We start from the raw sequence: 254,359 nt of genomic DNA, 5'->3' as shown, positions 1-254,359 counted from the left end.
GAATGGGTCGAATGGGCTTGTATTCACTGGAATTTAGAAAGATGAGAGAGGATCTTATAGAAACATATAAATTCTTAAAGGATTGGACAGGAAAAATGTCCCCGATGTTAGGGGAGTCCAGAACCAGGTGTCACAGATTAAGAATAAGGGTAGGCTATTTAGGACTGAGATGAGGAAAACCTTTTTCACCCAGAGAGTTGTGAATCTGTGGAATTCTCTGTCACAGAAGGCAGTGGGGGCCAATTCACTGGATATTTTCAAGAGTTAGATTTAGCTCTTAGGGTTAAAGGAATCAAGTGAGATGGGGAAAAAGCAGGAACGGGGTATTGATTTTAGATGATCAGCCATGCAGGGGGACAAACATTCTGGCAGGCAGGTTTGCTAGTGTGACACCTGTGGCTTTAAACTAAGTAGTGGGGGGGAGGGGTTAACAAATTGTGAATATGAAGATGAGGTAAAAGGGAATACAGGAGATATTGCAAAAGACTCTCGGAAGAATGGGAACAGAAGTTCTAGAGCGGAAAAGAAATTAAGGGCAGGGCCAATTGTGAACAATGTGAGAGGGGAGGTAAATACAGAAGTTAAAGTGTTGTACTTAAATGCGCGTAGTATAAAAAATAAAGTGAATGAGCTTGAGGCTCAGTTAGTCATGGGCAAGTATGATGTTGTAGGGATCACTGAGACATGGCTACAAGAGGACCAGGGCTGGGAACTGAATATTCAGGGGTACACAACGTATAGAAAAGACAGACAGGTGGGCAGAGGGGGTGGGGTTGCTCTGATGGTAAGGAATGATATTCATTCCCTTGCAAGGGGTGACATAGAATCAGGAGATGTTGAATCAGTATGGATAGAAATGAGAAATTGTAAGGGTAAAAAGACCCTAATGGGAGTTATCTATAGGCCCCCAAACAGTAGCCTCAACATAGGGTGCAAGTTGAATCAGGAGATAAAATTGGCGTGTCAAAAATGTAATGCTACGGTGGTTATGGGAGATTTCAACATGCAGGTAGACTGGGAAAATCAGGTTGGAAATGGACCCCAGGAAAGAGAGTTTGTAGAGTGCCTTCGAGATGGATTCTTAGAACAGCTTGTACTGGAGCCTACCAGGGAGAAGGCAATTCTGGATTTAGTGTTGTGTAATGATCCTGATCTGATAAGGGGACTAGAGGTAAAAGAGCCATTAGGAGGCAGTGATCACAACATGATAAGTTTTACTCTGCAAATGGAAAGGCAGAAGGGAAAATCGGAAGTGTCGGTATTACGGTATAGCAAAGGGGATTACAGAGGCATGAGGCAGGAGCTGGCCAAAATTGATTGGAAGGAGGCCCTAGCAGGGAAGACGGTAGAACAGCAATGGCAGGTATTCCTGGGAATAATGCAGAGGTTGCAGGATCAATTTATTCCAAAGAGGTGGAAAGACTCTAAGGGGAGTAAGAGACACCTGTGGCTGACAAGGGAAGTCAGGGACAGCATAAAAATTAAGGAGAGGAAGTATAACATAGCAAAGAAGAGTGGGAAGACAGAGGATTGGGACTCTTTTAAAGAGCAACAAAAGTTAACTAAAAAGGCAATACGGGGAGAAAAGATGAGGTACGAGGGTAAACTAGCCAATAATATAAAGGAGGATAGCAAAAGTTTTTTTAGGTACGTGAAGAGGAAAAAAATAGTCAAGGCAAAGGTGGGTCCCTTGAAGACAGAAGCAGGGGAATTTATTATGGGGAACAAAGAAATGGCAGACGAGTTAAACCGTTACTTTGGATCTGTCTTCACTGAGGAAGATACACACAATCTCCCAAATGTTCTAGGGGCCGGAGAACCTAGGGTGATGGAGGAACTGAAGGAAATCCACATTAGGCAGGAAATGGTTTTGGGTAGACTGATGGGACTGAAGGCTGATAAATCCCCAGGGCCTGATGGTCTGCATCCCAGAGTACTTAAGGAGGTGGCTCTAGAAATAGTGGAAGCATTGGAGATCATTTTTCAATGTTCTATAGATTCAGGATCAGTTCCTGTGGATTGGAGAATAGCAAATGTTATCCCACTTTTTAAGAAAGGAGGGAGAGAGAAAACGGGTAATTATAGACCAGTTAGTCTGACATCAGTGGTGGGGAAGATGCTGGAGTCAATTATAAAAGACGAAATTGCTGAGCATTTGGATAGCAGTAACGGGATCATTCCGAGTCAGCATGGATTTACGAAGGGGAAATCATGCTTGACAAATCTACTGGAATTTTTTGAGGATGTAACTAGGAAAATTGACAAGGGAGAGTCAGTGGATGTGGTGTACCTCGACTTTCAGAAAGCCTTCGACAAGGTCCCACATAGGAGATTAGTGGGCAAAATTAGGGCACATGGTATTGGGGGTAGGGTACTGACATGGATAGAAAATTGGTTGACAGACAGAAAGCAAAGAGTGGGGATAAATGGGTCCCTTTCGGAATGGCAGGCAGTGACCAGTGGGGTACCGCAAGGTTCGGTGCTGGGACCCCAGCTATTTACGATATACATTAATGACTTAGACGAAGGGATTAAAAGTACCATTAGCAAATTTGCAGATGATACTAAGTTGGGGGGTAGTGTGAATTGTGAGGAAGATGCAATAAGGCTGCAGGGTGACTTGGACAGGTTGTGTGAGTGGGCGGATACATGGCAGATGCAGTTTAATGTAGATAAGTGTGAGGTTATTCACTTTGGAAGTAAGAATAGAAAGGCAGATTATTATCTGAATGGTGTCAAGTTAGGAGGAGGGGGAGTTCAACGAGATCTGGGTGTCCTAGTGCATCAGTCAATGAAAGGAAGCATGCAGGTTCAGCAGGCAGTGAAGAAAGCCAATGGAATGTTGACCTTCGTAACAAGAGGAGTTGAGTATAGGAGCAAAGAGGTCCTTCTACAGTTGTACCGGGCCCTGGTGAGACCGCACCTGGAGTACTGTGTGCAGTTTTGGTCTCCAAATTTGAGGAAGGATATTCTTGCTATGGAGGGCGTGCAGCGTAGGTTCACTAGGTTAATTCCCGGAATGGCGGGACTGTCGTATGTTGAAAGGCTGGAACGATTGGGCTTTTATACACTGGAATTTAGAAGGATGAGGGGGGATCTTATTGAAACATATAAGATAATTAGGGGATTGGACACATTAGAGGCAGATAACATGTTCCCAATGTTGGGGGAGTCCAGAACAAGGGGCCACAGTTTGAGAATAAGGGGTAGGCCATTTAGAACGGAGATGAGGAAGAACTTTTTCAGTCAGAGGGTGGTGAAGGTGTGGAATTCTCTGCCTCAGAAGGCAGTGGAGGCCAGTTCGTTGGATGCTTTCAAGAGAGAGCTGGATAGAGCTCTTAAGGATAGCGGAGTGAGGGGGTATGGGGAGAAGGCAGGAACGGGGTACTGATTGAGAGTGATCAGCCATGATCGCATTGAATGGCGGTGCTGGCTCGAAGGGCTGAATGGCCTACTCCTGCACCTATTGTCTATTGTCTATTGTCTATTGAATGACGGCGCTGGCTCAAAGGGCCGAATGGCCTACTCCTGCACCTATTTTTCTATGTTTCTATTGATTTGTATTTATGTATGCTATGTATAATAATAATAATAATAATAATACATTTTATTTATATAGCGCTTTTCATATACTCAAAGACGCTTTACAGAGATTTTGAGAACATAGGGAAATGAATAAATAGATAAATAAGTAAATAAATAAATGAACAGAGAAAGGAGACAGAAGGTGAGGTGACCTTCAGTGGTTGAAGGCAGTACTGAACAGGTGAGACTTCAGCGATGTTTTGAATGTGGTGAGTGTGGGGGAGTCTCTAACGGTTTGGGGTAGTGAGTTCCATAGGGTGGGAGCAGCGATGGAGAAAGCCCTGTCCCCCCAGGATCTGAGTTTAGTCCGGATGTGGGGGGATAGGAGATTGGCAGCGGCAGAGCGGAGGGTGCAGGTGGGAGTGTGCCTGTGGAGGAGGTCGGTCAGGTAGGAAGGGGCCAGGTTATGGAGGGCTTTGTAGGTTATGAGGAGGATTTTGTACTGGATTCTCTGGGGGATGGGGAGCCAGTGGAGTTTATAAAGGACGGGGGTGATATGGTCACGGATCGAGGTGTGTGTGAGTAGACGGGCAGCGCAGTTTTGAATGTATTGAAGTTTATTGATTTGATTTGATTTGATTTATCTGATTTGATTGGAGACCATGTACCACACCATGACAATAATGAACCGAAACCTAGAACACTCCAAGTGTACAGCCAATTCATAACTTTTATACTCAATGCTATGTCAATATAGAATATTTAGCTGAGGTTATGTTTTAAATTATGGCATTGGAAATAGCACACATGTAATGGCAATCAAAAAAGCAATTGTGCACAAGTTACATCCTAATTTTCTAACAACTATTTGCCAACACATTACTAGCAAGCCTGCCATTTGATGTCCATCCCTAATATTCTTTTAAGATGGAGAGCCATAATCTTAATTTGTTGAACTCTTCTGTTGATGGCAGTATCACAGTATTGTTAAGAAAGAAGTTCACAGATTTAAGACCAACAATGATCTTGGAACAGCAATGAATTTCCAGCTTGGAATAGTATGAGTTGGTGGTAAATTGGTAAGCCATATTCTTCCCGTGCACTAGCCACCCATAGCAATAGAAATAATTGATTAGGGAAGAGCTGTTAGATGAATCTAGCGAATGTAGGAGAACAGATGGAGGAACTGAGCAGATCATGTAGTATCTGTGGAAATGAACAGATGACACCTTCAACTAGATTGTTGAAGACTACCTGGCAAGTTGCTACAGTGGATTTTGTAGATGATGAAGTTATTCCTAATATTACAAACATCTGTAATTCTGTTTTCGATCGCAATGTGAATAATTTATCATAACTTTTAGATGCTGCCGAAATCTTAAAAGGGTTCTAAGAATTGAACCTGGTAAATGTGATGTTTGCTCAATCCACCTGCCTCTTGGGTTCTCACTTAAGTTACCAATTTCAGACTTCCTGATTGCAGCTATCGCATCCAGGGTATATGTTCAGTTTTGATTCACCCGATTCATCATCTACAGCTCGCTCTTTCTCAATCTGTCTCCTTTCCAATTCTGCTTCTTTAGGTCCTTTCTCATTAACATTAAACATGTCTTGATAATAACTCTTTCACCTTAATCGGAAGGTCATGAGCTCAAACTCATCTCAGAGACAGAGTCTGAAGTTTTGCTGCATGTCTGAGGGAGTTCTATCCATTGTCCCATATGTCTTCACAAATGGACATAAAATATTTCACAGTACTTCTTGAAGCAGAGCAAGAGAGCTTAGCTACCTTTATCCTTCAGCAAAATGATTGTAACATTTTCTATGTTTAATAGGGATCATAGTTCAAAAAGCACTTATTGGCGGCCAAGGATTTTACCAAGTCCAAAAGACATGAAAGCCTCTTCATATTCAGTTTCTTTCTTATGCTGTAGTTCATTTTCTTTTCATTCCTTTCTTTAGTTTCCTGTTGGTGGTGGGTAGCTTGGCACTGTATGAAAAGAGCTAATAATATCTGCTGCAGAATGCAAAGAATATATAGATTGCACCCCAACCTGCTCCTTCAGGGCGAATGTCTCAGAGCATCCCCATCTGTTTCGTTTCTATTCTCCAAGTTTTCTAGGTTACTTTATTGACCACCGTGCCTTTAGTTACAAAGACCTCAAGCCTCATCATCTCTCCATCTCTTTGGTCATCTTTAAGAAATACTTTACTTTTACTTTTACTTTAGATTTTAGAGATACATTGCGGAAACCGGCCTTTCAGCCCACCGAGTCTGCGACGACCAGCGATCACCCCCGTACATGAGCACTATCTTACACACCAGCGACAAATTACAAATTACATAAGCCAATTAACCTACAAACCTGCACGTCCTCCGAGTATGCTCAAGGGCACCCGGAGAAAACCCACGGGGTCACAGGGAGAATGTACAAACTTTGTACAGACAGCACCCATAGTCAAGATGAAACCCAGGTCTCTGGCACTGTAAGGCGGCAATTCTACCGCTGCGCCACTATAATCTTGACATCTAAAATGCTCTAAAATGGATCAGTGTCAGTTTTGTTTGTGAAGCAGTGAATCATGTTGGGATGTATTTTCTATGCTAAACAATGAAAATGGAAGTTCTTATCGCAGTAAATAGAATTATACTAGACTAAGTGGACCCGTTGGGCCCAAACCTCTCCTGCATTGGTGCAGCACCCTCTCCCCCCCCTGCCCTCTCCCCCGTCCCCCCTCTTTCCTCCTCAACCCCCTTCCCCTCCCTCCCACTCCATCCCCCTCAACCCCGTTATCCTCCCTCCACTCCCTCCCACCTCTCTCCACCCCCCTCCCTCCCGAGGAGATAGATTTAAACTTTTAAATGTAAATAACTTAAAAAATATAACACCAATTTCAATGAAACTTCTTCCATTAGAACCAAAGGTGAGTAAGGTGGGCCTAAAATTGTCGTGCTATCATGTACCATTTTGGCTGTAGTTCAGGAACAAACAAACAAACAAACAAACAAACAAACAAACAAACGAGAGTTTTAGTATATAGATGAAACATGTAACAGACCAGTCAGTCTGTCTTCACCTGTTATAGACACAAAATGCTGGAGTAACTCAACGGGTCAGGCAGCATCTCGGGAGAGAAGGAATGGGTGACGTTTCGGGTCGAGACCCTTCTTCAGCCTTCACCTGTTTCCAGTCCATAGAGATGCATTGATATATAGGTGTTCGCAATTTGACAAGGATCTGCACCCACTATAATTCTTCAACCACCACAACAGGGGATGCAATCTGCTTTTGACCAATTGGACAACAAGAGCATGTACCTCAGGCTGTTGTTCATTGACTACAGCTTGGTATTCAGTGCCATCATCACTTCCAAACTTATCATCAAATGCCGAGAACAGAGTCTAAACTTTACCCGAGGCAACTGGATCCTCGACTTCATCATCAACAATCCGCAGGAATTGGCAACAACACTTTCTCTTCTATAGAAAGCACCTCAAAGGAGCACCTCAAAGTTCTGTGCTCAGTCCCCTACTCTACTTCCAAAACAGCAATCCTGCTCTGAATGTTACCAAGACCAAGGGGTTGATTGTTGACTTCAGGAGAGGAAAGCCTGGGATCCATCAACCAGGCAGCAATGGAAAGAGCTCCAAGTTTCTGTGCGTGCATGTCTGTGAAGACCTAGCCCAACATATTGATGCACTCACAAAGAAAGCTAATTAGTACCTCTACTTCCTTCAAAGATTGGGGAGATTTGCCAGTTCACTGAATACTTTATCGAACTGATACAGGCGTATGGTTATGAGCATTCTGATTGGTTGTATTAATGCTTGTATTGGTAACTCGAAGGCCCAGTAATGAAGAAGGCTGCAGAAAATAGTGGACATTGCCAGGATGGGTATGATCTCCCCACCATCAAAGGGATGCAGGAAACATGTTCCCGACTTTGGGGGTGTCTAGAACCAGGGGCCACAGTTTAAGAAAAAGGGGTAGGCCATTTAGAACTGAGATGAGGAAAAACCTTTTTCACACAGAGAGTTGTGAATTTGTGGAATTCTCTGCCTCAAAAGGCAGTCGACGCCGATTCACTGGATACATTCAAAAGAGAGTTAGATAGAGCTCTTAGGGCCAGCGGAAGCAAGGGGTATGGGGAGAAGGCAGGAACGGGGTACTGATTGTGGATGATCAGCCATGATCACATTGCTGGCTTGAAGGGCTGAATGGCCTACTCCTGCACCTATTGTCTATGTATCTGTGTATGATCCACAAGTGGTGCTGCCTCAAAAAGGCAGCTAATATTGTCAAAGACCCACACAGCACTCTCATCTCGTTACTACCATCAGGAAGAGGTTCATAAGTTCCTATGTCTTTCGGAGCAGAATTAGACCATTCGGCCCATCGAGTCTACTCCACCATTCCATCATGGCTGATCTATTTTTCCCTCTCAACCCCATTTTCCTGCGTTCTCCCTGTAACCTTTGACACCCTTACTAATCAAGAACCTATCAATCTCTGCTTTGGAAATGAAGGTACAGGAACCTGAAAAGTTCAAGAGTACCTTCTTCCCAGCAACCATCAGGCTCTTGAACATTGCACAACTCTACCTCAGCAACTATGATCGATTGTGCATGTTGTTTTGGTTGCAGTGACAACTTCATTTTTACACTGTTATCATCTGGTTACCTTATATTATTGATTATTAGTTTATTGTACAATTAATTCGTGCATATTTATCAATATAGCATTGCATTTAATGAGCCTGTAAAGCTGCCGCAAGTAGGAATTTCATTTTTCTGTTGCTGGTACATATGACACTTAAACAATATTGAATCTTAAAAGTCAGGAGATTAATTTACCTATAATTAAATTTGGTATAAAATATGAAAGTTTCAGTTTGAACCATGCAAATATGTGGAATACATGAGTTGCAACAGCTGTAATTTCACCCTCACACCAGAATTTGTTTTGACCTGAAACATTATTTCTGTTTATTTTTCCACAATTGTTGCCAGATCTGCTGAGTATTTCTAGAATTTTCTATTTTCAATCTTTCCAGTCCATTTGTTTTCATTATTCCTGTATGTGGCTCTTGCATCTATATTTAGAACACTTACATTGTAACCGTAGCAGGATGTAGGGTACAAATTACATCAGAAGATCCAATCGACATATAAAAAAGGCAATGTTACAGTGGTCATGGGGGATTTCAATAAGCATGTAGACTGGGAAAATCAAGTTGGTACTGGATCCCAAGAGAACAACAAGATAGAGTGGATGAGGAGAGGATGTTTCCATTAGTGGGAGAGGGTAGGACCAGAGGACACAGCCTCAGAGTAAAAGGACGTGCCTTTGGAAAGATGAGGACAAATTTCTTTGGTCAAAGGGTAGTGAATCTGTGGAATTAATTGCCACATATGGCTGTGGAGGCCAAGTCATTGGGTATTTTTAAAGCGAAGATTGGCAGATTCTTGATTAGTAGGGGTGTCAAAAGTTATGGGGACAAGGCAGGAGAATAGGGCTGGGAAGAAAAGATAGATTAGCCACGATTGAATGTTTGAGTATATTTGATGGGATGAATGGCCTAACTCTGCTCCTATGACGTACGAAAATTATCCATATGTCGGTCACAACATCAGACCCACTGAGGAACTAACCTGGATATCAGGACTTTCACTTGTCTTTGAGTGTGCTTGTTCAATGTTTTTGTATGTGGACCTCAGATAGTTTGCAGTATATAGGTAAATATGCTACAACACAGGTGGAAATTTTGCCCAACTATCCTGTCTTAATTTATTTAACAATTATCAATGCAGAAAAATTGTTGTTTGATTTGAGAGAATCAATGTGGTTTTATGATAGGAATATTATGTTTGATAAATCGAATGGATTTTCTTGAAGATGAACTACAAAAGGGAAATAACAATATATGGTGCAGATCTGATTTTAAGACGGCATAAACCCTCTCTAATCATCAGATTGAAAGTCACTTCCAAAGGAAGCATTCATTGTATTGAGAAAGTGTTATAGACAGCCACCTTCAAATACTAATGAAGTCATAATTCTCCCACAGAGCAGTTAGTTTAAGACAATAACTGCAGATGCTGGTACAAATCGAAGGTATTTATTCACAAAATGCTGGAGTAACTCAGCAGGTCAGGCAGCATCTCAAGAGAGAAGGAATGGGTGACGTTTCGGAGCAGTTAGTTAGTCACTTCCAGTTTCCCAGTAGCATTCAAGAAATATGATTATATATTTCCAAGATTTTAGGATGGAGTGTGACATGGAGGATGAATTGGAGATGGTTGTGATCCTATGTACCTTCTTTCCTTGTCCTTCTGAGCATGGAAGAGTTATGTGTGTGCCATTTCCCATTGAAGAGCCTTGCACAATTTCATTTTCAAAAACAGTACAAATGCAGCCATATAGTGCCACTGATAGTGGAAGTGAATATGTCAGGTTGTGGACTGGGTTATTTTAAATTATCACAGTTAGATCCAAGAAGCAAAGATAATGTTTTTAAGTGATACCTTATAGTTGGCAAAAAGACTTAGGAGGAGACAGGAGGTGGTTACCCCATGGCAATACTATTGAAACATGGATATTTACAGCAAAGAAGTGGGCCCTTCAGCCCATTGTTTCCATGCTGAAATACCCAGGCTCTGACCTGTTTTTACAATTGCAGTATTTATGTGGTCAGTCTGATTAGGTTTCTGGTCAGTGGTGATTCAATGCCAGTAGGCAACGGTTAACCTCTATTTGGCTGCTCATCCTCTGGCACTTTTGCAGCCCAAACCAAGCCTGGAGGTCATCCAAGTCTGGCTTCAAGCAGGCATTCACTGCTTTGTTAACTGGTGTTTGAAACATATTCAATGATTGCATTTGAAAAGAAATTGCATTAATGCTTTGAATGGGAGAATTTTGCAGAGATTTTGGAAAAAGAGCAAGAAATTGGGTTTTTAGCAAGCTCTTTCGAGAGATGGCACAAAAACAATATTCAGGGTGATCTCCTGACCTGTTTCATTCTGATACTTGTCCATCGGTTTCCTGTGTTTTACTAAAATGCCCAATAGAACAGACTGTGAATGAACTCAGCAAAATCCACTGCATTTAAAATAGCCTACTCATTAGTTTGCATAGGCATTAATTCAAGGCATGTTGATCAGTTATTTTTTTATGAACTGTCAGCATTTTTGAGGTTATTTGTCAGCCATTCTGTGTTTTAAATGTTGGAGTGAATGCAGTCCTTTGACATGAGGGATTAGCTTTATAATAACTGGGATATTTTTGAGGATCAGGACTTGGAGGAGTATACATCAACTGTACTCTGCTACATCCAAAACTGTGTTGACAATGTCACCGTCGACAAACGTATCCGGTTGTATCCCAATCAGAAGCCCTGGATGACAAAGGATGTCAGGTCTCTCCTCAAGGACCGTAACACCGCCTTCAGGTCTAGTGATAGAGCTCTATACAGTTCTGCTAGAACCAACCTGAAGAGAGGCATCAAGGATGCCAAAGCGTCCTACAAGAGGAAGATTGAGGACCACTTTACCAACAATGACCCACGGCGGGTATGGCAAGGCATCCAGCACATCACCAACTACAAGACCAGCAACCGCACGACTGCCGACAGCGACGCCTCACTGGCAGAGGAACTTAACTGTTTCTTTGCTCGTTTCGAGGTGAAAGCTGCAGTGGCAGACATAACACCCTCTCCAGCACCTGACAGCAACACCTTCACTGTGCAGGAGTATGATGTTAAGCGCGTGCTCAGAGCAGTGAATCCCAGGAAAGCTGCAGGCCCCGATGGTGTGACGGGCAGAGTGCTGAGGGAATGTGCAGACCAATTATCTGAGGTCTTCACAAAAATCTTCAACCTGTCCCTTTTAAAATCCACCATCCCTCCCTGCCTGAAGTCCGCCACAATCATCCCACTGCCGAAAAAGTCTGTCATCAGCGGCCTTAACGACTACCGTCCGGTAGCACTCACACCGGTCATCACAAAGTGCTTCGAGAGACTGATCCTGCAGCACATCAAAGCCAGCCTCCCACCCACCTTCGACCCATACCAGTTTGCCTACAGAGCAAATAGGTCTACAGGGGATGCCATCAACACTGCTCTTCACACTGCACTGACCCACCTTGAACACCAGGGGAGCTATGTGAGGATGCTCTTCCTCGACTTCAGCTCTGCCTTTAACACGGTCATCCCGAGCAGACTGGTCACCAAACTTTCTGACCTTGGATTTTCCCAAACCATCTGCCAATGGATCAAGGACTTCCTGACCAACCGCCCCCAGACCGTCAAAATAGGCCCACACCTCTCCTCCACCATTACACTGAGCACCGGCTCACCACAGGGCTGTGTGTTGAGCCCCATCCTTTACTCCCTCTACACTCACGACTGCGCCCCCACCCATCCCACCAACACCATCATCAAGTTCGCGGATGACACGACTGTGGTTGGATCCTCAGGAAGACCAACCTGCAGGAGAAGCTCATGATGTCCTTCTATCGCTGCTCCATCGAGAGTGTGCTGGCATACTGTATAACCACATGGTATGCCAGCTGCTCAGAAAAGGACAGGAAGGCCCTTCAGAGGGTCATCACGACGGCCCAGAAGATCATCGGCTGCTCACTGCCCTCCCTGGTGCACCTATTCAGCCTACGCTGCCTCAGTAGAGCAGGCAAAATAATAAAAGATCCATCCCACCCCGGCCACCGTCTGTTTGTTCATCTGCCCTCTGGTCGACGTTTCAGGGCGATCAAATCCCGAACAAACAGACTTAAGAACAGTTTTTACCCCAGGGCCATACGAGAACTGAACACTACTTTCTGCACTAGGTCACACTGTTAAAACTTTTGTACTTAATATAATTGTATTTATTTGTTTGTGCATTTATTGCATATATGTTTTTACGCACCGTCAGGATTGGCTATTTTTTAATTTCGTTGTACTCGTTGCAATGACAATAAATGAATATTATTATTATTATTATAAAACGCTGCTCTACACTTCATCCAAGGTTTGAAGAACATTTTTGTGCTTTGGTGACCAAAACTAAATTCAGTCTCAGGCCAAATCAGATATTTTTTCACAGCAGCTGTCTAAAACTGTTTTTACCAAAAGCAGACATAAATGCTGGAGTAACTCAGCGGGACAGGCAGCATCTCTGGAGAGAAGGAATGGGTGATGTTTTGGGTCGATACCAAAAGCATATTGCTTGCCTTGTTAATTGCGGTGCGGTATTTAAACATAGCCATCATAAATAAAACTATCATACCCTGATTTCTGTCAGTCTGTTGCCAAGTTGAGTCTGGATTTGAAAATCAGATTTTTTAAATTGGGAATAGTTAAGATTTTCTGTAAAAATAGTGGGATTAACTATTTTGAAAGCAGATTCTCAGTCAAGCCACCAATGAAAAATAACAGCCCCCTACATTTAAATATATGTCATGCATTTCCTTGTCTACTTATCTTGAAGATCAAAACCACTGATGCCATAGCATCTCTGCATCTTGTCACCTTTCTGGAAGGAACTTTCTAGCCGAGATTGGTCATATCAGCCATCTCGAACATATCACAACTCTATAGACGATGTCCTGGAGAACAAGTGACGAACAACAACCAACCAGTCTAGAATCAAAAGATTGCAGGGTTCAAATCCCAATCTGGGTGTTGGAGCAGATAATTTATGCCGTACAGAAGCATTTTCCTGCGTCCTGACTAATATTTATGCCACAACCAACATCGGTTAAATCAAGTACCCCATTTATCTCATTCCAGTAGGACATTGCTGTGCAAGACTGTCTGCTACACTTCATTTGCATCAATGGCTGTACTTCACAAAGTATTTCATTAAATCCTCTCATTATGAAGGCCAACATCTCATTAGTTTTCCTCACAGCCTGCTGTACCTGCATGCTTACTTTTAGTGAATGATGTACAAGGACACCCAGGTCTCGTTGTGGATCCCCTTTTCCTAATCTGACACCATTCAGATAATAATCTGCCTTCTTTTAGAGATACAGTGCGGAAACAGGCCCTTCGGCCCACCGAGCCCGCGCCGCACAGCGATCCCCGCGCATTAACACTATCGTACACACACTAGGGACAATTTTTTTACATTTACCCAGTCAATTAACCTACATACCTGTGCGTCTTGAGTGTGGGAGGAAACCGAAGATCTCGGAGAAAACCCACGCAGGTCACGGGAAGAACGTACAAACTCCGTACAGACGGCGCCCGTAGTCAGGATCGAACCTGAGTCTCCGGCGCTGCATTCGCTGTAAGGCAGCAACTCTACCGCTGCGCACCATGCCGCCCCCTTCTTCTTGCCACCAAAGTGGATAACCTCACATTTATCCACATTATACTGCATCTGCCATTCATTTGCCCACTTACCCAACCTATCCAAGTCATCCTGCATCCTCATATCATCCTCTTCACAGTTCATACTGCCAGCCAGTTTTGTGTCATCTGCAAATTTACTGATGTTACTTTTAATTCCTTCAACTAAATCATTAATATATATTGTAAATAGCTGCAGTACCAGCACCGAGCCTTGCAGCACCCCACCAGTCACTAGCTGCCACTCTGAAAGGGACCCATTACTTCCTACTCTTTGATCCTGTCTACCAACCAATTTTCTATCTATGTCAATACCCTACTCCCAATACCATGTGCTCTAATTTTGCCCACTAATCTCCTGTGTAGGACCTTATCAAAGGCTTTCTGAAAGTCCAGATACACGACATCCACTGGCTCTCCCTTATCCATTTTACTTGTCACATCCTCAAAAGATTCCAGAAGATTAGTCAAGCAATTCCAGAAGATTAGTCAAGCAGTTCCAGAAGATTAGTCAAACATTATGAGATTACATTTTTATCAACTAAAAAATAGAGACAAGTGCATAAGAACAATGAACTGCAGCAAAGAGAAATTGTGTGTGTGGGGAGAAGAGAAAAACCACAGGGAAATCAACCATGTGGAAATAAGTAATAAATTATGGAGGAAAACTGCTTATATTTTATGCCCCAGGAGATGTTGAGAAAAACAAGGAAAAAACAATTAAAGCATTTCTATTAAAAATGTATTAATTTTCCTATCAATATTTTCCTCTCTTCTCTTGAAATGTAATTGGTACCATTATCTTACAATAAATATTTTATCTGTGTGCCATTCTAACTGGATATTGTTCATCTATGCACTTCAGGTTGGAGTGGAACATCTCAATTCTCTCTTCGCCCAACACAAATATATATTATAATAATAATAATAATAATGCATTTTATTTATATAGCGCTTTTCATATACTCAAAGACGCTTTACAGAGATTTAGAGAACATAGGGAAATGAATAAATAGATAAATAAGTAAATAAGTAAACGAACAGAGAAAGGAGACAGAAGGTGAGGTGACCTTCAGTGGTTGAAGGCAGTACTGAACAGGTGAGACTTCAGCGATGTTTTGAATGTGGTGAGTGTGGAGTGTGGAGTGTCGATACAAAATGTTGGAGTAACTCAGGCAGCATCTCTGGAGAGAAGGAATGGGTGACGTTTCAGGGTCGAGATCCCTTCTTCAGACTGGAAAGAAAATTTTTCCTACACAAGTATTTCATTAGCTGAAAATCCCATCTTGAGTAAAAGAAACAAATTATACAACTTGGAATGAATGAATGAGTGAATGATACTTTATTTCTCATATGACAAGTCACAGCGATATTCTTTGCTTTGCATTCCCAAGGACCCAAGGTATGCAAAGAGTTGCCACATAAAAGGTGGAGACAAAGTTACAAAGTATTCTATTTAATACGAACCATTTTTAACACATTCCATTTGTGGTCCCCCTTAGTTCTCGGCGGTTCTCCCTTCTCCCCATCCTCCCATCCACCCCCCCCATCCCATCCCCCCCATCCCATTCCCCCCCATCCCATACCCCCCACCCCATCCCCAGCGGCGGTTTCCCCACGCCAGGTCCTCCTCTGTTTTCACCCCCCCCCTCACGGCTGTTCCCCCACCTGTCCCTCCTTTGTTCACGGCGGTTCCCCCACCTGTCCCTCCTTAGTTCTCGGCGGCGTGTCCGTCCTCCGGCACCCACGTGGCCCGTCCTAGATCGCCAGCGCCATCCTCGACCTCGACTGCCAGCCCCACTTCATCTGATAACATTGTTAAAATATTCCGCCAAATTAGCAATATCTGCAGGCTCAAGTTTATTCCCCTCTGCCTGAGATGGCAGTCTGAAACAGGCCCTTCAGCCCAAGTCACCCATGACGACCAAGTTGTCCCAATAGCCTGTACTTGCCCCATATCCTTCCAAATCTTTCTTATCTAGTTAAAGTAAATCTTTTTCTTTAACATCGGTGGCTTGGTCATAAGTATAGATATCTGGGCACAAAATCCTGCTTGCCCTCCCACAAAGTTAATGCTTACTGTCTGTGCTAGTTGGAGTATGTGGACTGAAAAGCCTGGAAGAAGCATGTGAATGTATGATTGAAGAAGGGTCTCGACCCGAAACGTCATCTATTCCTTTTCTCCAGAGAAGCTGGCTGACCCGCTGAGTTACTCCAACATTTTGTGTCTATCTTCGGTTTAAACCAGCATCTGCAGTTCCTTCCTATATATAATTATAACAGGGCAGACTTTATCAACAGGAAAAAACTGTTAAATCTCTAATGATTTCCAGAAATTGCCTGAGATTTCGTGCAAACGCAAGAAATCCCTGTTATGGCGATCTATTTCTCAATCAAGTAGTGTAAGAAAATAACTGCAGATGCTGGTACAAATCGAAGGTATTTATTTCACAAAATGCTGGAGTAACTCAGCAGGTCAGGCAGCATCTCAGGAGAGAAGGAATGGGTGACGTTTCGGGTCGAGACCCTTCTTCAGGCTGAATCTCGTTTCTCAATCAACATCACTGAGATAATCTGATTTTTTTTCTCTCATATGGCTGTTTGATGACGCTAAAGGATGTAAGTTGTCTGCTGTACATTATAACACAGGCTTCGCTTCACCAAAGTACTTAATCTATTAAAAAAAACATCCGTTCCTTGTACGAACAATCGACGTTCGTCTTTTTTATTGTTGCAAAATGCTGTTGTTGGCGATGTAAAGGGGGGGGGGGAATAGTGTCGGCTAACTGCGGCCCCGTGGCCGCGTTCCAAAAGGCAGCTGGGCGGGAGTGCGCCTTTAAGCGCACAGCGAGCAGCCAGGGTGGCTTCGGAGCAGCGGATGACAGCTCGCCACTGAAACTGGCGAAAGGGGCAGATGAAGCTCGCCCCGGGCGCCGCCGGCGATTCGCGCGGGCTGCATTCACGCGGCTGCGAGCCATCGTTGGAGGGCGAATGAGCGATTTCGGAGGAGGGGGTTAGAAGGGACGGTGCGGTGAAGCGGGCGGCTGAAGCGGATGCGCTGCCTTCATTGCCATGATGGCGAGGGGGCTGCTTCCCTGGGCCTCCCTGAGGAAAATCTGCGGCAGTCACTACTACATCCAGGTAGGAGGACGCGCACCGCAGCGCAGGCTGGGTTTGTGTAATCATTGCAGCAATGTTTATAAACTGCCGGGCGATTGGGGGTGGGGGGGGGGGGGGTGCTGCGAATATCCGTAGCCTGGGGTTTGGGCAGATGACTCGGCTCGCGCTGAGACAGGGACCCGGCGCTTTTCGTTTGAAGCAAACGGTCGCCCGCCGCCGGGGCCGGTCACGTGATGCGACCGAGGTCCGCGCGCCCGGGACAGCTGCAAACCCACCTCTCCCCCTCCCCCCCCCCTCACACGCAGCCTTTGTGAACGCCGGTGTGTGTATTCTGCATGCGCGCTTATTACATGCAGCCTGTACATACATGTATGTACAGTGCACACCCCCGGGCATTTTGTGTGAGGTATCTATATTCCGGGCATTTTGTGTGCACGCAATACATCACCAAGTCGATATATCTGAAGTGCTGGCCATCTTTAACATTAAACGGTCTGTTTAAATCTTGTTGCTCTCTTGAGCATTTCGTGGGGTTTTAAAAAAAATGCATGGATCAAAATTAAATAAAGCAGCCATCTGGACGGTGTTTATCTTCACTAAAAGTGAATGCAATAATGTAAGCAAAGGAAATTCTCTGCACCAGAGAATTTGACTCTCTTGACAAAGAGAGTGGAATTGCACTAGATGTGGAATTTCATCGGAAATGTTAACGATGATGGAGCCTCTTGAAACACAAAACACGTTTAGGAGAGTAAGGTGATCCAAGTTAAAAATCTAGCCAACTTATTTTGTTTAAAGCCAAATTTAATTCTCTCAGGGAATTTATGTTTCACTCGGGTTTAGTTATGTTTTGGAATTGAGCGATTACTTAATTTACATATATTTTTTTAAAGCCCGACTTCTCCCTCCCTTAACACCCTGAGGGGACGCACTGAAACTATTAAATATTCGGTAAAAATACAGAATTTCACTAATCCGTGGGCGTCTTGTCATAATTTTAACATTGTGCCGTTCTGGTGTGCTGAAAGAAGATTCTTTTAAAAAATGGTCAAGTTTATTTTCAGATTCTCGTATTTAAGGACCAAATGAGGGGTTTGCACCCTTATCACCTGAAGAATAGATCGGACCCGATGAGGTCAACCAGTTAGATAGACCAAGGTTTGAACCTGGCTTTCTTATTAGGCTGTTCTCATATTCTGCATTCTCGTGTGAGCTTTCGGGTCAGCATAGATTTTGTCGTCATTGATTAAGACGTGTAATTATCCAAACTAAGAGGGATCCAGCTTTAATACCCGCTGGGGGATGAGGCTAAAATGCTGCAAATAGCCTGAAGGATCCTTATGGCATACATTTCTTGACTCCATTGCTGATTAATTTTATCCTGCCCCCTTCCATGTGGAAATATATATTTATGTGTGTAGGAAAGACCTGCAGATGCTGGTGGACACAAAATGCTGGAGTAACTCAGCGGGACAGGCAGCATCTCTGGAGAAAAGGAATGGGTGACGTTTCGGGGTCGAGACCCTTATTTCGAGTCTGAAGAAGGGTCTCGACTCGAAACGTCACCCATTCCTTCTCTCCAGAGATGCTGCCTGAGTTACTCCAACATTTTGTGTCTACAATATATGTTTGTGTTGGGCGAAGAGAGAATTGAGATGTTCCACTCCAACCTGAAGTGCATAGATGAGCAATATCCAGTTAGATATCCAGTTAGAATGGCACACAGATAAAATATTTATTGTAAGATAATGGTACGACTTATATTTCAAGCGAAGAGTGGAAAATATTGATAGGAAAATTAATATATTTGTAATAGAAATGCTTTAATTGTTTTTTCCTTGTTTTTATCAACATCTCCTGGGGCATAAAATATATAAGCAGTTTTCCTCCATAATTTACTGCTTATTTTCACATGGTTGATTTCCCTGTGGTTTTTCTCTTCTCCCCACACGCACACTTTCTCTTTGTTGTAGTAATACATATCTTTGTTCATTGTTCTTATACACTTGTCTCCATTTTTTTTTAGTTGGTAAAAATGTCATCTCATAATGCTTGACTAATCTTCTGGAACTGCTCGACTAATCTTCTGGAATTGCTTGACTAAGCTTCTGGAATTTTTTGAGGATGTAACAAGTAAAATGGATAAGGGAGAGCCAGTGGATGTAGTGTATCTGGACTTTCAGAAAGCCTCTGAAAAGGTCCCACACAGGAGATTAGTGGGCAAAATTAGAGCACATGGTATTGGGGGTAGGGTATTGACATGGATAGAAAATTGGTTGGCAGACAGGAAACAAAGAGTAGGAATTAACACGTCCCTTTCAGAATGGCAGGCAGTGACTAGTGGGGTGCCGCAAGGCTCGTTGCTGGAACTGCAGCTATTTACAACATACATCAATTATTTAGATGAAGGAATTAAAAGTAACATTAGCAAATTTGCAGATGAGACAAAGCTGGGTGGCAGTGTGAACTGTGAAAAGGATGCAAAGAGGATGCAGAATGACTTGGATAGGTTGGGTGAATGGGCAAATGCATGACAGATGCAGTACAATGTGGATAAATGTGAGGTTATCCACTTTGGTGGCAAGAAGAAGGCAGATTATTATCTGAATGGTGTCAGATTAGGAAAAGGGGAAGTGCAATGAGATCTGGGTGTCCTTGTACATCATTCACTGAAAGTAAGCATGCAGGTACAGCAGGCTGTGAAGAAAATTAATGGGATGTTGGCCTTCACAACGAGAGGATTTGAGTATAGGAGTAGAGGTCCTTCTGGAGTTGTACAGGGCCCTGGTGAGACCACACCTGGAGTATTGTGTGCAGTTTTGGTCTCCTAATTTGAGGAAGGACATTCTTACTATTGAGGGAGTGCAGCGTAGGTTCACGAGGTTAATTCCTGGGATGGCGGGACTGTCATGATGAAAGAATAGAACGACTGGGCTTGTATTCACTGGAATTTAGATGAAAGGGGATCTTATAGAAACATATAAAATTATTGAGGGATTGGACACCCTAGATGCAGGAAACATGTTCCCGATGTTGGGGGAGTACAGAATCAGGGGCTACAGTTTAAGAATAAGCAGTAGGCCATTTAGAACTGAGATGAGGAAAAACGTTTTTCCAGAGAGTTGTGAATTTGTGGAATTCTGTGCCTCAGAAGGCAGTGGAGGCCGATTCACTGGATGCATTCAAAAGAGAGTTGGATAGAGCTCATAGGGCTAGTGGAATCAAGCGATATGGGGAGAAGGCAGGAATGGGGTACTGATTGTGGATGATCAGCCATGATCACATTGAATGGCGGTGCTGGCTTAAAGGGCCAAATGGCCTACTCCTGCACCTATTTTCTCTGTATGTATCTATAATCAGATTGTGAATTTGTCACATTCCAAAAGTGTTAACTCAAAAACCTACTCAAACACTGCCATGCAATTCTGAGAGAGTGCTGCATCACACTGGCAAAAACACCCACTTTTGGATAATGTGGAAACAAAGAACTGCAGATGCTGGTTAATACACAAAAGGGTACAAAGTGCTGGAATAACACGTCACGACCATTCTTCAGAGTAATTGTAGGGGAGAGGAGAAGGCTTGAAAAGGGAAGAGATAGGACAAAATGTGGCAGAAATGGGTTGACGTAGGCGTGAGGGGTTTTGACAGGCAGATGGTTTTTGGATAATATTTCTTTTTACAATTTTTCCATTGTATTTGCAGAGATGTTTCCAATGGAAAATAAAAACCTTGCATTATCTATCTTCACATTTCAGAGTGATCCCTGCATAGTGAGCATTTTTGTTCATAGCGATTACAGTGCCCTTGATGTAGTCCTATCAGATTGGGTGAACTTACCACAGCTTAAAACTTCACACTTAATTAGGCTTGACAGGGATGCTGCATAGGCAAAGCTTCTGAAGAAGTCAATTGCTAATCGTATATTTTGACAGTTTCAAGAGGGTACATTGACAGAATTAAACTGATGAAAAGTTGCAGTATTTCTCACTTGATACCTCGTTTAAGTACAAGTTGCAAATTATTTTCTGTTCTTTCATGAAATGTTCCATTACCCAGACAACCTACTTCTATCTCCTGCAATGTTGCCCAATTTATCTGTGGCTTAGTTCATTCACTTTTGTTCAATAACGATTTTAATCTAATCTGTAATGAGACCTTGTTATGTCTTCTTCCTTAATGCTCCAGTGAAATTCAGTTGGAGCAGGTTCAGATTTTGAATACTGAATCAGAGGGCGAAATATTCTTGAAATGCTGTGCAGTTCAGTCATTGTTTACTCTATGAGCTTTGTGCGAACAAAGAATTTCATTGCACTCTGGTGTAATAACACCATGAATGACAATATGACATTAAATGGATCTGATCTGTGAGCATGTATCAGCATACTATCTACTAGTTTTTATTTCCTTAAATTAAGATTGATTTGAGCAGTATAATTTCAGACATTTGTCAACTGAGAGTCAAGAGTGTTTAATTGTCACAAGTACCAACGGAACAATGAGATTCTTACTTGCTGTAGTTTAACAGGCTCATAAACGCATAAGTCACAGATAATATATAATCAAGAATACAATCAATGAATAACCATTACCACTAGGTAAACATAATCGTGCAAAAACCGAAGTCCATAGCAACTATTGTCTTCTATCATTGCACTGAGTTAGTGTTGTGTGATGTTCAAGAACAGGATAGTTGCTGGGAATAAGCTGTTCTTGACCCTGGTGGTCAGTTTTCAGACTTCTGTACCTTCTTTCTGATGGTAGGAGCAAAATTAGAGTGGGGCCCGGGTGGTGAGCGTCTTTGATATTGGCTGCCTTTTTGATATTGGCGCCTCCTATGGTCTATATTCGATGGTGGGGAGGCTATCCATCACTCTGTAGTCTTCTTTGTTCTTGGGCATTCGAGTTGCCAAATGAAGCCTAGATACAATCAATAAGTATGCTGTCAACTGTCAAATCAATACATGGATAGTGTAACTAGAGGAGAGACCGTAATGGATCTTGAAGGGGGGAAACAAGCCTGGGCAGGTGACTGGTATTTCAGTGGAAGGTATTTTGGAAGCAGTGATTCCAACCCCATAAATTTTAATATCCTGCTGAATAAAGAGAAGTCTGGATATTGGGAGAAAGTACTACATTGGAAGAGGATAAATTACAACTTTATTTGGCAGGAGCTAGAAAATTAGATGAATTGGGAGCAGCTGCTATTGGGTACAATATGACCAACACTGCACAAAGCCATGGGCTAATTAGGGATGGTCAGCGTGGTGTTGTGGAGCACAGGCCATATTTTATAAACTTGATTGGATTTTTTGAGCAGGTGACAAAAGTCGTTGATAAAGATAAGACGATAAATGTTATGTACGTTGACTTTAGTAAGGCATTTGACAATAACCGCATGGTAAGTTGATCCAGAAGCTTAAGATGCAGGGCATCCATGGTGAATAAGGAATTTGGATTTCGAACTGGCTTATCCAGAGAGGGTAGCAGTGGAAGGGTGTGATCAGTGCTGGAACTTCTGTTGGTTGTGAGATATACAAATGATTTGACTTGGTTTTAGTTCGTAAGTATTAACTATAAGGAGAAGTTGGACAAATTTGGATTGTTTTCTTTGGAGCGCGGGGGCTGAGGATAGAAGTTTTTATAAAATTATGAGAGGCATAAATAGGGTAGACAGTCAGAATCTTTTACCCAGGGTGTAAATGTTAAATATTAGAGGGAATAATCTGGTCAAGTTTATTGCCACATGCACAGATATGGTTAGGTACAGGTACAATGAAAATCTTGCTTGCAGCAGCATCACAGGTATATAGACTCAGACAACACACAAATACGTAAATTATGCAAAATCTGCAAGTCGGGGGCAGCAGTGTCGCAGTGGTAGAGTTGCTGCCTTATGGCGCCAAAGACCCAGATTTAACTGTCTGTATGGAGTTTGTACGTTCTCCCTGTGACCCCTTGGGTTTTCTCCGGGTGCTCCGCTTTCCTCCCACACTCCATAGATGTACAGGTTTGTAAGTTAATTAGTTTCTAGTAAATTGTCCTGAGTGCATAGGATAGTGTTAGTGCACAGGTGATCACTGGTCAGCTCGGACTCAGTGAAGTGAAGGGTCTGTTTCCACGCTGTGTCTCTAAAGTCTAAAGTACAAAAGAAAAAAAGACTGTGTAAAACACCACGACAAGAAAAAAAATCAAGTCCATGGTAGTGCAAGAGGTAGTCCATTGTGTTCCGTTATTGAGGTAGAGTTAGAATCGTGCAGGCTGATTTAACACCTGATAGTTGGTGGGAAAGTACCTGTTCCTGAACCCAGTATGAGTGGGACTTCATGTTTCTGCACTTCCTGCCTGATAGTAGCAGTGCAGTGAGTAGTGGCAAGACCTGGATGGTGGGGATCCTTGAAGGTAGAACCCACCTTTTGGGGTAAGCACCTTATGCCTCCAATGATGGGAAGGGCTGTGCCAATGATGGACTCGCTGCATCCTCTTGCATTCTTGTACATTGGATTTACCACGCAGTGCATCTGTAGAAAATTTAGAGCATTCAGTGACATGCCAAATCTTTTCAAACTCCCAAGAATGTAGAGGTGATGATGCACCTTCCCCATAATTACATCTCTGTGCTGGACCCAGGACAGATGTTAACGCCTAGCAATTTGAAGCTGCTAATTCTCTCCACCACCAACCAATTGAAGGGGGAAAGTTTAAATGAAATGTATGAGGAATTTTTTTTTTTTACACAGAGGTCATAAGGTGTAAGGTGGTTGGAATGTGCCGCTGGGAATGGTGATGGAAGCAGATACGATAGTGGCATTTGTGAGGCTTTCAGATAGATACGTGAAGATGCTGGAAATGGACGTACGTGGAACACATGCAGGCAAAAAGGATTTGTATAAATTGGTTCATGTTCAACATGGGCTGAAGGGCCTGTTCCTGTGCTATACTGATCTACCTATTTATTTATCTAACTGATCCCTATTAAACCAGCTAAGTATGCATTATGTGTGTCCCCAGATTTTTATTATTATGCTTCTTATGAAACCCTTCTACAAACCACTCTCATGTATTTCATCCAAATATCTGGGAATAAAACTGGATGGACGGCAGACAAAATAGGGGGATCCTGTGCAATATAATGGACCACCATTGAAAACTTTTGTGGGATGAGTTCCCATCGATATCTATTAAATTAGATGATCCAGATGAAATATAGTGTTTCCTTACTCAACCTATATTGCAATTGAATCATCCTGGTGTTCCTTTAAGCTTCATTACTTTGGGGTGTGTGTTAGTTACTTTAGTAGTGGTGCCAGTATCAGTGTGTTATTTTCAGTGTAATTTCTCTAAAAATATAGGACGTCACCTGTGGAGGACAGGAGACCCAGAGAATACTCACTCTATCTTAACAACGAACATATTTTGCTCAACAGATTAGGTGAAACTTGAGTACCTGAAAATGGCTTGAGTGTGCTGTGGTGTCTTGTGCTGCAGTTGCCTTGGTCACAATTTCTTTAACAATATACGCAAGCTACTCAACCATGCAACAATTTGCATACTCTTCTGGAAATAGAAGATTGTTAATTTTGTTTCTGAGAATGCCAGGCTTCTACATAGGCTCACAATTAAAATTCTATGTTTCATGCCCTGATGTGTTTTGTTGAATTTCCTTTCAAAGCAAATGACCATGTTCAAATACAGTCCAAAAGATTTGAAACATTAAACCTCCTTTCTTCTAGAGATGCTGCTTGATGCGTATTTACAATAGTTTATGATGAATAGATCTAAATTAAGCATAAAACTACCATTTACATTGCTCTTGTACTAAAAACATAAAAAGGATCCAAGTGCCCTGTGGCAGTCTCTTCACTGTTGGATCTATTGGCCACATTCAACATTCATTGCCTATGTCTGTGAGTTAGCAAGACTCGCAAGTAAGAATTTCAAGACTTCTGCAAGTAAGAAGTTCTGTTTCGGGACATATGATAATAAAACACTCTTGAACAACTTCAGGAGGAGAAAGCTGGGAATTCATGAACCTGTCTTTATTGATGGGACACTGTTGGAGAGTCAACAGGTTCACATTCCTGGGCGTGCATATCTCTGAAGATCTGCCCTGGGACCAGCATGTCGACGCAATCGCAAATAATGGTTATCGATGCCTCTACTTTACAGATTGAGAGGATGCATTATGTTTTATCGACTGAACCTCTTCAGGTGTATGGTGGAGAGCATACTGACTGGTTGCATCACAGGTTGGTTCAGCAACGCTTAACACCCAGCAATGAAGGAGGTTGCAAAAAGTTGTAGATGTTATCCAGTACTTCACAGATATTCATCTCCCCCCCATTGAAAGGATCTATGGGAGGTGCTGCCTCAAAAAGGCAGCTAACATTATCAAAGACCCACACCAACCTGGCCATATTCTCATCTGGCTACTACTGCCGGGAAGAAGGTACAGGAGTCTGAAAATTGAGACCTCAAGATTCATGAATAGCTTCTTCTCGGCAATGATTAGGCCCTTGAACACTGCACACTTGAACCATTTCCTCGGCAACTATGATCAACTGTGGTCTTTGTTTTGGTTGCACTACGGACTTTGGATTTGCACTATTATGGTCTGGTTACAGTATTATAAATTTATTGTATTATTGATTATTTTATATTTGTTTTGGGGTTAATGGGCCTGTAAAACCTGCAGTAAGTAGGAATTTCATCGTTCCATTGCCTGTACATATTCCAATTAAACCATTAACTGAGAGAACCATGTTTTTAATGCAGATGCTGGAGTCTAGAGTTTTGATGTAGGGTCTCCACCTGAAACATTGATAATTCCTTTCCATATTCCCCCCACACAGATGCTGCTCAACCTCCTGAGTTCCTCCAGCAGTTTTCTTTTGCTTCAGATGAAAACATTGAATCCTGGAAAGGCGAATTCATGATTGGCATGTGTGGCAGCATATATGCAATTTTGATGCCTGTAAATTGACCCAAGTATCTGTTACCAAGATGCCGCGGTCCAGTCCAGTCGCCGTCGTGGTAGCTCTGCGGGAACTGTGCGTTTTAAACTGGTATGTTTATTTTTAAATTATCCCTAAGTGCTAGCGTGTGCTAGCACTTAGCAGTAAACCAATGTACGACCGGGAAACGCTCGTAAAATTAAACTCGAGCGCTACCGGAGCACTATTAAACAGTATACTACTCACCGATATATCAACGTGGCCGATAGAGATCATCAAAGGAGCGCACCGCGGCAGCAGCAGGTCCGTGGGAAAGTCGAGAAAAACACCGAGGGAAGCGAGGGGGGATTCGGAACAGGCTGAGAACCCAAGCCTTACGTCCACCTCTGCCCAGCATACTTCTGGCCAACGTCCAGTCTCTGGAGAACAAGCTGGATGACCTCAGGGCAAGGATCAGATTCCAGAGGGACATAAGGAACTGTAACATCCTTTGTCTGACTGAGACAGGCTGACCCCGCTGGTGCCTGACCAGGTGATTTGTCCATCCGAGTCCTTCACTGTTTTCCGGGCGGACAGAACGGAAGAATCCGGGAAATCCAAGGGCGGAGGAGTCTGCTTCTTGACCAATAATAACTGGTGCAATCCTGGAAATATTAAGACGCTTTCTCGTTCCTGCTCGCCGGACCTAGAACATCTGACTATCTCATGCCGACCATTCTACCTACCCCGGGAGATCAGCTCGGTGATCATCACAGCCGTCTATATTCCACCGCATGCGGACAATGACGTGGCACTGTCGGCCCTACACGATGTGTTGTGTCGACACCAAAACAAGAACCCTGATGCGGCTGTGCTGGTGGCTGGAGATTTCAATAGGGGAAATCTCAAAAAAGTCATGCCCAACTTCTACCAACACATCACGTGTGTCACCAGGGGGGAAAGAACTTTGGACCACTGCTACACGCCGTTCAGGAAAGGCTACAAGGCCGTTTCTCTCCCTCCTTTTGGAAAATCTGACCATGCTGCCATTTTCCTGCTGCCGGAGTATAAACAACGGATAGTACGGGAAGCGACAGTGACGAGGGACGTAAAGCGGTGGGCTGACCTTTCAGAGGCCATGCTGCAGGATGCACTGAGCGAAGTCGACTGGAACATGTTCCAAGCAAGTTCCAGAGACGTAAATGAGTTTGCGGAAGCGGTTACGGACTTCATTGCCACAATAGCCAATACCATCATCCCCACGGTAAGGGTCAGTATCTTCCCTAACCAAAAACCCTGGGTGGACAGGTCTATTCGCGTGGCCTTGAATGCTCGCACCGCTGCTTACAACTCTGGCCTGGCATCCGGCAACGTGGACGACTACAAGGGAGAGTCCTACCGACTGCGAAAGGCAGTGAAGGATGCAAAAAGGAGGTACCGGGACAAGATGGAGTCACAGATGGAGCAGCATGACACCAGGCGCCTTTGGCAGGGGCTACGGACAATAACTAGCTACAGGTCCAGCACCCCCTCAACCGGAAGTGCCGGCTCCTCCTTAGCTGATGACCTGAACTCTTTTTATGCACGGTTTGGGATGGGTAACACCACCAGCACGCCGTCTAAAAACAGCACTGAAGGGGCGCTGGCTAGCGAGGCTGGAGGGGGATCCACCGCCGGGGATGTGCACACATTCTCGGTGTCCAAGCACGAGGTGAGGTGGGCTCTGACGCGTGTGAACACGAGGAAAGCTGGAGGTCCAGATGGTATATCTGGGCGAGTGCTAAAGTCTTGTGCTACTCAGCTTGCTTCAGTGCTCACCACAATATTCAACCTCTCCTTGGCCAAGTCCATGGTCCCTGCATGCTTCAAAAGATCCATCATTGTACCGATGCCAAAGAATGCCTCTCCAGCGTGTTTAAATGACTACCGACCGGTGGCCCTCACCTCGGTTGTCATGAAATGCTTTGAGAGGCTAATGAAGAAGCACATCTCCGCCCTCCTTCCTCGCAACATGGACCCACTACAGTTCGCATACCGTCCGAACAGGTCCACGGATGATACGGTCTCCCAGGTTCTACACACCGCTCTCTCTCATCTGGACAACCAGGGGGGCTATGTGAGGATGCTGTTCATTGACTTTAGTTCAGCATTCAACACAATAATCCCCAGCAGACTGGTTGAGAAGCTGCTGGAACTGGGGCTTAGCACCCCTCTGTATGCCTGGGTCCTGGACTTTCTCACCGCCAGGCCCCAAGTGGTCAGGATGGGGGAACACACATCTAGCTCCCTCACCCTGAACATAGGATCCCCCCAGGGCTGCGTCCTTAGTCCCCTACTGTACTCCCTGTACACACATGACTGTGGGGCCAGGTTCAGCTCAAACTCCATCATCAAGTTTGCTGATGACACTGTGGTGGTGGGCCAGATCTCCAACAACGATGAGAAGGCCTACCGGGAGGAGGTGGCTGATCTGGCACTCTGGTGTCAGGACAATAGCCTCCTCTTGAATGTCACTAAAACGAAGGAGGTGATTGTGGACTTCAGAAGGGCTAAACATCCAAGGACGTACACGCCACTGGAGATAAATGGGTCTACTGTGGATAGGGTGAGCAGTTTTAAATACTTGGGAGTCCGCATCACAGAGGATCGGACGTGGGCAACGCACATTGCCGCACTGGTGGGTAAGGCAAAGCAGCGCCTTTACCACCTTAGACAACTGAGGAAATTCAGAGTGTCTCTGAGGATCCTTCATTGCTTCTACTCTGGGGCTGTAGAGAGCATCCTGTCCGGCAACATTACAGTCTGGTTTGGGAACAGCTCTGCCCAGGACAGGATGGCCCTGCAGAGAGTAGTGCGTTCGGCAGAACGCACCATGGGAACTACACTCGTCCCCCTGCAGGACCTATACATCAGGAGGTGCAGATCCAGAGCAAGCAAGATCATGAGGGACTCCTGCCACCCCAGTAACGGACTGTTCCAGATGCTACGATCAGGCAAACGCCTCCGCTGTCACGCTGTGAAAACGGAGAGGATGAGACGGAGTTTCTTCCCACAGGCCATCAGGACTGTCAACTTTTATAACCCCAGAGACTAAATTTTTGTCTACACTATAGTAACTTATTAACTTTATTTATATGCTGTAACTGTAATTCTTTTTTGTGCACAATCCGCAGGCATTGCCACTTTCATTTCACTGCACATCGTGTATGTGTATGTGACAAATAAATTTGACTTGACTTGACTTGACAATTGCCAGAAATACTTCATGCCCAAGTGATTAATAGTTGATGAAATACTTTGGGACTTTGCGAGGGTGTGTCAAGTAGATGTTTTCTGGTGCAAAATGATCTACCAATAAATTTGATTCAATAAGGTAAAGCTCCTCTTCTGTTGTAGGAAGTGACATTATTATGGAGAGAATATTTTTTTTATGGAACAGCTGAGCTATTGGAGTCCTGACTAATCAGACAATTTCTGAAACCGTAGGAGGCCAGATAATCTATCCTGATTGTGTCTATCAAAAGAAAACCATGTAACTCCAGCCAATCTCCAACACCAACATTCCAACACCAGCATGTAATAGCTGTGTAAATACAGTCAGTTTAACACGTTGCAATCCTCCACAATTTATACAGAGAATCCGGTCTCCACCTCCTACTAGGAAAGGGTGAATACATTAGGCAAAAAAAGACGCAGTGCTGGACTAACTCAACAGGTTAGGCAGCATCTTTGAAGAACATGAATAGGTGACGTTTTGGATCGGACTCTTCAGACTTTTTAGGGTCAGGACTCTTCAGATTTAGATATTAGGCCTTTAATGATATCATAATCATACTTTATTAGCCAAGTATGTTTTGCAACACACGAGGAATTTGACTTGCCATACCAATAAAATGCAACAAGACACACAAAATACATTTTAACATAAACATCCACCACAGTGACTCCTCCACATTCCTCACTGTGATGGAAGGCGAAAAAAGCTCAATCTCTTCCCTTCTTTGTTCTCCCGCGGTTGGGGGCCTCGAGCCTTCTGTTGACAGGACAATCTTGGGTCCCGTAGCCAGTGGTTGGGCTCTCCGCATCGGGACGATCAAGCTCCCACATTGGGGAGCTAAAGGATTGCAACATATCTGCTGCTGCTTTGAATCTTGTCCTTGGCTTGGCTCCAGTAAGTTTCTTTTCCTGTTGTTATTACTGTAAGGATTTTTGTGCTGTTGGTGTTCTAGATTAAGGTAAAGTTGAAAGCGAGTTAAATCTTCCTGTGGGAATAATAATGGGTCAACTGAGAAACATCTGAATGAAGGCACTTCAAGATTCAGTAAAGAAAAATAAGAATAAATGCGTGTTTTGAAGTTTTGCTTAATTGGCAATTACGCTCGGGGGATTGGATGATTATTTTAGTGTCCCAAATTACACGTGATCTTCAAGCGACAATGTTGTGACTGTGACTTGAGTCACTGGAGACTGAAGCTGGTAGATATAAAAGGTCTTTATTTATCACAAGCAGATCTTCTGGAGAATCGATTTCTCCTTGCTTGACACTCAACAGCACAGTGTTTTGTACTTTTAAAAAAAACCAATAAATGATTAGCAACAGTTTGAATATCTATAATTACATGCTTTAACATTTTGAGTGTAGGCAGGTGATTTTTGCAGGATTGCACATTCAAGTCCTAAATGAAAGAACTCCTTTTAATATTCGAATACCAGTGGCTGTTCGGAGGGATTCTGAGCATAAAGCACCAGACTACCAAATAAACTATTTTTGTTACCATGTTGAGGGATGGCTCCTTGATTATGCAAACAACCAGAATATTAAGCGAGGGTATGGCAATATTTAAAGGCAATTTAATGTTCTGAATTAAGGACGTGGAGTATGTCTATGGAGATGGGAGACAGCCACTTAATGCCTTCCCTGATCTCATCATGAGGGTATCAATAAGGGCCAATTAAAATGAACATGGTTTTTTCCCCCTGCGTTGTTACAATGGTACAGAATTGGAATATCCCACAAAGTTTTTATTTATGCTTCTCATGAGTCAGAGTATTGAGTATAGCAGTTAGGACATTACATTACAGTTGTACACGATGTTGGTCAGCCCATGCTTTGAGTATTGTGCACTGTTATGGGCACACTGCTATAGGAAATCATTAGGCTGGAAAGAGTGCAAAGAAGAGTTGCAGGACTCAAGTGATTGAATTACAGGGAGAGGTTAGGCACTTTACTCCCTAAGGCACAGGAGAATGAAAGGTAACCTCATGGGGATGTACACAATCATGAAGAGTATAGCTAAGCCACATGCAATCTTTTTCCCAGGGAAAAGGAATCTAAATCTAGTGGGCATTGGTTTGAGGTGAGATGGATAAGATTTAAAAATGACCCGAGGGACAACTTCTTCACATCTATAGTACATATATGGAACAAACTGCCAGATAAAAATGATTGAGGCAGGCATAATAACATTTTAAAAGGCGTTTGGACAGGTACATGATAGAAACGATTTAGAGGGATAGGACCTAACGTGGGCAAATGGGTGTAGCTTAGATGGCCATTGTGGTGGTGTGGATGAGTTGTTTCCATGCTGTAATACTTTTTACTCTAATTCTCTAAATTTGATTTGTTGCTGACTACTACTTAGTCCTACCAATGTAATGATTTGATCCTGTTTAAACTGAGATCTATGCAATACTTTACAAAATTTGCAATGTTGGGAATGGTTACAGGATATAATGTATCTGTGACAGTTATTTTAGTGGTGAGAATTCTGCGGCTAGAGTCTTTAGCTTAATCATTGCATTGAAAATCACTTTAAAATTGTAAAATAAAACTTGTGAGCTTCTCGAGACTTGTTATTTTTTCTAATTTTTCTGAACTTTGCGTAAGTAACAGAGTTGAAATGGGAATATCATATCATATCATATATATACAGCCGGAAACAGGCCTTTTCGGCCCACCAAGTCCGTGCCGCCCAGCGATCCCCGTACATTAACACTATCCTACACCCACTAGGGACAATTTTTACATTTTACCCAGCCAATTAACCTACATACCTGTACGTCTTTGGAGTGTGGGAGGAAAGCGAAGATCTCGGAGAAAACCCACGCAGGTCACGGGGAGAACGTACAAACTCCTTACAGTGCAGCACCCGTAGTCAGGATCGAACCTGAGTCTCCGGCACTGCATTCGCTGTAAAGCAGCAACTCTACCGCTGCGCTACCGTGCCTCTGATTGTTTGCCCACAACTGTCACTCGAAGAACAGGTCTACGGTTTGCTGTTTTCATTTTTTTACTCTCCTATCTTGCGTCTGCAGGACCCTGTGATTTATATAATGTTTTAATAACCATGTTTTTATCATAATTATTGTGGCAGCTTTGTTCGCATCCCTATTGATGTAAAAGTAAACTATTTTAATATCTACTATTTATTTCACAATTTAATCTGTTAATTATTTAACTATTCTTTTAGAGAATTTTTTATTTGTACTTTTTTTAATCCTTCTAATGTCTAATTTTCCTGTTGGCTAGACATTCTATGATGGATATGTTTAACCTTGTTAGCCCTGTGTACCATGTGCTCCTTTTTGGCTGGTTGGTTTTATCCCAGTACTTGTGTGATCAGAACAATAGATATTGGTCACTAATCAGTAAGATTGAAGTGTTCCTACCATGGCACACAGAGTAACTTGGATGGTAACTTTTGTAAAATTTTGGCACCGACCAATGCTTATGAATTTGGTGTAAATTGATATCGAATTTTCTCTTCAAGAAGCCTCATGCTTATTCTCCACGTGCAAATGTCTTCAGGCTAAATTTCATTGTCACTTGTTTTTTCTCCAATCTAACTCATCCACTTCCAGCTACTTTTGAGTCCAGAGTTTTCTTCCAGACTATCCACAACAAATTCCTTACATTTGAATCTAAATTATTAATGTATAAAATGAAAAATTAAAGACTTGGCATCAAGCTTAATGGAACCTAATGCATACATTTCCAATCATGAAAGTATTATTGGCTGCTACTATTAGTTTTTTCGATCCAATATTCAGCAGATCAGGCAGCATTTGTGGAGCGAAATGGACAGATGACGTTTTGGGTCGGCTCTATTGGAGTTGGAGTAAATGGGGTCCCTATTTTGTTCCCTTCTACCCACTAGGCTCCCTCTAGTTCTACATCACACATTTTTCTATGTTTCCACTTCCTTTCTTATCAATTTCCACAGAACTCCCTCTAGTTCTACATCACACATTTTTCTATGTTTCCACTTCCTTTCTTATCAATGTCCACAATTTGTACCCTTTGTCTTCTCCACTTATCACTTCCAGCTTTGGTTACTATCTCTGACCTTCTCTCCTCTAACTTAATCTGCCAATCAACCTGTCGTTACCTGGATCCACCTATCACTTGTCAGCTCAAGCCCCTCCCCCTCCCACATCTCTTTCTTCCTGTTATCACTCATCTCCTCCATCAGTCTGAAGAAGGGTCTTGACCTAATTGGTTCCACATGTGGGATCTTTTAATGCTTTTGTTATGAATAACCTTGTATGTTCCCACAGTACTCTCCAGATACCTCCCTTTAGCTTAACCTGTCTACATTCTTCTGTACACTCTTTGCATCCTCTTCATAGTTCACTCACATACCTAGCCAGATGTCATCAGGAAAACATGAATTATGCACTCCTCAGTTAATTAATTGAAACATATTTTAAAAAGCTGAGGCCCAAACATTGGTTTCACAAAATGCTGGAGTAACTCAGCAGGTCAGGCAGCATTTCTGGAGAGAAGGAATGGGTGACGCTTTGGGTCGAGACACTTCTTCAGACTGAAGAAGGGTCTCGACCAGAAGCGTCACACATTCCTTCTCTCCAGAAGCCCAAACATTGATCGTTCTCTGTCTTTTCTCTGCTAATTCCCTTATGTTCATTACTTTGGCCACCATCCTGTAATCAAACTGACATAATCTAAAATGTTGGCATTGTGTCTGGCTCATTCATGCCTTGTTGGTACTTTACAGTTTCCTAATTATTTCTGAAAAAATACTGCTTTTATCCTTCTACCTAGAACTCTTGAATCTTAAATCTTACGCCTACATATATTCATTGTAAATCACTTAACCATTGCCATTAGCATTTACTCTGGCACATCCCTTCGTCTCAGTCAAAAAATGGGGTAAGACCTAAAGTTATTACATTAGAATCTTGCAACTCTTGACGTCATGTTTTTAAAATTAAAATGTTGAAATATTTGGGACGGACAATATGCACTGCAGTGAACAGGAGTGAAAAGTGTTCTTTCTGTGTCCACAGGCCCGCTTACCATGTGTACGTGTCAAGTACCTATTTTTCTCATGGCTTGCAGTTTTTGTTGGGAGTTGGGTGATATATGTGCAATACTCCACTTACACAGAATTGTGCCGAGGTCATGACTGCAAGAAAATAATTGTGAGTAATAATAATTCTGTTCCAATTCCTAAAATGTGTGCTGTTTGTTTCAGTGAATTGTTAAACAAAGAGTTAATTATTTTTAGTGCTTTATCAAAGACTTGTGCCTATGAAATTCAGATTCCTTATTCTGGCACTATTTGCTTGATAACCTGATATCTCGGTGAGGAGATGTACAGATTTGATAGGAATTGTAAGCAGTTGGTGCAGAGATGTGTTTGACGTTTTATCATTGTAGAATAAAGAAACAAGTTCATAGAAATTTACATCTAATTTGTTTGATCGACCTGGCCTCAAATTAGCATACAAGTGCTTATTCATTATGCTGCTAATACACATCAATCTAATACATTATTCATAGCGAGGATGCCTCACTCCTTGTAAATAATGTGGTGATGCAAATATAACTCTTAGGCAAACTAAGCTCTTAGGGCTAAGGGAATCAAGGGATATGGGGAAAAAGCCGGAACGGGGCACTGATTTTGGATGATCAGCCATGATCTTATTGAATGGCAGTGCTGGTTCGAAGGGCTGAATGGCCAACTCCTGCACCTATTTTCTATGTTTCTATAAAGTTTAATACTTTGAACAATTAAAATGAGTATTGGAAATAGATTATGTCTACTGTTCAGAATGAATGCTGCGATTAATTTGGAAACATCACTGCTGCAGAATATGGCTGTTATCGATAATAAGGGCAGTTTGACCTATTCAGCAATCTAGCGCTATACTCTTCTACGTTTTGCAGAATAAGTGATTATCTTATTGATACACAGAAAATTCTTACACGGCTAGACAGAGTGCATGTTGGAATAATGCTTTGTCTGGATAATAGACAATAGGTGCAGGAGGAGGCCATTCGGCCCATAATGTATTGAGAAACATAGTATAAGAAAATAACTGCAGATGCTGGTTCAAATCGAAGGTATTTATTCACAAAATGCTGGAGTAACTCAGCAGGTCAGGCAGCATCCCAGGAGAGAGGGAATGGGTGCTAAACTCTCGTCGAAGAGAGGAGAACTTCTTCAAAGTGGACATACCTTGAGGAGAAATCGCAGTGGAGCAACAGGTAGTATAAGAAAACTGCAGATGCTGGTACAAATCGAAGGTATTCACAAAATGCTGGAGTAACTCAGCAGGTCAGGCAGAGATCATTGTCTAAACGTTGGGGGTTAGCCACAAAAGAGTGAGATAAGAAGAAACTTTTTTAGCAGTATGTAGTGAAGCTTTGGAATTTTCTACCCATTATGTGAATTGGAAGCAGAAGTAAGCCACTACTTGTATGCAGAAAAAAGCTTTTGTGCCCTAGTTATTCAACTCTGGATTTCCATCTACCTGTGCAAACCTACTCCCCCATTTTTATCAACTACTTACCACTACCTTAAAAAAAATTCAAAGACAGCTTCCACTGCCGTTTGCGGAAGAAACCCCCAAAGACACATGACTCTTTGAGAAGTAGAGAAAAAAATAATCTCTGTCTTAAACGCATGACTTTTTATTTTCAAGATTCCAAGGTCAGTTTATTGTCACATGTACCAATTAAGGTACAGTTTTAGCCCATCTTCTAGATTCTCATAGATGTGGAGGCGTGCTTTTCATATCCACCCTGAGGCAATCCCTTGGGATCGCAACTGTTTTAATCTAGTCTCCTCTCACTCAGTTAAGACATAGATTGAGAGAATTTTAGATAGTAAGAGAAAGGAGGAATGTTTCCCAGAGCAAGATCAGTCATGTTCCTGCTAAATGCCAGAACAGCACAAGGGGTCAAATTCCTTTCTCCTGCATGCTGACACACACAAAACAGGAGCAGAATAAAACACACAGCTCTCCATGCCTCCTACACAATTCAGCATGGTCTTCCCTTCTCATCCATCAGCATTTTACTTCTTCCTCTGTCCCTTGATCCTTTTGTGATTAAGAAATGCATCTACCAGTTTCTTGAACATATTCAATTCTGTAGTGGAGAATTGCACAGGTTCACCACTTTCTGCAAGAAGGATTTTTTCAGTTTAGAAATAAAGTACTTCACGCAACAAAACTAACTGCTGGAGGAACACAGCAGGTCGAGCAGCATCAGTGGGAGGGAAAGGAATTGTTGATGTTTTGGGTTGAGATCTGGATGTAGGGTCTCAGCGCAAAATATCAACGATTTTTTCCTCCTACAGATTATATTTGTATCAGATATATTTACCAAAGGGTGACATATTTACCAAAGGGTGGCATATCGCAGGATGGCAGAGCGGTAGAGTTGCTGCCTTATAGAGCCAGAGACCTGGGTTCGATCCTGACCTTGGGTGCTTTCTGTACAGAGTTTGTACGTTCTCCCCGTGACCTGCTTGGGTTTTCTCCAAGATCTTTGGTTTCCTCCCACATTCCAAAGACGTACAGGTTTGTAGGTTCATTGGCTTGGTATAAATGTAAAATTGTCCCTAGTGTGTTTCGGATAGTGTTAATGTTCGTGGACCGCTGGTTGGTGTGGACTCGGGCCGAAGGGCCTGTTTCCGCGCTGATTCTCTAAAACCTAAAGATGCTGTTTGACTTGGCGGGTTACTCCAGTAAGTTTTTGCTTCCAATTTCAGGAGCTGCTTTCTGTGGTGTCTTTAAAATACTCCACATCATGAGGCCCTTTTGTGTCTTTAAAATACTCCAAATCATGAGGCTATGACTCCTTCTGAAAGTGCCAGACACCAGGGGCACGTTCCTTGTATCTAATATGTGCAATTCTCTACTCCAGTCCTCGTACAATGACAATCCTCTCATCCCATAAATTAGCTTAGTCATCATTTTCGGACTTCTACCAATGTGAGTGCATCCTTTCTTCAATAAGGCACTAAAGCTATGTATGATATCCAGGTGCAGCGTCCCCAACACCCCCGTGCCATTGTCACAAAAACCTCTATTCTTCAAAGATGCCAAATTGCCGTCTGCCTTAACTGCTTATTGGACCCGCCTTTTAACTTTTTATGATTTGTGTACAAGAACATCTAGATCCTTCTTCTTTACTTGAATAATTTGCACCTTCTACATTTAGATGCTAATCTGCCTTTTAATTCCTCTTACTGAAGTGCTTGTCCTCTCCAATATTAAATCTCATTTGCCAAGTTTTTGCCCACTCACCCTTTCCAAATATTTGTATTGTGATATCTTATCTATTATAGTGTCATCTTTAATACCCTGCAATCTGTTCCTCCTACAGCTAGGTCTACAGGTTTCTAATATAAATAATTGAGGGTTAAGATCTGATCTTTGGGACACTAGAAAGATCAAAAAGGTTTGCCTGAAAAATACATTTATTCGACTCTGGTTATCACATAGAAGATAAGTCAATTTTCAGTACGAATTAACACATTTTACCTTGAATTCTTATGTTGAACATGTGCTTTTTTACTTGGGAACTTGTCAAATGTCTTTTAAACATTTAACCATAGCATGTTTGTCAGAAAATGTATCATAATACTGTGTAATGTCTAAATAAAAATTAATATATGGTAATAGCAGTAATCCTTGATGTCTTTGCTGTTCTACTTTTTGCCTTCTAACACCTTTATATTAAATTTTTGGGACCTCATCATTTTTTTAAAACCTATGTTATTGGTGCACATATGCACCATGACGTTTGTTGTAACATAATACAGGGGGTCCTCGGGCTGAGAAAGACCTGACTAAAGAAAATTCAAGTCTCACTCCACCTGGGCAGCATTAAGATATGCATTTTTCACCATTCACTTGCTGGTAACAATTTCTATCACCTACACTGTATATTGCTAGGCTACTCTTTGCAATTCAGTCCCTAAGGGCTAAAGATTTCACATGAAGATTTTGGGCGAAATTGTTTGTTTCTGACATGCAAACTTTATGGCTAGTTCTCAAGAACGGCACCTTTGGATGATCCAGAGACCTCTGGAATAAAAGACCCCATGCATCTACGTCCAATGATAACTTGCGAGTTGTGCATTAGCCAAATCGCATGGAAACTGGCCCTTGAGCCCAACTTGTCCATGCCGACTAACTGCCCATCTAAGCTTGTCCTATTTGCCTGCATTTGATCCATATCTCTTTAAACATTTCCTTATCCATGGCCAAATATCTTTAAAATCTTTTATTGTACCTGCCTTAGCCACTCCTGGCAGCTCATTCCATATATGCACCAGCCTCCATGTAAAAAATATGCCGCTGAGGTTCCTATTAAATTGTTCCCCTTACTTTGAACGTATGTCCTATAGTTCTTGATTCCCCTGCCCAGGGAAAAAGATTGAATTGGGGAAAATGGATAAGGCTGAGTCTAACATTGTTTCTAGAAGAAAAGATTGCCTGAAAAAGGTAGTATCATTCTAAGACTAGTATTCAAAACCTAGCTTGTTTTCAGAGTAATCTAAACAAGAACATGGAGTAAGTCACTTGGCCCCTCTAGCCTGCCCTGCCATTCAAATGTTCATGGCTGGTCTGCCCCATACCTCCTCCCCTCTTCTATCAGCTAACATCCTGAAACCTTCATGTTTCAAATTCCTCTTTAAGTACTCCTTGAGATTGAACCTCCACAACCCTCTGGGGTGGAGAATTCCAGAGATTTACTGTTCCTTGTAGTTCCAGTTTGCCTTTGTTTTAAATGACCACACACCTTAATCTTCTCCTCATTGAAGATTCTCTCACGAGTGGTAACATCTCAAGACATTTGCTTTCATGCCCTGTGGGATCTTGTGTTTCAATAAAATCATTCCCCGTTGTCTCAGCGTCCCTCTCCATCTCCTTCAGCGCCCGCTTCAACCGATGGTGTCGTCGACAACTCCAACAACAATGGCGGCCGCCCTCCTTCTTCTCTTTCTCCTCCAGCGCCTGCTTCAACCGTCTGCGTCGTCGACGACTCCAACAACAATGGCAGCCGCTCTCCTTCTCCTCCTCCCGCTTCGCCATCTTGTGCGCGCCTCCCGCTGCTGCACTGCTCGCTGGGAGGTGTAGTCCCCGCTCCCGCCCGGTAGCCATCTTGTGCGCGCCTCGTGCTGCCCGCCAGGAGGTGTAGTCCCCGCTCCCGCCTGGCCCCCAGCGCCCCGGACCATCACTGGACTACAACCCCCAGCGGGCAGCACGACACACACACACGCACGCACACACCTCCAGGCTACTAATAAAAATAATAATGATATAATATAATATTAATAATACTTAAAATATAATAATGTAAGAATATTAAAATGTTATATTGTATATCTATGAATATATATTAATCTCTTGCAGGGGAGGGGGATGTGGGGGGTCTGACTGATTCTGAGGGATGAGAAGGGTGCTAGACCAATGCAGGAGAGGTTTGGAGCCGATTGGGGTTGTTGTTCAAATGCAAGGGTTTGAGTATAATTGCTGGGCATTGCAAGGAAGGGGATGTGGGGGGTCTGACTGATTCTGGGGGACAGAGAGGGTGTTAGACCAATGCAGGAGGGGTTTTGAGCCGATTGAGGTTGTGGTTCAAATGTAAGGGTTATTTAAGTATAAACTGGGATCTTGCTGTGCATTGCAGGGAAGGGGGATGTGGGGGTCTGACTGATTCTGTGGGAGGGTGAGTCTGGATATAATTTAACCGGCCGCCACACAGCCCGCTCCGCCTGCTGCTCAGTTACTAAAGAACTGTTTGTGATGTATCGAAGCTGGGTAGCATTATGGTCTATGAGAAGGATACAGAGGGGACGAAGGAAGATACAGACATGAATGAGCAAAGACAAGGCAGGTATATTGTGGAAAAATGTGACATCACCCACTTCAACAGAACAAATAGGAAGGACGATTTTATTTTAAATGAGGAGAGATTAAAGCTTAATGTTTATATACGTTCGGATGTCCTTGGAAATCTGGTTCAGCAAGCAATTAGGAAGGTAAACAGAATGTTGGCCTTTGTTGCAAGAGGCTTCAAGTACAGAAATAGAACCGTCTTACTTCAGATACATAAAGCCTTTGAATACAGTGAATAGTTCTGGTCTCCCTATGTAAGAAGAGATACATTTGTGATGGAGGGATTGCAATATGAATTATTGGAATGGGAAGTTTATTGCTGGGGAGAGATTAAGAAGACAATTTTTGTACACAAGTTGGAAGAATAAGAAGTGATTTTGAAATGTACAAAACATTAAGGAGTCTTGGGTTTGGGTGTTTAGAACTAGCAGTCATTCGCAAAATAAAAGATCAGTCATTAACAAGAAAAAATCTTTTTCACCTCAAGGTTATTGAAGCTTTGGAAGTACAATGCTGAGATAAAAGATTAGTCATGATTTTCTTGAGCTCGGCTATGACACAGTTTCTGCTACTAGCACTTCCCTGGCACCACGTTCCAGACACCTATCACTCTGTTTTTAAAAAAGTAAACATTTGCCTTTGATCTATAAATTCAGGTCAGTTTACTAAATCACACTTTAAAAAAGTCTTGTTTATCAAATTAATCTAAATTATAGTACCTCACTAAGTGATTGAATGCAGCACTGCACTGATCTGAATAATCGTGTGGCCTTTTTTTTAACCATTATGAATGAATGAAAATATGAATGAGAAGTGTTTGAACAGCAAATGGAAAGGTTACCACCGTACCAGAATGAAAATAGTGATGTGTGGCAAAGGATTTGGATTTCTTGGGTATTTGGAAAAAGCTGCACCTATTTTGTAATTATTTTCTGGTCCCAAATTGCTTTACATCCAATTAGATATGTTTATTAAAATGTAGTCACTGTACAAGGGACAGAGTAAATTGAGGGGTATTGCCAAATTTGAAATGAATATTATATATCTTACAGAAGAGAGAAACGTTAAAAAGAAAAAGGTGACAATGACAGAGTTTTTAGAGCTGCTGTCTCACAGAACCAGAGACCCAGGTTCGATCCCGACCTTGGGCGCTGTCTATGTGGAGTTTACACATGCTCTATGTGACTGCTGGATTTCGTCTGGGTGCTCTGGTTTGTGGGTTGGGGGGGGGTGGGTGAGTGGAGAGGGGGGAAGTTAATAACAACTATATCCAGATTGGCTATAGGGGAATGACCCACTCCCAAGTTTCTTGGGTTCACATCAAATATGCCATGACTTCCCTCATTATATACACTCAAATAATTATCTGTAAATTTGGGTGAAAATACATTATTTCAATTGCGTAGAAGTGTAAATGTTTTAAGATATTTTAAATTAGAATAGTTTTTATATATTAATGATTTCTGATTTGTTGTTTCTTAGTGCGATAAATACCAGAAAGGAATTATTGATGGATCGGCATGCAGCAGTCTGTGTGATAAAGATACACTTTACTTTGGCAAGTGCCTGTCTAATAAACCTAATAATCAGGTAACATCACATGAGAATTTGCCAGCAGAACCATTAACGTATACATGCACTTAGGTTTAATATTTTAATGTAATGTGTTTCTAATATTTTTCTGAGTTCTAAGATGTTTTATGCAATGCTAATTTATTGATTCAGGAAATCGCAAACATCAGTTTGGCAGCAGCAAGGCTTCACTTTTGTTGCATCCTTTAAATCTGTCAGTAAATCTATTTTCCCAGATATAAAAAGACTTTTAACCTTATTTTGTCTTTACAGTTGTCCCACATAAATAAAAAAATGGACTTTGCTTGAAAGCTGATTATAGAGTAGTTCAAATCTTTAAACAATTATTACCTAATTTTGCAATTTTTACTTGCTACTTTAAATCATTTTTATTACCTAGAGTCATAGTGATACAGTGTGGAAACAGGCCCTTTGGCCCAACTTGCCCACACCGGCCAAAATGTCCGAGCTACACTAGTCCGACCTGCCCGCGTTTGGTCCATATCTCTCCAAACCTGTCCTATCCATGTACCTGTCTAACTGTTTTTTAAATGTTGGGATAGTCCCTGCCTTGACTACCTTCACTGGCAGCTTGTTCCATACACCTACCAACCTTTGTGCGAAAAAGGTTACCCCCTCAGATTCCTATTAAATTTTTTCCCCTTCACCTTAAACCTATGTCATCTGGTCCTCGATTCACCTACTCTTGGCAAGAGACTCGGTGCATCTACCCAATCTATTCCTCTCATTATTTTATACACCTCAAGAAGATCACCCCACATCCTCCTGCACTCCAAGGAATAGGGCCCCAGCCAACTCAACCTCCCTCAATAGCTCAGCCCCTCTAGCCCTGCCAACATCCTTATAAATCTTCTCTGTACCCTTTCCAGCTTGACAACCTCTTTCTTATAACACGGTGCCCAGAACTGAACACAATACTCTTAAATGCGGCCTAGCCAACATCTTATGCAACTGCAACATGACCTCCCAACCTCTCTACTCCATACTCTGACTGGTGAAGGCCAATGTGTCAAATGCTTTTTTGACCACCCACCTTCAAAGAGCCATGCACATGCACTCCTAGATTCTACAATACTCCCGAGCCCTTCCATTTACTGTGTAGGTCCTGCCTATATTAGATTTTCCAAAATGCAACACATTTCTCTGTATTAAATTCCATCAACCATTCCTTAGCCCACCTGGCCAATTGATCAAGATCCTGCTGCAATTTTTCACAACCATCTTCACTATCTTCAAAACCACCCACTTTTGTATCATCTGCAAACTTGCTAATCTTGTTGTGTATGTTCTCATCCAAACATTGATGTAGATGACAAACAGTAAGGGGCCCTGCACCGAACCTTGAGGCACATCACAGGCCTCCAGTTCGAGAACCAACCTTTCACCATCTGCTTCCTTCCATGAAGCCAAATTTCTCTCCATTCAGGTAGCTCTCCTTGGATCCCATGTGATCTATCCTTCCAGTTAAGAATGTGAGAGTAAGAAATTTTGTTGTAAAATGTCTATATCTTCAAGAAAACAATGTTGAGCTTGGCTTATACACAGAATCCTAGAGATACTCAGCAGTTTAGGCATTTTTTTGAGAGAAAGCTAACATTCCATCAAAATGGAAAAAGTGAGAAAACAAGTTGAAAAGAGGGAGAGGACTGAAACAAACAAAATAATTGCCTATGATGGAGTGGAGACAAAGATAATCCAGTGACCCCATGCTTCTGTTGCCATCTAACATGGGATAATTAATGTGCATAATTGATATCTGATCTGCCTGGAAGAATGTAAGGAAGATGAAGAAGGAAAGGCGTGCTTTAAATGTGAGATCAGAACACAGCAGTTGCTGGAAATCTGAAATAAACTAAAACATGGGAAATGGTCAGCAGATCAGGTGCTACCCCGCGGAAAGAATAAAACCTGAGTTCATATTAAGGTAGATGATTTGCATCAGAAGTGGCCATACTGAACGAACACAAAAGACCAGTTAAAACCCTTTCATTTGTTCTCTCCAATCCTTCCTCTCTACATAACTTAAACCACACTTGTCATTGAGTCTCATGTCGTCGAAACGGGTCCTTTGGCCCAATTTGCCCAACAAGCCCATCTACACTACTCCCACATGCCTGCATTTGGCCCATATCCCTCTAAACCTATCCTATCCATGTACTTGTCTAAATGTCACTGAAACATTGCAATAGATCCCAACTTCAATATTCAATAATAGATTCGAGCCGAGCTAGTCCCATTTGCCTGCGCCTGGCCCAAATTCCTCGAAACATTTCCTATCCGTAGTCCATTTAAAATATTGTAATTGTGCCTGCCCCAACCACTTCCCTCTAGAAGTTCATTCCAAATACACACCATCCTTCATGGGGGAATAAGTTGCCTTTCTGATCCCTTTTAAATCTTTCCCACTTCGCCTTAACCTTATGCCCTCCAGTTCTTAATTCCACTACCATGGGAAAAGGCTGTGGTTATTCACCTTATCTATGCCCCTCACAACCTTTAAGGTCACGCCTTCAAACTCCTACCCTCCATAGAGAAAAGACCCAGCATCTCCTTATAACTCGAAACTTCCAGACCTGGTAGCAATCTCGTAAATCCATTCCAATCCTTCCGACAGCAGTGCAATGAGGACTCTGAACAGATCTTGTAAAAGCCCTTGCAAAATGGACAATAGTAGAGAACGTCCGCTGCACTACAATCTTCTTGGTCACAGCTTCAATTTTCCATGCACATTGCAATGCTGACTATCCTTAATCAAAAGTTGTTTTCTAGATGTCCCTTTGATCTGATTTCATGATTTCTCACCAGACCTCTGTGCTCAAATCTTCAATGTGTTGACTTGATGGTATTCTTTAACAATCATCTAATTAGTTTTTTCTATACCAATTTCTGACAGAAGTGTGAGTAGGTTATTCTTAACTATTTTAGATGTTATCATATCATATCATATATATACAGCCGGAAACAGGCCTTTTCGGCCCTCCAAGTCCGTGCCGCCCAGTGATCCCCGTACATTAACACTATCCTACACCCACTAGGGACAATTTTTACATTTACCCAGCCAATTAACCTACATACCTGTTAACACCTATTACATTTAAATCACTCTGACTAAAGCAGCTGCCTCTGAATTCCTCATTGAAATGCAAGTGTATTTCAACCATTGGTTCTGGAGTTGACAGTTGAGAGACCAGGGGATGGACCTGCACAAGATCCTCCAAATTCACTGTTAGGATTAGTGAAGCAACATGAGTGTCCTCTACTAGAACAACATCATCAGTGTTAATGTTCGAATTACACTTAGCCAGGTTCAGTGGGCAACTCATATATTCACGTACACCGGACTTTCGAAGCTCAAGGAGACAAAGGAAATGCTTCCAGGATGTCTCAAAGTTGTCTAAAAAAATGAACATCCATATGGACTTGTGAGAAAGTCTGGTCTGTGATTGATAAGTATGCAAATGGGGCTTCTGGATGGCAATGGGACAGGATATAGGGTGACTCAGGTAGCTAGTGGAGCCGCTGTCTCAGAAGTCCAGTGATCCAGGTTCAACCCTGACCTCCAGTGGTGTCAATGTGGAGTTTGCACATTCTCCCTGACCGTATGGGTATCTTCTGGGTGTTCCAGTATCCTCCCACATACCAAAGACATGCAAGTTGTTAGGTTAATTGGTCCCTGTAAAATACTTCTAGTATGTAGGTGAGTGGTGGAATCTGGGGGGGAGTTGATGGTATAGGGAGAATAGAATCCAGGGATTAACTGGGATATGTTTGCTTTGCGGGCTGGTACATATTTGTTGGGCTGAATAACCTCCTTCAGTGTGGTGAGGAGATACTGAGAACCTCTCGTAACTTAATTGGGGGCACATGAAGCCCAGCAAAAGCAGAGGAATCTCGCAATCACTGCACCTACTTGCTACATTGGGCACCCTATGTCCCACCTGTGGCAGTGTGTGCAGGGCCCACATGTGCCTCAGCAGCGTGATTGGACATTCCCTCAGATCAGAGATGAAGCAAGTTATCAAGTTATGTGCGTAGGAATTTACTACAGATTTTTGGCATATCTTTCATTCATTGTTCTTTATCTTTCCACATCACCATCTATATCTCTCGTTTCCCTTATCCCTAACCAGTCTGAAGAAGGGTCTTGACCCAAAACGTCACCATTACTCCAGCTTTTTGTATCTATCTGCGTTTTAAACCAGCATCTGCAATTCCTTCTTACACATGGTTGGGTCTTTATTCTTTGGAGCGTAGAAGGTTGAGGGGGGACTTGATAGAGGTTTTTTAAATTTTAAGAGGGACGGACAGAATTGACGTGGGTAGGCTTTTCCCCTTGAGAGTGGGGAAGATTCCAACAAGGGGACATAACTTTAGAATTGAGGGACAAAAGTTTAGGTGTAACATGAGGGGTAACTTCTTTACTCAGAGGGTGGTGGCTGTATGGAATGGGCTTCCGGTGGAAGTGGTGGAGGCAGGCTCGATTTTATTATTTAAGAGTAAATTGGATAGGTATATGGATGAGAGGGGATTGGAGGGTTATGGTCTGAGAGTAGGTAGATGAGACTAGGTCAGAGAGAGTGGTCGGCGTGGACTGGTAGGGCCGAATGGGCCTGTTTCCGTGCTGTAGTTGTTATATGGTTATTGTTAACTGTTTGTTGGGTGAAAATGAGAAGCTAGTGCAACTTGTGTGGTGGAGGGATAGAGAAAGAGAGGGAATGCTAGGGCTACCTGAAGTGAGAGAAATCAATATTCAAACCACTGGGCTGTATGTTGCCCAAGCAAAATATTCATTGTTCTTTATCTCTCCACATTATCGTCTATATCTCTCGTTTTCCTTATCCCTAAACAGTCTGAAGAAGGATCTCAACCCGAAACGTCACCCATTCCTTCCCTCCAGAGATGCTGCCTGTCCCGCTGCGTAACTCCATCTTTTTGTGTCTATCAAGTTATGTGTGTTGTGAGAAGGTGTGTACTGCACCACCATCTAGTGGCCAGTTCAGCTCAGACCTGCTGAGTTACTCCAGCATTTTGTGAATAAATCAGCTCAGTTCAGGTTTGGTGAAAAGCTTTTTGTTGCATGCTAACCAGTCAGCAGAAAGACAATACATGATTATAGTCAATCCATTTACAGTGTATAATACAGTACATGTTAAGGGAATAACATTTAGTGCAAGGTAAAGCCAGCAAGGTCTGGTCAAGGATAGTCCAAGGGACATCAAAGAGGTAGATAGTAGTTTGGCACTGCTCTCTGGGTGTGGTAGGATGATTCAGTTGCCTGATAACAGCTGTCTACAGCATACAAGCAACTCAAGGTGCCTTTACAGATAGTGTGGTTGGCACCCAGTGAATTTGAATCTCTTTTCAATTTGCAGATCCAGGGTACAAACTGCCAAAGTAGGCCTCAACCAGTCAGGCAGCAAAACGGTTAATGCCTCAGATGTAGATCAGAACTGGGAATGGAAGAAAACAAAGTAGTTATCAGTCACAGAGAAAGTATGGAAGGAATATCTCTGCGGTGAGTTCAAATGAGGCGATATAGGAGTAGTAGCTTGGATCAGATTACATTTTTTGTCTGTGTAATGTGTTGCTAATAGCAAGGCATTGGCAGACTACACCAATAGGTTTATTCAATATTTGAAGTATTTTCACCAACTTTGTCTTTGCGCACCAAATTAATTCGCTGATGGATGCAAGTATGAATGAGATCCAATGACGTACAAGTTACCTTTTAGTTTAGTTTTAGTTTAGTTTAGAAAAACGGTCTTGAAACAGGCCCTTCGGCCCAACGAGTCCGCGCCAACCAGTGATCCCCGCACATTAACACTACTCTACACACACAAAGAACAATTTACAAGTTACCAAGCCAATTAATCTACAAACCTGTATGTCTTTGGAGCGTGGGAGGAAACCGAAGATCTCGGAGAAAACCCACGCAGGTCATGGGGAGAACGTGCAAACTGCGTACAGCCAAGTACCCGTAGTCAGGATCGTACCCAGGTCTCTGGTGCTGTATGGTAATAGCTCTACCGCTATACCACCATGCTTCCCTGTAGCTCTGATAGTTTGTTCACCGCCACCATTATTTTCCAAAAGGTTTTGGGAGTTCACCAAATTTTTAATTAGTTGAAGACTTTGATCATGGCTTTTGGGAAGTTGCGTTTTCGTGATGGTAAATCCAAAGCTTGTACAAGGCATTGTGATTTGTCAAGTTTCGTGACAGTTCCGATGTCTTTCTGATCCTGGATGAAAAATTGTTGGTCAAAAACGTGCCAAGCAGTCCAATACATGTCATCAAAATGACATGTTTAGCTCAAGCCACCGTGACTTTGTGGAGGAAATAGCCAAACCAATGGTAAATTTCAAGTCTCTGTTCTTCATTGCTCTTGTTTATTTGTAAGAATGACCATTAGCTCATATTTAACCAAGGAATAAACTGCTTTTTTTTCTCCTTTCCCCAAATTTTTCTTTTAAATTATGATGATAAATAACTTTGCATGCAATTTTTCATTTGTAGTTGGTTTTGAAATTTTTTAGAGAAGGGAAAACACAAACTGTTAAGTAGTATAATCGATATATTCTAATCGCTGCAGCCTGCTGAAATCACCACCACACTTGGATGAAAGTATGTTTTATGAAAAAATGAAATCTTCATTAAACTAAAATATATAATTTGCCTATTCTAGCTCATAAATGCAATTTTATTCTCCACTAGGTATACAGAGGAGTATGGGATGAATCACAGATCGTGTTAAAGTGCAGGCTTGAAGAACTTTTCCACTTTGATTTAGATTCTAACATGGAACCAAGAAAGGAGATGGTGTTATTTGATAAACCAACAAAAGGCACTTCCGTAGAGGAATTTCGAGAAATGGTTTACAATCTCTTGAAGGTAAGCTTTAGAATACAAGTTCAAAATCATCACACATCTTTTTCTGAAACCAAACTACATAATTGTCTTTTTCTCAGGCAAAGCTTGGTGACCTGGCAAACCTTCAGGAGCTACTCAAATTGGTTGTCACCGTCGCAGATGGAAATAAAGATGGCCATATCTCCCTTGCAGAAGCAAAATCTACCTGGGCATTACTTCAGCTTAATGAGTTTTTGATGACAGTAATCTTGCAGGACAAGGAGCATACACCAAAACTACTTGGATTCTGCGGAGATCTTTATGTAACAGAAAAAGTCCCCTATAGTTACCTTTATGGACTAACTATTCCTTGGGTTTTGGAGTTCTTCATTCCCTCTGGTTTGAGACGTAGTATGGATCAATGGTTTACTCCTTCGTGGCCCAGAAAAGCAAAGATTGCAATAGGACTTTTAGAATTTGTTGAGGACGTTTTCCATGGGACATTTGGCAATTTCCTTATGTGTGATTTAAGTGCAAATAACATTGGCTATAATACTAAACATGACTTAAAAATGATAGATATGAGAAAGGTTATACCAGAGGTTAGTTTTAAACAGCGAATTGGTGCCCGCCACTGCGAGACTGATGTGGATTGTGTCTATGGCACAGACTGCAGGACAACATGCCATCAAAGCAAAAAACAGTGCACCACTGAATTAGATCAGCCAAACCTGACCAAGGTCTGCACATTGCTGAAGGATTACCTTTTAAATGGTGCTCCCTCGGATGTGAAAGAAGAACTGGAGAAGCAACTTTACTCGTGTATAGCCCTCCGAGGAACAGCCAGCCAAATGGAAATGGAACACTCCTTGATACTGAACAACCTAAAGACACTGCTGTGGAAGAAAATTTCACATACAAAAGATTCCTAAGCACTCACAGAAGAAGAGGAATGTACAAGATCAATTGAATATCATTGGAAAAAGGATTTTGTTTTGTGAAAGGATTTTGTTTTAGTTTGTCCATTGAGCACAGTAAAGCATATTGATTGTGATGTCAAAAGGAAAACCACTATAGACTTTTATTAATTTAATGGTTATAAATTTGGCTGCTTTTCTTTTAGAGGGTGAAAGTAAACAGGTATGCGGCATGATGACTTTGTATGGTTTTTAACTACAATTTGTAGCATGACAATAATTGGCATAAGACTTTGCTCAGCTTTAAAATTATGTTGATGCGAAACTGGGAACAAACCTGTAAATCCAAGGACTACTTCCTTCTATGGGAGACAGCACTTCTACATGTGTGAAAATTGCAACTGAATTGCAATGCAATTTATTTTTAAATTGTCAATTAAGCACTTTATATTCATATTCAATTCATTGAACCCTGTTGGATGAGGGTACAGTATTTAAAAAAATGTGACATTTTGTGTCAATCAATGGCCATTAATTTTTTTCAGGTCATTTGTTCAAAAGCTAATCTCTTGCATTAAAGTAATTTTTTTAAACCTCTTTCATTACATGAATACATCTTTATTAACCTCAAGTGTAATGCTTGTATTCCATTCTCATTATCACCTTACCTTCTGACTTTTGTTTATGATGCATGTAATTTGTCTGAGACATGATCACCTTAATGTTTGTCGCCTTGTACACACTAACAAGACAATTTATTATGGATGCTTTCTAACTGCACGTCTTTTTTTCTCACCTGTTAACCTGATAACAGGGGATTCCCTTGAAATCAGTGAATTATATTCGTTATGTATATGTACTTTTTAAATGTATTTACTTTCTTGGGTTGCGGGTTCACTAGCAAGGCCAGCGTGTATTGTTCAGCTCTAAATCCCCTCGTCAAGGTGGCGATGGTCTATCATGAATTGTTGTACTGCTGGTGAAGAACTTTCCACAAGACTGTTGGATCAGGAATTCACAGATTTGATGATGGAACAATAGGATATTTCCAAATCATGATGGAGTGTGACTTAGGGAGGGGAAAATGCAAGTGATTTGTTTTTGTGCATGTGCCTTTGTTCTTCATCTTGGTGAGATTGTGGGTTTGGGAGTTGTTGTAAGACTAATCGTAGCGCATGTTGTAGATGGTACACAATGTAGTGCACTGTTGCTGGGAAAGAATGAATGCTAGGATTGGTGTCAATCAAAGTGTGTTGTTCTGGGCTGGATGGTGCTAAGATGCCCGAATTTTGTTGGAACACCAGTCATCCAAACCCAAAGTATTATATTGCACTCCTGAATTGTACTTTGTCAATGGTGGAACGGTTTTGGAGTGTAAGTCAAATCACCCACTGCAGGATACATAGTTTCTGACATCCGCTCGTAAGAACCATTTTTATGTGGTGTCACATATTTTTATGTGAGTTCCTGGCCATTGAATGTCAAGGGTAGGCAGCTGAACTCGTGTATTGGAGATGATGATTGCCAGGCACATGTGTAGCATAAATGTTACTTGCCACTTATGAGCCCTCCCTGAATCTTGTTTAGATCTTGTTCCATTCAGACCTGGACTGCCAATTTGCTGAGATGAAAATGAACACTGCACAATCTTCAGCGAACATCTCCATGTGACACCATGATAGGAGTAAGATTACTGAAGAAACCGCTGATCATAGCTAGACCTCGGTTCTCTGAGGAACACCTGCAGTGATATCCCAGGGCTGAGATAATTGACTTTCAACAATACAATCATTTCTTTTATGAGATTCAATTCCAACTACTTCACTTCACTTCTATGCCTGTGAATAGGCATTTTATTTTAACCTGTGCTCTTTGCTGTTCCACTCAGTCAGATGCTGCTTTGCTTTCAGGAGCCGTCCTTTCAATTCTTTAATCCAACTTTACACCAATGCTGTAATCAGATCTAGAACCAAGTAGACCTGCTGAGTTCCAAGCTGGGCACGAGTAAGCAGGTTATTGGAGCATCTGTGCATCGTGGCCAAACTCTTTCTGGTAAGTTTAAAATTTCCTCATAGCGATGCAAAGAAGAAATTGTACTTTTTTTAACATGACAATCAAATATTAAATACTGCAAATGCTGGAAACCTGAAATAAAAAGTGCTGGAAGCATATTGCTGAGCAGATGACCGTTGCAAACAGTGAAAGATGTTGTTTCAAGTCGCTGACCCAAACTGTAAATAGTTTTAAAATGCAAAGAAAAGGCAAGTGGAGGATAGTACAAAAGGGGGTCTGTGATAGGTTGGAAGACATGATAGATTAAAGGACAAAACTGTGGTGAGTGGTGGATAATAGATCATACAGAAACAAAAGATCAGTCTTGGAGGAGCTGTAATGGGGTGAAAGCAAAATTACAATTATCAAAAGAACTGCACGTGCTGGAAATTCTAATTTAAAACAAAAAATGCTGGAAATTCTCTGGGTTCAGGATTCAACTGAAACACTTTTCTCACAGATGTGGCCTGACTTGCTGAATGTTTGCAGAATTATATGGGGGGGGGAGAGGAGGTTTCGTACCTATGATGGATTGTGCAGCGTCAACCGTTTTACATCGCAAACAGCAAGGATTCTTGTGGAACGCCATTAATCAGAGGAAACCAATTGCAATATTATTCTCTACCATCGCCCTCTGTTTCCTACTGCCGTCAATTTTGGGTCCGGTTTGCCAACGTCATGGATCACATGGGCCCGAACATCTTGAACCAGTCTTCCAAGTAGGATCTTGTCAAAGGCTTTACTAAAGTCCATGTAAATTGCATCTATTGCCCTGCCCTCAGCAGTATACTTTGTAACCGCTTCAAAAAATTCAAACAATTTGATCAGGCAGGATCTGCCATTCACAAAGCCATGTTGGCTGTCTCTGATTAGTCCCTGCCTTTCCTTGTGACTGCAAATAGGAAAAACAAAACTGGTATTGTGTGGATTGTATGATGAGAGATTGCTTGTGGGTCCTTTAAGGGGTTGTAAAAACTCAACAGAACACTTGCGTTGTTACATGCAGGGATTTTTATTTATGGTAGGGGCACCAGTTATTTGAATATCATGCAATAGTCAAAGAAGCAAGTCATGTAGAAAGTGCATTTCCTGAGCATCTTATTAGCAGTTAATAACTAAACTGTACATAAATCCACTAACCTCCATGTTGTATATTTGTGGCTGTAGGATTAAAAAAAATAAAATTGATAAACTTTATTCCCAGTATATGCTACCCACAAATTCTGTGGAGCATTATGTTTATCTGACAATCCTTTGCCAGGAAAAGAAAATGATCGATCATGGGGCACAGAAATGTTGTATTGGAAATCGTGGTAAGCAAATCTATTTGCATCCTAATTTTGTAAGTGCTCTTCCCTTACAACTATAAAACCAGTGAGTACTTTTGTTCAGAATCAATTTTGATGTTGATTCCCATTTAAACTTTTTTTTAAAACTAATAAATTAATTGTATGCCTCTTGCTTAATTGTGGTTTATTTGCCACGTATTTATTTGGCAGCTGTTCATTTCCCCCCAGTTTCCAAGATTCCCTATCATTGTGTGGTTTTGGATGATACAGATGACATGAAGTTAATGTATGTTCTTGTATTATGTTGGAACACACAGGGGTGGTTATTCATTTCCAAAATAAATTTAACAAAATACACAGTAAAAATAGATGCAAAAAAACTGCCGATGGTAGTTTACAACCCAGTGTGACCGTTGAATTATCCAATTTCAAGTAACATGTTTAATTCATAGAAAATTTGAGGATTTATTACCTATACCTTGAATTGAATGGTTTGCCAAGATATTTCAGAGGGTGGCTGGGAGTCACAATATGCCTTCTCATGTGGCGTTCTGTGCTGCATCTTGGTGGAACCAGTTTGTTGTCCAAGATGCTCTGCAGTTGAAGACCCTTCCATGACCATCTCGTGACTCAACTCCATCCCCAGGACAGAACCAGCCTTCCTGATGACCATGTTAATTCTGTTGGCGTTCACAGCCTTCGTCCTGCTAGACGTTGAAAGAGCGGAGCATCCGCAGAAAGTAGACAGCTCTGTCCCTTGTACAATGCCGCAGTGTTCCTGGACCCATCCAGGTAAACTGCACATCCACACACTTGATGGAGACAGGGGTGTTCCTCTCCTGTAGTCCACCACTAACTCCTTAGTCTTGGTGTTGAGCTGCAGGTGATTCAGCCCACACCACTCAAAGTAATTGACTATTCAGGTTCCCTCCCTTCACTGATGCAACCCACAATTCCAGTCATCTGAAAAATTCTGGAGGTGGCAAGAGTCTGAGTTATATCTGAAGTCCAAGTAGATGGTGAACAGGAAAGGAGAGGACTGTCCCGTGTTGCTCACTACCATGTCCGAGACACAGTTCTGTAGCCTGACATACTGTGGTCGTCCAGTCATGTAGTTGGTGATCCAGGACACCAATGGAGCATCCACCCGCATCTTCGTCAGTTTGCTCCAGAGCAGTGCAGGCCCGATGGTGTTAAAAGCACTGAAGTAAAAAAGAAAAATGACCATGCTTCCTGGCTTATCCAGGTGAGCAAAGGAATGGAGCAAGTGGATAATGGCACCCTCAACCCCCATCTTTGTTTGGGAAGTGAACTACAGGGGGTCCAGGTAGGGTTTAACCAGGAATCGCAGGTGAGTGAGCACTGGCCTCTCCAGGGACTTCCTGATGTGCGAGGTCAGCGCCACCAGTCTGTGGTCATTGGAGGAGCTGGGACGTTTCCTCCATGGTACATGAACCAGGCCGGATGTCTTTCACGTCACATGAACCCACTCCAGGCTCAGGTTGGGTACTCCGCACAATGGCTGGCACATACCTGGAGTACCCTAGGGCTGACACCACCCCTGGTTTTGCCTGGGCAGTCTGCTCAGCATGACTGGAATCAAATAAACCACATCAGCAAAGGTGGTGTGACCATTAGTAGACTGGCTAAACATTAAAGACAATACTAATTTGCACATAAGTTAGAGAAGTTATTCTGTGATAGGAACCACACCATTATTTAATACTGCAGCTCATCGTGCTCAGAATTTGCATAAACCCATAAATGTCTCGCCTCGTTTCCTCCATCCCATACTTTCACAACTAATCAGTTCAAGTTGGTTGTTGGAACCTCGAGCAGAAATCTATGCTTGGATTCCAGTTCATTTCCTCAATCTACAGCAACTACTGTTAGGGGGTGCTATCTATTCAATTGCATGTAAAGATCCAATAGCCATATTTTGAAAAATAGGAAAAGTATTGGCATCCTGGCCAATATTTTCTCTCGAGTCAACATTCCCTAATTTGATTATGATGAATTACCCATGTTCAAATTGACTATTGCATTTCCTACAACACCTGGGTTGACAGAAAAGCAGCTCTGGAAACACTAAATAATTTTACATATTGCTCAGAGTTTGTCAGTCAGTCCAGACACAAAGGAAGTTCTGGATTAAAGAAGGCACCATCATCGTATGAAGATAATCTCTTCTAAACAGGGTTTTGCTTGCTTGTTCATAAGTATCCATCCTACCAAAGAGCAGCTTCTTTATCTACCTTTGGCCCATCTTCCCCACCTCAACTCCATTGGACAGCAAACCACTGTGTTAACTCTGGAAAAGCAAGATGCAAGTTAACGTGAGTTATGGCTATGGAATTATAATTGTAGGCAGGGATACACTAAGCTAAAACCAACCAAACAGTTAAAGCATTTGCCTTCAGGATTTGCCGAGTCCTGTTTTACACTATTGCAAATTTTCACATCAATGCTCAATTGAGGGGAAAATAAATTTCTCCCTCAGAAAAAAGCAGCATTGGCAATAAAATGACAAAGGTGCGCTATGTACAGTGATGGACCTTCAAGCCTCTTCTGCCATTCAAATGACAAATCTAATCTTAACTAATTTCGCCATATTGTCCATAAATATCTCCCTGCCTTAAATGACAGTAGCAGGCTCTCTGGTTAATTTTGAAATTTCCAATTCTCAGCGGTGTCTCATCTTACTCTTAAACAGATACCTCTTACTTCTACAATTTTACAAGATACTGATTAGGGCACACACTGCAGAAAGAAGGGTGCAGAGGTGAAAAGATTCAAAATGTTGGCTGAATTGGCAAACTGCGCTACTGTGCCGCTGAATTGGCGGCACGGTAGCGCAGCGGTAGAGTTGCTGCTTTACAGCGAATGCAGCGCCGGAGACTCAGGTTCGATCCTGACTACGGGTGCTGTACTGTAAGGAGTTTGTACGTTCTCCCTGTGACCTGCGTGAGTTTTCTCCGAGATCTTCGGTTTCCTCCCACACTCCAAAGACGTACAGGTATGTAGGTTAATTGGCTGGGTAAATGTTAAAAAGTTTAAAAAAATTAAAAATTGTCGCTAGTGTGTGTAGGATAGTGTTAATAGTGTTAGTGTGCGGGGATCGCTGGGCGGCGCGGACTTGGTGGGCCGAAAAGGCCTGTTTCAGCGCTGTATATATATGATATGATATGGGAGAGATTGGATAAACCGGCTTCTTTTCTCTAGAGCAAAGGAGGTTGATGATCTGTAAAAGGTATATAAAATTGGATAGAGATGGTTATCTGGAGGACTTAAGGAGTTTAAGGAAATCTGAGGAATGTTTTTTTTAATATGATGTGGTTGATACCTGGAACATGCCACCTACAGGAGGTAGAATCAGTAACAATCCATGTTTAAGATGCATTTAGGCAAGACATTTAAAGATGCAGCACTAAACTGGACAAAATGGGATTCATGGAGATGGGCAAAAAAGCCATAATTGACATGGTCAGCCAAAAGGCCCATTTCTGTGCTGTACAACCCCCCCCCCCCCCGGGAAACAGCCTCACAATATGTCAAGCTTCATCAGAATTTTACCTGTTTTAATAAGACAACATCTCATTCTTCGAGGATATGGAGTGGAATAATGATCCGATCTACTCTTTCAAATTAAAAACCAAGAAATCTTTCCATTCAAGCAGCATTATTTTAGCAAAATAAACCCACTTTCTATTTGGTGTTGACTTCCAACCGTTGCATGCCTCACATCTGTTGGGATGAAAACGAGTCTCTTCAACTGGGGATTGTTGGAGAAAAGTTATAAGTAAAACCATAAAAATACAGTGTTTTCCTCTCAACATTCCACACAGAGGAGTTCATTTTTCTTCAAATTTATTAGAGCAGTTAATATAAATCCGTGTGATTTTTTTTAAACAACCGCTGAAGGCACCCTTCAACTGTCTGCAGTCTGTTCCTGTGCCCTTAGGAAGCTGGCCTTCTTCTGAGCAATACGATCCTTTCTTTGTTCCAACGACATCTTGGGACGGTTCCACCTATAAAATTAGCCAAAAGTAAGTTATAACACTAAAGTGTAACGTGGTTTAAAAAAAAATTATAGTTGCATTCTGGCACTTATTTATTTCAATACATATTAGTAAGAATCTAATTGATCAACATATGCAATTTCTAACTTTTGGATAATACTTTAGTTTAGAGATACAGCATGAAAACAGGCTCAATGGTCCACCAAGTTCAGGCTGACCATTGATCATCTGTTTACACTAGTTCTATGTTTTCACACTGTTTCATCCACTCCCTACACATTAGGGGCAATTTACAGAGGCCAATTGACCTACAAATCAGCATACTGACACCTCTCTTGCCCAATGCTCCAGCCACTGCCAGCACCCCCAGCATTTTAGCATCTCCCTCGGTAATCTCACAGCTCCCTAGGGGTGGTACCACCCACTTTGGCAATCACTGCTCCAAACAAAAAGATAATGGTCAGAACAGGGGTAAATGAGAAAGTGCTTTGAATAAATTTGTTTATGGAGACTGGCATTCCAAAAAGGAGAGCTATGGAGTAATTGTGTTGAATGCTTAAGCACCAAGAATTAAACAGACAGTCAACATAAAAATAAATTCACAGGGTTATACTGCATGGAAACAGCCTTACTCATCCATGCCAACCAAGATGCCCACTTAATCTAATCATATTTGGCTGCATTTAGCCATATCCCTTTAAACCTTGCCTATAAATTCAAAATTTAAATTTCTTAAAACATTTTAATTGTATCTGCCTCTGCAATCTCCTCCGGCAGTTCATTTCAAATTCCCATCATCCAATGTGATAAACTTGCCCCTCACGTTCTCAATCTTTCACCTTTCATCTTAAACATATGCCCTCTACTTTTAAACTCCACTACCATGGGGGAAAAAGACTTACTATCTATCCCATCTTAATTTTATAAACCCACTATACAAGGTCTTTACTCGGTCTATGTCACCCCAAGAAAAGTAGCCCCATCTTCGTCAGTCTTGCAGATAACTGTAGCCCTCCAGTCCAGGCAACATTCCCAAGTCTTCTCTGCATCTTTTAATCACATCCTTCCTGTAGCAGTGACCGGAACTGTACACTATACTCCATTCAATCTAACTAATGTTTTCTACAACTGCAACATGACATCCATGAAACATGAAATGGGTGATTAGAAATGGTATCAAGCTGGGTGGCTGATTGAGGACTGAAGCATAGAGATTGTAGCAGCTTTCATCCCTACTTTCCCTCAAAGTCTCTATCAACAGGTATTGATTTTCTCCATGTTTTTTTTCCGACAAAGATTCCACTCCCTAACTACCGACTGAGCGTTTCACGGCACTGGGCCTGTGCTCTCTGGAGTTTAGAAGAATGAGAGGGGCAATGTTAGTGGATATATTTAAGGCACAGATTCTTGATTAGTACGGGGGTCTAAGGTTATGGGGAGAATGCAGGAGAATGGGATTAGGAAGGAGATAGATCAGCCATGATTGAATGACAGAGTAGACGATGGACTGAATGGCCTAAGTCTGCTCCAATCACTTATGATCTTATGACTCTCTGCACCCCTGCAGTTATGGCTCCACATTCTTAGAATTTACGCTCACCAGCACTGGTGCTTACCTTGACACCAAGAACCTAAGCAGTTCACTGTTTTCAATCTGATTAAAATATTTTGTTCAAGTTCTGATATGATGTTGGATCTGACATGTTAATTTTCTTCTCAGTATTTCAGGATCCGTTACCAATTTCCAGTTTGTGTTTTCTTAAATGGATTCAAACAGGCACTATAATGGCCTAATCGTTTCAGGATTTCTGAGAAGTGACCTACCCACCTCTTATGAACCAGTTACGATTTGCACAGAGCAGCTGAGGACCACTGATTTGTGTGCAGCAAAACCAAGACTTGAATGTAAAATTTTACTCAAATGAAGAATGTTATTTTCTCCCAGAGACCATGACAGGGTTTGTGTAGTCTTGGCATTTTATAGCAATAATCAAACCAATATCATACAGGGTTCAAAAATAGGTTCTCCTATAACTGTTACATTTTGCCATCTTTGTTAATATTAGTGAACACAGTACCTCTTTTTCTTGACTTCTTTCTTGGGCTTCTTTACATGAATTGGATTTTCTCGAATATCAGCATGAGCTTTCTTGTACAAATCCTCTATCTGTAAAAATAATTAATGTTTAGAATTTAGCCCACAATTAGGCATTTACTTTTTGTAAACATGGTTATTGAAAACATGGTTTTCTCCTTTGCTTATCCAAATCCCACCTGGATTTGAAATTGACTCAAGTACATTTTGTCAAATTACATTAAAAGTGGGTGACAGTAAATGTTTTGCATTTCAAGGGTTCAAGAGTCAGTGCCAGAAACATGATTTTTTGAGATATGGAAGACATGGATAGTCAGAATCGTACAGTATAGAAACAAGTGATGTGGCCCACAGTCCATTGTATCCATTTATACTAATCCCAGATATTCAAATTAAGTCTGTGGCTTTCAATGCCTTGGCGATTCAAGCACTGCCACTTCAGGCAACAAGATCCAGGCTCCAACCACCATTGTGGGGAAAAATAAACTGCCTCTCAGATCCCATCTAAACCCCTTCCATCTCACATCAAACCAGGCTTGCCTGCTTTAGAATCCTCCACCTTGCTTATGTCAGGTCTCAAATCTGCCTCCTTTGCTCCAGGGAAAATAAATACAGCATGAACAGTCTTTCCTGGGACCTCCAATCCAGGCAACATCCTGCTGAATCTTCTCTGCACTCTCCTGTGCAATCACATCTTTCCTGTAGTGTGCAACCAGAACTGCATACAGTACTCCAGGTGTTTGTAAAAATGTAAGATGTCCAACTTTTTCAGTCAGAGAGTTGTAAATCTGTGGAATTCTCTGCCTCAGAAGGCAGTGGAGGCCAATTCTCTGGATGCTTTCAAGAGAGCTAGATAGAGCTCTTAAAGATAGCGGAGTCAGGGGGTATGGGGAGAAGACAGGAACAGGGTACTGATTGTGAATGATCAGCCATGATCACATTGAATGGCAGTACTGGCTCGATGGCCTACTCCCGCACCTATTGTCTATTGTCCAACTCTTACATTCTCTATATGCCCCGTCTGATGAAGGCAGGCATGCCATTTCACTTTAATAACCACTCATGCTGCTTTGAGATCTATGAACTTGCACCACAAGGTCCCTCTGTTCATCATCTCCCTGTGCCCCTTTAGTTACTGTGCATATCCATCCAGTTTGTTTTTCCAAAATGCATCACCTCACACTTATCAGGATTAAATTCCATTTGCCCCGCTCAACTGTAAAGCCAATCTGCACCTTGCTGCAGCCTGAGACAATATTCCTTGCTATCTGCGGGAATACAGCATATCTCAAAGTTTATTCTAGATACCAAACATGGTGGTGAAGCAAACAGCAAGGATAATATCAACCTACTGCAACAGAACAAACTAACCCAATGCCAGCAGTGAGCAGTCTAGTGAGGAGTGGAAATTAGTATAGTAATGCATGAGTTGATACAATTTTATGTAAGGGATGGAAGAGGCAACGGAGACTGAAAGGTAGTTTGAAAATGTACAAACAAAGATGGACTTGGGTCATGGATCATTGAGACATATAGGACCTGTTACCAAACACACAAGGTCGAATATAGAAAAATAGGTGGAGTGGGCAATTCGAACCAGCACCGCCATTCAATATGATCATTGTCGATCATCTAAAATCAGTACCCCGTTCCTGCTATTTCCCCATATCCCTTTTGCCCTAAGAGCTGAATCTCTTGAAATCATCCAGTGAATTGGCCTCCACTGCCTTATGTGGCAGAGAATTCCACAGATTTACAACTCTCTGAGTGAAAAGGTTTTTCTCACCTCAGTCCCAGTCTTAAACAGTGACCCCTGGTTCTGGACGCCCCCAACATCGGGACCATTGTTCCTGCATCCAGCGTCCAATCCTTTAAGAATTTTATATGTTTCTATAAGATCCCCTCTCATCCTTCTAAATTCCAGTCGAATTCATCATATGTCAGTTCCGCCATCCAGGGAATTAACGTGGTGAGCCTTTGCTGCACTCCCTCAATAGCAATAATGTCCTTCCCCAAATTAGGAGACCAAAATTGCACAGAAGACTCCACAGAGGAACTATCTAAAGTTGGAGAAGTCGATGTTCATGCCACTGGGCTGCAAACTGCCCAGGCGAAATATGGGGTGCTGTTCCTCCAATTTCCAGTGGGCCTCACTACGGCACTGGAGGAGGCCCATGACAGAAAGGTCAGACTGGGAATGGGGGGGTGGAGTTGAAATGCTCGGCCACCGGGAGATCAACTCCCCCTCCCATTCCGAAACGTCACCCATTCCTTCTCTCCCGAGATGCTGCCTGACCTGCTGAGTTACTCCAGCATTTTGTGAATAAAAATCTTTCAGTGACTGATATGTACAAGCACACCCATGTCTCATTGCACCTCCCCCTTTCCTAATCTGACACCATTCAGATAATAATCTGCCTTTCTGTTCACCAAAGTGGGTAACCACACATTTATCCACATTATACTGTATCTGCCCTGCATCTGCCCACTCACCCAACCTATACAAGTCACCCTGCAACCTCATAGCATCCTCCTCAGTTCACACTGCACCTAGCTTTGTGTCATCCGCAAACTTGGAGATGTCACATTTCATTCTCTCGTCTAAACCGTTAATATATATTGTAAATAACTGGGGTCCCAGAACCGAGCCTTGCAGCACCCCACTAGTCACTGCCTGCCATTCTGAAAATGACATGTTAATTCCTACTCTCTGCTTCCTGTCTGCCAACCAGTTCTCCATCCATGTCAATAACCTACCCCCAATACCATGTGCTCTAATTTTGCACACTAATCTCATGTAGGACTTGTCAAAGGCGTTTTGAAAGTCCAGATACACCACACGCACTGGCGCTTCCTCATCCATTCATCTCCCTTGTCCAGGTAACCTCGAACATCAAATCTGCACTACCATTCAACATGATCATGGCTATTCCATGCCACGTATCCATTCCCAGTCTGTGCCAGATCTAGAGCCTTCAACACATCTTTCAAAATGTATCTGGTTCACTTTGAATATTTCTAATGATCTAGCCTCCATAGCTCTCAGATATTGAAAATTCCAGAGATTCACCAGTCTCTACACACCTCCTGCTTTAAATAACCAGCTCATTATCTAGAAACCTCAAGCCCTTGGTTTTGTAAGTGGGAGAATCCCGAACATCTCAAATTCCTTCCTGGCACACAGATTCTTTGGCTTCACAAATAAGAAGCAAGGGGAGAAGTTCTTGAGTAGCCATCAAGATTTATTATCAGTGCTTCCAAGAAGGAATTTTAGCCACATTAGATTTAAGCAGCTGGGTTTGTCTTTCTCTTCAAACAGCAAGTGGTAATGACCAAGAACGCACGAGATCATCAATGACATTATAAGGTAACTGGACATGTAGTTTCAACACCAGTGAGAGGAGAGTACTAGTATGGATGTGACAGATTTAATAGCCTCCTTCTGTGCTGTAGTGATTCCAATGACAAGTAATCACCAACATTTATTGTCAGTGACGTTTTCACACAAGGGTGTTGCTATATGGAACAAGGTGCCAGAGATAGTATTTAATCTGGGTACAAAAACATTTAATAGTCATTTGGACAGGTACATGGATAGATGTTCAGAGGAATATAGATCAATGGAAGACAAATTGAACTAGTTTAGATGGGGCACCTTGTTTCCATGCTGGATGACCATGAGATTAAATGGTTATTTGCCATACTGAAGCACTGTGATTCTTCAGCATATTGTTCTAAGCACATTTCATTAAAATGTTTTACTACACAATTATAGGATGCCACTCAATTCACAAAAAAATCACTAATGTCAACTATTCAGGAGATTTAAATGTACCCCACTCTCCACTGAACCACAGCAGCAACAGCACCCTTCGAGCCCTGTACCCCATCTGTAGACCAGCTGATCAACTCTGTCCAGTTCACTCAATTCTCCAATTGAACAGCATGGCAAGTCCCACAGGCCATCTCAACTCAAAATGCCCTCATCACATATGCAGAGCACAACTGTCACATCAGTCTCCTTTATAACCCAAGCTCCAGAACAATATCTTCTCTACAACCAAGCCTATTTCCACCCACTTCTGTGACATAACCTATCCCTAATGCCTGTGAATGTATAGCCATGTCATAATTTATTGCCATTCCCAAACTTAATCATTTGAGCCAATCATACTCATGATTCAGAACTTATGACCTCCAACCCCATACTCACCATTTGCTAATTCTCACCAAATTCAGTTTGAACTTAATCGTCGTACTTCCTAATCTAGCCAATTCAGCAAACATTATTTTAAAGCCCCCCCCCGTCCATCCATTCATTGCCCCAACCCACCTCATTTCTTTAAATGTCATTAACACTAAGAGTCGGTTACCAGAAACTGGAAAGTTTAATGTTCAGTGACGTAGGCTGCCCAAGCAAAATATGACAAGCTGTTCTACTAATTTGCAGAAAAGGCCAAGGTCAGATAAGTTGGTGTGGGAGTGGAATATCACGCAATTAGCCTTTTTGCATTTGTGTCTGATTCTTAGTAAATTACTGTTTCAATTCCTCAAATCACTGTATTGATACCAATAGCACTGGAAGAACAAGCTTATATTGTATTATCCAGCTCCTTTTGTCTTTTTTGTAAATCTGCATCTGCAATTCATTGAATCATCGATAAAATGCGTTTCAGATAAACACCACAATTTTCATTCACCATCCAGTGCACATTTCATAAGGAAGCTTATAGTAATTCCTTACCATGTCAGCTGTGATTCCATTTTTGACGTACTGAGAAAATTGCTTCTTGTAGACATCCTCATCCTCATCCATTAGGTAGCGCATGTACTCTGCTATATTCACCCCAAATATATGTTTACGATGGACTTCAGGATTGAACTCCTTGCTCTCACAGTCATAACCAGGGAATCGCTTAGTGCTGCAAAATAAATTGTATTAGCTGCGAGTATTTCACTTATTCGTCTGCCACAAGTCATTTGAGATATCAGTCCACTCTCGGAAAATAATTTACCTTACACCAAGCAAAGTATAATAAATTTCACAAAAAAAAAACATGGCACACAGGTACCTTGTCTGGTTTGGTGAGTGCCTCCGATGATGGGGAGCAGCTGCCACACATGTCAAATCCCAAGCCTCCCCTACCATCGTTGGATGGGATGAAGTTCTAGGAGCAGAATTAGGCCATTCGGCCAATCACTTCTACTCTGCCATTCAATCATGGCGGATCTATCGTCGACAAAATGCTGGAGTAACTCAGCGTGACAGGCAGCATCTCTGGAGAGAAGGAACGGGTGACTTTTCGGCTCGAGACCCTTCTTCACTGTCTGCTCCACTGCGAAATCTACTCATGGCCGATCTATCTTTCCCTCTCAACCTCATTCTCCTGCCTTCGCCCCACAACCCGACACCCTTACTTGCTGTGTCTCAATGTCCGTTTGGCTGCACAGTTCTCTCCAAGAAGCTGAACAGGTCAGGAAGAACTGTGCAGCTACACAACAATAATGGGAGACAGCAGCTTCCAATGCATCAACAAGGAGGTGATGAGAGACCACTGGATGAGGGTAATGCGTCAAGCCTCTAACAGTCCTCTGCTATTCATATAAGCCAAAGTGGTGGTACAAATCCCACATCTCAGCACTGTGTCGCCATATCACATCATTTGCTCCAGCCCAGTGACCCAGCATAGGTCATTTCTCCACACTGAGCCGTGAACAGTTCATTGACATGAACACATGAGCACATTGCGTGGGGGGGGGGGGGGGTTGAGCCAGGTTCCCAGCAGAGCAGCGCTGTTAATAATGCATCTCTCCAAATGCAATGCAATAAAGACCTCTTTCAATGCTAACTCCATCAGCATCCCACTTCTGGGATCACGCCCGGGTGCCAAATAGATACTGGTGTCAAGTATCATTTAAAAAATGACTTGCGCCACAAAGTACATTAAGGATTGGAATGGTATAAAGACTTCAAACAGTCAGAGACTTTGACAATTATATAGATTAACCTGTCAATTACTTAACATTATGGTCGAGGCCAGGAATTCATAGTTCAGTATTAACCTCTGTGGTGCACCATTTTCAGTTCTAAAAGTATGTTGTTTAAACGTTTTCTCTTTTCAATATAGTACAGCAATGCTTAATGTGGAATTAAAAGCCAGAACTATTGAAATGGCACAGAAAGCAGAACCTGACTATCTGAAAATCTCTCATACCTGTGTGGAATAGACAGACCACCATCGACTGCACCTTTCAAAGCTCCAAAGACTTTGTTGCCTGTGGTGGTTCTGGCAAGCCCAGCATCCAGGTAGCAGGTGAAAGCACTGGGTTGTCCATCAATGCTTTCCACATTGTATTCATCACCAGTTACGTCCACCTGGCCCTCATAGACCTTGTCCAACCCAAATTTGCCCAGCAGCTTTAAAACAAAAAAAAATCAATAATTGCAAGACATCCACTTTTTGAAAAGTAAATTCATTGCTTAGGCCTTGTCTTGAGCCTAACATTTTCTATGTTTCTATCTACAGTCTACACTTTAGACAACCAGATTACAAAGTACACACATCTTGAATGAAACATAAAGTTATCAAAATCTCTCAATACACAGCGAGTTTGAAGTCTGAATTTTATTACCACTGCACGTTCTTACAGACCAACAAACCCAAAGGGAAATTAGGATTTATGGGCCTTTTTGCCTTTGGATTGTGTGAAAGAGAACAACTCCACACTCCCTGTGTTATGTAGTCCAAAGCCAAAACATGTTGCTGCACTAAAGCCGTCCCTGGAGTCGCTATAAAATCAGATACTGCATCTGCATCTCTCAGGTTTAGCACCAGCAATGTGTTAAATTAGTAAGTTGGTCAATAAATATTAAAACTGCCAGTGTGCTTCTAAACCATCACTCCATCCCTGACAGCTGTTCTTTTCCATCAGTTGGTGCAGCATTATGATGCAACGGTAGAGCTGCTGCATTACAGCGCCAAAGACCCCGGGTTCATCCTGACTACTTGCTGCCAGAGTGGAGTTTGTATGTTCTCCCCGTGACTGCACGGGTTTTCTTCGGTGCTCCAGTTTCCTCCCACACTCCAAAGACGTGCAAGTTTGTAGGTTAATTGGCTTCTGTAAATTGTCTCCAGTGCGTAGGATAATGCTAGTAGGGGGGGGTGATCGCTGGTTGGGTCAAATGGCCTGTTTCCATGCTGTATCTCTCGTCTAAATCTATGTCCTTGAATTCTTTCCCCCAACACCCCCAGCCTAACCTCAAACTAGATTTTATAAAAACTCTCCTAAGTAATCCCCAAGTCCTGGTCCCCAACAACTCCCCGTCTCCTGAGTTCATGTATTTGATTTACACATTTGTAAAAAAAAACATTAAGTTCTTCACACTAAGAGCAGTGCACAAAAATGTTGCTGTCACTGCTCAGCAAGGTGACGGTCTGATTGCCACCAAAAAGCTGTGCATATTTTACCTCTATTGCAATATGCAGAAATTCTCAAAACCACCATAAATTTCTTTACCCCAAAATTGATATTTTGCCGTTTTTTTAAAGAAGATGTATCAACCGCAAATGTAACCACCGTTTAAAATGGGAGAGAGGCAAAAAGGAAATTATAGGCCAGTTAGTCTGACTTCTATGGTTGAAAAGATTATAGAAATCATTATTAAGGATGAGGTTTTGTTGTACTTGGAAGCATATGGTAAAATAGGCCAATGACAGAATGTTTTTTTTGTTAGGGGGAGATGTTGCCTGACAAATCTGTTGGGAATTTGTTTGAAGAGGTAACAAGTAGAGGTAACGAAGATATAATCAAAGGAGAGTGAATGGATGTTGTTTACTTCGATTTTGAGAAGGCCTTTGATAAGGCAGCGCACATGATGCTGCTAAACAAGATATTAGGGGCAAGGTACTACTAGCATGGATAGATCCACTGACCAGCAGAAGGCAAAGAGAGGGAATAAAGGGGGCCTTTTCTGGTTGGCTGCTGGAGACTAGTGGTGTTCCATAGGAGTCGGTGTAGCGTCCACTACCTTTCATATAACGTGTTAATGATCAGGATGATGGAATTTATGACTGTGCCCAAGTCTGCAGATGATACGAAGATAGGTGGAGGAGCAGGCAGTGTTGAGGAAGCAGGGATTCTGCAGAAGAACTTGGACACTTTCAGAAAGTGGGCAAAGAATTGGCAAATGGACTATAGCATAGCAAAGTGTACAGCCATGCACTTTGGTCTAAGGAATAAAAGCATAGACTATTTTTTAAATGGGGAGAGGATTCAGAAATGCAAAGGGACTTGGGAGTGCTGGTACAGGATTCCCAAAAGATTAATTTGCAGGTTGAGTAAGTGATTGGGAAGGATAATCAACAACAGTCAACAGAGCTTTATTTGTCATTCGGTACCAAGGTACCGAACGAAACTACATAGCAGTCACACAACAAAAAAAAAGAACACAAGGCACACGACCCCAACACAAACGTCCATCACAGTGACTCCAAACACCCCCTCACTGTGATGGAGGCAACAAAACTTCCACTCTCTTCCCCACGCCCACTAATGCAATGTTAGCATTCATTTCGAGTGGACAAGAATATAAAAGCAACAAGGTAATACTGAGGTTTTTGAGAATGTTCCCGAGAATGATTTGAGTTAACTATGAGGAGCATTTGAAGGCTCTCGGCCTATACTCACTGGAGTATAGAAGGCTGAGAGGGGGGGTCTCACTGAAACATACCATATGAAAGGCCTAGATAGAGCAGGTGGAAAGGATGTTTCTAATAATGGGAGTCTAGAACCAGGAGACACAGCCTCAGAATAAAAGTACGTTCCCTTAAAATAGAGATGGAAGAATTCCTTTAACCAGTGGGTGGTGAATCTGTGGAACCATTGTGCAGAAGGCTGTAGAGGCCAAGACATTACATATTTTTAAAGCGGAGATTGATAGGTTCTTGATTAGTTAAGGGCATCAGGGAGAGTACAGGGAGGAGGCAGGAGAATTGGGGCTGAGAGGGGGAAAAAATTAGCTATGATTGAATGGTAGACCAGACTCAATGGGCCTCATGGCCCAATTCTGCTCCTAGCCTCATGGCCAATAACCCGTGCTAAACGCTTATTAATGATATGCATCAATAACTTTTACTAAAGAGTTATACCGGTGGTTTATAGACAAAATTAAAATATTCAATATACTGTCTCATTCACATCCATATTAAGTCGTATAGATAATACTTAATATACTCAAAAAAATAATTTACTAGCAAGCAAATGACAAATTATAATAGTGAAAAAAACAAAGATCGTTCTCAACTCACCCTACGGGCAAGAAGTAGACCAGTGCAATAGGATGCAGCATAATTTGTAAATCCAACTTTGATGCCATACTTGGTTAATTCATGGCCATATGCAGCACATACAATTATATCGCCTTCAATCTTGGCATATGCAATCTGTAAGATAACCCAAGATCATTTTCTGCATCAATGTACAGTACAATAAAACCACCAAACTTTAACAGATTCTAACTAACAGGTCCTTTTCCACACTGATGAGATTATTGATGCTCGGCCTTTACCTGGCATATGATGTCTCGGTTGGTGAATCGGACAACCATACGATACTTGGGAGTATTGTACTTGTTCTTGTCTTGTACCACTAAGCGTTTTCGTGCAAAGTAGTCGGTCTTTCCCTCTGGAGGTAGGAGAGAAAACGTTTAGTTACTATCCTCCACTGACCAACAAACCGTGGTACATTAAAGGACAACGCTGGAAAAAAGGGACCGACAGTTAACTTGCCTCTCCTCCTCCTAAACTTTACTTGGTATCGCTTGAAGTACGCCTTGCTCTTCACAACTTTAACAAACCCCTGTTGGAGGAAAAAGAACAAAATGTAAAAACAACACCTAAGGTGAATATAATCAAGAATTATCCCAGAGGTTTGTGTGAAATAGATCAAAACTATCTCAGGTTCCTAACCATCTAACCCTATTTCTAACTTTGTAGCCCTCCTCACAACTTAATTCCCTAACTTTCACATAACTGCCCCAGAATGACTGCGTGCGTTTATCCGTCCACACTTCCACTCATCTGATGTTGAAGTCCTCAGCCACATTTTAATTATTTCTAACTTTACCCATTTAAAAAAAACATTGGTAAGCCTTCATTGCACTACCTCGCATAAATACGCTCCTCTCTACATTTGCACCAAATCCAATTCACATATTAGATAGATACAAAATTTTGGAGTAACACAAGTCGCATCTCTGGAGAGAAGGAATGGGTGACGTTTGGGGTCGAGTCAAACTGAAGATTGGTCTCGACTCAAGACGTCGCCCATTCCTTCTCTCCGGTGATGTTACCTGTTCCGCTGCTGAGTTATTCCAACATTTTGTGTCTATCTTCCGTGTAAAACTCCATCGGCCATAAATATGTACTGCAATCATTATTTGGCCTCATGTATTTCTATGCTCCAGGTGGGCACGCATTCCTCGTTTACAATAGTAATCAAAATATTAACTTCGAACAAGTTTTCTCCCATTTTCCTGCTACCTCACGTGGTTGGGCGAGATTTTTTAACGTCAAGTTAAGGCCGCTGCAGCATTGACAAGCTACTGTTAAGACAGGTCCACAAACCAGGCTTGTTCGGTTTTTTTTTAAAGTACAGAATTCAAAAGACGAACATACAAGCTGTGACCAAGCCCGTAAATGTAAAGTACTTGACTACTTACAGAATTGGGGAATCAGTGGTTGCACCCTAACATTAACTGTGTGCAACGCAGCCCAGGGCCTACTTGCAGCAGAGGGCCGGGGCTGCTTCTCACGGGGAAAACATTAAACCCGATAATTAACAGTTAATTATTGGTGAGTAAGATGAAGAATAAAATGCATTAACGTTGAAAGCCGTGCGGCGACCGCAGGCCTGGCCTGGCCTGGCCGGGCTCCCGGCGCCTGTGCCGGCTCCGCTCTGCGCCTCGGCCGCAGCCCCAATCGCCACGTTGGAAAAGACCCCGACGGGAATCTAACACCATCCGACTCCGCGCAACCCGCGTCCCGGCTTCTGAAGCCCTCGCTGGATCGTGGCAGCCATCAGCTGCGAGTATTGATGGTTATTTCGGGGGTGCACCCACCATTTCGAGCCGATTTCACCCTCGATCACCCGGGACCCAGGCGATTTTCTCGGGCAGGCCAGTTCCGCCCCGCGGGGAAAAAAGGCCGCTCATCCTGCGCATGCTCGCTACGTAGGCCACCGGTCGGTGAACAGCGTCTACGTGGGCTCCGGCTGCACTGCACCGCCCCCTGGCGCCCCGGAGGACTGCGGCGCCTCCTCCTGCACCAACACTCTCAATCTGAAGAAGGGTGTCATCAGGTCATAGAAACATAGAAAATAGGTGCAGGAGTAGGCCATTCAGCCCTTCGAGCCTGCACCGCCATTCAATATGATCATGGCTGATCATCCAACTCAGTGTCCTGTACCTGCCTTCTCTCCATACCCCCTGATCCCTTTAGCCACAAGGGCCACATCTAACTCCCTCTTAAATATAGCCAATGAACTGGCGTCAAAAGTGATGGGAACAGAATTGCCCATTCGGGCCATCAAGTCTGCTCTGCCATTCAATCATGGCTGATCTATCTCTCCCTCTGAACCCCATCCTCCTGCCTTCTCCCCATGATCTCTGGCACCCTATCAATCCTTATGTCATATGGAGGGGATTTAGGTTAGTTCCTCAAAATGGGAGAATTCAATGGGCAGCTTACAACACAATGGAATGAACATTGAATTCTCCAATTTTAGGTAACAAACCCCTTTCCCCTCACCACTCTTCATTCCCCCCTCCCCAACCCCTTCACCGACTTCCCCTTTCCCTCTTCTCTCTCCCCAACCCACCTTCCCCCTTGTATCCTCACCTCCCTCCTTCCCCTTCCTTCCTCCCTCCCATCTGCTTCTGCCTTCCCGGTGCTGGGACCGCAGCTACTTGCAATATACATTAATGACTTGGATGAAGGGATTAAACGTAACATTAGCCAATTTGCAGATGACACAAAGCTGGGTGGCAGTGTGAACTGTGAGGAAGATGCTATGAGGTTGCAGGGTGACTTGGACAGGTTGTGTGAGTGGGCCAATGCATGGCAGATGCAGTTTAATGTGGATAAGTGTGAGGTTATCCACTTTGGTGGTAAGAATAGGAAGGCAGATTATTATCTGAATGGTGTCAAGTTAGGAAAAGGGGACGTACAACGAGATCTGGGTGTCCTCGTGCATCAGTCACTGAAAGGAAGAATGCAGGTACAGCAGGCGGTGAAGAAAGCCAATGGAATGTTGGCCTTCATAACAAGAGGAGTTGAGTATAGGAGCAAAGAGGTCCTTCTGCAGTTGTCCAGGGCCCTAGTGAGACCGCACCTGGAGTACTGTGTGCAGTTTTGGTCTCCAAATTTGAGGAAGGATATTCTTGCTATTGAGGGCGTGCAGCGTAGGTTTACTAGGTTAATTCCCGGAATGGTGGGACTGTTATATGTTGAAAGACTGGAGCGACTAGGCTTGTATACACTGGAATTTAGAAGGATGAGAGGGGATCTTATGGAAACATATAAGATTATTAAGGGGTTGGACACGTTAGAGGCAGGAAACATGTTCCCAATGTTGGGGGAGTCCAGAACAAGGGGCCACAGTTTAAGAATAAGGGGTAGGCCATTTAGAACGGAGATGAGGAAAAACTTTTTCAGTCAGAGAGTTGTAAATCTGTGGAATTCTCTGCCAGAAGGCAGTGGAGGCCAATTCTCTGAATGCTTTCAAGAGGGAGCTAGATCGAGCTCTTAAGGATAGCGGAGTCGGGGGATGGGGAGAATAAACAATAGACAATAGGTGCAGGAGGAGGCCATTCGGCCCTTCGAGCCAGCACCGCCATTCAATGTGATCAAGGCTGATCATTCTCAATAAGTACCCCGTTCCTGCCTTCTCCCCATACCCCCTGACTCCGCTATCCTTGAGAGCTCTATCTAGCTCTCTCTTGAATGTATTCAGAGAATTGGCCTCCACTGCCTTTTGATCACCAATGCGTCCACAATTTCTAGCGCCACCTCCTTAAGTACTCTGGGATGCAGACCATCAGGCCCTGGGTATTTATCAGCCTTCAGTCCCATCAGTCTACCCAACACCATTTCCTGCCTAATGTGGATTTCCTTCAGTTCCTCCGTCACCCTAGGATCTCTTGCCACTAGAACGTCTGGGAGATTGCTTGTATCTTCCTTAGGGAAGACAGATCCAAAGTACCGGTTCAACTCGTCTGCCATTTCCTTGTTCCCCATAATAAATTCCCCTGCTTCTGTCTTCAAGGGACCCACATTTGCCTTGACTATTTTTTTCCTCTTTACATACCTAAAAAAGCTTTTACTATCCTCCTTTATATTATTGGCTAGTTTATCCTCGTACCTCATCTTTTCTCCCCGTATTGCCTTCTTAGTCATCTTCTGTTGCTCTTTAAAAGAGTCCCAATCCTCTGGCTTCCCACTCTTCTTTGCTTTGTTGTACTTCTCTTTTATTTTTATGCTGTCCTTGACTTCCCTTGTCAGCCACGGGTGCCTCTTACTCCCCTTAGAATCTTTCCTCCTCTTTGGGATAAATTGATCCTGCAACTTCTGCATTATTCCCAGGAATACCTGCCATTGCTGTTCCACCGTCTTCCCTGCTAGGGCCTCCTTCCAGTCAATTCTGGCTAGCTCCTACCTCATGCCTCTGTAATCCCCTTTGCTATACTGTAATACTGACACTTCCAATTTTCCCTTCTCCCTCTCAATTTCCCGGCAGGAACGGGGTACTGATTGAGAATGATCAGCCATGATCACATCGAATGGTGGTGCTGGCTCAAAGGGCCGAATGGCCTACTTCTGCACCTATTGTCTATTGTCCTTACTTCAGGACTGAGTTATGTTCTACATTTAATGCATTGAGTCAGGACTGACGATTATTGTAAAAACAAGGAACTACAGATGCTAGTTTACAAAAAAAAGACACAAAGTGCTGGAGTAACTCAGTGGCGAGGCATCATCTATGGAGAATAGGGATAGATGACATTTCAGGTCGGGACTTTTTTCAGAATCACAATTATTTTTCTAACGATTGTTTTGCCCCCTTACTCCACCGCACCTGTTCAGGATTGCAGTATGTTCCGCTCTTAGTGCATTGTCATGTATTAGTCCTTACTGCACGACGCCTGTTCAGGACTGCGTTATGTTCTGCATTTGATGCATTGAATCGGGACGGACGATTATTTTGTCCCCGTACCGAAACGCACCTGCTCAGGATTTTAGTATGTTCTGCACTTGAAGCATTGCCATCTCTTTAGTCCTTACTGCACCGCACCTATTTAGGATTGCAGTATATTCTGCCAGGATTGCAGTATACAGTATTCTGAACTTGATGCATTGCCATCTGCTTAGTCCACACTGCTCCGCGTCTGCTCAGGGTGGCGCTGGCTCGGAGAGGATAGACAGCACACCCCCTGTTTTTTTGCGGCACTGCATCGCTCGGGACTGCACAACGTTGCCTGCAGCCTCTGCAGTTCCTAGTGCCGCCGTTGCCTCCAGCATCTGCAGTTCGTGATGTTGCCTTTGCCCCGCTCGGGCGCGCGTACACACACATACAGCGGCTCGCGGTGCGCGTCCCTTGGAGCACGAGGAGGGGGGGGGGGAGGGGAGGGGGTAGGAGGAGGGAGGGGGATGAGGGGGAGGGGAGGAGGGGGATGAGGAGGGATGATGGGAGATGAGGGGGGGGGAGGGAGGGGGAGGAGGAGCAGGGGGAGGAGACGGGGAGGGGGAGGAGAGGAGGAGGAAGGGGGGGAGGAGGAAGGGGGGAGGGGGAAGGGGGGAGGGGGGAGGAGGAAGGGGAGGGGGAGGAGGAAGGGGGAGGGGGGGGGAGGAGGAGGAGGAGGGAGGATGGGGGGGGGAGGAGGAGGAGGAGGAGGAGGAGGAGGAGGAGGGAGGAGGAGGGGAGGAGGAGAGGAGGAGTGGGGGAGGAGGAGAAGGAGGAAAGGAGGAGGAGAGGAGAGGAGAGGGGAGGAGGAGCAGAGGGGAGGAGGAGAGGGTGAGGAGGGGGGAGGAGGGGAAGGGGGAAGAGGAGAGAGGGAGGAGAAGGAGGAGGGGAGGAGGGAGAGAAGGAGGAGGGGAGGATGGGGAGGAGAAGGAGGGGAGGAAGAGGAGCCAAGTCAAGTCAAGTCAATTTTATTTGTATAGCACATTTAAAAACAACCCACGTTGACCAAAGTGCTGTACATCTGATTAGGTACTAAGGAAAAAAAATGAAACATACAGTAGCACGCAAACAGTTCACAGCGCCTCCTCAATGAGCCTCAAACGCTAGGGAGTAGAAATAGGTTTTGAGCCTGGACTTAAAGGAGTCGATGGAGGGGGCAGTTCTGATGGGGAGAGGGATGCTGTTCCACAGTCTAGGAGCTGCAACCGCAAAAGCGCGGTCACCCCTGAGCTTAAGCCTAGACCGCGGGATAGTGAGTAGCCCCAAGTCGGCCGACCTGAGGGACCTGGAGTTAGAGAGGGGGGTTAGAAGATTTTTGATGTAGGGGGGGGAATGTCCATTTAGGGCTTTATACGTGAATAGGAGGAGCTTGAAGTTGATTCTGTACCGTACAGGGAGCCAGTGGAGAGAGGCCAGAATTGGGGTGATGTGGTCCCTTTTACGGGTACCCGTCAGGAGTCTCGCTGCAGCGTTTTGGACCAGTTGCAGGCGGGACAGGGAAGATTGGCTGATCCCAGTGTATAGGGAGTTGCAGTAGTCTAGGCGGGAGGAAATGAAAGCGTGAATGATTTTTTCTGTGTCGTCGAATTGGAGGAAAGGTTTGATTTTAGCTATGGTTCGAAGTTGGAAGAAGCTGGCTTTTACCACAGCGTTGACTTGCTTATCAAATTTTAATGCAGAGTTAAATATCATGCCGAGGTTTTTGACATGCGGTTTGACTAGGCAGGATAGACTTCCAAGACTGCCTGTTATCGATTTGATGGAGTCGGGGGGGCCGAATAGGATGACCTCAGGCTTGCTCTCATTTAATTGGAGGAAGTTCTGTGCCATCCAACATTTTATGTCCTCAAGGCAGTGTAAGAGGCTGTTTAAATTTGACTGGTTGTTGGGTTTCAGGGGGAGGTAAAGCTGAGTGTCATCGTCATAGCAGTGGAAAGAAATGCCGTGCCTTTGAATGATTTGGCCAAGGGGGAGCATGTATAGAGAGAAGAGAATGGGGCCTAGGATGGAGCCTTGTGGAACTCCGCAGGAGAGGCTAGCTGGAGCAGAGGAATAACTGCCTTTGTTGATGGCGAAACTCCTATCTTTGAGGTACGAAGCGAACCAGCTCAGGGCAGTGCCATCAATGCCAACCGCGTACCGGAGACGGTCAATAAGGATGGTGTGGTCCACTGTATCGAACGCTGCGCTGAGGTCGAGAAGGAGCAGGATTGCACAGTCGCCGGTGTCGATGGCGAGAAGCAGGTCGTTGTGTACCTTCAACAAGGCAGACTCTGTGCTGTGGTGGGCTTTGAAACCTGACTGGAAACTTTCCAGGATGGTGTATTGGTGCAGGTAGGGCACTAATTGGTTTAGAATTGCCTTTTCAAGGACTTTTGACAGGATTGGCAGTTTGGAAATGGGGCAGTTTGGAAATAGGTTTTTTCAGTAGGGGCTGGACCACCGCGTGCTTGAAACTGGTTGGAACAGTGCCAGTGGCCAGAGAACTGTTGATAATAGAAAGGATGCTGGGACCGAAGAGGGAGGGGGGGAAGAGGGAGGGGGGGAAGAGGGAGGGGGGGAAGAGGGAGGGGGGGAAGAGGGAGGGGGGGAAGAGGGAGGGGGGGAAAAGAGAGGGGGGGGGAAAGAGGGGGGGGAAAAGAGGGGGGGGGAAAGAGGGGGGGGGAAAGAGGGGGGGGAAAGAGGGGGGGGAAAGAGGGGGGGGGAAAGAGAGGGGGGGGAAAGAGAGGGGGGGAAAGAGGGGGGGAGAAAGAGGGGGGGAGAAAGAGGGGGGGGAGAAAGAGGGGGGGGAGAAAGAGGGGGGGGAGAAAGAGGGGGGGGAGAAAGAGGGGGGGGAGAAAGAGGGGGGGAGAAAGAGGGGGGGGAGAAAGAGGGGGGGGAGAAAGAGGGGGGGGAGAAAGAGGGGGGGGAGAAAGAGGGGGGGGAGAAAGAGGGGGGGAGAAAGAGGGGGGGGAGAAAGAGGGGGGGGAGAAAGAGGGGGGGGAGAAAGAGGGGGGGGAGAAAGAGGGGGGGAGAAAGAGGGGGGGAGAAGAGGGGGGGGAGAAAGAGGGGGGGGAGAAAGAGGGGGGGAGAAAGAGGGGGGGAGAAAGAGGGGGGGGAGAAAGAGGGGGGGAGAAAGAGGGGGGGAGAAAGAGGGGGGAGAAAGAGGGGGGGAGAAAGAGGGGGGAGAAAGAGGGGGGAGAAAGAGGGGGGGAGAAAGAGGGGGGGAGAAAGAGGGGGGGAGAAAGAGGGGGGGAGAAAGAGGGGGGAGAAAGAGGGGGGGAGAAAGAGGGGGGGAGAAAGAGGGGGGAAAGGAAGGTCGTGGCCAGGTGACGCTCCCCACACAGACCCCGCCCCCTTATCATGCCCCGCCCCATAGCACGCCCCGCCCACATTCCCCGCCCCCTTACAGGCCCCGCCCAGCCTGTTGCCCCGCCCCCGCCGGCCGCCCAGTTTGGGAGCGGAGGAGGAGAGAGAGGGGAAGGGGGAGGCTGAACGGCCCGACCTGCAGTCCGGCTCCCGCGGCGAGCGCACCGTTAAACTGCGGGCCGTTCACCTCGGAGGCGCTCATGGAAAGTTAATTATTGACAGGAGGGCGAGAGAGGAGGAGGAGGAGGCGGTTAATCTTTCCAAGGTAAGGGGATTGACCGGCCGTTTAAACCATTAACTTGGTGGAGAGGGAGCCGGCTGGCCGGCCGGCCTCTGCTCTCGGCTCCCGTCCCGTCCCGTCTCCAGTCCTGCAATCACCTCCCAGCGCCGACAGCCGGGCGGCCTGGCCAGCGGTCTTTCCGAAACTCGGACAGGCACAGCCAGAGTCGAGCCTAGGCCCAACTCCTGCAGCTCCGCCGGAGGCCGGCTGTCTGCGGGACACCCGGGAGAATTGCCGGGGCTGGTGTTGTTCTGGCAGGGGTGGGTGGTTTGTTTATGTTTCTGCTGCTGGGCTGTGCCTGTTCTACCCTGCGTAATGCAGTCAGGCCCGACTCCCAAGCAGCTCTCGCTGCCCCTGTGCTGCTGTGCCAGCTTGCAAGATAAACCACCAAACATGAAAGCTTATCGTCATTGATCATTTTCTTGAGTTTCGTTCAGGTGCATTTCAGAGGACATGTACTTTAAAAAAAATAAAAAATTAATAAACGGCCTTTTAAAAAAATCTTTCCGCGTATTGGTCAGTGGTTGGTAAGGTGAAGTGAAACTCAAATCAGCGTTCTGTACTTGTTGACATTGAATTGAATACCACATCAGTACAATAACTGAAGTGAATTTCTGTGGTGTGTTGCAGTTTTATACTCGCCTTGGTTTTGTGGTTTTGTTAGTTTTGGAGGTGGTAGTTTTGTACACGTCTCACTTAATGCAGGTGTGGATGGTGTATTGGGGGTAATTAAACTGGTGCAGATGAAGGGAGTGGGTGGTGTGTTATATCTCTATATTCTTGAATTTAAATAGAACTTTGATCTAATTGGGACTACGCTGATGGTATTATTTCCTCTTGTCGCCCCTCTTCCCTCGATCTATTTATTACCCATTGAAATTCTTTGCAATGTGAACACAATTCCTAGTTTGTTGTAGAAACAAAGAACTGCAGATGCAGGTTTATACCAAAAATGGACACAAAGTGCGAGAGTAAATCAGCGGGTCAGGCAGCATCACCGGAGGAAAAGGATGGGCAACGGTTTGGGTTTGAAGATGGGTCCTTCCCCACAACATCATCCAATTCTTTTCTCCAGAGAAGATAGACGCAAAATGCTGGATTAACTCAGCGGTGCGGGGATCGCTGGCGGCACGGACTCGGTGGGATGAAGGGCCTGTTTCCACACTTTATCTCTAAACTAAGCCAGGGATTGGAGAGGATTGCTCCTTCAGTGCGGATAATTCCTTGAACAAGTTGCCTGGTATAGTGACTCACTGAACCAGCTGTGAAGCACAAACGTTTTTTTAAGTGTAAGGAGTGCTGTAGGTTGCAGTTCTAAGTTTCTTCCCATTAAATTTAGTTAACCTAGAATTATTGATCATCAATAGCACAAATGAACTCGTATCGAATTCTTGATACTGTTGCTCAATGTTGACACACATTTTGAGCAGCTGATTAATCACCTGCTGTTTAGTTACATTGATTAGTTTAAGCTGATCAGCATTATAAACAATGCCTTGCTTAAATTCAATCAAAATGCTGGGAATACACAACAGATCAAGCAGAATCTGTGGAGAGAGAAAGAATTACAATTCAAGTCAATATTCCAGCGGTGGACATATTGGAGGCAGAGTAGCGCAGCGGTAGAGTTGCTGCTTTACAGCGAATGCAGCGCCGGAGACTCAGGTTCGATCCTGACTACGGGTGCTGCACTGTAAGGAGTTTGTACGTTCTCCCCGTGACCTGCGTGGGTTTTCTCCGAGATCTTCGGTTTCCTCCCACACTCCAAAGACGTGCAGGTATGTGGGTTAATTGGCTGGGTAAATGTAAAAATTGTCCCTAGTGGGTGTAGGATAGTGTTAATGTACGGGGATCGCTGGGCGGCACAGACTTGGAGGGCCGTTCCGGCTGTATATATATGATATGATATGAAAAGGGGGAAGAGGCTGGAGATTTGTATGCAAGAGAGATTAAATGACAAAAGGAGTGAAGATGCAGAGCAAAAGAAGGAGGCAATGGGCTGCAAGAAAAAAGGATTGATCTCAAGTAGGTGGTTCACGAGATCATCTACACTTAATCTACATTTCATGCTGTCTTGGGAAAGCAGTAAACACAATCCACTCATTCTCTTTCCTCTCCCATCGGGCAAAAAAAACAAAACAAAGCTTGAAAGCACGTACCACCAGATTCAAAAACAGATTGTTTCCCACTGTTGAATGGATCTATCATATGTGAAGGATAAATTCCTGATCTTCCAATCTACCTCAGTGCAACCCCTACAGTTTTTTTAATCTGCTCGTTTTCTGCAGCAGTAACGCTACATTTCACTCTATTTATTTCCTCTTTTGCACTACCTGATGTATTTGTGTATGGTATGATTTGTCTGGATAACAAGCAAAACAAAGTTTTCCACTATAATCTCACGTGACAATAATAAACCAATACCAATGGAATTATCTGAAATTGTCAAGTTCAACTTTATATTTCATAAGGCTGTAAGGGTGAAAGGTGAGGTGATGTGTTTCAAGCTTGATCTGTGTCGGAGGCTGATGACAGATGGGAGTGTGACAGAGAAGTGACAGATAAGTGACAGATCACTAGAAAGTCACTCGTGCTATCGCACTAAGTGGAGGTATTTGGCAAGGTAGTCATTAGTTCTAGGAGCAGAATAAGCTATTTGACCCATCAAGTGTACACTGCCATTAAATCATCTTTCCCTCTCAACAACATTCTCCTGCCTTCGCTCCATAACCCCAGACGCCCTCACTAATCAAGAATCTGTCAATCTCCATCTTAAAAATATCCATTGACTTGGCTTCCACAGCCGTCTGTGGCACTGAATCCCATAGTCACCCAATCTCTGTTCCATCTTCCTAACAGAAAAATGATAGCTTTTCTGGATGCAAGGACATCAAACATAATATTCAGAGCAGTACTTGTTAATTACTGTTTCAACTGGAAAGAGTATTTTGTGTTGAACTGTGCAAAAGCCGGAGTTAAAAGGGGATGTTTCACAGGATGGTGCCTGTGGGAAGGTGTGATGGTGGTGATAGAAAAGTGAACCCGTGCTTCCTTTTGACTACTGAAAAGTGAGGGGAGGATGATATGAATGGTAGTAAATCACCTTGGAGATGATGGAAATGCAGAGGATGGTTAGTTTAGAGCTTAGAGATGCATCAATGACCCGTTCACGCTAGTTCTATGTTATCCCACTATCTCATCTATGACCTACACATTTTGACTAATTAACCTATAAACCTGCACGTCTTTGGAATCTGGGAGGAAACCAGAGCACCCAGTGGGAAACCCACACAGTCACAGGGAGAAAGTGCAAACTTGACACTGACAGCACCTGAGGTCAGGATCAAATCTGGGTCTCTGGCACTGAGACAGCAGCTCTGCTTCTGGGCTGAGGGACAGGTTAAGGGGTCTTGATCTTTTCTTTGTAGAGTTTAAAAGAATGAGAGGTGATCTCATTGAGATTTGTTGTTTGAGTTTGATGTCTCTTGGTGAGGATGCCTAGAACCAGAGACACGATCTAAATATAAATAGCAGGTTAAGAAACTGCCAAAGGATAGTGAATTTTTGAGATCTCTATCAAGAGAGATATAGAGGCTGCCTGTCTCTCTTCAAGATTTCATTGATGTTCAGAGAATCAAGGTTTGGGCAGGAAATGTTGTACTGAAGTAACAGGATCAGCCATGATCTTATTGAATGCCTTATTAAAGGGCGGGTTGGTGTGTTTCTACTTAGTGAATGGTGTTCCTGTCAGCACGATAGAGGGCACAAACCAAGGGATCCTTTTGCAGAATTTGTTCCATGTGTCTCTTCTGATTAGCTCGGTGCAACAGGAAACCCGTATGCAAGGTCAGTGAGATATTTCCTCGGATCATGCGAATATTACGTACTGGAAATATGAAAAAAGGCAGAATATCTGATGTTAAGAAAAGAGATCTGACAAAAGATTAACAGCCTGAAACTGTTTTCCTGGCTGCAGAATATTTTCAATGCTTTCTGGTTTTCTAACAAAAGAAAAATAATATGAATGTTGGAAATCGGGAAAAAAAGCAAACTAAGTGGCAAAGCTCACCCCAGGCAGCAGTGTGGGGAGGGAGGGATGCAGTTGAACCTTCCCTTGAACTCTAGAACTAATTTTACTTTGTCTAGACACAAGGAGCACTTGCCTGGCTTTGTCCTGCCCACACCTCTCTTCCAACTTTCTCCCTCCTTTTACAATCAGACTGATGAAGGATCCTGACTCAAAATGTCACCCATTCATGTCCTCCAGAGATGGTGCCTGGCCCACTGACTCCAGCACTTTGTCTTTTTTTTAAACCAAACTGAGTTTTCTCCATTGCTTGCAGAGAGATAGCTGATATAGATTGATTAGTAAGGGTGTCTGGGATTATGGGGCGAAGACAGAAGAATGGGGATGGGACGGAAAGATAGGTCAGTCATGATTGAATGGCAAAGTAGACTTAATGGGCCGAATGGCCGAATTCTGCTCCGAGAACTCATGAATTAATCAATGATCTAAAGAAGACATGCATCTGTTGATTATGAGTGTGTGATTTAAACCTTGAATATTTTGTTTAATTGTACGCTTCCTTGCGACTATCTTGGTCACCACTTTATAACATTTGGTTCTTTTTAGGCATTCTGCTGGTGAAATCCACTCAAACAGAACTTTTCCACTGAATAATCATTAACCCCACTTAATACCACCTGAAATTTGGGGAGCTGATGTTTCACGGCCAATCCTACTCGGAATTAAACCCCCAAAGGCACTAGGCAGCTGTTTCAGAGTGTCATGGGGGAACAAGACCAGGGCCAGATTGTGAGTAATGGTGAATTTACACTTTTCAGAAAGTTGAAATTTTATCATGGTTTTGATTTTTCTTTTCTCTCATTTTATTTGTTGCATTTTATTTGTGCAGGTTTTGTCTTTTTTTTAAATCAATGCTTTCCATAACTCACTGAGCAATAGTTCCCTGGATTTCCTCGGCCTGTTTCTCAATTATTACCAGATGCTTCAACATGTGGGAAGATCTTTTTGGACCTCTTCCTCATTTATTTTTCCATCATGTCAGAACTTTTCGTAAGTTTGTAACTCCTGTGTCTACCTCTGGAGGAAAGCAGCCAACATAATCAAGGACCATTTACACCCCGGTCGTTCATTCTCCCTCCCCCCCTTCCCCCCCCCCCCCCCCCCCCCCCCCCCCCCCCCCCTCCCTTCAGGCAGAATATTCAAAAGCTTGAAAACATGTACAACCAGATTCAGGAACAGCTTCTTCCCCACTTTTAACAGATTACTGAACAGTCCTCTCTTTAAATTAGGGTGCAACCCCGATCACCCACCCTCCCTCTTTGCAGCATTTGCACCTTTTCTCTCTCTGCACTTTTTCTGTAACTGTAACACGAAAATGCTGTAACTCTATATTTGGCACTCAGTTGTTTTTTTCTTTGCACTACCTGTGTACTTGTGTTCAGATTGATTGCACTTGTGTAGATTAAGATTTGATCTCTATCCCGGTACAGGTGACAATAATAAATCAATGTTAATACTAATTTTGTAAATTTCCCCAGTGTGGGACGAATAAAGATATATATGATTATTATTATTAATTTGGCTTATCCATCATGAATTATTATAGTTTCTTGAATTTAGTGAACTGCTTTAGGATAACTGGATGTTGCCATGATTTTCTGAATTTTTTATTTCCTTGTGGAAAATTAACACTAAAGTGAAATTCAAAACTCCACCTCTTTAGAGAGTTCCCATTTTTGGCTTGAATACAAGTGTGTTTCAGTATCACTTCTCACTTAAGAAAACTGAGTTTTAGTTATTATTGGTGTTTAGAGAAAACCGGAAACACGTATTTTCTGTAGAGAAAGATTAGCTGAATCTTCAAATTGACTGCCAGATGAGTGAAATCCTGGGTTTTCGAAAATATTCAGAGGATGAAACTCCATAAGTTGGTCAACTGAGAGTCTATGTGGTATACTGTTACTTAGTTTTGAGATGTCCAAATTAATTCACTACGTTTGTAGATTCTGTGGCCACTGAAATGCAGACATCTATTTTTTTCAAACATCCTGCAGGGTTTCCTGAACGGATGATGTCATTGAGTCACAAGGCTTGTAACAGGCCCTCCTATCCAGCAGATAGACACAAAGTGCTGGACTAACTCAGTGGGTTAGGCAGCATCTCTGTTGAAAAAGGTTGGTGACATTTCTGAGTCAAAGCATGTGCAGTTCCTTTCTACACCTTCCATCCAGCAGACCATTAAGCACCCATTTATGCTAATCCCATTTTATTCTTCCCCATGTTCCCAGCGACTTCTCCATATTTCCCCAGATTCTATCACTCGGCTTCACTCTGGGGACAATTTATAGGGGGCCAATTAGCTCAGATGTCCTTGGAATGTGGGGAGGACATTTTAGCATTGGGAGAAAATGCACGCAGTCACAGGGACAACGTACAAACTCCGCGCAGCGCCGGAGATCAAAATTGAGTAGAGGTCATCGATGAGGCAGCAGCTCTGCCATTGTATGGCTCACTCACTTGGGGCATTAAAGTGAAATCTGCCTCTGCTTGGAATAATCTCCCACGAGTTAAGGTACAGGTCATTTTACAATACTGTAACTGTGGATTCCATACTGTATCGTTAAACTAAACACAATGGCAAGATAAATGAGTTTAATGGAATGTTAGTGTGACTAAGCATCCTGATTTCAGAATATTAATATTAATCCCCTCTGGTGATATGATAATTTCTGGGAAGAGCAAATTAAAATAAGTCTGGCTTAGTATAGTGAATAAAGTACATTAAATTCACTATTGACTCTCAGAACATTGCTAATATGTTGCATGTGACCAGCACAACTATTGAAGTGCATACTTATAATTGCATTTGGATTTTCTGGACAACGATTTCAGTTATGTTGAGGAACTTGTTCGGTTCCTTTCTGATCTGTTTTGGGAAAGTACCAGTTAGTTGACAATATGTTCCAAATGTGCAAACAGAAAAAACACTCGGCACTTAATGGAGAATTTTGCTTACGTAGAACTGCAGCATGCAACAAATCCAACTCTACTTTTTCTTTTGTGTCAAAGCACTTTATCAGGAACAACAGGGGTGGCAACCCGTGTTGAAAAAAAATTGGCAGTTCTCCAGCGATTCTCCGTATTGCTTTTTATATTCATGACACCTTCCTTGATGTTATGAATGGTAACAGCTTCAATTCAGATAATGGCAAATGAGGTGAAACCGTGCTGCATTTTGGCTGAAAAAAGGTCCCAACCCAAAACGTCACTCATCCTTTTTCTCCACACATGTTGCCAGACCCACTGAGTTAAGGGCCTGTCCCACTTAGGCGATTTTAAGGCGACTGCCGGCGACCAGGCTGTTGTCGAACGTTCGCCGGGTTGTCGCTGGCATGATCGTGAGGAGTCTTCCAAAGATCGTAGTGGACCATAGTGGATCACGGCGCGTCGCCGAGAAATCAAACGGCTTGAAATCTCTCGGCGACAGCTGGCTTGTCGCCAGGCATCGTAGCTTATTGCGATCGCTGTCGCATTCTGTCCCCAGGTTTGATAGGTTCTCTTAAGATACATTTAGAAGCACATAATATTAAAATAAGTAAAGTCATTTCAAAATACCATAAAATGCTTGTGTTTAACCAATTTATTTACCGTCAGGACATTTGACAGGTAGATTGGAGGCGACAGTTTGACGGTCAGGTAAGTGTGGGAATTTTCACGATGTTTTTGGCTTCAGCCATTAGATTTAAAGTGAGCTCCAAACCCAGATATGCAATCCAGAAACCAGATATACATCTCCCTTACATTTTCAAAGAATGCGGCACGGTAGCGCAGCGGTAGAGTTGCTGCTTTACAGCGAATGCAGCGCCGGAGACTCAGGTTCGATCCTGACTACGGGTGCTGCACTGTAAGGAGTTTGTACGTTCTCCCCGTGACCTGCGTGGGTTTTCTCCGAGATCTTCGGTTTCCTCCCACACTCCAAAGATGTACAGGTATGTAGGTTAATTGGCTGGGTAAATGTAAAAATTGTCCCTAGTGGGTGTAGGATAGTGTTAATGTACGGGGATCACTGGGCGGCACGGACTTGGAGGGCCGACAAGGCCTGTTTCCGGCTGTAGATATATGATATGATTCCCGTACAAGGTGTTATAGTTCAAAACTCTCAAGTACTTACCGACTTGTCAGTAGTTTCAGCGAAAACCAGGTAGCCGGAGAAGCATTGACAGCGTGGGAATTTTCGCGATGTTTCAGAAGACGCTGTAATCTCGACCTGACTCGGCATTGTCGTGGTCATTGTCGTCGGGTAAAAGAAAAATTCGGCGATCTGCTACGACTTTGACAGTTGCTGGCAGTCGCCAAAAAGATCGCCTAAGTGGGACAGGCCCTTTACTCCAGCCGTTTCTGCCTATTTATGTTTTGGCTCCTTTGGCACTTTATTTTTCTCTCATACTTTTGACTTGAGCTGTTCATATGAACATAAAACCTTCGTACATGATCAGATGGAAAGACTTTCAACCTGTTCAGACTGAAAGTGAAGATGAGGGTGCAACAAGTTACGATTAGAGAACTTTGCTATGATGAAATACTAGCTGTATGGTGAGAATTATTTGCTCACAGGGCTTCTTTCTGTGCGTCATGTTCTCCCTTAACATTGGAAAACTATTAATGGTCCAAAATAATGTGTCGTCACCATTGATCAGACCTGACTATGCTCCAGTGGAATAGCAATCACAAAAATATTATAAGTGTGGCTTTTGAATCATTGTATCTTCTTCACCATTCAATGCTACCATGGCTGGTCTTTTATTTCCATGCTACTTCCCTATGCCTTGCCAGGATGCATTGATTTTGTGAATATCATCTGTGTCAAACTACTCTGTGACTAAGCTTCCATAGCTGTCTTTGGTAGAAAGTTCCAAATATACACTGCCTCTGAGTGAAGAAATTTATTCTCATCTATCTTGAATGGCTGTCCCTTTATTCTGGACCTGGTCATTGGTTGTAAGCAAGTCAGTGAAGGAAACATCACCCTGATTTCACCCTGTCAAGCCCTACTTCTTAAAAAAAAAAAGTATGTATCTAAACCATGGAAAGTATAGGCAAAACCTGCTTAATCTCTCTTTGTATTACAAGCCCACCTTTGCCATAGTTTTTCTGCATTCCCAATAATGCATGCATATCCTTTCTAGGGAAGAAGAACGTAGTGGATTGCATTTACCTCAATGAAGAACTGAGTATGTGCTTTGGCAAAGCAACTATAATTTTGATTGAGTAATAAACTCTTCCTTGACTCTCTCAGACCTGCATCTTAATTACACAGCCAAATCCCTGTATAATTTAAGATCTGTGATCCTATCCCACAAGGGTAACCTACTGTAATGCCCTTTGTCAAAACTTTAAGGATGGCACATGATCACTCAGTTCTGTCCAACCACTTTATTTTTACCACACAGTATTTTATCAGCATTGCAGCCTGTTGCAGTTGTGAGCCACTGTATTTAGGAAGGTGATAATGGGGGTTGGGGAAAAGTAGTTAGACAGCCACAAGTGCAGCACAGCAAAATGTTCCAAGACACTGCACAATCATGATTTAAAAACTAAATGAAGGTTAGGAGAAATAATTGGTAAAAAAAAGTCAAATGTTAGATTTGAGGAAGTATATTTGACAAGTTTCCACGGCATTGAGAACACATAACAGGTATAACAGGTATAACAGAGCTTTATTTGTCGTTCGGTACCGAAGTACCGAACGAAACTACATAGCAGTCATAGAAAAAAAAAAAACACAAGACACATAACCCCAACACAAACGTCCATCACAGTGACTCCAAACACCCCCTCACTGTGATGGAGGCAACAAAACTTCCACTCTCTTCCCCACGCCCACGGACAGACAGCTCGTCCCCGACCGACCCGCACAGTCCCCGCACCGGGCGCTGAAACGTCCCGCGGCCGAACCGGGCGATGAAAGGCCCGCGACCAAGCCTTGCGCAGCTAAGTCCCGTGGTCGAGCCGCACCGGGCGATGTCAAGTCCGCATTCTTGAACACTATTGCCAAGTGACCTTTTTCCACCCACTTCAGAACGTTTCCTCGCTATTGGCATTCCCTTACATTAAATATGTTTTGTAGTGATACTGAAAAACTTTTTTGAGTTACTGAAATTCGATGTATTGATGAAAACTGTGCGGGACACATAATTTACTTGTGTTGCATTAAATACTTCTACCCATCAATAATTGTCAAGAATACCTCTTTCTCAAGAATATTTCAGTGTTGCCACCGGGGAGGTCTGAGAGGATGTTGGAGGATGATTCAAGATCTCTGGGGTTTTTTTTCTCTCGGGGATACATGCAAGGTCTGGATGGCCCTTTCCCAGTAATCCAGCTGCAGACAGAATCTTAATCTTAAGCGTAGAAGCGTACAACATACACATTTGTAATTTAGGAAAATGACGTCAAATACAAATTCTCATCTATTTAGATTATGGTTTTGTATAATTTCTAACTGGAATGTATTGTAGAACAATCTATTTAATGACAGGTTAGTTTTTCCATTGAGCTGATTAACATTTGTCCAGGGCCATTAGGTATCATTTACCGAAGTGGCCACTCTTTACATATGTACAACATTGCTGTGTTGTCTAATTATTTAACTGTTGAGGGGATCTGGAATGACGTGTTGTGTCTACAAGGAGAAAACACAACGAAGAGACCATTGCATAAAAAAGCATGTGCTTTTGTGCTTGCACTTGTTCAAAAGAGTCGGCTGAAACCTGTAGTTTCTAGCCCCTACAGTTCTCCTTCTCATTCCCAAACTGTTCTGTCTGTCCTTAGCCTCTACCACTGCCAGAGTGAGGCCACATGCAAACTGGAAGAACAGTGCCCCTCATTTCGCTTGGGTGGCCTACAACCCAATGGCAATGGATTCAACAATTTCAGGCAACCTCCCCCTCCCACACACTCCTTTATTTCTACTCTGCCTACCACCCAGGTCCTATCCCCTCTTCTACTCCCTCCATCTGCACATCACCCACCCCTCCCTACTCTCTCCTAATTTTTCTACCCACCCCCCAGTGCTCTGGTCACTATGGTATCTTAAATCCAAGAGAGCTCAAACAGATTTTGCATTATCATAATACAAGAAACTGCAGGTGCAGGGATCTTGAGCAAAAAGTAAAGTGCTGGAGGAACTTAGCAGGTTAGGCAGTATCTGGAGGGAATGGACAGATGACGTATTGGGTCGGGACCTTTCTTCATATGCTTCAGTCTGTTTTCTGTTATCTCTGATAGTTGTGAAACATTGCTCTTGGTAAATTGTTGTCTTATTGGTCACTGTGGCTTCACTTGAAGCATGTTCAGTCAGCTGTAATATGTTTTAGGTCATGAGCGTGAACATGTTTAAACCAAGAAGAAGGGTCTCGACCCGAAAAGTCACCCATTCCTTCTCTCCAGAGATGCTGCCTGTCCCACTGAGTTACTCCAGCTTTTTGTGTATATCTCCTGATGTTTAAACCGACTCTCTTTCTAGTTTTTGTTTTATCACTACCTACGATGTTGGTTGTATTGCTAACTACACAGCCAGAACTGAAGTTTCTGATTCAAGTGAAGATACAAAATGCTGGATTTGGTAAGTCAGGCAGCATCTCTGGAGAACATGGATAGGTGACTTTTTGGGTCAACCCTTCTTCAGACTGATTACTGCATTCTAATCCAAGTGACAGTACTTCACGGCGTGTACCTTACAACCAGCGAGTGAAGAAATGTCCCTCGGGCCTTTACTGCAATAATTTTGAGAATTAAATTGAGAGCACTGAATACCCCAAAATGTTTGTTGGAAAAAATGGAGAGATATACATTGATATATATATATATCGGTCTGAAGAAGGGTCTCGACCCGAAACGTCACTCATTCCTTCTCTCCTGAGATGCTGTCTGACCTGCTGAGTTACTCCAGCATTTTGTGAATAAATACCTTCGAGAGATATACATTAATCCCTTTGAGAATGGATCTGCAAGCACTAGTAATGGAAAGTTGTAGCAATAGCTATGGTTTAGGGTTGTCTTTGAAGCCTTGTAGTTATTTGCATTGACCTCCTCTTTTGTGAGTAGTAAGCTTGTATGCTTTCATCAATAACAATTATCTGGTGAAGTTAGAGAAATGAAAATATTGAGGAACTAAGGTAAAATCTGTCTATGCTGGCATTTTACTATGTGCTACATCCAGTTTCTGCCATTAGTTGAGTTGTTAATTTGCTCCTGCGTAATCTAATTCATTACAAAATGCAGTGAGATTCTAAGACGAAGGAGAGTAGCCCATTTAGTTCACCTTTTACCTTGGAAGTCATGACATGGCAAGTGAGTGATTGAGAATAATCATACCATTCAATCTTCATGTGATGTTTAGACTTGTATTTTAATGTCTTCAGTTTTCATGAGTTGCATTATAGATTAGTAGTTTAGCTTCACTTTCTGTCACATTTCTAAATGAATAGAGCTGTGTTGGAAGTGTCTGCTGTGGCTGGCGTAAAACTAAAGAGGCAGATATGAAGTGCCCTGATTCAAATTCAGATTAGTTTATTGTATACATCGGGGTACAATGAAATTCCTTGTTTGCACAAAGCTCATAGAGTAAACAATATACACAGTAATGTTAACTACAACAATAAATACAGTGACAGATATAAAACAGCAGAGTGGTGCAAAATTTGCAGTGTATCATTGAGAAGTGCAAATAAAACTAAAATGGAAGAATAGAATAACTGAATGAGATAGAATTAAGATTTTGGGGCAGCACGGTGGCGCAGCGGTTGAGTTGTTTCCTTATAGCGCCAGAGACCCAGGTTCAATCCTGACTACGGTTGCTGTCAATATGGAGTTTGTATGTTCTCCCTCTGACCGCATGGGTTTTATCCGGGTGCTCTAGTTTCCTCCCACACTCCAAATACATACAGGTATGTAGACCAATTGGCTTCAGTAAAATCATAAATTATCCCTAATGTTCAGTATGGTAATGGCTATTTGGCGCGGACTCGGTGGGCCAAAGGGCCTGTTTCCGTGCTGTATCTCTAAAGTCAAGTCTAAAGTAAGAATATGTGGGGTAGGGGATGGGAAAGAGGTGATTGGTGCATGAGTCTGATAATATTGGGGAAGAAGCTGTTCATAATTCTGTAATTCTGGGCTTTCAAGCTCCTGTGTCTTCTGTCAACATGGTAGTAGAGAGAAAAGGGCGTGGCACGGATCCAACATGACACTGTCTTCCTGATAAAAATGCACAGTGAAGATGAATTGGATGGAATGAAGTGACAACCCTGTGGTGCACTGGCTGTTCACTACTCTCTGCAGGTTCAGGCAGTCAAGAGCGGAGCAGTTGCCAAACCGGCTGTGATGCATCCAGTCAGAATGCTTTCTATAGCGTATCTGTCGAAGTTCAAGAGAATCCTTGTGGATATGCTAAATCTCGGATGCCTAAGAAAGTAAATGCACTGATGTATTTTCTTGAACACCACATGAGTGTGAAGGAACCATAACCAGGCTAGCTTGCTGATGATAGACACAAAATGCTGGAGTAACTCAGTGGGTCAGGCGGTATCTCTGGAGAAAAATAATGGGTAAAGTATTGGGTCGGAACGCTTCTTCAGGCACTTGTTGTTGCTCTGCACCACGACACAAAGTTAGTTCTTAGATTTCAGAAATAAACATGTTTATTGTTATTCCATTTATTACAATCTATCAAGGAATGTACTTCAAGTTATGTAAAGAGGTTACTGCTTAATATAAGGTATTACTAACAATCAAACTGGATTTGATCAACCTGGATGTTTTTTGTTTCTGACATTCTTGATTCATTGTCAGAACAGGTTGCATTTCAGGAGGTGTTGCTGACCTAATTTCTTTGTGAGGAGCTCAAGCATTTACTGTGCAGAACATTCTTTGCCTCAAGGGACACTCAGCTAAACAAGAGAATTGAGGCGCATGTTGGCAGTAGTCAAGATCCAAATGAGTATAGTTGGCATATGTCAGGAGAGATAGTGGAGAAGCTTAAATCTAGAATTGCTAAGGTTGTCCTCTTACTCAAAATGGGCAGTGGGGATGAGGCTGAAAATGACAAGCTGGTGAACCTTGCTTCAGTGTTATGGAGGTTGCTGGAAAAGATTCAGAGAGACAAGATTTGTTTGCAAGACTGTTATACACATATGCACACACTCAAATGACAATGATGGGAATATATGGGGTGTGATCAGTAAGTTTGTAGATGACATGAAAATAGGTGGACTCGTAGTGTAGAAGGTTATCTACGGATACAATGGGGTGTAGATCAACTGGATGTATCAGTGGCAGATAGAATTTAATTTATACAAGTGTGAGATAATGCATTTTACGAAGTCATATTTTGGTAGGACATATAAAAATAAAACTTGGCAGGAATCTTAGAGGCATTGATGTACACAAAGACCTTGGGGTGCAAGTCCATAGCTCTCTGAAAGTGGTGACATGGGTGGATCGGGTAGTGAAAACAGTAGTCGGTATGCTTCACTTCATAAGTCCAGGCATTGTATATGAATTAGTAGTCACATCGGTCAGACTGAAGATAGACAAAGTTCTGGAGTAACTCAGTGGTGCAGCATCTCTGGATGAAAAGGATAGGTCAGACTGAATTTGGAGTGTCTTGTACAGTCTAGTTGTCACGAAAGGAAGACTGCGGTAGAAACTGTGTAGGAGAGAATCACCAGGATGTTGTCTTGAATGGAGGACTGGTTTGAAGTAGAGACCAGTAAAGTAATGTCACTGAAATGTTGGAGGTTGCGGGATGACCTGAGTGGTTTACAAAATTATGAGGGGCATGGATAGGATAGGTAGTCAGAATCGGTTACCTAGGCAGAGGAATTCAGAAATGGGGAAGGGATGGGTTAGTTACAGGTCATCGTCATACAGTACGGAAACGTCCCCTCCGGCACAAATTCGTCCAATCCGACCAAGATCCCATATCTCTGTTCGTCCCATTTAACCGTGTTAGGCCCATATCTCTCTAAAGCATTTTCATCATGTACCTGTTCAAATGTTTTTTTAGGTAAGCCTATTAGTTTTAAAGAACAGGGACTTAACTTATCTGGGCTTAGAAACAATCTTATCATTGCTTTGTGAATGTTCCAAGTCGTGCATTCTTAGAATCACAGAAGCGTACAGCATAAGAACAGATCCCTCTGCACCTTTCCTGCCCATGTACCTGTCCGAATGTCTTTTGAAGGTTTAATGTGAGAGGAGTGAAATTTAAAGATCTTTGAAGGGACAGGGTCAGAAGTAGATTTTTCCACAAAGCAGGTGATGAATGTTTGAATGAACTGCCACAGGAGATGGGGGAAGGTAGATACTATTACAACATTAAAAGGCATTGTGACAGTTATTTGGATAGGAAAAGAGCTAAGGAATATTGGCATAACCTCAGCAAACAGGATTGGCATGGATGAGGTGGGATGAGAGAGTCTGTTTTCATCCTTTTCTGTGATTCTAAGACTGCATGACGTGGCGCATTAACAAAGTAATGATAAGGTTGTTTCGAAGCCCAGATAGGATTACCTATTCTTTAGGGCTCGTAGGCTTGCCTGTAGTCATTTATTCAGATCCAATAGCTAGTTTGTTCCAGCGCGGATTGATGAATTGGAAAGACTTTGGGGAAAAACTGAAGCAGCCTGGACTCTGACTATTTAGAGTTTTAACTGCATTTGTCTGCCACTCTGCCACTAGTCATGCAAACCTGTGCATTTAATAGGGTTAATGTATTTCCTCATTGGCTAATAATTATCTGTTTTGTGCTCATAATTTATGTTCAGTAACATGATTTTATGAATATTGTTCATTTCAATTGTACAGTTAGAAATTACTTTACTTTGTCTCAACATTATATAGGGCAGGACAGTGGTAAAACAGGTAATGCTGCTGCCTTGGAGCTCCAGTGACCCGGTTTCTGTCCTGACCTTTGCTGTTTGTGTGAAGATCGCATGTTCTCCCTGTTACTGGGCGGGTTTCCTCAGTGCTCTGGATTCCTCCCACTTCTCTGGTTGGCAGAGTTATAGATTACTGTAAACTAACCCAAACGTAGGTAGATGGTAGGAGAATCAGGGTGGAGTTTACAGGCGTAAGTAGGGAATAAACTTGGTGGGAATGTTCCAAGAACTGATATGGACTTGATGGTTGCTGTTTGTCTTTAGGAAACAGGTATGCAATATATGAACAGACTTGGTTAATTAATGACGTGGTCTTCCTGTCATAAAGAGGGATTATCTGAGTTCATGATCCCAGTAACTTTGGATGGAAATATTCAGCAATGAAGGTAAGAAGTCACTTATGGGAGTGGTATGTAGTCCTTAACAGAGAGTAGGATGGAGTATAAATAAATAAATAATTTAGTGAATTTCAAAGAGAAAACCTGTTCTGGATAGTGGGACCAATAGTTGTGTTAAACATTCCATTTGGCAAGGTGTCGCTGCATCCAGGTTATTGCTGAAAATAAAAGCACATGGTAACATGGTAAGCATAAGTAACATATTAACATAGATGGAAGATTATTCCCCATTAGTTGGACAAAGACTTGGCTTAGATGAGTTTGAATAGTAGGTCATGGGATTTGTGCTGGCATTCCAGCTTTTTGCAATTTATAAAAATGATCTGGATGAAGACACCAGAGATTGGTAAGAAAGTAAATTTTGAAAAATATTTGGAAGTTTATCTTGTTCGTGGGCTTCACTATTTTGGCCAGCATTTACTGGCCTCCATCCCACACCTTCCTCCCCCAAATTATATTTTGCAATGAGTAGCTTGCTAAGCCATTTTGCAATTGAGCAGATAATCCAAAGCCAAAGATAGACACAAAATGCTGGAGTAAACTCTGTGTTTCAGGAAGCATCTTTGGAGAAAATGGATAGGTGATATTTTGGACCTGAAATGTCACCCATCCGTTTTTTCCAGAGATGCAGCCTGACCCGCTGAGTTACTCCAGCATTTTGTGGCTATCTTTGGTATAAACCAGCATCTGGAGTTTATTTTTATTACATTAGTACCAAAGCCAAAGTGTTCTATATGTAAGCAGGGAGATATCAATAAATGTATTTTTATATGCAGTAATTTCTAACAATAGTTAGAAATGTCTAAGTGACGCAAAGTAGTGGTCTCTAAAGGGGTGATCTTTGGTCAGTCGATGACCAATGTCGGTGCATCATAAGTTTGGGGACAGAGAAATCTTTCAAGCATTGCTGGATGTCACTGTGTAAATATGAAAATATTATCTGCCACTTAACATTTTTTAACATGAATTAACACTTTTATTTTGAGAGCTGATAAAACACTTTCAGTTTATCATTTAGTTTGAGAAAAAATAACGTGATCATAGAACACAGCCAAGAATAGATTCAACTTCCCTGATTGAAAGACATTTTATTTTAATCTGAGTTGATTTAAGAATGTTATATTTTGTAAATTTAGAATTGTTCATCAACTGTACAGTACAGGATATTTTAAGTTTTACGACAGGCAGGTGGGCAGAGGAGGTGGGGTAGCTCTGTTGGTAAGGGTTTAAAATTCAGTCGCTTGCGAGGGGTGACATAGGGACTGACGAGGTAGAGTCACTGTGGATAGAGTTGAGGAATTGTAAAGGTAAGACAAGCTAGATGCGGGTAAAATGTTCCCAATGTTGGGGGAGTCCTGAACCAGGGGCCACAGTCTTAGAATAAAGGGGAGGCCATTTAAGACTGAGGTGAGAAGGAACTTTTTCACCCAGAGAGTTGTGAATTTGTGGAATTCTCTGCCACAGAGGACAGTGGAGGCCAAATCACTGGATGAATTTAAGAGAGAGTTAGTTAGAGCTCTCTAGTGGAATCAAGGGATATGGGGAGAAGGCAGGCATGGGTTACTGATTGTGGATGATCAGCCATGATCACAATGAATGGCGGTGCTGGTTCGAAGGGCCGAATAGCCTCCTCCTGCACCTATTTTCTATGTTTCTATTTATCAGTGTTTGCATTTGGAGTTTGGTCCACTCATGAAGTTCTTGGTTAAGTTTTCAATTTAGACTCGCAAAGACAATTTTTTTCCTTGTGTATTGAGTGATCTGAAAAGGTATACAAAAGCAAAGTAGCTGTGAATACTGAAAATCAGAAATAGCAGAAAATTATGCAGCAGGTCAAGCAACATCCATGGGGAGGGAAGGGGAAGAAAACCGCTCCCTACTCATGCTCTGACCTGCTGAGAATTTCCAGTCTATTTTCCATTTTGTTCAAAAAGACACTTTACTGTAAAGAAAAGAGAATTATCCAGTTTTGTTAGAATATATATTACGCTCAAGATAGAAAATTGATTTTTTAAGTGAGCTGACGCAAGTGTTTTTTCTTGCCCTGTCAGTTGTCTTCAGCAATATTATTTTATTGGATACAAATAGATAAAATTGCATTAATTTCAGTGTTTTTTTCATAATTCCTTTTATGTTCCCTTTATGTTAGCAAGTTAGAAGGAGCCTTTTTCTCCAGAGATGCTGCCTGACCCGCTGAGTTACTCCAGCACTTTGTGTCTAGCGTGGGAAAAATAATACTTTGTCATGTAATTGAAAGTAGTGTATGACATTGTCCTATAAGCATCAATTTAGATTTGAGATGAAAGGCTGACTGACCTTTTCTGTTGTTGAGGTGTTGCCCACAATGCTTTTTTTAAAATGCCTTGCTTGAAGAAGCTTGCGGTTAAGTTCATGTAAGAAGGGTTCAGAGGGGAAATGAAGAATCCGTGCAAATCGTCTTTTAATCTGTAAAGCACTGTATGAAAAGGCAGTGAAAGCTCATTCAATAATAACTTCAGAAGTCAATTGAATGAATAATTGAAGTAGGAAAATAGGCTGTGGGAAAAAAAAACGAGGGAATGGAACTAATTGGATTGCTCTTCGAAAGAGCTGGCATTAGTGCAATGTAGCAAATAGCTACCTTCTGTTGTGATTCTGAATGAGGCCCTCGTTGGTGAGTTGTGGCAGTTTGTGGCAAACTATCTACAAAGAAGCTCTGGTTAACCCATGCTTCTTGCCATTTTATTAAACCTCCATTTTGTCAATGTTTTGTGGCATGGCTTTAACAGGGGAAATGAATGTTTGGGAATGCATTTTCTTCCTACAGCTACTATGATTTGAGGCAGTGGTACTGCAATGAATCATATCTAAATAGAAAACTTCCCGGTGATTTCAGCTGCGAACTTGAACTACTGTGTGAGTCATTCTTGTTGGAATATAAATGAAAGTGTGAATGAATCCTGTCTGATTTTTAACTGTAGAATGACTTTAGATAAAATCAAAAAGTACAGATTCAGCAGATCAGGCAGCACATGCAGAATATTGTGTGGATGGAAGTAATTTTGATTGCATGATGCATGTTTTTTAATGCACGTTTTTTGATGTACATGAATTTGTATTTTGTTTGAATTAATGATTACCAAAGTACATCCAAGGTGAATGATTAAACCATTGACATAATATGTCCTTTTGTAAAAGCTGATGGCTTGCACATTTACCTTTGTAAACGCTGATATCATGCAGTCTTCTGTTTGTGCAGGTAGTTCTGCTATAGCACGATAGTTGGGTCCCCAAGGAGCCTTGCATTATTGAAAATCACATTATGACAACAATTCCGTCAATTGGGGAAAGGGAGTGAGGGGGCTAGAGAGTTTTAGTCGGGTAATAAAAGGTTTCTCGTCATGTAGGATTTTCACCAATGAAGCTCTTTTTAACAGCTAGGTTTATATTTGCTACCTCAAGCTAAAAATACCAAAGTCTGCATATTACGTTGTCGATTAGAGTATCATTGCATTAGTATCAATAGAAGTGATTGCTTGCCAATTTTAATTGCTATCTGGGGTGAAACTGGCAGACTGCGTTCTTAGAACAGAGTGTCTGATTACTGTGGGTAGATTACATAGAAACATTTGTTTCCCTTGACTTTTTTTGAGCAAGACAGCTTTTTGACCAATACAGCCCACATAATACAAATACTGTTCCCCAAGTCGCCAATCAGTTGAGTGTTTAATTGGCATGTGTACCGAAACTGAACAATTAAATTCTTATTTGCAGCAGCAGTGGATGGCTCGATTTTAATCATGTATTTTCTTTCCATTGACTGGTTAACAAAAGTTTTTCATAACATAATAAACAAAAAAAGTTTAATAAATAAAATCCTCAATATTAATACAAAACTAAAGATAAAACCCAAGTGCAACCAAAACCTTGTAGTTCGAAGTTTAATTGGTGTTTGCAGTGTTGAATATAATAGTTTGATGATTGTTGAGAAGAAGTTGTCCCTGAACGTGGAGTTATTATGGTTTTCAGACTCCTAGACTGCTTTCCTGATGGCAGAAGTGAAATGAGAGAGTGGCCAGGGTGGTGTGGGTCCTTGATGATGCTGGCTGCCTTTTTAAGACAGCACCTCCAATAAATCCCTTCATTGGTGACTAGATCAATGCCCTTCATTCTCCTTCATTCCTGCTGCAGAAACCAGCCCGTGATGCAACCAGTGAATTTACTCTCTACACCTGTAGAAGTTCAAGGAAGTAGAGGCATTGATGGGCTCTCTTTATGATTACATTAACGTGCTGAGTCCAGGAGAGATCTATGGAGATATGCACACCCAAGAACTTGTTGACTCGCTCTACCACTGACCCGTTGATGAAGACAGATTTATTGATCTTCAACCTTCCTCTCCTAAAGTCAACAATAGCTCCTTGGTTTTACTAACATTGTGAGTAAGGTTGTTGTTCTGGCACCATTCAATCATATGATCAATTTCCCTCCCATAGGTATCGCAAAATGCTGGAGTAACTCAGCAGGTCAGGCAGCATCTAGGAGAGAGGGAATGGGTGACGTTTTGGGTCAAGACCCTTATAGACAATAGGTGCAGGAGGAGGCCATTCGGCCCTTCGAGCCAGCACCGCCATTCAATGTGATCATGGCTGATCATTCTCAATCAGATTTCTTCAGATTTCCCTCCCATACTTCGACTTCTCATTATCTATAATTCGTCCAATAACATTGGCAAATGTAAACATGGAGTTGGAACTGTCTTGCTATACAGTCATGGACATAGAGTGGGTAGAGCAGGGGACTGAGTGCACTGGCTTGAGGTGCCCTTGCGCTGATCATATGCAATGGTATGTGGAAGTGTGCTTTATAGCAGAACCTGTACACTAATGTAAAGAATGATAATTTGATGATTCTTCAAATTAGTATACCACGGGCAGACCTCCCAACCCTTCCGAATTTGACGGAAAGTTTTCGCTTTCATTTCATTTCCGCCATTCCGATTTTGCCTCACATTTTTCCGCGAAACACATGCCTCGCCGCCCGCCACTCGCCGGGTAGAGTGAGGCCCGTTGAGGTGTGGAATAATGATTTGAGACAAATTAAAACGTGGTAAATAAAAACAGAAAATGCTGGAAACACTCGGCAAGGCAGGCAGCATCTGTGGAAGAGTAACAGTTAATCTTTCATGTCAGAGACTGTTCGTCGGAAAATATGGGAAATAACTGCTTATTGACAACAAGAAAGACTACAAGATCTATTTCACCATCAGTTAACAGACGTCTTGAGAATTTACATTATAGTCAGAGGTCCGTCAGGCAAACTCGTCCATGTTGACTAAGTAAGCTAGTCCTGCATTTGGTCCATATCTCTCTAAGCCTTTCCTATCCATGTACTTGTCCGAGTGTCCTTTATGTCCTGGAATAGAGGCTTCAGGTTGAGAACAGATGCGGTGGAGACGAAAAAACTAAGATTGGGATAACTTCTTTGTAAGAGAAAGGGTGGGAAGAGATGTGGTCTAGATAGCTGTTTTCCTCAGTACTTGTCATTCATTCTCAGATACTTGGATATATCCTCAATGAGTCGTGATCTGCAAGACTGTACATCTAGGGCCGGGGTTATGGGATTAGGTCGGAGATACCAGGAACAGAAAATCCTGGAATCTTAAGCAAAAAAAACTGTGCTGAAGGACCTCAGGGAGTTAGGGGGGAAATGGGCAGAAATTTAGAGGGCTCATGCACACCAGCAGGGGAAACCATGTTGACTGAAGAAAGAGGGCAACTCAGATGTTCTGGAGTTTAAAGCCTCATTTTAGGGAGCAGGTACAGCAGAGGTGAAGAAAATGGATTATGGCATGGCCAAGAGGCCAGGTAGGAGGACCTGTAGTCAAGGTAACCATGGGAGTTAGTTGAAAGTCTGTCACCTGTGATGGAGACGGATAGAGAAAGGGAAGAGAGGTATGAGAGATAGTCCAAGTGAATTTCAGGGCAGAGTGAAAGTTAATATTTAGAGGGCCCCATCCACAACAACTGGGTCGCAACCCGAAAAGTTGTCTGTTCATTTGCCTTTACAAATGCTGCTGCCTTCTGAGTCCCGCCAGCACTTTGTTCGTTGCATGAATCAGACTGGGCATACCAGACATCGCAAACTCTGTGATTCTTTCGGTTTGATTGATTTGCAAAGTTAACTTAAATATCCTCTGCACAGATGCGTAACCTGTTGAGTATATTACCATTCAATTCTGCTGTTAGATTTCTAACATTGCAGTGTTATTCTTTGTGTAGATAAACACAGAATAATTCAGAGGGTCAGGCAGCAACTCTGGAGAAAAAGAATAGACTATGTTTCAAGTCAGAACCCTTCTTCAGACTGAAAGTAAAGGTTGGCGGGGGTGTGGGGGGGGGGGGGATGTGTGGGGAAATAAACTAGAGGCGAAGGGGAAAAACAATCTTTATGCTTCAAGTGAACATTAGTGGACCCTGGAAACACAAGAAAATGCAAATGCTGGAATCTTGATTAAAATCCAAAATGCTGGAGGATCTCGGGTAGCATCTGTGGAGGGAATGGATTGATGATATTTTGGGTCATGACCCTTCTTCATTAGTGGATCCTTTTGATTAAAGTAAGTATGGGTGTCTTTTTGGTTGAGGTAACATGACGTTACAGGACTTTGTCAGGGACGTTGCTACCCCATCTGCTTGTTCCTGCTTCCCATTGTTCAGGCTGATTTCTAAATTTGCATATCCTAATTGGGACAATGGCCTGATAAGTGATGGGGTGCTAACTATGTCTAAATTTAAAGTTTAAATATTTGTATTGCAGAATGGGGAAATGTCATTAAGTAAAATCCATTCACTATTCTTAGTGTTATTTAAACCATTGTGCTGTAAGAACTGCTTGGAAAACAGGATTATTTTAAATGCTATTTAAAACGCACGGGCTGATGATATTTATTAAGCCTTTTTTTTCTCTTTATAATCCAAAGATTCAACAGAGTGGATTTAACATCAAAGACAAATAAGCAACCAAGGAGTCCATCAGGCCCATACCAGATCTTTAGAAAGGTGACACAAGGAACTGCAACACAGCTAGTCAGGCAGCATTTGTGGAGGGAATGAATAGACAACGAATAAGGTCGGCACCCTTCTGAGCTTAATGGTGTCTCAATGATGTCTGAACTGATCTAACTGAAGTAGGGGCCCTATCCAAAATGTCGTCTGCCCATTTCCCAGGCAGGCAGGAGCATGTTGAAATCAGGTCAACATGAACAAAGATGCAAATGATTTGGAAGCAAATAAATTTGCATATGGATGGAAATGGGTAATGTTGCAGGAAGAGGAGTGGTGAGGCTAAGCAGGAACCATAAAATAGGTTTCTTGTGGATCGAAGGAAATGGTTGAAGTATTAAATAAGCATTCCACATCTGTCTTCACCAAGGAAGATGTAGATATGAGTTGCTGGATGAATTAAACATTGATAGAGAGGAGGTACATAAAGGCTTGCTGCATGCATTGTAGATGAATTGTCCAATCCAGAAGAAATCCACTGTGTGGTGCACTGTGGAGAATAGGAAAAACTATAAATATACATGGGTAGGCTGGTGGGGTGGGTAAGGGCAGGGTTGTATGTACATCATTGACAATGGCGAGGGAAGTTGAAATAGCTGTATAAAATTCAGATTGATCTTGGTATTTTGTGGTGAATTGTTCTGAGATGATGAATAAAGTTCTGGGTCGTTTTTCTTTGCAGAGAAATAATGCTTTTGCCTAACTCGCTGCAGGATGGGCAGCTAATTTTGAAAAATGTGTTTATGATTCAATATAATCTTGGGCAGTCCTTTGGGATTGAGGATGAATTTTAGATTGACATTTAATTGATTTGCACAAGAATAAGAGGTAAATTGTTTTCTTTTGAACTTGCTGTTTCAGCATGCTTTCATTAGTTCGCAATTAAAAGTACAAAACGCTGGAAACACCCAATGGTCAGGTAGCATCTGTGGAAAGAGAAACAGATGTAACATTTAATGTTGAACCAGAAATGTAAACATTTAACCCTGTTTCTCTTTCCACAGATACTACCTGACTTGCCGAGTAATCCCAGCAATTTTAATTTTTTTTGTTTTCCAGATCTTGAGATATTTTTCATATTTATTCATAAGTTTCCACTTGTTTTTTCAACATATGCTTGAAACTCTATTCAGAACAACATACAATTTAACTACCTACATTTGGAAACACAATGAAATGTATGTGCAGACTTGCAAAAGTATTTAGACTATTTCAACAAATGTGCCATCGCTTATTTGCTAGCAGCGTCATGCTTTTCCTATATGCTTGCGATCATGAGTTCTTTGTATTTACAGCTGGTTGCTTAAGTGTGTGATGTTTAATGTCACACAGCCTGTGGATTGCTGTTGTGGATTATTCTATCATTACTTTAAGCAGGCTGTTGTTGCCATTCTACCCTGATTGTGACCATTGTAGGCAAACCACAGTAGCTGCTATTCCAGTTTGGCTTGTTTGCTGACATAATACCTGGCTCTTGAATTCTTAGTGAGGAACTCTGCCCTCCCTGAATTCTATTGCCTCATAAGTACAATTTGATAAAGGTCAAATTCAGTCGGGAACATTGCAGAATCTGAAGATTGGTGTTACGTGTGACATGCAGAATCACAATTATATTGTCACAAGGAGGCATGGTGCTGGACCCAATCATTGTTGGTGCTCATCCCGTGCAACAGCATTGAGTTTAATACTGCATAACTGCCTGGGCCCATATTGACTTATTTCCTAATACTTCAGTCACGTCGGAGAGTGGACGTTAGACCTCGGCAGACACTCCAGTGCAGTACTGAGGGTGTGCTGCATTGTCAGGGCCACCACCTCTCAACTGCGATGTAAATCAACTTCTGTCTACTCTTTCTGTAAAGGGACCCTGAGCACTTTTAGAAAAAAAGGAAGTGAGTTACCCTGGTGTCGAACCAAATTGCCTTCATTCAGCTATTTTTGTGTTGCTATGTTCAAATGGGCTGTCACATATCCAGCATTGACTGTACAGGTCCTTCCCAGTACACAAATGCCTGACTTGTGTACAGTCTGCACATGTGAGCATTTGGGAGACATTAATGTGGATTTTCCAGCTGTCATGGGGCAGGCATCTTCTGTGTGACAACACTATCCACAACGTATTTCTGGCTTGCTCATTGTTGGTGTTGTTCACAGGAGTATTTAAAAAATAAATATTGGTTGCAAAGTTCTTTAGCTGGAAGAGGTGGAAGAGAGGTGGGGGCAGGACAAAGTCCGGAAAGTGATAACTGGATGCAGGTATTGATTGGCAAATGATTGGATAATAGTCAAAATGTGAGATAAAAAGATAAAGATAAAAGGTGAGAATTGTGAAGGCAGAGGAAGGATTATAGGTGGAAGGGGATGGGGAGGAAGGGGAAAGGGATATTACCTTTCCTCACGCCCATTGTCTTGTCATCTCACAAACAAAAATCCTGCTCATCTATATCCACCTGTCACTTTAATTGGATCAGCCTACCATTGGAATTTTTTCCGCCCTCCTTACCTCTCTGCCAGCTTTCTTACATTATCAGTCCGAAGAACTATCGTGACCTGAAATATCAACTATCCATGTTCTTCAGAGGTGTTGCCTGACTTGTTTTATTACTCCAGTACTTTGTCTTTTTCTGGAATTGAATTATCTTAGTTTCCATTTTCTGATCCGTTGAAAACCATTTGACCCAACATTTCAAAAAACTATTAAACCTAGTGTACTTTAGTTTTCATTTCCTGTATTATTCTCTAAGGCGGTGCAGTAGAGTTGCTGCCTTACAGTGCTAGAGACCCGGGTTTGATCCTGACTATGAATGCTGTCTAAGTTCTCCCTGTGACAGCGTGCGTTTTCTCCAGGTGCTGCGGTTTCCTCTCGCACTCCAAAAATGTACAGGTTTGTAGGTTAATTGGCTTCTGTAAATTGCCCCTAATGTATAGGCAAGAACGAGTGTTCGGGTGATTGCTGCTCTGCGAGGACTCGGTGGGCCGAAGGACCTGTTTCCAGGCTGTATCTAAAACTAAAAGGTGTAACAGCAACGACTGTTCTACCCAAGAACACTGAAAAAGTCTGGTCTACCCCAACAGCTGCTGCTGACTTTCTACCGCTGACCATAGAGAGCATCCTAACACATGCCATCCCTGTGTGGTATCTCAGCTGCACGGAGGCAGAGAGGAAAGCTCTTCAGCGGGTAGTACATTGAGCTCAGAGGACCATCGGAACACAGCTACCAGCCTTGGAGGGCATCTACAACACACGATGCCTCAGAAAAGCCACCAGCATCCACAAAGACTCTTCAAACCCCTGCAACAGTCTGTTCGAACTTCTACCATCGAGCAGACGATACAAGGCCTTCTACGCCCGCACCTCCAGACTCAGGAACAGCATCATCCCCAGGGCCATAGCTGCTATGAACCGGTCCTGCTGAGCCGGATGGTCACATCGCACAGTGAACCGGCACAGATCTACTTGCACTTTATTCTGTTTTAAAACTGTTCCAATTTGTTTCATTGGGTTGTTTAAATTAATACTGACTAGCTAATTAATTTATTGCATCGTATGGGAGGCGCATTCCCAATCTCGTTGTACCCCTGTACAATGACAATAAAGATATATTGTATTGTATTGGATTGTATTTGAGTGTTCAATTTATCTGCCACAAATGCTGAAAGGACAACATTGTCATTGATTCTGACTTCATAAAGAGGGAATTGTTGATCCTTTGCTTTTACAGGAGACTGGAGAATATAGTGCATTGTAAGCAATTAACATATTCTCATTTGTGGTAAAACATACTGATTTTATGCATAATTTATTAATTAACATGCAGACTTGCTGTTATCCCAGACCCACTTAGGGATTATAACAGGTTTAAGAAGCTTACAGCACTTGCATTCACGGTTCCTTTTTTGTGAAGTTGGTGACATTTTTCTAAAACAGAACGACATGAGAAAGATTTGATTGCCCAGCTAAAAAAGCTCCTTCCAAACCAAGTTAAATTGTTTTGCAAATCCTACTTTTAACATAGGAATTTTGAACTGTAAGGTAGTTGTCAAAGCAGGAAAAGAGAAGTGGAATACTGCAATAAAATTATCATGGAATAGCAAAGAAGTAGGCTACATCTTTGACCCATAACTATGTTGAAAATAAAATCCAGTTCCTTTATATTGGCAACTAAACTTGATTACAAGATGGACTGAATGCGGTCTTTTTCTTAGGGTGGTGGAATCAAGAATCAGAGGGCATGAGTTTAAGGCAAGAAGGAAATATTTAACAAGTAATTGAGGGGTAACCTTTTCACGAATAGGCTAGTGGGTATATAAAACGAGCTGCCAGAGGAGGAAGTTGAAGCAGGTACAATAACAGCAGTTAAAAGTCATTTGGACAGGTACATGGATACTACAGGTTTAGAGTGATTTTGGCAGAACATGGGTAAATAGGACGAGCTTGGATGTGGTGTCTTGATCGGCATGGGCATTTTGAGCCAAAAGACCTGTTTCCGTGCTGTGTGATTCTGAGACTCTAATTTAACCAGGTGATGGCCACCTGTCAGAATGTGGACTTCATTAGGTCCTTTGTCTGAATATGTTTTTTCTGAACCATATTGAGATACAGTGCTGTATATTTGTTTATTATTGCTCATTTGCTTCGTTGGTCCTTGAAACGCATTGTTCCAGTGGTATACTTTGGTAACAAGCTCACTGGTGATCACTGCTCATTGACTTTGTCACCATAGTGGAATTTCAAGGCCGGAAAGAACTCTGCAGCAAAACAAAAGATGGAGAAGATAGTGGGTTGTGTATATTCGTGGTACTATCTAAAAGCCTCTTAAACTCCACCATCGTATCTACTTCCACCACCACCACCACCCTGGCAATGTGTCCCAGGGACCCACCACTGTATATAAAAAAAACGTCCCGCACATCTCTTTCAACCTTCTCTCCCTCCCCACCCTCTGACCATGAACCTGCGCCCTCTAGTCTTTGAAATTTCTACCCTTGTAAAAAGGGTCTGACTTTCTACCTCAGCCATGCTTTTCATAATTTTACATACTTGGAGTCATCGAGCATGGAAACAGTCCCCAGACCCCAGGTTATCCTGTCCGGCCGTACTTCTATCAGATTCCTCCACAACATCCAATGCTCCAGAGCAAACAATCAAAACTTTAAAAAGGTTGATTGCTAATTAAGGAGGTATGTGATTAAATGTAATTATATACGTGAATTTTCTTCTTCAGGTGGCGACAGACAAGGTTGCAGAGAAGTTGAGTTCTACTCTCTCATGGGTGAGGAACACAGTGTCTCACACTGTCAGTCAAATGGCTAGTCAAGTGGCAAGCCCATCTACGTCATCACTGCACACTACATCTTCATCAACAACGCTCTCGACACCTGCACTTTCACCAGGGTCACCAACTGCACTTAGTCCCGATGATTTGGAGCTTCTTGCAAAATTAGAAGAACAAAATAGGTGGGTTTCGTATTGATCCCTGAATACTTTTCCTTCAAGTAAAATGTTAAAAAACGGAAAAATGATGGGCTTTCAGCTGCTGTTTGACATCCACAATTTTTAAACTGTGATGTACTCACTATCCACATGAAATGGATTGACCTTCGTAATCAATGATTGAACAATATAAATTAAGATATCCAAAACATATAATTGTGAGCAGATGCGATTTAATTGATTTGAAAGAGAAATCTTGGCTCTTATTTACAGTGTACAAATGGTAATGTCGGAATAATATTTTTGCCAACAAATTTCTTGGTTTCCAGTGCTTGTTATGTTGAAATTTCACAGTTAATTAGATACTGCTCAAAGGAGATCTTGAAAATGTTTAATTTGCCCTTAACAGAAATTCTTAAATATATTAATTCTGCTTGTCTGAGATATCTACCATGAGTGATGCTTTCACAATGAAAGTTTAATTTTTAAATGGTTTATTGATTTTTGAGCAGTAGAGGTATGCAGACATTGTCTAGAGTTTACGGGGCTGAGGCAGAGCTACAACTTGACTAGTTTGCGGTATTGTTTATACTTCAAATAAGTTGACTTCCATTCCACTTATCTCACCTCAACCTTCCATCCTATCTTTTAAATTACATTTTCTCTTACGCACTTCTAATTTCCATTCAAAAGCATTTTGGCTATATGCCTCAACCACTTCCTGCAGTGGTAAATTCTACATTGTAACCATTCTTTGCCAAAAGATTTTTTTTTAACTTCCCAGTTTGTGTTCCGGTATTAACTGTCTTGCGTCATTAGTCCTTACTTTTGGATTTTCCCCAAAGTGGAAGCATTCTCATGACAAAATTTGACCAACCAACCCTATTGGTTTTTCCAGAATTCTTCCCTTTTCTAAAGAATAAAACTTTACAGGCTGTTTTACCACTTTCTGTGATTTCCCAATACTGATTCTATGTAAAAATATTGTGTATTTTCCCCTGTTCTTTTATGCCTTGTCCCAAGCAGAACTGTGCATAGTACCCTTAGCACAGCCTGATCATGCTACTCATCCTCATTCATATTTCCCAGCCCTAATAAATGTTTAACAAATACCTTCCTTTGAAGTGCTCTGTTCATAAGGTGTTAAGGAATAGGAGTAGAATGAGGCCATTCAGCCCGTCAAGTCTACTCCGCCATTTGATCATGGCTGAGCTACCTCTCCCTCCTAACCCCATTCTCCTGCCTTCTCCCCATAACCCCTGACACCTGTACTAATCAAGAATCTATCTTTGCCTTAAAAATATCCACTGACTTGTCCTCTGCAGCCTTCTGTGGCAAAGAATTCCACAGATTCACCACCCTCTGACTAAAGAAATTTCTCCTCATCTCCTTGGTGGCAACTCCACTTCAGTTTTTCCCTTAATGTTCCTTGGTGTCACACCAATCTCTCCCAACTCCCACAAGGTGTGATCGCTGTGGTCTATGTAAAGCTGAGGAGCTGAATGTGATGTCTCCAGCTCTTGAATTTGACACAAGTGATATCCATCTGGGTGTTCATTGCTGGGCACAATGGTCAAGTAGAAGATTAGGAATGTGCCAAGCTTTGCTTTGCTGTCGGGTGGAAATTCCCTCCAGAAAATCTAGTAACAGAACAAAATCAGTCCAATATTTTCAAACAGTCTTGTATCTTTTCTAAAATGCATTGTAAATTCCTTGAGACCACAACGTTGTAATTATGTCACCGGTGTAGAAATGTGAAGGCATTATTTAAAAACATGATTTCAAATCTTTGTTGAAGTACATAAATTTACTGGGTTGAATAAAATGTTCATGCCAGAAATTTTGACCGTGTAAGTATATACAATATAAGTACAGCTACCTTACATTTTACACATGCTTGATTTACATGCTTGATTTTTAAAATAACATGTTTATCTAATTACTATCAAAGTTTAATTTATACACTCCTCCTTGTAATAATACGCTCAAATCTATGCCTGGCAAACTTACACATCAGCAGCTTTCAAAGTTATCTTGTAAGTTCAGTTCTGCTTAATAGAAGGAAAATTCAAATGATTAACTGCAGGTATTAAGTTATATGTTTAAATGTATCTGCCTTTGGGATATATTTTTCCAATTACGGAGCATAAGTGGCTAATTTTCTGTTTTATGCTGACGGTTAGCATCATGCATTTCAGGTACAGCATTGTGCAGATGGAAAGCCTTCTATTGTTGCAGGAAGTAATTTCCCCTCATTTATTTCAATTGGCAGCATAGTCGCATGCAGTGCCTAGCATATGTGTGATTTATATGTGCTTTTCGATTTACACTCTGCTTTTCAAACCCGTAAAACATGAGGTGCCTGTATTGGATTGTCGTTAAAAACCATAGTTGATTCAGTATCGGCCATTGGGATCGAAATCCTGTCCTGGTTGTCTGGGCTTAGTGACACTAGACCCACTGCAATATCCTTGATTCTTACCTACCCTTTGAAATGACCACTCTTGCCACCTCTGCTGCAGCAAAAGTCATCAACCTAACCATCAGATTTGGACACAGGAATGACAAAAATTGCTTGTCATTCAAACCTGCCCAGAGGATTGAGGACTTACCCAAAATGGAAATGCTTTCTCGCAGCCTGATTGGATCATTCTCAAAGAATCATATATTTCAGCCAGTGCCCCCATCATTATCCCTATGTGTGTTCTGTCTCGGTTACAGAATAAATCCTCCAGAGTTACCAGTGAGATAATATAGAATTGGTTGTCCGTCATCCTTGATGTTAATTTTGGACCTCTCGACCCAAACGTCACCCATTCCTTGGTGCTGCCTGCCCCGCTGAGTGACTCCAGCATTTTGTGTCTATCTTCTGGGCCCTTTGAAATCAGGTCACACACAAGGAAGTGTTTATGGCAGTTTTGATCTTTTAATTATGACGTTCCACCCATCCACACCTGGTTAGTTGGTACACCTTTCTTTTGAACGCCACTTTGAAGGAAAACTGAGATGAGCAAGGCCACACTAAGTCCTCTGTATAGGGGCCTTCAGTGTCCTTCACTAAGCCTGGTTTGCAGACCCATCACTGGTGCGTTGCCGAAATAGTGGATGAGTGACTGAGCCTGGAACTGCCAAAAGAGAACTACGCTGGTAAAAGGGAACCAGCTTGAGGAAGATAGAACAAAATCATCCTCTCCAATTGACCTTGCAAGTGCCTCTGTTCATGATAATATTAATAGGAGTGACCAGTTTACAATCCTGGTAGGGTCAAAGGTCTGTCTTCAACTGAGGGCCACCTTCCATTGTCGTGTGGCAAGAAGGGATAGTTTAAAAACAGATAAAGCTGGAACTTGCACTCGTAGAGCAGAGTTTATTTGTCAATACTATCATGAACATTTCATCTTGCTGAAAATTTTCAAAAGCTTAAAACTATATTAGCAAGTCATTTAGATTTGGAAAACAAACTTGGTAACGTTTAAGAGATTTAGTTTAGTAATGTTGTGATTTGAAATTTTGTTGAATTACCTTGGCTGAGACTCCTGTGGCTGATGTTCAATATTCAAATCAAGGGCAAAGAAGATCCTTTACATCTTTGGCAAAGCTATTTATTGCAAGATCAAGCGCAGGACATGTGTCCTGAATTTAAACTCTGTGCACTGCACAGCTTGAGGTATGCAGTGTTTTGGTGAGGCAGGCTGCCCTGCAGTAAATCAAACAGGATTTCTGCTTTCACGCATGGAAATCTGAATTTTCATTCCATTATGGAGTGAAAATGCCGACAGTTTCACCATTGTTATCGTTCAAAATGTGGGGCCAATAATTTTCTGTGTGTGCCGCTGATTCCACAGGTAGATTGCGGCAATGTCACTTGCGGAGTGAAGGTCTGTATGTTATTGCAACATTATCAGGGCATGCTCAGCACCTGAAAATGAGGTTTTGTTGGTGGGAGGAGACTCAGTTGTTCAAAGTCCAGATGGCAGGCCACGATTTATTTGTTCAGGCTAACAGCACAATGTGGAAGTTGTTTTTTAGTTTTTTAATAGCATTGGAGAATTATGAGCCTCACAAGGTAGGGAGTATTTCCATTGACAAGAGTCTTCTTTAGTGCGTAAGCTGCCTATTATTCACAACTGGCCAAGATATGTTGGCAACAGAAAGAAAAGTTCAGTGAAGTTGACCATGTGGATTAAAGCGCATTTAGTGTTCTAATTAATTATTTGCAACTGATTTAATGCATTTATTTTAATTATTAATATTACTTTATTTTGCTTACCATTGTTTAAGTGTGTGTATCTTTCTTCGATTCTGTTGTTTTAAAATGTAATTAGTTTTATCAAAAGGCTGACTGCCAGGAGTCAGAGTGTAGCCTCACTTGGAGCTGTCTGTCCGTGGGCGTGGGGAAGAGAGTGGAAGTTTTGTTGCCTCCATCACAGTGAGGGGGTGTTTGGAGTCACTGTGATGGACGTTATGTGTTGGGGTCATGTGTCTTGTGTTCTTTTTTGTGTGTGACTGCTATGTAGTTTCGTTCGGTACCTTGGTACCGAATGACAAATAAAGCTCTGTTGAACTGTTGTTGAGAACAAGCGGTGGCAACTGAAGATGGGTTCTCAAGGAGGTCGAAAAGGGGGTTGGATTTAAGGTGTTGAGACTCGAGAGATGCAGTTTGGGGGGGAGGAAAGGTGAAACTAGGGAGGGACATGTTGCGTGAGTTGTGTGGGATGAGATTTGCTGAGGTAAAAGGTGTGATCAAGATTGTGTGTATGTCCATTCACGTTCGTGGTAAATTAGTCTGTGAGCTAGGAGAGTGTGTGTGTGCTGTAATCTGTGCAGTAGAGCCCACATCTAATTGTTTTAATCCTTCTTGCCAGTGGACCAAGATCGTGCCCTGTCCATGTGGTCGCTGGGCTACAGCGACCTTCCCTTCTTAAAAAGATTCAAACACAGGCGTAGTCCACTCAGTAACTTCATTACGTGCATTGCCATTGACATTAAGAATCTCAGTATGTCCAGGGCAAAGAAGATCAATTGATTGGCAACTCAACCACCACACTAAGCATTCACTTTATCTATCATGGGAGCATAATGACTCCAGAGTGTATCATCTCCAGATACTCTTAGGAATTCAAAATAGTTTCTTTGTCGCATCCCAATCCAGTGACTTTTTCCAACATGGAGCAAACAAGGGCAGCAGGTGCATGAGTTCAATATTTTTTTCCAAGTCATAAACCATGGAAATATAAAATTTCCTTAGTCCACAGGGTCAGAATCAGGCAAATTTCTAAGTGATAGCACTGTGATTATCTTCACCACATAGACAAGGCGGCCTCTCATCTTCTCAAAGGCATTGGGGTAGGCAATAAATCAAAGCCTTGTTTACATCCCATTAATTAATGAAAAAGGAACACTTTGTACACTACTGGTTGATAAGCAAACATTTTAGAGTTGTTTGAGATCCATGTTTGCATAAAACTGTATGACACGTGGTTCCCTGCTGAGGAGATGTTGTGTAAATAATCTATTTTGATAACAAATAATAGATTAACTAGTTGCTGCTTTTGAAGATTGCTTAAAAGGTCATAGAGACATATAGCACCAAAAAAGGCCTTTTGGCCCAACATGTCCATGCCGACCAAGATGCACCATCTAAGCTAGTCACCGTTGCTCGTATTTGGCCCATATCCCTCTTAATCTTTTCTATCCATGTACCTGTCCAAATGTCTTTTAAATGTTGTTACAGTACCTGTCTCAAATACTTCCTCTGGAAGCTCATTCCACATACACCATGCTCCGTGTGGAAAAAGTCCCCCCTCTGATTCCTATTAAATCTTTCCACTCTCACCTTAAACCCATGACTGCTAATTCTTGATTCTCCTATCCTGTGAAAAAGACTCTATTCACCCTAACTATTCCCTTCATGATTGCCTACAACTCTATAAAAGCACCCTTTGGCCTCCTGCCCTCCATGGAATAAACCCCTAGCCATCCCAACCTCTCCCTGTACCTTTTCCACTTTCGGGGAACGATGTATTTGTGCTACTAGATCCCTCTGCACGACATATTAGCGTTCTTCCCCCTACACCAGTGGCTCTCTGCCTTTTTCATCCATGGTTGAAAATTGATCAAACTTCTGGACCTGCGGCCTATATTTTAAGGATTGATAATTCTGTCAATTTTCAAAATGGTTTACTTTTATTTGCAGCTTATTAATCACAATAGACAATAGGTGCAGGAGTAGGCCATTCAGCCCTTCGAGCCAGCACCGCCATTCAATGCGACCATGGATCACAAAATTAAAACATTAAAAAAACCCTAAATCGTTGTACACAAAATTAAAGCACAAATTTATTTATTTTTAAAAACATTTTGAAGCCCTTACGGCCCACTATCAATCTTTCGCAGCTCAATTTTGGGCTGCTACCACAGGTTAGAAACCAGCACTCTACACTCTCACTCCGAATGAAGGTCTCAACCTGCAATGTCAACTATCCCTTTTCCACCACAGATGCCTCTTGACCCGCTGGATTCTTCCAGTAGTTTACGCTCCAGATTTTAACATCTGTAGTTTTATTATTCTTAAACACTTGGTTGGAAGAGTAGTCTCTCAATTTTTTTCAGGTCCGTAGAAAATTGTGTTGTTGTTGCCAAAGTAACATCCCTTTTTCCCAGCAAGATAAATATTCAGCATATTGGCATGTTTTGTGAAATGCTGAAACCAGCCTTGAATGTTTGGCAATTTCAGTTCGTGTTCTTTCAAGTCTTGCTTTTTCCTAGATCATCATCAAACTTGGTGATCCAGACATTGATTCCAATCTCCTAACCACATATTTGACCCTATTTCTATTCTCTCCTTTACAGCATCTGTTATCCATAATATGTTTTTAGGGGTAACATGAGGGCACTGAATTCTACTTTGTCTGCATTGATTAGGATTGTTGTATTGTCAATGCTACCTGATTTAGTAAATGTCTAATGTCCTCGAAATACCCACCTTTTCCATTTTTACGAATTAGATCAATTTTAGTATTTATCTTTAAAGCTTGCTTGATTTCTTGGAAGAGGTACAGTCCCCAGGACAACTGAGCATATGTTCTGAATCTGCTTTGCTCTCTTAAAATATGCTCAGAACAGTGAACTCTTCCTGAAAAGTTTACAAAAGACAAAAGTGTGGAAGTTTGAAACACATTGAGTTGAAGTTGACATGCTTTTTTTGTTACGGAGGGAAAATTATCCCAGTATCCCAGAATGCGAATCGCGTTTATAGTGAAAATCTGTCAATCAAACACTTGTAAATCGGGGAATTCATATGCTTTACGAATGCAGTGTGTGTGTTCAGATACTTGCCAGTGTTTCCCTGCACTGGCTTTAGTTGATCGTGCATTGATATTTGTGTGCACTGTCACAATGGACAGTGGTTATCAATATCCCTCCTCATGTTGCTTTGTCTTTTGTTTTAATTTTTTAATTGTTCCTCACCATTACTCTCCCGTGCATTATGCAGGTTAAACTGTAATCTACAGCTCATATTTTTGAGTTCATCAGGACTCTGACCCTTGCCCAACTCAAGTGAAGCCCATCCAAATAGCCTAGCTCCCTTTTCCTCCGGTATTAGAGCCAATACCCTTGATGTTTCTTTTTTTTTTCCTAATCAGATGTGCAGCACTTTGGTCAACGTGGGTTGTTTTTAAATGTGCTATACAAATAAAATTGACTTGACTTGACTTGATTAACCCTTATTACTGCCACATAAATCTTTGAATTATGCATTTATTTCTCCGATTCTTCCTTGCTCTCTGCCAATGTGCATGAGATTATGCAGTACAGAAACAAAGGCCTTTTTGGCCCAACTCATCCATGTCAAGTCAAGTCAAGTCAAGTCAAATTTATTTGTCACATACACATACTCGATGTGCAGTGAAATGAAAGTGGCAATGCCTGCGGGTTGTGCACAAAAAGAATTACAGTTACAGCATATAAATAAAGTTAATAAGTTACTATTAGTGTCGACAAAAATTTAGTCTCTGGGGTTATAAAAGTTGACAGTCCTGATGGCCTGTGGGAAGAAGCTCCGTCTCATCCTCTCCATTTTCACAGCGTGACAGCGGAGGCGTTTGCCTGATCGTAGCATCTGGAACAGTCCGTTACTGGGGTGGCAGGGGTCCCTCATGATCTTGCTTGCTCTGGATCTGCACCTCCTGATGTATAGGTCCTGCAGGGGGACGAGTGTAGTTCCCATGGTGCGTTCTGCCGAAGATATGTCGATATGATGATATGTCGATGAAGATATCAGTCTGATGAGTTCCATTTGGCCCAAAACCCTCTGAATCTTTTCTATCCATGTATCTGTCCAAATGTCTTTTACACATTGTAATTGCACCCATCTCTAGCTTCCACTATAACAATGGTATTATTTTTTATACCACACCGTCAATAATCTGTTGCGCCACAAAGCTACCGTCAGCCTACTCATCCAACTGCCAGTCTCTTTTCGCATTGACACAGGCTGCAAATACCTCACACCTATTGGACCAGTGCATGGACTAAACTCCTGCAATCCAATCATCTTGGTCCACAAATCTGCCTCACTCAGATCACTCTTAAATAACAAGCTCTAGAGTGTTTAATAAAAAGGTTGTCACAACCTGCTGGAATAAAATATCGCTGATGCATTTCAGTGCCCAATTTATCAAAGCCAAGCCTAACCTATTTGGGCGGCAAACACTAACCGCAGATTTTGTTAATCCTAATCTGGAATTTCCATAATTTCCTGAATGCTACATCTGCCACACATCAGCTACTCTTCCCACATATTCATCTAATTTTGTCATCATTAGTTTTATTGGCAAAAGTCCATGCTCTGTGGGTGCTGTGCTCAGACCGTGTAATGCTTTTAGCTGGAACCATGGAGTATTTCCTGGGCATCAGCACCTTTGTGACACCTGCTTAATTGGTTTTAGCTGGTTACCCAAGCTCCTAGGAGACTACCTTGTTTACCACCTTGTTTATCACTCTAGATTAAAACTGCAAGGTTAACAGAATTTAATTCTAAAACCAAATTAAACAAGGTTTTAAAATTAAACTAAAATCACCAACTGACCAAGATTTACATTCCAGGGATGCTCTGCGAAAGACATCGCATCCACAGCATTCTGACAGATAATAAAGATTCACAACCCTCTGAGGGAAATTTGTGCTCCCCAGATTGAGACACCTGGGAAAGAGAAATATCCTAGCAACATCTTTCTTGGTGGGTCCCCTTGAAATCTTGTGTTTTAATGATCAATCAAATCTGCCATTTGCCCCTCCAGTAAATACAGGCCTAATCTATTGTGCTCATAACATAGCCCCTTCATCCCAGAGAATCGTGAGGGTTGATGTTTTTAAGGGACATGGACGCACACACACACGCCCTTCTTCAGACTTGAGACTCAACTTCAGACTATTTCAGGATATAAGTGTCTTCCTACAAGTATATAGAACTATGGTTAGACCACATGACATTTTTCATATATATATTTATATATATATGAAAATGTTCATGTGTGGTCTAACCATAGTTCTGTATACTTGTAGGAAGACTTGCTGTTATATTCCGAATAGTCTGAAGTTGAGTCTCAAAGTCTGAAGAAAAGTGCGAGACTGAAAAAGGGCCCTGACCCGAAACGTCACCTACCCATGTTCTCCAGGGATGCTGCCTAACCTGCTGAGTTACTCCAGCACTGCCTTTTTTCTTTGCTGTTACATTATCTCTTGCGATAAAGGGTAGCATTTTATTTGCTGCCATAATTACTCACATGTGGCCCATATACTGGTGCTCGCATCTGTTCTGGTAGGAGTGCATTCACATCTCTCTTAGCCCTAGTTTCACATCATTGACATGTTTTGTTTTTCTTTGGTGGTTGCCACCGTAGCAAAAAAGGCTAGTTCAAACATTTGTCACTCACTGTTTGAATAAAGTTGTTGCTGCTAAATTTCTACGTTTTGGATGATTACATTTTGAGACTCCTTATCATAGTTCTCCTGCTTGCCTGCAGTCCGTCTGTCTTTTGTGTTTTTTGTTGTTTTTGTATGAATTGTAGTTTTAATATGGTGGTGTTTGTATGTTATGTTTGGGGGGGAACGGGAACTGTAAAATTCTCTCTCCCGAACGGAGACGCGACCTTTGTTTCTGTGTCGTGTCTCCGTTCCCGTTGCGGCCTACCACCGGCCATGCACCTGGGACCACCTGGGGCTCTGGTTCGCAGAGCCCGTGGCCCGGACTCACCACCTGCGGCGCTGGCTGCCTGCGGATGCTGCGGGAGCGGCTGCGACTCGTCTCCGGAGGCTCCGGCGGGGGCCGCGTGGACGTCGGAAGCCCGCAGGCCCCTGGATGGGGGCCGACATCGGGAGCTCCGGCAGCGGCAGAGGCAGCGTGTTCGCCCGCCCCGAATCGCGGGGCTTGGGTCGGCCCGCCGCGGACCTTTCACCGTCCGGCGCGGCCTGAAATAGGCCGTTGACCTTTCACCGCCCAGCGGTGGCTTCAATATCGGGAGCCCCGACCGCCCCGACGTGGCAAATCCAACAGCCTGACCGCGGGAGAAGACGGCAGGGAAGAGAAAAAGACATTTTTGGCCTTCCATCACAGTGAGGAGGGACTGGAGGAGACTCACTGTGATGGATGTTTCTTTTTGTTTGGTGTTAGTTGTGATTGTATGTGTTATTGCATTTTTATTGATTATTCTTATTGGTCTTATTGTTTAACTGCGGGTAATGTTTCATTTCACTACACATTTATGTGTATGTGACAAATAAACGACTATTGACTATTGACTATTGACTCAACTCGACAACTAAACTGATCTCTGACCACAGTTATGCGAGTCCAGGTGTTGCCACTGGTTCTGGAACAAGATACATACCATTTAATAAGGATCATTCATGCCATACCAGGCACTCATGTATTTCACTTTATAGCAGATTTGTGTTTTACTAACTTGAATCAGTTGTTGATGATGAGTGGGGGAGGGGAGGGGAAACTCTTCGAAAGTCTACAATTAGTTCCTCTGTCATTAGAGCATTAAGCTCCAGGTTGTTGCGATGGCACCAGGACGCCAGCTGTGTCACTTCCTGTCTGTAGGCACATTCGTCCCCATCCTGGATCAGTCCAATCAGGGTTGTGTCATCCACAAACTTGAGGAGTTTGACAGAGGAATCTGTGGAGGTGTAGTCATTGGTGTAGAGAGAGTAAAGGAGAGGGGAGTGTACGCAGCCTTGTGTTCCTATGCTGAGGGTCTGTGGGTCTGAGATGTGCTTTCTTAGCCTCACATGTAGTAGCTCTGGCACAATGGGAGTGTAGTAGCTCTGGCACAATGGTGTTAAATGCAGAGCTAAAGTCCACAAACAGAATCCTGGCATAGGTCCCCTTGCGGTCTTGGTGCTGGAGGATGAAGTGCGGGCCTAGGTTGACTGTGTCATCCGCCGATCTATTGGCCCTGTATGCAAACTGCAGGGGGTCCAGCAGGGGGTTTATTAATTTTTTTCAGCTGGATTGCATTTTTGCATTTGGCTACTAAAGAGTTTGGAGAGGTGCATTGATATACTGAAATAAATATCTTTATTTCATTCCAGCAAAGCCAAAAATTAAGCCATTCAGACTTTTGATGATGGATTCTTCCCAAATGGAACAGATGTAGGCCTGGTGCAAAACCAGAGTAAAATAAAAACAGGAAGGTTAATATACTCATCCGGTCAGGTACATTTGAAGAGAAAGAATCAATATCTTAGCCTGATGACCTTTCATCAGAACTGGAAAAACTTAATATGTAACCTGTTTTCAGCAAGTACAAAGGCAATAGTAAGGGAGGAAAACAATCTTCTATGCTAGGTAATAGGAGGGAAGGTTAAATATTGCTGCAAGGCAGAGGTGATCTAGACACATGCAAAATTGGCCAAACAGGGAACTACAATCGGGCGAGCCTGTCATCAGCGATGGGTGAATTACTGGAGAGGATTCTGAGGGACAGGAATTATCAGCATGGGATAGGCAAGGACTGATGAGGGATAGTCACTGTGTCTTTGTGGGTGGGAAATCGTGTCTCACAAATTTGATTGGTTTTTTTTTTTAAGAGATCACCAAGAACGTTGACAAAAGCAGGATGTTGAACCTTGTCTCTGGGGACTTCAGTGATACCTTTGACAATATCCTGCATGGTAGGTTAGTCAGGAAAGTTGGATCACAGGAGAACGATGGTGAGCTAGCCAACTGGATTTAAAATTGGTGAGGTGGAAGGAGTCAGTGGGTGCCAGTGGAGGGATGATTTTTCTGATTGGAGGCCTGTGACCAGTAATGTTCTGCAAGACTGTGCTGGGTCCACTGTTCGTCATCTATATTAATGAGTAGGAAGGAACTGCAGATGCTCGTTTATACCAAAGATAGACACAAAATCCTGGAATAACTCAGCGGGTCAGGCAGCATTTCTGGATTAAAGGAATAGGTTACGTTTTGGGTCAGAACCCTTCTTCTGAAGGATTCTGTCCCAAAACATCACCTATTCGTTTACTCCAGAGCTGCTGCCTGAGCTGCTGAGCTACGCCAGCATTTTGTATCTATTATCTATATTAATGATTTGGATAATCTTGTAGTTAAGAGAAAGCACCTGGAAGAACCCCCCATGTGGTCGCATGTAAAATATCCAAACTCCATGGAGATGACACTGAAGGTCAGCATTGAACCCAGTTGCTGGAGTTGTGAGCAAGCAACTCCGGTAGTTGCACCATGCTGCCACCCATGTTGACTAACTTAAAATATACTCAGAAATGTTCTGGGATGACACGACCACGCTGTTGCTAAGATGAATAATGGAAGTAGGAAAGTCTCAACCTCGGCATTTCACCGAGCCTGAACTAGAACTAAAATTTCTGGACATGAAACACTAACTGTTTCTCTTTGTACAGGTACCACCTGACTTGCTAAGTGTTTCCAGCATTTTCTGTTTTTATTTCAATTTTCAGCAGCTGTAGTTTTGTTGATTTTTGTGGTGAGGAATGAGATGCACACTATAAAGGGGCTCTTGGGCTGCTATGGAGGTGAGGTTGGAGAGATGGAGATATCTTTAAGTTAGATATTAATTTAAGTCTTGTTGCCTCACTCCTGTGAGTATAGTGAACTTGCTCAGTGTTATGGAGTCATGCATACAGCGTGGAAACAGGCTATTTAGCCCAACTTGCCTACACCAACCAACGTATCCCATCTATACTAGTCTCACCTGTCTGCATGTGGCCCATATCCCTCTAAACCAATCCTATCTATGTGCTTGTCTAAATGTTTCTTAAATATTGCGATAGTAGCTGGTTCAACTACCTCCTCCGGCTGCTCGTTCCGTATGCCCACAACCCTTTGCGTAAAAAAAAAAGTTACCCCTCGGGTTCCTATTACATCTTATCCCCCACACCGTAGACTTATGTCCTCTGATTTTTTATTCCTGTACTCTGGGCAAGAAATTCTGTACGTTTCCCTGATTTATTCTTCTCATAATTTTGTACACCTCTATAAGATCACCCCCCCCCCCACCCCTGCATCTTTCTGCGATCCGAGGATTAGAGTCCCACCTGTTCAACGTCTCCCTATAATTCAGGCCCCCGAGTCCTATACATCCTCATAAATCTTCTCTGCACCCTTTCCAGCTTGACTAACATCTTTCCTATAACATGGTGACCAAAACTGAACACAATGCTCTAAATGTGGCCTCACCAACATCTTGTATAACTGCAACATGACTTCCCAACTTCTATACTCAATACCCTAACTAATGGAGGCCAATGTGTTAAACTGTTAGGAAGCCAATGTGTTGATGATAATTAATGAGTAAAGTTTGCACCGTGGATGAATTTAGATGACCCTTTTGGTTTTATTCTACCATTAACATTTTGAACTATAATGAAAACTCTCAACACTACACACAAAACAAGCTAACACATGCAGTGGTATTTCTAAATGTATGAAATTGTGCAATGTGTCTGGAATGAGGTAAATCTAAACCTCAATAAAGAAGTTCATGAATTGTTTTATTCTGTAGAAGTTCAAACAGAAAAAGATTGAATATCAATTTATTACCCAAAAGATAAGATTCTTCTATATGGAAAAAACCATTATTTTTATTGCTCTTTGTTACTGGATTTTGTGTGTTAATTCCACTTGACATTTTCATGATATCAGGAAAGTCAACATGGTGTCTGACAGAGTCGGGTATAGATTTAGAAGTCATGCACACTTTGTCTCTTAAGTATTAAAGATTATTAAAACCTTTATTAGCTGTAGCTAATATATAGTTACAGCTAATAAAGGTTTTAATATTTTTTAGTCTTTACTGCTCTCTTAACAATGCAAAGGAGTGCTTAATGTCCTTGCTTGCTCTCTATAACCTGCCTTCCTGCAAGCAAAATGTTCTATAATGAGCCATCATTCTCCAAATGTGCTTATTAGAATCCATGCAAGTGAAATGAGCTTTTACCCTATCCAATTGAGAAATTGTAGATATAGACAAGTACACCAAATTGATCCTACATATCTTGCAAGAAAATCCGGAGGAGTTATTTTCTCATTTGTAAGGACAAGCATAGATGTACATTTATAGCAATTACAATTTTTGACAAAAATGGTACCTATTCCATGAGGTTATTTACTAATAAATAGCTTTATATTTATCAAAGTACCTTTTTTGAATTTCTTATCTCTCATTTATCCTGTCTTCAGCCAAACAGACATACACTATCATTGTCTAAGGAATAACTCTCCTATATCATGATGAAGATCAAATACTTGAGACAGTATGATGTGACTTGTAAATCTATACCCGAGTGCTGTCAGGCATTATGTTGACTTTCCTGATAATCATGAAAATTTGAAGTGGAAATGACATCCAAAATCCAGTAATTTTGGAAAGTAACAAAGAGCCACAAAAATGCAACAATTTTTCCATATTTAAGAATGTAATCTTTTGGATAACATGAAATAATATTCACAGCTTTCACGGCATAACAAGACTACATGTTGCCTTTGTTGATACAGGTTACTGGAAACTGATAGTAAGTCTTTGAAATCTGTAAATGGATCGCGACGCAATAGTGGATCTTCCCTGGTATCCAGTTCTTCTGCCTCGAGTAACCTGAGCCACCTGGAAGAAGATTCCTGGATTCTCTGGGGGAGAATTGTTAATGAGTGGGATGATGTGTGGAAAAAGAAAGAGAAGCAGATGAAGGTAAGGGCCTCCACCAACACATTGCTCTTGTTTAAAATTAAAGGATGGAAAACTGCTGAGAGATTTTTGAAAGGTAACTCGTATCTTTGATTTTCATGTGATTTTCATAGTACATAGAACGGTACAGCACAGGAACAGGCCCTTCAGCCCACAATGTCCATACCAAACACGATGTCAAGTTAAACTAATCTCCTCTGCCTGTACATGATCCCTATCCCTCTTTTCCCTGTATATCCATGTACCCGTCTCTTGAATGGCACTATCATATCTGCCTCCACCACCACCCCTGACAGTGCGTTTCAGGCAACCATCTCTGTTTTTAAAAAAAAAACCTGCTGCACACGTCTCCTTTAAAATTTGTCCCTCTCTCCTTAAGGCTCTGCTTATTTAATTGTTCATTTGTATTGCATATACTTAACAGCATTCACACAAAGTAAAGTTGGAAAAATAAATATTTATCTTTCTCAGCCTAATTTTCAATTCCCTTTAAAATGAATGGAAATTATAAAACTCAGCCAGCACTGGTGGATTCCCCAGAGTGAGGTTGGGGAATCCCAGCATGATTTCTCTGATAGATTTACAGATGGAGCTACAGACACGTTAGCATCTGCAGATAGACACAAAAAGCTGGAGTTACTCAGTGGGTCAGACAGCATCTCTGGAGAACAGGAATAGATGACGTTTTGGGTCAAGACACTTCTTCAGGCTTCTGTTTCTTCTGCATCTTGCAGAACAAGTTCGATATCTATGATGGGGTTTCAAATGTCTGGTACGTGTCACCTGCAAATGGCTGAATATTGGGATTTTCCCCTGGAAACGCAAACCACAGCCAGCTCAATTTTGCTAAAATTGTACAAATCTTGCATTTTTCCCTAATAGTAACTCCATGCAAATTCTGCATAAACTCCCAGACGCAACTGTCTGCATGAGACAGTTCAACTACAAGTCCTGGTTCATAGCAGAACTCAGACAGCTTCGCCAGTCAAGAGATGAGGCCTACTGGAGCGGGGCTACAGACCTGTACAGGCAGGCCAAGTACAAGCTGAGAAGTGGTATCAGACCTGCCAAGGAAAGGTACTCGGAGAAGCTGAGGAGCAAGTCTCAGCTAATGACACTTCTTCAGTTTGGAAGGGCTTGCAAGAAATCACCAGCTACAAGAGGAAAACCCCCCACTCCTTGGACAATCATCAGGTTGGAAATGGACCCCAGGAAAGAGAGTTTGTAGAGTGCCTTCGAGATGGATTCTTAGAACAGCTTGTACTGGAGCCTACCAGGGAGAAGGCAATTCTGGATTTAGTGTTGTGTAATGATCCTGATCTGATAAGGGGACTAGAGGTAAAAGAGCCATTAGGAGGCAGTGATCACAACATGATAAGTTTTACTCTGCAAATGGAAAGGCAGAAGGGAAAATCGGAAGTGTCGGTATTACAGTATAGCAAAGGGGATTACAGAGGCATGAGGCGGGAGCTGGCCAAAATTGATTGGAAGGAGGCCCTAGCAGGGAAGACGGTAGAACAGCAATGGCAGGTATTCCTGGGAATAATGCAGAGGTTGCAGGATCAATTTATTCCAAAGAGGTGGAAAGACTCTAAGGGGAGTAAGAGACACCTGTGGCTGACGAGGGAAGTCAGGGACAGCATAAAAATTAAGGAGAGGAAGTATAACATAGCAAAGAAGAGTGGGAAGACAGAGGATTGGGACTCTTTTAAAGAGCAACAAAAGTTAACTAAAAAGGCAATACGAGGAGAAAAGATGAGGTACGAGGGTAAACTAGCCAATAATATAAAGGAGGATAGCAAAAGTTTTTTTAGGTACGTGAAGAGGAAAAAAATAGTCAAGGCAAATGTGGGTCCCTTGAAGACAGAAGCAGGGGAATTTATTATGGGGAACAAAGAAATGGCAGACGAGTTAAACCGTTACTTTGGATCTGTCTTCACTGAGGAAGATACACACAATCTCCCAAATGTTCTAGGGGCTGGAGAACCTAGGGTGATGGAGGAACTGAAGGAAATCCACATTAGGCAGGAAATGGTTTTGGGTAGACTGATGGGACTGAAGGCTGATAAATCCCCAGGGCCTGATGGTCTGCATCCCAGAGTACTTAAGGAGGTGGCTCTAGAAATAGTGGAAGCATTGGAGATCATTTTTCAATGTTCTATAGATTCAGGATCAGTTCCTGTGGATTGGAGAATAGCAAATGTTATCCCACTTTTTAAGAAAGGAGGGAGAGAGAAAACGGGTAATTATAGACCAGTTAGTCTGACATCAGTGGTGGGGAAAATGCTGGAGTCAATTATAAAAGACGAAATTGCTGAGCATTTGGATAGCAGTAACGGGATCGTTCCGAGTCAGCATGGATTTACGAAGGGGAAATCATGCTTGACAAATCTACTGGAATTTTTTGAGGATGTAACTAGGAAAATTGACAAGGGAGAGTCAGTGGATGTGGTGTACCTCGACTTTCAGAAAGCCTTCGACAAGGTCCCACATAGGAGATTAGTGGGCAAAATTAGGGCACATGGTATTGGGGGTAGGGTACTGACATGGATAGAAAATTGGTTAACAGACAGAAAGCAAAGAGTGGGGATAAATGGGTCCCTTTCGGAATGGCAGGCAGTGACCAGTGGGGTACCGCAAGGTTCGGTGCTGGGACCCCAGCTATTTACGATATACATTAATGACTTAGACGAAGGGATTAAAAGTACCATTAGCAAATTTGCAGATGATACTAAGTTGGGGGGTAGTGTGAATTGTGAGGAAGATGCAATAAGGCTGCAGGGTGACCTGGACAGGTTGTGTGAGTGGGCAGATACATGGCAGATGCAGTTTAATGTAGATAAGTGTGAGGTTATTCACTTTGGAAGTAAGAATAGAAAGGCAGATTATTATCTGAATGGTGTCAAGTTAGGAGGAGGGGGAGTTCAACGAGATCTGGGTGTCCTAGTGCATCAGTCAATGAAAGGAAGCATGCAGGTTCAGCAGGCAGTGAAGAAAGCCAATGGAATGTTGGCCTTCGTAACAAGAGGAGTTGAGTATAGGAGCAAAGAGGTCCTTCTACAGTTGTACCGGGCCCTGGTGAGACCGCACCTGGAGTACTGTGTGCAGTTTTGGTCTCCAAATTTGAGGAAGGATATTCTTGCTATGGAGGGCGTGCAGCGTAGGTTCACTAGATTAATTCCCGGAATGGCGGGACTGTCGTATGTTGAAAGGCTGGAGCGATTGGGCTTGTATACACTGGAATTTAGAAGGATGAGGGGGGATCTTATTGAAACATATAAGATAATTAGGGGATTGGACACATTAGAGGCAGATAACATGTTCCCAATGTTGGGGGAGTCCAGAACAAGGGGCCACAGTTTGAGAATAAGGGGTAGGCCATTTAGAACGGAGATGAGGAAGAACTTTTTCAGTCAGAGGGTGGTGAAGGTGTGGAATTCTCTGCCTCAGAAGGCAGTGGAGGCCAGTTCGTTGGATGCTTTAAAGAGAGAGCTGGATAGAGCTCTTGAGGATAGCGGAGTGAGGGGGTATGGGGAGAAGGCAGGAACGGGGTACTGATTGATAGTGATCAGCCATGATCGCATTGAATGGCGGTGCTGGCTCGAAGGGCTGAATGGCCTACTCCTGCACCTATTGTCTATTGTCTATTGTCTATTGACCAACGACATGAACGAGTTTTACTGCAGGTTCGAGAAACAGAAACATAATCCTGGGATCCCCTCCCCCCCATCATCACTTCACACATACTCACAGACTGACTCCAGTTTGCTCTTCCTCTGTAGTCATAAAGACCTTTGAAAGACGTGCTGGCCCTGCTGAAAAACATCACAAACCCCCTGCTGGACACTCTGCAGTTTGCATACAGGGCCAATAGATCGGTGGACGACGCAGTCAACCTAGGCCCACACTTCATCCTCCAGCACCTAGACCACAAGGGGATCTATGCCAGGATTCTGTTTGTAGACTTTAGCTCTGCATTTAACACCGTTGTGCCAGACCTACTACACTCGACTCTCCCAGTTGACTGTGCCTGAACCCCTCTGTCAGTGGATCATCAACTTCCTGACAGACAGGAAACAGCATGTGAGGCTGGGAAAGCACATCTCGGACCCACAGACCCTCAGCATAGGAGCTCCGCAAGGCTGCGTACTCTCCCCTCTCCTTTACTCTATCTACACCAATGACTGTACCTCCACAGATTCCTCTGTCAAGCTCCTCAAGTTTGCGGATGACACAACCCTGATTGGACTGATTCAAGATGGGGAGGAATCTGCCTACAGACGGGAAGTGACACAGCTGGCGTCCTGGTGCCATCGCAACAACCTGGAGCTCAATTCTCTTAAGACAGTGGAACTAATTGTAGACTTTCGAAGAGCTCCCCCTCCCCTCCCCCCACTCACCATCAACAACACCACAGTCAAATCTGTGGAGTCATTTAAGTTCCTTGGAACCATCATCTCCAGGAACCTTAAATGGGGGGCCACCATCGACTCCACAGTCAAAAAGGCCCAACGGAGGATGTACCTGCGGCAACTGAGGAAACACAATCTGCCACAGGCAATGATGGTCCAATTCTATACTGCTATCATTGAGTCCGTCCTCGCCTTCTCCATCATGGTCTGGTTTGGCTCAGCCACCAAGCACGACATCCGGAGGCTGCAACGGATCGTTCGCACAGCTGAGAAGATTGTTGGCTGCAACCTCCCCCCCCATTGACGAACTGTACACTGCAAGGGTCAGGAAGCGAGCGGGCAAGATCATCTCTGACCCTTCTCACCCTGGCCACAAAATCTTTGGAGCACTTCCCTCTGGAAGGCAACTCCGGACTGTCAAAGCAGCCATAGCCAGACATAAAAACAGCTTTTTTCCACGAGTAGCAGTTCTACTCAATAACCAAAGTCTGTAGTCTCATTTTTGCTCTGGTTTATTTTCACCCACATGTTAAGACCGTAATGTTGTATCCTTATTGTTTTGATGTGTTTATGCTTTATTCTTAATTGTTAACTGTATGTTTGCGTTGTCATTTCTGAGCGGAGCACCAAGGCACATTCCTTGTATGTGCACATACTTGCCTAATAAACTTATTCAATCATTCATTCCTTGCAAATTTTATCTGTGTTCTATTGCATAACTACAGGTTCACATGATAATCTTTCAATGCAACTTTCAAAACTGAATACCTGACAGGGAGCCACTTGATGGTTTAGGCATTGGATATTTGAATGGAGTTACTATAAAGGAAAACTGCAAGATTTGTACAAGTTGCACAGGTGGAAATAATAATCAAATAAAGCTAATTTTATTCCCATTGACTTGATATTTAGGGTGCAGTGATTCTACCGATTTTGTTTTCCTCCTTTTGGTGCACTGTGTGGTATAAATTCTCTTCTTGCATGTTGTGCATTTGCAGTGTTAATGTTAATATAACTAAGCAGTAACCAGATTTCTACTAAAATAAGAGCTAAATCTCAATTTGTTCAGCTAAGTTCAGCTCAATTAGAAGATAACTTCAAAGGTACATCAGTCTCTAAAATAATGGAAACAAAGCAATGTTAAAGGGGTCGAAGCCAAAAATGACCAGCAATTTGCCATCCTAACTATGAACTCTGTGTTTAAAAGCATTTACTCTCCGTTGGCTGCTATGTGCTGAGTTTTAATGATGACTACAGTAATACCAGGAGTGAGTTGATACCCTGGATATCAGTTTACCATGACTTTCTGAGCACGAGCCAATTCCTCTTCCAAGCTGCTGCTGGTAGTTGTGCCAAGGGCTGCAATTTCGCTCACCGACCTTTCATCTGGGCCTTGGTCAAATATTTTCTGAAGGGACAAGATCCCCTTCATCCATCTAATCTTTCCCATATTGAAAAAATCATGAATGTTGTGGAAGCATAATTTGCCTTTCACACGCCTGTGCAGGTATCTTTATTAAATAGTCTAGTCAGGTTTATTGTCATATGCACAAGTGGGTGAGATACAGGTACAATATGCAGTGCCCTCCATAATGTTTGGGACAAAGATCCATCATTTATTTATTTGCCACTGTACTCCACAATTTGAGATTTGCAATAGAAAAAATCACATGTAGTTAAAGTGCACATTGTCAGATTTTATTAAAGGCCATTTTTATACATTTTGGTTTCACCATGTAGAAATTACAGCTGTGCTTATACATAGTCCTCCCATTTCTGGGCAGTTTGCCAAGAAGTACTTAAAGGACCAACCACAGTTCTGGGAAAAAGGTCTTGTGGACAGATGAGACGAAGATTAACTTGTATCAGAGTGATGGCAAGAGAAAATTGTGGAGGAGAGAAGGAACTCCCCAAGATCCAAAGCAGACCACCTCATCTGTGAAATACGGTGGTGGGGGTGTTATGGCCTGGGCATGTATGGCTGCTGAAGGTACTGGCTCACTTATTTTCATTGATCAAACAACTGCTAATGGCAGTAGCATAATGAATTCTGAAGTGTATAGACACATCCTGTCTGCTCAAGTTCAAACAAATGCCTCAAAATGCCGGCGGTTCATTCTACAGCAAGACAATGATCCCAAACATACTGCTAAAGCAACAAAGGAGTTTTTCAAACCTAAAAAGTGGTCAATTTTGAGTGGCCAAGTCAGTCACCTGATCTCAACCCAATTGAGCATGTCTTTTATATGCTGAAGAGAAAACTGAAGGGGACTAGCCCCCAAAACAAGCATAAGCTAAAGATGGCTACAATACAGGCCTGACAGAGCATCACCAGAGAAGACACCCAGCAACTGGTGATGTCCATGAATCAGACTTCAAGTAGTCATTGCATGCAAAGGATATGCAACAAAATACTAAACATTCATTTACATGACTTTGCTGTGTCCCAAACATTATGGTGCCCTGAAATGGGGGGACTATGTATAAACACTGCTGTAATTTCTACATGGTGAAACCAAAATGTATAAAAATGGCCTTTATTAAAATCTGAAAATGTGCACTTTAATCACATGATTTTTTTTTTCCTATTATAAATCTCAAATTGTGGAGTACAGAAGCAAATAAATAAATGATGGGTCTTTGTCCCAAACATTATGGAGGGCACTATAGGTCATATGTTGCATCACAGGCACGTACACTCAGACAGCACTCAAAACATAAATTATACATAACTTCTACAGTGAAAAGCCTGCAAAAACAAAACCAAGACATTGCACAGTTAGAAAATAAATCCATGGTTGTGCAAGAGTTGGTCCACAGTGTTCCGTAGCTGAGGTAGAATTAGGGTTGTGCAAATCTGTTCCAAGAACCTGATAATTTTAGGAGAGTAGCTGTTCCAGAACCTCATTGTGTGGGACATGAAGCTTCTGTACCTCCTACCCAATGCTATTAGCGAAAAGAGGGCATGGCCCACATGGTGGAGATCTTTGTCAGATTATGTTGCCTTGACCCAATGCCTCAGATGCTTTCGCTAGGAAGAGGCTGTGTCCATGATGGACTGGCTCTGTCCACCACTCTCTGCAGCCTCTTGCATTCCTGTGCTTTGGAATCGCCGCAGCAGGTTACGATGCAACCAATCAGGATACTTTGTACAGTGCATCTGTAGAAGATTGGGGTGGCACAGTGACGTAGTGGTAGTTGCTGCCTTACAGTGCCAGAGACCCGGGTTTGATCCTGACTATGGGTGCTGTCTGTACAGAGTTTGTACGTTATCCTTGTGAGCGCTTGGGTTTTCTCCTCCCACATTCCAAAGATGTACAGATATATACATTAATTGACCTGCAAAATTTCCCAAGTGTGTAGGAATAGAGCTAGTGTACAGGTGATGGTCGGCGTGGATTCATTTTGAAGGGGATACATTCACAATGTATCTCTAAAACTAAAAGATTGTTACAATATTTGGGGATGTACCAAATCTCTTTATATTTCAAAGAAAGATGCGCTGTTGCACCTTCTTTGTGATTCCATCTATGTGCTGGACTCAGAAGTGCATATTACCTTTTTTCTCTTGATTATTGATTGTAATCTTCCCTTAAATTTGAGTATCTATTGCAGTCTGAAGAAGGGTCCTGACCCGAAAAGTCACCCATCATTTTTCTCCAGAGATGCTGCCTGACACGCTGAGTTACACCAGCACTTTGTGTCCATCTTAAATTTGACGTCCATTCAGAGGTCTTTGTACGTGTTTTGAGCAAGTATTGACATTTTCAATCCTCTGACCATTCCTGTTGGAATCATGGAGTCATGCAATGCAGAAACAGGACCTTTGGCCCACCACGTCATGCCAATGATTTTGTCCAACTGCACTAATCCTGCATCAGGATAATATCCATATCTATTTGAATGTCTGTCCAAAAAGCTTCTTGAATGCAGTGAATGTATCGGATTCCACCACCTCCTCTTCCAGCACATTCCAAATAATAATTACTGTGTTTAAAGCTGCAGTTTCCCTTTAGATCCCATCTCCAATGAAATCTATAATCTCTTGTTTTTGAAAACCCTACACTAGGAAAAACATTCTGACCATATACCCTATCTATAACTTAGTAATTTCATATACCAAGTCACCCCTCAGCCTTCACTCCAGGGAACACAAGCCCAGCCTTTCCAATCTCTTCCCTTCATTAAAGTCCAGCAATTTATGCAACATCCTGGAAGATGACATTTATATAAGGAAGATTGGATTGGATTATGATGATCATTTCTGCACTCTACCCTCACATCAAATTCAGTCCACGTAACGTGTGACAATCTAGATAGTCTTTCCAGTAAAACACTTCCATCGGCGTCTTCCCCTTTGATTATTACCTATGTAGTAAACTGGTATCTGCTGAGCTGGAGGTTCTCTGGACTGTTGGATATTTCAGTTTTTAATATATCAACACCTTAACTTCACCTTTGTAAGATGTTTTTTTAAGTAGTATCCAACTTCCAGTGAGTTAGGTGAGTTCAAAGGGGAGCTCTCTCATTCTCCCAGGACGCACGTGAGATTAAAAGCAGCACAGAAAACTGTTCCAATGGGAAAGGTGCCACATTATTGCGATTTGCAAATGGTAGAATAGCAGATTTTCTGAGTTATAACCGTTATATCCTCTTATTGTTGGCATTTTGGTGGGTCTTCCTTGATCCAACAACTCTTCCTTTTGGACTGAAGCGATAATGGTCAAGCAAATTCTCCTGAACACATTTCAAAAATCATAATTATATGCGAAGGTAAATGAGTGTTTAACATAAAATGGGTGTCAACAATATTAATCCAACCATAATTTCTCCCATTCTCTTTGGAAGTGCATTTTACCTGTTCTCTTCAACAAATTAAAATCCTGGCTTTTATCATATTTAATAATAAATCAATTCCTTACCAACTTGTAATGGGCAATAAAGCTAACCCAGATACCACAAAGATTGCTTGATTCATGTTTTTAGGGGTTGCACAAAGATTTTAATGTTAGTGGACTTGTTGATAACTCATACATTGTAAATGGGGTATCAGTAATACCTGTTAAGATATGGGAAGAATGGTTTGCAATTAAAATAAACAGCCGTTTTAAAACTTTCTGTACATTCCAGGAGCTTGTTCGAAAAGGGATTCCTCATCATTTCCGAGCTATTGTGTGGCAACTCCTATGCAATGCACAGAATATGCCCATCAAAGATCAATATTCAGACCTTTTGAAGATGACTTCACCATGTGAAAAACTTATAAGAAGAGACATTGCAAGAACATATCCAGAACATGATTTTTTTAAAGAGAAAGATAGCCTAGGACAAGAAGTTTTATTCAATGTGATGAAGGTAAATCTATCATTGAAAGTCATTCCTTAAGAAGTGCTGCTGCTTTATTACAAAAGTCTGAAAAAGCACGAGAAATATCAGATGTGATGTTATTGGAAAAAATTGTAGGTTCAGATTTAACGCAGATTTAATGAGCTGCACATGGAAGCTCCCACTGCGTTTAAGAATATTTTTCCTTGCCTGGAAGAACACCCAGCTGCAACTTTGAAATACTACTGTCATGCAAGAAATACAAATTCAGTGTAATTGCCGGTTTAATTCCAATTGCTGGGTCCCGATGCATAATAAACAATCACCCATCAGAAACTGCGATATTACAAGCTTGCCCCTGCATTAGAAGACTATTTAACAAGAGAATGAGAGACGTGTGGAGCAAAGTTGATTTATTCCTTATGAATGATGTGGCAATAACATGAAGAGCTTGATTGTCCTTTGTGAATGGTGTCTTTTTGGATCATTAACAAGTTTCAAGAATATTTAAATATCCTATTATTTAGTGTAGGAAGGAACTGCAGATGCTGGTTTAAACTGAAGATAGACACAAACAGCTGGAGTCACTCAGCAAGTCAGGAAGCATCTCTGGAGAAAAGGAATAGGTGACATTTCGGGTCGAGACCCTTCTGAACTACACCAGCTTTTTGAGTCTACTATTCTCTCTTTACTTAAATTTTCTTTTGTATGTTAATTATGAACTTGTGTGATTAAAAATCTGCACAAAAATCTCACTAGGTTTCTTTCAAGGTGTTTGGATAACTCGACATGGTTCGTCTTCTTGCGTTTGAGGCAGCAGAAGTTATGTAACACCCTCAAGGCGCTGTAGCCAGTTCAATGTGCTGTGTCGAGGGCCGTGAGGTCTACCCCTCCATCAGGGGGGCGGAGGACAGCGCAGTCGAAAATGACGTGCTGCGCTGTTTGCTGGTCTGCTCCACATGTGTAGGCTGATGATGAACACAGCCCACAACGATGCATGTTGTAGGTGAACCGGCCGACCCCTGTGCAGAGTCAGTGCAGGGCGACCCACTCTTTGCGGGGCATGTCCGAGCCGGGTGGGGCTGTGGTGTTTGGTGCGACAGTGAATTGCGGAGGTAGCGAAGTCATGTTCCCAGCTGGTTCTCCATGCTCCTAGTATGTTGACACCGGAGCCACAGATGGTCGCTGCGTGACAGGAGAAGGGGCGACGAGATGACAGGCGTTGAGGTCCCAGTTGCTGTGAATCCTGGGCGAGGTGGTGTAAAAGATGTTTGGCGTCCGATGGGGCCTTGCACACCAGCCTATGAGTGAAGAACTCTCTGCGATGCTTGGCGGGTTCAATACCTGCGAGCAGGAGATCTGTGGGAGTAGGGCGTAGGCAGCCAGTGATGATCCGCATGGTGTCGTTGAGGGTGGCGTCTAGCTTGCTGGTATGAGCGCTGCGGCACCATGCTGGGGCGGCGTACACAGCGGCGCTGTACACGAGTGCAAGAGCACTGGCTTGGAGAGTAGATGTCCTGGCGCCCCATGATGATCCAGCCAAACAACGCAGGAGGTTGTTCCCTGCCGAGACTTTTGGCACGGAAAGCTTCAAGGTGTTGCTTGTTAGTCAGCTGCCGATCTAGTTTCACCCCGAGGTATGTAGGAAATGGGTGATGGTCGACATGGTTGATACTGAAGGCAGTGACCAGGTTGGCAGAGGTTTAAAAAATTACCAGTTAGAAACATAGAAAATAGGTGTAGGAGGAGGCTATTCGGCCCTTCGAGCCAGCACCGCCATTCATTGTGATCATGGCTGATCATGACAGTTACATCATTTGTTTTGAAGACAGTTTCCAGATTCCTGTAGGAATAGCTATCTTGCGGTTAATTTAGTGACGAGATATCAACTTCCCCACCTTCCAATTGTCAGACTGCTTGTCTGAAGAAGGGTCCCCGATCCGAAATGTCACCTGTCCATTCCCTCCACAGCTGCTGCCTGATCTGCTGAGTTCCTCTTGCACTGTGTGTTTTGCTCAAGAGTCCAGTTCCTTCTGCAGTTCCTTGTCTCCTACATTCTTTTGCTGTGCTGTCACCCTGTATTTGCTCTCATTCCCTAATTGGCCAGGTAACTGTTCACACCGTATCACCATGGTCACCCTGGATTTAACCTGTCAGAGACATCTCTCTTCACTCATCCTTGCTGCAGTTCCATCCTTCAAGCAAACTACATGTGTTGGTAGATTAAACGGTTTCCATAATTTGCTTAAGGAAAGGATGAGAAAATGGGACAACATACAACTAGTGTGAACAAGTCATCAATGAGCAGCATGGATGGAGTGGATAGGCAATAGATAGTGGATGTGGAAAGGATGTTTCCACTAGTGGGCGAGTCTTGGACCAGAGGTCATAGCCTCAGAATTAAAGGGCGCTCTTTTAGAAAGAAGGTGAGGAGGAACGTCTTTAGTCAGAGGGTAGTTAATCTGTGGAACTCGTTGCCACAGAGGGCTGTGGGGACCAAGTCGGTGGGTATTTTTTAGACCGAGATGGACAGGTTTTGGGGAGAAGGCAGAAAAATGAGATTAGGAGGCAGAGATCAGCCATGATTGAATGGTGGAGTGGACGATGGGCCGAATGGCCAAATTCTACTCCCATAACCTGTGAACTTGTGACTTGGTTGGCCGGTGCGCCTTTATCTCTGAACTAAACTGCTCGTAGTGGGGAGATGAAAACTGTTTTGAGTTGAATTCAAAGTTTTTTGAGGATGTAACTAGGAAAATTAACAAGGGAGAGCCGGTGGATGTGGTGTACCTCGACTTTTAGAAAGCCTTCGACAAGGTCCAACATAGGAGATAACGGGGCAAAATTAGAGCACATGGTATTGGGAGTAGGGTACTGACAAGGATAGAAAATTGGTTGGCAGACAAAAAGCAAAGTGGGGATAAATGGGTCCCTTTCAGAATGGCAGGCAGTGACTAGTGGGGTACCGCAAGGCTCGGTGCTGGGGCCGCAGTTATTTACAATATACATTAATGACTTGGATGAAGGGATTATGGATGGGAGGGGATTGGAGGGTTATGGTCTGAGAGCAGGTAGATGAGACTCGGTCAGAGAAAGTGGACTGGTAGGGCCGAACGGGCCTGTTTCCGTGCTGTAATTGTTATATGGTTATATTATAAAAGTACCGTTAGCAAATTTGCAGATGATACAAAGCTGGGTGGTAGTGTGAACTGTGAGGAAGATGCTATGAGGTTGCAGGGTGACTTGGACAGGTTGTGTGAGTGGGCGGATGCATGGCAGATGCAGTTTAATCTGGCTAAGTGTGAGGTTATCCACTTTGGTGGTAAGAATAGGAAGGCAGATTATTATCTGAATGGTGTCAAGTTAGGAAAAGGGGACGTGCAATGAAATCTGCGTGTCCTAGTGCATCAGTCCCTGAAAGGAAGCATGCAGATACAGCAGGCGGTGAAGAAAGCCAATGGAATGTTGGCCTTCATAACAAGAGGAGTTGAGTAGACAATAGACAATAGACAATAGACAATAGGTGCAGGAGTAGGCCATTCAGCCCTTCGAGCCAGCACCGCCATTCAATGCGATCATGGCTGATCACTCTCAATCAGTACCCCGTTCCTGCCTTCTCCCCATACCCCCTCACTCCGCTATCCTTAAGAGCCCTATCCAGCTCTCTCTTGAAAGCATCCAACGAACTGGCCTCCACTGCCTTCTGAGGCAGAGAATTCCACACCTTCACCACCCTCTGACTGAAAAAGTTCTTCCTCATCTCCGTTCTAAATGGCCTACCCCTTATTCTTAAACTGTGGCCCCTTGTTCTGGACTCCCCCAACATTGGGAACATGTTATCTGCCTCTAATGTGTCCAATCCCCTAATTATCTTATATGTTTCAATAAGATCCCCCCTCATCCTTCTAAATTCCAGTGTATACAAGCCCAATCGCTCCAGCCTTTCAACATACGACAGTCCCGCCATTCCGGGAATTAACCTAGTGAACCTATGCTGCACGCCCTCCATAGCAAGAATATCCTTCCTCAAATTTGGAGACCAAAACTGCACACAGTACTCCAGGTGCGGTCTCACCAGGGCCCGGTACAACTGTAGAAGGACCTCTTTGCTCCTATACTCAACTCCTCTTGTTACGAAGGCCAACATTCCATTGGCTTTCTTCACTGCCTGCTGAACCTGCATGCTTCCTTTCATTGACTGATGCACTAGGACACCCAGATCTCGTTGAACTCCCCCTCCTCCTAACTTGACAGTATAGGGGCAAAGAGGTCATTCTGCAGTTGTCCAGGGCCCTAGTGAGACCGCACCTGGAGTACTGTGTGCAGTTTTGGTCTCCAAATTTGAGGAAGGATATTCTTGCTATTGAGGGCGTGCAGCGTAGGTTTACTAGGTTAATTTCTGGAATGGCGGGACTGTCATATGTTGAAAGAGTGGAGCGACTAAGCTTGTATACACTGGAATTTAGAAAGATGAGAGGGGATCTTATCGAAATATATAGGATTGTTAAAGGGTTGGACACGTTAGAGGCAGGAAACATGTTCCAAATGTTGGGGGAGTCCAGAACCAGGGGCCACAGTTTAAGAATAAGGGGTAGGCCATTTAGAACCAAGATGAGGAAAAACCTTTTCAGTCAGAGTTGTAAATCTGTGGAATTCTCTGCCTCAGAGGGCAATAGAGGCCAATTCTCTGAATGCATTCAAGAGAGAGCTAGATAGAGCTCTAAAGGATAGCGGAGTCAGGGGGTATGGGGAGAAGGCAGGAACGGGGTACTGATTGAGCATGATCAGCCATAATCACATTGAATGGTGGTGCTGGCTCGAAGGGCCGAATGGTCTACTCCTGCACCTATTGTCGATATGCAGCATCCACGGTTTTGTTTTCCCTGGATGCTGATGTTAGTAATTGATCAGTAAAGCAGCAGGCCAGAGCTATCGTACTGATTTTTCCACTGGCAGAACAGTTCTGTGCTCATCAATGTTCAGTTTGTTGACATAAAGGTTTATTATTCATTTAGCTTCTGGCTAACTGATATCAGGATGAACATCCTTATGGTAATGGCATGTAACGGGGCTGCATGTTCCTCGTGACAGCTCTCTGTTTCTCAATTTATGGATCAATGGAAGCAAGATTATTACTTTGATTTACTTCAAATAAAGTTACCCATTGACATAAAATTGTTAAAATTTTAGGTATTTTAATTTCTGAATTTAATTCTTGCGCATTAATTTTATTTCAAACGTTAGCATTGCACTAGAGACACGAAACTGCAGATGCTGGAATCTTGAACAAATCACAAAGTGCTGGAGGAACTCAGCAGGTCAGGCAGCATCTGTCTATCACTTACTTGACCTTGTACTGCCCCCACTTTCTTTTATCAGTTTTCTCCTCCCCCTAACACAATCAGTCTGAAGAAGGATCCTGACTCAAAATGTCACCTGTCCATTCTCTCCTCAAATGCTGCCTGACCCACGGTTCCTCCAGCATTTTGTTTTGATATTCTCCTTCCCCCTAGTTTCTGTTTAGGTTGAAGTCAAGATTCAGTGAGGTCATGATATCTCTTGACAAGCACTGCTGTGAAAATGAACTCTGGTAATCTCTAAAAAGGGCAGACTCAGTAAGATAGACAAAATGCCATTTGAATTGCAAACTTAATTTATTCTTTAAGCATCTAAAGCTTTTAGCAACTACCATTTGCAATTTGTGCAAATTTACTAAATGTAGTAACAGTACATTTTGCTTTGAAGAAGGGGCCTATGTCTCCACAAATGTTGCTTAACCCGCTGAGTTATTCCAGCATCTGCAGTTCCTTATTTCTAAATTTTGCTAAGTGGTTTCAAACTTAAATTTGTTTGGCAGTTTTTTCTTGGTAACCTGACTAAAGTACATTTGATGTGTAGGAAAAAAACTGCAGATGCTGGTTTAAATCGAAGGTAGGCACAAAATGCTGAAATAAAGCGGGTCAGGCAGCATCTCGGGAGAGAAAGAATGGGTCCTGCCCCCTCCCCTGATATCAGTCTGAAGAAGGGTCTCGACCCGAAACGTCACCCATTCTTTCTCTCCCGAGATGCTGCCTGACCTGCTGAGTTACTCCAGCATTTTGTGTCTACCTTCAAAGTACATTTGATGGTGACCTTGTAGAAATTCAAAATGTATATTTATTTAGCCTTGATTGAATCATTTCTTAGTCACATTTGCTCTTAATTAGAGCTTAAAATTAAGTCACAAATTATTCTGCTTCTTGGTTCATGTTTATAGCACACAATATAATGGCTTTTCTGAACAATGTATTAGCATTTAAATAACTTTTTTTCCTTGCAGGCCTATTCACTGGTAGATCGGGAAGTTGGTTATTGCCAAGGGAGTGCTTTTATAGTTGGTCTGTTACTCATGCAGGTATTTTACTTTTTAACTTTTAAAAAAAGTCACTCATTGTGCAATTGCTGTACTTAGTTTATGCTGATTTCTGGTACTCATAATGACTAATATTAAGGAATTGTAGCTGTGTTTCATGTTGTGTTGATTCAGTGTGCATGGGGTTGATAGTAAATAATTTAGAATTCACATGTTCTGGAATATATAATTTAACCCTACAGAAATGCTTAAAATTAATAAGCGATCAGCTGCTAATCATCTACAACTGCAGGAAATGGACAGAAACTTTGGCAACCAGTCAATAATGGGAGTAAAAAGTCTGGAGATACCTTTGTCCTTGAAATACTAGAAATATATTGAAAGACAAAGGAAGTTTTAATATTTGTTAAAACACATCCATCTTCTATCTTTTCTAGAGTTGCAATTTAATCTTCCACGGTGTCATGGATAAAGATCACTCCAGGCTCCATTACCCTTGTTATTGATTGAATGTTGAAGCTTTTGTTCACATTCTTTACTTTTGATTTAATTAGATTTGATAATCATGGGATTCTTGGTTACCAAGAATAAAGATGTGCCTCCTACTTCCTCCATTCTCGTAACCCATCAGTCATTCCCTTAGGCAGATAGACGCAAAATGCTGGAGTAACTCAGCGGGGCAGGCAGAATCTTTGGAGAGAAGGAATGGGTGACGTTTCGGGTCGAGAACCTTCTTCAGACCCTTACCCTAGTAGGGTCACAAGGGTAATGGTCACTCTCTTACTCAATGGTTGCCCTCTTATCTGTTATGGAATAATTATAGAATGGTAGGAGACCATTTGGTCTGTCAGGCCTGTACCAATTCTTTCCTTTCAGACACCCTCTCTTGAATGCCACAATTAAACTTGCTTCCATGACGATGCATTAAAACCCTGCCCTAATTACTTGCTATGTAGAAACATATTTCCTCCTTTCTCCAAACACAGATTGTCTGTGAAGCCGTCTTTCTGTTGAGTTGTCCCTATAACCTCTAAACGACGACCATCAAATTTTCATTCCTGGTACACATGATTGTTAATCTTGGAAATTTTCTTGCATCTTAGTTTTTGTCATTGCCCAGCCAAACAGAAAAGTGTCACATGGCCTTCTAATCACTGCCCTGTTTCTTTCTCTCCTAAGTTCTTGACTTGATTGTTTTTTGTTGGCAAATAAAACACTGATCATGCCTTCCTCATGCCAGCCATTGGTTGAAATTTGCTAACTCCAGACAGATGAACTTTGGTTCAGGACTGCATTGACAACAACAATGGTAGCCTAGGTGTGAAAACAGCCTGTCAACACTGATTATTTTGGCAGCAACAACTTGGGTCAAGTTGCTTGAGGGCAATTTGGCTTTCATAATGTTGTTGACCATTTTCCTGTCACGGCTTTGAACTTGTCCACTGTGACAATCTTTAAAACCATGACTTCCAGGAATATCCATATATTCATCTGTCATTTTGCTTTGATCCAATGTTCCTAAATCTGATGTTTGGATAGGGAATTGTACCTGAAATAAACCAAAAATAAACATCCAGCCTGTCATGCATCATCTGTGAAAAGCCATTAAGTTTTATTACAGTTTTTCTGTGTGAACACCAGTACACTACAAATTTATGTCAGAAAGCCACTAATTTTGCACTCCATCCATTTGTAATTTATTCCATTAACTTTACTAATTACTTGAATCACAAGTTAGCCTGCAAGTAAAGCTTGTACTAGGATGTATTCAAGAGAGATTTAGTTGTCGCTCTGAGGGCTAATGGAATCAAGGGATATGGGGAGAAAGCAGGAATGGGGTACTGATTTTGGATGATCAGCCATGATTATATTGAATGGCGGTGCTGGCTCAAAGGGCCTACACCTGCATCCATTTTCTATGAACCCCAGATTCCTTGTACCTCAACATTATGATGTCTCACTGATAGTTATTGTTGCACCAATATTTAGAGACTTGAATTCTAAGCATATGATGGTAATAATGAATTTGGATCCTCCTCGTCTTAGTGCATGTTTATTTTTTCCTGTGAAGATGCCAGAGGAAGAAGCATTTTGTGTTTTTGTGAAGCTAATGCAAGACTATAGACTCCGTGAGCTATTCAAACCCAGTATGGCCGAGCTAGGTCTCTGTATGTACCAATTTGAGTGGATGATACAGGTAAGAAGAAAATAGATATATTTAGGAACTGTATTTTGGGAAAATATTGCCATAAACTAATTAACTTTGATCATTTTAGACCATGGATTTCTCAAAGACGTTTGGGGTCTTAGTTCATTTGTTTGAGTCATGTCAAAAATTTAAGACTAGTTACCCCATTTGTTTTCTGTTTGCCATGATGTGTATAATTGACTATTTGCAATACCTGTATTAATTAATAGTCACACAACACAGAAACAGGTCCGTCGGCCCAGCTCATCCATGCCGACTGAGATGCTCCGTCCAAGCTAGTCTCATTTCCTCACGTTTGGCCTGTATCCTCTAAACCTTTCATATCCATGTACCTTTCCAAGTGTCTTTTAAATACTGTGAAAGTATCTGCCTCAACTACCTCCTCTGGCAGCTCTTTCCATGTACCCCACCACCCTCTGAATGGAAAAAGATGACCCTCATGTTTGTTTTAAATCTTGCCCCTCTCCCTTTAAACATGTATCCTCTTGTTTTTGATTCATTCAGAACAAGAAAATAACATTTGAATCTATATCTGTTGTCTGACTGAATGGCCTCTTTACAAAAAGACAAGCATTTTCTAAAGAAAATATATTTTTTAATTGAGGAAAATGCATTTGATTATTACTAGCAAAATAATTAGTACTTAATGTTCCAAGTAGTCTTGTTAAAAGTTATGGCTCCTTATTTTGTTTGTTTGATTTACTTGATATCTTGCATAATGTTATTTCAGTAGCATCAAACTGCAAATAATCCCATACTATAAATCAAGCGTAAAAGGTTAATGTAATGTCCTTCTGCTAAAAAGTGCTGGTATATGTAGTTCAAATTATACAGTACACTATGCTATTTCAGATTCTATTAACAACCCTCTTTCCTCCACACAGGAACAGCTACCAGAACTATATGTGCATTTTCAGTCTCAGAGTTTTCACACTTCCATGTACTCCTCCTCCTGGTTCCTCACTATCTTTCTGACTTCATTTCCATTACCGGTTGCCACAAGATTATTTGACATTTTCATGTCAGAGGTAAGTGATTGCCCATTTAATAAAATCTAAGTAAGGGCTTCCTTTCGTGACAGTAATCAGAAAATGCAAAACTTATTCGCTGCCAGTTGCGGTAGAATTATGCTGAAAGATTTATTTTGGGAATGGAGGAAGAGAACAAAACTGTTCCCTGCCTTCATCCTTGTTAAGATTTTACCTTTATTTTATTTTCTCAGGGTCTCGAGGTTGTTTTTCGTGTTGGGATAGCTATACTACAGTCTAATCAGGCAGAATTGATGCAGCTTGACATGGAGGGAATGTTACAAGTATGGAAGAAGTTAACTTAATTATTTCTCATTTTAGAAAAAAAGTTCTAATTTTGCAGATTTCGTAAAAGGTTCCACAGCATTAATTGAATCTATTTAATTTATTCACCAGCATTTTCAAAAGGTCATTCCACATCAGTTTGACAGTGGCCCTGACAAGTTGATCCAAACAGCTTATCAAATTAAATACAATGCAAAGAAAATGAAGAAGTAAGTAATGGATGTAGTTCAATTTAATTTAAAAATACAAACCTATCCCATCATTACAAATTGGACAATCATTTAAAGCTATTGTTATACATCACTGCACATGAGCCTTTGAGCACATAAACAGGTCTAATATACAAAACTGGGTGAATAGTCAGGGTTACCATTTTCTTCCTTCAAGGCTCTGTATTACAATTGAGTTGAACGTCCTTTGAAAAGTGAACTAAGTGCCAAGTGCTGAAGGAATTCAGCAGCTCAGGCAGCATCTGTGTAGGGAATGTTCAGGCAACATTTTGGGTCGGGTACCTCCTTCAGCCCCTATCCGAAATGTCATTTGTCCATTCCCTCCACAGATGCTTCCTGACCCGCTGAGTGCCTCTAGCACTTTGCTTATTGATCAAGATTCCAGCATCAGCAGTTTCTTGTGTCTCTGTTCTTTAAAAAGTCTTTAAAATACTACAATACTTAAGCATTTTTATATTTATCAGAATAATATTGCTTTTGACTTGTTTTAGATAGTTGCAATACATATATCACATACATGGCTATTCTTTTTGTCAGGTTGGAAAAGGAATACACTACCATAAAAAATAAAGAGATGGAAGAGCAAGTGGAAATTAAGGTAAGTAACAAATTAATCCCTCCGACTATAATGAACATAGAGGAATGGAGGAATTAGAAATTAACCTTTTTTTGGCCCGGAAACCGTCTTTGAGGTATGCACAGTGAATTATTGTCTGTAATTTTAATGTTCACCCTGATGTGCATTATCCATCTGAAGAATTTTTAATTTTATGTTAAATATTAATGTTATCTACCAAATTAACATTATGTATAATTTGGTTATTTTGCCCACCCCAATAATTCTGTGATTTGATTTTTTAGGCTTTTATTTATTGTTCCTTTATATTCCTGTTTAATTTTCTATCTCACCAATTCTTTTTACATGGCTCCTCTCTTGATATATTTGACTTCCTGTCATGATTGCACTCTGACACTTTGCATTAATTCACGTGTAAGACCAGATGTCAAGTCCGTGGTTTTGAATCATGATTCATTCCCTTGATTGCCTTGTGTTGGTGAGTCCAAATGTTGCGAAATACATTTACCAAATATGAATGTATATTCCTTGTATGAACAAGTGCAGCTTTTCCCCTACCACTCCTGTTAGGATGGGCCAAGCCGAAGGTAGGAAAAACACTTTCTACCTTCAGCTTTCCTTCTAATTCAGTGGGGATAAAAACCTAGGATAAAGTTGGCAACTTAATGGAAAATACAAATACTTTGTCTTAGTCATAGTTATGCAGCATTGACACAGACCCTTTGGCCCAACTGGTCCATTCCGACCAAGATGCCCAATCTAAGCTAGTCCCACCTACCTGCGTTTGGCCTATATCCCTCCGAACCTTTTCTATCCATGTACCTATCCAAATGTCTTTTAAATGTTGTTGTAATACCTGCCTCAACTACCTCCTCTGGCATATTTCCATATAGCCACCACTCACCGTGTGGAAAAATGTGCTCGTCAGGTTCCTATTAAATCTTTCCCCTCTTACATTAAACCCATGCCCTCTGGTTCTTCAGGGCAGAATGCAGCCAAAGAAAACATGGTGGCAAAAGGGAGGCAGGAGCTTAAACTATCACTAGGGACAAACTGCAAACATAACAAATGCTCTGAACCTGATGGCCTGCATCCTCTGGACTTAAAAGAAGTGGCTGCCGAGAAAGTGAATTGTTCTTATGAAGGCAGGTTGTTTTCCAACTGGACGAAAAGGAGTAATTTGGCGAAGAGGGAGCCCATCTAATTCACATTTGCCTTGTTGATGTTTCTTAAATTCATACTTTATTTCCTAAGCAATAAGTAGGTCTCACATTTTTAAAAAGGGATACAAAAGCACTGTAAGTAAAAATGTAGACTTGTTCTATCTATGGGACTATTATCTGGGGCTCTTCAGTATGATAGATTTTTAATTAAAAAAGTAATGATGTATTTCTTCTCCTGCTTGTAGAGGTTACGTACGGAAAATCGTTTGCTGAAACAACGAATTGAAACATTGGAGAAAGTGAGTGCTATTAAATTGAGTTTTAAACATTTCATCTTTACAAACTGGTTTACTTTATTAATTCATAAAAAAATGTCACTTTATTTATGAAGGCGTTTTAATTGCTTCCCTGATGAAAGATGTGTCAGCCATTGACATAGTCTTGCTTCTTCACTAACCGTGCTTGGCTCAGTGGCACATTAACATCTAACAGAGCAAGTGACAGAGGATATGATGAGAACAAGCTGGTATTCTTTTGAAATATGTGGAGGACAATAGGACATGCTAAACCAATGGCACTTTTTCATTCTGGCAAAGAAAAGGGATGATATTTTCGGACTGGCAAATGCATATTCCATAATTTGAGATCTAAATGGTTTTGACTAGTTTGAAAGGAGCCTTTGTTTCTAATTGCTTGCTTGTTTTGGGGGAAGGAGAGCAGGGGCAGGATTAGTAGGAGAAAATTGGATGGTTAGAAAGGAGGTTTGACGCTCATTAATCTGAGATTATTTCCAGATGGTTGCATTGATATTAGAAGTAAAGGTGCATTGGAGAAAGGGGAATCGTGCAATTCTTTCTGCAAATATCCATTGCTTTCATCCTGTTGAATTCTTCACAAAATTAATTAATGGCAGAAGGCAACTTTTCACACAATTTTATGAAAGTGCTTTCCAGAGTTATCATTATAAAATCAGTTTTTGACACACTTTCACCCATCTTTGAATCCTTCCATGCTGTTTTATCATTTCATACATGAAATGGCAAACAAACACCACTTTCATGGATTTTTTTTGTGCCATATCCTGACTGTCCCAAAGCTTTATCTGATATTTGGAAACTCATCCAACCTATAATAAGATGATACATGGCAACACTACTATAATAAGATGATACATGGCAACACTTTACCATTCTATTTTTGACCAATATCAATTATTGATATTAAATTAATTTAGTCTCTTAATATTTTGCCTAAAAATAAACTGTAATAATCAATTAAAAACAAAACAAAATGGAAAGACTATATCCAATAGGAATTTGAAGCAATAATCTTGAGCGGTCTGAACACATTTACTAAATGCTTGCTTGGTTGAGCATTTTTTGATTTTCAGCGCTAGTCAAATTTGCTGCTGGTGTGGATTTAATGTCTAAACTTTTCAATGATCACATCTTTAACAAGGATTCATTTGTTGATTCCTGAGGCAAAATTACATTGTAAATTTAAATAATGTACATTCTTAATCTTGAAAAATATTGAGCTCCCCTATCAGAATAAAATGCCCCAAAAAAGAGAATTTCATTTATAAATATCTTATGACACTTGGCCGCCTCAGAATGCTGATTTTCGCACTTCATGTTTGTGAAATTTAAATAGAAAACGAATAAATGATCTTCACTTTAATAGCTTCTTTCTCAAGATTTCAACTAAAACATAGTTTGAGGTGTGATTTGTTAATCTGTATGTGATTCTATATGCTGAATTGTTAGCTTCAGATTTAATCATTGAACCGTTGTTTACTATTGTGTGCTTCAATAGACAATAGGTGCAGGAGGAGGCCATTCGGCCCTTCGAGCCAGCACCGCCATTCAATGTGATCATGGCTGATCATTCTCAATCAGTACCCCGTTCCTACCTTCTCCCCATACCCCCTGACTCCGCTATCCTTAAGAGCTCTATCCAGCTCTCTCTTGAATGCTTCTTGGCTACAGTTGGAACATAATTATGCATGTTGAACTACGTTCCATCAGAGCAGATGCAAGCTGGAATCTGCATTGCAAATTTTAAGTTTTGCATCCAGATCCAACTTTCAATTTCATTCTGCATTTTTTCCAAACTTTACCAAAATATAACACAAAACGTTTATTTCTATCTTGCTTGAGTGCTCTATTCTCTCAGCCATTGTGTTAAACAGTCATTGATTTCATAGTGTTAAGTTAATTTATGCAATTTGGTGCATGATAAGATGTATATTTACAACTTGTATGATGAATGCACTGAAGTACAGTAGCATTGAAGTCTATTTAGTTTGTTTCTTTTGGTAGAACTTAAGTGGATAATTGCAAAGACGTGAACATAGACACTTTTCTAAATAGCAGCATGATGGGTATGACCTGCTGAATGCTTCTTTACTTTGGTTAGTTTTATAAGCTGCATTGGAAAATGGAGCATTAATGTGAGTACTAATGTGCAGTAGTTTCAGAGTTAAATGGAACAATTTTAGCTCTGTGCAGGAACAGTTAAAAAAAATGTTTATGGCCAAACTTTAACATTTTGTAATACTTGTTCTATATTTTCTAATAGCCTCTAACAATAGCATGGCTTCTTATTTTGTTTGTATTGTAGTGGCAGAAACTGCATTGTGGCCCTGTTTATGACATAATTGACAATAACTAGCTCTGTGCTTCGCAATATTCAGTTCTTTAGCTTTAGTCAAACACCTCTGTGCTTTGCTAATTCCTGACATGATGCAAGGTCTTTCTCACTGTTCACCTCTTTTCTCCATAAGTAATATAACATATATGTATTAAAGGAAACAATCTGAACTATTTCGTGGCAGTAAAGGCCACTTCGAAGAGTAATTTGAAAAAGTGACAACACCTTCCAGAATTTTCATGCAGTTTCTCTTTTGCCAGGTTTTACGACTTACTTTTATCAAGATTTATTTTATATTCATTGTTTTCCAGTCTTTCTCTTATATCTGTCTGGATTTTTCCTTTGTAGGAAAGTGCTTCTTTGGCAGATAGATTGATTCAGGTACAGTTCATCATCCTGTCCATGTTTTATAAATGGATAACTACTGCATCCCATGAGAGAAACTGTCATCTTATGCTTTAGTTTACAGTTTCTTCCTGTTTTTTTGCAAACTTGTAATGATGACGTGTGTTTCTGGAAAATGGTTGCTTTTTAAAAAGTTTTAGTTAAATTACATTGTTTTCGTTATAGTGATTTTTTTAAATGATTAATTAAGGGAAACAACGTATGATTGCAATGGAATCAATCCCCTGTTGAAATTAAAATTTGACATAGAATCAGTAGATATATTTGAATAAATGACCATTCCAGATGCACATTTGTAAGTTTTTAAAGATGTTTATATGTGAATGAAGGAGTGTTTATAATTTTAATGCATGTTCAACTCCTCACTAACTCTAAGTTTTCTAATTCAATCAAGGCCATTAATTCTTACTACATGTATATTTAGCAGAATTGCATGTAGAAAATTTGGTAAGTGCTTTACATTGCTAAACAGTATTATCAGGCAAAAATCTTCAAATTATAAAATCTAATGTTTGTCCTCTGGGATGTATTACTAATTTACCATTGTAAATTCGGAAAACTTTTCACTACTCCCCCGCACCAATCCTTATTCCCTGCACAATTGTGTCCTAAGGGACAAGTGACAAGGGCACAAGAGGCAGAGGAAAACTACCTCATTAAACGGGAGCTGACCACCATTAAACAGCAGAGTGATGAGGCTAGTGCTAAGCTGGAGAAAGCTCAGAATGCCTTCAGGGAGCTCCAAGAGCAACGGGTAAGGAGGCTGGCAGCATCATCTATTTCCTGTTCTTCATTGCCTAATTTGCACCTTATTGTTCATGCCGTCTTGTCTTATTTTCATCTCTAAAGTTATTTTGTGCTTGTTCAGTAAATGAACAGAATGCTTTGCGCTTTTTTTCCCCCTTTTCTTCCAACGGTAATTTTTTTTGCTAGTATTGTACTCAGATAGACTAGATTTTCTTTCATTTTGTAGTTTAGCAAAAATCCATAATCTTTCATTTATATCCTCGCAGTCAATTATAGAATAGGTTCACCGTGACATGAATACTGCGAACACAAGACAGAAATTGCTGGGAATTCTTGCAGTTTCCAAAATTCTTTAAAATTTTGAGAAAGAGACCCAAATTCTTTAAAATGCCAAGATAGGGACCCACAGAGTATAGATAGAAATTATTAGTCGAGGGTTGTAATGTGCAGATTTGATTGTGGGATTGAATTAATTGCTATGGTACCTCGTGATCTATTTATCTTCAACTTCAAATTTGGCAGATTTTACAATGAGATGATAGAAAGCAGGAGGGTAATGATCAAAATATATATGACAGAATAATCGAGCAGTCAAGGAATGGTGCTTGACAAAATTTCATTGCGTGACAGCAATTGCCAGTGGCTCTCGCAGGTGGGGGAATTAAGGAGGAGGGATTTGGATGGAGTTATTCTTGATAACCTTTTCAATAAATTTCATAGAAGTAAACAATTGCTACATAAGTGTAATCTTAAGGTCTCTTAGTCCATAGAGATGTCACTAACTTCAATTGTAACTGAGTGAATAGTGATATTAGTGCCATTAACATGATTACTATTGGCCTTTTGGACGGTGCATTGGGTGTTTCCATTGTATTTGTAAGGCCACAGGGCATATCTGAATTTACTAAATTTGTTAATGGGCCCATTTATATTTCAAGCGAAAAAAAAAAAACTGCTGGAGGAACTCAGCAAGTCAGGCAGCATCTGTGGAGGGAAACGGAGTGTTAACATTATCAGTGGAGAACCTTCCTCTGGACTGCTTCAACCAGATGAAGGATCTCGACCTGAAACATTGACTTTCCATTTTCTCCCACAGATGTTGTATGAAAGTCAACGTTTCAAATCGAGATCCTTCATCCAGCTAAAGCAGTTTAGGGGTCTCAACCCAAAACGCTAACTGTCCGTTTTCCTTCACAGATGCTGCCTGACCTGCAGAGCTCCTCCAGTGGTTTATTGTTTAAAGTTCCAGCATTTACAGTCTCATGTTATTTTTTAAACTCCCCCAGTGATTCTCCAAATGTGCTTTTACACTAAATCCTTTGAATCTTTCGGGAGCTCACTGAATGTTTAATTTCAGCACTGTAGAATTATCAAAATTGAGCCAACTTACTCAATTCTCTGCCACAATGAACACTTTGCATTCCCGTATTATTTAGTGTATTGTTACAACTGTTGTGCATGAAAGGTGAATTACATTTACTAGCTTTGAGATATGAATCCACGCAATAGCTTCGAGATGTTTAACATTCACTACTGATTTCCATCCAAACTATTTTTGTCAAAAATTACTTTTTTATTTTTATTTTATCACTGAGTGCTGGGTATTGAGTATTTAATCTGACCAGAAAGTGTCAAAGTGATATGACACTTGACACCTAGAAAAGGATGAAATACTATCAAATGGTAGATGAATTCAACAAGTCATACAACATGGAAGCAAGCTATTCAGCTCACAGAGTCTATGTCGACCATCATGCACTCACCATTGAGTTTATCTTCCTCAATTACCATTTGGCATCCACAACTTCAGGTTGCGATGGGAGCTGAAATGATTAGAAATTATATTAAAACATTTTTGGAATAAAAAATTCTCTTAAGATATTTCACAGAATATATATTTTGCGTTTCTATGTATAAGAATGTCCCCAATCTGGTTATCGTCATTTAAGTACTGCAAATTAGTCACTTCAAATGGAGGAAATAGAGCAGCCAGTTTGTTGAGAAAAGCATTGCGGTAATGGCTGGAGAATCTGTATTTTTCTGATATCAAACGAGGATTAAATGTTGCTGGCAACATAGGCAAAATGTCCATGTTCCTCCTCAAAGTAATCCCCTGGGATTGTTTACGTCCATCTGAGAGGACAAATTGCCGCAATTCAATATTGCCCCCAAAAATTTGTCTCAGTCTATTGCAAAGATTTACACCAATCTGAGGTTTTCCCAAGTTCTCATTGTTTTTTAAATGGTTTTCCCCATAAATATTTTTTTAAATCTCTGAATTGTTATACTGTAGAGAGGCAGAAGAGTTGCCAACCTTAGAGGATTGTTCTGGAATTTTCAAAATATTAAAATTAATGTCTAGAGTGCAAGTGTTTGGTTTAATGAAGTGTTTTCAAGAAGAGAGTACAGAAACAAGGGTCTTATAAAGGGAAATTGTGGAACTTCAGATGATTGAAAGTAAGGCAGCCAATTGTAAATGAACTATTGGAGGTACACAAGAGGCCAATGTTGTTGGGTGCTGAGTTCTCTGGAGTTAGAAATGTAAGAAGTACAGAGATATGAAAGGAATGAAGCCATGAAGGGATTTGAGAAGGTTTGAAATGTTAAAATCTGAGGCTTAAATAGTTCGAGGCTGTTATTCTTCAGCAAAGTTATTATGAGGGACTCCCTATTGATCAAGCTACTGTGGGCATGATTTTGAGGAAGTTGGACATTGGAGGCCAATCAGGGTACCACAATTATTGGGAATGGGCGTACAAGTAAATCTTCAAAATGCAGAGCATATGATCTCAGAATAAGAGACCTCTTTTAAAAATATCTTTAGCGGTATGATGGTGCAGCAGTTAGTCCTGGTACCTCACAGCTCCTGAGACCCAGGTTCGGTCCCGAACTTGGATACTGACAGTCTGCATGTTTTTCTGTCAGGTCATGGTTTTCTGCCAGATCCCCTGGTTTCCTCCCTCAACTTGATAGGTTAATAACACATTACACCACCTTGTAGGCGAGAGGCAAAAGAGCAAAAGGAGAGTTGATGGACTTATAGACAATAGGTGCTGGAGGAGGCCATTCGGCCCTTCAAGCCAGCACCGCCATTCAATGTGATCATGGCTGATCATTCTCAATCAGTACCCCGTTCCTGCCTTCTCCCCATACCCTCTGACTCCGCTATCCTTAAGAGCTCTATCTTGGGAAAGGGAGCGATGAGGTTCTTCTGCTCGGAGTTGGCATGGACCTGATAAGCGAAATGACTTCATTGAATGACGTACAAATCCAGCCCATCATGAGATGGTGTGCAGCAAGGGCAGTTTCAAAAATAGTCTCATGAAGTGGGTCTCGGGTCATCTCAGTATGAGTGAACACTTGCGCATTAGTTCTGTGTTGCTAAATTCCGAATGGCTCAGGGTAGTGCAACTCGTGCATCATCTCTCTGTATACAAGTCTGAAGGAGAAATCTGTGTTCCGAAAACAGCTTTTTAAAACAAAATATGATATAATAGATCAGCAAAGCTTTTCATTTTCTTTTTGAAATGAAATTGCCTGTTGCATTTTCCTGTGGTTCTTGTGACAACATTTTCCTATATCAGCGTCATGATTGTTCATTGGTGCAATTTCAGGAGTACCATCAATGGCTCGTTTCTGTGTAATTTTGTATATTTCCACATACTGTTGACTGTCTTCATTTCATTGTAGATGGTAGAATATTGATATAAGGTTGTAATATAACCTCAGAGCTTCGATGACATCAATGCTGTGTTCCATAACTGCTGAAGCTGTGACCAATTGTTTAGTTATAGACATAATATTTCTGCATATTTGTGATTTTACCTGATAATTGATGTCTAACAAATATCATAAAATGGGCCTGGAAATTATTTACATTTGTGTTTCCAGAATATCTGTTTTATGTGCCGAAAGGTTTTATACATTTGTTTGATATATATATAACATTGGAATATTTCACGTGCGTGTTTTCACCATTTTATTTAAACTATATTTAAGAGCATAAGAAAAATACGAATGAAAACAGTAAAAGAGGGTGTTTACTCAAAAATGATTTCTACTCTCACGTATATTTAGTTGACTTCCCTAAAACAAAAAAAAACAACAGGATCAAATACTTAACGTATTCTTATCATTTTTAGGAAGGAGTGAAAACTGATTTGCTTTTGTGTAGTTAATTACAGCAAGCAGATAAACTATTCAAAGGGAGTTGGACAAGAACATAAATAATTATAGCAGCAGTTCGCCATGTTGCTGATTAGGTCTGCTTTACTATTCATTAAGATCATGGCTGGACTTCTAAATCGGGTCCACTTTCCCCACCCTATTTCATATATATATATATATATATATATAACCTTTAGACAATGCAAATGCAAGTTTGAATGTTAAATGCTGCATCAAATTTAGTGTACAAGTGATCAGCATATCAAAAGCAATATTTTGATAACATTTACTATTTTTTTCCAATTAAAATTGGTATGAACTATTAAGATCATAAAGCTTGCAGTAAATAATTGCTTTTTGTTTCAATTTAATTACTTTTGGGCGCACATTTTAATTGTTGCAAGTTTTTCACCCAGTTGGAAGAAATTTTGTCGGATCAAAGACCTCATGCCAATGTTTTGAGATGGCCACTTGTAATGGGGCAAAATGGTTCCAGTTACAGATAGCTTCCTGTGTGTAAATTGGAACAGTTAGGGCTTAGGAATATTGTTGGTGGAGGGGGTATCTGTGTATAAATGTGTGTCTGTGTGATATTATTTTTGATTGCAATGCCTTTGTTTGCTGAACTGAGAATACTACTAAGACTCGAGCTGGAAAAAATGACCAAATCTAAAGTGTGCAGCACAATTTTTAATTGTGTCAAGACATTAAGGATTGGTTTTCGTATCTGATTAGGGGCCATTTAACAAATGTCTGAAAAAAATGTTCTTGAAATGTCCACCATTGTATGTTTTTTTCCCCCCCCAAAAATCTTTTTCAACAGCTGCTTCAGTTGGATTTTCATCCATATGTATATCTGGTGCACACTCCAGAATAATGGGTATGAAGCTACAGCTGTATTGGGAATGCAAGGGCTGTAAGTTTGGCATTCATTGCATAAGTAAATTAGACGTTGATGTGGAGTAAATGCATTTATGCAGATTTTATAAATCTGCCTAATTCTACTTGAGAATAAGCATCTTGACATCACAATATTGCAAATCTCCTGCCTAAAATAAATATTTTTAAGAAGGTGCTGGTGGTTTACTGGAATGCATAAAATGTACATTAGTACAATATGTTTTGTGCATTAAAATCCAGATCATTAATTTGAAAATCCAGTCAATTACACAGATTTCTTTTATAAGCATTTGAAATATAGGATTTTTCTAAAGTTATTATAGGTGCTCCTCAACTTACAATGGGGTTACGTTCTGAGAAACCCATCGGAAAGCAAAAATATCGTAAGTCGAAATGCTTTAATGCACTTAATCACGTGGCCGGTAGGGAGCTGCGGCTCGCTAAGGGTCGCTGCCGTTTGCACCATCGCAAAGTTGAAATATCGCAAGTCAAAGCATCGTAAGCCTGGGAGCATCTGTATTTATAATTGTGCATTTATACACTTTAATTCCCATCACTGTAAGCTAAAGCTGGATTTTAAAGCTTTAGTCAAAGCTTGTTCATAATGTGACCACTTAGACGGGCTAAAATGCCTCTGTATTTAATGTTTTTCAGAAATTGACACTGAAGTATCTTTTTAAAAATGTGTTTTTTTGCAGCATAAATGCAATCCACGCTACAGTGAGGATTTTGTTCTTCAACTGGAAACTGAACTCGTGCAGGCAAGGTTAAGAGAAGCAGAAACACAATGTGCACTTAAAGAAATGCAGGACAAAATCTTGGACATAGAAAAGGTAGTTGAATTAACGACTTTGACCTTGTATTTATAGTTTAGTAGAAATGTTAGTCAGTATACCAAGATTCTTCAGTAGCAATGAAAACTTTCATTCTCATTTAATCAAATTCCAAGTGTTAAAAAACTGTTTTCCATTTAGCTTAGTTTTAGAGAAACAGGCCCTTCTGCCTACATTGGCCATTGATCACCAGTGCACATTAGTATGATAGCCCACTTTCTCATCCATTCCTTGCACATTAAGGCCCAATGAACCTACAAACCCACATGTTTTTGGGATTGTACTTGTAACTATTATAACTTGGCTTTTTCAGTCAAACTTTGTTGTGCGACACAATATTTTATTGTGCTTACAAAAAGCTATTGTTTTAAAGAAAATGGTGGAAAAGCCATTGACCAAAAACTGAATACTGAGAAAACACACATGATACTAAATGGAGCAAATGTAAACAGGAGATCAGAAGGTGATAATCTCCTTTCCAGCTGTAAAATTGTAGTGCTTTGTACACTAAGATGGCCATGCTGATCTTTAAGTCGACTTAATCAGCCATGATCACATTGAATGGTGGTGCTGGCTCGAAGGGCCGAATGGCCTACTCCTGCACCTATTGTGTATTGTCTTTTGTCTATTAATTGTTTTCCTAGTCATCCTTTTTATTCTTGATATTCCTGGAGAACATCTTGGGATTTTCCTTTACCTTGCCTGCCAGATCTATTTCATGTCTTCTTTTTTGGCCTGTTGGTTGCCGCCTTAAGGGTACTCCTACACTTCATATACTCTGATGTATGCCTCCTTTTTCCTAACCAGAGCCTCAACATCTCTCGTCAACCAGGGTTCCCTAAACTTGCTTACTTTTCCTTTCACCTCAACAGGTACATACATCCCCCTGTACTTCTGATATAACACTAAGATTTATAACTTTGTACCATTTTTAACAACAGCGAAACAGCTCCTTACCCGATGAGGATAATGTGGCCAGGTTGCAAGAAGAGCTCATAGGAGCAAAACTAAGAGAAGCAGAGGCAATAATGAGTCTAAAAGACCTTGGGCAGCAAGTTAAAGATTTGGACGATCATTGGCAGGTAAGAGAATTCTTATTCTAGTTGGCATTTGATACAAAACAATGTTTTTATGTTGCATTATCTCCAATATTCATTGGATAAAATGTTTACCAGGCTTCCACAAAACATAATGTGGGGTTTTATACAAAATATTTACCTAGAATTACCGATGGTTTCCTTTCATATCCTTTCTTGCAGTCAAAATTTATTATATGCTAAAAGAGTCAAGAGTGTTTTATTGTCATAATGTCCCAGATAGAACATTGCAGCAGCACAACAAAATATGTAAACATAATATTCTGTAAACAATATATAATAAACGAGAAAAAAAAAGTTCAGTGTGTGACACGTGCGCACATGATCACACACGCACACACATGCAAAAAGCCAAAACCAAGTCTATGTAGTTTAGAGCTTACTTGGAGGTCGTATTGTTCAGTAGCCTGATGTCTGTCGGGATGAATCTGTTCCTGAACCTGGACGTTAGTTTTCAGGTTCCTGTACCTTCTTCCCGATGGCAGGGGTGAAATGAGTGTGTGGCCAGGGCAGTGTGGGTCTCTTATGATGCTGACCGCCTTTCTGAGGCAGTGCTCCTGTAAATCCCTTTGATGGTGGGGAGGTCAGAACTTGTGATGGACTGGGCAGTGTTCACCACTTTTTGCAGTCTTTGCTCCTGGGCATTCAAGTGTGTAATGCAGTGAAATTTGCTGTTCAGATGCAGATAAACATTGGCAATGTCTTGCAACCAGCCCTTGTATTTGCATAATCTGTTTCCCTTATGCTGTGCACAAGTTTTATCGCAGCATTTCGTTGCTACCTTGAGTGAGGAGCTATTTTGTTTTCTAGTTTACAAATGGTATATATTGCAAAAAAGGCAAAATGGAACAAAAGAGTTGCTTATGATAAATGCCGAATTCATATTTCTGCAAAGAAAACAATCTGAATAGCAAAAGAACAGGGAAAGACTGGTAAAGGAAATAGGAACGTTTGATAAATAAATGAGATGGTAATATGAGAAGCCATGTTCCTCTGTGAACAAATGGCTAATGTCAGAGACTGGCAAACTATAAGACAAGTTAGGGAAGAATTAATTGTTTTGGAAAGTAAAATCATATAAAAATTAGTTGTGACATAGAATCAGGAGATGTTGAATCAGTATGGATAGAAATGAGAAATTGTAAGGGTAAAAAGACCCTAATGGGAGTTATCTATAGGCCCCCAAACAGTAGCCTCAACATAGGGTGCAAGTTGAATCAGGAGATAAAATTGGCGTGTCAAAAATGTAATGCTACGGTGGTTATGGGAGATTTCAACATGCAGGTAGACTGGGAAAATCAGGTTGGAAATGGACCCCAGGAAAGAGAGTTTGTAGAGTGCCTTCGAGATGGATTCTTAGAACAGCTTGTACTGGAGCCTACCAGGGAGAAGGCAATTCTGGATTTAGTGTTGTGTAATGATCCTGATCTGATAAGGGGACTAGAGGTAAAAGAGCCATTAGGAGGCAGTGATCACAACATGATAAGTTTTACTCTGCAAATGGAAAGGCAGAAGGGAAAATCGGAAGTGTCAGTATTACAGTATAGCAAAGGGGATCACGGAGGCATGAGGCAGGAGCTGGCCAAAATTGACTGGAAGGAGGCCCTAGCAGGGAAGACGGTAGAACAGCAATGGCAGGTATTCCTGGGAATAATGCAGAGGTTGCAGGATCAATTTATTCCAAAGAGGCGGAAAGACTCTAAGGGGAGTAAGAGACACCTGTGGCTGACAAGGGAAGTCAGGGACAGCATAAAAATTAAGGAGAGGAAGTATAACATGGCAAAGAAGAGTGGGAAGACAGAGGATTGGGACTCTTTTAAAGAGCAACAAAAGTTAACTAAAAAGGCAATACGGGGAGAAAAGATGAGGTACGAGGGTAAACTAGCCAATAATATAAAGGAGGATAGCAAAAGTTTTTTTAGGTACGTGAAGAGGAAAAAAATAGTCAAGGCAAATGTGGGTCCCTTGAAGACAGAAACAGGGGAATTTATTATGGGGAACAAAGAAATGGCAGACGAGTTAAACCGTTACTTTGGATCTGTCTTCACTGAGGAAGATACACACAATCTCCCAAATGTTCTAGGGGTCGGAGAACCTAGGGTGATGGAAGAACTGAAGGAAATCCACATTAGGCAGGAAATGGTTTTGGGTAGACTGATGGGACTGAAGGCTGATAAATCCCCAGGGCCTGATGGTCTGCATCCCAGGGTACTTAAGGAGGTGGCTCTAGAAATAGTGGAAGCATTGGAGATCATTTTTCAATGTTCTATAGATTCAGGATCAGTTCCGGTGGATTGGAGGATAGCAAATGTTACCCCACTTTTTAAGAAAGGAGGGAGAGAGAAAACGGGTAATTATAGACCAGTTAGTCTGACATCAGTGGTGGGGAAGATGCTGGAGTCAATTATAAAAGACGAAATTGCTGAGCATTTGGATAGCAGTAACGGGATCATTCCGAGTCAGCATGGATTTACGAAGGGGAAATCATGCTTGACAAATCTACTGGAATTTTTTGAGGATGTAACTAGGAAAATTGACAAGGGAGAGTCAGTGGATATGGTGTACCTCGACTTTCAGAAAGCCTTCGACAAGGTCCCACAATGGAGATTAGTGGGCAAAATTAGGGCACATGGTATTGGGGGTAGGGTACTGACATGGATAGAAAATTGGTTGACAGACAGAAAGCAAAGAGTGGGGATAAATGGGTCCCTTTCGGAATGGGAGGCAGTGACCAGTGGGGTACCGCAAGGTTCGGTGCTGGGACCCCAGCTATTTACGATATACATTAATGACTTAGACGAAGGGATTAAAAGTACCATTAGCAAATTTGCAGATGATACTAAGCTGGGGGGTAGTGTGAATTGTGAGGAAGATGCGATAAGGCTGCAGGGTGACTTGGACAGGTTGTGTGAGTGGGCGGATACATGGCAGATGCAGTTTAATGTAGATAAGTGTGAGGTTATTCACTTTGGAAGTAAGAATAGAAAGGCAGATTATTATCTGAATGGTGTCAAGTTAGGAGGAGGGGGAGTTCAACGAGATCTGGGTGTCCTAGTGCATCAGTCAATGAAAGGAAGCATGCAGGTACAGCAGGCAGTGAAGAAAGCCAATGGAATGTTGGCCTTCGTAACAAGAGGAGTTGAGTATAGGAGCAAAGAGGTCCTTCTACAGTTGTACCGGGCCCTGGTGAGACCGCACCTGGAGTACTGTGTGCAGTTTTGGTCTCCAAATTTGAGGAAGGATATTCTTGCTATGGAGGGCGTGCAGCGTAGGTTCACTAGGTTAATTCCCGGAATGGCGGGACTGTCGTATGTTGAAAGGCTGGAGCGATTGGGCTTGTATACACTGGAATTTAGAAGGATGAGGGGGGATCTTATTGAAACATATAAGATAATTAGGGGATTGGACACATTAGAGGCAGGAAACATGTTCCCAATGTTGGGGGAGTCCAGAACAAGGGGCCACAGTTTAAGAATAAGGGGTAGGCCATTTAGAACGGAGATGAGGAAGAACTTTTTCAGTCAGAGAGTGGTGAAGGTGTGGAATTCTCTGCCTCAGAAGGCAGTGGAGGCCAGTTCGTTGGATGCTTTCAAGAGAGAGCTGGATAGAGCTCTTAAGGATAGCGGAGTGAGGGGGTATGGGGAGAAGGCAGGAACGGGGTACTGATTGAGAGTGATCAGCCATGATCGCATTGAATGGCGGTGCTGGCTCGAAGGGCGGAATGGCCTACTCCTGCACCTATTGTCTATTGTCTATTGTCTATAATTGGGATATCTGAGATGCTGGAGTTCGTTTATTTGATCAATTATCAACGTTTTGTGTTACAAATTGCAAAAGAAACATTTATATAGCATTTTAAGGTAACGTGAAAGCGTTTGGTATGATTCCACTAGGGGGTGCAGTTATTTTCAGTGCCGATCCAGGTGAATAAAGCGATAGAAGTATATTTCTCGTCATTTTTATATCGAATTGATGACCAAAAGACGACTGAAAACTCTTGATGAACGTTGAAGCAAGCAATTCATTCTTAGTTTATATTTTGTCATCATTACGTTTTCTACATAGAAAATTTTGATCCATATTTTTTACTGAATTTGGGTAACGATATGGGTAAAGCGGTTGTTATGGATATTCATGCTTCATACACACCACAAAATAAATCTAAAATAAGTCTTAAGTACCTGTAACAAAAGGAAAAGCTTTGTCAAAGCAATAATACTGTTGTAATAATATTAAATAATTGATTCCCAGTTTAAAGAGACAGTTAATCATGTGTTTAACTTTAAATTCTCGGAAAATATTCAATAATTATGCAGTGTATTCCTTGCATATAGAAATGAAGCAAACTGCACCACCTTGTGGATTCATATGAAATGCTCTATGATTTGATTTTATGTGTCGCGACCACAATTTACATTAAATTTAACTGTTATCTGTCCCTTAGTACTTTGAAAATTCTGGACACGCTTAGTAAGTCAAAGTCAATTTTTATTGTCAATCCTCAGCCAGTTCACACAGACAGAAAATCGAAATACCGTTTCCCACAATCCCGAGGAACAAAGTGCATAAAACAAAAGGCACAGCAAACAACAATCAACATAAAACATAAAATATAAAATATAGTCACTTCAAATTTTTTTTTAAAAAAGTGTCTGGTGCTGGATGTGCGTGTGTGTGGGGTGTTAAAGTCCAGGTCCCATAGGGGCAGGGGAGAGAGGAGGAAGGGAGGGGAGAGAGTTCAGCATCCTGACAGCCTGGTGGAAAAAACTGTTCTTTAGTCGGGTGGTGCTTGACCTCAGGCTGCGAAACCTTCTCCCTGAAGGCAGGAGGGTGAAGAGGCTGTTGGAGGGGTGGGAGGGGTCACCCACAATGCTCAATGCTTTGCGGGTGAGGCGGGTGGTGTAAAGGACCAGGAGTGTTGGGAGTGAGGCGCCAGTGATCCTCTCAGCAGTGTTCACTATGCGCTGCAGGGTCTTACGGCTGGAGGCTGTGCAGCTTCCGAACCACACAGTGATGCAGCTGCTGAGGATGCTCTCGATGGCACCTCGGTAAAAAGTGTACATGATGGGTGTGGGGGCTCCCGCTCTCTTCAGTTTGCGGAGGAAGTAGAGGCGCTGCTGGGCTTTCTTGGCGATGGACGTGATGTTGTTGCTCCAGGAGAGATCCTCGGTGATGTTCACCCCCAGAAATTTGGTGCTGCTCACCTGCTCCACAGCAGCACCATTGATGGTCAGTGGGTGGGGGTGTTGGGTGTGCGTTCTCCTGAAGTCGACAACAATCTCCTTTGTTTTCTCCACATTCAGGAAGAGATTGTTGTCTGTGCACCACGCGGCCAGCTGGTCCACCTCCTTCCTGTAGTGGGTCTCGTCGTTGTTGCTGATGAGACCCACCACTGTTGTGTCATCCGCAAACTTGACGAAGTGGTTGGAGCTGTAGGTGGGTGTGCAGTCGTGGGTCAGCAAGGTGAAGAGCAGGGGGCTTAGCACACATCCTTGTGGGGCACCCGTACTCAGCGTGATGGTGTCCGATGTGTTGCTGCCGACCCGTACGGACTGGGGTCTGGCAGTGAGGAAGTCCAGCAGCCAGTTGCAGAGAAGGGGGCTGAGGCCCAGATTTGTTAGTTTACAAACCAGCTGCTGGGGGATGATGGTGTTAAATGCTGAGCTAAAGTCTATGAACAGCATCCTAACATATGAGTTTTTAGTGTCCAAGTGGGTGAGGGCTGGGTGTAGAGCAGAGGAGATGGCATCCTCAGTGGACCGCTTAGCTCGATATGCAAACTGAAACGGGTCCAGGGAGGGGGGGAGGTTGGATCTGATCTGCTTCATGACCAGCCTCTCGAAGCACTTCATGATGGTTGAAGTCAGCGCTACAGGGCGGTAGTCGTTGAAGCAGGATGGAGAAGACTTCTTGGGCACAGGTATGATGGTGGTTTCTTTGAAGCACAAGGGAACAACAGCCTGGCTCAGGGAGATGTTGAAGATGTCTGTGAGGACATCTGTGAGCTCAGCTGCGCAGTCTTTTAGCACACGACCAGGAATGTTGTCAGGTCCAGAAGCTTTCCGGGTGTTAATCCTTAACAGTGTGCTCCTCACACTGCCTGGAGACAGACAAATAGCCTGGTCGTTGGGGGGAGGAGTTGTTTTCTGCGCAGGTGTGTTGCTCTGAGCTTCAAAGCGTGCGAAGAAGCCGTTGAGGTCGTTCAAGAGAGAGGTGTCACTGTCACAGGTCTGTGGTAAGGGTTTGTAGTCCGTGATAGTCCTAATACCCTTCCACAGGCTCCGTGTGTCTCTGCTGTCACTGAAGTGGGCTGTGATGCGCCGGGTGTAGTGTTGTTTGGCTTTCCTGATGCCACTGGAAAGGTTGGCCCTGGCTGCTCTGAGACCGGCTGGATTGCCCTCTCTGAAGGCAGCGTTGCGGACCCTCAGCAGCCCATGGACCTCCCCTGTCAGCCATGGCTTCTGGTTAGCCCGGATGGTGATGGCTCTGGTGTGGGTCACATCATCAATGCATTTGGTGATGTAGCCTGTAACTGTCTCTGTGTATTCCTGAATGTTGGTTGTGTTGTTGTATGTTGCTGCCTGCTTGAACATGTCCCAGTCTGTAGTCTCAAAGCAGTTTTGGAGTGCAGCTGTGCTGTCCTCTGACCACACACGTACCTCTTTTGAAACTGGTTTGGTGACTTTCACCCGGGGTCTGTATGCCGGTTTCAGCAGAACGGTGAGGTGATCAGAGAGGCCGATGTGGGGGAGGGGGGAAGCCTTGTATGCTCCTTTGATGGTCGTGTAGACAAGGTCCAAGGTGTTGTTTTCTCGTGTTGGGAAATCAACATGCTGGTATACTTTGGGCATGACAGTTTTTAGGTTAGCATGGTTGAAGTCCCCAGCTACGATGAGAAAGCCATCTGGGTGTGCTGTCTGCTGCTCAGTAATATTGCTTGAACAGTTTTCTGCAGCAATTGAACATTTTTCAGGAAGAAATAGATCAGAGATATTCAAAGGGAGGCCTATGTTTTGTGTGTAAATATAAATATTTTGTGAAATTGATCCAGAATTTAATTTGATACTAATACAGTTTAAAAAATAAGAAGGCAATGCACCAAGTTACCAGTTAGGCAAAACAAATAGCAGGACTAATATATTAGCCTTCATTATAACAGATTTGGAGTGCAAAAGTAAGGAAGTCTTGGTATGATAATGTAAGGCTTTGATACTGTGTGCAATCTTGATCTCTTCAGTTATGAGGATATACTGGTGTCAAAACAAAAACACTGCTGGAATAACTCTGAAGAAGTGTCCCGACCCAAAATATTACCGATCCATGTCCTCCCGAAATGCTACCTGACCGGCTGAGTAACTAGAGCACTTTATTTTATTTTGTAAATCAGCATCTGTAGAGCCTTGTTTGTCGATTTACATGTCTTAGTCAGTGCAGTGTATGTTTATAAAACTGATTCCTGGAATGAGTTTGTTGCTAGGTTGATTGGAGTTTGGGCGAATGATAGATAAAATTAGACAAGTTTTCCACAACTTGATGTCACAGATGGTGGAGCTACCCAAGTTGCACTCCTTCAAAATGTTCCCATTTTCTCTCTTGGAGATGTCGTGCCTCTTATTTATTTATCAACGTCCTCTTGAGTTCCTTGACTTTGCTTGACGATGGTTTATTAAAAGGCATAATGACTGGATATTTCTTGATACTCCAAGTGAGTTCATGGTAAATACTGCAAAACACTGCAAAAACACTGTAAACACTGCAAAAAGACTGCCAGTAGCACCACTCAGTAACAACACCACTTATGGATACCATCATGCGCTGAATATCTCACATGTGAATCCCAGTCATTGTACAATGAAACTCTGGACTGAGAAACTGAGATGGCAGACACTTGAGAGGGATGAATAAGTTGGCTTTTACTTACAAGGCCTTGTGCAAGAATTGTTACGAGACAAGGCCTCATGCAAGACAAACTATGACAGAAGGATTGGAACGTTGTGGCAGATGCACATTCAAGCCAGAAAGGAGAGCACGAAGGAGGTCTTCTGATTTTGATCGATCTGCAAAAGTCAAGAGTATGCAGTATTATAGGAGATAAGAGTTGGGCAAAATGAACATTTCAACTGCACAGCTGTTACCATATTCCAACCCCCCTCCCCCACGTCCAAAGCCATCTGGGAAGCTCATACCCGTGTCAAGACATGGAGAAACTCAAACTCCATGGATACCAAAATGGTAACCACTGATTGGACCTCATCAAGGCCTTTATTTGAGAAAAGAGGAGAGTTTTGTCTCATGACTTAGCAGACTACATGCACAAGCTTAGAAGAATGCAAAATGATCTCTGAAACGTGGAAAATTCTGGCAGGGCTTGATAAAGTTGACAGCTTTTGTCTGGCTAGGTTGTCAAGGAGTCTCAATATAAGGGCTGAGATGAGTTGAAATTTCATCATCCAGAGAATAATGAATCTTTGGATTTCTACTCAAGAGGGCACTCGTCAATTGATGAGTGTCTGAAGACAAATCGTACAGGTCTTTAGAAATTAAGGGAATCGAAGGATATAGTGTAGATAAGAGGCATGATGGTAAAAGATAGGCCTTAATCTTATTGCATGTCAGAGGAGCCAAATGACCTACTATTTCTTTGGTTCTTATAATGTCATGAGAGTTTCAGAAAAAAAGTTATCAGAAGTGAAATGAGTGTACAACTATGTGGCATCTTTTGCTCTTTAGAACTAGATTCATTTCACAATACTCTGGGCACCAACTTTAAATTTCTGAATTTCCACTGGTACTAAGGTGGTTAGAGTTTCAGTCAACTACTTTGTTTAAAAATGAAAGTTGAAGAGTTCATATTCACATTTTAAGAACATAGAAAAGTATGGCACAGGAACAGGCCTTTCTGCCCAAAATGAACATGGTCAAGTTAAACTAATCTGTCATGCCTGCATATGATCCCTACCCTTCCACTCCCTGCATATCTACATGCCTATCTTAAAAACTGCTTAAACATTATTATTGTATCTGCTTCCACCATCACTCCTGGCAGCACGTTCCAAGCACCCACTGCTCTCTGTGTATTAAAAAAAAACTCCAAGCATGCCCTTTAAATTTTCTCCCTCTGAACTTCAAGTTATGTGCTCTAGTCCTTGACATTTCTACCCTGGGGAAAAAAAGTTCTGACTGTAATAATTTTTTGATTCAGCAGATGGCAGTACGAATACTATTTGGTCTGCAGAAGATTTAATACTGCTGACGTTGTTGTAAATAAGTCATTATCGAGTAGCGAGAACTCAAACCATTTTTTTGTTATAAAAACACCGAAAATGCGATTTGGTCACTAGGATGCATGATGGATATTTGTAGCAGTTGCAAGAAAAATAAATCATATTTGTTTATTAAATGGTGTACAGATTGATCAAATGGACCATTTCCCCAGTTTATCAGCATTTTCTGCCCAGATATATTTTAATCTAATTTAGTGTTGTCATTAATACATATTAGGAAAAACTATTTTTGCCACATCATTTACCTTTTCATTTCCGTCTTCTTTCATTCCATCATATTCCTTCACTGTCCCCTCCCCCCCCCCCCCCCCCCCACTTTAAAAAAAATCCTGATCTGTGGCTGGCTTTGCATATCAATTGAAAGTATTTTCTATCAGCTGGCAAAGGTTTGAATCATGAGAATGTTTTGCTTCACTTACAATAAATGCACAGGAATCTACTTGAGTAAGTGGAATATCTCACATTTGAGATGATGCAGTTTGGGGCTGGCTCTTTATGGGACTCTTGCACATTGGAATCTGAACTCTCGCACCCTCTATATCTGACTTGCACGGTAACCACATTGCTTAGTTAAGAGAAATTTATCCTGGATGACAGTCATCCGGTAACTGCTGAATAATTTGCATTTGTGGAGATAAATGAGGTAAGAATTTTGTTTTTCCTTCCCCTGTGTCTCCACCCCTTCTCAACATAACCATGCCTTGGTTGACTGTCCTATCATCATTTGTTTTCTAAGCTCACAAAGGAAGAATGGCCTCTTGATGAAATTTCAACACCCTGTATTTGCGTCAGATTAGTGAATTGGCCCTTTTTGCAGACTTGTTCTTGCTAAGATTTTATGATTTTGTTAGCATTTTTAATTAATGTACAACACAGGCCAATTTCCCCTTGAGATGTTGTGGTTCTGGCATATGTCAGCACATTGTGAAGTATTTTAAGAAGACAGTTGAGATTTAACCAAATGAACTGCTGGAAACACACACTGTTTATAATGATGAGGAATTGCTTAAAATCCTATTTACGAATTTTGTCCTTATTTAAGGCTCTGTCTGCTATGGAAGATCTTGATTTGTGTCTTGTCTAAGTCTCCTTTTTTTTTTACACATGCAGCTCTATATTGGCACATTGGTGAAAGCAGATATGTCAGTCAAGCTTAAATATATTCAAAACCCAGATCAGTTTGTGTCAATGTACCTAAAGAGGGACACAAAATGCTGGACTAACAGCAGGTCAGGCAGCAGCTCAGGAGAGAAGGAATGGGTGACGTTTTGGGTCGAAACCCTTCTCCAGTCTGAAGAAGGATCTCGACCCGAAACGTCACACATTCCTTCTCTCCTGAGATGCTGCCTGACCCGCTGAGTTACTCCAGCATTTTGTGTCTATCTTCGATTTAGACCAGCATCTGCAGGTTTTTTTTCCTACCAAAAGAGGGATATTGGCTGGAGCTGAGGATTGAGAATTCTGGCTGGTGTACAGCCATCCTTATCCAGGGGCACAGATGATTCCCATGACCTCTCGGGTCTCCAAGAACTGAGACTGGGAAGGATCGTGGTAGCAGTGTAAAGATGCGGTAGATAGTAGGAAATGTTTCCTCCAAGCAGAGGTATCTAATACTTTAGGGCATCAATTTAGGGTAGGGACACGAGGTTTAGAGGGAACCCGAGGAAGAACATCCAGAGAGTGTTAGAAATCTGGAGCGGTGGTTAGCGGCAAGTGTTCTCACAACATTCAAGGAGTATCTGGACAAGCATTTTCAACATAGAATATGGCTATTTGCTGAGTGCTGGTAAATGAGTTTAGTAGCAATGGAGTGCTTGATGATCAGATTGTGGATTCTCAGTGGTGCAGAGAGTAGAGTCGTTGCCTTGCAGTACCAGAGACCCAGGATTGTACCACTTCCCAGACTGTTACCGATCTCATCACCTCTGGTGATCCCCCCTCCACAGTCTACAACCTTACAGTTCCCAGCCCTGCACTGCCTGCTTCTGTCCTTCCCAAAATCCCCAAACAGGATTGCACTGGCAGACTCATTGTTTCTCCTTGCTCCTGCCCTACAGAATGCATCTCCAAATACCTTGATATCATCCTACCCTCCCTTTGGACCTTCATCCAGTCCCTTTGGACCTTCATCTAAGCCACCCCACGTGCCCTTCAATTCTTAAATAACTTAACGAGTGTGAAGAAGAGTCCTGAGCCGAAAGATCACATATCCATGTTCTCCAGAGATGCTGCCTGACCCGCTGAGTTATTCCAGCACTGTCTTTGTTTTGTAAACCACCATCTGCAGATCCTTGTGTCTCTGTATCATTTATGTTATCAGGAGAGGTCATTATTGGATAATAATTTTATTGCTGTATTTTATAATTTTCTAAAGCATTCCATTAGTATTCCCAAACTTACTTTCATTTGAGGTTACCTGTCTGATAATTGCCAATTCAGGAGAACTGCAATTTGATCCACAAATATGGTAATACTCGTAAAATAAAAAATGCCCAGGTCCTTTCACTATTTTGTAATTTCAGCGACTGGTTAACTTGCCAACCTGGAAAGCAAATATTTTCTTTGGATTCCAAAATTTGTATGGCATGAGTGGTGAATAGACAAGGTGATCTTGAAGCAGTGTCATCGTCATGCAGCATGGAATCAGGCCCTTCAGCACAACTTGCCCACGCTGACCAAGATGCCCCTTCTGCACAAGCCCTACCTCCCTTCGTTTGGCCCATATCCTTCTAAACCTTATTTAACAACCTTTTGAATGCTACAATTGATTGATGGAGTTTGAATAAATAGACTCAGATGATTGAAGAAAACTACCTGATCAGTTGAAAATGTGTCTGTATGTTTCTCTAAAACGGATTGTCATAAAGCCATGGAGGTTTACTTCAATTTTCACATTGTTTCCAGCGCCATCTGGCTCGAACTAGCGGCCGGTGGAAAGATTCGCCCCGGAGGAACGTCGTGAGTGAACTGCAGGACGAACTGATGACAGTGCGTCTGAGAGGAGCTGAAACACAGGCTGAACTGAAGGAGGTTAAGCAACGAATGTTAGAACTTGAAACACAGGTATAAACAGATGCTCGGGGTTTTTCCATACTGCAAAGCTTGCTTTGTAGTATTAATGTCATGTAAATTCATATCATTTCCGGTTTATTCATTTTCATGGAGATACTGAGAGAGCAGTAGGTCCGTGAGCGACCCACTTGCTGACCCCTGATTGCTTTCTGTTAAGTTTTATGTGACTCCCCCATGTTATTTATTTGTGTCCTGGTTGTTTAACTAATTCAGAAAAGTTGCCGTATGGGGTTGAACGAGAATTTAACACACATGAAATTGTGGCAATGCGTTTTGGAAGCACTAATAAGGCTCAGACTTAAACTATGAATGGCAAAGTCCTAGAGTGCATTGAGGATCTGAGGTACCATCCTGTGCTATAGGATAGGATGAAGGATGGGTATGATAGTACTGGAGAGGGTACAGAAGAGAGCAACCAGGATGATGCCTGGGGTAGAGTGTCTCAGTTATGAGGAGAGAATGGTGAGTCTGTTTTCCTTGCAGCAGAGGAAGTTAAGGTACATTTCTGAGGTACCTAAAATTATGATGGGTATAGATAAGATAAATTGCAGGAATATTCCCAATTGTCAGGAGGACATAAAACCTAGAGGACCAGGATTTAAGGTAGGAGGTAAAGATTTAGAGAGGTTGTGAAGGGGATCTTTTTCCACCCAGAGAATGAGTTCTGAAGTACACTGTCAAACTGGTGGTGGTAGAGTTCACTGACAACATTTAAGATGCGTCCAGAGGAACATTTAAAGCATAGAAGACTGTGGGCCAAATGTTGGATGATGGGAAGCCCATTGCTCACGGTGCAATTGCATGACTCTAACTTTGATTTGGCCATTCCAGACCACAGTTCACCATTGTAATAATATGCCAGTAAACTATTTCTTGCATTATGAGATGCAAGAAATTATTACCCAAAGCTTTGAAACGCGTTTAGTTGCAAAGGGAGTTGTTCACTTAAGTCACTTCAAGAAGTTTGCACATTGTACACTGTTCCTTTTCATGACCTAAGTAGACATCATTGTTGATTAATTAATGGTTTATTCAAAATACCAATGAACATTTCAAATCAGTGACCTTTCATCTGAACTGGGGAAAATTTGACGTAAGCAGCTTTTAAATTGCAGAGAGGAGGGAATCAGAAAATGAAAGGGAGAGTCTGCAATAGGGCGGAAGTCAGGAGATGAATGGTGATGAAGGAAGGGTGGAAGGTGAAAGAGGTGATTGAACAAGGAAGGGAACAAAAGGTTAGTCTGGAGGAGGTGTTAATGAGTAAAATAATGATTTGAATTTACTGGAAGAAAACACTGAGTTCTGAAATGGAAATGCTGATTGTATTAATTATCGACGCTTGCAATGTGCCTTTGCCGGAAGGCTGCAGCACTCTGGAGCTGAACGTTGGCAATGAACATGTCAAAACTAGAACCATTCAAAAACTCGTTCCTTGTAAGGTTGCCTTGTTAATGAGACTGAAGAGTCCCAACCCCAAATGGCTTTTCCGAATTTCTGTTTTGCATTCAGTGAACCAGTCTGTTCCCAAATACAACAGATCTACTCTAGAGGGCACTGACTTCAAACTGACATTGAAAAGGGGGATACTTTTGCTTCAGAGCCTGTTGAATTTTACAGCTACTGACCAAAATATCGTTAACTGAAGAAGGGCCTTGACCCGAAACGTTACCCACACCTTTTCGCCAGAGATGCTGTCTGACCCGCTGAATTACTCCAACTTTTTTGTATCTATTTCCTTTAAGTATCTCTCCCTTGTGTGGAAGAACTATAGTGTATGTGGAAAAGGAATGTAATCAACTGATATCCTTGTGGAGAGAAAGCATGTAAATGCTTCTAATGACAACATGTTGACAATATTTTTCTATATTCATAAGCATGTGAAATGGAAAATAAATTTAGGAAAATAAAATTGAAAGTTTGTTTCTATTTTTTCTTCTACTTGTTTCTAACCTTGGGAAATATCAGAACCAAATCAGCAGTAACCAGTTATGTCGAGCAGAGAAGGAATGCAATAGTCTACGTGAGAAGGTGCAATATCTCACTGCCCAGAATAAGGGACTACTCACTCAGTTAAATGAATCTAAACGGAAAATGGCTGAAATGGACTGCAAGGTACAGTATGTTAAGTATATGGTCTGCAGAGTGAATCAGATAATAACTGTGTAATTTTGCGAGAAAATATTTTGCCTGTAATTTATCTACCAAGTTCTGCATAAATTTGAGGAAGAAACTGGAGGAATTAACATTTTGAAATGGCTGATGAGAGAAATTGTGTTTTATTTTAGAAAGACGTGCTCATAATTGTAACAGCTTTCTTTTTTAAAATAATGTATGTACTTTTGCTAAATTGGTATGAAGAATGCAATCATCTCTGTTCATTTGCCCCCTTGGTAAACTGTGATGGTATTCAATAAGTTGACAAATGATAAAGCAACCATCATAAAGGACCCTGGCTACAAAGCAAGCTGGCTTGCTAGCATTCTTCATGGAAACCAGAGCTCCCAGGGAAAACCCCTCGCAGGTCACGGGGAGAACAAATAGACAGCCCCCATAGTCAGGGTCGAAACGGGTCTCTGGCACTGTAAGGCCGCAACTCTACCGCCGTTCCACCGGATTTTCCAACTTGCCAACTGGCTTGCTAAAGATCGAGGAGTGGTGTGTATTCTAGTTGCATCCCGACTCGGTCTGGTTGCACAAAAGCTGGTTCAGTAATATACATTAGATTGGCTGACCAGTCAAGTCCCAATATGGACCATGCAGTCAGGCTTCCTTTTTTCAGCTGTGAAGCTTCCAGCAAACTGCTGGTGCTGCTGTGGTCATGTTGTGAAATGAAGGGGTCCAGGAGCAGCAAACAAGTGACACGTAATGGAGGCAAGGACGCCCCATGACCCATGGCCGTTTTTACAGCATTATGGGCCCCCGGGCAAAGCAGTGTACTGGGGCCCCTACCGTTACTCTCCCCCACCCCCCTTTCCCTACCAACCCCCCCCCTGTCGTGCCGGCGAAAAGCACTTACCGAAAAGCACTTAGCGATGGATTTAGGGTGCTACATTGTTGCGAAAAGCACTTACAGATCGCTGTGAGAAGCACTTAGTGACCGAAAATGTTGCGAAAAAAGCACTTATTGAACCTACATTTTTAAAGTAGTATTTATTTATTGCAAGTCACTTAACATACACAGATCAGCATGGGGCCCCTATGCTCGTGGGCCCCCGGGCAAGTGCCCATCAGGCCCATGCGTTAAGACGGCCCTGCCATGACCCGCTCCACAGACTTCCTTGATGGGCTTCAGCAAATTCTGATATCAATGGATCTTTCACTATTTGCAACATTCCCTGATTATCAAGGACATTTAGAAATAATTACGCTTTAAAGTAAATACTATATATTTTTTTAATTATTTGAAGTCTATTTAATCAACAAATTAATTAGAAGCGTTTAATTTAGTTTGAAGATACAGTTTAGTTTAAGGAAAGACTCTTCGGCCCACTGAGTCCGCACCGGCCAGTGATCCCCACACATTAACACTATCCTATACACATTAGGGACAATTTACAATTTTACCAAGCCAATTAACCTACCAACCTCTGCATCTTTGGAGCGTGGGAGGAAATTGGAGCTCCCGAAGAAAACCACGCAGGTCACAGGGAGAACATAGTCAGGGTCGAACCTGGGTCTCTGGCATTGTAAGGCAGCAACTCTACCGTTGTGCCACAGAATTTTACAACCTGTCAACTGGCTTACTAACTGATTGAGGAGCTGTGTGCATTCTGGTTGCAAAGTAGGGATAAGTCATACGTGGAGATCCTGTCGGACGATCTGGCTCAATATTTAAGTGAAAAGTCACACACTACTTTTTGTCTCTTTTTTTTTAGCCGAATGGGCTGTTTTTCTGAAACTGAAGGGCCAGATATGAAGTGGCCTGATTCAAATTCCAATTAGTTTATTGTCATGCGCACCAGGGAGCAATGAAATTCCTTGTTCACATGAATCTCAGAGTAAACAGTATACATATTATAATAATAATATATGCACCTGTGACGAGTGCAAAACTTGCAGACTGGTGCAAGATTACAGTGCAAAATCCGAATCGGGTAAAAGAATATTGAATTACAATAGCATAGTAACTGAATGAAATGGAATTCAGTGTCAGTCTGTTGAGGCACCTCTGGGAATGGAGTGTGTAAGAGGCGTTTGGTTCAGGAGTTGGATAGCTGTGGGAAGAAGCTCTTCTTCAGACTGGTTGACAGGACTTTCACGATACTTCCAGCCTTCCTAATGTAACATACTGTGAAGATGAACTGGGTGGAAGAAATTAACAAAGCATATGATGGGCAGGGTTGTGTTCACCACTCTCTGCAGGTCAAAAGCAGAGCAGTTGCCAAGCCACTTGTTCAGAATACTTCCAAAAGAGCGTCTGTAGAAGTTCAAGGCAATCTTCATGGAAATGCCAAATCTTCTCAGACAGTTAAGAAACTACATATGCTGATGCACTTTCTTGATCATCGCAATCATGTGAAGGGACCAGGTGAGGTTGCTGATATGGATGCCTTGAAACTTGAAGCTGTTGACCATCTCTACAGCACTCCGATGATGAATGCACAGTGGTGTTCACCCCCTGGCTTTCTTAGGTCAATAACCAACTCTTTTTCGTCTTGCTGATGTTATAGGCCAGGTTATTGTCCTGACACCATGACACTAGTTTAACACAAGCTCCTTCCTGTACTTCGTCTCACTGTTTGCGTGCATTTGGTGTGTAACCTCCAGGACTCTTGTGTTCAATCCATGAGCAGATGAGAATATATCTGCAGTTCCGGCTAGATATCAGTGTGATCCTGGCCATAATTTGAGTGTTGAGGAATTGTCTAGATATCATCTGTGTTTAACTGAAAGACAAAGTACGCATTTTAATGTTCAGAATTCATTTCAGTCAAGATACAATAATGTTTCCGAAGGGATGAGAAAGCTAGCTAAAAATAGGAGTGGAGCAAAATTGGTAAGGAAAACTTAAAAGGAGTCTACGGTTTAAAATTATTTAAGAAGTATGTTGATGAGAAGACTGCAGATAGTCTGGAAGGGAATGTAAATGCAGTTCCTGAACCTTAAAATGAATGTTTCCAATCAGTCTTAAAGTTTGTTCAGGCACTGCATTGGCATTTAGCATTGTCCTTTCAAGATCAAGTTCGGACGAAATCATTGAGTTGTACAGCACAGAAATAGGTCCTTTGATCCAGCACGTCCAGGCCAACCTTTTTGTCCATCTACACTAATCCCAATTGCCCACATTGTCTTTCTCGCTCAATGCCTTGCACATTTATGTGTATCTAAATGCTTTTGAATCATAGCAATTGAATTGATTCCACCATGTGAGCCTTGATTATTCATATCCAAGTCAGTTTACAACTGTTTATTTTTGCACACTCTTGGCTATAAATTCTATGCACACAGTTTAGATTTTGTTTTTAAGTATGTTACAGTAACTAAAAAGCAATATCTTATAACTTGTGTGAATGGGTTCTTGGTCCTCCAAAATATTCCAAATGGAATTTAAACTGGAGGTGGGTGATCGATGGTCGGCATTGGTGGGCCGAAGGGCTCGTTTCCACATTGTGTCACTAAACTAAACTTTTCGTTAAAATTATACCCAGAAGCGGGCGGATACTAATTCCAAAAGGCAGAACAGATTACAATATCAATTGCAAAATGCAAGGCTTCTCCTTTTGAGTTAGATCGAGTTATTGCACTTTAGTCACTTGTGTACATGAGCCTTCATGTCTTGCCCAATTCTCTTGAGAATATCTTCAGTTTGCAGTAGCTGCGTTAACACTGTTCTGGCGAATCCAGCTGTAGTTAAAACCAGTATCTGTACTCTCAACCGTATCCCCTTCAAGGAGATTAAATTATGCATCTGCAAATTTATGTATGTGGAAAAGCTTAAAACATGAATTTTACTGTGACTAAAGTATTTTGGTGGTTATAAAACCACAATCTCAGAAATTGTAGTCGTTTAGATGTTTATAAGATTGTAATAATTGCAAGCCTGCCTGATTTGCTGAGGTCTAAATACATTACTTGCTACCCATAATCACTTAGATGAACCATTGAAAATTCTTAAGCTGATCTCGTAAAAGTAATAACATCACAAGTTATTTCCATATGGTTGTTTCTGAAAAAAGGAATACTGCTCTGAGGATAATTAAATTAAATGTAAGGTAACATTCTCCTTGCAGGTGGTTTCACAAATGGGTTATTTCACAGTGACAGTTTTAAAATGTTTTGTGAGTCATCATTTATTTTGTGTCATTATTTAATAATTTTGAGTATAAACATTAGCTACAGATTAAGTTAGCTTTTTTAAAAAAATGATGCATTTCCATACCATACCCAAAATTGTAAATGCCCCATAATATTTCTGAAAGCACCCATTGAAGTTGAAATCAGAAACTGCAGGTTACCAGAGCTTTGATTTTGATTTGAACTCGGATTTTAATTATTTTCTTGATTATTTTCCAATATCATTCCAAGGAAGATTTATGGAAAATTGTCAAACACCTTATTCAGATTGTGCATGTATGTGATTATATATGAAGAAACATGATAGATTGTTCAGTTTTCTTTAGTTTTTCTACCTGATTTACTTTTTAATTGCGCAGCTATCACTGCATTTATTCTCATCAAGTTAATTCAAAAAGTGAAATGCCACCTTTCCTTATACTTGCAAAATATTAAAGTTTTGATAATTTCATGTGACAGAAAATCTCTATTTGTGTGCTTGAGTATGTTATTTATCTTTTAAGTGATTAATTTCAATTTTATTTTAGAATAAAGAAGACGTGATGGCAGTAAGACTTCGGGAAGCGGACAGTATTGCAGCTGTGGCAGAACTTCAACAGGAAATTGCTGAATTAAAAATGCAGGTACCTAAAACAATTTTTTTTTTTTTTTGGATGCCTGTCTGCATTTTACTTGTTCGGAAGTATTCAGTTATAGTTTCATGAATTCTGGAGATTTGCACTTAGTTTAACATCGACAGTCTTGACAAGGAAATCACTTGCTGATGTTGAAGTTTTCTTTAGTTTATAATCATTATGTGTCTGCAGTTGCTGAAACTAAATCAATTGACTTAACAAAATCAATGGATTATATCAGGGTTTCCTGTTGGTCCTGCATGCACACAATGATATCAGGTGGTTTTACTGAACCAGTAGAGGAAATGTGCTTGTGATTTCCTGTTTCAATAATTGTTTCACGTTTAGAGGGATTGCATTTTGTCAAATGTAGAGAAGCACTGTATTTAAAAAAAATCCAACATGAAAAATGGTGAAAAGGCCATTGTACCAAAACAATAACACTCCAGACATTTGTTTAATTGAGGGAAACAAATTAATATCATAGCAGTATTGCTCAATGAAAACTCATTCTTGATTTTTTTTAAAAATCAGGTGAGTGTTATCACTTTTTACTGCTTCTTTTTTGCCTATGCAGATTGACATGATAACATTGGTTTCAGAAAATCTTTCCAGATGTTGCAACAGGTGTATTAGCATTCTGCTTAAATTCAGATTTTTTTATGGGGGGGGAGGCAGAGCCAAATTTGATAAACTTTTTTTAGCTTTACCAGAATGTAGTTTATGGTTTTTAAGTCACCATTTTTATTGAATTAAAAGCCTGACGATTGAAGTGATTTGCTATTAACATCTCACTTCGTCAACACATCCGCTCAACCAAGCAATATTCTGTTTTCATACCAAATGCCCTGCATTATTCCACTTATGCAAAACCTACAGAAATTTGTCTTTATTGGCTGGCCTTTATCCACCCCAGAAACATTTCTATCATTTGTTCCTCAACTAGTCATAAATGACACGAGAGCTGTTCGAATTGCGAAAGAAATGTCACCAAAGGTATAGTTTTGAAATTCATCTTGTATCTACTGTAAAAATCACAGTGATGGAGGAACACAGTGGGTCAGGCAGCATCTGGGGAGGGAATAGCTTGGAGATGCTTTGGGTTCAGGACCCTTCTTCAGACCCAACCCAAAACATCGGCTGTCCATTCGCTCCTTAGATGGTGCCAGATCTGCTGAGTTCCTTCAGCTCTTTATGTTTTGATCAAGATTCCAACATCTGCAGTTTCTTGTGTCTCCATAAATCTACTATAGATGGGTGCAATTACTTACTATATGTTAATGCAGGTTAGGAAGGGGTGGAAAGCAAATTGGTTATTTTGTTTTGGATTAGTTTAAGGCTATGTCTATTCCGGAAAAACAGTATTACATTTAGCCTTGTGTCTTGCACATTGATTAATTTGGTTTACCAATTAGAAATGTCTTGCCAACATCAATCAATACTGGAGGATGTATATTGTGTAATGCTTCTCACAATGGAGAGGTCACTTGGAATTATAATGTCTTTAAGAAGGGGTCCATGTCGCACGTCGTTCTGGCTAGCTCTCAATAGCAGTTTGCTTCATTCCCGTGCTCTCCCCTACATTCCTGTATATTTTCTGCTCATGTATTTATTCCCTTTAGAAGGTTTCAACAGCTTATCATATCCAACGCTTTTAAAATTGAGATCATTTCAAGTTTGTAACAAAAATAATTTTGCATCGTGTTGCCTTTGGATCTGTAATCAAACAGATAGCCGTACCTTCTGGTTATCTGTTCTAATTGGCAATTTATTTGGCTGCCCTTAGTATGTAGACCAGTGGTAGACTCCAGTGTTTGTTGAGGGGAATGGGAAAGAGGGAAGAATAGAATAAGATTGGCATACGTGGGTAGTTGGTGGTCAGTACAGGTTCAGCGGGCCAAAGACCCTGTTTCTGTGCTCCGACTCGGTGACCAATTACTGTATTCAGTTGTTTAATCTGGCTGTCACGATTCCTACAAAAGAGAGTACAAATAATCGGTGGGAGGCGAGGGTTATTTCTCTCAAAACAAAGTAGACAGGGAGGGACTTAAGTAAGGTTCGTAAAGTTATTGGATGATTGGCCTGTGTGAATAGGAAGAACTTATTTCTCTGGGGTCCATTGATTTATGTTGATTGATAGAAAGGTAGAGGAGACAAAAAAAATCCCTCAAAGGTGGGAGCGATGAAGAACGTGCTGCTTAGAAGGGCAGCAGCGACGGGAACCCTCACAGCATTTAGAAAGCACCAAGATGAGCACTCAGACATAATTTAAAGGCTACAGATGAAGAACTGGAAACCAGTCACTTATGAAAGACCAGTCTGAAGAAGGGTTTTGATCCAAAACGTCACCCATTCTTTCTCTCCAGCGATGCTGCCTGCCCTGAGTTACTCCAGCTTTTTGTGTCTATCTTCTTTTGAAAGAGTATTGTTTTAAGAATTGTTAACAGTAAGCCAGCTGTTTTTGAAATCAGAAGTTATCCAAAGTAATCCAAAGACTGGTCATGGAACTTTTTATTACAACACATGGTTTATGTTAGAAAAACATTGACATACAATGCACTTTTTTCAAATGCCCAAAATAATCTGGATCGACCAAGAAATTAGCGAAAGAAAAATGGGGGGAGATATAGTTTGTGCAAAACCAAGGTAATCTGTCAAAACTTCTTTGAAGGGTGGAATCATTATCTAAATATTATAACTACTATTATAATAGGTTTAAGATGAGAGGGGAAAGATTTAATAGGAAGCCGAGGGGCAACGTTTTCACTCACAGGGTGATGGTAATATGGAACAATCTGCCAAAGGAGTTAGTTGAGACAGGTACTATCATGCCATTTAAAAGATATTTGGACAGGTACATGGATAGGAAAGGTTTAGAAAAATATGGGCCAAAGACAGGCAGGTGGGACTAGTGTAGATGGGACATCTTGGTCGGCATGGACAAGTTGAGCTGAAGGGCCAGTTTCCATGCTGTTTGACACAATGAATCTCTGACTGTTAATTGGTGTTGGATCAAACAAAGCGTTACTGCGTAGATTGAAAGGATCGTTCTGATTTATTTGCGAGTTGCAAGTTCTGTTTCGGTTGGGGTAGGAAACATGGTACAAACATTGAAAAAAGGATGGTAATCCAATGCCATAGAAGAAGGCAGTACAATAAAGCCAAATTCTGTGCATGCAGGAAATCTAACTAAAAATAGAAAATGCAGGAAACACTCAGGTGGGGCAGCGTCTGTGGTGAGAGAAACAAGATCAGTGTTTCAGGTTGCTACCCTTTCATCATAACTGTTCACTGTAAATATGTTGTTTTTGTGCAGCGTTAGTAAAGCCTAAATATGAAAATATGAAGGAAGTGTGCAGGAAACCATGTTAGTGCACACCCAGATTTGTTTTTCCATATAACGCTTTTGGTGAGAATTACCAAATTCAAAACTCATGATATTGGCTCATCATTAACCATTTTTAATCTGATTATACATTTGTCTGCATTTGTTCCCCTCCGTGCGTTAAATACATTGGGTAGAAATGCACAGTTTGCACCTAAAGTCTGTGCGCCCACACGAGTTCTTGAAAGAGTTGAACTACAGAAATGATAGATTTAAATCAGTGTTGGTTTCCTTACCGTTCAGGTCATTGATAAGTCATTCTTCAGAAATATGTAGTCATTTTTGTATTCTGAAACCACAAATACCTTCATTCTCGTCTTTTTTTTTGAAAAGTCAATGAATTTATTTTTGAGATATTAAAAACATCACTTTACAACTGAATCTTTATAATATTAATTGAAAATCAAAATATATTTCAGAGTGAGAAGCTGTGATCATATAATTATTTCCTGACATTAGTTTAAAAGAAAGCAGAAATCAAATTTTACCAGATGCTTTTTACACATCGCAGAATACATGATGTTGCACAAAGTCAGCAGTCAGTTCATTGGGATGGATTTCTGCATTCCTGGAATCGTTGTTACAACAATCCTAAATTGGGGTTACATTATTTTCCCAATTATTTAGGATCTAATACTCAACCGCTGAATAGAGGGCGAAGGAGATTGTTTGCTGCAGTCCCCACAACAGCACACAGGATCTCAACCATGCTGAAAAGCTACACTGCCCTTAAGTGATCATCCCTCAAGATTAAAAACCATTTGATGAGACCCATCTCATTTTTGTCAATAACCAGCAAATTGATGGCTCAAACCCTTTTCCTCTATCTTGGTCATATTACCAAATAAAGTTTGCTATGGAAAAGATCTAGTTATGAACCAGGGGGACACTACTGATCCAATCCCTCAAAACTACAGAACACTATTACCTACTCGGATTGGTCTGAGAACTAGTCACCTTTTCCATCTGCCAACCAACTGTTAATGTTCTCTTAAGTATGTCTTGCAAACTCATGGCAACGTCAGGTACAGCCAATACAAGAATTGCATTTCACAAATGATGTTGATGGTTTGGTGGCTTAGAGCATCATCACTAAGCTAATAGAAGGTAATAACTTGCATGTAGTGCTGACTTCTTAAAGGCCTTCCTGTCCTATGCACTGTGCAACAGCAAGTGTTCTCCTTCTCTGATCTCTGAACAGTTGAGTGTTGTACCTCAGAATGATTTAGAATTATCCACATGCAGATAGTTCAATTCCAAGTTGACACTACAATTATAATTTTCCAGGGACTGCTTTATCCATCTGAGTAGTTGGCAACCCTGTGTGGCATCATAATCTTGCTTGGTGCTCAAAGATCACTTGGCAAGATTCAATTCCTGATTTCTTTCTTGAATTGAGGGTGAAGGAGCCATTGTATCTGTTCTTTGAGAGACATGAAGAAAGTATAAGAATTGAATTGCTTCAATTAGGGCGTGGCAGAGAATAGGTGTGAAACCAAATGGAAGTGTTAAATGAAATTATAAGCACTAGTGTGGATAGATAATTAATAAGAAAAGAAAATGGAGAAAATAGAACTTGGGGGAAACCCCAACTTGGTGGAAAAAATGAACCATCAGCAGCAACACAAAAATTAGGAAGGTGGGTTATTTTAGGAAAGATTTGCGTTTGAATTTAATTCAAAATACAAGCTTTTATGAAAAAAATAACTTTAGAACAAAATTACTAGTTAGAATTGAAAAGCTTTAGAAATCTTTCAGTTATTGTCAATGTTCCAGTGTTTACGAATATTGCATAGTATGGCTATTTTATGTCCTCAGAGGCTTTTGGCGCAACACATCCACGCCAGCCAATATGCCTGACTGAGCTAGCTTGATCCATTTAACTGTGTTTGGCCCTTATCCCTCTATATCTGTCTAATCCATTCACCTGTCCAAATTTCTTTTAAATGTTGTTTTTATACCTGCCTCAACCTTTTCGTCAGGCAGCTTATTCCATTCACATACCACCGTCTGTGTGGAAAACATTGTCCCTGAGGTTCCTTTAAATATTTCCCCTCTCATTTTAAAGCCCTGCCCTTAAGTTGCTCATTCCCCAACACTAAGGAAAAGCTTGTGCATTTACCCTACCAATGCCCCTCATGATATTACATATCTCAATAAGATCTCCTATGTTCCAAGAATAAAGTCCTACCTTACACAACCTTTCCTTATAACTCAGGCTCTTGAATTCTGGCAACATCCTTTTAAATCTTAGATTTGGACTCTTCCCAGCATAATGGCATCATTCCTATAGCAGGGTGACCCAAACTTATCACAGTATTCCAAGATTGACCTTACCAATGTCTTGTGCAGCTGCAAACATAACATCTTAACTTTTATACCCAACTACCTGACTCAGGAAGGCAAATGTGCCAAAAGCTGCCTTCACCAGCTGTCCACCTATTGTGCTAATTTGAGGGAACTATGTACTTATACTCCTGATCCCTCTGCTTTACCACACTCCTCAGGGCCCTTCTGTTCACTGTAGAAGTTATATCCTGGTGTGACTTCCCAAAGTGCAACACCTCATACTTATCTGAAGTGAGCTCCATTAGCCATTCTTCGGCCCACTTGGTCCAGCTGATCAAGGTGCTGCCGCAATTCTTGATAGATGCCTTCACTGTCTACAATACCACTTATTTTAGTGTAATCTGCAAATTTACTAACCATGCCTTGTACATTCTCATCCAAATCATTGATATAGATGACAAACAACAGTGGGCCCTGAGGCACACCACTAGTCCCTGAGGCACACCACTAGTCACAGGCCTCCAGTCTGAGAAACAATCTTCCACCGTCAATCTGTTTCCAACTATCAAGCCAATTTTGTATCCAATTAGTTAGCTCTTCCTGAATCTAATGCAAACTAATCTTCCAGAGCAACCTACCTTATCAAAGGCCTTGCTGGTCCATATAAACTGTGCAAATTTGAGGGCAGAGCAGTGGACAATGTGATCACCCACTTACAAAGCCATACTGACAATCTCCAATCAACCAGTCTTGCATGTATGTCTTGTACGTCAGCATCCTTTCCAGTAATACACCTGTCTCAGATGTCAGGCTGAGATGGTTGTACATTCAGTAGACAGGAACCATGGTTTATGGACTGTATTTTTTTAAAGGAAATGTCCTCCCTGTACCCAGTACTGGATGTCTCTCATGCAACACAACCGTTAAGAAATGGTGATACTGCTATAGAGCTGTGGAAACTGATAGACAGTTTCTTATGCAGACTTTCGAATTGAGCCTGTGAATTATTAAATCCTTTCGAAGGTGACCTTGAAAATTCAATTCATGTTCTTACCAAAATGCTTGTTCAAGAACAGCTATTAATCAAATTGTATCTTGAACAAAGTTTTATCATTAAATCCATGACGACTAAAAAATCAAAAGAAACCTATTCTGTTTTTATAGTAAACTTTGAACATATAGTCTGCAATTTGGGCAATTGTTTTTACAATATTGGTATTACCATCAGGTACTGAAGCACAAATTTTTTCATTGAAAATAGCATTTTTTAAGACAAGTCTTCGAGCTGTGCTATTCGAGTTTGTTGGCCTATTTTTTGAACATTGTTAATCTCAGTATTTTACTCAGCAGAATCTTTTGTTAACAAGAAATACTATTGCAGAGTTCTTTGGTTAAATCAGGAAGTTAGTTTTTTTGCTATAAAATTACACCTAACTGTTTTTGATTAAAGAATTGTTCCCCTATGTTACATGCAGTGATTTATTATTTATATATGCAAGTGTGGTATGCCAGGGGAGCAAATATATTATTTATTTCAATTGGGTAAAAGGAACATTTAGTCTGCAAGAAACAATAGAAAAACACTCAATCCACTGTTTCAGGAAAGATCTCATAATTTTTTTAAAAAGTCCTTTCAGAGGTGATGTGCATCACTCCAGTGCTTCAATCTTAGTACCGTGCCATTAGAGCACGATAACGTAATGTAAGACTTGGCCATGCAATACAACAAAAGATATGATGATATTGATGCCACTCATTCAGCTGTCGTTCAGAGTTAATTTCCCCCAGTCTTTGAGCTGCAGTGCATGCCAAATGGATAGAGCTCTCTGCTGCAAAATTGGCTTAAAGACCAGGTTTAGTTATATGACACATGAACAATTGGTATATGAATTCTACAGGCTGGGCAGAAAACAGGAAGCCAGCATCAAAAGGAGAAACAAAGACGTGACCTTTCATGAATGCGGCAGAGTGACACAGCAGGTACAATGGTGCTTCACAGCGCCAGAGACCAGATTTGATCCTGACCTTGGGTGCTGTCTCTGTGGAGTTTGCATGTTCTACCTGTGACCGTGTGGGTCGCTAAGTGATCTCTGTAAATTGCCCCTCGTGTGTAGGGAATGGATGAGAAAGTGGGAACTAGTGTGAACAGGTGATCGATGATTGGCGTGGACTCAGTGGGCCAAATGTCTTGTTTCCAAGCTGTATCTCTAAACTAATCTTTTCTTTGATTCTGTTACTTCAATTGTGAAATGTGTGGGGGAATTTTCGTTTACTTAACTTTAAAATCCAGCAGTGCTGGCTCGAAGGCCCAAATGGCCTCCTCTTGCACCTATTTTCTATGTTTCTAAAACCAATTCTATAAGTTTTAAAGCAATAGGAAATACTCCATGGAAATGCTTCAATTAGAAATAAACCTGAAGATAATATTTGTTAAGTTAAATGCATTAAATAACATTTAACAAAACTAACCTTTTTCTGCATGAGCCTTTTGTTATATCTGTTGATTATTCATTATCAGCTTTGAAACTGGAAAAACCCAAACATTTGGCAAATTAGAAATCGGAAGATCTGTAAGCTTTGATGTAAAAAAAAGGTTTACATCTTCTGATTCAACAGACCTTCCTTGGCGTAAAAATCTATTTTATGAAATTACAATTCGCCTCCTCTACAAAAGTATAAATTTCATTTTACTGGGAGAAGAAGGTGACATATGTGAGAGACTGGTGACATCATTTTGGAGGAGGAAAGGTGTCAATCAGAGGTCAAACAAAGGTTTCCTCTCACAGTCATTACAAAAATTCAAATCTGAACCTTTAATGTTAGCCACAAAATGTGTCTGAGTGCATTGTATGACTAAAGCCAGGAAGGGTTCTGCAGTTGTGTAGCTTTCTGTTTTTGCAAACTTCTACCACCTTTTTTCTAATTTCATAAACCAGATTTTTTGGCAATTAATTAAATCCATTTTATTATTAAAGTGGATAATTAGCTGTGGTTAACCCCATGAAATATCCAGAATGTGTGCAGATCAGAGTTTAAAATATTTTGGATATTAGTCCCTGCCTCTGTTAGGCTGTGGCTTTGTGTGTTGTGCCAGTCTGCTGCCCATCTCTCGAGTGCTCTGCAATCTGTTACTATTCAGATTACATGTTTATTTTTATTTTCCTGCCAAAGTGGACAATTTCACATTTTTCCACATTATACTCCATTTTTTAGCTCTTTCCCAACTTACTTAATTTGTCAAACTCCCTTTGTAGTCTCTCTTTTGTTCTGTACACCTTTTATTTTCCTAACTTAGTCATCAGCAAATTTTGCAACCATGCCTTTGGTGCATTGGTCCAATTCATTGATCCAGTTGAAGTTGAAGCTCCAGCACTGATGTCTTAGCAGATCACTCATTAAACCGTGCCAGACAGAAAAGAGCCCACGTGAAGACACTTTCTTTATAAACTAATTGTAGAACTTCCTGCCCTTTTGTTGACAGCAAGCAAGGGGAATAACTTCATTTCAAAGTGCGGAAGTGGATTCTGTTGATGCTACATTGTTTCCAGCTGTATTTGAAGACATGGTTGGAAGATGAGGGGAGACTTGATAAAAATATGTAAAATTATCATATCATATCATATCATATATATACAGCCGGAAACAGGCCTTTTCGGCCCTCCAAGTCCGTGCCGCCCAGTGATCCCCGTACATTAACACTATCCTCACCCACTAGGGACAATTTTTTACATTTTACCCAGCCAATTAACCTACATACCTGTACGTCTTTGGAGTGTGGGAGGCATTGATAGGGTAGACAGTCCAAACCTTTTCCCTAGGATGGAAATGTCCAACATGAGCGGGCATAGCTATAAGGTGAAGGGGGTAATGTTTAGTGGAGATATTCAGGGCAAGTTTTTTTTACATAGTGGGGGCCTGGAACACTCTGACACAAGTGGTGGTGGAGGCAGATAAGATAGTGGTGTTTAAGAGGCTTTTGTACAGGCACATGGAAGTGCAGTGAATAGAGGGATGTGGATCATGTCCAGACAAATGAGATCGGGTTAACTTGGAATCATCTTTGGCACAAACATTGTAGGCTGAAGGACCCTTGTACTGTATTATGTTCTATGTTGGTTTTGGGACAACAGACTGTTTGCTGACCATCATACCAAGAGTAGTGGAGAAGATGGTGAAATGAGGATGCTGTTGATCTGGTAGTAATCTGTTTGCATCGTGTGGACCCTCTGTAAGGAAGTATTCTACAATAGCTTCTGCAGATAATGAAATACTGCAACCTTTCTGCATGTTACAGGCAAGAACAAGTTTTCCACTGTACCTCGATACATGCGATAATAATAAACTAACCAATTAATTGATTTTCGACCATTAATCTTGAAGGTTGCAGGGAAGGCAAGGTACGTGTTCTGCTCTGACACTTTCAGAACTGGTGATGCATTGTTCCTCAGTAATGTTTTGATAAATAAAAACAATATACTGGAAGCATTGAGCATATCAGGCCGTATCTATGTAAAAAGAAACAGGATTCACGTTTTAGGTTATAGACCATCAGTTCTTATTTCAGATTTCCAGCACATGCATCTTTAATTTTCATTTGATGTTTGTAAAAATGAGTATGAGCTGATATAATCATATTTTTTCAATGAACAAAAGGGTTATTGGTGTTGGTGTATTATTGTTCTGTGCACGAAGATAAAGTTGAAAAACTTTCCTATATGCTATCCAGGCAAATCATGCTATACATGAGTATATCAGGTAGTGCAAAAGAGAAAATAAATGGGACAGAATATCGTGTTTCAGCTACAGAGAAAGTGCAGATAAAAAAGTCCAGGAGCTGTAACAAAGTACAGATCGTTCTTCAATAGCTGACTTCCAAATGAACCGCGCGTTATAGAAAATCATGTTGGAAAATCAATGGGGCAAAAGGGGAACTAGAGACTTTCAGGCTCAGAATAACATAATTTTTTCCATGTAGAGTTTTCACAAATAGATTTACATTTATTTTGCAAACTAAAAATATCAAAGGCTATGTGTTACATTGTTTAATAGAGTACCACTGCACGTGTCTAAAGAAGCAATTGCTAGTCAATCTCGATGATCATCTATGGTGATACCTTCTGTTCTGACAGTGTGTGTGATTACTACAGGGAGGTTACATTGAAGCCCCCGACTGTTTTATTGCACGACAGCATATTTTTCTGCTTGTCAATTTCCATAGTAACTTTTAAGTAGTTCTTATGTATGGGAGGCTGCTGTATTTTGCACATTTTCTTTTTGTATGTTCCATTTCCAGAATTGTTCCTTTTAATTTCTATCAAGGTAAGGAATTACTAACAACTTTTTTTTGCTATGATTTCTGTAATCTGTCTTTGCAGCACACAGATTAAAATTACCCTAATTTTCTTAAAACTAATCTTCACCTTACTATTGAGTGGCCATTTAGCTAGGTTGGAGTCGGTTCTTGAATGTGCAGCAGTTTATCCTGGTTGCAGCCCAGCCAACTCTCCGTGTTTCTGCTAGTCACTCTCCTGGCGAGAAGACAAGTCTTCCAACAGGAGTCCAGGCCTGGCCAGTTTCCAGTGGGAGACTGGATTGGATCAATACCCTTCCAACAGAATTCATATTTTTTATGACATAAAGCGAGCCCATTCGATTCATCAAATCTACACTAACCTTCGGAACATCCCATTGCCCCACCTGCTCATTTGCTCATTACCTCCCCTGATTTTTCCTACCGTCCACTGGCACTAGATGTAATTAAGTGGCAAGTTAACATACCACCAGGTGTGTTGCTGACAAACAGGAGGAAGTGCATGCACCTGGAGGAAAGCCCTCATTGCAAGGGCCAGGAAGCGAGCGGGCAAGATAATCTCTGACCCCTCTCAGCCTGGCCACAAAATCTTTGAAGCACTTCCCTCTGGAAGGCGACTCCGGACTGTCAAAGCAGCCACAGCCAGACATAAAAACAGCTTTTTTCCACGAGTAGTCATTTTACTCAATAACCAAAGTCTGTAGTCTCTTTTTTGCTCTGGTTTATTTTGCACCCACATGTTTAGACCGTAATGTTGTATCCTTATTGTTTTGATGTGGTTATGCTTTATTCTTAATTGTTAACTGTATGTTTGTGTTGTCATTTGTGAGCGGAGCACCAAGGCACATTCCTTGTATATGCACATACTTGGCCAATAAACTTATTCATTCATTCATTACCACAGGGTTAACGTACATACCCCACACACAGCAGGGTAGGACAGGATAAAATTCAGGTCACTGGAGCTGAGAGGCAGCAGCATGTCCTGCACCACAGCGCTGTCCCTGCATGAGTCACTGCTGTCTTGGCTGGAACACATTTTCATTCCAGTGACTCCTTAGCCGATGAAGCACTGTCAGTTGAGAAAACTCCTTCATTGCAATGGATAAACAATGAATGAAAAAATACTGTGAAACTGTTTAGATATCTTTTAGATTTTCCTTTTGTGTTTTAGCATTATGCCCAGAAGTATTCCACTTGATGACCTTGGCTAATCAAGATTTGAATGTGCAAAGCTAGGTTTCTCAGTGTATAAAATGCCCTATTTTTATTTAGATCTAAAAAATTGATAGGCAAAGGACAGGTTCTTCAATCTAGTTCAGTCTGAATAATATTCAAGTGAAGTTTCTTATTCATTATGACTCAGAGTTGCCTCTACTCACATCTCTATACCAGTTCCTTCCAACTGAACTTGACACATTTGTTAGATTCTATATTCTTAAGTATTAACGACTTGAGTCCTTCAGGAGTACTTTTATTGATCAAATTCCAATCAGTTCTGCTCCCTGTATTGAAACCAGTGACCACAGGCATTTTTGGAAGCACTAATTTTAATCTCACGGAATGTGAATCTATGCACTTTAAAATACTGTTACCTTGTTAATGAAATACTGGCCAATATTGGCGCTAGGTGACATTGGCGCTCCTCGATGTTAATGCAAGTTCTGTGCAACAGCTTCAAATAAGTTCCAAAGGTACTTGCAAAAGCAGTTCTACCTGATTCTAACAAATGTTCTGGATACAATAACAGTAGGACCAAATTTCCTGAGACATCTAAGTGAGATGGAAAACAAACCTGAAAAGATAACATGTAAATATTGTTTAAGGAAAGAAAATATGTATTAAGGTTTGAACCTGATGCCAATATGTTACTAGAACATCTGCGGATCAGATGTAAACAGCAGCAACTACACAAGTGGAAATATTGGTGATCACAATGAAGCTGTACATTTAATAAACCAGCATTTTGGAAATCTGGCTGCAGTGTCAATGGTACAAACCAAAGCATCACAGGTTTTCAACAAGGTAGCATGTAGCACTTTGGGTGCAAACTTAATGTTTAGTTTAGAGATACTGCATGGAAACGGGGCCTTTGGCCCACTGAGTCCATGCCGACCATCAATCACCCGTTCACACCAGTTCACATCCACACGACATTAGGGACAATTTTACAGAGGCCAATTAACCTACACGTCTTTGGGATGTAGGAGAAACCAGAGCACCTGAAGGAAACCCACGCAGATGGCACCTGAGGTCTGTACAGAAGCTGGTTCTCTGGTGCTGTGAGGCAACAGCTCTACCAGCTATGCCACTGTTTGCATATCTAGCCTTGCCTTCTAATTTTACATACTGCTTAAAGTATGAACTATAATCTTGCTCTGCTGGCAAAATAGTTGAGCATTTATAGCATTTGCATAGATTACCACTGGGTCAGAGGTTTTTTTATGTCATCGAGACTGTCATTAACTTGCATGAAAAATACCATTATTTCATTGCAAAGATTTGACTGTAATAGAAATGAGAATTCTTCAGGCAGGTCCATTAGTTCGTATTTATCTAAATATTTTGCTCGACGTTACCTAACGGTTATTGAAATGAGTGGATTTAAGCGTAGTTCCTTTTTTGATTTCTTTTTTCAGGCATCAGGTCAGAGCTCAATACAGCATTAGGAAGTGTTGTAGTGGTTCTCATCAAAGTATAAATGGTCCAAAAATCGCTGAAGTTTTCTCACTTCCCAGTACTGCTGATTCATCACCAGAGAAACATAGGATAGAGGCAGCGTGGTTCCTATATATCATAGCCTGAGTACAGCAGCAAGCAGAAGCTGTGATTGATGCAAATGTTATTCTTAGAATAATGAACCAGATGAACCAGATTGATTTTGGTACTTGGAAGCTACTTGACAATGAGTAATTTATGTCCTTCTGCTAGGAATCAAATATTAAGCCAGAAGTTGACTTAAAATTCTTGGATTTTCGATTGTAAAATGTGGACTTCTTTTACAAGATGTCTCATTGTAGAAAAAGCTTTACTTTCTCCTTGTATCAATATTCTTTAATTGCAGAAGGGAAAACATATACTGCATGTTTGCTCTTTTACAGTATTTTACTGAAAACAGTTTATAAAGTTCTGCTTCATAGGGAAAACATTCACGTAAATAACTGGTCGTACAGATTTTTCCAAAAGTAAACTTTATTCAGAATAAAAAATATATACAAAATAAAAACTGCAAAAATGCCTCGCAATCTCAGTGTCTAAACGTTCAATGGCATTCTACTCAGTAGTGTTCGCACTTACCTTTAAACAAAACAGACCTGCCACTCATATGGCCCCCTGGGGTGATGTCACTTCCCTTGTTTGAGGGGTGTCTCCACCGGACACTGCTCCTTAATGTCCATCAGTGAAAGGATCCAAGACTGTGGTCCACCCCACAGAGCCTTGACGTTGGTTGCACCAAACTTCAGTTCGTCCTTCAGCACGTACTCCTGCAGTCTGGAACGGGCCAGTCGACAACATTCCCTGGCTGACATCTCTTTGTGCTGAAAGACTGTTTCGAGCAGACAAAAGACCATCTTTTACCAAGTTGATGGTCTTCTAGCAGTACTCAATGTCTGTTCATGAATGTGTCCCTGGGAACAGCCTGGAAGAGCCCTCTGTTACAGAGCTGTTTGAGATTAACCAAGACAAGGATCATACTCCATGCAAATCCACACTACGAAGAGGTGGGCAGCCATCTCCTCTTCGGAAATGCGGAAGACATGCAACATTTTCTGATGCTGTTACTTCATCCTCGAGAAAAGAGGTCCCAGGATCTCGTTGTTGTCATCAACAAAGGGAGAATAATGATAAATGATCTTCACCTAGCTGTTATAAAATTGAGTCAAAAATATGTACCAAACATTGATCTGTGAGGGGCACTTCATTATATGTGGTGAAAAGACTTGTTTGGCCATGACTAATGTTTATAAATGGAGATGATTTAAGTGAGGATTTTGCCAGATAGGCTTGGGAACAGCAAATCATTTCCAGTGAAAATATCTTAACCGGTTGCCATTGCTGACTCGTACATGAAGACAATGGAGGACCCAGCGTGGGGGAACGCTGTGAGGTGGGGGAGAACAAAGGGGGACCTGGCGCGGATACTGTGTATACTTGTAACTTTGTCAGCGCCCTTATGTGGCCACTATTTGCATACCGTGGGTATGCAAACAAAGAATTTCACTGTGACTTGTCACATGTGACAAAGCATTCATTCATTCAAGCACACATTTAGAACTTAACGTGTTTTAATCTCTATTGATGCTGTTTAACATAGTTTATATTTGCAGTATACATTATAATATACTTTACATCTATTGTATGTATTAATTTGCTCCATGTATACAATGTGCCTTTATTTGTTGCCTGAAAGTTGTATAAGCTACTGTACTTGAACAGTTTAACAGCATCTCATTTTCTTTGCATTTTTTCAATCCAGTTTTCATTACTGTACATTATCTATTTTGTTACCAAATCTTTTGTCCTTTTACACATCTCAGATATTGACTGTTTCAACTGACATTTTCTTTAACATCTGAAGCATGTTTGAAACATCTTGGAATGTTAACTGTGTTAAAAGCACAAAATATAATGAAAATCTCAGAGCCGTGGAGAAATACAGCACGGAAACAGGCCTTTGGTGCACTGAGTTCTTACCTATACTCACGCTCCATGTTTACACTAATCCTACCCCAATCGGTTTTATTCTCCACATGCTCGTCAACTCCCCTGAGATTACACCGCACATATCTACACATGGGGCAATTTGCAGCAGTAGACTAACCTGCCAACCCACGTGTTTGGGACCTGGGAGGAAACTGGACTGCCCTAAAACTATCCACATGTTGTAGAATCTCTTTTATCATGCTTCTTTCTATATCTGTCATCACATCTTTAAAATATAGTGATTATTATTGTTGAAATATTGAGGTGAAACAGTTGCCTAATCTACCAGACAAAATCCAGCAATCTGTCTTCTTTGCCAGTAATTAAAATGAGAAATTTGTAGCTATGACTATTTAATAAATTAATTTGAGCTGTATTGCTTTGCCCCTGTATGTCATGAGTGTAGGGTATTCTGCACTTTAAATTCTATTGCTGTATTTTTATTTTTACATAAATGTCCATTGTTTCACTTTAAACCTAAGTAAGAGTGACATTAGGATTTTACTGAAAATTGTTGTAAAAACTTTCCTTTTTGCATTCTTCCCCATGCTTTAACTTTGCTATAAAAGGATGTGGTTTTCCATTTTTTAGTTGACATTGGGTATGTCAGAACAAAAAAAAATCAGCATCAAATGTTATGGTTTCCATCTAACCCACCCTCTTGCGTACTACTTTATACTGGGAATCTTTCCTGTTCCCTCACAGTCCTGATGCATGGTCTCAACGCAACACATCAACTTGCATCTCATGTCTCCGGAGAGTCATTGTGTGCTCATTAAACCATTATGTGCAGTAATGTTGAGAAATAAAATTCAGGACAGTTCACACCGGTATCATATGCTAGTTTTGATTTGCAAATGAATTTAAACCACAGTAGTGCAGTCCTTAAAACCACTCAGCACCTTTTGGGGTTGAAGGCATCTATCTGGTATTCTTGGACCCAACACCTTTGCTTGACCTCCCCTTGCACTGCACGTATCGTTGCAAAAACAGCACAAGGAGGAAACCACATCCTTTGTTCAGATTTTCTGATCCTTTACTCTGTCCGCTAAGCTATTTACTAGAATGGATGCAGCATTTAGTTTAAGAACATTTCCTTTAGATAGAGGGGAATATGAAGTTTAGCGGTACTTGGCGGTAATTTGCATTTGAAGCCTCCGTCACAATGGGGAAGGCTGAGGTCAGTTTGGGTGTGGGACGGAGAGTTAAAGTGAAGCTCAAAAGGACTATTGTGGACAGAGAGCAAGGGCTTCACAGAATGTCGCCTTTGTGGCCTCTACATTGGTAAACTCCTTGGTAGTAAATCAATATGTCCTACAATCTGTAAATGTGAACTTTGAGAATCAGTTAAGTCTTTTCAATAGTTTTTGATGTTATCCTAGAGGAATCTTTTGGGGATGCAAGCAGTCCAATTCTGAATTAAGTCTAAACAGATATCCAGAGGCAGTCTCTCTTACCCCCAATAGAAAAAGTGTGGGTACATTTTCAGTACCTAGGTTACGGCTTAAAGTGGAGGAGGTTGTGATTATCCCCTTCTGTAATAACGCTATGCTTTAAATGATTTGAAGTGTGTTTCTCAGACCTTGAACCATAGGCACTGTGGTTTGGGATTGGTTCCCTTGATCTCTTAATCTGACCAATTTTCCTGAGAATGGTGAAACATTTGAAATATGTTGCAATACCAATTTTTTTTAAAAAGAGGAACCCAATGTGATCTCACTGCCGTGCAAAAGGCGGGTCTGTGGGTCATGGCTCTCCATGTGAGCGTACAGAACTTTTTAAGTATACGATCCATGATCTGCAATTCCCTTTATAAGGTTATTGTTTGTATCAAGTCAAGTATTTATTGCCATGTGTACCAGTATGTGAGGCACAGGTACAATGAAAATCTTGCTTGCAGCAGCGCTGCTTCAAGTTGAAACCCTTCTTCAGACTGGTCATCAACAATTTGTCCTGGCCTAAACACACTGACATCCCATCTAGCAACGTTGCTTATGCATGTTCTCCAGAGAAGCTGCCTGACCTGCAGAATTGCTCCACCACTTTGTGTTCTTTGCGAGATTACAACATCTGCAGTTCCTTGTGTCTCCAAACATAAGTTGTAGATTGATATTGGTTTATTACTGTTACATGTATCATGATGCAGTGGAAAATTCTGTTTTGCATGCTCTCCAGATAAATCATGACCATATCATGACCATGTCAGGTGCATAAATCCATGAGTGTAAAGAGAAACTAAACTACAGATTTTTTTTTAATGCAAGGGTCACAATAAGATAGATTGGAAGATCAGCGATTAATCCTTAGCATGTGATTGGTCCGTTCAAGTCAGATAATGGTGGGGAAAAACCTGTTCTTGAATCTGGTAGTCCCTGCTTTCAAGCTTTTGTATCTTCTGTCCGACAGAAAAAGATGATGACTGGTGTGTGAATAGTCCTTGATTAAGTCCGCTGCCTTCCCGAGGTAGCAGGAATGATTGAGTTGGGAGGTGGGGGGGGGGGCTGGTTTGCATGATGCACTGTGCTGCATCTCTCACATCTTCACATCTCTGCAATTTTTTTGAGGTCTTGGGTAGAGAATTTACCATACGTTATTTTGTATACTGTGAAATGTTTTGATAGGCTGTTTTATGTGGTGCAAGTGTAGAAATCGGTAAGAGTCATTTGAGATATACCGGAGTTCCTTGGCTTTCCGAGGAACTAAAAGCATTTGTATGCTTTCTTGGCTTTAACCTCATTGTGTTTAGACCAGGACAATTTGTCGGTGATATATATGCCTCTTCAAGCTTCAAGCTCTCAACAATCTCCACTTGGTCAACATTGATGCAGACTAGACAGAGTGCTCCCCTGCTTTCTGAAGTCGATGACCAATTGCTTTGCAGTGAAACGAGAAAGACTGCAAAAAGAATCAAGACATTAGTGCAAAAATACAATTCAAAAACAAGTGCTGGTCCTGAACCTGATGGTGTGCGACTTTAGGCTTCTGAACCTCCTGCCCAATAGTACCAGCAAGAAGAGGGCTTGGCCTGGATAGTGAGTGTCATTGATGGTAAATATCAACATCTTGAGGCAGCACCTTATAGATTATTTGGATGGTGGCCATGGCAGTGGCCAGGATGGACTGGACTGAGTCCATCACACTCTGCAACCTCTTGTTAGCATTGTCATACCAGACCATGATGCAACCAGTCAGGATACTTTCTACAGTGCATCTTTTGAAATTTGTTAAAATATTAATTGACTTGCCAAATACTCTTTAAGCCTCTATGAAAATAGAGATGCTGGAAATAGAAAATAGAGATACGTGTTTACATCTATTTGCTAGGCCCAGGAAAGGTTATTTGTGATGTTAACACCCAAGAACGTGAAGCTGCTAACTCTATCCACCACAGACAGTCCAATGAAAATTGGCACATGGCCTCAAGACTTCTCCTTTATGTCGATGATGTTCCTGGGGTTTTGTTGACGTTGAGCAAGAGGTTTTTGTTAGTAACACCTAACCAGGTGTTCCACCTCTCTTCACTACACTGACTTATCACCTCCACTGATTTGGCCACCATCAGTGGTGTAGTTAGTGAATTTGTAGATGTTAATGGAGCTTTGCTCAGCTGCATAGTCCTGAGTGTAAAGAGTCGAGCAAGGGGCTAAGCACGCAACCCTGATGTGCACCTGCGCTAATGGTTGATGAGGAGATGTTGTTACCGATCCACACTGATTGAGGTCTGTCTATGAGGAAGTTAAGGATCCAGTTTCAAAGTTCCAGATTCTAATCTCGATTTACCTCATGTAATTTAGTGAGTTCTGGACTCCGACAGCCTCTAGGTTGAATTTTTTTTCTTTTTTCCCTGTAATCCTACCTATAACTTTAAATCTGTGCCCATGGTTCATTGTACAATCTGCCGAGAAAAATGGGTCTTTTTATTTACCCCTTCTCGACACCTTTTGATTTTATATACTTAAAACGATCATCTTTGAGCTTCCTTGGTTCCAAAGAAAACGGCATTAGGTTATTCAAAAGGACACTGGTGGAGTGACTCAGCAGCTTAGGCAGCATCTCTGGAGAACATGGATAGGTGACGTTTTGGGTCGAGTCTACTTTAGCATTTACATTAGCTTATTTAAGCTTTCTTCATAGCTTCAATTTTGCAGTAAACTCTCCCATGCAGTTGCATCTTTGCACTATTGTAGTGACCACACTGCTGAAGCTGTGGTATGGTAGAAGTATCCTGCTCTTTTTTTAATGCCTTGGCTAATAAAGGAAAATATCACGTGTCTTTTTGATGTTCACCTCTCTTATTTTTAAGGATCTTGCGTACCTAAATTTCAAGCCCATCTATTTCTTCACAAACGCCAGTGCCCTCACACTCATTGTGCCTTCTGTGCTGCATGGTCCCAAATGTATTATTCTCCCTTCCACTTGAGGAAGTGCCCACTCCTTTGCAGGTGGATCTTTCCTCTATTATGGTGACCGCCACAGGAGGCAGTCCTGTGACCATATGGTCTTTTTTTGCCACATCTGTAAACTTCATTATAATGCCCTCCTACATTCGGGTCCAATTAATGAATGTATAACACAAAATACAATGCATAGGAAAGTACTGCAGATGAGTCTCGACCCAAAATGTCACCCATTCCTTCTCTCCAGAGATGCTGCCTGTCCCACTGAGTTACTCCATCATTTTGTCTACAAAAAACAATGCATCAAGTACTGATCTGTGGGGAACTGAACTGGGCCCTACCTTATGGTCTTAAAACGTCCATTAATCATTGTCATATTCCTGCAAAGCTGTAGGATATGGAGTTCCCAGATTTAGTCAGAGGAACTTGTTATATAGTGGTCTCTAAATTTAGCAAGACCACCTTTTTCATTGGAAAACATGTATTCTATAACATCATTCTAGCATACTTGACTTTCCTCAGTTTGGATCTCCTCCATCTCCTGCAAGTGGAGCCACTGCCCAGAAAATTTTAATTTCAATAGACAATAGACAATAGACAATAGGTGCAGGAGTAGGCCATTCAGCCCTTCGAGCCAGCACCGCCATTCAATGCGATCATGGCTGATCACTCTCAATCAGTACCCCGTTCCTGCCTTCTCCCCATACCCCCTCACTCCGCTATCCTTAAGAGCTCTATCCAGCTCTCTCTTGAAAGCATCCAACGAACTGGCCTCCACTGCCTTCTGAGGCAGAGAATTCCACACCTTCACCACCCTCTGACTGAAAAAGTTCTTCCTCATCTCCGTTCTAAATGGCCTACCCCTTATTCTCAAACTGTGGCCCCTTGTTCTGGACTCCCCCAACATTGGGAACATGTTATCTGCCTCTAATGTATAAACGCCTTGCTGTGTAATTATTTTAAGATGCATGTCTTGTTCTGCAGTATGGATGTAGATTTGACCACATTAAGCTCACTGAAAATGCTATGCTATTGTAATCTTGCAATTTTTAATGCTGTATACCTATCAATAACTCTGTTGGCCAGTAGTGTATACGAGACTTTAAGAAAGGCACATGGTTGTGTTGGGAATGGAGGGATATGGATCATGTACAGGCAAATGAGGTTAGCTTATTTTGGCATTATGTTCGGCAAAGAGGTTGTGGGCCGAAGGTCTGTTCCTCTGCAATGCTTCACATTGTTCTAATAAGTTAGGGTTGAGTTTATGACTTTTATGTCCTACATCAGTCAACTTACTCAAAATTACATGTTTAAAGAGCAGTAGTAATGCAAACAATGCCAACTTCTGATAAAAAGTATAATTTTGCCAGAAAAGCACAGCGAGTGGAGATAATTACTGAAGACTTGTTGCATAAAATCGATCTCAAATCTTGCAGCAGTTTGTTCACTGTTTGACAAAGAATTATCCACACATTCTTATCCTGCCTGACTGTGGTTTTGACACTTTCAGCCCTTTTAATGCCATTAGACATTTACTGCTGCAATGTTTCCACATTGCCTTCAGTTGGTCATTGCTTCCTGTCAGTTTGTCAACTCTCCCTTTGATCCCACGGGCGATTATTTTTTTCCAGCCTGCAGTATGGGACATGTCGAAATCTTATTATCATCCACAAAGTCTACATCCAATGGATTGCTTTCATTGATCCTGTTTTTTAAAAATAGATCATATTACTGAGGTTTTGGACTTTTTTATTCATTTACTGGGATCTGAAGCTGGCAAGGACAGTTTTTATTGCCCGTCATTAATTCCCCCTGTGGAAATGTTGTTGAGTTGCCAACTGCAGTCCTTCTATACTCCTACATAGCTTTTGGGTTGGGTGTTCCCAGATTTAGTCAGAAGAATGTGTTATGCAGGGGTCTCTAAATTTGGCAAGACCACCCTTTTTCCTCATTGTGGAGACAGCTTAATCCTATACCATTTATTCATGGAGTAAATTTTACTCTCTTTCCCCCGCTCCATAAAAAGTCAGGAACCTTTCCTCCCTCTCCTCGGCACCACTGCCCTGCATTTGGCTTTGTCAACTTTTAACTCATCACTTTCTTAGTATCTTAAACCATCTACAACCTTGATATCTCTGCATTGATGCAAGTTTGTTGCAACATAAATGCTGCGTTGCTTAATTGCAGAATTTTATGACCTAGGCATATTCTGCACTATTAGTGTGTGTTTGTTCACATGACTGACAAGGAGTCGGAAATATTATTATATTCTTGCATTTTTTTTTAATGTAGAGCATCTATTCATAACCATTGACACCCATTAAATTATCGGTGTGGCTTATGTGCCATGTCCAATAGCAACCAGACAATTTACTCATCACAAATTTGAAGAGAAGAAGAAATGAGAACTTCAATTCCTTCAATAGAAGAAGGAATATTTTGCTTTAAAAAAAAAATGCTGATAGTTACCTGAAAATTGTTGCATAGAGTTGATCTCAATAACTTGCAATGGTTCTCGGTGCTTGCAAATGTTCTCGGTGCTTGATTGACAAGGGAGTTATCCAGTCAAACATTTATGGCTGACTGTAATTTGTTTTGTCACGAGTGAGCATTTTTACTGCCATTTATTTATAACACCGTTGAAGAGCAGAAGAAATCAGAACTACGCCAACTTCAATAAAAGAAGGATTATTTTGCTAAAAAAGAGTGCCCATAGTTACTTGAAAAATTGTTGCATTAAATTGATCTTCCATAACTCCCAGGAAACATACCCTCTGGCCCTCTTGTTCAGGCTGACCAAGCTGGCATGTTGAGCTAGTCCCATTTGCCTGCATTTGGCCCATAGCCCTCCCGTCTGGACTACTGCAACAGCCTCCTCTATGGCGCACCCTCAAAAATCATCAATAAACTTCAATACATTCAAAACTCCGCTGCCCGTCTACTCACACACACCTCGATCCGTGACCATATCACCCCCGTCCTTTATAAACTCCACTGGCTCCCCATCCCCCAGAGAATCCGGTACAAAATCCTCCTCATAACCTACAAAGCCCTCCATAACCTGGCCCCATCCTACCTGACCGACCTCCTCCACAGGCACACTCCCACCTGCACCCTCCGCTCTGCCGCTGCCAATCTCCTATCCCCCCACATCCGGACTAAACTCAGATCCTGGGGGGACAGGGCTTTCTCCATCGCTGCTCCCACCCTATGGAACTCACTACCCCAAACCGTTAGAGACTCCCCCACACTCACCACATTCAAAACATCGCTGAAGTCTCACCTGTTCAGTACTGCCTTCAACCACTGAAGGTCACCTCACCTTCTGTCTCCTTTCTCTGTTCATTTATTTATTTACTTATTTATCTATTTATTCATTTCCCTATGTTCTCAAAATCTCTGTAAAGCGTCTGAGTATATGAAAAGCGCTATATAAATAAAATGTATTATTATTATTAAACCATATCCATATACCTGTTCAAATGTCGTTTAAAACATGTGATTGCATCAGCTTCCTCTGACAGCTGATTCCAGACAAACGCTACACCCTCTGAGTGGGGAAAAAATGCCCCGGAGGTCCCTCTTAAATCTCTTCCCTCTCTGGTTTTAGAATCCTCCACTCTGGGGGAAAAAGACTGAAAGTTCACTTTATCCATCCGCCACATGATCCTGTACACTTCAATTCAGTTACTCTTCAGCTTGAAAAAAGTCCCAGCCTCTCCCTGCAACTCAAGCACACGGGCCCAGGTAACATACTGAAGACTTTCTGCACCCTTTCCAACGTAATGACATTCTTCCTAGAGTGGGGCAATCAGAACTGCACACTGTACACCAAGTATGGTCTCGCCAATGACTCGTACAGTTACATCATGACTTGCCAACTTTTGCATTTAATACCATTACCAATGAAGTCAAGGCCTGCCAAACTTCTTTACCACACAGTCTACCTTCCTCACCACTTTCAGGGAGCCATGTGCCTGCATTCCTAGATCTCTCTGTTCAGCAACACCCTGGGGCTCAAACATTTACTATGCAAGTCCTGCCGTGACCTGACATGTCAACGTGCAAAACGTCACACTTGTCCGCATTTAAATTCCTTTGCCCATCTTCCCAACTGATCTAGGTCCAATTATAAAATTAGGTATCCTTCCTCATTATCCATTATACCACTAATTTTGGTGTCAACTGCAAATTGAAATTTGGTCGAAGATGCTTATCAAGTGCTCTCATTAACTAAGTGGCTGTAACATCATTGGATCGGCTGCATAATACTAATCTTCATAAAAAGACAAATGATTCATGTAGAAACAAGATGAATACTTCAATGTAGTCTGATGAAGAAAAGACACAATCAAAATGAAGAAAATGTGTAATGCAAAGGAAGATGGGAACTGTTGTTTGTAGATACTTAACGGCTGTCTACATTTTAACAGGCACCGGCGAGTCTTTTGTTCCCAGCTAGGAAGTGACTCTCTTGTTATCAGTTTGAAGGAAAACCTCAAAACTGATTCCAAGAAGTCTTCTGCTGCCTCTAGTGTAATCAGGTCTGCTACATTACCACTGGGTGAGCAATCACAATCAATCCTATTTGGCAATCTTGAACTGAAGGATTAATTTAGAAAATAGTTTAATGTGGTATCGGAGTTCCCCTCAAGAATTTTTAACACAAAGATCTAAGCTCACGTGTATTTGTAACACTGAGAGGGCATGACACTGATAAAGGTGCTGTACTTGAAATCAAGGCCCCATCACATTACTTAAAGGGGACCTGAGTTATTCCCAATGACCTGGCCAATATTTATCACTCTATTGCATGCAATTTGATCATTTCTTATTTTTAATAGAAACTACTTTATATAATTGATTGTGAAGTGCTTGGGACAATTTTTTCTCGTATTTTATTTTAATTTTATCTGCTTTTTTTCATTTAGATCAAAAGTTCTGTTTCACCATTGAAAGCCATTTTAGTTCCTGGTTTAACATGGTGGTGGCTGATAGTGTGAGGATTTTTACCATCCTAGTAAATGGAAGCTGCCCCTATCTATAACCACATGTCTTTGCATAAGGATTCTGCATGCGTCTCGTTTCATTCAGGATTTTGTGCAAAGATTACATTAGCAACTTGATTTCTAGCCCTTCTCTAATGGCTGTGCATGATTACTACTGGGAACCTGTAAAGATCTGGACTTTTAAGCGATGTTATAAATTACAATCTCTGTAATTTTCTTGAATGGAAATGGACAAAATCCTGCTCTTTTTCAGCAAAGGAGTGTTTCAGTTTGAGTAGCTTTCCAGTCATATCAGAGTGAAGTGATGTTTAATATTTGTGTGTTGTGAATAAGTGTGTTAAATTGTGTTTTTTTCTAAATTAGCCACATTTTTATGGAGTACATATATATTTTGTATGTACAAAGTGATGCGTTTGCTTTCAATTTTACGTTTTCGGGTGCATAGATTGGGGCAAATGCTGCAGTAAGTGTTCTTATTTTCTGCACTAGAAAGAAGAGGGTAAAGTTAAAGGCCAACTTAATAATTCAGACTCCACCCAATATATTCGAGAACTGAAGGATCAGATAGAGGAGCTGCAACACGAGGTAAGTGATAAAATCTAGATTTGCGTACTTTGTTAATCTTTTCCATTATCTATAGCACTTCTCTTTTTGTACAAATCTTGCCTGTTGAAAATTGCAGCTGGCTCTGATGTAAATCTACTGGTGCAGCATTCTGCTGTGAAGTTAATAACATACATCTGCATAAGATAGCAACATTCCTTATCTTGCTTCCCTTTCCTCCTCATTTTTTCCTTCACTCCCTATTTTGGCGCTTTTGGTTTAGCTTGTGACCAGAGTCAACTTATGTTTTATAGCTTTACATTGATCTTTAATTTTCATTGTCATATTTGCTTTAAGAGTATACTGTTCATTTCCATCCCAAATCATTTGCCTATAATTGATTTAAATTGTTTTCGGGCTAGTACAAGTCCTTAAAGTTAAACAACCTTGTTTAGTGTGTGGTTATGAGACTTCATTGAAATCAAAGAAATTTACTTCATTGTAAGCAGAAGTGGATTTGATCTGTTTGGTGTTAAACAATGTATACACACACAATACATGATTTTTATTTCTCTCTCGCTACCCTTTTAGGCACAGGAGTAGGTCTCCAAATAAAGTACAGATGATTTAAGTGATTAAAGAAGGTGTAACTTTTAAAGGATAGCCAGATACATTTAATTATTCTCCCTTCCAAGTTCTCCTCACAGTGGTTACCTTTTGCTGGGATGTGGTTCTGTGGCACTAGTGAATCTCCATTGCCTTGCACAAGGTGCCTTTCACTTATGAACCTTGAGAGATGACTGATCAGTCAATGGTTGATAGCAGGCCATTATCACACTTCAGACCAATCCTTCCTCAACCAATGTTAATGCATACACTTCCAGCAGGTGCTGCAGAATTGTGTTCGCAAGGGGCAGCCATACCTAATTCTTCCCTTCCAACTGATTTTGTGGGTCATGGCTGCTGCTACACTGGTTTAGAGTAACTAATGAGAGCCCACTCTGAGATTTCTCTGTCTCTAGTTTAATTTATCACTGGAGTAGTTCACCTAGCCCAGAGAAAACTCGTGATTTAAATTTGTGATTTAAATTGGGCAAGCCATTTATTAGATTTGCATTTTCCACTGTGCCCTGACTAAGAGAATTGGTGCCAAGCATCCCAAGATCTCTACAGGTACAGCAGAACCACTGACTACTGAAAGTTACGGAATTAGCAAGAGGAATTGCTGGTCTATTTTAATTCCCCACTTTGTGGGGAAATGCCAACAGTGATATTGGAATTTAAACTCTGATGCCTGTCCTTGTTTTTTTTAAATATCCACCAGCCCCACTCTGAGATCAGCCATGATTGAATGGCGGAGTAGACTTGATGGGCTGAATAGCCTAATTCTACTCCTATAACATTCTTTCACTTTAATGCACAGAATGGAACTTTTTACCCCATTGCATCCATATCAACATGGGAAAATGAGCCACTCTGCCAAGGAAAACGAGCCCCTGTTCATCTTACCTAATTTAGTTTAGTTTAGAGATGCAGCATAGAAACAGGCCCTTCGCCCTTCGGCCCACCTAGTCCATACCGACAATCATTTGACCATTCACACAGGTTTTATGTTATCGCACTTTCTCGTCCACTGCCTACACATTAGGGGGCTATTTACAGAGCCAATTACCCTGCAGGAACGTGGTCTCTGAGATGTGGGAGGAATCTGGTGCACCCGGAGGAAATCCACATGATCACATGCGAACTCTACACAGGCAGCACTGAAGGTCCAATCCAACCCGAGTCTCTGGGACTGTGAGGCAGCGGCTCTACCAGCAACGCCACCATGCTACCCTGTTCTTTAATGTCTTTGTACATTTCTGTTAAATCTCCTTTGTTTTAAAGAAAACAAACCCAGCGAAGATAGCCTTCTCTTGTAACTTTAATTATTTAGTGTTAGCAATCTGCTTGTAAATTTCCTCTGCACCTGACTGTCCTCCCTCATCTGCAACCACTGATCCTCACATCCTTTCTATAATTTGATGACCAGAACTCTGACAAGTGCTGTAACTGGAGATGAACTTGTGATTTTTATAATTCTATCAAGATCTCTTTGTTACATTCTATGCTTCTGATGTTTAAAGACAAGTATCACTAATACCTTCTTGATCTCCTTATCCATGTAAACATCAAAAACTGCTGCAGCTAGTCAGTAGATTAATCAGCATTATGGGCAGAGAAACATTCCAGGTGAAGGAGTCCTCATTAACCAGGGAAATAAATTGACTGGCTTGAGCACTTTCTGTTATTGTTTTGCAAGTTCATAAGTTATAAGAACAGAATTAGGCCATTCGGCCCATCAAGTCTACTCTGCTATTCAATCAAGGCTGATCTATCTTCACCCCCAATCCCATTCTCCTGCCCTTTTCCCCATAACCCCTGACACCCATACTAATCAAGAATCTATCAATCTCCGCCTTCTAAATCTCCATTGTCTTGGCCTCCACAGCCTTATGTCGCAATAAATTCCACAGATTAACCACCCTCTGACTAAAGAAATTCCTCCTCCTCTCCTTTCAAAAGGTACGTCCTTTTATTCTGAGGCAATGGCTTCTGGTCCTCGACTCTCCCATCAGTGGAAACATCCTCTCCACATCAAATCCTCTCGACAGCAGCTGCAGATTTTGCTCCATCTTATCTACCTGTCCTGCGTTGAGCTTCATAGACTCAGAGTTGCACAGCACGGAAACAGACCCTTTGGCCCAACTTTCCCATGCTGACCTTCTTTGAGCATACCTTCTGGAATCCCTCTTGGCATTCTACCAGTTTATTTTGAACTGCTAAATCTGTGCCATACTGCTTCTCTACTTGAAATCCATGAGCTGGTTTTGTGTCCACTCAACGAAATATTGATATCGTCCTGCAGCTTAGAACCTACTGCCTCAACACCAACTGCATTGCCAGTTTAGGTACCATCAGCAGACATCTTGATCATTGCCCCATCATCTAAGTCCACATCATGCAAAATAAGGAACTTAGTATTAAGCCCTGAGAAAACCCGACTGGTCATAACCCCTGAATCAAATTGAACATTATTTTTCCATTTCTCCCAGTTTTTAAGCCAATTTAACACATATCTTTCGTTCCCACCGACTGTTACTTTCTTATTCAACCTTCCACCTTAGATTTTGTAAAATACTGAGATTATGGTCCCTTTTAATGAAACCATATCATTTCAAATTCAAACCTACACCACCCTTACCCACCTATCACTTACCAAGCTTTGTCGTACTTCCACCTCTCTTTTCCAGCTTTCTCATCCCAATGATAATCAATCTGAAGAAGGGTCCTTGAACTGTTACATTCCCTGTCCATTCCCTCTACAAATGATGCCTGACCCGCTGAGTTACTCCAACACTGTGTTTTGCTCAGGTTTCCAGTGTCTGCAGTTCCTTCTGTCTCCATTTCATGTTTATAAGTCAATGGAACAGAATTAGGCCATTTGGCCTATCAAATCTACCCCGCCATTCAATCATGGCAGATCTATCTTTCCCTCTCAACCCCATTTTCCTGCCTTCTCCCCAGAATCTTTGACAGGCATGCTAATCAAAATCTTATTCCACATACCCTCTTTTCATATATCAGGGTAATAACGTTTCTGAAGTAGAGATTACAGATTCCAGTTCACCGATTTAATAACAAAGCAGAGCCTTTATAATTAGTGGGAGCAGTGGGCAACAATGCAGCTGACCATCAGCAGTGTAAGTGTAAAAGTTGGACCGTAATAGCAAAACTATAATTCTTCCCCTTTTACAGTACATTTGTATTTTTCAAGAATTTTGAAATTATTTTCTGAATTTCATCAATTTGCGAGCACACACACACAGGATAAGGCCTGGAAAGTGATAAACCCTGAATTGTTTTCTTCCTTCCTTATTTTTAGAATCTGCTGTATATTTTAACTATATTTAGTAATTTATGCCACTTTTGAAGACACCGGATCTCTTAATTTCAGCTTACTGTCCAACATTTCCATTACTTCACCTTCCTCAGTGTCGTTGTCTTAATCCTCACATCTCACGATGCTCCATTTGAATAACTATTTCTCCTTTCAGTTGGATCTATTCTTTCCATTATTATACTCCTTCCCTTCACAATCAACAAAATATCTTAGGGTATTCCTTGATCTTCCCTGCCAACCTCTTCCTGCAAGCTCTTTGCTATCCTAATTTTCTTTTAATTAATAATACCTTGTGTACTTTTCCAGAATTTATTTTGGTGTTTCATTTGTACATCTCTCCTAACCTTCTCTTTTACTGCCTTATCTATCCTGTCTGTTCCTCAATATCTTTCTGGGTCTTGTCTTGCCAGTGCCTCTTTACTTTTATAAGGATCTTTTTTGCTGAACTGTTGCAATCTACTCTATCAATGCTTCCGACTCCTTTACTGGTTTGCATTCAGGTAGTTATTTTTTTGCTAGGCTTTGCTGAAACACAACTTGTTCGAGTAAAATTGACCTTGTGTCAGTTGAGAATTTTTACCCTCTATTCTATGTAACGTTGAATTAGGATTGTTGTCCCCAAATTCCTCTCCTGTTATCACCCTGTTTGCCAAGGTTCATTCCCTAAAACTCAGACGAGTACTACTTCCTGTCTTGTTTTTACAAAGTACTGGTTATTTTTAAAAAACAGTCTCTAATGTGCATTCCTAGAATTCAGCATCAACTTCCTTTGCTCGGTTAACATAGGGATTGTTGAAATGCTCCCTCCCAGATAGCCTTTGTATCAGAAAATCGCCTACATATTTTCTCCACTATCTTTCTCCCCATACAAGGCCTTCAGAGAATTCTGAGATCCATGATTGCTCCCTGTTTGTCATTTTAACCCATGTGGCCTCCTTTGTTGTAATTGCTATCATGTCCTCTCTCACCACCGCTCTAATTGTTGACTTAAACAGTATTGCTGACAATGCCCCCCTCTCGTTTCCTTGAAACCCCACTTGGCTAATTCATCTGAGATCCCTGTGACCTGTAATATTAAGCACCCCTTCCGGTCGAACTTTTGCCGTGTTTCAGTAATGGTCCTAATTTCATGCTTACTCATGTTATCTGCGCCATCAGTTCTTTGCATCTATTTTGTAAACTGCTGGATTGAAGTATAAAATAAAACTTGGTGTTGCTTAATTAACATGGCATTAACTAAATTCCTTTCAATGTTATTGGTCTGAGCCCTATTGAGATGCACCTTGCCTGGTCTGTATAGATCCCATCTCCCCTTTACCTCAATTACCCAAAAAGCCTTCCCTCTTTAACCTTCACTTCAGCTATGTATTCATTTCAATTTGACTGCCAAAGCAGTTTACAGTTTAGTTCTTTGTCACGTGTACTGAGGTACTATGAAAAGTTTTTGTTGCGTGCTATCCAGTCAGCGGAAAGACAATACATGATTACAATCGAGCCATTTACAGTGTTGTGGTATCCTATTCCAGTATAAACTTGTGCATGTAGGAATTGAATTGAACTATCTGGAGATTGCTACCAATGAGTTGGCTTTGCCTGCAGCATTGTAAATTTTGACTGTCCATTTCCTATTGTGAAAGTCTCATGAAACCTCTGGCTTTTTTGCCAACTGCCTTGAAATCATATGCATTTTAGAGTTGCTTGTATTCCATAGGAAGTCGCTCATAGATTTGATTTCCTCCTAATTATCCTTTAACCTTTTCTAATCTCTTCTTGCACATCAAGGCCTTGGTGTGCATCATAAACAGCAGTGCTCAGAAATAGACACACTAAAATAACTGAAGCTTGACCACATTTTATAAAGGTTCAGCCTGATCTTTAGCACTTTGTCTCTATTAGAAGAGGAACATCATGTTTGCTTTAAACAACTGATAGATTCTATATTATTGTCATCTAGAGTCATACCGTACAGAAATGGCCCCATCGACCCAACTCGTCCATGCTGACCAAGATGCCCATTTATGCTAGTCCCATTTGCCTGTATTTAACCCATATCCCTTGAAACCTTTTCTATCCAGGTACCTGTCCAAATGTCTTCTAAATGTTATCTCATTGAAACATATGGGATCCGAAGGGGCATGACAGAGAGGAGATATTGAGATGTTTCAATTAATTGGAGAGTCTGGAGCATAATTACAAGATATGGGGACAATTATTTAAATTAAGGTGTATCATAATTTCTCAGAGTAGTGAATCTCTGGAATTCTTCATGCCAGGGAGTTGTGAAGGTTGCATTACTGGAAGTATTTAATGAGCGGACATAAGAGACTGCAGATGCTGTAATCTTGAGCAAAAAACAGTGCTAGTGGAACTCTGCACGTCAGGCGCCATCTGTGGATCTGTGCCTTTTATTACCTGCTCCTTTGTTTTCATGAGGGGCAATTAGTAGCTCCTCTACATCTGCTGTACAAATTAGTTAATACTGGAATCTTATTGTACATATGACTTAGCTGTGCATCAATTCCTGGATTTCTCTCAAAAGCCCTTATTTGGTTAGTGATGTATTGCTGTTGTTTTAATTTTCGATGTGTTATTGAGGCATTTCTAATCCTGATATCACGGGCTCGCCTTACCTCTGAGCCATTCGTTGCTGTTTTATTCAGTCTTGATGGTGTCGAGGTTTTAATCTTTGTTCTGAGATAGCTGTGCCTCATGATAATGGGTCCTCTGTAAGTGCACAATTAAGAAGAATCACTCAGAATATCAGGAGTAACTCAGCAGGTCAGGCAGCACCTCAGGAGAGAAGGAATGGGTGACATTTCAGGTCGAGACCCTTCTTCAGTCTGAAGAAGAGTCTCGACCCGAAACGTCACCCATTCCTTCCCTCCTGAGATGCTGCCTGACCTGCTGAGTTACTCCAGCATTTTGTGAATAAATACCTTCGATTTGTACCAGCATCTGCAGTTATTTTCCTACACTCAGAATATCAGGAATCACAGACATAAAATGTCCAGCAAGATCACGAGATGATCGTGCAGCATGTGAAACTATGCCACGTCACATTTGTCAGTATTTTTTTGGTTAGTTGTGCAATAATAACTGTTTTAATATTACAAAAGAACAATAATTAACATCCTGTTCTCTATTGTGATTGAAAAGTTTTTTAAAGCATTCAAAATAAAGGGAAGTAGAGGAGCTACCTGAAGAAAAGCAGCCTAATTTAATGTTTATAAGTTATAGGAGGTGAATTAGGCCATTTGACCCATTAAGTCTACACCGCCATTCAATTGTGGCTGACCTATCTTTCCCTCTGAGCCCCATACCCCTGCCTTCTCCCCATAACCCCTGACACCCTTACTAATCAAGAATCTGACAAACTCCGCCTTAAAAATATCCATTGACTTGGCCTCCACAGTTGTCTGAATGTCCATATAGTGTCTGAATGTTTTGGAAATAAACCATGGAAGCTGAATGTATTTCTATCATCTCCATTTCAGATATGTTTTGTGTAACCATGTTTTAACTGACCTGTGCTTTATATCACATTGCCAATTTATTTGTTTCTTTCCCCAAACTATTGTTACTCCTTGCACTTTGTTTAGTCGACATTTAGTACTTCAGTTGTTCACCTTTGTGATTACTTTGAATATGTGTGACATGACAGGCTGTTCACCTACGATACGCATTATTTTTTGATTTTTGTCCTTCATGGATACGTTTTCAACAAAATACTTATTTTCCCCAATGAGGGGTTGAGATCACTATGTCATAAGTGATAGTAGTAGTATTCGGCCCATCAAGTCTACTCTGCCATTCAATCATGGCTGATCTATCTCTCCCTCCTAACCCCATTCTCCTGCCTTCTCCCCATAACCTCTGACACCTGCACTAATCAAGAATCTATCTCTGCCTTAAAAATATCCACTGACTTGGCCTCCACAGCCTTCTGTGGCAAAGAATTCCACAGATATACCACCCTCTGACTAAAGAAATTTCTCCTCATCTCCCTCCTAAAAGAACGTCCTTTAATTCCGAGGCTATGACCTCGAGGCTTAGATTCTCTCACTAGTAGAAACATCCACTCCACATCCTTTCACTATTCTGTATGTTTCAATAAGGTCCCCCCTCATTCTTCTAAACTCCAGCGAGAACAGGCCCAGTGCTGACACTGCAGGTCATCATATGTTAATCTACTCATTCCTGGGATCTCCAAATAATTATTCACAGGGTTATTAACTTTTTAGTTATTGGCTTCCATTTCATAATATAATGCCATATTTTCCATGGGTAAGGTGCTGTTGAGATAATTTTAACTTTTTTTCTGTTTTAGAGTTGTAAACAGTTGTAAAAAAACTTGTATCACCAAACATTGATATGTTGTACAAATAGCAGAGTCAGAGCAATTTAGGTTTGACTGTTGGAAGTATCTATCACAGGCAAGAGTCATTACACAGCTGATAACTTTCTTGACGAGGAATCAGAATATTGTAGGTTTATATCCACCTGAAATTTTAGTATAAAAATCCAGGTTGCTGCATAGATGGATATTATGTTAAGTTGGGGAGTGATGGTTAGACGGTTGTAATGTTAGAGTTGGAGTGTTGCACAGGTGGATATAATGTCATGCTGAAGCCCCCTCTGTTTTCCAGTGGATGTAATATATCCCAAAGTACTATTTTGAGAGATACTAGTGGAGTATTGCTTACTGTCCTGACTGGTGATGATCCTGCAATCAACATTATTGCAACTCTTTCTATAATGCAAATCAGTTGAAATGTTGTGTATAGATCTTCCTTTAAAATTCATCAAGTAATGTGTGAGCAGCTCATTTTCCTTTAATGTTTGTGTTCCAGACATCTCTGGCAAGGAAAGTACATTGTCCATCCCAAATTCCTCTTGAGAAGAGAATAGTGAGCTGACTGAATTTCTGAGTGGCTGTTGCATTTCTACAATCTTAATGATGAAGGTGCTTTTGGGGAAGGTGCTCCAGGATTTAAATCCAGGAAATATTTTAGTTTAGTTTATTATTGTCACATGTACCGAGCTACAGTGAAAAGCTATTGTTTGTGTGTTATCCAGTCAAAGAAAAGACTATACAGGATTACAATCAAGCCATCCACAGTGCACACATAAAGGATATAGGCCAGATATTTAGTGCAAAATAAGGTCTGATAAAGTTCGATTAAAGATAGTGCTTTAGTCTCCGATGAGGTGTATGGAAGGGCAGGACCGCACTCTAGCTGATGAGGAACATTCTTGTGCCTGATGACAGCTGGAAAGAATCTGTCCCTGAATCTGGAGGTAGGCGCTTTCAAACGTCTGTACCTCTTGCTTGATGCGAGAGGAGAGAAGCGGGAGGTACAGACCAGGATGAGACTAGTCCATGATTATACTGGTGGCCTTGCCGAGGCAGTGTGAAGTGTAAATGGAGTCAAAGAAGTGATGTTGGTTTGTATGATATTGGTTTGTTTGTATGATGTTCAGGGCCACGTCCACAACTATCTGCAATTTCTTGTGGTCTGGGATGGAGCTGTTTCCAAACCAGGCTGTGCAACCCGTTAAAATGCTTTCTTCAGCGCATCAGTAGAAGTTGGTAAAAGTTGTCGGTGACATGCCGAACTTCATAAGCAAGGATTGGTGATAAACCATCAAATCAGGACAATGTGTGACTTGGTGGTGGTTCCATGTAGCTGCTGCCCTTATCCTTGGTTGTGTAGGTCATGGGTTTGAGAGGTGCTGTTGGAGTATCGTGGCTGAGTAACTCCAGTAGATGGTGTGTACTGCAGCCACTGTGTGCAGGTGGTGAAGTGAATAAATGTTTAGAGAAACCAAAATGTAGAAACAAAGACCTGCAGATGCTGATCAATACACAAAAGGATACACAAAGTGGTAGAGTAAAGTCTGAAAAAATGTCTCGTCGCAAGTCGTCAACTAACCATGTTCTCCAGAGATGCTGTCTGACCTGCTGAGTTCATTGCGGTCCCTGATTTGCACTCATGGGCTAGTTGAGTTTTTGGACAATTAGTCTGAAAAAGGGTCTCGACCCGAAACGTCACCCATTCCTTCTCTCCAGAGATGCTGCCTATCCCGCTAAGTTACTCCAGCATTTTGTGTCTATCTTCGGTGTAACATCGAACATATCAATGGGCAATAATAAACATTTTGATCTTGAATATCTAGCATAGATCAACTCAAGTGTTGTTCACATAGACAAAATAAATATTTTAGTGTACAGATTACTTCAATTGAATACATTATACTTGTCTGTGGCATAAGATAACAATTAAGTCTGATTGGATATTGTTGTTAATAGCCAATGTTTGATTCTTGTCGCAACTTAAATTGCTGATGTAATGTTGGAGTGCTAACATAGAATGACCCATCGTGGCCCTTTTGCTATCAGCAAGACAATCTGTGATTTTACTTCTCCAAATGTTGTGGAAAACTAAACGAAGCAAAGTTGCACATTCATCTTCCTGAAGATAGGGATGTGTTTCATGTGAAATGGTGACCACAACTGTCGAATCACAATGCATTGCACTTGCCATACCAAGCCATAATGGATGCTTTCTGTAGTCCATCTGTAGAAATTGGTAAGAGTCATTGGTGACATTCAGAATGTTATTAGGCTTGCAAGGAATCAGTCATTGGTGTGCTTTCTTGGCCGTAGAGTCAAAGTGGTTGCATTGGGACACTTACACTTAGGAACTTAAAGCTCTCAACAATCTTCACTTTATCACCATTTGTACAGATCGAGTGTGTACTCCACCCTTGAAGTCATCAACTTCCTTAAGTTGATGACTAACCCCTTCATTTTACTAATATTGAGGGCGAGGTTGTTGTCTTGACACTATGCTACTAAGCTCTCTATCTCTTCCTGTACTCCGTCTCATCATTGTTTGTGATCTGCCCACTACAATGGTGTCATCTACAACTGGTAAATGCAGTTATAGCAGAACTTGGTACCATAGTCATGGGTGTATAGGGAGCAGAGTAATGGGCTGAGAACATAGCCTTACAGGGCACCAGTGTTGATAATTGTCATGGAGGATGTTTTGTGTGGGAAAGAACTACAGATGCTGGTTTAAATCGAAGGTAGACACAAAATGCTGGAGTAACTCCGCGGGACAGGCAGCATCTCTGGAGAGAAGGAATGGGTGACGCTTCGGGTCAAGACCCTTCGAGGATGTTTTATCGTCTATCCTAACGGATTCCGGTCAAGAAGTCAACGATCCAGTTGCAGCGGGAATTGATGAGCCTTGGGTCCAGCAGTTTGTGGATGAGTTTGGTTGGAAGGCAGAGCTATAAATAGGATTCTCATGTAGGTGTCCTTGTTGTCCGAATGTAAATTACAGTGGGTCAAGGCTATCCGGCAGTTTGGAGTTGATGTGCACCATGACCAGCCTCTCGAAGCACATCATGATGGTGGATGCCAGAGCCACTGGACGATAGTCATTAAAGCACACTACCTTGTTTTTCTTGGGATGACTGTGGTGTTTCTGAAGCAAGTGGGAAACTCGGGTTGGAGTAGAGTCATACAAGCGTGGGATATAGGCCCGTCAGCCCAATTTGCCCACACCAACCAACATGCCCCATCTACATTAGTCCCACCTGCCTGCATTCGGCCCATATCCCTCTAAACCTCTCTATCCATGTATCTGTCTGAATGCCTCTTAAATGTTGTAGGGGAGGTTAGAGACGTCCTCCTGACTATGATGATCCACACAAATGAGGGGTCACAGCTGAGGTTTCCATCCGGGCCAGTCACTTTCTGCATGTTCACTCTTGGGAAGATCAATCTGATGTCTACGATTGTGACCACGGGTACAGATGCACCCGAGGCTGCTGGGTCAGGTGATGTCATTCCACCGACCTTGTGTCCTTCTTGTCAAGGAGGGATGCGTTATTGCCAGCGATTCTGCCTGAATCCGTTTTATAGCCTGTTGAAGCATGCAAGCCTTGCCACAATTAACAGGTGTCTGTGTGGTTGGTTTGCAACTCTAACTTGGTCTGGATGTATCTTGGTGTCCCTGATGGCTTTGTAAAAGTCATGCCTAGATTAAATGTAGAGGATGGGATCACCTGACTTGACGTCTCAGACTTGGCCTTCACTAGGGAATGGATCTCACAGTTCATCCATGATTTCCAGTCGAGGGACACTCAGATTGACTTTGTTACGCGGTCCTCTGCACACTTACTGATGAAGTCCATGACAGGAGTGGCATAGTCATTTAGATTAGCCACAAAGTCCTTAAATGTGGAGCTGACCACCAACTTAAAAAGATAACGTAGGAGCTCATTTGTTTCCTCAGACCAGTTCCAAACAACTTTCTGTACTGGATCCTCACACTTTAGTTTCTGTTTACAGATAAGGAGTTGCAATAGAGACTGATGGTCAGATTTTCCAAAATGCAGGTAAGGTGCAGTTAGTGTCGTGGATGGTTGTGTATTTGTGGTTGAAGGCGTTTTGGCCTCTGCTGGTGCGGGAGACGTGTTGATTATCTTTTGGGAGCACAACTTGAAGTTGGACTCATTGGTCCCCTTAGCTACGTGAACTAGGCCTCGGGGTACACCGGTTCAAGGCTGCTGGTAGCAGTACGTAGTTTATCCAGTGTAGGCTTTATGTCCGTATGGGGAGACAGCACACTACTATTTAATATTCTAGGTCCAGGGAACAGGAACTCGATGCTGCCTGATTTGCTAAGTAATCCCAGGAAGTTTTTTTTTCATAACCTCTCTAAAGTGTATTCTACCAGTTACAAGCATTATGCAAGCTCCATGTTTATTAGTCGCCATAATTTTTTTAATTTTTTTTTTAATGAAGTCTGTAGTTACTTTTGCTGCAGTTTCATTGTGGCTCCATTATTAAAATTTATAAACTATGTTACTGAATCAAACATAAAGAGGAGAAAATTATTTTCCACTTAAAAGCCAAATTAACCATTAAATGATCTACTTCTTGCGTTTGATATTTTTCAGATGTATCTACAGAAATGAATTTGAGTATATAACTTGTTTCTGAAATGGATGCATTTATTAAATAAATAAAGCCAGCACTCTTGCTTAGAAAAGCTTGTGGGGCTTATGTTGAAAAAAAAAATCTGCTTTTGTTAAGAAATATTACCATGAAGAGGCCTTTGTTTCCTGTTGGGTGTTGTAAGACTTGTCTGTGCTACCTAGATTATGGAAGTGTAAAGATGCAGAAAGGATGGCCAGTCAAGTCACTGGCCACAGGTCAGTCAGTGTAGTTTGTGAAGCAAGCTCAGTTGACACATTACCTGCCAGCGATGGGCACTGCTTTAGGAAAAACAAAGAGTGAGCACAGATCTTTACTCCGTTAAAACCCGACGATCAAAGTAATTGTTACTGAATAGTTTTATCACATGTACAGTGATGGTCAGAGCATACAGCACGAAAGCAGGCTTGTTGACCTGACTAGTCCATGTCGACCAAGATGCCCATCTCAGCTAGTCCCATTTGGCCACGTTTGGTGTATATCTCTCAACCTTTCGGATCCATGTAAACTGTCCAAATGTTTTTTTAAATATTGTTGATGTACTTGTCTCAATTATTTTCTCTGGCAGCTTGTTCCATACACCCTCCACCCTCTGTAAAAATTATGCCCCCATTTGGGTTGCTATTAAATCTTCCCCCCCTCAGCCGAAACCTTTGCCTTCTAGTTCATGATTCCCCAACCTTGGGAAAGACTGTGCATTCACCCTATCTTATTTCCTTCACAATTTTATACAACTTTGTAAGATCTATGAGATCACCCATCAGCCTGCTGTGCTCCAAGAAATGAAGTTCCAACCTGCCCAACCTCTCCCCCTCCAGGTCCTCAATCCTAGCAACATCCTCGAGAACCATAAAAACATAGACATAGAAACATAGAAAATAGGTGCAGGAGGAGGCCATTTGGCCCTTCGAGCCAGCAACCGCCATTCATTGTGATCATGGCTGATCATCCTGTGACCTGTGCCTGCCTTCTCCCCATATCCCTTGATTCCTCTAGCCCCTAGAGCTCTATCTAACACTCTTTTAAATTCATCCAGTGAATTGGCCTCCACTGCCCTCTGTGGCAGAGAATTCCACAAATAGACAGCTCTCTGGGTGCAAAAGCTTCTTCTCACCTCGGTTTTAAATGGCCTCCCCTTTATTCTTAGACTGTGGCCCCTGGTTCTGGACTCCCCCAACATTGGGAACATTTTTAATGCATCTAGTTTGTCCAGTCCTTTAATCATTTTATACGTCTCAATAAGATCCCCTCTCATCCTTCTAAACTCCAGTGAATACAAGCCCAGTCTTTCCAATCTTTCCTCATATGACAGTGTCGCCATCCCAGCGATTAACCTCGTGAACCTACGCTGCACTGCCTCAAGAGCACGGATGTCCTTCCTCAAATGAGGAGACCAAAAACTGCACACAATACTCCAGATGTGGTCTCACCAGGGCTCGAGACAACTGCAGAAGGACCTCTTTGCTCCTGTATTCAAATCAGTAAAATAAAATAATCTCTGCACTCTTTCCAGCTATTTGCTTCTTTCCTATAGCAGGGTGACAAACCTTGAACCACGGCCTTACCAACAACTTGTGCAATTGTAACATAACATTCCAACTTCTATACTCAATTCTTTTACTGATGAAGACCAGCGTGCCAAAAGCTTTCTACTCCACTTTGTCTACCTGTGATGCCACTTTCAGGAAATTATGTACTTTACTCCTTGATCCTCGGCTCTGCAATACTCCCCAGGGCCCACCCATTCATGGAGAAGGTCTTGCCCTGGTTTAACTTCTCAATCCTCAACACCTCACAATTATCAAAATTAAACTTCATTAGCCATTCCTTTGCCCACGTGTCCAGCTGATCAAAATAGCAACACAAAGAAATCAATTGACCTATCCTTTTAATAAAAGTGCATGTCTTAAAATTATACATACATTTGTACTAATAATTTCAATCTTCCAAGACTGATTTTTTTAAAAGTTAAATATTGGAAATGCCTCCTGCAATTCACTGCAGTGGAGCGACTGAGAAGAAATGAGTATGGTAATAACTTGAGACTTAGATGGTTTCCAGTAAATTATATAGCTGTATAAGTATAATGCTAAAGTCTGAAATATTCTTTCACTCTTTTGAGTTAAATGGGTGAGTACCTTTAAATACCCTGTGTTTAACCATTAGAATATAAGTGTTTGTGAAAGTAGCCTGCAATGTAGAATGGTAACATCAAAGCATTTGTGGTAATCATGAAAGCTTGCCATTATTGGTTACTTTAAAACAACAGTTTTATATTTTTGCAAAAATGTGTGAAAATGGATGGATAAAATAACATGAGATGCCAAATATTGACTTCCCCTGTCTTTGGCTCAATGCAGAGTAAACAGTTAGTGACGTTAGATAATCATTTTAAACAATGCTACTTTCATGTCGCTCTTCAGCTTTATTCTGGAATCAAGTTCTTAATTCGGCCCTGCAACTGTGCACAGCACTGCTTCTCCAGCACCACATAACATGGTGATAGACTTAACCTGCAGATACTCAAATTACCAGCCCCAATTGTTGCTGATAACAGAAAATAAAAAGATTGACTTCATAGTGGCTGAACACCCCCATAATTCCTACACCGTACTCTTCCTAGAAATTAAACTGGGTAAAGAATCTATAAGATCACCCACAAAGATTAAATTGGCTTGCAAAATATTCACCTATTCATTCTCTCCAGAGATGCTGCCTGTCCGCTGATTTACTCCAGCATTTTGTGTCTATCTTCGGTTTAAACCAGCATCTGCAGTTCTTTCCTACATATTAAATGTTAAGTTGTTTTTGATAATGATACCAAAAGTTGAATAAAGTTATTACTACCACGAATATCTACTCAGTGTGAATGCATGTCCTAGCTGTACAAAACAGGAAACCAGTTTCTTGAATACAGAAAAGAGATGGTGACTTTAATGTATCTGTATGTAAACTGAACAACACTTGAGACAAAGCTAATTTGGTAATTTAAGAGCAGTTGTTAACTGGTAGAAATCTCTATATTGATATACAATCTCCCCTCACCTGTATTATATTTTAATACACCAGGCTTTGTCCTGCACCTCCTATCTTCCAGTTTTCTTCTCTCCTCCCCCCCCCCCCCCCCCCACCACAATCGGTCTGAAGAAGGCTCCCAACCCAAAACGTTACCTGTCCATCTTCTTCAGAGATGCTGTGTGACCTGTTGAATTATTCCAGCGCTGTCTTTTTTTTTTTAAACATACCAGAGCAAATGGCCCCAATGCTTCAATCTATGTTTCCACTGCATGAGGCTAGTCAGAAATTGAACCCCTCTGTTTCTGCCTATTATCTCTGCCATCCCCTCATCCAAAACTTTACCGTTGGAATTTGTCATTGGAATGGTGTTCTAATTTTATCTTGCTCCTTCTAATTTTTAAAATTATGTTAACATGAGGAACCCGTTTTGCATGCGGTTTTAAGAATCTCTTTATAGAGAAATAGGTTTTGATAATATGACCTGTGGTCAAACGGCCTTATGGTGTCTCTAAACCTTCCTGCGACTTGTTAATGCTCTTCTTTTTTTTTTGTTGACCAGTGATTAACAATGTACCTTAACTGAACTATCTTCCCATGAGGAAAGTATGTCAGGTTTGATGGTCTCTCTCCTGATTTATGTGTAGGGTAAAGCTGCGCCTGTATTTGCTGCAGGCCAGACTGACTTTACAGATTGGGCATGCCAGAGATCCAAGCATGGTGCCCAAGTGCCATGTGTCTGCATAATGAAAAAGGCACAGTTCTGGGGTAAGTCACTGGGTCATGCAGCATCTCTGGAGAACATGAATAGGGGGTGTGTCTGCTTAGTAGTTCTTCACCAATATTCCAATTAGAAGATAATGTCCCAGATGTTTCTGTTCATTAACTATAGTCTGGTGGAGAACTGTCAGGTAACTGTAGTGCGTGGGTCAGCTCATTCCAACCTTCTGCACACTGCAATGAATTGAAAGTCAGATGCCAGTGTGTCTGATCTTCAGCTCCACCACTACACTCATTACTTGCAAGCGTTCTTAAAGCTTCATGCCAGGGTAGGTATTGTTGCACACTTCATCCAATCGGGTTGTCAACCTGGATTGAAACAGCAAGTTTTTTTATTGCAACATTTTTTGTTTTACCAGTTTTTGCTGCTTAAATGTGTTCTAATGAATTTCTCTCCCATTTTTCTATTTTTTGTTTCATTGTTAATCTATTTGAACTGTTTTTAAATGTGCCTGATATTTTTTTTAAATAGCTAAATGAGCTCTTGATAGCAGTAAGCTAGTAAAGAGCTTTCAATGCAATCAAATCCTGACCAAGAGGCCCACCCACGACTCTGGGACTGTTCAGCTTTATGGCACAACTGGAACACTGTGGACTGCATCATTTCCCCATTGTGTCCAGGGTTTGCAGAAGATAGATGTGATAGTAATTGGATGCAAACTGGATATACTAACCTTTCATGCTGTCGCAAGATCTCAATGTTGAAGCTGTACTAGATGGCTTGGTTGGCAACATTGTTAGAGCCCAAAACATCTTCACTATAGCTGGGATGGCATCAGCTCCTATAGTTCTAGACACCAGGCAGCAAAACATCAGTGCAGCTGTGGGATTAATGCATTCAGTAAACCTGAGGAGTGGGGAGATTCAAGCACGCTGCAGCTCACTGTTTCCGAGGCATGACAATTTTTGACAATTTCATCTCAATTGACTTCATGTAACTATCGATAATGATTGAGGGAACTGAGACTCAATGTGGCTTGTAGCAGCCTTGTGTTGCAAGTTATAACTAGTTATAACTAGTCCTAACTAACCCTGATCTTATTGATTCTGCACACATGTTACTCGTGAGGGCAGTTTACCACAACTCGAATGACCTATGTGGACTGATTTATGAGTTATGGATTTTAAGGCATACCAGTGGCGAAGGCTGCAGTTTTTTGCAACTGAATTGTACTACAAAAGCAATACTGTCAATAGGAAAAACTGAAAGATGCAAGTATTCCTGTGTCAAACGGGCTTTTATAACACTTCCCATTCAATCTTGGGCAAGTCACAAAAAAAAACATCTTTTGATTAGCAATCCTTTACTCACAATTACATTCAACGTCTCGTTTTATCAGTGTCAGTTTTCTTGTCTATCGCTCCCCTATAAATTATTTTGTTCTTCCTCTAAGCTTTCCTCATTTCCCCTCAACTTCTGAATCTGTCGTTCAGTCCACTCACTCTGAACCTTATACTTCTGTATCTAAGTACAGCTTTAGCACAGCATCTTGAATTTATGAAGTCATCTCAGGGCCTCAGTATGAGATTCTTTCCGTTCTTCAACTTTATTTCTTCAGCAACTAGATTGTAGAAAGCAACTTTAAATTTGGTTGGAGACACAAGGAATTGCAGCTGCTGGTTTACAATAAAAGACACAAAGTACTGTAGTGATTAAGTTGGGTCAGGCAGCAACTCTGGAGGACACAGACAGGTGACTTTTCGGATCGAGAACCAAAGTGGGTTGATCAGTCCTTCCTTCCAAAGATGGCCATTATTGGGCCTTACAGTAGTTTGTGGGTGAATCAAGGGAAGGAATACACCAACAAAATTTTCCCCTAAGTGTACCCACAGAGTTTCACCTGTCCCTGATGATATCTGAAAGAGTGATCTCTGTACAATTCTCGTAAGGACTGACTGTCATCTTCATGTCTGGACACTGGTTACCCTGTTATGCCACATTACTATAAGACAGAGTTTAAACTTCTAGCAGCGCAGTAATAAGTAACAGCATAGCCCACTACATTCCACTACATAGACATAGCTAAACAATCCTCCAACAGTGGATTACATCAGTTGTTCACCTCTTGTCATGATGTGGTGGACAATGAAACCTCAAATGGGAGGAGGATGCTGCTCTGGGAACATGCCATTAGCTTTCTCCACTGCCTGCTGTACCTGCATGTTTACTTTCAGTGACTGGTGTACAAGGACACCCAGGTCTCGTTGCACTTCCCTTTTTCCTAATCTGACACTATTGAGATAATAATCTGCCCCCTTGTTCTTGCCGCCAAAGTGGATAACCTCACATTTTTCTACATTATACTGCATCTGCCATGCATCTACCCACTCATTCAACCTGTCCAAGTCACCCTGCATATTCTTTGCAGTTCACACTGCCACCCAGCTTTGTGTCATCTGCAAATTTGCTAGTGTTACTTTTAATCCCATCATCCAAATCATTAATATATATTGTAAATAGTTACGGCCCCAGCACCGAGCCTTGCGGCACTCCACTCGCCAAAGCCTGCCATTCTGACAGGGACCCATTTATTCCTACTCTTTGTTTCCTGTCTGCCTACTAATTCTCTATCCATGTCAATATCCTACCCCCAATACCATGTTCTCTAATTTTGCCCACTAATCTCCTGTGTGGGACCTGATCAAAGGCTTTCTGAAAGTCCAGATACACAACATCCACTGGCTCACCTTCATCCATTTTACTACTTGTCACATTCGCAAAATATTCCAGAAGATTAGTCAAGCAGGATTTCCCCTTCATAAATCCATGCTGACTTGGACCAATCCTTTTACTGCTATCCAAATGCTCCATTATTATTTCTTTAATAATTGACTCCAGCATCTTCCCCACCATCGATGTCAGACTAACTAGTCTATAATTCCCCGTTTTCTCTTTCGCTCCTTTCTTGAAAAGTGGGATAACATTAGCTACCCTCCAATCCACAGGAACTGATCCTAAATCTATAAAACATTGGAAAATGATTACCAATGCGTCAACGATTTCGAGAGCCACCTCCTTGAGTACCCTGGGATGCAGACCATCAGGCCCTGGGGATTTATAAGCCTTCAGTCCCATCAGTCTACCCAATACTATTTCTCGCCTAATGAAAATTTATTTCAGTTCCTCTGTCTCCCTAGATCCTCTGTCCTCTAATACATCTGGGAGATTGGTTCTGTCTTCACTAAGGAAGACACAAACAAAGTACATGTTCAACTCTTCTGCCATTTCTTTGTTCCCCATAATAATTTCACCTGTTTCTGCCTTCAAGAGACCCACATTTGTCTTTACTAATCTTTTGCTCTTAACATACCTAAAGAAGCTTTTACTATCCTTTATATTTTTGGCGAGCTTACCTTCGTACTTCATCCTTTCACCCCTTTTTGCCCTTTTTATTATGTTCTGATGTCCTTTGAATGTTTCCCAATCCTCTGGCTTACCGCTTCTCTTTGCTATGTTATACACCTTTTTTAGCTTTATACCGTCCCTAACTCCCCTTGCAGCCACGGTTGTCTCTTACTCCCCTTGAAATCTTTCCATGCTGTATCTCTGAACTAAACAAAATGGTCAAAAATTAACAGTTTTATCAAATGCACAAAATGAATACACTTGTCCATAACAACTACCCATTGTAAAATGATATCTTCTTTGTGATGAGTTTGAAAGCCCAAATGATCCATTGATAAAACCACAGTGCTATGAATCACAAGACTTAATCATTCCAGGGCATTTCTTAAAATATGGACCATCATTTTAGCTAGATCTTACTTTTACTAAATTAGGTTTCTTGGCACTGTGTAGCAAAATTAATAATCTAATTTTATGGTTATTCACTCTAACTTAACTGAATCCGCCCCTCAACTGCCTATCCTTCAGGGGGGGGGGGGGAAACAAACATATTGTTGCCTGAAAGAATGTAACAGTAAATCTTCATTTTGTCATGCTTCATGATACGCTATCTTATGAGTGCAGTTGGTGAGCTGGGCTATGATCAGATTTGCACTCGGTGCAGCAGAGGTTTATAAGCTGATTGGTGACCAGAAACACTATCAGATTGTTGGTACGTGTCAAAATTCCCGAGTCACCTCGTTGGTTTAGTCTGATTTAAGTGGTTGTGGTCACCCTAAGGAACCTGTGATGCGATAAGATAGCATTTGCAGGGGTCATGTGGTTTACAAGCTTTAGTTCAGGAGCCCTCATTACCTCTTCCTAATATGCAGAGTACAAAACAAGCACTGCATAAGTTTCCATTACTTACATGTTAGTCCCACAGTGAATGTGTTTTTTAAGGCCTAGCCAGAAAACTCAACATTGCTAACACGATTTACAGATTTGGCATGCAATGCTTCCTAGTGCACAAAAACTGAGAATTGCCTGACATTCATATCTTTACCCACCGAGTAAAGTGTAGAAATGAAACCATGCAGAAGCGTGATGTTTATGTAGGCTCAAAGTCGCAACTGATGATTTTATCATGTGTTTTTAAACTTGCATGTGTGACTTTCTGTAGAATTCACAATTTTGTGCAGCCACTTATTCAGACATCTATATACTAAAACTCTCGTTTGTTTGTTTGTTCCTGAACTACAGCCAAAATGGTACACGATAGCGCGACAATTTTAGGCCCACCTTACTCAACGTTGTCCCTTTGGTGCTAATGGAAGAAGTTTAATTGAAATCGGCGTTATATTTTTAAAGTCATTCACATTTTAAAAGTTTAAATCTATCTCCTAGGGAAGGAGAGGGGAGGGAATGGGGGAGGGGGCAAGGATAAGGGGGTTGAGGGGGATGGAGTGGGGAGAAGGGAAAGTCAGAGGGGAAGGTGAGGAGGGGGTGGGGAGAGGAGAGGGTGCTGCACCAATGCAGGAGATGGTTGGGCCCAACGGGTCCACTTGGTCTAGTCTTGTATGAAATTTCTCCACTCTCACATTAAAAACCCTGGTTTTAATACTTTCACACTTTATGTGCGGTGGTTATTTAAACATTTCATCTTTCAGAGGAAGTATATCCTGTTTCGTTTTTTGAAAAGTTAACTTGTAAATCGTGTTCAAAATATCCAGCTATATTTTGTGAGATGCACTGATACTTTGCCTTGATACTGCAGTAATTTCATGTTGCAGTTATTGAGGCAGAAAACTGCAGACGTTGGTGATCTGAAACAAAAACAGGCCAGGCCACGTCTGTGGAAGGGGAAAAATAGTCAACAATTAAGATCAGTGTCCATCGATCAGAACTGATGACGTTTCATGTTGCAGTGGTTGGAATCAGGACATTTTGTTTAAATTCATTGACGATAGACATTTAATTTGCAACATCATTTTTATTAGCAGCAGATACTACATTAAGTTGTTTCTTTGCCTGTTGTTCAATGAATGAATAACAACAACATACAACTATATAGTACGTTTATACTGAGAAATGTTCCGAATAGATACAAGGAAAGCAGACAGCTGTCAGACGGCAGAATTGCAGAAGCAACTTTGCCACCTGGTTAAGGAGATGGAATCTGAGAAATATTTCTTTATGGTGAATAAATTTAGGTTGGGAGTTCCAGCCTATGAGATTTAGGCTGTTGAAGACCATGCTGCCAATTTTAGAATAAAGATATGGATATGGAAGGATGTCAGGGTCAGGAATGAGGCACTTAAGAAGGGCGCAAGTCTAGAGGAGACTGAGAAAGGTGCGCCACACTTCAGGGGACCAGGCAAACTTGTAGGGATGGACAACAAATGCTGATCTTGCCAGTGCATCTCAGATCTGATAAATGAATATGTCAGCTTATGTAGTGGTGAGATAAACAGCATATTTTCTTTCTGCTGGAGTATGATTAATTGATGAAGAGAATATGGGCGTAGTCAACTTCACCAGTGTCCGAACTATAGAAAAAGGTTGTAAGGCAGTATGGGAGATATGCAGCAAGGGATAGAATTGTAACAGAGATGAGCTCTAAATTTTGATAGGATAGGCGCCTAAATGCTCATCTGAGGTTCACACAGGATGCCAAGATTACAGGTAGTCGGTGGCAGGAAATAGTGGCAAAGGAGCAGATTTTGTGGCAAGGCAGAGGCTTGTTTTTTATCATGTCAAGCTGAGGAAGTTGAGATTTCTCCAGTGCTTGAGATCAAACGAGCAATCCCGCAGCACAGAAGCAATTAAGATGGTTCGAAATGTGGTAGAGACATGGCACAAAGTTGTAGGTCATATGTGCGAAGATTGGTATTCCATTGGTGATGGACGGGGTGCAGATAAGGAAGAGAGGGAAGGTTGTGTGGAAGGAGCTTTAGGAGAACCAGAGATGATGTTGATGGCAAGGGAGAGATGTCATTGATAAAGGTGTAGCAGCAGTGTTTGGTAAAATCAGAACAGCACCATGAAAGGTGTTCCAGGCCAAACCAATATTTTGGGCTAAAATGCATGTTTATGGACTCTCTGCCTTTCTTAATAAAACCAAGGATTTAGAGATAGATTCACAGTGCTGGAGTAACTCAGCGGCTCAGGCAGCATCTTTGTAGAAAATGGATAGGTGACATATCACAAAATCTCTTGGACACATTTTGCCTTCCTGCATGTTTGGCACAGTATGTACACATTACTGGACTAATAGTCTTAAGGATCAGAATCATGAGTGGAGACATAACCTTGCATTCCATCAAAGATGGACACAAAATGCCGGTGTAACTCACCGGGACAGGCAGCATCTCTGGAGAGAAGGGATGGGTGACGTTTCGGGTCGGGACCAGTCTGAAGAAAGGTTTTGACCCGAAACGACACCCAAGGAGGTTTTGTGTCCTTACCCTGCCTTAATAAGATGCTAGAGAGTCAGCAATGTGGTTGCCAGTTCCTTCTGTAATGGCCGAGCACATTAAGCAATATCAAAACTGCTATGCACCTTGAACTTCTGCAATCCACCACCACCCACTTTAAAAGAGGATAATTTTCCAGCAATGCCCACATTCTATGAATGAATAAAAATTAAATTCTTATTTCAGATGAACAATTTAACAGATTTCTTTAGGCTTAGGCTGTTTCGTGTAGTTTTTGGTGAAACCATTTTTTTTAATAGTCCAATAAAAAAAGTTGTAACAATTCACTTTTAAAATTTACATATTAAACTGCAAATCAAGGTCATACACAGGTTACTGTCAAAGAAAGGGCATGTGGTTACATTTCTGAAGTTCTTCAGTTTGAGCTTCAATCTCTCTTTCATGTGAAGCCAGACTCAGCACAGATAGCCAGTGGATTCAAATCATGGTTTTCTATTTTACAGTAATAGAGAAGTCATAACCTACCAGAGTTAGCTTTATTCTGGTTTCCTGTTCTGATTCACTGGAAACCTTCTGGTTTCAGGTTCTTTGCTCACGCTAATCTTTGGCACGTTTACACTTGAGCAGGTTCTTTTTCAACTTTGCAGCTTGAAGAACGCTGATATTTTTTGGAGTGAAGTTGACCATTGGTTAAGTAGAGGTTCGCAATATCTACACCTAAAATCCGATCAGAAATGGAAAATAGACCTTGGAATGTTATGCTTACTGCTGCCATTTGGTTGATGCTGTCTTAATCCCAACCTGCTAGGCTTTTAAATATTTCTTCCTGTTTGCAATACAGTATTGCAGGATCATACTGCCAAGTCAAGTGTAGTTTATTGTCAAAGAAAGACATAAAATGCTGGAGTAACTCAGCGGGCCAGGCAACGTCCCTGGAGAACATGGATAGGTGACATTTTGGGTTGGAACCCTTCTTCAGACTATTACTATTTAGATTATTACTAGTTCGTCATATGCACAAGTAGTGTGGTGCAAGTGCAATGAAAATCTTACTTGCAGGCACATGGACTCAGTCATGAATTCAAAGAGGCATATTATCTCGTAAAAATAATTAAGAATTGTAAAAAGAGTTTGGAAATCTTGATCTCATCTTGGATATCATGTGTCATCCTTTTAAATCTGTGAAGTTGGTGCTATTTGTTGTAAAGCCTGTCTACCTCTCTGTATAGCAATGAATATAAATGGTCCAACTAAATAATACAAAGATCCAAACAGCAGCTATTTAATTCTTTTAGTATATTATGTCAGAAATATGAAGATACCGGATCAGCATGCAGGCACCTGAACAATTGATCCAGAGTGTTCAAATTCCACAGCAGCACCTGAGAAATTTAAATACAAGCTCATTTGTTCCTTTGCATCTATTTTCCAACTTATTGGCAATGCCAATATTTATTGCCCATCCCTGATTACACATCAGGTGAACCACCTTCATGTGAAAGTATTCTCAATCTGTTCTTGTAAGGGTAATTTCAGCTTCACTGAAAATGAAGGGACGGCTATATATTCCCAAGTCTGCGTGATGTTCATCTTGGAGGGGAATCTGCAGGTGTTCCTGTGCACCTGCTGTTCTTATTCTTCATTGTGGTAGAGGTTACAGGTTAGGCTGATACTGTTGGGGTTAATTGAATATATATTGAATGAAAAGCATGCATTAGCAATGCTAATAGTGAAACTACCAGATTGTTGTAAAAAAACCCTTGGCTCACCCTTTTTCTTCAGGTAAGGAAATTTTAAGTCTTTACCCAGTTTGCCTTAAATTTATCTTGATCTACCAGTGGTGAATTCTTAATTGACTGCTGAAATAACCAAACACATCACTCAGTTCGTGGGATAGTTGTGGATAGGCAAGAAATGGCAGCAGCCTCCACATCCCCTAATCTATTTTACTTTAAATCAGCCTGTGCCATAATACAGGTTACATAATACAACTCCATAAAGTGGACTTAAAGGACAAAATAAAATGATCCCAAATGACTTGAGCATCCATCTTTCTTTTGTGGTTTTTTTGAGCTGTAACTTTAGCAAGGAAGTTTTTTTGTGGCAGTCTGGAACATCCCTATTCCTCTGAGGTTTGTCACCTTGCTGCACAGTTCCCTATCCGAAATAAATATATTTCCATGTTGGATATTTTACATTTCAGGCACACCCTTAATATTGAGTGGCTTGTCATGGAAGCTGCATTTAATTTTGGTTAGTGGTACAATATTCTTTTTTACAAGTTCTGTCTGGTCTTTTCATTTCAGGTTTTGGTTATCTAGATATATAACACAAAATGCTGGAGTAACTCAGCAGGTCAGGCAGCATCTCAGGAGAGAAGGAATGGGTGACGTTTCGGGACGAGACCCTTCCGAAAAGTCACCCATTCCTTCTCTCCTGAGATGCTGCCTAACTTGCTGAGTTACTCCAGCATTTTGTGAATAAATACCTTCGATTTATACCAGCATCTGCAGTTATTTTCTTATACTAGATATATAACAAGTGCCTTAGCATTAAATGTGGATTCAAAATCTAAATATGCTGCAAATCTCCATCTCCGTTTACTGAGCACAGTTTAGCAATTGGTATCATCTAGGATAGAGTTAAAGGCAATTTGTAAAATTAGAGGGGCTTTTTTTGAGCAAGACAATGAAGATCAGGACTTGGAGGTAAATATATAAAACACATAGTTTGTCCTATCACAAGTCATTTTCCGCTTACTGTTTTGTAAATGGTTTGATGCACATCTGCGGTTGAGATCTTTCCCACCTATATTTATGTAGTAGTTCGAGCTATCAGCTCTTAATTTGATTTTCTCCAGAAGCATGTGGTGCTTCAAGTATCGAATGACTGATTCACCAAAATATGCTGGCCAAACTTTGTTCATTGCATCATCTCAGTACAACCTTGCCATGTCAAAGATCAGCGTAATGTGCGCATGCTTTTCAGAAAGTTACAAACCAATTGAATGAAATGAAACGCTGATTAGAACAGAGCCAGAAGTCCTCTCAAGAATCAGAGGACATAGGTTTAAGGTGAGAGTGGCAAGATTTAGTAGGAACCTGAGGGGCAACTATTTCACTCAGGGTGGTGGGTATAAGGAGCAAGCTGCCAGATGAGGTAGTCGAGGCAGGTACTATACATGCATATACATGTATATACTATATACTTTACATGCATTTGAAAGACACTTGGACAGGTACCCGGATAGGAAAGGTTTAGAGGGATTTGGGCCAAATGTGGGCAAATGAGACTAGTGTAGATAGGGTATTTTGGTCAGCATGGACGAGTTGGGCCAAAGGGCCTGTTTCCATGCTATATGACTCTGTCAATATTAATTAGTAAAACCCACAGACAACAACACCAGAGTAATGCTTTTTAGCTCCTCAGCCCTGTTCTGTCATTGAGTAAGATCGGGGCAGATCAATATCCTAATTTCAAAATGCTGCCTTTACCTTTTAATGCATTTTCAGTAAATATAAATGTATTAGTCATAAGTCTAATATTAATGATTGACTTGGCAAAGAAATACCTTCTGAATAAGGGATTTCTGGCCTCAGCATTTTGACCTAATTTCTGAAAGACTTTCGTCTAACCTTTAGTTAGACTAGATACTAGATTGGTTCTAGGGTTGAAGATTTCAATTCCAAAGCTAGACTGCGGAAGCTTGAGTTATTTTACACAATGCAGCAAAGCTTGAGAGAAAACTTGTTAGAGGAGATGTGTTAGTCGGAGACATTGATGGATTCAGCTAGGATCCATGGAACTCTTCCACTTAGTTCAGTTTATTGTCACGTGTACAGTGAAAAGCTTTTTGTTGCATGTTAACCCGTCAGCGGAAATATTATATATGATTACAATTGAGCCGTCCATGATCACATTGAATGGTGGTGCTGGCTCGAAGGGCCGAATAGCCTACTCCTGCACCTATTGTCTATTGTCCACAGTGTACAGATGCATGATAAAGGGAATAACGTTTTGTGCAAGATAAAGTCCAGTAAAGTCCGATTACAGATCGTCCAAGGGTCTTCAATGAGGTAGATGGCAGCTCAGGACCACACTTAGAAGAGAGTTCGAGAACCAGGGGGCATAGAATCAAAATTATTGTCAAAAGAAATGGGGACATGTGGATGAACCTTTTAATATGGAGAGTGGTAATGATCTGGATCTTGATGCCTGTGAAGCAGATGGTAATGGAAATATTTTGCTGTATTATGGCCTGATATCTACTTTAAACACTTCCGTTTAGTTTAGAGATAGAGTGCGGAAACAGGCCCTTCGGCCCACTGAGTCCACACCGACCAGCGATCCCTGCATATTAACACTATCCGACGCACATTAGGGACATTTTACATTGATACAAAGCCAATTAACCTGTACGTCTTTGGAGTGTGGGAGGAAAACGAAGATCTCAGAGAAAACCCATGCGGCCACGGAGAGAACGTACAAACTCCGTACAGACAGCACTTGCAGTCATTATTGAACCCGGATCCCTGGCGCTGCAAGCGCTGTAAGGCAACAACTCTACCGCTGTGCCACCCTGCCGCCCACTTTGTGTGGCAAGTACTTGAAGAACTTTTATATTGCAAGTGTTTGCCTCTGGGTAGCAACACTTTGTGTGGGTTGTGAGCATGTGCAGTACTGTTGCACCACTTTTTAAATAAAAGCGTTTGACTACATTTGTTTAATTGCTAATATGGGAGTTAAAATCATTAGAGTTCACAGTGAAAACAGTGAGGGATAATAATCATGAAGGCGACTGCAAAAGAATGTGTAACTGGGACATAATGAATTGAGTTACCATGGACTCAGTGAGTCATAGGGTGGGTTCCTGGTCCATAATTTCTTTGAGTCATAGAGTTGCACGGCAGGGAAACAGTCCCTGGGGCCCAACCTGTCCATGCCGACCAAGACGCCCCATTTAAGCTCCTACCATTTGCCTGCATTTGGCCCATATCTTTCTAAACCTTTCCTATCCATGTACATATCCATATAGACTTTAACTATTTCTATGATAGCTCCTTAAATGTGCAAGCTAAAATGTGGAAATTACTGCTTAGTCTGCTAAATTACATGTTATGGAACCTAGGTTTGTAAATTCTCTTCGTAATTTAATGCTTAAACTCCAGAGATATTCCTGGTAAATGAATGCTGCAGCCCTGCCGAAGCCAACGTAGTTATCCTGAGGTATAGTGCCCAGAATAAAATAAAATGACCAACTAATGCTGCTAGGCATGTATAGAAATTTAAATTGCACTTTTTTTATAGTGACTTTCTAAATATTTGCATATCTTGCCTTTTTCCTATTATCTACATTGCGTGCTGCGTTAATGTGGTTAAATGATTAAGTTCTTGTGATGTGTATAAAGCAGGACAAATCTCGTCAGGGTAGCTTACTGCCCAATCTGTCCATTCTTAGTCATCAGCAGCAGTGGAGGGTGTTCTTGGCAGATCTTATTGAGAATCTGTTCACTGAGGCCCAGTTGCTTCTTGACAGGATGTTTCAGCTCTGGACCTCATTACACCCTTGGTCCAAAAGTGGACTGGATAGCTGAATTCCAGCGGTGTGGTGACAACCTTTGACAGCCAAAGTTGTGCCAAGTAGGGTAAAATACACCAATGGGTGCAGTTTTGCCATGTGCAAATCAAGATCATGGGGTCGTAGAGTTGTACAGCACAGAAACTGGCCCTTTGGCCCACCATGCCCATACCAGACGTTTAGCCAAACACAAATTCTATTTGCCTACACTAGGTCCGTATCCTTCTATGGCTTGCCCATATAAGTGTATTTCTAACTGTCTCGTCAATGTATTGGATCGAACTCCAGCACCTCCTCTAGCATCGAGGTTCAGATATCAACTGCTCTCTGAGTAAAATAAACCTTTCACCTTAAATCCCCTCTAGAACTTCTTCCCCTCATCTTAAACTATGCCCTCTTGTTTTTGGTACTCCTACCATGGGGAAATACTGTAGATTCTTGCTATCTTCCTTAATCACAGGATATTTCAAAATTAATATCAATTGTTTTTTTGAATATTTTGGTCCTATCTTACAACAGTAAATAATGCATGATTGTAAAAAGGTGACACTGAGAATCCTGAGCTCAAGGTACAGTGGTTTTTCCGCACTGTACAGACGATGGGAATATCTCTGAAGAACACTTTCCAACATGTGATTCATCACAGGTAGGAATCGTAGCACTGGAGGAAATGAGCGATCACTTGCCTACAAAGCATTAAACAGCTGCACAGGACCTGGCAAATCCTGCTACTGCACTGAAAAATAAACCCTCATAAGTTGAGATTCACAGCAACTAAATGTGTAATAAAGACAGAAGTTGCAGAGGAAATCTGAGAAGTTTTATTTAGACATCAGACCGAGTCCACACCGACCAGCGATCAGCCCCTACACTAACACCATCCTACACACTAGGGATAATTTTACAACTTACCAAAGACAATTAACCTTCAAACCTGTACGTTTTTGGAGTGTGGGTGGAAACCGTAGCACCCAGAGAAAACCCACTTGGTCACAGGGAGAACGTACAAACTGCACAGAAAGCACATGTTGTCAGGTTCGATCCCCGGTATCTGGTGCTGCTAGGCAGCAGCTCTACCACTGTGCCATCAGTATTCTAAGATAAAATACATTTTCCAGAGTAATTTCAATCTTTTCATTGTATAGTTGAGGATAAGACCTCTCAATGAAAAAGATCAGATTGCTCAGTGCATAGCTGGAAGGTTGATCTGTTTAGGGGCTAGTAGACGCTGAAAAGACCGGTCAGTTCTGACCAGTTAGAGGTTATTATTGGGGTATCAAGCAAGAGAAGTGTTTTGATGGGCAAGAGTACGATGCAAACAAAATCAGGCCACAAAGAAAGGGAAATAACAATAGATCATTTTTTTCACAAAAAAATCCATGAAGACTGGGCGTCACCTATCAATCAGGCATTTGAGTTTGCATACATGATTAACATCCAATGATGACCAAAATACACAAGGTTTTCTGCAACTCAAAGACAGAATAAACAGGAAAGGTTCTGAGTGAGGCAGCTCTATCTCTGCAACAGCAGGGAGGGAAAGGAAACCAACTGTGGTGTAGCATAGCCTTTCTACTGACGTTGCTTGAGTGAGTGTATGTGCTGTTTAAAGAAGCAACGATAACCTCTAGTTTTCCAACTTCAAGATAAGGACAGATTATTCCTTAAAGATAAAGTAGGTATGATCAAAACACAAAATAATACCTATGGTTAGGGGAGAGGAAAGGGTAAATTTAATCAATTTAGTATAAATTGAAGAGTTGCAAGTGGTTCAAAATCCCAGTTAATGATCGTAGCATAGTTTCACTCAGTGTGTTACAAGCAACGGAGGCTGTGGTTATTCTAGATGATAGCAACCATAATGCAGTTACATTTTAACAGGAATTGCTATAAATTAATGTGGCGTGTGAAGTTTAGGGCTGTGAAAAAGTCAAGACGATAATGAGAAATAATGTGTTAATAATTTGGAAAGTGTCAGGTAAAGCCATTCTCTTGTTTAAGTTGGATGTATACATTCTCAGGAAGAGTAACCCCAGATGAAAGAAACAGTGTCCTCGGTGAGACAATGCAAAGAGAAATAAGCATTCTATAGAGAGACAGCTAACAGAAACTACCAGTATGAAGAAAGAAGCAGTAAACTAAAATCTGTGGACAACACAGATGAGCAGAGGGGAAATAGAACCCCTCTGTCAGTGGTTCATCAACTTCGTGATGGACAGGAAGCAGCATGTGAGGCTGAGAAAGCACATCTCGGACCCGCAGACCATCAGCATAGGAGCACCACAAGGCTGCGTACTCTCCCCTCTCCTTTACTCTCTCTACACCAACGACTGCACCTCCACAGACTCCTCTGTCAAGCTCCTCAAGTTTGCGGATGACACTACCCTAATTGGACTGATCCAGGATGGGGAGGAATCTGCCTACAGATGGGAAGTGACACAGCTGGTGCCATCGCAACAACCTGGAGCTCAATGCTCTCAAGACAGTGGAACTAATTGTAGACTTTCGAAGAGATCCCTCTCCCCTCCCCCCACTCACCATCAACAACACCATAGTCACATCTGTGGAGTCATTTAAGTTCCTCGGAACCATCATCTCCAGGAACCTTAAATGGGGGGCCACCATCGACTCCACAGTCAAAAAGGCCCAACAGACGATGTACTTCCTGCGGCAACTGAGGAAACACGATCTGCCACAGGCAATGATGGTCCAATTCTATACTGCTATCATTGAGTCCGTCCTCACCTTCTCCATCATGGTCTGGTTTGGCTCAGCCACCAAGCACGACATCCGGAGGCTGCAACGGATTGTCCGCACAGCTGAGAAGATTGTTGGCTGCAACCTTCTCCCACATTGATGAACTGTACACTGCAAGGGCCAGGAAGCGAGCTGGCAAGATCATCTCTGACCCCTCTCACCCTGGCCACAAACTCTTTGAAGCACTTCTCTCTGGAAGGCAACTCCAGACTGTCAAAGCACCCACAGCCAGACATAAAAACAGTTTTTTTCCACGAGTGACAGTTCTACTCAATAACCAAAGTCTGTAGTCTCTTTTTTGATCTAGTTTATTTTCACCCACATGTTTAGACCGTAATGTTGTATCCTTATTGTTTTGATGTGTTTATGCTTTATTCTTAATTGTTAACTGTATGTTTGTGTTGTCATTTGTGAGCGGAGCACCAAGGCACATTCCTTGTATATGCATACTTGGCCAATAAACGTATTCATTCATTCATAGTAATGAGTTTGGCCGTTGAAACCAGAGTACAATACATTTGCAGTTGTATAAAGAAGAGAAATATTGAAGAAGAAATAATCAACCAATAAAATGTTGTTAAAATGAATGATTCTTGAAAACTCTTATTAGTTACTATAGAAGGCTCTTCTATACTTATGAGACTAGAATGAGACCAGTTGTGATATAAACAATGATCTATTTTTACTGGGTTGGAAGCAAGTCAATGTGGTGCCCATTTTCAAGGAAGACAATTTAGTGAACCCCTTGTAAATAATATTCAGATTGGGCTGCTTCCCCTACAACCACTGTTCAGCCTGACTGAAATTTCCACTACTGGGCCCTGCAGCAAAGGGTTACAGATGTGCATTGGTAACTTCAACTTCCTCTCTGGTGATGGACTGAGCACTGAGTCCTGGGCTGATGTTCAATTGTGTTGAACAGAGTGAACAGGTGCACTTTGTATCTGGCCCCCTTGTCTTCAAGGCATTGTGGCACAGCAGTAGAATTGTGCCTTACAACAACAGAGACTGGTTCGATCCTGATTAGGGGTGCTGTCTGCACAGAGTTTGTACGTTCTCCCTGTGACTAAGTGGGTTTTATCTGTATGCTCTGGTTTCCCCCTACATTCCAAACATGTGCAGCTTTGTAGGTTAATTGGCTTCTGTAAATTGCTCCTCGTGCGTAGGATTCGAAAATGGGTTGAGATAGGACTAATGTACAGGTGATCAGATCACAGGACTCAGTGGGCTGAAAGGCCTGTTTCACCGCTGCATCACCAAACATATATGTAAAATGGGGGATGGGGGGGGAGTTACCATTTTGAATAGGAAAGGTAAGTGGGTTGTGTTTTCTTTCCTCATTTAACATTGTAACTTTATGTTAGTTAAATATTTTTTAAATCCAAAATAATGCAGAAATGTTAGTCTTTAATGTATTAAATTAATTTTTTTCAAACAAAAAACCTACTCGTTTAAGATGAGAAGGGGAAAGTTTAAAGAACAACTATAACAACATTAAAAAAACATTTGAACAGATGAATGGATGGGAAAGATTTAGAGGGATAAGGACCAAAGGAGGACAAGTGGGACTCGTGTAAATGGGACATCTTGGTTTCATGGGCAAGGTTTTCCATGCTCTATAACTGCCATTACACCTCCGTTATAGAGCATGGAAAACCTTGCCCATGAAACCAAGATGTCCCATTTACACGAGTCTCACTTGTCCTCCTTTGGTCCTGTACAACGTCTTTTATTTTGCACAGAATGATAGCCTCCTGGAACTTGCAGCCAGTGACAATGAGTGAGGCACATACAATAGCAATTTTTAAGAGGCCTTCAGATAGACAAAAAAAAACAGGCATTGAATAGAAGGATACCGGCTGTGTGCAGGGAGATGGAGCTAGTGTGGCATCATGTTTGGCACAGAAATGGCAGGCCGAAGGGCCTCTTCCTATGCTGTACTGTTCTATGTTCAAGCCTTTTAATATGTCCCTGGCTGTTAAAGACATTTAGAGTCAGGGCTGCAACTGCATGAGCTGTCAGAATGTGAGCAAGGCCTTGGGTTCTGTCGCCTGAGGCTGACTTGTCCCGTGTGAATTCCTCCACTTTGTGGGATGGCCAGAAGCTGCAGGGTCTCAGGTTTGATTGGCCCCACCGGACCACAAAGGCTTAGCATGGCCAGGCGAATGGAACACAAGGCACACACACGTCAGGCCGAGCACTATCTGACCCATTTATCCTTGAATCGGTAAAACAGCTGGTCCCTACAGATGAATTGTGACAGGTACGGGAAAATGATGAGTGAAATCCTCGGGAATCATAGCCGATCTCTGCAAAGTTTGAGTTCAAAAATATTTGATCAAATTCATGGTTCATCTCCATCTTTGCAACTCTTGCTCCATACAAGATCTTAGAAGTGAGGGCCTAAGCAAAGGTATGGGAGAGGTTTACTGGGAAGTAAGAGTATTGTGCGAATTCGGCTGTGGAGAGGAAGTCCTGGAGTCTGGCTCATGAATTGCCGTCTTTTATCGGAAACTAGATCTGCTGTTGATGAAGTTACAGTCACAGAAGTACCTAGTCCTCTAGATATAGATCATTGACAGCTTGTGAGGCTGTGATCACACGAGTGCACTCCCATACACATTTCAGTTCTTGCTACACTCCACCCTTCCCAATAACATTGAAGTGATGCCAAGTAACTACTTACCCTGACCGGACCTCCAGAATACTGGTTCTGCTATTGTTAAGGCAAGTACTTAACAGTCCTTGCTTTCATACTGTTTGAATGCAATGAGGGAAAAGTGTACAGCTACATCAGTGAAATAATGTTAAACAAGCTCATCTAATTTATGTTTGCAAATATCAACTGCACCATTGGGAGACTGTTTTAAGTATATCTCTTAACATTGAGCAATGACTCTGTGCAGCCATAAACTGTATATTACCTGTGGCCAGGAATGATACAGCAGCCTCAATGACAACTGGATTAGTCTGACATCGGTCATTCCATTGTCAAGAGTCAGTTTGCCACTGTACCAAAAACAATGAAGCAATGTTTCAAAATGTCATTTTTTAAATTATTCCTTACAATTATCATGGTGTATTTTAGACATGGACGACATTTAGCAGATATAAATTGGGAAGGCTTTTCTTACAAATGATATCCATTACCTGCAAAAGAAATGCAGGTGCTTTGGGACGATATGGCGCCATTCTGGTTACAGAGATATGTTTTGGTTTGTAATTTGTATTGGACAATACTTCTGTAGCTGTTTGCCTTTGCTCACTGCTGCTGTGATCTCTGATAAATGTACATTGCTGCTGCCTTTGGGTGAGAGTGGGATTCATTTGTGAGGGATGAATGATGTGATCAGTACGTAGATCTGCAACGAAGAGACTCCAAGGAATGTTGTCCATTGAACCACAGTCAGAAAACAAACGATGCAATGGAATATTAGAGCAAAGAGAGGCACCTCTGTTCTGTGTTTACAACAGATTTAATTCTGTTTATACTGTTACTTTGGGATGAGGAAAAAGGCTTCTGAGATGACCTCGCCTTTTACTGCGTATGCTAAAATTGTTCTCCATATCTCTGGGTTAGCGAAAGAGAAAACCAATGCAATGGTTCTTTTTGATTTGCTTCTCACTCCTTATCATTATGTAGCCATTCTCCCGACATGTTCATATGTAAATTAAAGACTCTGTGATGCATTCTTCCGACAGCCAAGTAACCTAAAAATGTCTTCAAATTACTAAAATCCAAGTGGACAAGTTTACAAAAGTTCAGTCCCCTTATTTTGCCCCAATAATGCCCACTAATTCACACTTTTTGGAAGAATCTTGAAGAAAGCAATTGTAGATTGGCAGATCCTGTTCAAGATTTTCCCTTGTCAGAACTTCAGATTCAGCTGTGGTGAATCTTTAATGCTGTGGTGTAAGTAGTATTATCTCTGCTAAAATACTGTCTTTTTGCTCCCTCCTTCCACCACATGCATAACTGACTGGGGCAGTCTCCTTCAGGTAAGTAACTGTATATGTCCCCAGTCCATTCTAACTGGTGCAATTCATACTACTTGCATTTGTATGAGTGAAACTGCCACTGACAATGTAATCATTCTCATTACACACCCATGTCTTGTATGAAGGTTGGATCACTTTTACATAATTAACCAGTGAGTGGCATTTTGTGTGAACTTATTCTGAAATTCCTTCTCATATAGTTTGAATCACTTTTAAAAACATGTTTATGCATATTCAAAATGGTTGTCTTGTACACTTGTGCCTTTTGAGATATAGAAAAAAAAAATAACAACTGGACTTTTGACTAATTTACTAATGTTGTAAGTTATACTTCCGTGTGGACTGAGAAACTTAAGACTTTCAACAAGCTAACATCTTTGCACGTATTTTTTTCTTTTTGGATTTCTTGAGATTTGTGAGTTGCCTTGCATCAGGTGTGCTATTGAGAGTGATTAATAGATATATAACAGGCATTTTTTTTAGTATTCCTTGGTAACTGGGATTTCCAGCCCTTTCTTTAAAAAATACTTAATATCTTTTTCCAGCAGAACTAAAGTATATATTGTATATGTTTGTAAAACTTGCGTATCTGACATTGACTGAGTTTTTGCGTGAATTTATTGCCAAATCTCTTGCCTGATAGTTTGATATTTGATTTTCCTCTAATCGTTTGTTATTTGTTCAGATTAGTTTATTGTCATGTGTACCGAGGTACAGTGAAAATCTTTTGTTGCGTGCTATCCAGTCAGCAGAAAGACATAGTTTGGCATTGGACAAAGCAATAAGACTATTCGACACCTATTACATTGCAAGTCCAGCTTGTTACGACCTTGGCACCAATTTAGACAAGATAAAAGAAAACTGTATCTGGGCCGCTAGTTGGAATGGGGGAGGAATTTGCGAGGCATTGGAAAGAAAAGTAAAATCCATAATCACATGGAACGAGAATAAAGTGGATAATGATTGGCATGTTGATTCTTTGTCTAAGACAATCTGATGAAACCTATCCTTTATTGTAATCTGTGTACTTACACTACTCACTTTATGGGATGCATGAGTTTATTTGTTCTGGCTATTAATATGTACAATGACAGTGTGCCAGTAGTTTTTGATTTCATTTAGAAAGGCCAATATAATTCTATTCATGTCTCCACTAAACTAAGGGGAGGGCAACTGGGTGTTCTGTTTAAACGTGATTGATCAGCTGAGTTCAAGGTATAGCTCTTTTGCCTGAAACAATCAGATCATTTGATCAACAGTGAGTTTGTGATCAATTGGTGAGTATTAGGACAATGAAAATATGACTTAAAAAATTCAAGTTGGCGTTTAGGAAAACTTGTCTGAAGAAAATGTGGCATGGAATATTTTCATCAAATCAAAATAAAATTTAGTTCTGCTCAGTTCTATACCATAGACAGTAAATATTGAAAATGTTGTGATATGGGAATAATAATATTCTTTTTTTTTTCAACAGGTCATGTGTGTAAAAGGGCAGAGCAACTTCTCAGACCGACTCACTTTTGATAGGATCCATATTGTGAACCACATAGCAGATGATGATTCATTCCACTCCTCCGATGATGATCTGATTCCAAATACTCTGAGGGTTCGTGGTCTTCGGGGTGTTCCTCGCCATTTTCACCACCTCGGCAGAAACGTGCAAATGGAAGCGAACGACAAGGACAGTGAGGACAGCACAGACAGTGATAACGAGGAGGCAGCAACGCACCCTCATCACTACGGCCAGATTAGTCATCAGAATGCCTGCACAGAGGGTCAGGACCAGACAGAATCTTTCTCCACCACCGTGTGACCATCACTGTGAACATGAGGCTCTCCAGTTCATGTCAAAGACCATTTGGGCTCCAGTCATTCAGACTAGAATGCAGCTTTCAGTCTTGCCTGCTGATTAAAATAAAGGGACTGACATGAAGAAACAACAAGGGGGTGGTAGATCTGCCATTGAAATAGTGGAGATGATTACTGGATTTCATACTGGGTTTTTTGGGGGGGGTGGTTGCAAGGAGGGTGTCATTTTACCTGTTCTTTTGTCTGCCTTAACCTCTGCCAAACCTTTCCAAAATAATTGTTGCCACATGCGAAAACAAGAGAGGGCTTGTAAAATGGACAGGAGATGAGATATTGACAGTATTATATACAGTATCATCTTTTGTCTTTTTAAACTTGAAATACACTTCCTAATTTATTTAGAAATGGGGGTTTTATTTTCCCTTTGCTTGATACTTCAGTCGATGGAATTGAGCTCTTGGATATTGGTTGATAATGGAGAAGATGCATCACCTTGTGCAATATTAATTGTATTTTATGCTAAAGAGAACACATTTACTAGTTTATGATATAAATGTACCATGATGGTCTTAAGAGGATTAATTAAAGAGCTTGTGCCTTTGAGGCATGGTTTGGTCAGGAGTATTGTCGGTTAACAATCTTATTCGGGCATCAAAGTTCAATATGTGCAATTGGAACATGTTCAGGATGCAGCTCCACAGTATGGTGTGTCATGGGCTTCGTATCCCAGCACAAAAACACGTTTCTTCAAGAAAATACTTTTTTAAGTACAAAAAAAAATCAAATGCTAAGATTGCTGTTTATACCTTCACATGATCTTATCCATTTTATTTTATTTGAGTTTTCATTTGAAGTGTCTGATAACAAATAGTGATGTACCAGTGGTTTGTGTTCCAGCAATATCTAATTTTACGTGTTACTTTGTTATGACAGAGAAATGTAGTTACACTTTAATATAAATATGTTTTATTGTTAACTGAGAATGCATAGGGTTACATTTCCGACTTTATCATAAATCAACCACTTCAAAATTGGAGATTTCAACATAGGCATGGACTGATTACCCTAGTTTATACCATTCAAGGAAATGCAGAAACACTATCAGGAAACTGTTATTCAGAAGTAAGGAAACCTCCTCAGAAAATATCCTGGTTGAATATGTTAGCTCTGCTTGGCAGTTGTTAACACTAGCTTTTTCACTTCACTGATGAGAATGCTTGTATAAACACTATCAGTGCATCTCTTTTAACTTTAAATTATAACATAATCACAATAAATAAACTTTCATGATTTTAAAGGGATTATACTGTATCTTGTTATTTTACTTGCTTTTCCATTACTGATGTAACAGGGAATCTTAAAACGGAAAAGGGAATGCGAATTTTAGACATTGTTCTAGGATGGGATCATTCTTCAAGACTTAAAACATTATCTGTGCAATTCCCCCCCACAGATGCTGTCTGACCTGCTGTGTTCCTCCAGTCGTTGATTCTTTGCTCAAGATGCCGGCATCTGCAGTCCTTTCTGTCTCCATCTGACAGCAGCATGCTGACATTACACTTGTATTTCCAGTAAAACATTTGTGAATCCATTTTGTGAGCTGGTAGAGCAGCTGCTTCACAGTGCCGGAGACCCGGGTTCGATCCTGACCTTGGGTCTGTGTGGAGTTTGCACGTTCTCCCTGTGACTGCATGGGTTTTGTGCTCCAATTTCCTCTCATACCCCAAAGATGTGCGGGTTAATGGCCTCTTTAAATTACCCTTAATGCATAGGGAGTGGATGTGAAAGTGGAATAACGTAGACCTAGTGTGAACGGGTGATCAGTGGTTTGTGTGAACTCGGTGGGCTGAACGGCCTACTTCCATGCTGTATCTCTAAACTAAACTAAATTCAGTGGCAGTATATATTTTGTATATGACTGTATTTATAAAATGATCTATTACTTAAAGATATAGATAATTTATTATTTCTACAGTAAATTCCTATCTGCTAATTTCAATGCAAAAGAAAATTGTTCACCTGTAGCTTTCACCTCCACTATTCAACATCTTTCATTTGTAATTTTCCTATAACTTGCATACAAAGTTCATCCACCTGCTGATGTTTTGTAATTTTTCCCCCTTTGAAGTATTAAGTGGAAGCAGATTCCATTCAATTATTGATTCAAAACTGTGACCCCCCCTCGTTGTTTAATGTCAGGGTATGTTGGTACACAGCTGAGTTCCCTTCTCCCATTTACCTATCACTCTGATCCTTAACTAAATGAATTATCCTTGTCCCTGAAGTGAAGGAAAAAACCCATAAACACAGAGGCCAAGAGAGTGCACTTTTTGTCGAATCGTGTTCCAGACCTGAAAGTGGCACTTTTTATTTCCAAAGAACTTTCAAAGATTTCCCTCTGCATGCAAGACCTCTTTCATCTGTATGCCTGACAGAGGATGCTTTATTTTCTGGTGTTAAACTCTTAGTATTATTTGCAAGTCATTGGACTTTGCTCAATTCAACAAACAGGGCGTCATCACTTTAGATGGGGGGGCGAAGGGGAGGTGTCAAAAGGTTATGATCTTAATCAACAACAACTACCATTTCTTCTGAAAACACACAAATAGGAAAATAGTAACAATACTATTCTCAGACAGTCAGTAATTCCACCTTAACCCAAGTTTCACCACCACATTGTTGGAATCACAAAATGCTGGAGTAACTCAGCAGGTCAGGCAGCATCTAGGAGAGAGGGAATGGGTGACGTTTCGGGTCGAGACCCTTTGTAGTAACTTCAATTTGTACCAGCATCTGCAGTTATTTTCCCACACCACATTGTTGGATGTGACTGAGGTTGAATTGCATGTGGTAAGACCTACATTGTCTCACTATCATAAACCTAGCTTTATGGCATCATTGTTGACGGCACTAATTTTTGACCTGCTGTTCATGGGCGCATCAATGTTAAAGACTCCCGCAACTTCTCCCAGCTGATTCGCAGAAACCTATGACACAGAAAGGAGCCATTTATATTTTAGGCCACGCAGGTCAAAAAAAACCTTGTAGACTAATTCCACATCCCAGTCTGTAGCTTTGCTTGTTGCAACATTTCAGCCACTCAACCAGATCCTTGCTCACAGGTAGTGATTTCCAGACCCCCAGCACTGGGTGGAATTACCTATTTTCAATTTTCTTCTAATCCAACAATTTAACTTAATCTATATTACCTGGCAAATTGACTTGTTTGCAAAAAGAAATGGGTCTTTCCTCGTTATCCCATCTGGTTATCTCATCTTTTAAATGCATCTCCACTGGCGCTTCCAGAGATTTGGGTGGGGGATGAGAGGAGAAGGTGAACACGATCAAGCCATTCTCTCAGTTCCAGCAACATCTTCGTAAATGTGCTCTGCAATCGTATCCTTGAAATATGGTATCCAAAACTGTCCACAAAACTATGATCCAGTTCTTGCTTTATATAGTCATAGCATTACCTCTCTCCTCTCACATCCTGTGCCTTGTTAATAAAGTCAGGTATCTCAGGTGCTTTCTCAACAGTCTTTATGGCTTCCTGAATCTTTGGCAGGGACTGTGAGACGTTTCTGCTCATTGTTAGTACTTTACCATTTATTATATATTCCATGCTGTGATTTGATGAGTTGTTTGTGCTGATCGGACAGGACATGTGGTGCAGCGGTAGAGCCTCTGCCTTACAGCGCCAGAGACCCAGGTTTGATCCTGACTACAGGTGCTGTCTGGACAGAGTTTGTATGTTCTCCCTGTGACCACATAGGTTTTCTCCGGCTGCACTGACTTCCTCCCACAATCCAAAGACGTACAGGTTTAGTTAATTAGTTTTCTGTAAATTGTCCCTAGTGTGTAGGATATAACTAGTGTATGGGTGATTGCTGGTCGGCGTGGGCTGAAGCTATGTTTTCACTCTGTATCTCTAAAACTAAACCTAAAAACTAAAGACACGCAGAATGATGCTGGAACGAGGAGTATTGGCTGCAGGTTCTGAAACAATTGTTCAACAAACTTTATCCAACCTTTGTAGGCTTCAACTTCCCTCAAACCTGTTGGCTTGGATCAATGATCTTCCCACACTGTTCACGCCACCAGTTGACAGAAGATTTTAGAAACTCGGTGTATGCACATGTACATCAGGAGAAGTAATAACCAGAGATTTCCAATTTGCTTTTAAAAATGGAGTGTTTGTTCATTGCTCAGTGACAATGGAAGGGACCGCTTCATAATTCTCATTTACTTTAAACAATGTGAAAACATGCTGCAGAATGATTTTTTTCCAGAAAGGCTGACATTAATGTATGGTTATTACTTTTAAGCCAAGAAACAATTTGTATCTGATAAAGCTATTCTCACAAAGCAAGGGTTTTATTAATAACTATGCCATAATTTGCAACAAATGGATAGAAGCTTAAATAAATATAGAAAAGCTAACATTTTGTTTTCATTTATGTCTTCTAATGCTGTAACATCCCCCCCCCCCCCCCCAAATAAAAACCTCAGACTAACCCTAATTTAATTTCTGAGTATTTTCAAGTACATTGCACAACTGTTGTTTATTCTTTTAGTTCATATAACATTGCAGATGTATGAACATGGAAAAGGATAATCCAGAGATTCTGGAGCCACACTGATTATGTGCTTCAATTGGAAACCACCAGAGGCGACTATAATTCAGAATCCAAGCCAAGGGTCATCCATTAGCCAATGTTGTCAGCAACCAAGGCCCCTCACATTAGCTGACCCTCGCAATACTTTCTTATTCTCAATTGAGGCCAGTGCAGAGGTAGAGTTGCTGCCTTCCAGCGGCAGAGACCCGGGTTCGATCCTAACTTCAGGTGCTGTCTGTATGGAGTTTCTAAATTCTCCCTGTGACTGCGTGGGTTTTCACCGGGTGCTCTGGTTTCCTCTCGCCCTCCAAAGATGTACAGGTTTGTCGGTTAATTGGCTTTGGTAAACTTGTAAATTGTCCCTAGTGTGTAGAATAGTGCTAGAGTGCAGAGTGTTCGCTGGATGGTGGGGATTTAGTGGGTCGAAGAACCTGTTTCACCCCTCTATCTCTAAAGACAAATTCTGCTGAATCATCGGATCGTTACAGCACCGAAGGTGACCGTTTGATGAATAGATTGATCTGTTCTCACTTTGTTGAACTGCAACCATCTTAACAACTGGGAGAGGTAATAACTAAAGAGATTTCCAATTTGCTTTAAAAATCGTGTATTTGTTGAATCATTCAGTAAGCAAATTATAGCAACTTTGCACAATCCCATTTGAAGCTTTGGGCTCTATGTCACTCAATTATTGAAATATTGGATTGAAAAATTGACTTAGAAATTCTTCAGAAAATAACAATGCCTATTACTTGTGCATGGACCATGCAATAAATAGAAATCGCTTCTGTCGCCCTGTGAGTTTCAAGAAATTGCTGCAAATTTGGTTCAATGCAAAAAGTTAGGTCCAGCACTTAATGCTGAAGGAGCTTGTTTCATTCAAGCTGGGAATCCCAGATAGGAAACATTTGAAACTGGAATTCCTCTCCTGTCAGTTGTGTATTGTTTCTAGATTTTGCATTTTTAATCTTTCACTTGCTGTCACTTTTTCTCATTTTGTCTCAATCCAATCTTTTAAACTTTACTTCTCATTCTGTAATTGACTGTAGTTCATTCAGCTTTTCCAGGAATATTGGCCTATACATCAGTGTTCCTGGAATATTGCCGTGGAATCGTTCAACTCTCAAGGAAGAGGAGTTGGGTTTAATGTCTTGTCTGCAAGTTGACTTCACTGACATCGAAGCATTTCGTCATTACTGACAGAACTTGCATTAATATAACAAGATGTCTCTTAGCTCTTTGCAAAAACATGATGAAATAAAATCTGAAGTGGAGCTCACAATTCAGCCGTTAAGCATTAAGGAGATTTTGCACAGATATTTAGGAGGAAATTCCGAGCAGAAAGCCTGACACTTGAAGGCCTGGCTACCAATGGAAAGGTGACAAAATTGGAAGTCTAAAGAGGCGAGAATTTATAAAGAAGACGAGCTTTTGGTCATGCTGTTAGGAGTTTTGATCTACACTGGATAATGTAGAAACATAGAAACATAGAAAATAGGTGCAGAAGGAGGCCCTTCCAGCCAGCACCGCCATTCATTATGATCATGGCTGATCGTCCCCAATCAATAACCCGTGCCTGCCTTCTCCCCATATCCCTTGATTCCACTAGCCCCGAGAGCTCTATCTAACTCAATGTAGAACAAGTGCGGAGTGTTTTTTGGTTATTGTTTGTTGGCCATTCTATGTGCAATCTGAGCTTTCACCTTTTGGATTTCCTCTGCGGCTGAAGAGTTGCTTCATCAGAAATGGTGAAAAATTGCCACAGGATGAAGCAACATGTCCACTGTTGCAAACTGCCTCAGTCCTCCTGTGTCACATGGATGCAGTCGGGGCCAAGCATGAGTCACTCTGCTAAAGAACTCTGCAAATAGGTAGGGGCAAAAGAACATGTTTTGCATTGCGTTTATTTTGGTTGCTTTATCATCAAAACGCTTACTTTTTTATGAAATGCGTGTGAAAGGACCAACAGATGTAAGCAGATGATGAATCTGTTAACCTTGCGAACTTTGTAAAGCTCTCTCATTACTGTGTTTGGTTTAACCACTTCAGTTTTGGGTCGCCAATGCTAAACCTTGCAATAATGTCAAAATAATTTCTTGCAACAACTGTTCGCTCACTTTACAGAAGTTATTTTACATTTTTTATGGTTTGTAATTTTCAATGCATTGTTTTATGAGAGGGCCATGTGGTAATAGAGGCGATTTAATTGTGCAATAATACTAGTTTCTACCGTCTACCTCACTTGTATTTTTCATGTAATTAGATGTAATTATGTAACTTTTTTTATTCATTCAAGGGATGTGGGCTCCTGAGGCTGAGCCGGCATTTAATCGTCCATCCCTAATTGCCTTTGAGAAGATGATGTTGTGTAGCCTTGTAGCCCATGAGACGTGTGGATGCCCACAATGGTGTTGGGGAGGGAGTTCCAGGATTTTAACCCAGGACCAGTGACATACAGTATTTCCTAGTCAGGATAGAGTGCGGCTCAGTGGGAAACTTCTCGATGTTGGAACTGGTGGGTTTGAAAAGTGCTGTCAAAGATGTCTTGGGGAGTTGCCGCAGTGCATCGTGGAAATGGTACAAACTGCTGTTGTTGGACATCGGTGGTGGTGTGTGAAAGGTTGTGGGTGGGGTGTGCATCGAACAGGCTGCAAGATTAGATTAGATTAGTTTATTGTCATGAACGTCAGGGTGCAATAAAATTACTTGTTCACATGAAGCTCACGGAGTAAAGAATATACATGCAGTGATGATAGAACCATCGATGAGTGCAAAACAGCGGGAAGGTGCAAGATTGTAGTTCAAGTTCTGAGCAGTACAAAAGAATATTAAAGTACAGTAACAGAATAACCGACTGAGGTGGAGTTGAGAGTAAGAGAGTTCAGCAGCTCCCCTGGGAATGAGGTGTGCAAAAGGTGATTGGTTCAGGAGTTTCATATCAGTTTGGAAGAGGCTGTTCCTACGTCTGGACATCCAAACTTTCAAGATCCTGCATCTTCTCCCAGAAGGAAGGAGAGAGACACGAATTCTTGACGATGCTTCCAGCTTTCCTGATGCCACATGGTGAGGATGGACTGGGTGGAAGGAAATGGCGACCCAGGGCCGTGTTCACCACTCTCTTTGGGTTCAGGCAGCCAAGAGCAGAGGCCGAGATGCTTCCCATCAGAATACTTTCTAAACCACATCTGCAGAGTTTTGAGAGAATCCTCGTGGACCTGCTGAATCTTCTCAGATGCCTGAGCGAATGTACTTATGCTGATGTGGTTTCTTGATCACTGCATCAGGTATGAAGGGAACACATTAGGTTGCTGGTCATGGTCATAAGTAATAGGAGCAGAATTAGGCCATTTGGCGCATCAAGTCTACTCTGCCATTCAATCATGGCTGATCTGTCTCTCCCTCCTAACCCCATTCTCCTGCCTTCTGTCCATAACCCCTGACACCCGTACTAATCAACAGTCTACCTACCTCTGCTTTAAAAATATCCGTTAACTTGGCCTCCACAGCCTTCTGTCACTGAAACCCAAGCTGTTGACCATCTCAACCTGTCAACTATTTGCATTTTAGAGACTTTGGATAGACATATGGATATGCAGGAAATGGAGAAATATGGATTCTGAGCAGGCAGATAAGAGATGGACGGCACGATGTCCAGCACAGATATTGTGGGCCAAAGGGCCTGTTCTCATGCTGTACTGTTCTATGTTCTTTCTCTACTGCAGCCATGTCCTGTATAAACCTTGAGTGTTGCTGAAGCTGCACTCACACGGGCAAATGGAGAGTATTCCATCACACTCCTGACGTGAGCCTTGGAGATTAGGGAGAGGCTTTGGGTTAGGAATGAGTTACTCCCTGCAGGATTCCTAACCTCTGACCTGCTCTTGCAACCAATTGTGCATTTGGCAACTCCAGCTCAATTTCTTGCCAATGTTAACCCCTAGGATATTGATAGAAGGGGATTCAGTGATGTTAGTGCCATTGAATATCAGGGGGTGATAGCTGGATTTGGCTCTTGTTTGATAACGTCATTGCCTGGCGCAAATGTTTCTGGCCACCTGCCACCCCAGCCTGAATATTGTCCAGGTCTTGTTGAATCTGAATGTCAACTTCCATTGTCTGACGAGTCGCAAATGGTGCTGTCTCAGGAGATGGTTGGTCACCGTTTGCTTCCATTGTTACTGCTCTCGTGTTTAATCCACCAACCTGCTGCATGCAACCTTGAGGTATGAAACACATGATTCAATATTACTCCCCTCACTTGCATTTCAGATTTGTCACACAGTGGATCGTAGTGTAACCATGAGAAATATTCAAAAATTAGTCTAAGTAACTCTTTAGATTTATTTCCAGCATTCACTCCTAGCGTCATCACTTGTGTGGAAACTTAAATATGATTTTTTACTGGAATTTAGAAGGATGAGGGGGGATCTTATTGAAACATATAAGATAATTAGGGGATTGGACACATTAGAGGCAGGAAACATGTTCCCAATGTTGAGGGAGTCCAGAACAAGGGGCCACAGTTTAAGAATAAGGGGTAGGCCATTTAGAACGGAGATGAGGAAGAACTTTTTCAGTCAGAGAGTGGTGAAGGTGTGGAATTCTCTGCCTCAGAAGGCAGTGGAGGCCAGTTCGTTGGATGCTTTCAAGAGAGAGCTGGATAGAGCTCTTAAGGATAGCGGAGTGAGGGGGTATGGGGAGAAGGCAGGAACGGGGTACTGATTGAGAGTGATCAGCCATGATCGCATTGAATGCCGGTGCTGGCTCGAAGGGCTGAATGGCCTCCTCCTGCACCTATTGCCTATTGTCTATTGTCTATTTTGCCTTGCGTGGGGAAAAGTCAAATATGATTTGTTCCTGAACAGAAAAAGAACATTTTTAAATCAGTTTTTTTTTTTAAATTGTGTTTTATTATCCATTACATTCATTACGAAGGAGGTTTTAGAGACAATTATAAAAATCGCTGAACAACTTCTCTCAACCCACCTGATCCGGTTGCTAAACACTTTAATTCTCTGTCCCATTCCCTAGATCTCCTCTATTGTCAGAGTGAGGCTAAACGCAAATTGGAGGAACAGCATCTCATATTTTGCTTGGGCAGCTTGCAGCCCACTGGCATGAATATTGATTTCTCTAACTTCAAGTAACCCCAGCATTCCCTCTCCCTCTATCCCTCCCTCACCGAAGTTTTCACCAGCTTCTCGTTTTCACCCAACAAACAGCTAACTATGGTTTGTTTCCTTTATCATCGTTACTTTTTGGAATATCTTTCATTCATTGTTCTTTATCTCTCTACATCATTGTCTCTATCTCTCGTTTCCCTTATCCCTAACCAGTTTGATGAAGGGTCTCGACCCGAAACGTCTCCCATTCCTTTTCTCCAGTGATGCTGCCTGTCCTGCTGAGTTACTACAACTTTTGTGTCCATCTTCGGTTTAAACCAGCATCTGCAGTTCCTTCCTACACATAATTAATGTTCTTTATGAAAGTTTACACTGGTCTTACATGACGCCTCTGCTCTCATAATAGTGTAACGCACAGATATGCAACAATTGGTGGATGGTTTGTTAACACCACAGCAAATCTTTATAGATTGCTTTATGTGGATGAGTGCTTTGCGAAACATAGATCTGCACAAAACTGTTGGAAGGGATTGTATCGAGTGATTTGCAAAAAAAGCAATGGCCAATGGTACTCTATTTGTCACATAGAGTCATACAGTGTGGAAACAGGCCCTTCGGCCCAACTTGGCCAACAATGTCCCAGCTACAGTAGTCCCACTTGCCTGCGCTTCGTCCATATCCCTCCAAACCTGTCCTATCCACGTACCTGTCTAACTGTTTCTTAAACGATGGGATAGTCCCAGCCTCAACTACCTCTTCTGGCAGCTTGTTCCATACACCCACCACCCTTTGTGTGAAAAAGTTACCCCTCAGATTCCTATTAAATCATTTCCCCTTCACCTTGAACCTATGTCCTCTGGTCCTCGATTCCCCCACTTTGGGCAAGAGACTCAGTGCCGATCTATTCGATCTATCCGATCTATTCGATCTATCCGATCTATTCCTCTCATGATTTTGTACACCTCCATAAGATCACCCCCAATCCTCCTATGTTCCATGGAATAGAGACCCAGCCTACTTAACCTCTCCCGATAGCTCACAACCTCTAGTCCTGGCAACACCCTCATAAATCTTTTCTGACCCCTTTCAAGCTTGACAATATCTTTCCTATAACATGGTGCCCAGAACTGAACACAATATTCTAAATGCGGTCTCACCAACGTCTTATACAACTGCAACATGACCTCCCAACGTCTATACTCAATACTCTGACTGATGAAGGCCAAAGTGCCAAAAGCCTTTTTGACCACCTTATCTACCTGTGACTCATCCTTCAAGGAAACATTCACCTGCACTCCTAGATCCCTCTGCTCTACAACACTACCCAGAGGCCTGCCATTTACTGTGCAGGTCCTGCCCTTGTTTGATATCCCAAAATGCCACACCTCACACTTCTCTGTATTAAATTCCATCAACCACTCCTCGGCCCACCTGGCCAATTGATCCAGATCCTGCTGCAATCTTTCACAACCATCTTCACTATCTGCAAAACCACTCACTTTTGTATCATCAGCAAACTTGCTAATCTTGCCCTGTATGTTCTCATCTTAATTACTGTTGTAGATGACAACAGTAACAGGCCCAGCACCAAGCCCCGATGCACACTACTAGTCACAGGCCTCCAGTCCAAGAAGCAACCTTCCACCATTACCCTCTGCTTCCTTCCATGCAGCCAATTTGCTATCCATTCTGCTCTCTCCTTGGATCCCATGCGATCTAAGCTTCCAGAGTAGCCTGCCATGCAGTACCTTGTTGAATGCCTTACTGAAATCTATGTATACAACATCTACCTCTCTGACCTCATCGACCTTATTGATCACATCTTCAAAAAAATGAATCAGATTTGTGAGACATTAAAAAACCATGCTGACTATCCCTAATCAGCCCTTGCCCATCCAAAAGCCTGTATAACCTATCCCTCAGAATACTCTCGAGAAAATTTCCAACTACAGATGTTAAGCTCACCGGCCTATAGTTCCCAGCATTTTCCCTGCAGCCCTTCTTGAAAAGACAACATTTGCCACCCTCCAGTCTTCCGGTACCTCTCATGTATTTAAGGATGGCTCGTAAATTTCAACCTGGGCACCCGCAATTTCCTCTCCAGTTCCCCCACAATGTTCTCGGATATATCTGATCAGGCCTTGGAGATTTGTCGATCTTCATACATGACAGTACCTTCACTACTTCGTCGATGGTAACACTGACTGCTGTCAAGACACTTCCATTGACTGTCCCAAGTTCCTCAATCCTACTCTCTTTCTCCTCGGTAAATAGAGATGAGAAATATTCATTGAGGACCTTGCCCATCTCCTGTGGCTCCACACAGAGGCGACCGCTTTGATTCATGAGAGGTCCCACTCTCTCTCTAATTACCCTTTTCCCCCTTATGTATTTATAAAATCTTTTGGGATTGTCCTGAATGCTACCCGCCAGAGTTATCTCCTGGCCCCTTTTTGCCCTTCTGATCTCCCTTTTCAGTTTACTCCTTAGCTCCCGAAACTCCTCCAGGGATGCACTTGATCTGCTGCCTATACCTGTCCCATGCATCCTTCTTGTTTTTGACCAATGCCTCAATTTCCCTCATCAGCCAAGCTTCCTTACATTTGCCTGCGTTGCCCGTCACTCTAACGGGGACATACATATCCTAAGCTTTCGTCAGCACACTTTTAAAAACATTCCACTTGGCCGATGTTCCCTTCCCCTCAAATAACCTGCTCCAGTCAACTTGAGTGAGACCTTCTCTCATACCCTCAAAGTTGGCCTTACCCCAGTTGAACATTTTAACACAGGCAGTTGAGCATTATAACACATCCGTCCCTATCCATAACTATCTTAAACCTAATCGAACTGTGGGCACTGGTTCCAAAAGGCTCCTCCACACACACACACTTCATTAACTTGCCCTTCCCAATTTCCCAATACTAGATACAACGTTGCCCTCTCACGTGTGGGGCCTCCACATACTGCTGAAGAAAACTCTCCTGAACACTTTTGAGGAATTGCATCACATCTAAACCCTTCACGCTATGATTTTCCCAGTCTATATTGGGAAAGTTAAAATCCCCAACTACAACAACCTTATTTCACCTGCAGCTGTCTGCAATCTCCTGGCATATTTGTTCTTCTAATTCCCGTTGACTATTCGGGAAGCTGTAGTACATCCCCAACAAGGTGATCATCCCTTTTTCTGTTCCTCGTCTCCACCCATATCGCCTCACTAGACGAACCGTCCGTAATGTCACCTCTGAACACAGCCGTGACATCCTCCTTAACCAACAATGCAACCCCCCCTCCTCTTTTCCCCTCACCCCTGTCTCTCCTGAAGCTCCTGTACCCCGCAACATTGAGCTGCCAGTCCTGCCCGTCCCTTAACCAGGTTTCAGTCATGGCTACAACGTCCTAGTCGCTCGTACCTATCCATGCCCTAAGCTCATCTGCCTAGCCCGTCAGGCCCCTTGCATTAAAATACGTGCAGTTTAAACCAACCCTCCATATCAACGTCGAGTCCCTCACGTCCTGTACGAGATCCCACACCCCTGCCAATCTCGTTTAACCCCTCCCGTGTGGCATTAGCAAACGTGCCCGCTAGGATGTTGGTCCCCGTCCCTTTTGTACAGGTCACCCCTGCCCCAGAATAGATCCCAATGACCCAGAAATGTAAATCCCTGCCCCCCTGCTCCAACTCCTCAGTCACACATTCATCTCCCCTACCTTCCTGGTCTTGCCTTCACCAGCACGAGGTACTGGAAGCAATCCTGAGATCATTACCCTGCAAGTCCTGCTTTTCATGTACCGAGGTACAGTGAAATTCATTTTTGTATGCAGTTTAGTACAAGTATCATTATACGTAAGCACTTCGATACATCTTGGATAAGCAGAATACTAAATATTATTTATTCTTACATTTTCTCCGTTAACTAAATTGTACAACTCCAGTAGGTTTTGTTATTTTTGCTCAAAATTCCAGCATCTACTGATTCCTGTGTGTGAATCTCGCTCTTAGTCTCCAGCTGAACGTTAGTGGTTTATTTGAGAGGAAAGACCGGGTCTGATCGGAACAGCTCACAGCGGGGAAAGGGCGGTCCGAGAGCGGCGAGATTTGCTGAAAGCGTTACTCTTAAATTAGAAAACTGCCGGCGCATGTAACCCCGCGGCGTGTAACCCCCTTCGCTTAATGTGTGATGAAGTCCAAGGATCTTACTGTTTAAAGACTAGAATGAGAAGCGGTGAAGCTGGCCGAGCTGCGACTTGTATCACCAATCAGAGCGCACACAACTAAATCAGAATATAGACACGAAATGCTGGAGGAACTGCCTGTGCCGCTGAGTTACTCCAACATTTGGTGTCTGTCTTCGGTTTAAACCAGCATCTGCAGTTGCTTCCTGCACATAAATCAGAATATACTGGATGGGGCCTGCATTTAGCAACCCCCCCCCCCCCCCCCCCCCCACACACGTTCTTGGTTGTTTTAAAAAAAGGACAAATTACTAACAACAAAAGCAGAGAAAAATAGAGACACGAGAGACTGCAACTGGCGAAACCTTGAGCAAGAAATCAAACTTCTGGATAGGCACATGGATGTGCACGGAATGGGGAGATATCCATCACATGCGCCTTTTCTCCAGAGATGCTGCCTGCCCCGCTGAGTTGCTCCAGCATTTTGTGTCTATCTGAGTTGTAACCCAGCATTTGCAGTTACTTCCTACAAGTCCCTCCAACCCTCTCATGTCCATGTGTCTGCCCAATCGTTTCTTAAACGTCGCGACAGGACCTGCCTCAACTACCTTCACTGGCAGCTCGTTCCTTCTACCCACCACCCTTTGTGTGGAAAAGGTTACCCCTCAGATTCCTATTAAATCTTTCCCCCATCACTCTAAAACTGTGTTTTGATGAAAATGTTAATTTTAGGCTCTCGTTTGTACCAGGGCAGCGTTCTATGACCAGGTTGAGTTTTTGCTCCCCCAACTATGATGGAAGTGGGGCCATCGATCGTGAAGTGGCCTTTACCCCAGCGCCCTGAATTCTCACTGTGAATCATCTCGTTGAGACCGTTGTAGGAACGGCGCGCCCGTGTCAGTGCGGCGCTGATCATTGCACAGACTTACGTCCGCTGGCACGTTCTGTTAAAAGCAAAACTGCAAACTGTGAGAAAGAAAGCAGCCATCTGCGCAGAAGCTCAGTCTCCGCTGTGATCGAAGCCCCCCACTTCCCCTTCTCCCAGTCAAACCCAGGTTCGGGACCCTCCCGGCCCCGCGCACGCAAGTCTGTGGTCAATCAGTTTGAAGAAGGGCCCCGATCCGAAACGTTGCCTGTCCATTCCCTCCACAGATGCTGCCTGACCCACTGAGTTCCTCCGGCACTTTGTGCTTTGTCCGAGTCAGTGCCCACTACCCAATGCCTCCTACACTTTGAACTGGTGAGTTAGATTTGGACAATGTTCTTTCTGATGGTTGGTGGAAGTGCTTTTCCGTTTTGAAATAAATGAGTGCAATAAATCTCTTGGCGTTTTTTGGGCGCGCAAGCTCTCGGTATCCAAGAACAGATGAAGTTACAAATAGCTGCATTTTGTATTTTTTAAATGCAATGGTCCGAGAGGGGCTCGGGGTGTGTGGCGAGCGCTTCCGCTGTGGCGAGTCCGGAGTGGTAAGTGGATGTTAAAGTTGCAGTACTCGCTCACTCTCGTTACCTGCTCAGTTGCGAACCTACTTGGCTTGAACGAGTAGTTTGCAACCAACCAGTCGGTTGCCGCGATAATGCAGAAGAAGAGAGACACTCTTTCGGTCGTCATCACTGACGCCGCACTTTGCTGCACTTGACACGCTCAGGTCTGGACTTGCCCGCTCTAACTGACCCCTCTCAATGACCCATCGCCAGGCCAGAGCCGGTAAGATAAACCTTTCTCCTCTCCCCACCCCCCCCCCCCCCCCCCACCCCCCGTTGTGTGATTTTTGAATCCGCATAGAACGTGCAGCAGTCGCTACACTTAGAGTCATAGAATGATACAGTGTGGAAACTTACGTCCACAGTTAAGTTAAAGTGGACTTTGAGTGAAAGCGGTCGTTGGGGTCGGCCCGTTTCACGCTCTGGGTCTAAGAGCTGGTTTTAGGGAGGGAACCGTTGGTTTAGGACCATGTCGGGTTCAATAACATTCTCTTCTTCAACAGCGCAGGCTCGCCGAATCTACTGTCTGTAGTAAAACTCACTCCCGCTTCATCCTGAGATCGGCATTAAACCAGCGTTCCCTTTAACGCGGGTTTGGGGTATTTAGGACAGAATTTGCCCCGATTCCGATCTTGCTATGAGGAATCTATAGGTAAAACCCGGCGAGCAGCCACCGTTCTTAAAGACAACCCGATGCGTTGCTTCATTTCTACTTCCTGGTAAATCCTGTTATGATTTTATTCCATACTCTCAAATCAGAAACATCGACAATTTTAAATTAAGCACAGGAAGGGCGAACTGAGTGCTTATTCAGTTTTTATTTATTTTTAGAATAACGTCAAACATTTCGTACAAAACCCAAACTTGTACCATCGAGCTACCTCTTACAATGCCTGTCTATTGAGAGCCTTGTCTGTTTATATCTGGACTCTGAGTCTTGCCCGTGTGATTAACCCCGGCCCAGGTGAATTCGGACATCCCTTTCCTCTCTCATCCCAACACTGCCTTGACACTGGCCAGCCGAGGGGTGGGAGACGGGGAGCTGTTTTCTATTTTATCTGCAATCTTACACATTGAGTCCACACAAATCACGTTGGCCAACTGCAAGGTTAAGAAACAGTTCAATAGCGCCGCGCAGGTTGATCTTGCACGGGTGGGTCTGTCTAAAAGCTACGGCGCTGGTGTGTAAGCGAACCCACCCCTGTTCCTCTTGCCACAAGCCGGTGGAGTTACGACCACACCTGACTCCGGTTTTATTCTAAACGCACGGTGGTGGTGTGACATTTGGCAGAACTAATGGAGAGGTAGTCTTCGCATTGCCAACTCTGCCTCTCGCTCTCCTACGTTTTAAAGACTTCAGTCCTACACCAAGAGCGACTTCCACAGGCGGGGATCCAGTCAAAGCTGCAGTGGCAAAGATGCAATATGAGGCAGAGATCCGGAACAGTACAGCACAGGAACAGGCCATTCGGCCCACAATGTCCACGCCGAACATGCCCGGTTAAACTAATCTCTTCTGCAGGTGTACCCTGCATATTTATTTACCTGTCTAAAAGCCCCTTAAACGCCATAATGTATCAACTTCCATTATCGACCCTGGCAGCGGGATCCAGGCAGCCACCATCCTTTGTGTAAAAAAAAAAGCCCTCTAAACGTTGTGCCTCTCACTTTAAACCTCTGTCCTCTAGTCTTCGATATTTCCACGCTGGAAACAAAAACGTCCCGACTGTCTACCCTGTCTGTGCCGCTTCCTCTGTCTCACATTGTGACATCCCCTTTCTTTTTGTAAAACTCAGTGCTGTTTTAAAGCGCGGGTGACGGGCAACATGTTTGGTAAATATACGTTAATTGTTTGTCGGTTTCACGCTGGGAATTTTGACTCCCATTGAAGGTGGGATGTGCTGCGTTTCAAAAGCCGGTGATTGAGAGGAAAATCTCAATCTCCCAAATTGATCGCAAAACCATGCCCATTTGATCTAAGTTTTATTCCGCAGAATTCGGCGGAGACTCATCAAGGCAGGCTGTCCGCTTAAACGGCAGACTTTCCCACTCTCCATAAGGGACAGTAGTTAACCCTACCGAAGGGCACAACAAACGAAATGTCAGCTCAACACACGACAGAAGAATGACGGAGCGACGCAGACAAAACCAGAACACCTCATAACTGGTGCTTAGGGAGAAAACTATTGACTAAGAGGCTTTGCAAATTTAATTCGCTGCAGGAATCCCCCCCCCCCCCCCCTCCTCCTCCCCTCGTGCTTTGGAAGAACAAATGCTTTGAAACATTTACTTTGAAACAAAGGCAAAACAACCGCATCAAGAGCTGCTGAGGTGGGTTAGATACAGAATTGTAGGGTAGACAATCAGAACCTTTACCCCAGTGTAGAAATGTCAAATGTGTAGGTTTGAGGTGGGAGGGGGCAGAGTTGAAAGATGATCGTTTAAAGTTTAAATGAGATGATAATCCACAGAATCATCGCCTCCAAACGAAACAAATTTCGTGGTGATTTAAACAAGTCAACAGCTAGAAGATAGTGCAGTACAGGGCCAGGCCACAATGTCTGTGCCAAACATGATGCCAAGATAAACCAATCTCGTCTGCCTGTACATGATCCATATCCATCCATTACCAGCATATCCACGTGCCTGTTTCCATCACCATCCCTGGCAACGCGTTCAAGCCACCCACCATCCTCTGTTGTAAAATAAACTGACCCGCACATCTCCTTTAAGCCTTGGCCCTCTCACCATAAAACTACGACCTCTCGTCTTTGACATATCCACCCTGGGGAAAAAAAGTTTCTGATTGTCTACCCCATCTATGCCTCTCATGATTTAATATACTTCTATCACGCCTCCCCTCGACCTCCAGCGTTCCAGTGAAAACAATCCAAGTTCAGTTGAAATCCAACCTCAATTGGACTCTGGTTCTGAATTAGGTATTTAAGGTTGTAGTGGTTTCTTGATGAAATTCCCCCCCTCACATCCATCCTGTCGTTAGATCACATGGCTGCCCTGTGAGTTTCGCCCGTGTTTTATCCATTCTCTCTGTCCGCACGCCACATGCACAAGTGACTCAGGTGACACAGGTGTCCAAGTTACCTGAACCTCCAACGTCGTTTCCAACAATGCAGAAAATTGGGACCCTCATTTTAGCCCGGTGGGGAAAGGGTAAATAATTGATT

The 254,359-nt window shown here is 41.7% G+C and overlaps 3 protein-coding genes across 11 annotated transcripts; 2 read left to right on the top strand and 1 right to left on the bottom strand.

Annotated features, from left to right (window-relative positions):
* The first annotated feature begins 16,715 nt into the window (after positions 1-16,715).
* LOC144598279 (divergent protein kinase domain 1A-like) lies at positions 16,716-52,947 on the top strand. The gene is made up of 5 exons (XM_078408231.1): positions 16,716-17,016; positions 34,236-34,370; positions 41,571-41,678; positions 48,394-48,570; positions 48,648-52,947. Exons 1-5 carry the CDS (start codon positions 16,948-16,950, stop codon positions 49,458-49,460), a joined length of 1,302 nt encoding a protein of 433 aa, XP_078264357.1. The 5' UTR covers positions 16,716-16,947; the 3' UTR covers positions 49,461-52,947.
* Positions 52,948-56,636: 3,689 nt separating this feature from the next.
* rpl5b (ribosomal protein L5b) lies at positions 56,637-70,146 on the bottom strand. The gene is made up of 8 exons (XM_078408232.1): positions 70,020-70,146; positions 68,689-68,758; positions 68,469-68,584; positions 68,209-68,343; positions 65,116-65,318; positions 63,645-63,822; positions 58,884-58,972; positions 56,637-56,814 (listed from the first exon to the last, which is right to left on the bottom strand). The coding sequence occupies exons 1-8, from the start codon at positions 70,020-70,022 to the stop codon at positions 56,715-56,717; spliced, it is 894 nt and encodes a 297-aa protein (XP_078264358.1). The 5' UTR covers positions 70,023-70,146; the 3' UTR covers positions 56,637-56,714.
* A 6,460-nt stretch (positions 70,147-76,606) lies between these two features.
* evi5b (ecotropic viral integration site 5b) lies at positions 76,607-236,377 on the top strand. Of its 9 annotated transcripts, XM_078408221.1 has the most exons (21): positions 76,643-76,751; positions 81,400-81,582; positions 105,399-105,631; positions 120,648-120,837; positions 130,377-130,601; positions 136,891-136,965; positions 138,995-139,120; positions 140,017-140,160; positions 140,355-140,444; positions 140,557-140,654; positions 141,213-141,273; positions 142,661-142,714; positions 145,416-145,448; positions 146,086-146,226; positions 151,985-152,119; positions 153,061-153,201; positions 165,405-165,563; positions 167,538-167,684; positions 172,394-172,489; positions 198,065-198,160; positions 235,440-236,377. In XM_078408221.1, exons 2-21 carry the CDS (start codon positions 81,556-81,558, stop codon positions 235,776-235,778), a joined length of 2,610 nt encoding a protein of 869 aa, XP_078264347.1. In that variant the 5' UTR covers positions 76,643-76,751; positions 81,400-81,555; the 3' UTR covers positions 235,779-236,377. The 9 variants fall into 9 exon arrangements, with proteins under 9 accessions (XP_078264355.1, XP_078264347.1, XP_078264352.1 ...); XM_078408229.1 differs by lacking the exon at positions 81,400-81,582 and having other exon boundaries at positions 76,607-76,751; XM_078408226.1 differs by lacking the exon at positions 130,377-130,601.
* Positions 236,378-254,359: the final 17,982 nt, after the last annotated feature.

Source organism: Rhinoraja longicauda, chromosome 11 (assembly GCF_053455715.1).
Source record: "Rhinoraja longicauda isolate Sanriku21f chromosome 11, sRhiLon1.1, whole genome shotgun sequence".
In the NCBI taxonomy this organism is placed as follows: domain Eukaryota; kingdom Metazoa; phylum Chordata; class Chondrichthyes; order Rajiformes; family Arhynchobatidae; genus Rhinoraja; species Rhinoraja longicauda.
Note: the sequence above shows the minus strand (reverse complement) of the source record. Positions and strands in the feature narration are given on the sequence as shown.

Bases quoted from the DNA above. Each gene is read 5' to 3' on its own strand.
- LOC144598279 (XM_078408231.1), top strand. From the start codon at position 16,948: ATGATGGCGAGGGGGCTGCTTCCCTGGGCCTCCCTGAGGAAAATCTGC. The intron at 17,017-34,235 runs GTAGGAGGACGC...CTGTGTCCACAG, and splicing joins GCAGTCACTACTACATCCAG to GCCCGCTTACCATGTGTACG. The intron at 48,571-48,647 runs GTAAGCTTTAGA...TCTTTTTCTCAG, and splicing joins TGGTTTACAATCTCTTGAAG to GCAAAGCTTGGTGACCTGGC.
- rpl5b (XM_078408232.1), bottom strand. The intron at 63,823-65,115 runs GTATGAGAGATT...TTTATTTTGCAG, and splicing joins GGTCTGTCTATTCCACACAG to CACTAAGCGATTCCCTGGTT. The intron at 58,973-63,644 runs GTAAGGAATTAC...TTATTTTTACAG, and splicing joins ATGGAATCACAGCTGACATG to ATAGAGGATTTGTACAAGAA.
- evi5b (XM_078408221.1), top strand. From the start codon at position 81,556: ATGGGGGAACAAGACCAGGGCCAGATT. The intron at 130,602-136,890 runs GTAAATCTATCA...TTTTCCTTGCAG, and splicing joins TTTTATTCAATGTGATGAAG to GCCTATTCACTGGTAGATCG. The intron at 140,655-141,212 runs GTAAGTAATGGA...TCTTTTTGTCAG, and splicing joins AATGCAAAGAAAATGAAGAA to GTTGGAAAAGGAATACACTA.